Raw genomic sequence first — 264,398 nt, 5'->3', positions numbered from 1 at the left:
CAATACGTAAATATTTTACGTTTTAGTACTGTAAATACGTCAGTATTATACGTTTCTGCGCATATAAAACGTAATTATATATACGTATGATAGAACGACACTTTACGTACACATACATACGTATTCTCATGAGATCACGTTGGTGAACACAGATCTGAATGTTCGCTGTGATCACGCATGTTGTGTTGACGCGAGAGCAAACATAGTTACGCGAATGTGTGTAGTAGATTAATAAAGTGGTAAATTGTGAGGATTTGTTTGCGCAAACAAAGCACTCGTGTCACTTTAAAAAAATTGAGATTAAATCAATGAAGTCACATAGATTACTTTAATGATTTCTTTCCTACCTTTCTGGAGCTCGAAAATGGTAGTTGCGTAACCTGTCAATGGAAAGAGCGAAAACTCTCAAAATTTCCTCAAAAAGATCTTCATTTGTGTTTTGAAGATGAAAGAAAGTCTTACAGGTTTAAAACGGCATGAGGGTGAGTAATTAATGACAGAATTTTCATTTTTAGGTGAACTATCCCTTTAAGAATACCAACTACAGTGGTTGCATCTGAAATGATACATTTCATTTTAAATAAGTACCGTACTTAATCTGTGAGTGCTAAAAACTATGTGAATGTGTTTAGAATGTAATTATATGATACAACATTCGCCATGTTGTCATTATCATGTGACCTATCAGTTGTATCACTTCACCGTCATACACAAATCCTCATGGGAGAGTGAAGTGACCTCCGTATGCAAACTTCAGAATCTCGCTGGAAGAAGCAGGTCATCCCTTTGTAAAAAATAAAAACAGAAAATGTTCTAGTAATTTTCTGCCAGGTTATTATTCAGTAAATGTATGAAAATTTTCATTAACCCTTAAAAGAACAAAATGCAACGCGTTTGTCAATTTACAGGTAAATCACCTTAGTTTCTTTATATTTATAAAGTAAATTGTGCCCTATTTTTATGTACTTTTTTACAGTGCACTGTGAAATACTTTTGTCACGTACTGTTTTTCCGCTCACTAGTTCTGAAGTTTTCGATTAAGAACACAGACAGTATTTTTTTTCTGCTATTTCTAATCAGGCACTGAACAGAATACCCATGAAAATCGTCAGCCAGTGGAACTGATTTGGGGTTAATTATAAAGGAAAGTTGATGGAGCCTGATCTCATGAAAGGGCCCTTGGTTAGGATTAGGGGTGCTGAGTTCATGCGTACACACCATAAAGTGTGTATCATGCACCCCAAAAATATTTTGGGTGTATAAATGGCACGAGAAACACAATTTGTGGTATAGATACACACTTTCATGAGGAGATCGTGTTGCGTAGGACACGCTGTGTTATTATTATTTATTTTTTTGTCTGACACTATTTAGATTGCACCATGAAGAACGCATTCGGATACACGATTCATCATGTGACCTTCTATATACCCACAAGTATGGTTGTTATCGTACATTTTAAAGTCCAAAGCAGATTGTAGAAGTGGTTTTAAATGTAAGGTCGAGTGCGCTAAGACTCTTTTCTAACATTCTCTTTCTCATCTCGTCTTTTATAACCCTCTCCAAAAACAACCCTCGAACCCCTCTGTTGTTGAAAGATTGGGTCATCCGCCAGACCAGCATGAAGTCTCACGGATGGTGAAAACTTAAGGGACATCAAAGGAAGAGAGGCTATTAAAGAGGGCCAAACACAGCAGCTGTTAGACTGTCTCAATGTCTCCTCTGTAGTTACGTTACCAACGTCTCTTTAAAACGAGTCATTCACTCGGTGGCCATCTTAGAAACGCAAGTGCAGCTCCTATCTCTTTGAATGGGGAAACATAACATAAAATTCTAAAAATGTTCGCCAAGCTTACGATTAAATTTCATATTTGAAATCACCAATGAAATCTGACAACAACGGTCTCATAATTGTTTTCCCCGAAACGCTCGATGGCTGGATCAAGCTAATGCGCAGTGCAAGCGCGCGTCTGACTGTTTCTATGGGAACCAGCAGCTGCAGTGACGTGATGACTTTACCAATCAGCGATTGGCTCTTATTTCGAAGGCGGGACTTATTCCGCCTAATTGAGCATTGCGCATTTCCTCATTCAAAACCATACGAGTGGATCTAGAGCCTAGTTTTTGACGTTACATAAACCAAATATTGGATTCGATCTTTATAGTGTTTTTCTATATAGCTGACACTGAATAGATCACATATTAAACACAGACCGTTAGACAATTTCACATAACAAAATGTGCATTAGACTGTTTTGTTCCACCAAGTAAATGTAGGCTACATGAGACCCAGGTCCAGAAAACTTACTGAAAAGGAAGTTCAAACAGAAAATGTTTCCCCCATCATTGACTCGCTACAGGAAGTATTGTCTCGCTTCATCATGATTGCATTTCAATACATCATGTCATTGACTTCAAGTTAGGTCATGACATGTTCGAATAAATTCAAATGTGGATCCTGATTTGACTAACGACTAAAATATCAATCTGGTTTCTCACACAAAGCCATGGCTTCAGAAGACTTTGAATGTGGGACTTTTATGCTGCTTTTTGCTTGGAAACTAGTCAAACATGTTTGGAACAACATGAATAAATGATGACAGACATTTCATTTTTGGATGAACTATTATTCATTTAAGAGTCCCATCAAAACCTCAACCTCTACTGGTTTCATGTTAATTGAAAAACAAAAGGAATGTCAGTCTGTTTTCTTAGCTGGGTTTTGAGTCAGTCTGTCCTGTTTTAGATATATATGGGTAAATAGGGCTGTTGGCATGTACATCATACAAAAATAAGGCCCAGTGTATGTGTTATGTCTGTAAACTTTATCTCAAGACATAATGTCCTTTTCCGTTTTTCTGTGAATATTTTTCTTACAGTGCCCTGTTTTTTTAAATCTACTTCTTTAATCATCAAATCCATTTGATTAGACAATCATTTTAATGAAAAACTAAATTAAACCACATAATCAAGAAATTTAAAACCCAAAGCAATAATGTGGAAACATACAGTTCCCTTTCGAAAGGAAACTCGCACTGCGTATTGGGGAACGCCCTCCACGTGAACCAGTGTCTGAAAAGCTATCAATCAGCAATCGAATTTGACTGGTGACGTCACTACTAGTGCGACCCAGAAGTTTAAAAGTTGTGCCTGGAGAACATTGTCTTCAGGGACTGTTTTGTCTGATTTGCAATCACCTGAAACAGGTAAGAACAATAATGGCAAGTGACAAGCGTTTCAAGAAATGTGTGGATCCATGTCTCAAGGTTCTGACACCAGATGACACACACGACTCGTTGTTTGGGCGAAGAGCACGCACTATCAGCTCTTAAAAGATCTGATTGTGCAGAATGTGAGTGTTTTCCTCTTAGAAAACTCTGCTCTCGCCTGGCCCTATTCTTAAGGGAAGAGGGACATGCATCTGGGCCCAGTGGTTCGGGTCCGGCTCGAGCGGAGACTTCTCTCTCACGCCGTCAGAAGCTCGCGAAGCTGAGCTCTTACATCCCCTGATCCGCTGGCACCTAGCCCGAGAGAGCAGGAGAGGGCTGATGAGGGTGAAGAAGAGGTACAACACTAACCCTCACAGCCTGCCTGCCCCGCATATGGTGAGCTGTTGGGGGTTATGGAGCGAGGCTTCAGCGGCCATGGGAGTGCGTGAAGGAAGGAGCCCTCATCCGCGTCAGGCTGGATGAGTGGTTCCTTTCTGTCCATAACTCCCCAGCTCCTGTGAGCCTTCAATTCCTTCCTGATCTGCATATTGAGATCAAGAAGGCATGGGACAACCCATATTCTGCATGCATCCATCCTCAGCAGCGAGCAAACTACGCTGATGTCGAGGGGATGCGTGAACATGGGTATGTTCTACTCTCCAGGATGCCCGTTTCTAGGTTCTGGTTTCACTATTGGTTTTGACTCTGTTTGGGAAAACTGGGAATAATTATTGGGAAGACTAGGGCCACGTTTACACAAAGCCGGGTATTTAGAGAAACGGGTATTTCCCCTGCCTCCGTTTTCAATAAGTAAGGGTTAATGCCCGACGAGGTGTCCATTGTCAGGTTTTAATGGACGAAGGCGAGGCGTGAACCGGCCGACGCGCAGCGGAGGACCCGCTTATACTATGGTCACTTGCCAAATAAAACATTTTTAAAACATTAGTTTATATTTTAATTAGGCTAAATCTAGTTTTTACAAATAACAACTTGCCTGATGGTTTATTTAGCAACCGGAGATATTAAAAAATGCATTTTTTTTTCATGAAACACAAAGGTAGGCATAGTTATTTTTTTATTACACATAAAACAATTAATCTGAGCACCAGCGATTTGCGCTTATAGAGGGCAATAAATTAACTTCAGATCAAAGAGAGGGTCATTTGCCTACATGCTAGCTTTTTTATTTACAATTAATGTCAACGTTTCCATTTATAGTGCAATTTGAAAAACTCGGCCAGTCAGGAGGATCGACAAAAGCTGGGTAACGTTACTGCTGCCCATGATGCAGACAGTACGTTGCTCAAGCTTCGTCTCTCTCACGGAGAGACGGAGCCCAGTAAGCCCGCAGACTGCTCTCGCATTGATGGCCTGTCACCGAAATTATTTGACGGCTCTCCAGTCCAGCATCGGAGAGTCGACCTACAGCATACCAGTCGTCAAAGTTGCCATTTTCTCCATAAATGTTAAAAGAAATAACGAAGTCGCTCATTGTTGTATTAGGCTGTTTGTTTTGATAGAGCGTTTGACTGCCTGTTGCTATGGTTACTCACAGCTGTTGTAGGCAGCACATTTATATATAAATTTCGAATGGTAAACAGGCAGTTTCACCAGAACTACTTTACTAGGTGTCCTCTATCACTTTTTAACGGACACCCTGCAGCCAATCAGAATCGAGTATTCACCCAGACCATGGTATAATAACATTGTGCGCACACCTGCATAAATACGCCATTGAGCGTCATCATATCTATGCCAAACCTATGGGTGGCAGTGTAGGGAGAAGAATAAAACCATGCAAGCCAATCAGAATCCTCAGAATCGACAAGAGAGAACCTAAAACGCCGTTTCTCCCAGTTGACACGACACCACATAACCAACGTTTTCAGAAATCTTCTCTTTGGCCGGAGTTTTTAGAAATATTCGTTTTCTGTGATAAAAACTGGGTTTTCGTGTAAATGACAGGCCAAACCGCAGGGAAATATCTGCGTTTTCCCTTCATGTAAACAGGGCCTAGGTCAGTAGATTTGATCGGGTCAGCCTCCCTGGTGTTCTTAGCTTCTAGCTTCTTGTTCCTATTGGAATCAGAGAGATTATTCAGAGGGTTTAGTCATTTATCTGTCACCCCTATTACATTAATCAATCAGTTACATACATAATCAATTAGTGAGTGAGACAAATCCGATAAAATCTTTGTATAAGAAGAAAAAAGAAGTCGGTGGATGTGAAATCCCTGAGCAAAATCGACTTGTTTTGAGTTGGCCAGTAAGACGCCGCAAGAATAACCGGATACTAAAAGTTACTTTGGATACAAGTGTCTGCTAAATGAACAAATGTAAATGTAAAAAACAAAAAAAGTCAATGTCTGACTACAAGACCATCTACATTTTACATTTACTGTACTATTTGCATTTAGCAGACAGTTTTATCCAATCGAATTGCATTTAAAGGACACATTTTAACCAGTTCATGCATTCCCTGGCAATCAGACCTGTTTTTAGGTGCTTTAAATAATCCAGAACCCAAATCAGGGGAACTGAAGGATCTGTAAGTGACTCTGTACAGTCAAAGGAGGCTCTTGAAAAGAAGGTAGGCTGCTGAACTCAAGGATCTGTGAACACACACATCAACAGGCTCATGTTCAGATGCAGATCGGGTGTGTGTGTCTCCCATCTGTGCTCATTCCTGTGCTTCACACTGGCGGCAGACAAGGTGCAATTTGTTCCATTTGGACTATAACTGTCAGGAAGAGATATACCCCCACTTAAATAGCAGCCCATAATCTCCTCCACTCCCCGTATTATCCTAATTGAACCCATGGGCTGCCAACCCCATCAATAGCTGAGCTCATCTCCAAATTAATAAAACATAGGCCCCCGAAGTACGGCCACATTACAGCCGAATTCACATGGATACAGGGGCAGAGAATGGGCTTTCGTCAGAACAACTAAATCTGGGATTGCAGCAAAATGATTATCTTGGTTTATTATCGTCCAAAACACTGTAAAAAATAAGTTATTGTAATTTTACCGGTAAAAGAAATATGCTGTGGTGAAAAAGTATTAATTGGTTAAAAGAAAGTTATGTAATTTTACGAAAAAATTTCGAAGTGAAAAAGAACAAGTCGTATATTTTACAATAAAGTAAAGCCTAAAATATTGCTACCGCATTTTTATGGTAAAATTTCTAGCAGACGTTTTTTTTTTTACCGTAAATTTATAAAAAATTTTATATATGGTGCATGAGCAGGTTTTGTACAGATGTTTTGCTGATTCGTTATTATTTCATCCTAGAACAGTCTAGAAAGGGAAGAAATCTTTACCTACAACACATAAAAACCTACAACTGGCGTTGCACGATATATCGGCCATCATATCGGTTTCGCCCAATATATGTATAATTTGATGTTATCGTTATCGGCCCGATAAGAACATTTGGCCGATATATTAAAGCCAATAAATAATGTGTTATTTCCTTCAGCTGAGACACTTCAGATGCTCAAGTTCAACATGATGGTTTTAAATCGCTTCAAATCTAACTGGAATCACTTTGAAGGAAAATACAGTAAAGTGCAACAGTCTTTTAAATAGGAAACATAAAATTTACATAGAATTAATTATAGAGCATGGGTTTTAATGGTGAGACTTTTGTTTTTTTTAATCAGGCTCTCAAATTATTTTTAAAAAATTGGATTTAGATTTATCAGCCAATATATCGGTTATCGGCTTTCAAATATAAAGAATTATCGGTTATCGGTACCGGCCCAAATTTTCATATCGGTGCATCTCTATCGACAACACATGAAAACCCATTGGCATTGACATGTATGGTTCTTTTAACATGTCTTTTAAGACGGCTAACAATGCAGTCACGTGACACGTGTGTCATTACACTCCCCGTCTTCACTGGGAATCATAATGAAAGTGTGCCTGTAATGAAAGCAACTTTAAATGCAGGCAGTGTGAAGCCTTTATTAAATACATTCATCATGTAGCGGTTACAGTCAGTATTTTAATAAGCGAGAGACCCAAACTCATGCCGAGAGCAAAACACACACAAACACTGCAGCATCTCTGCTATTCCTCTCTGTGCTTCTTTCCTGGCAGTGAATACAAAACATTACATTCCCAGAGTCTGATCGCTCTTACCCCGCACATCTCTAACAGGTTTTGTACCCTTGATTTCTGCTGTCTAAAACAGACAATGCATGCTTGTAGAGAAACCCAAGGCAGTGGGTCCTTGAGCGCTCCTTAAACGCTCCAGCTATTCAGCTTCCACGTGAACGGCACAAAGGAAGCCAGCAGCGTTCACGATACTGTGACAGTTCATCAAGGCTAGCATTTCAAAACTGTGCTTTTAACATACAACCTTGGGGGAAATTAGGGTCCATGTTGACTGCTGCCAAATCCATTACTAGGTCAGTTTTTAAGATCAAATTCAAGTTTTTAATGTTGTTCATGTGGTGTTTTTAATTTGCTTTAAGACATGTGCAAATTCATAGGTCATAGTGGATAGTGATTATAAGTCATGTGTATATGAATGGAAAAACTGACCTTCGATTAAACATAGATACATATAAAGTACTGGTCAAAATGGCTAATGACTGGGAGTATGGATTGAACATAGGAAGATATTGTGAATGTCCTCAATTACTATGATTATTATTATTATTATTTTTCCCCCTCATCACATTTACATTTTATTGGTATTAGAGAATCTCTCTTTTTTTCAGTATGTGAAATATTTGTCCAGTGAAAATAATCTGGATTTGTGTGGTTTGTGATGGGACATTGGACCTTTTAAGGACTTGAAAGGACCAGCACAAATATTCTGCTGATAAGTTTTATTTTTTATTTAATTTTTTCACTTAATTGTACTACATAATTGTATTTGATACCCCTAGTGACCTGTTTGTTCTGTTCTTTTGAATCTGTTCTACTAAAAGCATATATAAAACAATACAAAATAAAAGTTGGGAAAAAAAACTGCAGTGAACCAAAGACAGTCTCAAAAACACCGTTTGAAATCGCTGGTGTTTCTGACGTCACAAACAACCAATCCGGGGTGCGTTTCCCGAAAGCATCGTTAGCCAACTCTGGTCGTAAGTTGGTCGCAATTTCCATTGAACTCTATTGGTAACGACGGAACTTGCGACCATAGTTGGCAAACGATGCTTTCGGGAAACGCACCCCAGATCAACGTGTGATCGTCAACCAGTGGATCTCTGAGCTGAGTGAGTGAGTGGAGGCGGGAGTCATTTGCATATTCATAGAACAGCACATACCAAATGAGGCAATGGTGTCGAGTTACATTAAAGTCCCCGTGAACCGGAAGTTGCAAATGACTTTTCTCCAGTGTTGTGACGTATTTCCGAGAGAAACGGAATACTAAATGAGGCAAAATAGTGGGCGTGGCTTTTTTTTCCAACTAGCAAAATGGGTGTTTCATTCTGAAATGGAGGATGACGCAAGTTTACACACGCTGTCAATCAATGCTCGCTCGGCGCTCGCAAACACACAGCAGCTGTCAGTTGGAGGGGTGTAGTTATAGATGTTAAGGAGACACCCAAACCGTAAAGCCTACGTCATCGGGCAAGGTCCTCCAATGCAGAGGGGAGGGGCATTTTCAAAATTTGATTAAAGATTACGAAGCCAAAATTTTTTTTTTTGGTGTGGATTGACTTGCATGTATGAATTGTTCACCACAAAACGATCAATTTAGGCAAACAAAGTAAGTATGGTCAATTTTGATTTCATGGGGACTTTAAAGAGAGTTTAATTATTTCCATTGAACTCTATTGGTAACGACGGAACTTGCGACCATAGTTGGCAAACGATGCTTTCGGGAAACGCACCCCAGATCAACGTGTGGTCGTCAACCAGTGGATCTCTGAGCTGAGTGAGTGAGTGGAGGCGGGACCCATTTGCATATTCATAGAACTGCACATACCAAATGAGGCAATGGTGTCGAGTTACATTAAAGATAGTTTAAGGCTACGTGAAAAAAAAATTTACGCACCATTTTCAAAATTTTAACATTTTCAAAAACGTTTAAATACGGAATTTTAATGATCAAAGATGAGTTTTAAGGGATAAAATGACTGGCTAAAGGGGACTTTAAAGTTGAAAACTGTCTATGTTTATAGCTAGCTATTAGAATAATTACATATCTGGTTTAATCCCACTACTGATCAAACTGAATCTTGTTATGATGGTAGTTTGAAGACAATGTAGCATTTGCGCTAATGCCCACTTTTACCCCTTTTGCAACACTCTGTGCACTTGTGTTGCGATATAGTTTTTGTTCTGTCAAATTAACGCAACGGTGCATGAAATTGAGCTTGTGTTGCTAGAAGTATCTGCGATCATGTCCCTGAGGATTAGTTTCGAGCAATAAACTGCTAGCCTCCCGTTATACGCTGGCCTGCTTTAGCAGTCTTAAAAAAAAGCCGTTCTTGAGACCAGACGAGATAGGTTCAATAAAACAGCAGACATCTGGTAGACAGTAGTCTGAGCTAATGCTGTATTTACACTTCACTTCACTGTTGTTTTTGAGTCATTTGAGTTATGTAAGAAATGGTAATAGTGTTTGTTGCGGCAATAAACGTTTGATCTTTCAGTGAAACGCTCTCGCTATCATCTGAAGCAACACATTAAACGTCTGGCCCCGAGGACACTAACTCGAGAATTTACAACCGCTGTATATTAGAGAGACACAAGACCTTATGAAGTCCTTCAAGCAGTGTTAGTTTTCGCTCTCCGTCTCGCTCGGTTAGTTTCCTCCCCTGTTGCTTCGGAGTGCAATAGCCCTCTGCCTTTATTTTCATTGGCATTTAAAGAGTGAATGTGCTTGCTTTAACGCCGGTGTTTTCAGAGCACACGCGGCGAGTGTTGACTGAGGCGATCGATGCCGACTAAGATCAGTATGAAGCTATTTCTCCCTGTAAACGCATGTCATCGAGGGGGCAGTAATTGATTGGTTTGGTTCCTTGTCTCCTTTGTGTTTTCTGTTTGTCACACACAGAATTCCTGAAACTTTCAGGCTGAGCTAGAGATGTACGATATATAAGCCACCGTATCGGTATCGGCCGATATACGTTCATTTTTAAGGTTATCGTTATCGACCCCCCAATAAAATGTGGCCGATATATTAAAGCCGATAAATAATGTATTGTTTCCTTCAGCTGAGACACTTCAGATGCTCAAGTTCAATATGATGGATTTGAATTGCTTTAAATATGATTAGAATCACTTCGAAAAAGAAAAAGTGCAAAGTAACTCATATCGGTTATATCGGCTACATAAAATTATCACGAGAACATAAAAATTGTGTGTTTGGGACATGGCTTTTAATGGTGAGACTTTTGTTTTTGTAATCAGCTTCTCAAAAAATATATAAAAATTTGGATTTAGATTTATCGGCCGATATATCGGTTATCGGCTTTCAAATATAAAGAATTATCGGTTATCGGTATCGGCCAAAATGTTCATATCTGAGCAGAGCAGTCTTGAAACACACACATACACACATTCGGGATACTATCCTAGTCTAATTGTCATGTTTTGTTTTGGTTTCATTTTCATTTTTTCAATTGCCTGAATTGGCGTCATTGTCAGTTACTATGGTTTCAAATGGCACACAAAGAAAAATACAGTTAAGTACCAAACAAGTCGGTCATATCGGCTAAATAAAATTATCATGAGTACATAATAATTGGGTGTTTGGGACATGGCTCTTAATGGTGAGACTTTTGTTTTTGTAATCAGTTTTTTCAAAAATTATATATAAATTTGAATTTAGATTTATCTGTAAATATATCGGTTATCGGCTTTCAGATTTAAAGAATTATCGGTTATCGGTATCGGCCAAAATGTTCATATCTGAGCGAGCAGTCTTGAAACACGCACACACACATTACTTACCTAGTCTAATCGTCATGTTTATTTCGGTTTCATTTTCATTGTTCCAATTGCCTGAATTTGCGTCCTTGTCAGTTACTATGGTTTCTAATTGGTGCACACCTGTTCGTTGTTTTGTTCATGATCATTCACCCTGTATAAACGCTGCGTCCATGCCGTGTGCTTTTCTATGGCAACGCTAGTAATGCCTAAATTAATATGCGGCGTCAGGTGGTACAAGTAGGAGCTCTCACCAAATTCCCATTTTACAAGATGTAATTACGAGCTCAAGAGGACGCGAGCCCTTTTTACAAGTTGAAATCTCATAATTACAGTAATTAAAACATGTAGTGAGAACACCTAAGCTCTTGGATTGTATTTGTCGTTGATAATGGTAAATGTGTGTTTTGTGTAAGTGTTCATTAAAGTATCTGTATTTCACACTTAGATGTTGTATATTTATATAGACTTAAAGTAAGTCTCAGTTAATTTATTTAGTCTTGGAAAAAATTCATGTATGTGTTCATGTTAAAGTCTCATACTTTAGATTGCAGATATTGACTGTTGAATCTCAAGTCATATCCTGATAATATTTTACCCCAATATCAAAAGAAATATTTTGTTTTTTGCATAAGAGAAAATAAAATATATTCTACACCCTCCCCATTCTCATTTCATTAAGCAAGTTCATAAATAAATAAGGAGATACAATGTGAAAAATGTATTACTGATGTAACAATGCTATATTACTAGAACTGTTAAATATCATGGGATTTTTTTTTATTCATTATTGAGAATCATAACCTAAAAAAAATATTGCACAAAAATGGACTTGATCTCTTCTGACACGACAGCAACATAGTGTCAGCCCAGATCCTTTCCTCAGGTCATTTTGACACAAAACTTTTTATTAAAAATTGGATGTTCATCAAAGGGAGTCCAAGACTCTGAGACTTTTGTTGCACTTGAACCATGAATACACACACACACACACACACACAAAAATTATGGGTTAAATACATTTTGTGATTGAGAGTCAATTTGACCCTCCCGGAAATGAATGTAATGTCATGTAATGTAAAACTTTACCCCCCAAAAAATATTTTATGATGTCTACATGTGTATCTGAATGCATCTGACTGTCTATAGGACCCAGGGGAACAGCTAGAGTTATGAAATATCATATTATATTATTATTTTTCCACAAGAGGTCAGCAAAGACGCTCAATCTAAGACATGTTGAGCTGAATTAGAAGGGTTATGCGTGAAATTGTGAGTTATTTTGAATTTAAGTTGAAAGAATGTGAGGAATGTGCTATTTATTTATTATTTATTGATCGAATCTAGCAATTTAAAGGTACACAAGATTTAAAAAAAAAATAACAAAAAATCTCCCCGAAAATGCATTAAAAACTAGAAGAAAAAAAAAATATTATCAAAATTAAATAAAATGAGCTTTCTGGACAAAAAGAAAATTAAGTATAATTTTAGGGCTTCGGGTCATTTTGACCTGCGAGGGAAAGATGTACAAGGCTAGGAGAAAAAATTGAAATGTTAAAGATTCCTTCCATTCTGTTGGGATGAGATCTCTAAAAGAGCACTGGATGATGATGTGTGTGTGTGTTTGAGTGTGTGTGTTAAAGAAAGACAGATTCAAAATGACACATCACATCCCTCACAGAACAGATGTTTGCGGATGTAAATCTGGCACAGCTGGATCTGAGAGCATCTGAGCCGTCCCAGGTGTCTGAGGTGGCAGATCTCTTCACTATCCACATCTACTGTAGATATATACTCACATGTCTGGACTGTACGCTCACAGACACAATGCCATGTTGTGTGACCTTCCCTCTTAGCCGATGACCCCATGATCTCATTCTCGGTAATTGTGGCAAAAACAGTCCCAGTTCACTTGTGTTTAAAGAATTAGAAAGTCCAGAAGTCGGACAGTCAGCGTATCATAATTGTGTTTTTTCTTAAATAAGTCCATTCAGTCCATTCAGCATGCGTTTGTTTTTCAAATAAAACCAAATAATCCACACATTAGATGAAGTCAACACATGGACAAGTATCTTTGACGAAGCCCATGTGCATTTAGTAGTTATTTACTGCAACAACAGATCATATTTTATAACAGAAATAAACCAAGAAGACCATATAAAATAACACTTTTTTAACCATAGATGAAGAAATTTGCAAAAAAAGTAGTTTGTGTAAGTCTGAGAGTTCAATAAAGCTAATGGTGGATGGCAACAAGGTCCTTCAGTGCAGCGATTAGCCATTTGATTGTCAGTCATTTATCTGTTGTGAAGTCAACTGAGCAGAATTCATTTCAATGAGTTGACCAAAGTCAAGATGCATTGAATCATACACTGTTACAAAGACCACAAACTCACATTAAAATTCAAGAGTCAAACTGCCTCACTACAATGAAACACTGATCACCATAATGACGACCAAACGTTCTCATGAAATAGTTTTCATAGACATAGAAAATATTGTGGGAAAGTTATATATTTTTCATTGGCTCAACTTATAAAAAATAGATGTGAACCATTACCCTAGTTTTTTTTTAATTGGATATTGGACAATAAAAATCCCAGATAGCAAACTAAAATTGAATCAACGTGGAAACATGACATCGAAACAACGTTGATTTTGCTCATCGAATTAACGTTGAACCAACGTCAGGCGCGTCATTTTTTCAAAACTAACGGAAAATCAACTTGAAATCAACGTTGTTTCAACATTATGAAAGCAAACCAATTTTCGATTTTCATTTAGCTTTGAAGAATGCCGCGTCTGACGTTGGTTCAACGTTAATTCGATGAGCAAAATCAACGTTGTTTCGATGTCATGAGAGACGTCGTTTCCACGTTGATTCAATGTCAGTTTGCTGTCTGGGATCTAAATGCATTACAATGCTACAATGTCATAATCATTTGTCAACAAACATGTATTCGTTACTTTAATGAGCTAATTGTTTCTGCCTTAAATTATTACATTGTTTAAATTAATAAGAAAGCTTAGACATACGTGTGGATATGAGGAACATACATAAAGGTAATGAGGAAAAGAAAACATGTCAAAACTATTCACTGCATGTCAGATATTCAATGTGATTAAAGTTCAAAAAGAAATGAAAGAAGTTCGATACAAAAATAAGGTCAAGAGATGCTATGACATTTTTACATTCATGGTATTTATGAACAGATGTGACTCTGTCCTTGTTCTGAGGTCCTTTTATTGATTTACAAATGACTCCAGCTCAGTGTGAGAAGAAAATACATTTTGTTTCCTACTCGATGCATCTGAATCCCCAGTGTGTCTTCACAGGCTCAGGTTAATCATTTCACTTGTGTTTTCTTTCCTCGTAAGAGCAGGAATCTGCTTTGACAAAGCTCAACTCTTTCCACAACTGACAGGCTATGTGTTTGCTTTTAATTGAGCCCCATTTTCATCTGCTCAAATGGAAAGCACATGGTAAAAGCCGTACACCTGTTTCTGATCAGCTACCGAGTTACTGAGCTACAACCAAACACACTCAAACGCCCAGAAGAGAGATTCCTCAATCTTTTCTGAGAAGGACCAATTGAATGCTTTTATTGCTCGTTATTTAGCCGTCCGGCACAGATTTGCTGTAGGTATCATTAACTGTTAATGTATGGGACCATGTCAATGATAGTTTATAGTTTCAACCACTAGAGGGAGATCAGCACACTGTACTGTCATTTAAAGGGTTAGTTCACCCAAAAATGAAAATTCTGTCAGTATTTACTCACCCTCATGTTGTTCCAACCCCGTAAGACCTTCGTTCATCTTCGGAACACAAATTAAGATATTTAAGATATTAAGAACACTCCTGCATACAGTCCATAGGCTTCTTGAGGGACTGGCTCTTGCTGTCCCCGAAAAGTCATTAAAGACATCGTTAAAATAGTCCAAGTGACTACAGGGGCTCAATCTTAAGTTTATCAAACGACGAGAACACTTTTGTGCGCAAAAAAACAACAAAAATAACAACTTTATTTCAACTATTCGTTTATTTCTCCCTCTGCGCGAGTCAGGTTACTAGTTTAATAGCGTAAGCTTCTGTTATTGTACGTCACACGCATCACACACATGACCAGCGTCGGCCAATAGTGAGCCTACGTGTGACGTAGCTCTACGCAATCACACTACGTTAACTGACTTACAGGCTCATGGAGAAGGAAGTGAATAGTTGAAATAAAGTCGTTATTTTTGTTGTTTTTTTGCGCACAAAAGCGTTCTCGTCGTTTGATAAACTTAAGATTGAACCACTGTAGTCACTTGGACTATTTTAACGATTTCTTTAATGACTTTTCGAGGACAGCAAGAGCCAGTACCTCAAGAAGCCTATGGACTGTATGCAGGAGCGATCTTATCTTAAATATCTTAATTTGTGTTCGGAAGATGAACGAAGGTCTTACGGGGTTGGAACAACATGAGGGTGAGTAAATACTGACAGAATTTTCATTTTTGGGTGAACTAACCCTTTAAGGCTATGTTCACACGGAAACGATTCTGAAGAGAAAACGCAAAAGTGGCGTTGCGTCATCTTTTTTTAAGACGAGCGTTTTGTGTGGGAAAGCCGCGTGCAAATGGAGACGCAAAAGTGTGTGAAATTCAATGTAGTATGCACTTCAGGCGGCTAGGAGTGCATACTACAACAACACCAAGTCCACGCGCCTGCGTACAACCTTCACCGTCAAGCAGACTTTTGCGTTTTTACCGTTTACACGGGAACGCGGCGGTGGAGCGTTTTTAAGATTTCCACTCTGGAGGGTGGTTTCACTTTTTTGCGTTTTTAAGCCTCAAAAACGGCATCGCCGTGTAAACGAAAGGCACATCCGATTTTCCGAGTTTTACCGTTTTCAAATCCATTCAGCCGATTTTCTGATATTTAGAAGAATATCAGTTACCAGACAGTTTCTGGTCTCATTGACTTCTAAGTCAATGAGACCAGAAACTGTCTGGTTACTGATATTCTTCTAAATATCTAAATATCGGCTGAATACTTTAGAAAACGGTAAAACTCAACTTGTTAACTCTGGGGGAGTGGTAAAATGAGCCTATTTCCAAAAAAAAAAACATTTCCTTTAAAGGGATACTCCAATTTTTTTGGAAATACGCTCATTTTACAACTCCCCCAGAGTTAAAAATTTGGGTTTTACCTTTTTTGAATCCATTCAGCCGATCTCCGGTTCTGGCGGCACCACTTTTAGCATAGCTTAGCATACACCACTGAAGTGCACAAGACCATTAGCATTTCTCCCAAAAAAATTACCAAAGTGTTTCGATATTTTTCCTATTTAAAACTTGTCTCTTCTATAGTTACATTGTGCACTAAGACAGGCGGAAAATGTAAAGTTGTGATTTTCCAGACTGATATGACTAGGAACTATACTCTCATTCCTGCGTAATAATCAGGAAACTTCACTGTCGTACCATGAGTGCAGCAGGCGTAATGTCATGACGCAGCGCCTTAAAATAGTGACCGGGACTAAGTTTGTGTAGTCATCACGCCTGCTGCACTCATGGTACGACAGTGAAGTTTCTTGATTATTACGCAGGAATGAGATCTTGGGTCTTAGAGACACCCCTCCATGACACCCTAAAGGACCTACTTGAGAGGTAAGACTTGAACCATTAGAGTGCAGTCCCCAAGATGCTCTGTTTGACAGGTGGATCTGGTGGTTAACTGTGTCATCAGCAGACAGATCCAGCAGGATGAAGATGGAGGATGTGGAAGCTGCTCTTGTCAGTCTCAGAGCTTCAATAACCAAGAGTAGATCAGTGGCCCTTTTGAAACCAATTAAAATAGAAGCCTATGAAGGAGAGAGACAGCTCTTAGATTTCATCAAAAATATCTTAATTTGTGTCTCGAAGATGAACGAAAGTCTTACGGGGTTGGAACAACATGAGGGAGAGTAATTACTGACAGAATCTTCATTTTTGGGTGAACTAACCCCTTTATATGCTGTAGGAAAGGTACAGAGTGAAGAGAGGTGTTGATGATGTGAGTAAGTGCGGGTACAACTGAAGAAGAATGGCTTGAAGACGAGTGGGGATAGGATCAAGCAGACAGGTGATGGGAAATGATTAGTTTGGAGACTCCATATTTAACTCTTAAAAGGATAGATCACCCAAAAATGCCTAATTCTGCCATGTACTCAACACACGAAAAAAGATTTTGACCTTGCAGTGGTCACCAAAACTTGCTTGGTCATCAACATTTTGGCTGAGGAAACAAATGCATTTATGTTGGATCAACACTAAGGTAAGTACATGAAGGCAAAATTTCCATTTTTGGATGAACAATCCCTTTATTCTTGTATCCAACTTTGTCCTACGCCAAATAACACTTTGCATTAAAGGAGTAGTTCACTTTAAAAAAAAAAAACTTGAGCTGATAATTTACTCACCCCCATGTCATCCAAGATGTCCATGTCTTTCTTTCTTCAGTCGAAAAGAAATTAAGGTTTTTGATGAAAACATTCCAGGATTTTCTCCATATAATGGACTTCAATGGGAACCAAACGGTTCAAGGTCCAAATGAGAGTTTCAGTGCAGCTTCAAAGGGCTTTAAACGACACCAGACGATGAATAAGGGTCTTATCAAGGACCCTTCGAGTCATGACTCGAAAAAAGATTTGTTCATTTTGATAAATGAGTTCGAACAGGAAAGTCACGAACGCGCATCACAGTACAGCGCAAGGCGAGCATTTGAGCTTATAAAACTTAAACTTTTGTATTTATTTATTAAATGAGTGATCGTTTCGCTTGATAAAACCCTTATTCATCGTCTGGAATCGTTTAAAGCCCTTTGAACAGTTTGCACTGAAACTGTCTTTTGGACCTTGAACCATTTGGACCCCATTGAACTCCATTATATGGAGAAAAATCCTGGAATGTTTTCATCAAAAACATTAATTTCTTTCGAACTGAAGAAATAAAGACATGGACACCTTGGAAGACATGGGGGTGAGTAAATTATCAGCAAAAGTTTTTTTTTTTTTTTAAAGTGAACACCTTTAATAATGGTAATAACTTCTGTTGTACTGAAAACAATCAGCGAAAAAGGATCTTAAAAAAAAACTGAGTACAATGAGATGATTTTATTCTAGGCTACTCACCCTTCAACCATCAAACATTAAGAAGAAATTGAAAAGTGTAAAAGCATTAACAAATTGCTACAATACACCATGAAATGCTTAATTATTTCCACAACAATGTTACGGACGTGCTAAATATTATTCTAGTGGTTTGTTGCCATTGTGTTCAACAACTGAAACATTTGAGTGACAATATTTTATTTTAAAGTGATCTCCATAATTTTTGGAAACATGCACTGTTAAACACAACTATAAAACAATTAAAGAGACCTAAACAATTGAGAGACAATTAAAGCATCCATCCATGTTAAAAACAAACATGCAAAGAGGCGTGAGGATTTGGGGAGAAAAACAAGAGATTTTCAGCGAATCATTCATGTCATATATCGTAATTAAATTGGCAAAGCACACACCACAAATGTACAGCTTTTTTTTATTATGGTAGGTACAGCATAATATATGGGAAAAATGTTATTCTTGTGATACCACGTCACATAAAAACACCAATTCTTCTGAAGCCTGCAACATGATGGACATTTTACATCCCATTCAGTCAAACTGACAGATACGGATTATTTGTAGCGCAATCTTATGATTTTAAATGGTTTGTTTTTTTGAAGCGCCTCCCATAATCTAAAAGGCAGGCTTAGGAAAAAGGTGTAACTAGATTTGCAGTTCCTGATAGAAAAACCAGTGCATAAAATTACAATAAAAAGGTAAGTTTAGGTACTAGGTTAAAAATACAAATAAATATACCTATTCTTTTCACCTTTTCTTTGAATGATTTATAATTAAAAAGTGTGTGGAAAGGACAGCGTTGCACAAGCTTTTCTTCACGGCTCGGTTGAATCTGAGAAGGTGTGTGGGGTCACAGCTGTGGCCGGATCCAGATGTTCAACTAATTGCATCCCATATATCTTGATGAAGGTGTAAGAAAAAAAATCTAGTGAAGCATGAATCAACTTCCACGTGCGTCGCATATCACGTTCACAAATTCAGATTGAAGCAATAGTTCATCTATCTATAAATATCACATATTCACCCTCACGAGCAGCATTGAATTAGATAACTTGATCTGCTCTTTTCCATTCATTCACTGTAAAAATAATAATAAAAAAAACTCATCAATAAGTTAAGACAACATGTGTTTTTAAATAATTTTAAAACCTCATCAAAATTTCAATACATTTTTTGAAGTCATTTTAATGTAATTTAAGTTAAAATAAACATTCAAGTTGATTCTATACTTAAAAACTTATTAAGGCAGCAACATTTTTATTATTAATTTTTTTTTTTTGGTGATTTGTTTTACTGTCACGCTTCAAAAAAGACAAAACAACATAATCGAGCAGTCCATATGACTTCACAGTTTTTGTTAGTAATATGATAAAGTAAATTATGAAGTTAGGGCGAGTAAACGACTTGTTATATTTCTGTTAGGCCTAGTATTCCGACACTTCGACCTGATCATGTTTTGCTGAAGTGTGTTTTCTTTAATTGCTAATGCTCTTTTCACACACAGACTGAACAACATTAAGCATTGCTTGGTAATCGGTTGATCTAAACTGGTATTATCTAATTGTGTAGCTAAATTTAACAGATGACAGATATTCAACATAATTCATCTGTGAGAGTCTAACAGAAGGACAAAACCAGTCAAATACCCACTGATAACTCTGAGTTCTGCTCAACCATTTTCTAAACGATAGCGAATAAACTGTGAGAAATATGTCGAGTATCATCATCATAACCTTCAGTGCACTGATGACTCTTTTCTTCTTCTTCTCCGTCCACATCTGGTTTGACCATCCGAACGCACCTCATCAATCCTTCGTGTCATCATTAACACAGTCTCTCTCAGTGCCAAAGTAAACTGTGACACTCAGACGTGAAAATGATGAATGTATTTTTCCGGATAGGAAACGTCTCCCTGCTTACTCTCATTTCTCATTCAGCTTCCCACGTCACGCATCTATAGACCCCGTATACAGCCGTCATTTCACTGTACCCCCGATACACTCCGGCTGCGAGGAACACACTTCTAGCCAAAATAACCTTGAATTTGGTTACGCGTCGTTTTTACCAAAATAACTTGCGAGACGTATGATATTCCCCCATGTAAGCGATTACAAGGTGTCGGGTTTTTTATTTCTTTGACATGTTATGTAATTGAAGTCTATTGTTGGGCGATGGTTTAGACGTCTTTTCAATTTTCACTGACATCCCAAATTTGGCCTTGATTTCGTCAGGGCTGTGTTTGGACGGCCATTAGACGTCTTTTAAACGCAAATTGCTAAGATTGCGTACAACAAGATCACATCAAGACACCGCAGGAATACCCCAGTTTAGCTCCTCTTGTTGGTGTGGCCTCAATCTCAGGCATTCCTCTGCAGGGTGGACCTCATGTTGGGCAACACAAATAATACTGAGAAAACTCCCCAAACCGGCCATCCTCTCATTTCCTTCGGTCTATATTTAAATTGCACATTGATTTGGCCGTAATGGTCAGCTAGATTCCTCATCCACATCTGTAGAGATGACACTGTCAAATACTCCTATGAAAGTCTGTTCACTCGGCGGCCATTTGCAATGACTGCCTCAGGCAAGTGTTATTTATTGAAGTAAAAAATGATGTACATACACAGTAGTCAACATTTGAAGTGGATCGAAACCTTAAATCAAAGTTATAGATGAATTTTGAACAATACCCAGTCTTGTCTGATACAACTTTGATTACCTTTTTTGATCCTCTTCAAATGTTGACTACTTTAGTATGAATGTAATCCGGATGTACTACATTTATCATTATCATGTGACCAACCAGAATCTCACCGGAAGTAGGTCATTTTTCCGAACTATTTGGACACACTACTCTGTTCGCATACATATAGTTGGGAAGTATTAGAATCCTGACACAGCAACAGTCACCGGTTTCTATGGGAACCGAAGCTTCTAAAGGCGGCTGCAGTGCAATGACTTTACCAGTCGTGATTCCCAGTTAACAATTTTTGGTTCCCAGAACGTTCCCAGAACGTTACTTTCAGGTTCCCAGAACGTTCTCAGAACGTTCCCAGAACAAACATTTCTAACGTTCCCTATTGGTTACCTAGGAAAGTTTTCTTTACGTTAATAGAACGTTCCCTTTAGGTTAGGGGAACGTTCCGAGAACTTTTCCGGAACGTTCCCAGAACGTTCCCGGAACGTTCCCAGAACGTTCCCGGAATGTTCCCTAAAGGTTCCGGGAACGTTCCCTAAAGGTTCCCGGAACGTTCCCTAAAGGTTCCCGGAACGTTCTCCTAACCTAACCTCTACATCCTGATATGCCTGTACACAAATAAGTCTACAAAAAATGTCTTGTTGTTTATTTTTTCCAAAACATAAGAATCGTATGCATATAATATTAATACAATAAATTTAATGTATGTACAAAAGTTTAATGCTACGAAAAGCCATGCACATATATTTTAAACAACATATTTGTAAACAACATATATATTTTAAACAACATATTTTACAAAATTTTACAAAATTGCATTGTTTGAAACCATGAAGATAAGCATGAAAAAGATTCTAAAACTAAAGAGATTAGTCTGTAATAATTTAATAAATGTAAATAGGATATATATATCATGAGAAACTATTGACATTGTTTATTCTTCACATTGACCTGAATAGTAATATTATTTAAAAAATTAAAACAATTAAAACAATGGATTATGAGTATAAAACCATTACAATAAATTGAAAAAAATGTATATACATATAAAAGCCATGAACATATATTTTTATAAACAACATGTATTACAAAATTAAATTAAAAAATAATGAAAAAAATAATGAACATGAAAACATAAAAAATTCTAAGATTTTAGGAGATTATAATAACAAGTTTATAAATGTAAATAAATGTGAATATCTCTATTGAATATGACTATTAATGAGAAACTATATACACATTTTAGTTTAGCACACATATAATGAAATGTAAAAAAAAAAAGATCTTCTCTTCACCATCATCTGAAAAGCAAAAACAAAGAAACAAAATGTACACGAGTCAGATATAAATTATATAAACGTGTAATACGCTATATTTCGTCAATTGCAGTTTTGTGCCTTGTGGGCTGGTATAAGCACTTAATAAAATTAATTAAGTCAGGTAGTACTGATACTTACAAAGTTAAAATTTTAGTTGTACAAATATAGACCTAAATTAAATGTCACAAAGAGAGAGTAAAAAGCCTGTAATTGGCAATGGTGGTTTCGCCAACAACCAACTCTTTAACTTTATCTCATCACTAGATGACGTTGTATTGACTTAGGCCGACTATTGATCATCTCAAAACAATTTTTTTGACAATCATTAACTTACCATTTTAAGTGCCTGTGTGGGGCAAATTTTAAAACCATTGAAATAAGGTCTTCCACGTCAGTTGCCTTTAACGTCTTGAACATCTTTTGCGTTGCTCCTAGAATATACAAATTGATTATGCAAAAAAAAAAAAATAATAAATTGTTAGATTTGAGGTATGGAATTATTTTAAATACCGTATTTTGTGACCAGAACTATACGTATTTTTTCCAAAGTGCAAAATACAAAACTGCTGCTTTTACCAACTCTACATTGATTGATAACCATTTGGGGGAAAAAAAAAACAACTTGCCTATAATTAAATCACAGATGGTCAAGTCTTTAAAGGCTAGTTTGCCTTTTTTTCCCTTCAAACTGAAGACACTCAATACTTCGTTTGATGCAACCTTGCGTAACATTTTGCGCACGGCTGCCCCTGGGTTTGTTCCTCCCAGGGATCGGAGGTAGTTAATCTGTTAAAAACAATCACAAAGAGTCGTAATTAAACACTGTTATTTAGAATAATGCCATTTTGTTAGAATTGTAATGTTGAGGCCAATGTCGATGTATTAACCCCGAGGTCGGCTCACGAGCCGCCGCGTTTTGCTATTTTTTTTTCTTCACAGCTGCAACATAGACTTAAAATAGCTACTCCGTCATTAATGGTCATATAAATAAAATCAATACAGTATTATAAACTATACAGTGTCTTCCTTTTTTGTGTACACTCTTATTAACATCAACCTTGTGTTTTTGTAAAATAAATCAAATAAACAGAGTGCGCTTTCAGAAAAATGAACTCAGTAGCCTTAATACTTGTCACAAAGACACGAACGATTTCTCTTTATGAAGCTGAAATTCTCTTCTTTTAAATGAAATAATTTATATAAAAAAAGCAATTGGTGTGGGCGGTCGTGCGCGTTGGATCCGCAAGACCCCATTGCGCCTGGCGGGTGCTGTGCACGGCACTTTTTGTAACTTTGCGCGCGGCGCCGCATCCGAAGCTGGACGACTACGAGCCGAATCTGGACGAACTGGTACGATCTGTACCAGCATGTTTATGATCCTTCTATACACAGAGACATTTGCATTGATGGGCGACCATAACATCTCATTTTGTAAACAGGAACACATTTGCATTAAGCACCTAGATTGCACTTGTCTAAAGTAATTGGTTACATCTACAAAATAAGCCTACAATAGCAGAATTAAGCTCTGCTGGTAAAATTAAGGTTTAAACACTCTCCAATAAGGCTTCAGTTGTTTAACTAGTTTACATGCAGTGAAAGTAGGCTACAATAAACCTACTGCGTTTACTCTTTTATGAATTAGCAATTAATAAACTACTAATAAACGGCAAACTACTTCTTCACTGCTGATTCCTGTTGATTTAGAGGAGAATTACTCCGAGTTCGCCCCCTGTCGTTTCACAGAATAGCACAACGGCGAGCGCGTCACAAGTGCCTCGTCCGTTTGGAGAGGTAAGCGCGCAGGCGCGTGCAGCGGAGACTCGCGCTCTTGAGGACGCGTCGAGTATAAACAAGGCTTGTGCCCACTGAGAGCGCGCGCTATTCAAACGCTAATGTTGAGGCAAGCCATATAATGCCCACATCAGCTGGGCTGAGTTTATTACAAATCTTCCCTCGTCCTAACCTTTCGTCTTGCAGCGCAGCCAGTGAGGAATACTTCCTGGAACTACCTCAAGTTACCTGTTTCATTTCGAGGAGCACACTGATTCAGCTGATGTAGTAAGTCATTTATTCTTACAGTAAGTGCTTTGTTCTAATAGCATTATTGAATAGTGACTGTAAACTGCATAACGCGCAGTTTTCAAATGAGAGACACAAACCATCATATGAATAGACATTCATAAGAACCAGTTGAACACTGATGTGCTCAATGTAAAACACTATGGTCAATGGAAAACACTTCTTATACATTCATCATAATGACTTAGGCCTTGTTGTTCAGTATTGCTTTACCACAGACATTATACATAAGTGTGTTGTAAAATATTTGAGAATACTGTGTGTATACCCAGAACACACAAATACACGGTAACAAATATATTTTAAAGTATTTTCCCACAAAAACAATGGGAGATAGATCGCAGATTTCAAACACCCCAACCAAAACAAAGTTGCACATACAGTAGTCTACATACAAAACAACAGAAAAAAATGTTTATGCTGTTACAGTAAAATATATATATATATATATATATATATATATATATATATATATATATATATATATATATATATCTACGCTGCATCATCTCTTCGGTTTTGGTATTTTATGCTAAAGCTCTGATTGCTAATTGTGTGACGGGTGTTTGCCCGTGTGACGAGTCAGTGTGAATATTTGAATGGCAGTGTTTCTCATGAAAACAAGAGATTTTCTGCATGAAAATTGTGCCAAATGCAGAGAATTTGAGTGTAGTGTTTTGAAAAAAGTGTTTTTTAGAACTGCAATTTGAGTGTAAAGCAGGAATTGTGCTTGTAGTTCAGCAGAATTGGTTCAGGGGGTTGGTGAATGAGTTACATGTTGTGGTCATTGTGTCTCAAGTACCAGAATTTGTGTGTAAACAATCGAGAAAAACTGCAAATATGTGGGGTGTGTGGCGTGCGTACATGTGGGGTGTGTGATGTTGGGTGTGCGTGTGTGTAGGGTGCCTGCCTGGGGTGTGTGGTGTTGGGTATGAGTGTGGTGTGTATTACCAGCTTGGTCCTTTTTTCTTTGGTGCCCAGTTCTGTGGAAAGACTTTGTAGTTCTTCTACAGTCTGGCATGGTCCATTTTCCAGGACATCCTCCCCTTCCTCAGTCACTGTCACAGACACAGCAGCCAGCAAACTTCTTTGCATGGCCAGGATGTCTTGCTGGTTCTCTGTAATCTCTTGCAGTTTTTGCAAGACTTTTGTGCGGTAGTCTGTGAAGCAATATTGCAGATCGGTCCTTGAAAATACAGTATTGTTTTAGTGTGAAGATGAAAACATGACTCACTCTTTGTTGCTGCTTCAGAAGAACACTGGGGCTCTTCTAAGAGAAGCTGTGAGGCAGCTGTGGGATGACATCAAAATATACTTTTCAAAGTTTAATAATAAATTACTCTAAATAGAATGGTTAATATGATAACATTTATACCTTGAAGTGTTTGTGACGTGCTTGATTCTCCAAACTCTGGCAGTGATGTTTTTGCTGCAAAAAACAAAATCCAAATAGACTTAACATTCCTAGTAGAGTTGCAGGTAGAATTAAACAGAAAAAGAAACAGAGAGACAACCTCAAATTTCAAATTTCTCTGTTGCCTGTGAGAGGGCAAAGATATTTATATATATTTTTTTTCAAATGTCTTTATACTTAAAAATACATTTTTATATTTTACGAACCCTTGTCAAGAGGATGAATATTGGAGAATGGCTTATCTGTAAATACAATTAAAATGGATTGGACATTCCATTTGTTGATTTAATCATTTGTTAATCGTGTTGCATGTCAACAACTTACATTTGGGTGGAAGTGGTTTTGATAGATTATCCTTAGGGAAAACTCTGACATCATCTAAAATAGAAATATGCTTTAAAATTAAAAACAGAGTTTACAAATAGAATAGAAATTGATCAATAAAAACAAATATGACACATTGTTCACTCATTTCACTCACTTAAATTGTCCGCTCTGTGTGAACAGTTTCAGTTTTGTAACCAAACAATTCACAGTTAAAGGTTTTATTTAAGGTTATTTTCATTGTGGTGCCCTTAAACGGTGGTGCCCTTAAATTTAAATGTTGTTTGTTTGTTTGTTTTTTCAGCAAAAAATACAAAAAATATTATTTAATGTGTTTTGAATACTTACCATCTGAGGAGGAATCTGTTTCAGGCAGAAATCTCTGTGGTTTTTTGTGTGCCCTCTTTTTGTTTGTTGTGGAGCTGTCCTCCGTTTCAATGTTTGAGGTCTCTACTACACGCCGGCATTTCTGGACACCTTTGGTGTATGAGTCTGGAAATTATGTTGTTGTTGTAAGTGTTGTTTTGTTTGTTGCAACTTTCTTCTTATTTGGATAATGTTTTAACAACTCTCACTTAAATACTGTAGATTAATTTATATAATGTAAAAATTACTATATTACCTGTTCTTAGCCAAATTTTTTTTACCAAACACTTGCTCCACTTTGCTTTGTCTGGCATTGCGCAATTTTTTACAAGCTGCCTTGCATTTCCATAAGTCCAATAACAGAACGTTCCCTGGGGAAAAAAATAGCGGACTTTAGCGGACTTTACAGTTTTACTAAAACACATTTCTAAAAACCATCAAAATTTTATAATAACAGATTTTCAAATGAACTTGAACTTGTTTAATGTTTTATAATGTTTTACAGAAAGACTGACTTATTTGACTAATTGGTTTAGGCTGTTAAGAAATTAATTCAGATAATGGGGAATAGTTTTTTATTAATTCTGAAAAACTGTTATAATGTAATGTAAACGAATGTGAAAATGTATTGAAAACAAAAACAGACCTCTTTGGTCACCTCCAACCATGATGTTGGGACTACTTCGACTGCACTGTCCTCTGTGAATTCCACCACTGAATATTTTTTTGTTTCCATCTGTTGAAAAAAATAATGATAATCAAAAACTTAATCAAAAGTTAATTAAAAAAAACTATTATTGTGTATAACCGATGTTAATGACCTTTATTGTTAATCCTCTGTGCTTTCTCAGAATTTCCTTAAATGGGAATTGTTTAACAGGATATCTCAATGTTAATGCAAACGTGAGTGTGTGTGTGCCTTTGTCAATCTCTCCATAGGATTATCTAGTGTGCAAAGAAAGCTCTTATGGATGTCCTCCTCAGGTTTGGCTATCCCATTTAATGTGTTAATATCCTCTGCCAGTTCCATGATGGGATGATGCTCGGGTGACCATATAGGCGGATAAGAATCCCAGCCCTTCCTTGTATGCACAGGGTGAAACAGGGGTGTGTCCTATAGCGCCAGTGCTCTCCAACATTTTCCTACTTTGTGTCACCAAGCTTCTCCACAACGAAATTGAAAACAGCAGCAATGCCTTGAGGAAGCGTAAGATCAGACCCAAGGATCTGGAGAATGTTGGTGATGACCACTATACCCCCAGCATCTAATATAGAGCTTGTGGGTCCAGGATAGGACTGGACATCAACGATCTCATCAATAAAGGCTCTGACATCGCCATTGGAGAGAGAGAGAGAGAGAGAGAGAGAGAGAGAGAGAGAGAGAGAGAGAGAGAGAGAGAGAGAGAGAGAGAGAGAGAGAGAGAGAGAGAGAGAGAGAGAGAGAGAGAGAGAGATAGTCCAGTCATTTTAAGCCAAAATGGGGGTCAACCTTGAACAAATTGCAACAGAAGCAAATTCAACTGCGCTTTTGTATGCTCAGTATGTCCTGAGTAAGAAAAAAAAGCCCAGAAGAATCCCATTAGGGGAAAGTTTAAAAAAATAAAAAATAAATATCACATTCATTCGCTTATTCATTCTTTTTCTCACGTGAAAAGGGTACAAATTTTAACCATTAGATATCATCATGAAAATCACTGAGTTGAATACTTACATCAAGATAAACAAACAATGAATTACAATTTTTTTGCAATTGTTTGTTAACATGGACAAATGGTGCATAATCTAATTACATATTTGCTAATTTGCATAAGTACCCATAATTAACAGATCTAAACATTGGGTATAGCAGGTGAAAATGACTTGTAGAATTTTGTTGACATATAACAGTAAACTATTTAATATTAAGGTCTGAATGGAACCCATTTAGGCTACCCATGAACATTAACACAGGAATAAGTACTTTAGAAACCAGCCTTTATTAATAATTATGGCAGAGATGGGGTTTGGGGCTGGGTCAGTGGGACTGTTTCTGGGGGAAGAGTCTGAGGGAAGAACAGGAGACATGGGTAAGGAGAATGCAGAAGACAAAAGGTAGATGAAATAAAAAGTGTCTGGATCAAAAAAATCAAATTACGTACACAATGCACTCAATGCCCAAACCCCATCTCTGCCATAATAATTAATAAAGGCTGGTTTCTAAAGTACTTCTTCCTACATTAATGTTCATGGGTAGCCTGGGCTCCATTCAGACCTTAACATCGAGTCTTTTACTGTTATATGTCAACAAGATTCAAAAAAACATTTTCATCTGCTATACCCAATGTTTAGATCTGTTTGGGTAATTATGCAAATTAGCACATCTGTAATTAGATTATGCACAATTTGTCCATGTTAACAAACAATTGCAAAAAACTTGTAATACATTCTTTTGTTGGTCTTGATGTAAGTAATCAACTCAGTGATTTTCATGATGATATCTAAAGGTTAAATTTTTTACCCTATTCACGTGAGAAAAAGAATAAATATGTGAATGAATGGGATAAATTTGGGTCTTTTTCGAAACTTTCCCCTAATGGGATTCTTCGGGGCTTTTTTTTCTTTACTCAGGACATATTAAGGATACAAAATCAGTTGAGTTTGCTTCTGTTGCAATTTGTAATTTGGACAGAGAGAGAGAAAGAGAGAGAGAGAGAGAGAGAGAGATGGCAGCCGCGAGAGCTGAGACTGTGTTCACTGTGAGGTGAAGACAGAAGAACACTTCCTCATTCACTGTGATCATTATCACAGCATTAGATCAGACTATTTCTCTAGATTCCAACAACTAGATCCAAATTTTATGGCATTGCCAAATTCAGAAAAATTAATTCATATTTTGGGAGAAAACTCCAGCTCAATCACAACAGCAGCAGACTATGTAACAGCCTGCCACAAACTACGAGAGTCAGCCAGTGGACAAAACTAAAGTCAGAATGTTGGTCCAAAACTGTGTTTTTTTTGTTTGTTTGTTTTCTGATATATACATGCATTTCATGCATTTGTTTACTGATTCATTTACTGATTATTTGTTCATTGCGTATGTAATGGCCAATGCTTTGGCAATACTGTATAAGTCATGCCAATAAAGCTCATTTGAATTTGGATTTGAGAGAGAGAGAGAGAGAGAGAGAGAGAGAGAGAGAGAGAGAGAGAGAGAGAGAGAGAGAGAGAGAGAGAGATTTCCCATGGCATTGTCAGTGTTCATGCAGGATTGCTAAGAAAATCATCTCTTGTCCTCTTTCTACCATTATGGCATTTCTTGTCAGTTGCCATTCTGGTATGAGCTTCATAACTGAATGTCTTGATTGTGCTTTGAAACATCCAAGTATTCTTGAGTCACATGGATCTCTGAAAAGTGGTTCAGTTTTTTCAAAAACTTTGCACAACAGCATCTGGGAACCATCTACTTCTCTCTCTTCGATTGCCTCGCAACAGTGTCCTTCAGCAAGAATGAATGCATTGTTGGGTCTATTGATTTTGGACTTGGAGGTCGCCATAGATAGTGGGGAATTTGGTCTTTCCACAAGCCGTTTGACCACTTGAACAAGCGGCCGCCTTCCTGACCTTACGAGTCGTTTCAGCTTCCCAAGATAGTTCTCGAATGGGAATGCACTGCAAGCATCCAGACTGCCAAAAGCCAGTGCCTGTTCTGGTAGATGTACCATTGAATGTACATTGTACACCATGAAGTGATCTCCATACAGTTCTTTTGTTTTTCCAACAAAGAATGTCATTAGCTCTTTACTGTAGCTGTTGTGGTCCACTGTCAGAGTAGGGCAAAGGAGAAGACTCAAGGCAACACTGAATGCCATGAAATGGTCATACAACTGGTCAGCCAGAATCCCCTTCAGCACGATCTTGCCAGTATATACAGCAAACTGCCGCAGTTCAGTTGCCTTCCATCTGTCAATATCTACTAGATTCCTTGGTTTTCGGGCAAAACAGCTTGGAATGGCCTTCCTGAGTGACAGCAACCGTTGGCTCACCTCATTTATTTGCCCAGCAGACATTCTAACCTTTCTGTCTCCTCTAATCCACACTGTGATGAGTTTTTTCATTACACCCAGGCAGGCTTGGTGCATGTAGTCAATCGGAAACTGCTCTACCATGTCCAATGGGAGGCTCAAAAACGGAGACATTGGAATGTCCTCATTCTCCTGACGTCTTGTCATTTCACCACGGTATGTGTCATTGGTGCGTAGAGTGAGGTTGTCCACCTCTGGGTAAGTCACTCGTCCAGAAACCCATGTGCCCTTCTGTGTGCACTTGTCACAACCATAATACCCGGAATACTGTTTGATCTGTTTTATCATGGCTCTAGCGGGTGCGTCACACACAACACATCTGATTTTTATTTGTTTTCCATCCAAACCATTGTCGAGGATTTCCTGAATGTCCTTTATTGCTTCCTCAGCAAAATCCAGATTTGATGGTTTGGTGGGACCGAGTGTCAGTGTTACAGGAAAGACACTGATGGGTGGGAGGTGAATGGCACAGAGGATGGGCCAAAGATTTGTCCTGCTGCTTTTAAAAATGGGCAGGCCATCTATATTAAATGATAGCTCCAATGTGCTAACTCCTTCCATTATCTCCCTTGGATAGCGCTGCAGCTGCTCATGAAGGCTCTCTCTTAAATTAAAGTGGACGCACTCCATTCCAGACTTTACCACTGATTTAACGATTCTTGGAGTTTTCAGCAATGTCCTTGCTGTTGATGGTAGGTCTGAGTGTCCATTTTGTTTAAGTCCTTTAAGGAGATCATCAATGGCATTATGTTTGATTAAGTGTTTTGTTGCCCATTTTTGTAGGAATGTTGTGAGTGAAGTTGAGGCCATTTCGTTTTCACTCTCAGTTTCTGAAATGCACTTTTCCTCACTGAGACCTTCGTCCTCCACATGGTCCGGTCCCGAACTGCAGCTCTGCCCACTGACACTAATTTCTACGCTTTCAATAACACTTGAGATATCTTCATTGATGTAATTGATGTGTTGAGGTGTTATTGGTTGAGGTGTTATTGGTTGAGGTGTTATTGGATCATCTGATGATTCTGATGATTCCTCTCCAATAAACCTTTCATCCAATGATCTACGTGCATATTTCCACTGCCTTGTGTAGCGTTGCCTCTTTGATTTCGAATCCATTCTAAATTCAAAATAATGAACTTGATGAAAATGTGGTAATGACACATCATGGAATATTTCACTACACCTAGGCCTACACTACATGGCCAAAAGTATGGGGACATAAATTGGCACAGTGAATCGCTCAGAAGTTCTTATTGAGAGTTTTAGATGTTCATTTTAGGTTGAAAATGTTTCATTTGTTTGTTTGCTTTAGTGGGGCTCTCGACACACGACTTTTCTCATATTGTTTTTCCTTTAGCATTGCAGGTTTTAGATATTTATTCAATTTTAGAAAACGATATAGAAGCATCAGTCTGGCTAACACATATTTTTCCATAATCTGTTTTCTCTTTCTTTTCCATAATCAGCCTTTTTGTGTCACATATCCATTAATTTATATCTAGGCCATATATGAACATTTTTGTCATTATATTGTATTACATGTACATGCAACTTGGGTAAATGTGTAAGTTTTATGCCTATTTTTCCCATCATCATGGACACAACAATGATTTCCCTCATGTTTATATATTTTTTTCTTATAATAATGTATCATTTGCAAAAAGTAAAATGCATCTGTGTAGATGAGAGAATCATCTACTGTTGTATTCTCTTATTTACTGCGTGAGTAAAACACACACTCACTCGTTGTGTCTTCTTCGAAACCTATAGACTTTATTCAACAACCCGACAACGCCCATGGTACTCATAGCCTGAACCTTGTAACACATTGTAATGTTGCACTAATAGATTATCCTACATCTACAGTGTGTTACGTCGTTTATATGTACATTATAAGGTGGCTCGACACAAGTGAAATATCAGTATCTCCATTGAACCCACGGCTTTATTGTTTCCCCCCCTACAACAACCACCTACACAAGGTTCCTACCTCAGTAGTTAACCTGATACTACATCCCCCTTTCTAAGCAAATGATAAACTTAGTGCAGATGGAAACATTAATAACATTAAGAGCAATTTCTAAACTTTCACAGAAGGCTCTTCTGATTACTTATACTGAAAATATACCCCATGTCATAACTAAAATGACGATCAAGATCAGTAACAACCGTAACACATATTTTATGCTTTTTTTTATCCATAAATTTGGCTGTAAAGTACTATGAACATGTACTTCTGTAACCTCTTTGTCAACAACATAAATTGGCAACAATCAACTACTCCCTGCCCTCCCCCACTTCTCGGGTGCCATTCCTAAGAACGAACAAAGTCTTTCAAGTAAGATGGAGGATTCCTTATTCGGGCTGGGAAACGTCTTTCACATGCAGGAGACTGCTGACTGGCTACACACTGTGCTCCAGGTTTGACAGGAGTGTGTGTGTGTCAGGAACTTTAATATCAGGTGCTGGTTCAATTAGGTTAGCAGGTTCTCCAGGAGCTACAGGGGTTGGTGAAAGATGGTATCTGTTCCTTCTCAGAGTGCCCCCAGGTGTCTCAATGATGTATGACCTCGGCGTGCCAGCAGTAGACACCACCGTGCCTCTTTCCACTGTGTCCTTGACCCACACATGGTCACCAGGTTGAAGGTATGGCATGTTGCGTGCTCTGTGCCTTTGGTCATAATTCTGTCGCAGTTTTTGTCTGTACGTTTGCTCTGTCCTTTTCAGGCTATCAATGTCTACGCACCCTGGGTTGAGCTTGGATGGAATGACAGGAACTGGCGTTCTTATTTTCCTCCCCATCAGAAGTTCAGTGGGACTGTATCCATTCGCCAGGGGAGCAGCTCGATAAGCCATCAGGGCAAGATAGGGGTCGCTGGATTTCTTGAGAAGACTTTTGATTGTCCTCACAGCACGCTCCGCCTCCCCGTTGCTCTGTGGGAAATGGGGACTGGATGTCACATGATTAAACCCCCAATCCTGTGCAAACTGCCTGAAAATCTCAGATGCAAACTGTGGGCCATTATCTGAGCGGACCTCTTCAGGTATACCATGAAGAGCAAAAATAGACTTGACATGATCAATCACAGCTCCAGATGTTGTAGATGTCAGTTTGGCCACTTCAAAATATCTGGAGAAATAGTCCACGATGACCAGGTATTGTTTGCTGTCTATCTGGAATAAATCCGCTCCTACAGTGGACCATGGTCTTGGCGGAAACTCAGTAGACATCATCTTTTCTTTGAAATTGACTCTTTCTCGGCTACACACATCACATTTCTCTATCATGTTTGTCAGCTCTCTGCTGAGCCCCGGCCACCACACTGAATACTTAGCTCGCTCTCTACATTTCGTTATTCCCAGGTGGCCCTCGTGCTGCTTTGACAGAATGTCTGCCCTGAGTGATGCTGGGATGACTATCCTGCTGCCATACAACAGAAGACCATCTTGGATTGTGAGCTCACCTGAAAATTGCAGATATGGCTGAAACACTCTGTTAATTGAAAATTTATCTGGCCATCCTTCGACACAGAATTTCTTCAAGTGCTTGAGTGTGGGGTCGTCGTCTTGGTGTCTCTGAATTTCTCTTAACCTCTTTTCTGTAGCTGGGAGATTCGCTACAACAGAGTCAACATAGAGGTTAATTTCCTCCTCTTGCAATCCTTCTGCTGTGTGACTGATGGGAGCTTGGGACAGCACATCAGCAGTTGCGATGTCTTTTCCAGCCACATGTGATATGGTGTAGGAAAAACGCATTAGTCGCATGCACAGACGCTGTATGCGTGGAGGAAGTTCATCTAAACTATTTGAGCCTAGTAGAGGAACCAGGGGCTTGTGGTCCGTCTCAATATGAAAACTCTTTCCAATAAGGAACTCCGCAAACCTCTCACAGGCCCATGTTGATGCTAGCGCCTCTTTCTCGATCTGGGCGTAACGTTGCTCTGTGCTGCTGAGGGCCCTCGAAGCATACGCCACAGGTTTCCACTCTGTGTCTGTGTGCCGCTGGAGAAGAACGGCACCCATCCCAAATGAGGAAGAGTCAGCAGAGACAAGCGTTTCAGCATTCGGGTCATACAATGCAAGCCCTGGGGGTGTCGTCAGTTCTTTCTTGATCTCATCAAAAGCCTGTTGCTGCTGCGGCCCCCAGGCCCACATACTGGACTTTTTCAGCAGGTCTCTTAGTGGTCGTGTTCTCTCAGCCAAGTGAGGCAGGAACTTCCCCAGGTGGTTTGTCATTCCCAGGAAGCGTCTAACCTCACTGACGTTACTGGGTGCTGGCATAGCTTTTACAGCACTCACTTTATCAGGGTCAGCACTGACACCTGATGCCTCGATGACCTGCCCCAGGAATTTGATCCGGCTCTTAGAAAACTCACACTTGTCGTTGAGCGTCACTCCCGCCTCCTGCAGTCGTGATAGTACTCTCCACAATCTCTCATCATGCTCCGTCTGTGTGGCTCCCCAAATGAGCACGTCATCCATCTGACACAGAACACCCACTAGGCCCTCCAAGATGCGTGACATGCGCTTTTGGAAATGTTCTGGTGCTGACGAGATCCCAAAGCACAGGCGATTGTAACAATACCGCCCAAACGGAGTTATGAAAGTGGTTAACAGAGTTGACTCCTTGGAGAGTGGAATCTGCCAAAAGCCTGCGTTGGCGTCTAGCTTTGAAAACACTTTGGCCCCAGCGAGCTGTCCTAAAGTGTGTTCAACTGAGGGGAGTGGGTGCTTCTCTCTCATAACTGATTTGTTCAGCTGTGTGAGATCGGTGCATATTCTCACCTTGCCTGTGCGTTTCGGCACCACCACCATAGGTGCACACCATTCAGTGGGCCCCTCCACCTTTGAGATAACACCCTGCTGCTCCATACGGTCCAGCTCCTCTCCGACCTTTGGCAGGAGTGGGAGGGAGATGCGCCTAGGAGTTGAGAGGGAGAAAGGCTGAGCGCCTGGTTTCAGTACTATGTTGTACTCGCCCTCCATTTTACCAAGTCCACAGAAAAGCTTCGGGAACTCCCTATTTACTGTCTCTTTGGAGTCAAGGCTAACGTTATTTATTCTTGCGACCAACTGCAGTGCCACTGCGACAAGCCCGCCTAGCAGTGGTGTACACAGCCCCTCCACGACGTAAATTTCCTCTTTAGTACTTTTACTGTTTTTTCTGAGAGTGGCGGTGAACTTGCCCTTCACATCCAGACGAGTCCCTCCTGGCCCCAGCAGAACCCTCGTTGACTTCTCCAGCTTGCTGAACTGGCCCTGGTTATACAGCGTTTCAGATATAGCGGTGACGTCCGCGCCAGTGTCGATTTTAAAGCGTGCATTGAGATTCTCGACCTGTATGTCTGTCATCCATGGGCTGTCATTTGCATCTGCTGACAGTGACCCCAGAAATGCAACTTCCTCACCAGTGTCCTCAGTCACTGTAGCTACATGCATTTCACACATTCTTTTGGTTTTGCACACTCTGGCATAATGTCCCTTTTTTCTGCAGTTATTGCAAATTACCTCTTTAGCTGGACATTGCTGTTGGCTATGCCATCTTGAATCACCGCATCTGCTGCATTGTGCTTGTCTTTCCTTCTGTTTTCTCTCTGTTTGTTTGTATTGTGGCTTGGGTTGTTTTGGTATGCTTTGTTTTGCGCGTGCACGCTGTCGAGCTGAGCGTTAGATACCTCCGTTTTGAAGTTCATTTTTAGCATTTCTTGTTGTTTCTTCACTTGCTCGCTTTGTCTAGCTCTGTTAATTGCTTTCTCTAAAGTCAGTTCGGGGTCAAGTTGAAGCTGTTCTGACAAGCGTTTATCTCTCAGACCCACAACAAGTCTATCTCTCACCATTTCGTCATGCAGAGCCCCGTATCCGCAGTGCTCTGCTAGACAGTGCAGCGCTGTGTGAAAGCTGTCTGCCGACTCGCCCATTTCTTGCTGCCTCTGGTTAAACTTTGCCCTCTCAAAGATCACATTTCTGCGAGTTACGAAATGAGCATCCAGCTTTCTCTTAACTGTCTCGTACTCACTCGCTTCCTCTGGGCTGAGGTGCAGGGAAACCAGTATATCCTCCGCCTCCTCCCCCATTGTGTAAATCAGTGCATTCACTTGATTTTCGTCCGCTTGTGTCTCCAATCCAGACGCGATGCGGAATCTGTCGAAGCGTTTAATCCATTTAGTCCAGTCTTCGGCTTTAAATGTGAATTTCTCTGGTGGAGAGACTTGAAACTGATTCATTTTGCCGTCCGTGAGCTCGCTAGCATTAGCGTTAGCCCCCAAAACTTCCGGTAATCGGCAGAGAGAAAACAAATAAACAACTAGCCTGTCCCTGTGTTATCTCTTACTTGTTCGACGTCCGTTAATATTACGCTTTTACTTCTGACACCATGTTACGTCGTTTATATGTACATTATAAGGAGGCTCGACACAAGTGAAATATCAGTATCTCCATTGAACCCACGGCTTTATTGTTCCCCCCCTACAACAACCACCTACACAAGGTTCCTACCCCAGTAGTTAACCTGATAGTACACAGTGTATGCGCGTTGTTCACTCTCTGGATGTTATTGGTATTATGGCCAAGCAGGCGCGCTTAAAATAACATCTGAATGTACGCGCAACACACCACTGACTTTAGACCAGGTTTTTTCTGGTAATTGGCGCAATTGTTTTCTGGAACTGCAAAATTGCACTAGGGATTGTTTGCGCCGACACACGCCTCCTTTTTGCGCCAACCCGCCCAGGGAGCGCAAGTTCATTTCCTAGTTTACCGACGTGTGTCTGTGGAGGAAAAAAACCCGCTTTGCGCGCATGCAAAATAGGAGTGATAAATGCGTCAGTGTATAAAGTCATTTGCGCCGGGTGCAAGATAGAGCCCATTGTGTTCAAGGCTCAAGGCTCTGCCGCGAGCCGCTACGAAACTAAAAATAGATCGCTTTGTCATAACTAAAAAAAAATTATTTTACTTTCATAACCGTTTATCATAATTTGGTAACACTTTACAATTAGATAAAGTTAGACAAACTTTAAGTTCTCTTGAAAAAGCCTTACTAGAAAGTTTGCAGTGCTAGAATTTGAAGTTTTCATTTGGAAAGTTTTAGTTAAGTAAGGCTTTGTTTAGGCAAGTAAGAAAATGTAATTTTGCCAAAAGAAGAACTTTTATTTTTAGTAAATGTTATTTTTAAATCTGCTTCAGTGTGACATTTAACCATATTATCATGCACTGATAATTCGAATAATTGTAAATGCGATGATCAGATATCTAAATCAGAGAATATCATGTGTTTGAGCAGTTGGATTATAGTTGGATTATTTATTTTTAACAGTGGATTTTGGGGGACTCAAAGTGCACCAGATTAATGAATTTATCTTTAAAATGACCCCCTGACCCTAGAGGTACCGATATCCACCTACTGTGGGAAAGTAGACTATGATGGTCTACAAAAAATACACATTTTATTATCTTATTACAATACATGATCAGGATTTTACCATGCACCTCCGCCTCATTTTAAGCCAGGAAAAAACCTGCATGTGCATGTAGCACTTACCTTTCGCTAAACTGTGGAGACCAGAGCAACTGAGCACACAGTGCTTGCTGAAGCCTGGGCACTGATGGATCCAGAGGCTGGGGAGAAAGGGTAGGGGAAAGCAGAGAATGATTAGTATTCTTACTCAACTGTTAGGAAACCTTCTGTTAGCGTAGACAATATCAACATCAACATAGATTATGTCTGTGAACGTAGCATGGCCAGATAGGTAATCCATAATAAAAAACACATGAACATACTAAAAAGTCTTAGATGACTTCATAAATAATAAAAATAATGAACAAACCTTGAAGTGAAGCTAAAGAATATTTCTTACCTTCAAATAAAATAACTTTGAGGAGGAGGCAGTTGAGAACGATGCAAAATCTAATAAATTAAAAAAAGATCATCATCAGATTCAGTTGGTTTAGGTTGGTTCTATATCTCACGACCAATTTGTACGAATTCGTGATTAAAAAGTGGCTAATTTGCACTAATTCGTACGACCACTCGTGCGAATTCATCCGATTTGTCTAAACCCACGTGATGGTTAGGTTTAGGGGCGGGGTAGGTAAAATACATGACCAGGATTTTACCATGCACCTCTGCCTCATTTTAAAATGAAAAAAAAAAAAAAAAAAAAAAAAAAAAATATATATATATATATATATATATATATATATATAAAATCTATCAGTCCCCAGCCCAACATCCGACTTAAAACCTTTATACTATAAGGTATGTGACAGGCATTCAAAACATACTTACAAAAGCCAAAAGTCGCTCTCTGCTAGGGCTCTTAAAAGAGCCTTTGGGGTGTAGTATAGCTGCTGTTGACACATAAGGAAAAGGGAGAGAAAGTAGAAACATGTCTGGATATGAGTGCGATGTATACGAATTAAAATTGATTAAATTTCGGAAATGATTTTTGACTAATCAAGATGACTGCTATAGATTTATCACTTACAAAAATCAGATTATCTTATTAAAATACATGACCAGGATTTTACCATGCACCTCTGCCTCATTTTAAAATGGAAAAAAAAAAAAAAAAATATATATATATATATATATATATATATATATAAAATCTATCAGTCCCCAGCCCAACATCCGACTTCAAACCTTTATACTATAAGGTATGTGAGAGGCATTCAAAACATACTTACAAAAGCCAAAAGTCGCTCTCTGCTAGGGCTCTTAAAAGAGCCTTTGGGGTGTAGTATAGCTGCTGTTGACACATAAGGAAAAGGGAGAGAAAGTAGAAACATGTCTGGATATGAGTGCGATGTATACGAATTAAAATTGATTAAATTTCAGAAATGATTTTTGACTAATCAAGATGACTGCTATAGATTTATCACTTACAAAAATCAGATTATCTTATTAAAATACATGACCAGGATTTTACCATGCACCTCTGCCTCGTTTTAAAATGGAAAAAAAAAAAAAATATATATATATATATATATATATATATATATATATATAAAAATCTATCAGTCCCCAGCCCAACATCCGACTTAAAACCTTTATACTATAAGGTATGTGAGAGGCATTCAAAACTTACTTACAAAAGCCAAAAGTCGCTCTCTGCTAGGGCTCTTAAAAGAGCCTTTGGGGTGTAGTATAGCTGCTGTTGACACATAAGGAAAAGGGAGAGAAAGTAGAAACATGTCTGGATATGAGTGCGATGTATACGAATTAAAATTGATTAAATTTCAGAAATGATTTTTGACTAATCAAGATGACTGCTATAGATTTATCACTTACAAAAATCAGATTATCTTATTAAAATACATGACCAGGATTTTACCATGCACCTCTGCCTCGTTTTAAAATGGAAAAAAAAAAAAAAATATATATATATATATATATATATATATATATATATATATATATATATATATATAATCTATCAGTCCCCAGCCCAACATCCGACTTAAAACCTTTATACTATAAGGTATGTGACAGGCATTCAAAACATACTTACAAAAGCCAAAAGTCGCTCTCTGCTAGGGCTCTTAAAAGAGCCTTTGGGGTGTAGTATAGCTGCTGTTGACACATAAGGAAAAGGTAGAGAAAGTAGAAACATGAGTCTGAATATGAGTGCAATGTATACGAATTAAAATTGATTAAATTGAAATGATTTTTGACTAATCATGACTGCTAGATTTATCACTTACAAAAATCAGATGGCAATTGATGCTGAAAAAGATAGAAGAGAATAATTATTTTCATGGTATAAATTCCAAAAGTTAATAAAGTATCTTTATTTATTGATAAATTAATTCATCTGATGCGACTTTACAACCCACAAAGAACCATATTAAGTCAGTAAAATAGCCTACATTTTCATAGCCTACATTGAAAAATATACTACTACTGATTTGTATTATTATAAATGAAACGATATTAATATTATTACATATTTAAATAAACTTAGTAATATTAATAAAATGACTGATAGATGGCCGATTTCATAATCTGATCTCATCTTTACAAGACGCGTCTCTCTCTCTCTCTCTCTCTCTCCCTCTCCCTCTCCCTCTCCCTCCCTATGGTGCGCGCCAGCGATCACGCGCTCCCAGCCAAGCCTGTGACGGTCTTTCCATAAAAAGTAACTAAGCCTATTATAACAAACAATTATATAATTATTTATTTAAAGTAACGATATAACACCAGAGACATGAATGAAATAAACGTTAACATCACATGACTGATGAAAAAAGTTTATTTCAATCTGAGCGGATTTCCCAAATGACGTCACACAGACGTAACGACATTTAACGGTATTTATTTGTGGTGACTAAGTCATTGAGGGAAAAAAACCCGGAAAACCATTGTTTATGTGAAAATTAGTCGTACATTTCCGCAAAAGGTACGGTTAATCAGTATTATGACAATGTAAAATATTCATATCTGCAATAAGTGAAGGTGACAGTTATTTATCTGGCTATACATTATAACGTTACCCTATAGGCCCGCCCACCAATAATATGCTACAACTATATTTTATTTACTTTCTTTAAAGTTTTAACTGTAATTTACCTTTGTAGGGGGCTCGTATGTTTGTAAAAGTAATAAGGTTAAATCGGTTAAGTAAAAAGTAGCTACTTTACCTCAGAAAAGTTGGTAGTATGGGATGTCCACTCACAGGGAAAAATCGGGTTCTGCGTGCGATGGTCACATACCCTTGCTTATATATGCCCGCTGGAGGTGACGTGGCACGCGAAGAATGTACATTTTGACAGAATATATTATATATATATTTTTATATATATATATAACTAAGTAAATATATATATATAAAATAAAATAAAAGATATTAACTTTAGAATATAAAAATAATATTGGCTTGATTTATTTACGTAATTGGTTAAGTTGCAGGCAGTACCGGGTACCTAGAGGGGATGGAAAAATAAATACACATAATACACATAATTTAATATTCAACAACCCATAGGTGGCGATAAGCGAGTCGCCAAAAGCCAAATGCTGAAGAGAAGAATTGCACGGAAGCACGCGACCTGCGCGTTGCAGCATGTTCTTGATGTGCAATGTTTTAAAGGTAAGTATATGAAATAATATGCGGAAATGGTTTTATCATAATATGATAATGTGCTACAAGCATGTAAAAAACGTAAGGAAGGTGCATCCATATGTAATTAGGTGCGAATGAAAACTGTTTTCCTTAAAATAAATAAATAAACCAAGAGTTCTGCAAGTGTTTTTTTATGTGCAGTATTTGCAGGTATACATTGACAATATGAATACATACAATTTTCTACAGGTTTTAGAATGAACCAAAACACAGCTATGCAGGGACATCCAGCATATGTGTGATTTTGTTAGTTGTTTTTTTTAAATAAATGTTTCCAGTACATCTAATTGCCTAATATTGACTTGACTTTGAGCGAGTGAAAAACATACATGAAAAAACCCATGACATTATGTTAAAGGCTAAATATTTAATCAAACATTTTGTGGAGTTACAATATGTTTTGTACTATTTTCATTTGAGATGAAGCCAAATACAAGGGGTAAAAATAACTTTAAGGGGGTAAATGGCAAGGGCACCTCTGTACTCACCTACTGATTAATTTTAAGAATGAATTGTTACGTTTTAGTTAATGGCCTGAAAAATACATATCATATGCTAATTTGAGTTTTTTTTTTTATTACACCCAGCAGGCTTGGTGCATGTAGTCAATCGGAAACTGCTCGATCTTGTCCAATGTCAATCAAGAAGGGATTGGGATGTCCTCATTCTCCTGATAATGGGTAAGTCAGTAGCCCCAAAACCCATGTGCCCTTCTGTGTGCATTTGTATTGATGTATCAATACTTAAAGGTGCAGTGTGGGATTTTTTAGTGACATCTAGGGGCTGTTTACACCTGGCCACTTCATGCGTTTTCTCAGATCGGATAGCTATCTGATTTATCAAAACGATTCCATTTACACCTGGTCACATAAATGTGTTTTTGCAAAACGGATATAAGTCCGATCTTCAATTCCCGTGCTACATGCGGATTTAAAGAAGTGCACGTCACCGAAAGCAACAGATATGAGCTGCATTTTATTGATCATCGGCTAATTTCAAAATCAGCAAAGACGGTGATAAGAGAGAGCGGCAACCTGGTAAGATCATTTAGTTTCTTTACTTTTAATGACGATGGTAGTGTTAATCGTCTGCGACTTACTTTCACTTTGATTTGCGATAGATTGCGGCGCACTGGCTTAATAGGCGTTCAGCTGCTCATCTGAGGTGATGCGTGTCGCAGTAGCGTCGTCATATCTGACTAAAATAGCATGACATATAGCCTGTAACACGCTCTCACGCGTTTATTTTTTAGCATTTTTGGGAGTAGTAACATTTACATATGTGGTTTCAACAACCAGATGCATTTACACAGTTTGGTCTGAAATGTGGCCCAGACTACCTTCTGATGTGGTTTGAGTGATCGGAGTTTCGGAGGGCATTTACACCTGGTCTTTTCGAGATCGGATACAGAAAACGTATGAAGTGATTTCAGAGCATCCGTTAACTGAATTAATTGAGAATCTCACCTGAAAATCCAATAACATCAGCAATTGTCATTCAAGCAGCTGATTTCTGTATTATGCATTATGCATTCATCAGATATTTAATCCCTCTCTATTTATTTGTATTGTAAGAAAAAGAGCTTCCCGGACACTACAAAATAATTCATTTCGTGTTACATAGAAGAAAAGTAGATCAAATGGGTTTAGAATTACACAAGAAAACCTTATGAAAAAAACCCAACAACAACAACAAAAACTGATTTAGTTATTATTTCGTGCTGTTTAAAACCAGTTTCAAGAACCAGATGCATTTACACTTGTCCAGTTTCGTCTGGAATGCGACCCAGACCACCTCCTGAAGTGGTTTAAGCGATCGGATTCAAATCCGTCTCGAATGCGTTTCGGGGGGCTTTTACACCTGGTCTTTTCACGATCGGATAGCTATCCGATCACAGAAAACACATGAAGTGGCCAGGTGTAAACGGCCCCCTAGTGGTTCGGTTGCGAGTTTGCACCAGGTTTGCACTAAGGGCTCAGCCCACTGCTCACCCCTCCCTTTCGAAGAAACTACGGCTGCTAAAACGGGACAAACATCTCGTCGGCTGAGACAGCAGAGAATAGCCAGAGTAAGACAAGAGTGTGTAACATTGTCACTGTTTCTGTACCACAGTCCATTATAAACCACATCATGGAGACAGTTTACAAAGCCATAGTCAGGTGAGGATCAAGGGTTTTAATATATAATTTAATATAATAATAGTAATCGGCTGACTGTCTCACAAATATAACCAGCAGCACATTTATCCCCACATAGCAAACCCATAATACAGTGAGGGAGAAGGACCACATGAAACTATGCAGCTATATATTTTTTCTAACAGGGTAGTAAAAGTTTAACTGGCTAATATGAGCTGTTACTGTTTTACACATTGCACCTTTAAAAGTTTAAACCATGATCAGCAATGCAGAGATTGGCTGGCATCAAGACAGCTACATAACAACATAATAATTAAAAAAAGGAAATGGCAAAGTAGGCAAAATTATATAAAATGTCTAATAGCTAAATTATATGTATAAGTGACTGTTACACGATTCCTAATTATTTAAAATTTTCACAAATTTGTGTAATTGAACAGGCATTACAATATTATTTTCAGTGGCAAGAGTATAGTCTACTCTAATCAATTAGCAATTCTCATTTCTTAAGGACCAGGAACAAATTTATTACAGTATTTAAGTAAGGCTCCAATAAAATTAGGATAATTATTCCCTCACGAATAAATCTCTCAATGATTAAGATCGGCTGTATTATTATGGACTAGTGCATTTATATTTTCAATTATTAATTTCCCTGGTTCTGTATGTTAAGATATAGACGAATCCGGCGAAACTACCAGAGCGGGCGCCATTACTGAGCTGTTGCTGGGTAGCTTTGCGCCATTGCATCCTATTGTTTTAGTTGCTACTTGCGTCCACTGGAATAAACAGCCCGCGATTTACGACTATCACTAACGTTACAACGTTATCCCTTGTATAATGTCGAGTGGGTAAACAGTTTCCGTTATAAATTGCTTCAATGGTGGCAGTAAAATTTCAATTTTGAAGAGAAAACACTGTGAATACCCCGGGTCGACTGCCCCTGTCTGGTGCCGTACGGTTTACACAGATTTCCTGGGCGAGTACAAGACGCGGACATTCGCGTATAATAACAATTATTTAATGACATAAGTAAAAAAAATATAATAAATATGTGATATAGTGAGCAGCAAAATCTCCTCTCTTGCTATTTTTTCTATTCAATTAACATGCTATGGACATTAAATGGCTTTCCTGAGCTAAATGTAACGTTATGTGACATAATTGTTCTCCCGCTGTTATATTGACTTCTTTCCATGGTTTAAAAACACTAATTGGTCGATATTATGTATACTTTCTAGTAGGGCTGGGCGATATATCGAATGATATTGAATGCGCATCTAATCAGTAAAGCCGGTTCCTTGATTAGTAGAAAATCACCTTCACCTGCTTTCAGATGGAGCGGCATTCACTACAAAGAGCCGTAGATCACTGACAAGCTGAGCCATATCGCGTTAATATCGAGGACATATCGATATCGATATTTAATGCGATATGGCTCAGCTGGTCAGTGAACTACGGCTCTTCGTCACGACAAAATCTCCCGTGTTAAATTAAATCCCCAGTTGCACCTGGAGTGTATATGAGTCTGCACTCAAGAGTGTTAAAGTTAATGAGATAATTAAGTGATTAAATGAGTGATGATTGAGCATTATTGAAAACACCTAAAGCAGAATCACAAGGAAAAAAAATCTAAAATTTTAAGCCACCGTTATGGAGATGAGTGTTTGCTTTAGTTGGGCTCTTGACCCTTATATTATACATCTTATATTTTAATTTGATGTTGCATCTGAGTTATGTCTGTCAGATGAACAAAGATAAACAATTATAAAATGTAGTGATGGGAAGTCCGGTTCTTTTCCGCGAACCGGTTCTTTCGGACAGTTCGTTTTAATGAACCGGTTCAAAAAACCGGTTCACCAGTTCTTTTACGTCATCACGTAATGACGTCAATTCTATCATCCTGGCGGATAAAACTACTTCAAATTACAGGCATTTTTAATCATAACTTCAGTTAAATAATAGTACACATCGTCATAATCATCTTGGATAAGTTTCTTACATTTACATTTTGAAAACGAACCTGCTGCAGCCTAGGCGATGTGCTAACGCGGATGTTTTACATGTTTTAAATATATAAAATGCATAAATGGTCTTCATCATTTTATTTGTTATTAAATAAACTTACATTTCGCCGATTCGCCCTCTCATTTAAGTCCTGGGTTCACCCGTACTACTGCGTGCTCGTATATCAGCACAGGATCAGCCGAAAGAAAGTTCTGTTCAGAGACGGCGCTATCACGCATGCGCAGTATCTCCAGCTCATCGGTTCTCCGTATCGAACGTGTCCGAAAGAAACAGTTCTCGGTTCTGCACTAGTGATTCAAGAACTGCAACAACCAGTTCTCGACTCGAGAACCATAGCATATAGGCCTGTGTGCTGAGCTGAAACCTGAATATACAGTCAAAACTAAAAAATCGATGCATGTCTGTCTCCAATAGCCTTCTGTAGCCTATATACATATCATGTTTATAATGTGTTAACATAACGAATTAAACATGTTTAATTCGTTATGTTAACACATTATAAACATTTTCTAAGCAGTGCACCATTAAAACCTTGGCAAGAGTTTACATCAAAGATTTTGTTACTAAATTAAATGAGCTGTTCCTGAAAATATTATATTAGTATAATAATAAATGTTTAGTTTGACAGTTTTAGAATCCAATCATTGTTTACAATCGTTAAAATAATACAGTGATAATACAGTAATTATGTTATAAACATGTTTCCAAAATGTTTTATTTTGTTACACTTACTGATGTTCAACTAAAGACATGGAAACGTACATTTCGTCCCTCAGAAAAAAATGCACGCATGCTCAGCTCATCAACTCATTAGTTCTCAGTATGTCGAACGTGTCTGAAAGAAACAGTTCTCGGTTCTGTACTAGTGATCCGAGAACCGCTGTACCTGTACGTTCGGTAGTACACGCATGCGCAGTATCAGCTGCTCGTGCTCATCACTTCTCTCAGCACCAACATGTCTCCGTTCAGTGAACTTTGAGTTACTGGAATAAAATATACTTCTGGATATTGGTTTATTTCGATTCGGAGGGACTGTCAGGCATGTCTGAAAGTGAGTAACTTTAGTAACTTGTGGTTTAGCGCTGACGCAAGACGCGAACTGTTTCGGACGATTCAGTCCGATTTAGTGTACTGGTTCGACCGGTTCACTAAAAAGAACCGGTTCAAAAGAACGATTCGTTCACGAACCGGCCATCACTAATGATGTTGGTTATAATGACTTTCATCATTTAAAACTTATGTCTGTGATTTATTCTGTTGGTTAATGTATAACTGAGATTCTGCATAAACATCCAGAACATTAAATATAATATAATGGATTTCTCAAATTGTTTTAAACAAAAAAAAAATCTTTCTTTAAGGCACACACAGACCTCAAGATTCAGTCAATGCTTCTCAACAACGGTGACGAGTAGAATATTCAAGTAGGAAAAGTTAATTACATCGACAATTCAGATCATAATTTATTCAAACCGCAATGCATGATGGGAGACATTAATGAGTTGTGATTGGTGGCAAAATGTCACCACGGTTGAGATAGACAGGCTGATTATTGATCTCTGTGTTTCTGAATAAAGATGCCAGTGATTTGATCAGATTGAATATTTTAGGTTATAAGTAAAATACAGATATGCAGCAGAACCACAAAACTGTAGCTAACAAGTTAACCGAATCAACTGAATAAGTTTCATTTTTCAGATCATTGCATGATATGTCAAAACATAACCAACACTATCAGTTCACAGTTGCCTGTGTTTATTTGACTGTTATAAATCAATATCAACAGGCAAACAAAATTTAAAGTGAAAGTATAAGTGTCAAGAGTCCAACTAAAGCAAACACTGATCTCCATAACGGTGGCTTACAATTTGTGATTTTGTCCTTGTGATTCTGCTTGTGATCATCAGGTGTCTTCAATAATGCTCAATCATCACTAAATTAATCACTTAATTATCTCATTAACTTTAACACTCATATCGTCCATCTGAAAGCAGGTGAAGGTGATTTACTGCTAATCAAGGAACCGGCTTTACTGATTAGATGCGCATAACAATATCGTGCGATATATCGCCCAGCCCTACTTTCTAGCATAACGTTACCTTACCCTTGCCCGTTGCAATGTGAAAATGAGATAAATAATGGACACAAATGAAAAACATGAATTTGTTTATTTGATTTCATTTATTTATTTATTGTTGCCAAATGGACAGATCTTTTTATAGTTTCCTCGTTAGCAAACGTTAGCCTAGCTAGCTTGCCAAGCTATTTTCATAAATAATCTGTAAGATCGTTTGTACCTTCACCTGTGACTGGAGGCCAAGGTCTAACATCATCAACCAACAAGTCTGCCTGTCTGTAGCTGTCATCGAGGGTGCGTTCGCGTTATCACCGAGGTTTGTTTACATACCGGTGCACATGTCTATGCCGGTGTAACAGCTCAGTAATGGCGTCGCCACAAGATGGCAGCCTACACAGAACGCTCGTCGGATTCGTCTATAAGTATGTCTCGATGTTAAGAAAGTAACTGAATCTTCATTCTAATCTTGTTTGCTCCTGAGCAAGTTTGAGTTTGCTGACTGTGAAGAATATAACGATCCTGGATCATCTCAAAGCATCAACAGTAAAATACTGTTAACTAATCCTAATGTAATCCATTTATAAAGAACAGGTCTCTGTTATTTTGCTTGTAGATGATGTGGATGATGATTATTATTATAACCATTATGAATTTTACTGTTCTATCATTGTTTTACAGGTGTTCATCTGTTTAAAGATTTTCTCATTTGGAAGGACCAAGTATAAGCATTACATGAAAGGCACAGATGGCTGAAAGCTGGTTTCCTCTATCTGCATTCAGTAGTGGCGTAGTTGAATGGGGCATATACATACTCAGTCCAAAACACACACACACACACACACACACACACAAGTGTGTGTACAACAGATAAACAGGATATCTGACAAGGAAGAGCAGAAAGGGTTTTACTTAACACTTTCTTTACCAGAGGCAGATGAAATACAACACAAGTACCAGAGTTTAGTTAAACATTTACTTTTCTGAGTGTCCATGGAAAAGTGCAAAACCAAACTAACTGTCTACTAGTTAATCCTGTTTGACTATGTAGGTCTACGTAGGATGCAAGCGAAGAACCAGCTAGCCCACAGACGCGAGTTAATCTATCAACGTATGTGAGCCTTTATGGTAGAAGCATTTGGTTTTGATGTGCAAATGGTTGAGAAGTAAGTAGTATGATAGAAAGACAAAAATTTCCAAATGCAAAGATAAAGAAAACACGTAAAAGTCTTTAGGACATTGATGGTTGTTTAGGACATTGCGGCTCTTTTTGCATTGTCCCTCTGGAGGTGTTCAACTATAAGATCGTCCATAAAAATATCAACTTCCCTTACTATTTTAATAAAACATGTAATTTCATGGTGTAAATGCTAGATCCCGTCTATACCATTTCGATAAAGTTATGTTTTTTTTTTTTAAAAATTCAAGACAACTTTTCGGTCAAAAGTGATCGAAGACCACTTATTTATTTATTTTTTATGTTATTTATTTTTTTTTTTTACTGCTATACAAGTTTACAAGTGTGATGTCCTGCTTTTGAGAAACCTGGAATTGTGAAGTCAAATATAGGGTGAATACTGGCAAAGTGGGACAGTTAAGCTTCTTAATTTGTAAATTATTCCATTACAAAAAAATCAACATTGAGCTCATCATAAGCAAGTATGTGATAAAAAATTAAAAAAAAAAAAAGATTTTGTGGCTATGACATCACTTCCGGGGGAGTGGTGTGCCACATTTAACAACCTCACAGTGAACCGTGATGGTAAAGTAAAATGAAATCGCATTCTGAGGTGAATAATATTAAGATTATAAAAATTAAAACACTCATGCATCACTTGTAATTGTTATATATTGTATGATGTAATAGTAAAACATAAAAATAAAAAATGTAAAAATCACACTGAGTTGTATTGGTCACGTGGTATACATTGGCTGCCAGTGTATAAAGAGCAAACTAGCACAGGTTAGTTCTTTTCCCCTGTCAGGTTTGATACATGTAGTCCATTGGACATTGCTTTGCAAGCCTCAATGGTGCAAAGTGAGGTTATCCACCAAAGGGTCGCTCCAACACCCATGTCCTTCTGTTTGCATTTATCACAACAATATAGCTACTTGCTTACCACAGGCAAAAACCCTTAGGAGCTAAACCATTTTCACATCCATCCATTCCAACCTAGATGTATTTTTTTAAATATTTTTAATCCAGTCTCTACTTTTGCAAGTGTTCATCTATTCCTCAGTTTCTCATTTTGCTGATTTGGGAGGAGGCTGTATTACATGAAGGACACAGATGGGTGACTGGTGAATGATGCACAATAATGTTTACCCTGTATTCAGTTGGGTTGGTGTCCCCTGAGGAACAACAGAGTCATTTTCTTGTTTTGTTTTATTGTTCCTGTTCATTTGTTCTTTGTTTTAATAAAACTGTTTAACTCTGTAGTGAAATTGTGTTTTGTTTAGTCTTGCCAAATAGATTTCTGCCCATCAATGTATGTAATTGTAAACCATAATGAAAGATCTTTCAAAATAAACCATGAAAATATTTAATATTTATAATTTCTATATTATAATGTACGATATAAGTACAATAAACCTAATTTAAGTCATCAGTTGAGTAGTAAATTACTTAAACACCTGAAACCAGGAAAATGGTAAGGAAACCCTATAAATATTAAATATGAACCTGTTAAGGGAAAGTGATATTAAAAAAATAACCTACAGAGAGCGGTTATTAAATAAACCTAAAAATAACCTGCAGGGAACGTTCTGGGAAGGTTCTCTTTAGGTTACAAAATTAAACCTAAAAATAACCTGCAGGAAACGTTCCCAGAACGTTCTCTTTAGGTTACAAAATTAAACCTAAAAATAACCTACAGGGAACGTTCCCGGAACGTTCTCTTTAGGTTGTAAAATTAAACCTAAAAATAACCTGTAGGGAACGTTCCCGGAACGTTCTCTTTAGGTTATAAAAATTAAACCTAAAAATAACCTGCAGGGAACGTTCTGGGAAGGTTCTCTTTAGGTTACAAAATTAAACCTAAAAATAACCTGCAGGGAACGTTCCCGGAACGTTCTCTTTAGGTTATAAAAATTAAACCTAAAAATAACCTGCAGGGAACGTTCTGGGAAGGTTCTCTTTAGGTTACAAAATTAAACCTAAAAATAACCTGCAGGGAACGTTCCCGGAACGTTCTCTTTAGGTTATTAAAAAAAAAACCTACAGAGAACGTTCTTAGAACGTTCTTATTTGGTTCCCAAAAAAATAACCAAATGGGAACCATATGGGAACGTTAGGGGAACGTTCTGTGTTTACTGGGTTGGCAGGACTTATTCCGGCATCTTGCCGACAGCTGCCGTTGATGAGTGACAGGGACATTTATACGGGACTTTTTTAGGTTAAATGACCGTTCGCAAAGCCCCGCCCCCTTTAGCTACCGTTGCTATGTCCGACAAGCCACGCCCCACCATGTTCTCACGCAGTGAAAAACACATCGCGGAGCAGAGAGGACACTGACAACACGCTGACAGACAGGGCTTTTGATATGAAACAAAAAGTTAAAAGTTAATTTAAAGTGAATTAAACCGTTTAAACAAAACAGGATTCACAACCTGTCTAAGTATGCTCACTTTCCATTTCTGTCCATTTCTGTATTAATGAGGAGTATAAACCATAATAGAAAATTAGTAAGATATATGTCAACTCTTGAACTGGCTTAAAGGTTGTTGTTGTTTTTTTTTTGTTTGTTTTTTTTTTTTTCGTTTGTATCAGATATTTGTGTAAGCTGAAACCCAATACTTAAGTTTAAAAGTATAATACGGCAATTTCTTTCCAAAAAAATCCTGTCGTCAGCTTTACAGTCTAGGGTCGTTGCCAGCGCGCAATGAATTCTAGGATAGGCAATGCTGTGAAGGATCCATCTGTTGTCTCCTTCATTTCATGGGAAACGAAAGATGCTTTTTGGAGGAGTCCTCAAACTGGGACAGCCGTCGTAGCGGTGGCACAATCGTTCCTCGATGGATGCAGCAATATTAATCAGTAATATTAATATGAGCGTCTTTGTATGTATATAAAGTCTTTGGGATGAAAGCAGAGGTATTGAGTTTTAAAGGCTCACCCCAAAAAAGTAAAATTCTGTTATTTACTCACCCTCATGTTGGTCCAAACCCATAGTTTTTGGTTAAAATGTCGAATAAAAATGAAAGATTAAATGAAATTAAAAGTCAAGTAAAAAAATACGAAAATTTAATCAAAACCTGAGAAATGTCTGTCTCTCCATCGAAAGTCCAGGTAACCAAAACTTTGACAAAAAAAAGTAGTGAAGGTGTCATAAAATGAATTCATATGAATCAAGAGGTTTAGTTTAAATCTTGTGAAGAGAAACGATCGCTTTATATGATGACCAGATATAAATCTGTTTTATCTCGGCTGTTATTTGAATTATTATGCTATTAGACAAATTACAGTAAATCTCTTTTTTATACTGAAAAATCACTGTATTATTTATTTTTCTTAAACATATGATGTATATAAAATTACACAAATAATAAACGTAATTGACAAATTCACCACCAGATGGAGCAACTCATTGCTCACAATAGAAAATCATAAAAAAAGTGCCCACATGACTGGCAGCAACAACTGCAAAACACATTCATTTAAAGTGAAATTTACTCATTTTTAAAAAAGCACAAAAACTTAAAAAAGACAAATTTAGAAAAATTTAATTTTCTATTATTTTACAGGTATTTCCTGAATTATTACAATCGAACACCTTCACTGCAGAAAACATAAACACTTCACTTATTTCAATCGAGTTTGACTATAGTTTTTGACACTCTTTCACCTCTCATTCCCGTTATTGTGACAACTCAATAGTTCTTCCCGTCTTCATATATTCTTATATTTCATCATGAGGCCATACAGTTGCTTGTTTTTCTCAGGAGAAGTTATTATTGTTTATTATTATCAAGTTATTACTAAGCCACCATTAACACATTTTTGTGATTCTGGATTGTAAATTCTCAGATTGATCTTTTTTTTTTTATTCACCTTTAAAGAACAATTCGTTTTATATTCGTGTCAACTGTCACTGGAATATTAGATATTGAGTTATGAATATTTGTAGGTGTGGATATGTAAATATGTACACGAAGGGATGTATATATACTCGTAATAATATATATATATATATATATATATATATATATATATATATATATATTGAGTTTTAGATATTTTATACTGTTCTGTTCTTATGTATTTTGTTGTTGTTTTATTTAGACTGTGTGTGGACAACACCTTCATTGGCACACACTTGGAGGAAGGTCATTCATTATTTTAATTAAGGTCATTATTTGCTATATTGCTGTAACCTTACCATTGAACACCATTACTACAATATTTCTATTGTCAATGAAGGCTGTGTGTCCTGCAACACAAGCCTAAATCAGAAGCTGGACTATTTTTGGAAATAACATTAGTGCAATCATCAATCAGCCAAAAAAACAAAACAAAAAAACAGAACTATTAGAAATATTAGGCACATAGAAATATTACTTTTTTATTATTATTAAATAAAATATAAAAGTAACTATATTATACTAGGTCTGTGAGTTTTTTCCAGACATCTGCGGGCGAAACAAATCTATAATCTACAATGTATTCAGAACCATTTTTATCTGGTAAAAAACAAAGAAAACAATTTTTTCAATGAATTTAAATTAGGGTGGCAGCAATCACTAAAACACACACTCACCGGATACTTGTTTTGAATCTGCAAATTTGCATGAATTGTAAACAGATTTTGCAGGCTACATTTGAGAGTGTAGGGTGAACATGTTTCCTCATTGCCTTCTCTTGCTTGACTGCATTTGCGACATTTAAAACAACGATCTGGCATTTCATACACAGCTACGGGAGAAAACTCATTAGTGGAAATGCTGCAGTGTTTTAAACACACCTGAGCTGTTTATCACTACTGGTCAATGTAGTTACGCCAGTGACGCTGCTTCTTTTCTTTTGTTATCTATTGCGGTGACATTCTAGACTTCAGGGTCAATTTCTACTGATATCACAAACAACACACGATTGCAAACGTGCTGTATGAGTAAATGTGGAATTGTTAATGATTTAAGAAATTGACAAAGGACTGTAACATCACCAGCAAGAGCAGAACCATTAAAACAAACGAAAAATTAATTTTAAAGTGAACTATCCCTTTAACTCGCTAGACTGTGTCATTTTGAGTTGAATTTTGAATTATTTCAGATGTCACAAAATGGCAAGTTACCAAACCTAACAACAAAAGCAATGATAAAACCAGTGAAAAATCAACCTTATTAATGATTCATGCCCCAGTGCATGATGGGAACACCAGTATCAGAAAAGTTGAATAGGTATTTTAAATTTTATATTGTTGATATTTAAGCTTGAATTGAGTAATTAAAAAGAATATATTCTTGCCTGGACTAACTTTTTCATGTAGAAATCAAATTACATTGTTTTTTTCTGTAGCATTTACTTCACCACAGATGTATTTATTTTATTAAAGACTCTTATTGTTCTCCTTTCGCCATGAGCTTTTTCTACAACAACCATTCCTGACAATCCGACTGCAATGACCCTCTTTCCCTGTTTTTTTATTTTTTTTTAATTTAGAAATAATACATTATTCTGGAAGGGAAAGTATTAATTTCACCAACAAAAAGCAAGCACAATTCAAAAAGATTTCAGGCTTAAGATGGAAATGTAGACTAGCACAAGCACAACAGACTCAAACGGAGGCGTAAATGAATATGTGTCACAGCTCACTAGCCAAAGCTTTCCCAGCGGAGCACTTCGGGCCTTCCTCGGGCCGTCAGAAAGGCACAGAGCAACCTCAGAATCACACATGTGGCTTTCTTACCATTTGTCTCTTTTGCTCAGATTTAGTCAGTGGTGATTTAGAGGGAAACGGGCATGCTGTGATGTTTTAAGAGCGATGATTGTGCGGTTAGAGCACATACATCTTAGATTAGAAAGTTACTAAAGCTCAGACTCGTCAAATGGAGTCTTGTTTTTGGCCAGTATTTAAAAATGTATTTATGATTTGTGTTTCTTTGGCAATTAAAAATCATTCTTCACTTTGAATGATATTTTTGTACTTTTATTTTATACAGTAGTGGCCAAAAGTGATGTCCAACCTATAGGAAAAATGTCCCTTTATTTAAATATTATAAAAAAAAAACGTATTAAAGATTTTGTAGTTAACTTGCACTTGGAGTCAATTGTTTTCTTTGTGATACATTTCTAAAGCATGTTTTAATCAAATAAAAATAAATTAAAAAATGAAATAAACTGAAAAAGTCAAGGGCCCAACTAAAATAAACACTGATCATCATAATGGTGACCATCATAAACGAAAACTGTCTATTTGTGCATTATTAGCAAGGTCTGTGGAGACTGTCATGATGACTGAAGGCTGATGACCAGATATAAAAATTTCAATGAGGTTTATTAAATACAAAGGGCAATAATAACTATGGATGCTTGTTTCCGCCACAAAATTAAAATTAAAATAGGTAATTGCGACTTTTCATCTCACAATTCTGAGTTTTTCTCAGAATTTCAAGTTCACATCTCACAATTCTGACTTTATAACACGCAATTTTGTGTTATAAAGTCAGAATTGCATTATATAAAGTTGCATTTTGTGTCATGAAGTCAGAATTGCATTATATAAAGTTGCAATTTTGTGTTATAAAGTCAGAATTGCATGATATAAAGTCACAATTGTGTTATAAAGTCACACTGTAAAAATTATTTTTAAGATTTGTTATCACGACATATTTTCTTTTGTCAAATCAACTTTATAGTAATTTATTTAGTTGAGATAACTTATTATTTTGAGTTTCTGATGGTTAAATTAATCTCCTTCATTGTATTAACTCACTTTTTCCAGTTCAATCAACTTAAAATTGTAAGGCAACCAGGTTACTTACTTTTTTAAGTTAAACCAACAATATTTTTTTTACAGTGTAGTAATCACAACATTTTTTCTTTTGTCAAACCAACTTAAATAATTTATTTAGTTCAGATAACATATAATTTTGAGTTTCTGATGGTTAAATTAATCTACTTCATTGTATTAACTCACTTTTTCCAGTTCAATCAACTTAAAATTTGAAGGCAACCAGGTTACTTACTTTTTTTAAGTTAAACCATCAATATTTTTTACAGTGTAGTAATCACAACATTTTTTCTTTTGTCAAACCAACTTAAATAATTTATTTAGTTCAGATAACATATTATTTTGAGTTTCTGATGGTTAAATTAATCTCCTTCATTGTATTAACTCACTTTTTCCAGTTCAATCAACTTAAAATTTGAAGGCAACCAGGTTACTTACTTTTTTTAAGTTAAACCATCAATATTTTTTTACAGTGCCAGAATTGCATTATGTAAAGTTGCAATTGTGTGTTATAAAATCAGAATTGTAAGATATAAACTCGCAACTGTGAGAAAAAAAAGAAAGACTATAACACGCAATTCTGACTTTATATCTTTATTCTTTATATCTGACTTTATAACTTTATGTCTCAGAATTGCAAGATATAAAGTCAGAATTGCGTGTTATAAAGTCTTTTTAAATACTTTGTAAATAACATGTAAATAAGATGTAAATCACAATTGTGAAATAAAAAGTCGCAATTATCTTTTAAAAAGTTTTATTCTTTGGTGGAAACAAACTTAACAGCGTACTACGCGAGACACAGACACAAACAACAACCATCAATGACCTAAGGAGACAGGAACTTAAGTACAGACTCAGACCAGATAATTAATCAAACACAGCTGATAACAAGGAACTAATAATGACTATAACCATTGTGACTATAGAGTAATTAAAGAGTGGCGGGGAATTCAAACGAAGGAACACATGTGACTTACAAAAACAAACTAAAAGTCCGTGAAACCAACTGAGCACAAGTGTGACAGAGACATGGTGTGTGCATCCCAAATGTTATACATCACATCACACACATTTGAGCATCTGTACATGACTGAACAAATTTGTAGGTCCCCAAAGCTCACATCCACTAAAGGCTTGGAGACTACCAATAAAACAATAGAAGATGAAGATGGAAACAACGAAAATAAGGTTGTACAACTCCTCTTCAGGCCAGGTCCAGTATCACAGCGCAGTCTAAGGCCTTGTTTACTCTGCACGTCTTGTCGCCTATATCCGATTTTTTTGACCGTCGTCCGTTTACTTGTTCTTTCAATTGCTGTGACCCATATGTGATTCATGTGTTCACACTTGCCCTCACGCGAAATATGCTTGATGCTAGCTGTGCGATATATGCAAAGTTCGCCAAATATCTGCGTGATTTTGAGGTGGAGGAGGACGTAAATGGCCACCATTGCAGAGCCTGTGCATGTGCTTCAGTTACTGTGAGAGATCTCAGGACTGGCGGGAGTATATAGAGTGGCGAAGTTATGATGTCACTTTGTAGGACAACGCGGAAGCTAGCGCCGCATGGGTTCAATCGATCGAAAAGCTATGCATTTTCCCCATAGACTTTTGGAAAATCGCAAAAAATAAGATCTGTGTTTAACAAAGAGTTGTGACCCTTACACGTTTTGTTTATCAAGATAATCTTTACAAGTTAATCCAAAATTTATATAAAGTTTTTTTAAAAACACAAGCAGGTTATAACTGTGTGTTTTATGTCATAGATCAAAACGTGAAAATATTTAGAGGCTCTGTTCACCACAGACCTTATTTCTGGCGATTTAGCAAAAACCCATTCAAAAATCCCATAGACGTAAAGCGAGGGAACCGTAATGCTAAAATGCTAACACACTTCCGCATTTTGGCCTAAAGAGTGACGTCGTAACTTCAGCACTCTATAGTCACGAGGAGCAATGGCTCTGAAATTTTAGTATGAGCAAGCCAACCTTTGATATGTTGTGCCAACGTTTTTCCACACCCCCGTCTCCTACGACGACACAACGTTTCGTCCCTTAGCAGAGGCTCGTTGGAGTTGCTCTCGTCAATAAACTGCGGAGACATAGCCTAATGCCTCAGGAAACCCGATCGGCCTGTTTACATTGGCACATGTCTGATTTATAACTGATTTATTTCCACATATGAACAAGGCCTGAAACTGATATTGAAATTTCCAAATAAATGCGTTTTTTCATGTTTACACGGTCAGATAACACATCTAGGGTGCGTTTCCCGTACAACGACGTAGTTCACTGTTTCACTACCGTAGTACGATGCATCGTTGGAAAAATCAACTAGCTAGTCACGACTGTTTCCTGAAACCCACTGTCGCAAAGTATCGTTCAACCACGTTGGTTTCGCACTTTAAATGAAACTGTTTGAGATCCAATTAACGCTAGATTTGTTTTATATAAATTACAGACATGTCATCTGAGGACTATTTCTAATTGTTCTCAGTTGTTTTTGCTTTATTACCAGACTCAATATTTGGCTCGTTCTTACATAGTAGAGCACGTTCACACATGCGCACTCTTCAAAACACGTTACTTCAAATCTTTGAAAAACGAAAATACGTAAATTACATTTGTATGTATTCTAAATGAAAGACACTGGTTGTACTAAATGTCAGCTTGCGTTTTTTGCTCAAGATAAGGATTTATTACCTCCAAATGTGATGCAATATAGAAACGATGCCTCTAACCACAGGTCGAGAGCTGTCGTTCAAACCACATGACTTTGCGATGCTGTTTGCGAATGTCCGTTGGAACGATGGTTTCGGGAAACACCGACTCGTTGAACTATGCAGATAACGACGGAACTTGCGACCATAGTTGGCTAACGATACTTTCTGGAAACGCACCCCTGATCTGTGTCACAAATGAGCAAACCATCATAATTGGGTCACATGTAAACGCGTGTTGAAGCGTTTCAGCCAAGTTTTTAAGTCTGCATGCTATGTTTTGGGCCTTATTTCTTATTTAATTAGTGGAAAGCTTATATGGTGGCTCCTTAAAGTAGGTGCAATCAGCATTAGCATTTTTTTTTTTTGCATACGGTCCTACTTTTTGTTGCTGACAGAAAGGACTGCCACTCCCTAAATACATTATACAAGGAAATACATGTCTGTCTGTCTGTTTGGTTCCCCAAACCTGTATTAGAGACCCTCCAGCACTGGACATTTTGCACACCTCCAATATTGGACACACCCGATACAACCCAGGAGTGTCCAAACCTGCTCCCCGGGGCCACTTTCCAGTGGAGTAGCTCCTAATAGGCGTTTCTAGCGTCGTTGAATAGCTTTGACAGGTGTTTAATTAAAAGGGCTGGAGATAAACACTGCTGCAAGTGGCTCCACAAGAGCAGGATTGGACCCCCATGGTCTGGGATGACTCCGGTGTGTTAGATGAGAGGAGATGGTCCTCAATGACTGGGTTTGGGAACCGCTGGTCTACATTAATCTGGATACATTTGCGTTTCAAAGCGTTCTCCGTCCACATTAGCATTTTCAAGTGTAAATTCAAGACGTTATAAAGTTATCATGTAAATCTTCTGGCATGTGTTATCATAAAATGGACGTTCTTCCTAAATGTTATTGTTTATTTCAAACTCTTACGGGTTTCTATCCCACTGAAGTTTTTTAATACTCTCAATAGCTTGATTAGAAATTGCATTTGGAATAATAACATTTTGAGGGTTAAACTTAAGACATTAAGGCGTTATTCATTCCTCTGACTTGTATCAAACCCATTTATTAGACACACTTGTAAATGGTTTGAGATGAAGAAAAAATGCTCCACTTCATTGCAAAGTTCATTTGCACTTTCGGGTGAACCGTCTCTTTTAAGTTTACAGATGCTTAATTGGTGTTAAAAAGTGTGCAAATTTCTCATCACTTTATAAAAGTTGCATTTCTTCTTTGTTCTTCGCTTATCCACATGTTTGGACATCATTTCTTTGGGCAATACTTTTTAAATCTACTCTATTTTATTCATTGGTCTTTAACCCTGTCTGAGAGTTGTTTTCTGCATTCTTATTTTCTAGTTTGTTTTAAATGTTTATTTTTGTATTTATAATCTGTCCGAAATGTCCAGCATGTTGGTCAGCTTGGTTGTTTTAAATGTGCTTAATTACAAGTGAAGTTGGATTGAATTGGGTGAAGTAAGTTCATCCTTTGTGGGTTAGTCTAAATCAATAGTTCTTCATTTGTTTACACTTGTTTTAGGGATAATTTATTAGGATGTTCGGGCCTAACAGGAATTAAACATTGGTCCAATACTGTATGTTGTATTGAAATGTTGGATATGTATTAAACAGTAAAATGCGTTTGCTTTTTATTGTTGTACCATTTCAGATAGGATGTGTCATGATTGCGTTTCATTAAATTCTCATAAAGATATGGAAGGGTTTTATCCAAATGGCAACACTTGAAATGTATTTTTTGCTAAATAAAATTTACATCTTGACTTAATTCATTCACACCAGTGGGGGAAACACGTCACGATTAACTAGAGACGCTCACACGGCAGGGAAGGGGTTAACGGAGACCGCTGACGTCAGGAGGGGGAGGGGCACATTTAAAGTTACAGAGTGAATATTAGCACCATCCATCCAGGATTTATTAATAAATATTCAAGCTCTCAGATGATCAGCGCTAGTAAATCTGATGTCACATATGATCACATGATCACTCACTACTGTTTATGAATGCAAGCAGATATTCCCAGATATTGGTCTGTCCGTGTCTGGCTTCTTATTGACAGGTTATCCTAATATTGAGAATCAATGAGGACAATAAAAAAATAATCAAATTAAGTATTTATTGCAGATACATGCACATACTACACATTTTTCACATATGTGCGATATCACAATAACGAATAAGACATTTTGTGTTTCATCAACCATATTTTCTATGAATCGCAGATAAATGCACTTTTAAATCAGAAACCAATGGACACTTGATTCCTTGCTAAATTCAGACCAAAAAATGTGTGTAGAAAAATTCTCCTTTGGATGTAAAGATTGCATTAAAGTGGCATTATCGGCATATTCAGTTTTTTTCCTTCCATTGGTTTAGTTGAAGCATCCATATTTGAACACACCGGCCTGGATGGGACACACACACACACACACACACACACACACACACACACACACACACACATTGGTCTGAATGCTGATTAATTCTGTAAAGGGATATTCAGTCAAACCAAAGCTTATTCAGACATTTATATCATTTTTGATATTTTTTTTACTAGTGTGTGCAGGAAACTAGTCCATGTATGTAAGTAAGGAGAGCAAAATAAAATAACATATTATATGTGACATATTATACCCAATAACTCTTCATAAAGTGAATACAGACTACCAGTAACATTTATACAAATTTGGGAGCAATAATTATTCCTCCACTTTGAGCTGATCATGTTTTGCTTAAGTGTGTTTTTCTTTAATTGCTAATGCTCTTTTTACACACAGACTGAACAACATTAAGCATTGCTTGGTAATCAGTTGATCTAAACTGGTATAATCTAATTGTGTAGTTAAATTTAACGCCTGCGAGAGTCAAACAGAAGGACGGACAAAACCAGTGAAATATTTTTCACTAAAAAACAGTCATTTATTACCATTTTCTAAACTATAGTGAATAAACTGTGATAATGTGACAAATGTTGAAGATGTCTGAATACAACATTTAATTGCAAAATACTTCATAGTTTGACTGCATTATCAGCGACAATTCATTACAATTAATCACAAACAAAAATCTGAATAGTAAAGCAAGCAGTTGAAGCAGACGAAGCAAATACAGACAAAACAGGCTATTATGTATTATTATTTAATCCAATGCCTTTAATGACTTGCATAGTATGACATGTACTGATAATAACAATGTCAAGATTTAATTTGTAACGTGATAATATTAATATGAATATGATAATATGATATTTTGTACATGTTGTTTTACAAAACATAATCATGAATGTCCAGTTTGACCATTTTGTTTCTGCTGGGAAAAGTTGTTCTTGCTTTCCTTGATGAATCCTGTCAATCACAGACCCATTGAGAACAATCCCCTTAATTCTGTCTATAAGGAAATTTCTGTATAAACATACATTTATACAAATATGTGGCACGTGGTCACAACGATAAGGAGAGATACGACAGATATGACTCGACAACGATTTGAGAGAAAATTTATGAAATACAATTTCCTGAAAACATATACAATTGCATGTAACTGGAAATCATAACCATAACAAAACCAAAATAAAAAGACTAAATTAGAAGTGTGAATGGCACATTTATTTATACAGTATATTTAAACAATTATATATTTTTACGTCGTAATATCTGAATTTTTCTTTAATTCTATTTTTCGTAATTTGTCTATCGCACATAGAAAATATCCGCTCAATTAGATAAAATAAATTCGAGTAAAAAAAAAAAAAGTCTTCATTTCCCGGATTGTCCTCATGTCTTACCGACGGTGTTTAGAAGTCCGCCTTGCGACTGTCTTAGCCGTTTAAAATCTGAAGGTATCCCACACAACGTCTTTTAATCCTTCAAAACAACGAACACTTACATTTATTACTCTAGTACTTTCGTGTTCTCCAAATGTGCAGAAGAATCAGATCCAGAGGGTCCGCCTTTAGGAGCGCCTTGAAACGGTCCCTTCTTATCTGTTTTCATCGTCTAACCCCGGGACGCCTTGAAACCGCAGATCCAGTTATTTCTTTTTTTCAGATAACCCAATGCGGACGGGCCAGCAGCCAATCAGAGTCTTGTTTACACTCCGTGAGTGACAATACGCTGGCAACGGGCCAACCAATCAAATCCTCCTCTAAATAGAGCCTTTTTTGAAAGCATGTTCAATAAACCTAGGGCAATTAGCGTTATATAACCTCCTGAAAACTATATTCAGTGCAGTCACAGTAATTCATAGACTGTTATGCTTCTACTAAAGACAACCCTATAATAGTGTTTGTTTTAATTAATCATTTTGATTGATGACGTTTAAAGAAATAATAATACATTGGATACATTTTAATCGACGTTGTGGCAGTAAGGATTGCTCCAGGTTGTTTGCACAGCAATGTTGAGGCGTTTAGCCCTTATAACCAGTCTTTAGTGTTTTATTTTGCTTGAATTTGCCGCTCGCCTCACTGCGCTCTCTCACCATATCGAATTCCTATTGGTTGCTGGTTTGGACCAATCAGAACGCGCAGTGTCCCCGGGCGAGCGACGCCAGCTCATTATTATGCGCCAATCTGACCAATGGGCGCGTGTGTTTACTCTCCCGGAGTGGAGATTCTCGATCGGCACCGGACAGGAGAAAGAATCGGTGTTTGGAGACTCGATTCGCGACTTCAGCTGCTTCAACCGTATGAGGGGAACTATGGACAAAACCACTTGAAATATGCTTTCTAAAATTAAGGGACATCATTGACCTGCATATATATTTTTTTTCTTTAATTCTAATTAAATGTATTTATTGTTATGCGAGGATATAACATACCAGTAAGTAATACATTTATTTTAATGTCATTGTGTCGCCTTACGAAGAATAAAATGTAAATGACTTAAAAAATAAAGAAATAAAATAATCGTCACTAGCGGAACTGCACAATTATTGTGCAACATAAAAAAGGGAAATGGAAAAATATTAAATTACTTAATAATAAATCTTTGCATTCAATCACAGTGCTTTATACGCAACATTTACACATTCTAATTTAGACATTTGCTTAATAAGTAATTTTGCGATTTAAAAAAAAAATTTAAAACACATAAGGCCGCAATACTTAATTGATATTTTAATGAATTCTGTAACCACGTACAAATCAATAGCCTAACGTTACTCAAAACAGTTGTATTGATATAGCACTTTTTGCGCTTTAATATTTCTAAAATCTACAAATGTAGCTATAATTTAGAAGGTTATTGTTAAATTAGAAATAATTTCTCTAAATAACATCGCAGTCCGAATTGAAACATGACAAAGAATAATAGCCTAATACAAATGAAAGCATCGTTTAGATTTCCAGGATTTGTTTATTATTAGACTCAGATCGGTGTATTACTTCGCTGCTCAGTGCTTAATTATAATGAAGAAAATGTTGATTTATGAGGAATATTCCAGTGTGAGATCGAGCGGCTCGCGTGACCGCCGGTACCCGAGCAGCGCGTGCTTCTCCCGGCCGAATAACATGACCGAAACAGACATTAAAATAACAGCAGTCTTCCCCGTGTGAGCCTCTGACTTCGACGAACACAAGACAACGCAGTTGATTTATGGTTTTTGGTCAGTTTGACTTATAAAGACAGATTTTTACGCATTTTACTTCGTGCATTGTCATGCACGAGACACAAACAACTGCTGTATTTGCGTCGCGTTTATGCAAATATTTAACAACATATCACGTTGCAGCTGTCGATACAAAGCTTTTAAGTCTTAAATAGCATGTAAATGCTGAGATTAAAACAAAGGTTGAATGTTGTGTGCTCGAAATGGACGGCTGGTGGTCAGTAATGGCTGATGGAGAGAGAGAGAGTCAGTCAGTCATTCAGTCACAGGGAGACAAAAGCTGAACAAGCTCGGTGTGTGTGTGTGTGCATGGCCTGACACAACGCGAAACACTGCATTTATTTCAATCGTGCATTTTCTGAAAAAGCTGCAGTCTGCATATATAAATTAAAGAAACCATTTCAATGATTCATTTATCGTGTGACATTCTGTATTCGTGTTATTGTACCAGAGACAGAAGCAGCACAAAAGAGGCTCGAGTAATCAAACGCGTTTAAAACATGAATATTTGTACAATATCGACTGCTTCTGATAGATTTAATTGCTCAAAATAAGAGCTCAAACAGAGAAGAAATTGCAGTTGTTTACATAGCCTAAATGCACACTCACACACACACTTGTGTGTTTTTTCCCAGTGTATTCTGATTAAAAACCAAAGGGAACGCAAACAAAATTGAATTTATACATTTTATGAATTGTTGCTTTTTGTATTGATTGTAATCATCATGCATGGTCCAACTACTATTTTATCCTAATATAATTGATATGCTATAAAATAGCACAATTGATTTTTTTAAATGATTAATTAATTAATTAAACGCATGTATTCAAATCTATTGTATTTTTTAATTTGCACACACATATCATATAAAACACTATATAATTTTCTAAAGATTTCATTCATGTGTAAATGATCTTCTGACCACAACAAAAGCAACAACAGACTCGAGAGACATTCAAATGCTGGAAACAATATTGTGCGTCCGTTTGCCATATGTGTGTTTAATGCTTATAAAACATGCATACGCAATTTAAAATATGTTGTTTTCTGTGTTTTTGGACAAGGCGTGTGTATTTATCACGCATCGGTCTCTCTCTATTAGGCCTATTCAATCACTGCCATCTCTGGCCTTTCTACATCCATTCATTCAATGGATGGACGTGCGTTCAAAAACCAACGCAGTTCTTTTTAAGCGAATGTAAATCAAAATTAGCTCTCGATTTATATCGCAGTGTTCTTTAATATGTCGAATACTAATAGCATGAAGTAAAATCATCAGCTTTAGTGCCAGTGTGCCATACCGAGATTATAACAACGTCTCCTTTCTTTCTTTCTTTGTAGAAAAGATGATTGAGGACTTCAACCTGAGCAGGAGAGGCGAGCTTTCCGCGATCTCAAACCCACACGGATTACACTACACAGGTTTCATCTGATTTCCCCCTCGGGATTTGGATTATATCTTCAGTTTTGTTAGTAATGGAGGGTCGTGATTTCTCTGCTCCGGCGCACCTCCTCTCGGAGCGGGCCACGCTCGTCCACCGTGCCGCCTCACGCGTCTCCTCCTCCGGCCACGGGGCTGTGCAACACCCGCCGCATTTCCCACCCGGGAAATATTACCCTTCACACTTACCCATGGCGGCGCATTCAGGTGTGTTTGTGTTTTAATCTCATTCTAGTATTCAGTTGTTGTGTGTTTATCTAATTCTAGTGGCGTTTGAATGGAAAAAGCGACGATTTTGAAACGCGCGACGAGAATATGTTTGTTTATAATATATCAGGCCTCTGTTTGATTGATTATGTCTAGTAGTCTTTCTAATCGCTATGAAAAACGTCTATTATAGCATAAGACTTTAATCCAGATTTCAAAAATCCACACATTAAACAACGAATTATTGATAACATATTTATTGTCATTTTTGGCTCTCTTCAGATGGTACAAATATCCAATGTACACCATTTGAAATCGATTGTTTAGATTTATATGGTCACTTCTAGTCTTTTTTTCGGTTGTTATGATCATTTCCTTGCTTGGAGTTCATACATAAGACTAAAAATCATTGTGTTCGTGAATAACACACACCCATTGTGTACAACATTTTGACAGGCGACGTTATGAGGATATATCAGCTAATATTATCTGTAAGGTATTGTAAAATACATTTAATTTATATAAATTGTGCTTCAAATTAAGGTTTAAGAACAGAATGAACATTGTATCTTTTAATAAAAAAAAGAAATTTAAATCTAAACTGTTTGGCATTTGTAGTGCATTATTTGTGAGTAGCCTACTAAGGAGGGTCTTATTGTTTAATCTTAATAGCCTAGTTAAGATTTTTTTTTAATTTTTTTTTACAGGAAACAGTTTTGCAATGTTACTGTATGAAGGAGAAAAAGGGTTGATGCAGTCAGATACATTTCTCTTAATAATTTGCACCATTTTTGAACAAACATCCACTTTCTCTAAAATATGCATTCTTGCCCAATTGATCAATAACGTGTAAGTGATTCACCAACCGTAAAAATTGTACATTTTAATCAATTAACTGAAGAATGTGATTGTTTTGCATGGCTGCAGGCCTTGACGTTCTCAAGCACATGAATCCATTTACTGTCTTAATTGCGTTTAGATTATTTTGGGAACAAACAGATTTACTAAACGCATGAAATGATTATGAATTGTGGCCCAATTTAGACTGCTAGAAAATGTTTGTACATATCCTGGTCCTTTTTTAAATCAAATGTGTGCGAAGTATCTTCGATAACAAGGCATTGTTCCAGCCGTTTCCATACTCTCTGATATTTGCGGTTGTAGATGAGTCCATTTGGCCTTGGGGAATGAGTATTTAGGCTAATGTTAGCTAAAGGGTGCAGGTGTGCTGTTAACCGGATATGACAGTGCCTTTTGGTCGTACACCCCCAGCTTGCCGTGCCCTTAGCTGTCATCACTGTTCAATGATTGAGACAGGTGAGGGATTGTACCGAGATATAAAACTCATAGAGCTCAGGGTTTTATAGCTTTGTCTGGAATATCACCGTCTCCTGCTTGATTCATGCGGTGACGTTATTGACACGCCAACGCTGCGACTGCACCTTTATTTCAGACCAGGTTGATGGTCAGCAATCGTTTTTACACTGGTGTTTGTATCCAGCATGAAATGTGTCACAGGATTTTTTTTTTTTAACAATGCATATGAGACATTGGACCGGGCGATATTTGATTGGGATGCACAGATATCAAAAATTTGGCCGATACCGATAACCGATAATTCTTTATATTTGAAAGCCGATAACCGATATATTTACAGATAAATCTATCCAATTTTTTATATAATTTTTGAGAGCCTGATTATAACCAAAAGTCTCACCATTAAAATCCAAAACCCAAACACACAATTAAAATAATGTTCTCATTATAATTTTATGTAGCCGATATCACTTTACTGTAACTTTTCCTTTTTTGAAGAGATATCAATCATATTTCAAGCAATTCAAACCCAACATGTTGAACAGTGCGCATCTGAAGTGTCTCAACTGAAGGAAATGACACATTATTTATCGGCTTTAATACATCGGACACATTTTCTTACCGGGCCGATAATGATAACATTAAAAATGAACATATCGGCTAATACCGATACGGTGGCCGATATATATCGTGCATCCCTAATATTTGATATTTTAAAATGATTTGTTGATGAAAAACTGGACATTCTGGATTGTTAATGGATAATGCAATATTTTTCGTTTTTATATTATGGTGAAATTTGGCAAATAAACAGATGCAATAATAGCGCCACAGTGTATCAACCTACAACTGGCATACTATAGTCAGTGCTGCCTACATATAGTTATGTATGCATCTTCTATAAATTATAGGCTAACTAAATATTATAAATGGCTAAATAATAATAAAAAAACACACACTTAAATTCCATATTAGTTCACCAATAATGCATATGTAACTTAGCAAATACCACAATTTATTTAATCAAGGCTAAGCTAATTTTTGCAGATGACCGATATATTGTCCGATAACTCTAAATACAAATTTTTACAGAATTTTTGAGAGCCTGATTATAACCAAAAGTCTCACCATTAAAATCCAAAACCCAAACACACAATTAAAATAATGTTCTCATTATAATTTTATGTAGCCGAAATGCCAGACTGTTGCCCTTTACTGTAACTTTTTTCCTTTTTTGAAAAGATATCAATCATATTTTAAAATCCATCATGTTGAACAGTGCGCATCTGAAGTGTCTCAGCTGAAGGGAATAACACACTACTTATCGGTTTTAATGTATCAGACACATTTTCTTATCGGGCCGATAACGATAACATTAAAAATGAACATATCGGCGGATACCGATACGGTGGCCGATATATATCGTGCATCCCTAATATTTGAAAAATTTTAAATTTGAAAAAAATAAAATCACACACTTAAATCCCATATTAGTTCACCACTAATGCACTTGTAACTTAACAAACACCACAATTTATTTTATCAAAGCTAAGCTAATTTTTGCCGATAACCGATATATCGGCCGATACATCTAAATCCAAATTTTTACATATTTTTTTAGAGCCTGATTACAAAAACAAAAGTCTCACCATTAAAAGCCATGTACCAAACACACAATCATAATAATCTTCTCATTATAATTTTATGTAGCCGATATGCTTTTTCGAAAGTGATTCCAATCACATTTCAAGTGATTCAAAACTATCATGGTGAACAGTGTCTCAAGTGTCTAGGAAATAACACATTATTTGTCAGCTTTAATATACCGGACAAATCTTCTTATTTGGACGTCAACAAAATAAAAATATGATATAATATAAATATAATGTATAACAACATGTATCGTCCGATACTGAATCGGATACGGTGGCCGATATATCGGATATCACTAATATTTGATATTTTGAAATGATCAGTGGATTGAAAACTGTGCTCATTTACACAAGTGGTCATCCTGGCTTGTTAATGGATAATGCACTTTAAATTTTTCATATTACAGTGAATTTGGCAAACAAACAGATGCATTAATAGCGCTTCAACCTACAACTGGCGTACTATAGTCGGTGCGCACATGTGATACTTGAAAAAATTTCATTTATTTCAGTAACTCAACTTATTAAACTAATATATTATCTAGACTCATTACATGCAAAGTGACCTTTATTTGTTATAATGTTGATGATTATGCCTTGCAGCTTATGAAATCCTTTTCACAATATTGTAATTTTGAATTTGGGGTGTTCAAAAGCTGTAAGCCATAATCATCAAAATTATTACAAATAAAGGCTTGAAATATCTCACTTTGCATGAAATGAGTGTAATATATTAGTTTAAGTTAAATTTTTGACACAGTATTCAAATTTTCCTGTATGTCTGCATCTTCCAGAAATTATAATGCAATAATAAATACGTCTAGCCCTCCACTAATGGACAACTTAACAGATACCACAGTTTATTTAATCAAGGCTTAGCTGAGAAAAGCACCAACCGAGCTGGATGGTCACCAAAGCCGCTTCTCTCTGGTGAAGCGAACGGACCGGTCAATGGCGTCCCGAGGCGTGAAGGGGTGTCGTTGGATGCGCTCGCTCCCTCACGGCCTCGCATGAATACTTTACAAAGAGCATGAATATTTTAGGGAACTGATGTACGAATGCGGTCGGGATCCTGGCTCGCTGAAAGGGCTTGTGTGGTGTCTTTCAGAGGCTTTATTATTCAGCTGCTGTTGGGAAACGCTGATGTTCCTCAAAGACTGAATGTGGTCACGTTTCTGAGAAAGCTCTCGATTTCACTTCTCCTCGCTCGATTATTTTCGGTCGTTCCTTTTGGTTTGTTTGCTTGTTCTTGGACTGAAGTTGCACTTTTGCATTCATCTCATTGTAGCGTCTTACAGGTTACAGGACAATACAACAAATCAAGCTCAGTTTAAAGTAAACTTTCAAAAGCGCTGCATTGACCAAACACCAATGCAAATGTTGCTCATTAGCATTGGTACAACAAGACCAAGCCAACTAAGGTCGTTATCAGCTTGATCAATGTTTAAAACGGGTATTTACATTTTTTATTTCAGGATTCTTTGATGAACAGAAAGTTCAAAAGAACAGAATTTATCTGAAATAGAAGCTTTGTTTGTCGCATTAAACACTAACGTTCAAGAGTTTGGGCTCAGAACTAGTTTTTATTTTATTTTTTGGGGGAAGAAATGAAAGAAATCAATACTTTTATTCATGAAGGATGAATGAATTGATCAAAAGTTACAGTAAAGAGATTTATAATGTTACGAGAGATTATATTTCAAATAAATACTAATTGTATTCATCAAAGAATCCTGGAAAAAACTGTTTTCAACATTGATAACAATAATACATGTTTTTTTGAGCATCAAATCATCATATTAGAGTGATTTCTGAAGGATCATGTGGCATTGAAGACTGGAGTAATGATGAGGAAAATACAACTTTGATCACAGGAATAAATTACATTTTAACATATATTAAAATAGAAAACAGTTATTTTAAATTGTAATAATATTTCACAAAATTACAGTTTTTACTGTATTTTTAATGAAATAAATGAAGCCTTGGTGAGCAGAAGAGACTTCTTTTAAAAGCATTTAATCCGATCCAAATCCTCTGACTGGTAGCGCAGTTCGATCATAGTTCCAGTGAACAGCATCGCAGAGTTGCGTGATTGTAACGACATCTATAGACCTGTGGTTAGAAGTAAAGTTTCTTGTTTGCATGACATGTGGACTTCATGGGCCTCATTTATGAAGCAAATGTACAACAGAAAATGCAAAAAACGTGCCATTTATCAATATGGATCTGACTGGTGGTGACAATCAAATCTCAGGCGGCCTGATCTCCGCTTGTGTACGTTAGTTTTTGAGTTAGTGTGACTGTGAACTTGTGTGTGTTGTTGCATGGTAAATCTTACAGCATTTTGATCATTTAGGCTAGATTATTTTCCTGACTGACAACCAAAGCTCATTAGTCGACCATTAACCGTTAAGATTAGAATAGATGGGTGTCTGTGACCAATTAAAAATACCACAAAGGTTTAGCTTTACATGCGGAAATAGCAGCATAAACAAGAGAACAATTCACAATTTCAACAAACAACGGTCTTTGACTGTAGAGACAACATGGTCAGGTGGTGTAACCTTTTTTTGTCAATTGATGTAACCAGTATTTTTATTAAAAGTATAATTATATAGGAAAATTAATGTAGAGTAAAATGGAGAGGCAATGCGTGAGTCGGCAGCTCTTCAAGGGTGTCTTGCGTCCCTTCAGAGTTCCTACTGGCGGTGTGAATACAACAGGAAAACTTTCCCATGGGGAGCCACTGGTTCTCGGGGAACCCCCCTGGTGGCTGTTCCTGGAAGTCTCCTGAACGAAAGCCCCTGATCACTGCGGTTCCGAAAAGTTTTAGATGGTGGTTAGATTCAATTCTTTGTCTTTGAGCTTCAATTGGATGCAAATAACAGATGTTCTAAATACATTCTGAATAAAAATATAATTCATTCATACACTTTTATAAAAGATTAAAGCAGTACCATGTGTGCATATTGTTATTGAGGCTTGATGTTGCTCAAGACATTTGGTCTCCATTTCCTCCAAACCTTTGGTTTTCCAGTTCTTCTCATCACATCTTCTCTGGGGGGTTGTGTTGGGTTGGGTTGAGCTGGGTTGTGTTGTGCGAGTTGAGTTGTGTTGGGTTGTGTTGTGCAAGTTGAGTTGTGTTGGGTTGTGTTGTGTAAGTTGAGTTGAGTTGAGCTGGGTTGTGTTGTGTTGTGTTGTGTGAGTTGAGTTGTGTCAGTTGGGTTGTGTTGTGTGAGTTGAGTTGGGTTGAGCTGGGTTGTGTTGTGCGAGTTGTGTTGTGTTGGGTTGTGTTGTGTAAGTTGAGTTGAGCTGGGTTGTGTTGTGTTGTGCGAGTTGAGTTGTGTTGTGCAATTTGGGTTAGTTTGAGTTGGGTTGGTTTGTGTGAGTTGGGTTGTGTTGTGCGAGTTGTGTTGTGTGAGTTGAGTTGGGTTGGGTTGTGTTGAGTTGAGCTGGGTTGAGTTGTGTTGTGTGAGTTGAGTTGGGTTGGGTTGTGTTGTGTTGTGTGAGTTAAGCTGGGTTGAGTTGTGTTGTGTTGGGTTGAGCTGGATTGTGTTGTGCGAGTTGAGTTGTGTTGTATGAGATGTGTTGTGTTGTGTGGGTTGAGTTGAGTTGGGTTGTGTTGTTTTGAGCTGGGTTGTGTTTTGTGGGTTCAGTTGGGTTGGGTTGAGTTTGGTTGAGCCTGTGTTGTGTGAGTTGTGTTGTGTTGTGTTGTGTGAGTTGGGTTGTGTTGTGTTGTGTGAGTTGAGTTGTGTGAGTTGTGTTCAGTTGTTGAGTTGGGTCGAGTTGGGTCGAGTTGTGTTCAGTTGTTGAGTTGGGTTGTGTTGTGTTGTGTGAGTTGAGTTGGGTTGGGTTGTGTTGTGTGAGTTAAGCTGGGTTGAGTTGTGTTGTGTTGGGTTGAGCTGGATTGTGTTGTGCGAGTTGAGTTGTGTTGTATGAGATGTGTTGTGTTGTGTGGGTTGAGTTGAGTTGGGTTGTGTTGTTTTGAGCTGGGTTGTGTTTTGTGGGTTCAGTTGGGTTGGGTTGAGTTTGGTTGAGCCTGTGTTGTGTGAGTTGTGTTGTGTTGTGTTGTGTGAGTTGGGTTGTGTTGTGTTGTGTGAGTTGGGTTGTGTTGTGTTGTGTGAGTTGTGTTCAGTTGTTGAGTTGGGTCGAGTTGGGTCGAGTTGTGTTCAGTTTTTGAGTTGGGTTGTGTTGTGTTGTGTGAGTTGAGTTGTGTGAGTTGTGTTCAGTTGTTGAGTTGGGTCGAGTTGGGTCGAGTTGTGTTCAGTTGTTGAGTTGGGTTGTGTTGTGTTGTGTGAGTTGTGTTCAGTTGTTGAGTTGGGTTGAGTCGGGTCGAGTTGTGTTCACTTGTTGAGTTGTGTTAAGTTGGCTTCCTTCCTGCAACCCCTGACACACTCACAGACCAGCACCATTGTTTCTGATCACAGCTTTGTGTGTGTTTTACAGCATGTTGCTCAAAGATAAAAACACACCCTCCCTCCCTCCCTCAATCCCTCTTTTATTGTCTTGAGGGGCAGAACGTCTCTGTCTGTCCCCTAATTCTTATATCCGTCCTGGATATCCCAGCAACCCGGCTCTGTTTACAGGTTAACCCGGCTGACGTCTCTCACTCTTGTGTTTTACCTTCCAGAGGGGAATAAATAACTCTACGGGGAGGTTGTATTAAAGAGCTCTTCGTGTGTGTGTGTGTGTGTGTGTGAAGTCTGTGAACGTCTCGGAAGAGGGGGAATGGGGACGGAAAGGCACAGGTGTTTAGTGCTGTTGGGAATGTGTGTCTGGTGTTTATGGCAGACGTGATGAAGGGGGTTCGTTGGCTGATATGTGGTTTGGCTAGTCGTTAAGTCTCTCTCACTTCCAAACAATCTGAGATTTTTAGGGCCCACGTCAAGGGCCTCACTGTTATCGTTAGAAACTGTCTCTGTTCTTATCCGGCATTTTTACGTAATGCTCTCAATGATTCACGCACGTTAATCAGGATAGGTGTGTTCGGCTCGAAGCTGCGCCGCACGAGAGCGATTCGAGAACGCACTGATCTGAATGCTCTTGAATCACTCTTGCGTTACTTTGATGTTATACACCAATCTTCGAGTCGAACACACCTAATGTCTTCGTGTTAATCTTTCATCAAAATACACAGTAACTGCCACTTCTCTAATTTAACCCCCACTCCAACCATCTGGCAAAACCTGTAATGACCCAATCAATTCTTGTTGTTTAACAGCTTAGGATTGCAAGAGGGCTTTAATTGTTTTGTTGTGTGTGTGTGTGGCTGCGTGTGTGTGTGTGTGTTGTTGAGGACTCGATTAGAGAACGATGAAGATCCTCACGACTAACTCTTCCGTAGAAAACCACACCAGAGTGTTAATAATAACACTGGAGTTTGGATCGTTATTTGAGTTTTTCCCAGCTGATGAACAATAAAGAAATTGCGCTAAACGTGTGCGATATTTTCTAAATGTCGTTAAAAAATGATTGCGAAATGACGGTGTTTCCACTAACCGATGTTATGCGACGACTAGCGTGATTTTTTTTTTTTTTTTTGCGCGATAATCATTCCATCATCGATCATGGTGACGGATGCTGGTATGTTTACGTACGTTTCTCCATCATTTCTGCTTCAAGATCTCGAAGATCTAGAATGTTATTCGAATTCCATTCCTTTTTTTATGTAATATTTGAATATTTGAATATTAAATGCTAAAATTTATCCTATCATTAATATTTACGACATTACACATGCTTATGGATCGCCAGTGCCACTATAGCAAGTGGTTGTTGTTACAGGTTCGGTCCACTAGAGGGACATCTAATACACTGAATATGGTTGAAGCACTTCCGATGGTTTTCGGCTGATATGTCCGCGAAAACACCACCAAAAATTCTGAAATATCGTTGAAATATTTGCGTTTTTCGCTGCTTACGCCGTTAAACATTTAGGCTACCATTTTTGACGGTTGTTATGATGATACACCGTGGATAACGTGCACACTTGTGTTACGATTAAAAAACTTTATTGTTCATTAGACGAAACAAAGGGATTTAATTTTCACATGCATCTAAGCCAAGGCGGCGAAAAGGCAAGGTTGCATATAAATGAAAATTTAAAAATTATAAAAGCAATATTTGAACAGTAACTTCCGCATTCGAATAGTATTGATTTTTTAAATGTTCGAATTATATTTGAATTTCGGAATTCGTTCCAACAGGCCTAAACCACATCATGCGAGAGCGTGTAAACGTTTTTGAGAGATATGGGAGTTTTGTTTCCAATTCGCAACGTGAAGGGTTATGGAAACGCAGCTATTAAAAATCCTGCATGTTTTTAAGAGCTCGAGCAAAAAAAGGAAAGCGACAGACGACAGAAATGCGGCACACGCTTATAATAAACGTGCATTGGTGTGGAGTGGACACATATAGTTATCATTATATTATCATCCCTGCTGTGACTCACTCTGCCACCACCTCACCTTCACTCTTTTACCACAAACTGGTCCAAGATCAGTGTTTATGTCGATATGTATAATATACTACCCTATCTCACGACCAATTCGTACGAATTCGTACGAGTGATTCAAAAGTGGCTAATTCGTACTAATTCATACGACCTCACTCGTACAAATTTGTACGATTTGTCTAAACCCACGTGACGGTTATGTTTAGGGGCGGGGTCAGGGGTAGGTCATTCGTACGAATTCATACGAATTGGCTAATTCGTAAAATATGTACGATTTAGCTAAATCGTACGAGTGAGGTCGTACAAATTGTTACGAATTAGCCACCTCGTAAAATTCGTACGAATTCCCGTGAGATCGGGTTGTAATATAGCGTAATATTACGTCAAGACCAACCATGGATAAAGGAAGTTAACAAACCTTTATGTGCTGAATTCAGAAATTATTCACAAATTGTATATATATAGGTGTGTGTGTGTGTTTTGTGCATCATTTGTGTGCTTAATTAGACCCGATTAGCAGCTATTTGCTTTCCTAGTGTAGATTTAGTTGTAGGGGTTTCTGATTGGCCTGTGTGTGGTTTATGAGGGCACACATGTATATAATGACATGGGTATTACAACATAAACATGGTTTACACTTGAGTAAGGTTAGGGGAAGGGTTAGTGTAAGGGGAGAGAGAACACACACTATAAAAAACCATGGAGAATCCCCAGAAAGATAGTGAACCAGACCTGTGTGTGTGTGTGTGTGGCTTCCCCTCACACTGCAGGTCAGCCGGGCACAGCAACCTTACACAAAGAAGACAAGCTGGGCGGGCAATCCTTCCCGTATCACATAACCCGTATCGCATTCTCAAACCCGCCGTGTGTTTTACACTTCACACTTCCCTTAAACTACTGTAGCTTTCCAAGAATAAACCATTAAACAGAAGAGATGTTTCTCTCTCTCTCTCTTCCCCCCTCAGGCCAACCGTGTGTGTGTGTGTGTGTGCGTGACAGCTGTTAGACATTAATAACGGCTCAAGCAGAAAATCCAGATTACTTGTTTTTAATTTCAATTTTGTTATTGTAATCTTTCAGAGAGAAGAGCAGAGGAAGCTGTGTTGTGTTTGGATGGAAGAGGATTGTGTGTGTGTGTGTGCCTCATGATGAACCAGTTACACTTTAGTCCCGTTAGTTGATGCATTAACTAACAATAAGCAAGAGGTTTGTTACAGTGTTGTTTATTAATTAATCTTTGTTAATGTTAGTTAATAGAAATAAAAGGTCATTGTTCATGTCCATTAAATAATGCTAACGGATACAACTTTTGATTTTATTAATGTAAAAGTAAATGTTAGTATTTACTAAATACCTGTGTTGTTAAGTTCATGTTAACAAATGGAACCTTATTGTAGAGCGTTGCCATTATATTATTTTAAGAAATTGTTTTATTTTTTTACTGTTCATTGACAAAGTGGTTGGCGAATTTTGTAACTTACACAAAGAAAAAATAACGCTTTTGATAATTGGTCAAATAATGGTTTATCCGAAAGAAAAAAAAATAAAAATAAAGAATATCGGCCTGATATCTGGTGTGTCTTTAATAAAATCATAAATGTTTTAATAAACTCATGAGTAGGGTTGGGTATCGTTTGAATTTGAACGATTCTGATTCCGATTCCTTGTTTCGATTCCGGTTCCTAACGATTCTCGATTCCGATTCTTTTAAGAGGCAGGGTCAAAAAAGTCTAGCTAACCTTGCTAACCAACGGCCTTTCTGAAGGAAATACTCCTTCTGTAAAAATACTCCTTTTGTCACAAATTTTGCATTTTGCCGAGATTTCGTTATTTTTAGAAAAGTGAAACAACACTTTGGATCGCCGACGTAAGGTACTCATGTTCGACTCGCGCGGTTATGCCAACACTTCCGGTAGACGCTTCTTCGTTGGTGTTGTTCAGCGGTTTCTTCTTCCGCTCGGCGGACTGTGAATATCGAAACTAGGAATCGAAATTTTCACTTTTGAACGATTCCGGGAAAAACGAAAAGCTAGTCCCGGTTCCAATCGATACTCGATTCTCGATACCCAACCCTACTTATGAGTCACACAAAAACGTATTTTTGACGCAAGCCTCAGTTTGTAAAAGCAAACAAAAAATGTCTTGACAGGTGTACACAACACAACACATATTGTCCCACTGTATTTTGTGTTTTTATCTGTAATGTATGTGTAATTAACGCAAACGCATACATCTATATAAATTGAGAGACACTGCACTATTGTTTTGTGTGACTTTGTGTTAGTGTCCACAATCCATCATAATCCTTCATTAAAATCACATGACTTTTCTCTGGACATTACTAATGGCACATGCGTGTGAACAAATACAATCAACACTTGACATCTTTAACATCCAATCAAATCTCAGTGGCCAAAACCCCTGTCATACATCATGACCCATTAAATATTATATTTCTCTTGGAAATATTGCACATTTTGGAAGCAAATTCATTCAGTAAATGTATTGCTGAAAATGTTGTCTTATATTACGATAGCCTTGGTTTCACAAACACGATTTATTAAGTGACCTTAGTTCAATTAGGACATTTAAGTAGCTTTTTATAAACTTGCCACATATATATATATATATATATATATATATATATGAAGAGTTCAGATGCAAAAGCCTCTAAATGCCATTTGAAATTTTCTTCTTTAATGATGATTTTTATCAAACTTGTATATTTAAGTTCAGTAATTTTACTTAAATGGCAATGATAATTACCTATTAATTGTTGTTTAAGTGAAATTACTGAACTTAAATATACAAGTTTGATAAAAATCATCATTAAAGAAGAAAATTTCAATTGGCATTTAGAGGCTTTTGCATCTGAACTCTTCATATATATATATATATATATATGTATATATATATGTATATATATATGTATATATATATGTATATATATATATATATATATATATATACACACACACACAAAACTGGGGGTTAATACTTCATAACACTTCATATGTTATATTAATTATATGGCTATTCAGAAGCTAGTCGTATTGCTTTATGTCGAGGCTCTGTGTGTCTCTCGCTGTCAGTTCACACACACACACACACACACACATGACTGAGAGTTTGTCACTTGTTGGATGCGTGTCATCAGATTGACAGACTTCACTGAGTTGTGTCATTAAATATTCATGCCAAATCTTCTGTAGGATGTGTCGAATCTTTTGTGCAAAAACAAAGATGAGCATCAGAAACTCCAGTTTAATCAGTCTGGAGGGAGTCTGAAACACACACACACACACACACACACTTGTTGCACTCGCAGTGATTCTATAGAGCGCCGTGTTGCATTATAGTATATTAGATTACTGTGTTTTTCTGATTCTGGCTCAAACTGTTGTAAAACAAGGATATTGAACTTCAGATCAGTACTGGTGCTGTAAAAGTGCTTTAATTCTCACTTTGAATTTAAATTGCTTGAAGATTTTACAAATAAATTTGAATAGGTGTAGTGGCTATCTTAATTGTTCGTAATTATAAACTTCAACTAAACTTATCATAACCACATTGTATGAACGACATAAGACCGTTTTTCATGTTGAGTTGGCTCGGAGAGAACCAACGACGGTAAAACAACCGCGTTGCTCCGCCGTCCACACTCGTTTAATATTTTCCTTCCTTACACCTTCAAAATAAGAGTTCCAATATAGAAGTTGTACCAATATACCAAAATAAACACGAGAATGAAAGAGTAACAAATGTTATAACATAAGCAAACTTGCTACTAATAAATGGCGCTTACAATAGGGATGCACGAAATATCGGTTTCAGCCGATATGTGTTTATTTAATGTTATCGTTATCGGCCCGATAAAACAATGTGTTATTTCCTTCAGCTGAGACACTTCAGATGCACACTGTTCAACATAATGGATTTAAATTACTTGAAATATGATTGAAATCACTTCAAAAAACAAAAAAATACAGTAAAGTGCAACAGTCCGTCATATCGGCTACATGAAATTAAAATGAGAACATTATTATAATTGTCTGTGTTATAATGGTGAGACATTTGTTCCTATAATCAGGCTCTCAAAAATCATATAAAAATGTGTATTTAGATTAATCGGCCGATATATCGGTTATCGGTTTTCAAATATTCCTATTGAATCATCGTATCGGCCGAAATGTTCGTATCGGCATCCCTAGTTATGAAGAAATTACGAAACATTGAATTAAACTTACAATTTATAAAGTAAAAAGACTTAAATTGAACTTTCCAGAGAACTTGGATTTATTTGCAACTTAAAAAAAAACATTTCATGCATTTCTTGTATTTTTTTCTGATTCTGAACATTTTTTTCTGTGTATATAATGATTAAATGACCAGAATGTTCTGTGCATTTACTGTGCATTTTATTAAATGTTGTAGGCCATCTCTACCCATCCATACATGCAGAGAAATGTAAATCTCTCATCTTTCTAGTATACCACAGAAACCGCAATGGTGATATGCTGAGGTTTTGTCCTCGATTACCCCAGTGCTCACTTTGACCACTAGAGTACACTGCCTCCTCTCTCCCTCCCCCTCTCTCTCTCTCTCTGATCAGTCTTCAGAAAGTTGATTTCTGTGGTATGTATCCAGATATATCCTCATTCACATGTTTGTAGTCACTTGCACTGGAAAAAAACAACAAAAAAGTTAAAAAAACGAAGTAAATTTCACATATGGAATTAGGGAAACTCTACTTAACTAAGTTAAGTGAACGTAACAAAGAAAAAAAAAGTAATTTTGACTTGTCTTGTAAAAGTTTGAGTAATATCTATTTAGTTGAAGTTTCCTTTGCAATACGTTTCACTTAATCTATATAACACTGGATTAAACCATACTTTCAAAGTATATGCTTTACTTACAAACAAAGTAATTAACACAATAGATATTTGTGTGAGACACCATATCTGTATTTCATAAATCACACCTCATGTGAACGCAGAGACCTCAATACTTGGTAGACGATACACAATGAGGGAAACATTTGATGGATAGTTTTTGATTGAATGCGTCATTTTGATTAGAAAATGAACTCTAAATGTCACAAAATGGCAAGTTTACTAATCCGAACAACAAAAGCGATGATAAACGGTGTTGGAAAACCGTGAGAAATCAACCTTATTAATTATTCAAGGCCCAGTGCATGATGGGAACACCATTATCATAGTCATTTTACTTACTTTTATGTTTATATTTACTCTGTAATTCCTACACGCTTGAATTGAGTACTAATATAGAAATTTTAATTTCTTTCCATTTTTTTTTTCAATTCTTGCCTGAAGTAACTCTTTCATGTAAAAATGGCATTGTTTTTTTCTTTCAGATTTACTTCACAGAATCATTTTATCAGTGCAGTTTTACATATTTCTATTCTAAAAACCTTCGTTCAGAACTAATTACTGGTGCAAAGTTGAGCATCTCTAGTGCTTACTCTCACTCACTCACTGATACTCGCTCACTCAGTCTCTCTCTCTCTCTCTCACTCACTCACTCACTCACTCATTCACTCTCTCACTCACTCAACGATGAAAAGAGGTTTAAAGTCAATAATTTGATCCCTTAAACTCAACTTTGATCAACAAAATTACATATTTACACAAAATTCTTTGTTTTAAAATAGCTGGAATGTAACTCAACACCCTCGGCACTCTCACTCTGTCACTCTCGGGGCTCATTTGCATATTCATAGAATCGCGCATACTAAATAAGGCAAGGGTGTCGAGTTACATTCAAGATATTTTAAAGCAAAGAATTTTGTGTGTATGTAATTTTGGTGATCAAAGATGAGTTTTAATAGATACACAATTATTGACTTTAAACCTAAAAAAAAATGTAACTCTAGGAAGGTTTCTGCAGGAAGTTTTAACCGGTTTGGTGTGAGCCTCTCTAGGATCTGTGAAAAGCACATCGCCGGTAGTGGAGAGGTTAGAGCGAGGGATTATAACTGTATAACATCTATCTAATATTAAAGAGACAGCTGTGGTCCAGGAGTTAATCCCGAGCTACGGGCCGCGGGAGTGATGATGATTCCCCTCGGGACGCTGGATTTATGGGTGTGTGTGTGTATGGTGTCGGGCCTGGCCTGTCTGGACTGATCACCCCCGCCCACCCCCCAGACTCACTGTGGCAGGTGTTTTCATTAAACGTCTGCGGGTCCAGGCTCAGAGCCAGGTGTCAACACCACTTCCCTCGCCGTTCATATTACTCTCTTTATTGCTCAGACTGTTTTACACATATTACAATACTGCCAAAACATCAAGGCAGATTTATTAAGAATAATAATGGTAGAAAAGAAAATAATAACAATATACAATAATTTCATAATATGAAAGTAATTAGGCTATCACACAATATAAAATAAAATACAGATAAACAAGTGGAAAAATATACTAATAAAATGTGAAATTTGTGAAAATGTCATGTTTGTGTGGGTCATGAAAGCATCAGTTATCTCGACATTCAGCAATATAGCTGACTTTAAAGAAGAAAAGTAAATGTTTTAGAGGCCGACCGATAAAGGATTTTGAAGGCCGATACCGATACAAATATTTTTGGGTTTTAAAATCCGATATTCCGATATATCGGCCGATATTTAAAAAAAAAAAATTCAGAAACGCGCAACAAAAAAGTAACAGATTTCCCTAACATTAGTTATTTATGAATAATATTATATATTAAAATAATATGATAATGCATTTTAAAAAGAAATTTGTTTCTTTTATTGTCGCAACAGAACAGACTGATGATAGTGGAATTAGCTAGCTTTATGGTTAGCTAGTCTATGATGAGCCATAATTTAGCAATGGATTACGTCATACTTTAAATTGGTAAACATACATTTTCAATATAACAGGCCGAGGAGAGATGATACGTCTCATTGCTGTAACTTTCACGCGCTATTAAAGAAATACTTCAGTCACATTGTCAAAAGTTAAAAGGACAGTCAGTCAACTACACCGTAACAACGTAATGTAATTACTAGCTAATTCCGCTTCACTCTCGGCTTATTTAACAGCAGCAAAACTGGACGTGATAGTCACAAATTTATTCATGCTTATTTGAGTTAAGAGAACTGATGGGGATGTTCTTTTAATTGTTATTCAAGCAACCAACTCAACGAGTGTTGTCAATAGGGACGGTGTAGAGTGCCCTCTGGTGGACAAACTATGCAACTCCAACACTCATGACATGGTTCAAGCGTGTTTCGTCCGTTTTTATTTTATTTTTGAAATATTCATTTATCTGCCATTATAACTGCCGATACCGATAGTTTGGAAAATGCCTAATATCGGCCGATAATATCGGCCTGCCGATATATCGGTCTGGCTCTAAAATGTTTACTGAAAACCAAAGCCGTACCCTTGAACATTGGCTGGTAATGGGCCTTTTTATTGAATGTAGGAAGAATTGTCATGTATTAATCGGTAAAACGTTGAAACTATATACTATAAATAAATATCACCTTCCCTGCATTCCTTTGTCGTCTTATGAAAGCCTGTAGACTTGATGTTTATGTGAAGGACTTTATTTTTAAAAGGATGTGATGTTCCCGCTCGCTCTCGACACAGGGAACGAGTGCTTACAATGTTCAGGTACAAAACAGTATTTTGTACTGTAATGCCAATATGTCATGCAAATAAAAGGGATTCATTCGAACTATAGTGTCATATAGTCTCAGACTGTGTACTTTTAATCATTTCAAAGCTGTAATTTTTGTTGTGAGCAGCACATATTTACATATTCATCTAAGCGTCGCTCTCAGCGTGGATGGCGTTAACAATTTATCGCTGCAAAGATACTTTTTTGTCTATGGTGATTAGAGCCAGACCGATATATCGGCAGGCCGATATTATCGGCCGATATTAGGCATTTTCCAAATTATCGGTATCGGCAGTTTTAATGGCCGATAAATGAATATTTTGTATCATATTTTGATAATGAATATTTTAACAAAATTTGTGACTATCATGTCCAGTTTTGCTGCTGTTAAATAAGCGGAGAATGAAGCGGAATTAGCATTATGTTGTTACAGTGTAGTCCTTTTAACTTTTGACAATGTGACTGAAGTATTTCTTTAATAGCGCGTGACAGTTATAGCAATGAGATGCATCATCTCTCCTTGGTCTGTTATATTGAAAATGTATGTTTTACAAGTTGTTGAGCGTTTCTGAGATAATAATTAGGAAAAAATATCGGCCGATATATCGGATTTTAAAACCAATAAATATTTGTATCGGTATCGGACTTCAAAATCCTTTATCGGTCGGGCTCTAATGGTGATTATGACACTAGACACTGTATTTCTGACACGCATATAAAAATATGTTTCTGAAAATAAAATGTATTGTTTTTTATGGTAGGTCAAGGCAAGAACAAGCACAGACTCAGTCTCTCTCTCTCTCTTTCTCTCTCTCTCTGGATTAATTGGTGCTGACGTAGTGATAAGGGTGTGTTTCTGAGCGAGGTGTGAACTAAGTGTAGTAATGATGCGTCTGTTGTGTAGTTCTGGGGGGTGTATCTTGAGTCGGGGGTGGGGGGGGGGGGGGTGTAGGATAGCATGTGATTAATAGCTGGGAATGCTTTGAAGTGACACCCAAGCACAGCGGCACACTGGGTAATGGCGCTAGTGCTACGTTTCGTTTCTTAGTCTTTATTAGCCTGTGTTTCCCTCTTCCCTCCACAGGCGTCAGCTTTGTACAGTAATAATGGCACTTTTATTCTTTCGTCTTTTCACACTTTGCTGCCATTTTCTCTTGTCATGCTCAGTAAAGCGGCCGATTGTCTCCATTTTCTGGCTCCCAGATCGAGGGATGATGTGAAAAGAGGAAAATGGGTGTCAGGCAAACTGCTAACTCTAGTAATGTGTGGAATAGCATTCAACACACTAGTATTGTTTTTGTGACAACATACTATAGTACAGGGGAAACTCGAAACTCATGTATTTCAGTAATTCAACTTGACTGATATATTTAGTATAACTATATACATGCGCATTATTATGCTTTTCAGAGGGCTGACATTTCTGTACTTAAAATCCTTCTTTTATTGATTTCATGTAATATTCTAATTTTCTGATATTTTGAATTTGTGGTTTTCATAAGCTGTAAGACATCATCAAAATTATAACTTTTGCATGATATTCTAATTTTTCAAATTTATATATATATATTAGGGATGCACCGATATGAACATTCTGGCCGATACCGATAACCGATAATTCTGTATATTTGAAAGCCGATAACCGATATATTGGCCGATAAATCTAAATCCAATTTTTATATAATTTTTGAAAGCCTGATTGTAAAAACAAGTCTAACAATTAAAATTAGATGGCATTTAATAAGTTTTGTTATCGGGCCGATAACGATAACATCAAATGAGCAAATATCGCCCGATACCGATATGGTGGCCGATATATCGTGCACTCCTAATATATATACTACAATACACTGAATACCCATTTCTTCTTATTTTCTAACTTGTGAAAAAAAGAATATAAGTAATATATTCCTAAATACCGTTCTTATGAAGTAGTTAATCTTTTGTATTACTGTTGTTCTTAAGACATCTTATAAGAAGCAATTCAATCCTTCAAAATAATGTTCTTGAAATCACTGTAAATAACCTCTAAATCCCAAAAGGAAATTAATTGTTTCAAATTTAATTGTTTTAATTAAGCATTGCAACTAATAATAGGTATGTTTGGGGGTTTTCTTCAAAACCCTTTTTTTATCCACTAATTTGAAATTTTAGTGTCTCAAAACTTTCCCCTAATAATAATAATAATAATAATAATAATAAAAAACACCATGATAAATTGTAGTGTTATTTTAGTGTTAACTCATTTTGTTATCAAATTGAACCCTGCTACCAAAGTTATTGTTAAAAATATGTATTCTTCTTTCATTTATTTACATCCATGTAATAATAATTCATTAAGAACAGAAAAAATAAGATGTTCTTAAGAATATTTTTTCTTCTCTTTTTTTCATAAGATTTTTTAATTTTTGCAGACACCACTTAACTACTTTTTTTAAACATTTATCATTACTGTAAATACGAATAAGTGAGCGAAACTAAAGAAAATATCAGGTATCAGGGTATCAGGTACATAAAAATTTGAAGTTAATATTCAAAGTTTAAGAAAGCAGAACTGGAAGATTTCTATTTTGTACATTTTTTAATTGCTCTTAACTTGAAATAGTTGAGTAAACTAATTCATAAATTTAACTTAAAATGATCATGTAATCGCAACTTAAATATTTTAGTAGTGAAAACTTGGCTAGCTTCAACTAGCTAATTCAGTGAATGCTACCTTGCTAAATGGTAACGCAATGCTTTGATAGCATTAGCATAGAAATTGTTAAATGAGTACAACAATCTAAAATATTTAACATTTATCTGTTCACATAATCCACTCGTCACCGTGATGGACACTCCTGAAAAACCCAACATAACAGACACTCTTCTAAATTAGCATAGCAAAGCATTAAATATCCAACTTAAAATTAATCTTGCACAAAAAACATTCTGTAAAACTTAATTTGAATGCTTACTCTCCCTTTCGAGTGTTATGGCAAAGCATGCTGGGAAAAAACAGAAATCCCAGCCCAGTTTCACAAAATTTTACTTGGTCAAAATGAAAAGAAACAAGTTCATAAAACTCAACAATGAAACAACTCAACAACTTAAAATGTGTCAGTTTTGTGAACTCAAAAGAAAAAAGAAAGTTCGAAACACTCATACAAGTTGATTTGATTAAACTAATTTGAGTTCACCCTACTCAAACCAGTCCAGTTTTTCGAGCATTGGGGTTACACGGGGTTAACTGTTACACTTATTTTTCTTAAACGGTAGTCGGTATGGTTTCGGCTGTGCAGTATTCGGTAGTCAGTTAGCTAGTATGCCTCTCCAATCATAGCCTGGGTTTGAGAGGGACAGGCACTTCTGTGAATGTCTGCGTGTGTGTGTGTTGCTTGGCTGTGAGTTGCGAGTTATGTATGAGTCTCAGGACAGTGAGATGGTGATAATTGCAGAGAGGTCAGGCTATGATTACAGGCTGTGTCTCTCTGTTTCTCTGGCGGCGAGTCAGAAGCTGCTCAAGTGGCCTTTGCTGTGTAAAGATGGGCGTGTGTGTGTGTGTGCGTGTGTATTTGCGTGTGTCTGCAGGGCTTTGTTCCTTTTACAGGCTGTTTCATCTCCACACTTTTCAGCTTGTTGTTCCGCTCAGTCTTGTGTAGCCAGACCTTTGACTGAATGTATAGAGGTCTGGTCCACATTGCAGCTTATTTTGGCCAAGAAACGCCCACTTAGACAGAACGATCCAACCCCCTGAGAAAAGACAATAAATAATGCGTTCAAGTATGAAAACTTGTTTTCTCCAAAGAATTAAAAATAAAAAAGGTTATTGCGACTTTATATCACGTAATTCTGAGATTAAAAAGTCGCAATTACCTTTTTTTATTTTTAATTGCGATTTATAAAGACAAAATTGTGAGATACTAACTTACAATTGCTTGTAACAAAGTCAGAATTGCGTGATATAAACTCACAATTGCGTGTTAAGTCAGAATTGCGTGATATAAACTCGCAATTGCGTGTTAAGTCAGAATTGCGTGATATAAACTCGCAAAATGCTTGTTAAGTCAGAATTGCGTGATATAAACTCGCAATTGCGTGTTAAGTCAGAATTGCATGATATAAACTCACATATGCGTGTTAAGTCAGAATTGCGTGATATAAACTCACAATTGCGTGTTAAGTCAGAATTGCATGATATAAACTTGCAATTGCGTGTTAAGTCAGAATTGCGTGATATAAACTCACATATGCGTGTTAAGTCAGAATTGCGTGATATAAACTCGCAATTGCGTGTTAAGTCAGAATTGCGTGATATAAACTCGCAATTGCGTGTTAAGTCAGAATTGCGAGATATAAACTCGCAATTGCGTGTTAAGTCAGAATTGCGTGATATAAACTCGCAATTGCGTGTTAAGTCAGAATTGCGAGATATAAACTCGCAATTGCGTGTTAAGTCAGAATTGCGTGATATAAACTTGCAATTGCGTGTTAAGTCAGAATTGTGTGATATAAACTCGCAATTGCGTGTTAAGTCAGAATTGCGAGATATAAACTCGCAATTGCGTGTTAAGTCAGAATTGTGTGATATAAACTTGCAATTGCATGTTAAGTCAGAATTGTGTGATATAAACTTGCAATTGCGTGTTAAGTCAGAATTGTGTGATATAAACTTGCAATTGCGTGTTAAGTCAGAATTGTGTGATATAAACTCGCAATTGCGTGTTAAGTCAGAATTGCGTGATATAAACTCGCAATTGCGTGTTAAGTCAGAATTGCGTGATATAAACTCGCAAAATGCTTGTTGAGTCAGAATTGTGTGATATAAACTTGCAATTGCGTGTTAAGTCAGAATTGTGTGATATAAACTCGCAATTGCGTGTTAAGTCAGAATTGCGAGATATAAACTCGCAATTGCGTGTTAAGTCAGAATTGTGTGATATAAACTCGCAATTGCGTGTTAAGTCAGAATTGCGAGATATAAACTCGCAATTGCGTGTTAAGTCAGAATTGCGAGATATAAACTCGCAATTGCGTGTTAAGTCAGAATTGCGAGATATAAACTCGCAATTGCGTGTTAAGTCAGAATTGCGTGATATAAACTTGCAATTGCGTGTTAAGTCAGAATTGTGTGATATAAACTCGCAATTGCGTGTTAAGTCAGAATTGCGTGATATAAACTCGCAAAATGCTTGTTGAGTCAGAATTGTGTGATATAAACTTGCAATTGCGTGTTAAGTCAGAATTGTGTGATATAAACTCGCAATTGCGTGTTAAGTCAGAATTGCGAGATATAAACTCGCAATTGCGTGTTAAGTCAGAATTGTGTGATATAAACTCGCAATTGCGTGTTAAGTCAGAATTGCGAGATATAAACTCGCAATTGCGTGTTAAGTCAGAATTGCGAGATATAAACTCGCAATTGCGTGTTAAGTCACAATTGCGTGATATAAACTCGCAATTGCGTGTTAAGTCAGAATTGTGAGAAACTAACTTACAATTGCTTGTTATAAAGTAAGAATTGCATGATATAAACTCGCAATTGTGTGTTAACATGTCAGAATTGCGTGATATAAACTCACAAATGCGTTATAAAGTCAGAATTGCATGATATAAACTCATCTCGCAATTCTGACTTTATTACACATAATTATGAGTTTATATCACGCAATTCTAACTCATAAATGATGTTTCTTTTGCTCAAATAGCAATACAAAAGCGTATTTTACAGCAGTGCCATTTGCGCAGTCATAACGCAATAATTTTACCAATCAGCGATTGGCTCTTTTCCTTAATAAGGCGGGACTTACTCCACGCGTTAAATAGAAGTGGACCATATTTCTATATAGTCTTTGAATTTTTTCATGAAATGCGTGACTCGCTAGACCTTTAGGCTACTTCTCGTAATCACTACTGTTATTATTAGTATTGTGCACGTTATTTTTTGACAGACAGTTGTCGTGATATTCAAATAATGTGGATTTGCAAATGGATTGTTAAGGAAATAATTATTTATGTCTTAGCCGGCAAGTATTCAGTGAAGTGAGTTATGATTTCAGTTCTAATATTCCAACCGGCAACCGACTTTTGAAATCAAGTTATTTTTTTTTTTATTTTTTTTTTTATATATTTTTTTTTTTGGAAAATGTTTTTTTTTATGGTCGCAACCCACGGAAATTGTTTGTGTTTGGAAGAGATTTGGAAATCTGGAAATATGAGGGTGCAAAAAAATCTAAACATTGAGAAAATCTTCTTTAAAGTTGTCCATGTTCGTGATTATACTGCATACACTCACAAAAATACATGTCTTATATATTTTTGGTAGGGCATTTACAAAATATCTTCATGAAACATGATCTTTACTTAAATCCTAATGATTTTTGGCAGAAAAGAAAAATCCCACAAATCCCACAAAAAAAGTTGCCACAAATACACCCGTGCGACTCGTGACTGGTTTTGTGGTCCAGGGTCACATATGGACTGGAAACAAGACAAAAATACTGAGTAAGAAAAGCATTTTTTGCAGTGGGCCTGTTTATCAGTCGAGAGTCGACTCGAGACAACGCGGATGTAAATCAAGCAGCATTAACACGCCTCTCAGAATGAAACGCTTCACCCTGTGAAACTTTATGATGTTCCATCAAATTTAGTGATCAGTAGTTACAGTGTCCTAGTCTTCGTTTATAGGAAAGCTGTAACTTTAATGTGAATTAGTACCTAAGCAGTAAAGTGTGGTATAGCTACCGGGAAGCTACTTTACAGAGGTTACAGGATCCTGAGTCATTCCTTAAAATCGTTTACATGCACTTTAACACTTAGTTGGACTAAAATAAAATGTGTCTTTGGAAATGTAAACACATGAGCGTGACTGAAGTAGTACCAGTCATATTTTTGGGAAACCGCACTTACAGACCAACCTTGATAAAGTTATTTTAGATCAACTTCAGCCGGACTACAACTGGCCTGAGCGCATATTTAGTTACATATGATATTATGTATACCCGATACCCGTCAGAATGAAGCTCAAAAACAAATTATAACTTTCAAATAATGATGGAACCCCATGATGTTCATAACCTTACCCTAACAAATTGTTCCTTTTTAATTTATATACTTGGTAACAAAAAATATAGATCAGATTTGGTATAACATGGCTCTGTGGAATACTTGATTCTGATTGGTCAATAGCGCCATCCAGCGATATGTTATTCCTCAGTAAAAACCTCTGAAAACAGGGGTTCCTCAGGCAGGTCACTGAGGTCATATTATACGCTTGCAAGGAACGTTTTTTTCTTCGTGGAAGCTTTGCATTTGGTGAGCTAATCAAATATTAAAACTCAGTCGAATCAATATTTTGCATGTAGTTATTTAATTATGCCATCCAGTATTGTGGACTCGCTCTCTTTTGTTTAATACGAACTCAGCGGCGGCCATTTTGTGACTGTTGTTTTGTACACTGTTGGATTATATGATAACACACAGGTACGATTTTTCACCGGTTAAATCTTAAATCAATATCTCTTGTCCCCATAACTATTTATGTGGTGAAACCTGTGTGATTATAAGTGGTGTGACTGTATAAACGTCCGTCTAGTTTGAACTTGCCGCACTGTAACTGCTCTCTCTGTGGAAGCTTTGCGTTCAAAGACCTAATAAAATATTTCAATTATGTCTAACTATTTACTTATGTGGCAAGTAGTGTGTAATAAGCGGGATGATGTACATCCAGCCGGATGTTACCTCAGAATAAACTCCTTCAGGGAAGGATGAAGACCTGATCCTGACGGGGGTTATTCTGAGATGACAACTGGCCGGGTGGACATTATCCCTTAACTTCAAAGTTGCTCTCTACAGCTGCCATCTTTAATGAAAATTTTTTTCCTAGTTTGTCACAAGGCATTCTGGGTAGGGTTGGGTATCGAGAATCGAGTATCGATTGGAACCGAGACTAACTTTTCGTTTTTCCCGGAATCGTTCAAAAGTTAAAATTTCGATTCCTAGTTTCGATATTCACAGTCCGCCGAACGGAAGAAGAAACTGCTGAACAACACCAACGAAGAAGCGTCTACCGGAAGTGTTGGCATAACCACGCGAGTCGAACATGAGTACCTTGCGTCGGCGGTCCAAAGTGTGGCTTCGCTTTTCTAAAAATAACGAAATCTCTGCAAAATGCAAAATTTGTGACAAAAGGAGTATTTTTACAGAAGGAGTATTTCCTTCAGAAAGGCCGTTGGTTAGCAAGGTTAGCTAAACTTTTTTGACCCTGCCTCTTAGAAGAATCGGAATCGAGAATCGTTAGGAACCGGAATCGAAACAAGGAATCGGAATCAGAATCGTTCAAATTCAAACGATAACCAACCCTAATTCTGGGATTGCCTTGGTTTAGTTGCCTTATAATTTGTCTGAAACAAATGTACACTCTGCGGGAAGTGAGCCGTTGTGTCGTAGAGCAGGACTCAATGTGCGACAATAAACACCTGGTTCAGAGTTCACGGTCCGGCTTTATGGCAACGTGGTGTGATTATTGTTGAAACAAATTCCACTGCCTTTGGTCAAGTGGTGATACATAAAGAAAAATTGTTTGAAGAAAAATGACACATTTTCCTTTAGAGCAGGGCAGTTCAGTATGTTTCAGCAAAGCAATCCTGGCGCGACTCCTAACATCTACCAGCACTAAAGTATTTTATATTTATCAAAATATAGGCACAAGTCAACAATGACTAATAATTGAATGAATTTATATGTAATTCTTGGTTTGAATTAAGCCCCGTTTCCCCCGCTCCCAGGGGTGTCTGTTTTTAACAGGTTAATATATCAGTCATTAAGGTAATAAACAGTAAACCCGTGTTTACTTTATTTTGCGAATTTCGCTCCATCTCGAGCACAGTTGTGAAAGTGGACTCGAGCATGGAAGGACCAAAGCTATCTTATGAGTCACAACCAATTCGTACGAGTGAATAAAATGTGGCTGATTCGTACAAATTTGTACCGTACGATTTGTCTAGTGACTGTTGGGTTTAGGGGCGGGGTCAGGGGTTGCTCATTTGTAAGAATTTATACGAATTGGGCAACTCGTAAAATGTGTACGATTTAGCAAAAATCGTACAAATTAGTACGAGTGACGTCGTATGAATTTGTATGAATTAGCCACCTCGTAAAATTCGTACGAATTGCCGTGAGATTGAGTTGGAAGGACGAGTTTGACACACATGCACAACACTGGCTTTTCCATACATAAGAGGGCAGCCCTGAGTCGTGGCATTTACAGGAGATTCGCTCGGAAGCGTAGAAGAAGAGCAGTAGCGGATTCGCCATCGCAAAGTTTAGAAAAATTGCCAAAACAGTTTGTTTACTGTTCTCGAAAAACAGCGTGTTGTTTTGTATCACACTTTTCTTTGAGTGTGCATCACAACTATGTATTGCCAGCTAGTGGACAGTTCTGTCTTAACGTTCATCTTGCGTATGCTCATTCGTGCATAAATTGTCACACGGAAAGTCACAGAAATGCAGATGGTGGAAGAATACTTTGGGCTTAAAGGGTTAGTTCACCCAAAAATGAAAATGCTGTCAGTATTTACTCACCCTCATGTTGTTCCAACCCCGTAAGACCTTCGCAACACAAATTAAGATATTTAAGATATTAAGAACACTCCTGTATACTAGTCCATAGGCTTCTTGAGGGAATGACTTGCTGTCCTCGAAGTCATTAAAGACATCGTTAAAATAGTCCAAGTGACTACAGGGGCTCAATATTAAGTTTATCAAACGACGAGAACACTTTTGTGCGCAAAAAAACAACAAAAATAACGACTTTATTTTAGCTATTCGTTTATTTCTCCCTCTGCGCGAGTCATGTTACTAGTTTAATAGCGTAAGCTTCTGTTATTGTACGTCACACGTCGGCCAATAGTGAGCCTACGTGTGACGTAGCTTTACCCAATCACACTACGTTAACTGACTACAGGCCCATAGAGAAGGAAGTGAATGGTTGAAATAAAGTCGTTATTTTTGTTTGTTTTTGCACACAAAAAGTATTCTCGTCGTTTGATAAAGTTAAAATTGTAGTCACTATTTTGTAGACTATTTTAACGATGTCTTGATGTCTAATGACTTTTCGATGCCAGCAAGAGCCAGTACCTCAAGAAGCCTATGGACTGTATGCAGGAGCGATCTTAATATCTTAAATATCTTAATTTGTGTTCCGAAGATGAACGAAGGTCTTACGGGGTTGGAACAACATGAGGGTGAGTAAATACTGACAGAATTTTCATTTTTGGGTGAACTAACCCTTTAAATGCTCATTATTGCTTGCGTTTTGCAACACACTGTCGTTTTAGCTGTTCACTTACACTACAACAGTGTTTTGGGCGCCTGAAAACACAAACTTTTTGAAAACGATACCGTTATGGCCTTTGTGTGTAAACTACGAAAACGTGAATTTGTGAAAACTAACACGTGTATTATTATTGGCGCGTAGTGTTTCTTTCCAAAGTGACAGCACCAACTACTGGCCTGGCATGATTAGTACAGCTTTGTAGTCGGTTTAACAATCCGTGAACATTGCCGTCTGTCCAAGAAAACGCAAAGGAAAAACTTGACAATTTTTAGCTCAACATTCTTGTCCAACCATAGCCTAAACTGCTAACAGCCCTTTATCTCGTGTCAATATGTCTGGAATGTGTGTGCTAAGGCTAGGCCATGGCGCTCCGACAGGTTTACTGCCTTTGAGTAAATGTGAGTGTTTCAGGAGGTTGGTTGACAGTCACATTGACGAGTGTTTGGAAAGCAAGCGCTTACAAGTTTGTGTATATATATATATATATGAAGAGCTCTTTTCCAAAAAGCGATAAACGCCATTTAAAAAAAAAATGAGTTTGTCGTGTCATTCTGCCTTGGACAGAACCCTTTCACTGCTCCATCAACGTTTCATGCCAAATCGCTATATTTCCTTGTTTAAAATGTACTGCAAGATACAGTTTCTTTCCAAGCCGCGATAAGCGCCAGCCCCGGTTTATTATGTTCATTTATTCCTCAAAATGAGTCCTAGTTTTCTAGTTGACTAGTAGTAGATCATTTAAGCCATTTGTATTTTCAGTAATCACATATATTGATTTAATTAAATGGGAGAGAAACCATATGAGCGTTTTTAATTGCCTATTCCGCATTTCAACGTATGCATAAAAGAACCGGCAAAAAGTAATGATTATGCATGAAACATTTGAATTGTTTATTAATAAACTAGTGTTTTCTGTCAGTGTCAGCAACAAAGATAAAGTTGATGATGCTTACTCGCCATCTTCGCAGTGAACGCGCATAGAGAAACGCATACTTCGAATTAGCCTACATACGCAGAGAGTTGCCAATTTATTTTAGTTTTTAATTGTTTTGTTTAAAAGTAGATATTTAAAGCTTTCTGTAGCTTAGTTCTCAGGCCTGTGTGAGGCAAGCATCGCGGTGTTTCGGTTCATATTATGAGACGCGCTCCGGTTCACCTGCGCGCCTCTGTGTCCTGATTATATTGTCTGATATTTACTTCTAATGTATTAATCCAGTCAATTTGTCGATGAAACATTTATTAAAATGAAGATACAATTTATATGAAACGAAATTTACAAGCTTTCTACAAAACAAAACTTAATAAGTGGTCAAAATCATGTCTGACGCACTCCAAATATTTTCCGATATTGGGCAGCTTTTGAATTTTGATCCTATCTTACTCATCTCATGCGGTTCCCTTTTCATAGCCTACTCAACATAGATGAAATAATAAAAATAAGTAATGTAATATTATTAAAAACAAATGTGAAACGTATATTTTATGTTTATTTTTTTTATTTTATTTTTTTTTACTTATATTTAAGCGTCATGCTGCTCCGCTTTGCTCACATGTTATGTAGCCTGTGTGTGTGTGCATGTGCTGGAGGGGTGCCCATCCCTTTTTTGAATATAGTTATCATATATTGATCATTTTTAATAATTCGTTTTTTTTTTCATGCATATGTTGAAATTGGTACTATTTGTTTGAGGTTTGACTCTTTACTAAAAATGATACAAAAAATGGATGGATTTATAGCGTTTTGGAAAAAAATAAAATTAACTTTTAAATTATCATTAACAATATTGTTGTTTGATTTAACAATTATTGTTCAAAATGTTCAGACTGAACCAATAAAACATTTAAACAGGATAATTTGAATATTCACAAAATGTGTGGGTCTAGGTAAAAAATGTAGTTTTCCTGAAAACTATTGAAATGGATTTATAGCGTTTTGGAAAAGAGCTCTTCATATATATACATACATATACACACACACATAGATTGGTTTATCTCATCTCAGGCCATTTTTGTCAGTGAGACGCCGCTGAACAGATGGCCGTTCCTCCTAATGAACACTCGAATGAAGTCCTTCAGCTCTTTATCATCAGTTTAGCACATGGACGCGGTTAGTTTTGCTTCTATTCGGCCTTTTAGTTGAAACGTGGACTATTAAAGTAATGAACCGTATTCAATTTAATTAAAAATCTGACTTAAGATGTATTGGATGCTTAGCTATACTGTTGAAGATGCATTACATAAAGTTCTTTTTGCTGGAATAATAACCATGAGTTAATGACCATTTTGGATAATTCAGTGAATTAAATGGTTTACATTAAAGGCGCTTTTTTAAATAAGGAACTTGATGGATGCTAATCAAATGCTAAGATAAAAATGATTGATTAATCTAGCATTGATGCAAAAACATTCAGTTCATGTAACACAAAATTATAAAACATTAGGGTAACAAAGCAGTCGTAAAAAACAAAACAAACACATTTAAAAGTGGAATACAGTATTATAAAACTATACTTTGAAAAAGAAAGGTTGCAAAAAAAGGGGATTTTGCCATACAATAACCATTTTGGGTTCTCCAGATATTGAATTGAACACTTAAGTCACATTTTTTCCCTTAGGCCGTGTGTCCACCAAAGTGTTTTTCCACGCGCCTGGCGTATGTTTTCAATTGTTTTCAATGGGAGCGCCACGTTTTTTAAACGCCGTGAGCGTACCGAGGCGCAGAGCGTTCTTTTTCACGCTGAAGCGCCCAGCGTTTTTACTGGTCGCTGGGAGTTGAAAAATGTTCAACTTTGGATAAAACGCAGCGCTCATCACTATCACATTTTACCCAGCCGTCCAATCACAATGGAGGAGGGGCGGGACCAAACCACACCAACCAACTGTCACAACATTCAAACTGCTGCATATATTCCGTATCATAGCAACGAAAACATCTCAACAGAAAAACCGCTCTCAAGCACCCAAAGCACGGCGTCTTCAGCAGAGCGTCTAGCGTTTTCAGCTGGATAAAAACGCTTTGGTGGACACACGGCCTTAATGCAAATAACGTTATAATAAAATACACTCTAAATAAAAACGTGTCCAAATGAAGAGCCAGAGAAGAACCATTTTAGCTTCCCCAAAGAACATGGACAGGTTTCATGAATGTTACATAATCTTCACGGAAGCATCAATGCCAGTGTTTGCGAGTGTGTAGTAGAATACACGCAGTAAAGCAACCAATGCTTAAAAATGGATGTACAAGATCAACAAATGTAATATTTTCAGTTGTAAGCATAAGCAACACTAGCTAAAACTCGCACACAGGCTCGGGCCTTATTGGTGAAATATATTTGGATATAATAAACGGTATTGCAAAACCGACCAGTTTACTCATTCGTACCATTGATTGCACGATATATGTTGTGTGTATGCGTCACCTCCACAACTAGTTCCTGTTTGAGCTTGACGCTAACAATGGCGATTTCATGGGCTTGACTGCCTGGGATGAACGTGTGTATCTTGAATACACTGGAAGGGGCTTTTGATAAGAATATCTGCCAAAGTGAATGCATGCAAATGTACAGTAGGTGCACATGTTTGCAATATGTGACATCTGTGTCTCTCACCTGAACATGTAACGATTGTTTTTCATGTGACTCCGTGTGTGTGTGTGTGTGTCGTGTGTGTGTTTGAAGACGTGCCTCTCTGAAACACTGCCATAACTGTGAGTGATTTTATGAGTGTGCCAGAACACCTCGCCAACTCACGGTTTCCCAGCGGGACCGGCGGCCGTTCCAGCACGCTCCATCTGGGGAGAGTGTGTGTGTGTGTGTTTTTTTCTATCCCGGTGGGGACTTAAACCTGAATGCACACAGACTCATGGGGAATTTGGAGACAAGCTTATACATTATACAAAATGTGTTTCTTTTGTGTGAAAGTTTTGTGTGATGGGTAGGTTTAGGGTTAGTGTGTGTGTGATTGGTTGGTTTAGGGTTCGAGTTGTGTTGGGTTGGTTTAGGGGTAGGGTTAGTGTGTGTGTGGGTGATGGTTTGGTTTAGGGTTAGTGTGTTTATATGATGGATTGGGTTAGGGTTAGTTTTAGGGGCTGGGTTAGTGTGTGTGTGTGTGTGTTTGTGCTGGGTTGGTTTAGGGGTCGGGTCATGGGTTTGTTTTGGGGTCAGGTTAGTTTTAGGGGTAGGGTTAGTGTGTCTATGTGAGATGGGTTAGTTTTAGAGGGACAGAATATAGAGATTTTACAGTATAAAAAAAAAATTATATATAGAGAGAGTCTCCACAAAGAAAGAGAACCAGAGTTTGTGTGTGTGTGTGTTCAATCACCATTTGGTGACAGACAAGAAAACCTAAAAATTCAAGAGTGAATTAGGTTTTATCAAATTCATCGTTTGAGAAAAATCTTTATAGTGTTGTGAACATTGAATGCAATGCAACAAAGTCCAATTCACAAATGAATAACTCGTTCTTTCCGTCGACTCTTCACTTTGAATCAGTGTGACGACTGACTCACTCACTGAATCAGTGTAACGACTGACTCACTCACTCAACCACGACGTTGAAGTGAGCCACGATGTGTCCCAAGTTTAAAAACCGACATGTTGTTGAAATGACTGAGTAAGGATATACATTCATAACAGACCTTTGTTGTTACTAGTGGATAACATATTAGATAAATACAATATTAAGTATGAAAACTTTATTCAGTTCAGGATGTTATTCAGCTTATTTTGGCCCAATGTTATGGTTAAATTGACTGTAAGGAAGAACTTTGTTTGTAAGTTGGGTGACGCAAAAAAGTATTCATTTAGAACTAAAAACAGGGCTGTCAGTCAAGTTATTTACATACTATGCCAATTAATCATAATTCACAATTACTTACCAATATTGCATGAAATTAAAGATTATTTTAAAGTATTAATGGTGGCAATCGAAGAGACAAAATGTGGCTTTATAAGTAAATCTATTCTTTGTTATAATTGATGATTGGTCTATCTTTTATATAAATCCACAGCTGTCCGTGTAGCCTAATTTGAACTGACATTTTCTTGTTTTTAAAGTGGTATTATGTCCCCTTTTTTGTGTAAAATAAGTATCGGATGTACCCAGAGTGTGTGTGTGAAGTTTTAGCTCAAACTATCCGTCAGATCATGTTTAAATTGCCACTTTTTGCGGGTGAGCAAAAATGTGCCGTTGTGTGCGTGTCCCTTTAAATGCAAATGAGCTTTAAGTAGAGGGCGGAGCTTCAATAGCGCATACATACAATTGGCAATGCATCATAGTTGGGGGGCGTGGGCGGCGTGGGGGAAAGCACTGCGACCAACGTATGCATTTGAATGACAAAAATGTCATATTGCGAGTCATTTACGCCTGCCGTGCCGACCGACAATGGTACATTGCAAAAGGAACTGTAATAGGTTATGATTGCCCTTATTTAATTAAAAACTGGGTCAATGACCTAACCAAATGGCCGGAGGTGTCGTTTCCAGACTTTTTTTATCTAGTTAAATCTCCAGGTAAGACCGGTTACATTAGCCTATAACTCTATCAACTTGCGAGTTTCTGTAAGTCGATAAAACCTAGTAATTTACCAATTGTACGTATGCTTTACTCCAAACTATTAATGCTTTTGTAAAATGGTGATCATTAGTAGTAGCTACGAAGTTGCCGAGGGATTTTGCTGACAGTTATACGAATTCTCACAGACAGCAGTCTGATAACCTTCAGCTGATAACGCTAATGTGAATGAGACATATCCCTTATGAAAAACAACTATAGGAATCTTGTAGTATTTTAGGACAAAATATTATAGTAACGTTTAGAGCCAGACCGATAAAGGATTTTGAAGGCCGATACGATACAAATATTTTGGGTTTTAAAATCCGATATTCCGATATATCGGCCGATATTTTATTTATTTATTTATTTATTCATTTTAAACTGGACATGATAGTCACAAATTTTGTCATGCTTATTTGAGTTAAGAGAACTGATGGGGATGTTCTTTTAATTGTTATTCAAGCAATGTATCGTGACCAACTCAACGTGTGTTCCCAACAGGAACGGTGTAGAGTGCCCTCTGGTGGACAAACTATACAACTCCAACACTCATGACAATGGTTCAAGCGCGTTTCGTCCATTTTTATTTTATTTTTGAAATATTCATTTATCGGCCATTATAACTGCTGATACCGATAGTTTGGAAAATGCCTAATATGCCGATATTAGGCATTTTCCAAACTATCGACCCGCAAATATCGGTCTGCCGATATATCGGTCTAAATTGACCCGCAAATATCGGTCTGCCGATATATCGGTCTAAATTGACCCGCAAATATCGGTCTGCCGATATATCGTCTGGTTCTAGTAACGTTAATCCTATAGGAATACTATAGTATTTTGGGACATAGCCTAGAAGTATAAAGGAGAATATAATACACAGAAGTATTATACACTACTATAGAATACGTATAGCCATAGGATTACTATAGTTCTTTTTCGTAATGGATGTAACGTCAGACAAATCTGGCCCACTGCCTAATACGAGTTTAACACCCACTACTATATCACACTGGGACACTGTAATCTAATAAGTTATGATTAAAGGACAACTCCGGCGCAAAATGAACCTTTGGTCTAATTACACATTGCTACCTAGTCAACCGTTATCTGAGATTTGTTTTCATGATTGCCGAATGTAAATAGTTTTATCTCTAAAAACAGTTTAGCCTATAGTGCTAGTATAACGCTAGTATATAGGGCATAGAGTAATGACAAATAAAAATCGCTTGTTATTACCACTAACAAGGCTCAAAATAGCCCCACAGTAACACGACAGCATAATAAGGGTCCCTACATTCAAACCGAAGCATTGAGAACTTTGTCAGTGTCCAAACAGTTTAATAAGAAGATATTTTATACACACAGTCAACTTTGCGAATACAGGAAGAAGCCATCTTTGAAAAATAGTCTCTACCAGTCGATCTACGAACGCCGATCCAAGTGCGCTGAACTGTGCAGAATATCATATGGTCCGTTGTTTCCAGAAGAAACACAAACACAAACCGTTTACTTCCCTTCAATATGTACACGTAGCGCTCACCTTATCACCTTATTCACATCTCACCAGCGCACTTGGATCGGCGTTCGTAGATCGACTGGTCTAAACTATTTTTCCAAGATGGCTTCTTCCTGTATTCGCGAAGTTGACTGTGTTTATAAAATATCTTCTTATTAAACTGTATGGACACTGACAAAGTTCTCAATGCTTCGGTTTGAATGTAGGGACCCTTGTTATGCTGTCGTGTTAGTGTGGGGCTATTTTGAGCCTTTTTAGTGGTTATAACAAGCGATTTTTATTTGTCATTACTCTATGCCCTATATACTAGCATTATACTAGCGTTATAGGCTAAACTGTTTTTAGAGATAAAACTATTTACATTCGGCAATCATGAAAACAAATCTCAGATAACGGTTGACTAGGTAGCAATGTGTAATTAGACCAAAGGTTCATTTTGCGCCGGAGTTGTCCTTTAATTTTGCCATTTTGTCCTCCTATCCGGTTCTGTATGTTTATTAGAAAGGATGTAGAACTTCAATTGATAATTTGTTAGTTTATTGGCAGTACAGAAAACGACACCGCAACTCTTCGGCAGGATTTTTGCATGTATTTCAATGAGCGCCAAGGCAATGTTTTCCCCCACGGGCTAAATTCACATCATGTGACGGGGCGTTCCCGGGGGCGTTCCCAGACCAACCGACTGTATCTACACCGCAATCGCATTCAAGTGTGCGACTTCAGAGGGTGTTAATGTGCAATTTTAACTATGAAAATTGTATACAATAATGTTGTTAGCATCCGAGGGCAGCATCAGTCAAAACAGGCGATGGTAGCATTAGCAACATTAGCCGTACAGAGTGCCAGCAAGCCCTTTCAGAAAGGCAATTTTCGAAGGATTCACAACTCATGTGTTGTGAATCCTTTTCATGTGATGCTTTGCCTGGATCTGAAGCGTTGTTATTGAGGTTTTGCTAAGTTACATGTTTTAAGGCACATGCTAAGTTAAAAAAGTTCAAAACTAACTTTAGCTGGGCTATAACTTTATTCTAGAGCTGCTGTAAAGCCTAAATCTCTGCTACTGTAATCTCCTATTATCACTGTAAAGCTGCTTTGAAACAGTCTATATTGTTAAAAGCGCTGTATAAATGCACTTATCTCTTATGCTTCATTTTAGTAGCCAGTGGCCAGTCGTATTTTTAGTCTGGCTGACACATTTGATGTCTTTCTCTTTTTTTGGGCTCATAGTGCAGCGCTGTTATTATCATTCACAGTATCGTGACGATTTTACGAGAGCAGCTTCATGAGGGCTTTATGAAAGCCTGTGCATGTGTGTATGGGGCTTTGCTCTCTCATCTGTAAATGATTCACACCAGCTTTGTGAAGATGCTGTGTCTCAAAATAACTTGATTTTGGTCTGTGATGCCAAATCTACCGACTGCTTTTGCTGAAATCTTCTGTCACACAAAAAAGGCTAGGCTAAATCACGCAGGGAAAGCGTGTACACCCGCACTAGTCTAATCTACAAGACTACAGGGTGTGTGTGAGGGATATCTGATCATGTCAGATCGTTAAAACAACAAATACGATACATATCGCACACCGCTAGTCATCACCCAGACTCAGGACTATCATACATACCAATAGCGCCGTTAAAGTATCGTCCGGAGTGATTTAGAAGTGTTTTGAGTTCTCTTGCCACATTTGCTGTTTGTTTTTTTACGTCAGGACATCTTCGATGACTAGATCTGCTGCGTAGCCTTATATTACCCTGCACACTCGTACTGCCTCTCCACAGACACTTTTGACTTGTCATGAAAGGCTGCTGAAACACGTTGTTCTGCTTTGCTGCGTGAGAAAGCTCGTAGAAAGAAATGCTACACCCCCCTCATCCTGCTCTCCATCTGATGCTCCCAGGATCCACACCAGCACTCTTGCTTTCCTCCCATCCCCTCTGTCAACACTCAACCAGGCCAGCTGACATGTTTAAGGGGAATAAGACCTGGTGTAGAAGAGGTTCAGCTAATAGATCACCTTCAAAGCTCTGCATTTACTGTAATGTCTGTGGGGAGAAACTGAGTGTAATTTTGGATAAATGCTGCCATGTTTTGAGAGGTCGTCGGGTGGATGGATGGATGGGTGGGTGGATGGGCGGGTGAATGGATGAATGGATGGATGGGGGGATAGATAGATGGATGGATGGATGGATAGGTGGGTGGGTGGATGAATGGATGGATAAATAATCTTCACATTATATACATTAGATATTGTGGTAAATGGTAAAATAGTGATAGATGGATGGATGGCTGGGTGGGTGGGTGGATGAATGGATGGATGGATGGATAGATAATCTTTACATTATATACATTAGATATTGTGGTAAATGGTAAAATCATAATAGATAGATAGATAGATACTGTAGATAGATAGATAGATGGATGGATGGATGGATGGATGGATGGATGGATGGATGGATGGATGGATGGATGGATGGATGGATGGATGGATGGATGAATGGATGGATAGATAATCTTCACATTATATACATTAGATATTGTGGTAAATGGTAAAATCATGATAGATGGATGGATGGATGGATGGATGGATGGATGGATGGATGGATGGTTGGATGAATGGATGGATGGATGGGTAGATTGGTGGATAGATGGATGGTTGGATGGATGGATAAGTGGGTGGATGAATGGATGGATAGATAATCTTCACATTTATATACATTATATATTGTGGTAAATGGTAAAATCATGATAGATAGATAGATGGATGGATGGATGGATGGATGGATGGATGGATAGGTGGGTGGGTGGGTGGATAAATGGATGGATAGATAGATAGATAGATAATCTTCACATCATTAGATATTGTGGTAAATGGTAAAATCATGATAGATGGATGAATGGATGGATGGATGGATGGATGGATAGATGGATGGTTGGATGGATGGATAAGTGGGTGGATGAATGGATGGATAGATAATCTTCACATTTACATTATATATTGTGGTAAATGGTAAAATCATGATAGATAGATAGATAGATGGATGGATGGATGGATAGGTGGGTGGGTGGGTGGATGAATGGATGGATAGATAGATAGATAATCTTCACATCATTAGATATTGTGGTAAATGGTAAAATCATGATAGATAGATAATAGATAGATGGTGATTGGATGAACTGATTTGCTGAAATGATTCTGACTTGAGTCAACATACTTAACTGGGTTATAAAGCGACCCAACACAATGTGACGAGCTGAATCATGCCAACGTAGCAATGGGCTTTATGCACAGCTGCACTACTTTCTGAAATTCAGGTGTGTCTGATTATTGTTACCGTGACTACTGAGGTCAAGCACACCTGAATTAATCAATGTGTCAATAATGGTAGACAGGAAACAAGGAGCTGGCTGAAATTCAGGAAGTAGTGCAGCTGTGCATAAAGCCAATTGTTGAACGGGCCAGATCTGGACTACAGACATGAGCCATAAATGGCCCGAATCTCAGCAAATAATAACCCATAACCAGCCCTGCACTGGTCTAGACAACACTTGCTATGTGGGACGGGTCGCTGGGACAAAGTTTGTCTGAGTTGTTTTTCAAATGTTGATGCTTTGATTGCAGTGGAAACCTCCATCCTTAAAGGTTTAGTTCACCCAAATATGTCCATTACCAGAAGCCAGTGAATATAGTTTATAAAGATATTAATATTACAAAAATGCCTCGCTTCGCTTGAGCCGTGTGGATTACTTTTTTTTTTTTTTTTTTTTGATGAATGGATGCACTTTATGGGGCTTCAAAATCTAGGGTACCATTCACTTCCATTGGATATTGATATATATATATATATATATATATATATATATATATATATATATATATATATATATATATATATATATATATATATATATATATGAAGAGTTCAGATGCAAAAGCCTCTAAGTGCCATTTGAAATTTTCTTCTAGAATGATCATTTTTATCAAGCTTGTATATTTAAGTTCAGTAATTTTACTTAAATGGCAATGATAATTACCTATTAATTGTTATTTAAGTGAAATTACTGAACTTAAATATACAAGTTTGATAAAAATCATCGTTAAAGAAGAAAATTTCAAATGGCATTTAGAGGCTTTTGCATCTGAACTCTTCATATATTTAATATAATTCTGATTGTGTTTGAATAATAGAAGGTAGTAGTATATTATACATCTAAATCATGGGTTGATTTTCTTTTTTGGGTGAACTATCTCTTTAAGCCCAGAGTCCAGATGTACAGCATCTGTGTTTGGATTTCTCACTGCCTCAAGGGTCATCGACTAGAAATCTGTTCATTCTCAAAAAGAAACGTTATACTAACAATTACTGAAAAGATCACACAAGACACACAGTGTGAGTCCATGCTAGAAATGTGTCAAACTGTTGACTCAAAGAGGTACTCCAGGCAAAATCGAGGAACGAACTAATGTGACGTCAGTTCGAAACAGGCTGAACGCCTTCGAACTACCATTGGTATGTGGCGATCACATAATGGGTGGGTGTGTCTCTGAGGCTCCGCCTTTTTCACGGAGAAATCGTCTTCAATTAATTTCTTCTGTTTAGTCTGTTGAGGTTATGCGTATGCTAGTTAATAACATGAACACACTGGTGGAGAGTCACTTTATAGTTAGTCTCAGCCTCAGACGTCACGCCCACGGAACGTTGGCTAAACGTCTGATGCATATGGTACACTTAACTGGAAACACTTCAGGAATGTCGAAGTCGTCATCTGATTGGTTGAATTTTATCGGATTTCCGGGGGGCGTCAGTGTCGCGTTTATTTTCGGTCCGCCGGGAAACAAGCGCAGATGTGTGATTGCGGAAGAAAAACTGTTGTGTTTATATGAGTGGCCTATGTGAGTGACAATGAGCATTTCTCAAGATCAGCTAAACGTAGTTGTATGTCCCCTACAATCTATTATGGAAGATCAAGTGAAGTACTTAATTGCGAAGGATATCAGCTGCGTTTGTGGACAAACATGAAACAGACGCTGACATCGCAGCTGGCCGATTCAGTATTCATATATAGGTCGCGCACACTGGATTATAAGGCACATAAGATACTGCAGAGTCAAACGTTTGACTGGGTTTGCGTTATGCATCCACTAGATGTGCTAAAGGCTAGCAAAGGGAATGTAGCGAGTGCGCGGCGCCGGAGGTGAGGCGTTTATTTAGTAGGCGTGAGCGCACTGGGGCGGGGACGTAACTTACATTCGTGTGACAAAGCGGACATAAGATGGACATGAGCGAGTTCGTGGGTGAATTTAATAACACGGAGCGTTGTTAGCGCCTCCGGTGACTGCTGACTGACTTGTTGCACACCGGTCTGTTGTTGTGGGGACATTTCCACGCCCCGAAACATGACGCTGAACGAAACGAACTGTAATTGGTTGTTTGACATGTCGGTCTAACGCCCTTATGGGCGGGCCTTGACCAAAGAAAGCTGCTATGAATTCCAGACCTTCAGCCGTCAGTCTGAAGGTCTGGCTACGCGAGACTACTTTATAGTAGAAAGTGAAGTTGTACTTTTGATGAAATGCGACACTGACACTGTCATGTTTAATACGGTAAACTGATTGATTTTAAGCAATCTATTGTAAAAAGTGCTATATAAATAAACATGACGTGACTTTAATAGAGTACTGAATTGCAGAGCTTCCCATGATCGGATGCCTTTCTTATGCTTCCGGAACGCTTGTTGTTTCCTCATTTTTATTGTTTAGCGTCAGATGTTCGCTAGCAGTAAATCGCTATTCACGTTTTTCGACCTTCATCTTACCTCTAAGCGAAGAATGAAAAAGATCTTTGCCGTGAGTATATCAGGGCCTTAAGTAGTACTATGTGATTTATATCATGTCTAATTCAATTCAATTTGAAACCCAGTAATCGAAAACAAGCTAATTATTCAGTTCTAAGTTTTATCCAACCCAAGGCAAGCCACAACATTTCTACCAGGTTATTTGGCCCTTTTAATGTACACAAGCTCAACCGAAAGCACTTTTACAAGCAGCATTGCTTTATGTTACTCTACAACTTCTCAGTCGTGACCTTCGAGCTCTTGTAAAGATTGCAGGAAAAACTCCTAATGTTGCTCATCCCCCATTGAAGGCCCGGCTAGGGAAGATGTTAAACAGACTTTGACGTGGCCCGTGGATGAACAGCATCTGTCCATAGGCAGCGTAACTCAAGTTCAGAGTCAGTTGTGGGAGCTGGTCGAACTTTACTTGATCCCAAGACAATGGGTAGGGGAGAAAAGATAGAGGCGGTGTTTGTTCATGAAGAAATTCAACCTAGCATCCTACCAACAAAGTTTTAATATTCGTGTTTTGTGCTTAGCCTAGAAAGCATCAGTAACTTTCCTTTCCTTGCTTGCTCTTTACAAAATAAAACGAGTCCATGTTGAGAGTGTGAACTAAACCGGGACATAAAGGTTAGCCAGAGGTAATATACAAGCCTTAGTAGCTTAGTTTAAGGAGCAAAACAGCCTGTGTAATTTAGGCTTATGGATTTGGCAGAGGTTTTACGCAAAGCGAGAAATAATCGATTCACCCAACTATCGCAAATTATGATTTTAAAATCGATTTTTTTTTTTAAATTCCAGAATCTATATTAATAGAGATTAAATTGCTTTGTTTTTGTCCTTGCTTATAGACGAGGTTGACGGAAGTTAGCCACTTTCATTCCAACAGAGGATGAAATGTGTCGTTATCTGAGTGTCGTAACATCCCAAGTGGACGCGTGGAAGAGACGTGAGACTGAACGCAATGAAAGCCATCACTAACTTTTCCCGATGGTCTACTGTAGCAAAATCAAATCGCAATATTTGTAGAATCGCAATTGACCCTTCGCTAAGCCACGCCCGAAAACCGCCACTGGCCAATCATGTCTTAGCAACCGTAACTATGCGCGGGAGGTCTGGCGAGCTTTCGAACGAGGGAACATGCTGAAGCATTGTGCGTATGGATTGTGCAAATCTGATACCGGTATACTAAAAGTTTGGACGGGGGAGAGGAATTGTTTTCCTTCCAGAAAATCTACAAGCCAATGGGAGAAATGATTGGCGTGATCTAGCGTCTATGTGCGAGACCCATTCACAACTACTGGTAAATGTCGACATGCTTAACAAAAACACCTATTGCTTGGAAATATTGACGGTTCTTTGGTCATAATGATATAACGTAAAATAAGACGATTAAAGAGACAAGACAAAGGCTCACTGACATACTTTAAAATATATTTCAGCATTTTGTTAATCGACGTTAACGTTACCCCTTACTAACTAAGTAGCCTAACTTAACCCAATCCGATCGCGGCTCTCCCGGTATTAGTCTTATTCCACAAGATTTATTGATAAGCTGTTTGATTTATAATTATAAAGATTATTTTCACATACCCTGCTGTGTATGAACATAGCTGTTCCTCAATTTGTGTTTCCCATTGAACGGTCAGCGTATGAGGCGCTGCTGCTTGCGCTGGGACTATAACTTAGGCTTTAACTTCAATTTTCAAGAAATTATTCTCTAATCGGTTGCATATAATGTCGTGAATATATCCCTCGAATGCATACTGTAGTCCCTTGGGCTTGCTTTCTCAGATATTTCACTTGTTCGCCGAAAATTTCTAATTATCTCATTGAAATGTCTGACACCGGGTGCATCCACACTATAATAGATGGGCCAGCCGCGAAAGCTTGACAAGCGTAGCAACAGTAACTAGGGAGGGCTGGGCTTAGCGAAGGGTCAATTCTTAAAAAATCGCAATACATGTCGTATCGTTAATAATTTTCGTTAATAATTTCCGTTATCGTGAGATAGTATCGAATCGATAGATGGGTGTATCGTTCCAGCCCGACTAGACACATTAGCATGCCTTCCCTGGGAATCAAACCAATGATCCTGTTGTTGCTCAAACCATACTCTACTGTTCGAGCAGCGAGAGAGAGTGGACATTGATCATGAAAACCCAGTTATGGTTGTGTCTGTCGCAACAAGCCAAAAGCTCAAGGTTTGCCTGGTTTGCAATGTCCTGCTTCGTAACCAAAGCCCTTTTAGGCAAGTCCTGCCACTCGGCCGCCATCTTGGCAACGCCTCCGGGCAGCTATTTCGGACTAACAAGACTAGGCTCCTATCTAAATGAATGGACAGAGACCGCACTTTCACTGTTCACCGGGACATAAAAAACTGCTTGTATAGAAACATTAGTAAAATATGATAAAAATCACTGAAAAAGCGAATGCCGGAACTTCCGGGAGACTTGTCTGATATTTACACAACTAACACGTATCAAATCTGCCGCCTTTTCAAACAGTAATGTATTTTCCGCTGTCGCAAACCTCAACTTTGCGCATGCGTTGGTGGAACCAGACGATAGGCTTAAATGTTTCCCGGCTTGACTGTTAAAAGCAGACGATTGGCTTTCCAGTGGGAGGGGCGGGGCATGTGCATACAACCGCCATCTTTGGTGTTACGGGTTTTCCCTATATAGTTGTATTGAGAATTGAGGAACTGGCATAAATAGTCTCTGTCCGTACTGTCGATCCCGTATTCAGCCAAAAAGCCATTTCCTAATTGACAGACATTCGGAAAGTCATGCATTCTCATGAAATAACGTCCTATTTCGTTATATTGACACAAAGATGGAAGCATGCAGGTTACACACTTTATTTGGGCCATGCACCAGTTTGAGCAACAGCCTTTGAGATGAATGGGAATATCTCTCCAGGTATTACAGACCTTGCAGGGAACCTTGACGAACGTATTATAAGTGAGGTGTAGGAGGACAAACTAAAGCAGGACGTTACAGTTCTTCGTCGTACTGGGACTCTGATTTATGTGGATACAACAACAACGAGCCTCACTCAAACTGATGAACGAGCCAGACCGGGGCCAAAGACAACGAGCGAGGCATTTGTGAAGGAAGAGGACTGTAAAAGATAAAGGGTTGATGTGGAAGAGGAGGAGAAGGGAGGTGAGAGGGGAGGACAGGAATGGGAGACGCAGAGAAAGAGACAAAGGATTGAAACTGAGCAATGGAGTTGTGGAGGAAAAAGACACATGGACGAAGTTGGAAAAGGAAACATAAAGACATTGAAGAGTAAATCAGCCTTGAAGATTGAAGTGGTGTGGAGTGGATGTATGCAGCGCCGCTTCATGTATCATACATTATCCATACAGCTGCCTCTCTACATTTAATAAACACTGGTTAGTCTTGTGAAAGCGGTCGAGAACATGTCTCAATCACGTTGCCCAAAAATCAAAGGGAAAAGGAAAAAAAGAGACTTTTCTTTGCGTATGCTATATTTTTTGCACTGGCAAACTACAATTTTTATCCGTATTTTTGTATTGTTGTAAGACTTTAAGGGGTGTCTTGAATAGGGTTGGGTATCATTTGAATTTGAACGATTCTGATTCCGATTCCTTGTTTCGATTCCAGTTCCTAACGATTCTCGATTCCGATTCTTTTAAGAGGCAGGGTCAAAAAAGTTTAGCTAACCTTGCTAACCAACGGCCTTTCTGAAGGAAATTGCATTTTGCCGAGATTTCGTTATTTTTAGAAAAGTGAAGCCACACTTTGGATCGCCGACGTAAGGTACTCATGTTCGACTCGTGGGGTTATGCCCTTCTCCGGTAGACGCTTCTTCGTTGGTGTTGTTCAGCGGTTTCTTCTTCCGCTCGGCGGACTGTGTATATCGAAACTAGGAATCGAATTTTTAACTTTTGAACGATTCCGGGAAAAACGAAAAGTTAGTCTCGGTTCCAATCGATACTCGATTCTCGATACCCAACTCTAGTCTTGAATCACATTGACACTTTTGGATGTATCTCAGTGCGATTTTGGACCAATGAGATTTCGTTCTGGTACTTATTGAGGCTAACTACAAACCTTTAACCTGGACGTTTAAGATTTGATGGATGGGATATAGTGGTAAGGAGGACACAATGTTTGACTCATTTTGTCAAGAAAATGTGCTTAATTGACTTGGAAATCTCATGGCCCAGACACGATTTGTGAGATTCACTCACTCAGTTACATACGCACGGCAGCTTAAACTGTCTGGTTACCTGTTTTCTTGCGCTTATTGGCTGCGAAGCTGAAAAAGACCACCCAGTTTTCGACTGCAGGGGGACCTTTGATGTGGCGAGGGCAAATGTGTGGGCCATGGGTTTGAAGCCCTCTGAAAACACACTTGCACACTTTAACAGCCTCCAGAGTGGCGTCAATGTATGTAGTCAAAGTCTTGAGTTACACACACAAATCTACTACTCTGCACTTTTCTCACACACATTTGGATTATGTGGTTAATTTATTGGAAGAGAAATAAGTGTAAAATTTGGACATTACACTTCTACTGTCTATTTTTCCAATTAAAGGAGAGGCAGCTGAAAGTAGACGGTGTATAAAAAGGTATTAGCGTCTGTCGTGTGGTTGATGTCCAGTCTTGCTATAATCATGTTTCACTTGGTCTCCTCAAAGTTTCATTGGGGTTTCTGCTTGGTTTAGTAGGGCTGCACGATATTGAAGAAAAATATGTGATGTGCGATAATTCATTAAATAATGTCATATGGGATACGATAATAAAGTGTGTAAAATGTACTTTAAAATATATTTAAAATTATATAACCTACATACGGGTTTCACAAAAAATGTTTTTCAAAAAAACATCTCGATAACTTCTGCAAGTGAACAGCAGAATGAATTAAATACACTGATTCTTATTAAAGCTTCAATAATTATTAAGCCAAGAGCAGTGAGTGATTTTCTCTTCGTGTTTTGCTCATGACCCCAGTTATTCCAAGCCATATTGCGATATATACATTTGTGAGATTTCGTCAATTTCAATATATTGTGCCCTAGTTGAGAGGTCCATCCATCACGGTTTTCCATGTTTGTAGAGTTAGTTTGAGTTTAGAGTTAGTTTTCCGTGTTCATTAGTTTACGATCTATCTAACAGTCCTGTATAATACGTTACTAGATAGAACTGTTATACAAATGAAGTAGACGGTGTATGTACGTATTAACGCATGCCATGTGGTTGATGTCCAGAATCATGTTTGGCTTGGTCTCCTCAAAGTTGCGTTGGATTTTATCCTCAGCGTAAAGGTTAAGAGGTCCATCTATCACTTTTTTACATGTTTGTAGAGTTCATTTCTGGATTAAATATAGCCTAGGCTATAACCTTTGTGTTTACAAAGCGTTTTTAAAAATGGCGGGTGCTGGTGTTTTGCGTGCGTTCGACCAATTGACCCTTCGCAGGGAGCTTGATTGACAGGCGATCTGACCAATCATCATCCACCGAATCCGCCATTTTTGTCCGACAAAGCAGTCAGAAGAGTTAGTAGATTAACGCTGGAGGATTTAAACTTGGAAAAACTCGGTGTACTGACGTCTTTCCGCGGTTAAAACACACTCCTTCTGATGTTCATTCACGTTTATTTGATGCTATAAATAAACTATAGAGATGATCGGGTCAAGAGCAGCTTTAACTGAGGCAGCGATCTGTCAGACACATTAAAGAGTCACAAAACGTTTTTTTTATTGTTTAAATTTAGTTAAAAAATGGACGAATTTGAAAGTTGATTTTTAGTTTCATATCAAAAGTAAGCTGTTTTGTCAGTGTGTTGTCAGTGTCCTCTGCTCCGTGATGTGTTTTTCGCTGCGTGATAACATGGTGTGTGTGAGAGCGGTTTCGCTTGTCAGACATAGCAACACTAGCTAAAGGGGGCGGGGCTTTGCGAACGGTCAATTAGCGTACACTAATGGCACTGATAGATCTTACAGTGCTGTTTTAGGCCCTGTTTACACGAAGACGTTCGCGGTTGAAAACGTAAAAGTATTTAATCGGATGTGCCTTTCGTTTACACAGCGACGGCGTTTTTGGGGCTTAAAAAACGCAAAAAAGTGAAACCACCCTCCAGAGCGAAAATCTTAAAAACGTTCCACCGTCGCGTTCCCGTGTAAAGGGTAAAAACTCAAAAGTCTGCTAGACAGTGAAGGTTGCACGCAGGCACGCAGACTTGATGTTGTTGTGTGGAAGTGCTTCACATCGCCACCTAGCCGCCTGGAGTGAATACTGCATCGAATTTCCACACACTTTTGCGTCACCATATATACCACCCATAACGCTCACTTAATAAAAAGTGATAACCCAACGCAACTATTGCGTTTTCTCTTCAGATCGTTTCCATGTAAACATAGCCTTAGATTGACTCTAAACTAGGAGCTAATTTAGTTCTAGTAATTGGGTTATTAGAACTAAAATCGTTCCTAGTTCCCACGGTGCGAACACGAACATACTTCCACCATTAGTTATAGGAACTATATAAAGGTTCCTCCGGTGCGAAAGCCCCTAGTATTTCCGAGGGGCTTCCACACAGTTTCTGTATCTCTACTCCAGAGACTCTCTAAACATGACATTAATCAGAAACCAAATGGATTGAGCAACAGCGACCCGAAACAAACCAGATCCGTTAAAAATTCCCCGTGCTTTTTCCAAACTAGTCATGTGAAATCCTGTCTGGGTGGAATAAGTGGCTGGATACATGGGAGCTCTCTCAGTATTGAACACGATGACTCAGGCCCGGCTCAGTCCAAACAGATGGCAGCTCTTAACAATGGATCAGAGAGACTCAGATCTCTGTGTTCCTGGAGCCCCGACTGAGATGAACCCACACCACCTACACTCACCAGATCCAGATTATAGTCAAGCCTGTGAGAAACGGGAGTTTACACTCTTCAGGAGGGCTTTCAACAAAGGATTGGCCATTACCATTACTTTTACCCAAGTATAACCACCAAAACCTTGCTTTGGGATAGTTGTCACCTTGTTTTTAAGGACTCCAAGAAGACTTTGCCAACTGTGATTTAGTTATATTAAAGCTGGGGTATTCAGTCTCATTTAATATTCATCAATATTAACAAAAATGAACCATCACTGAAATTACTTAAGCTGGACTGTGACGCTATTTTCTTCTAGACTAACTTTGTAGCTGCTTTAAAACGTTGCTTTGTAGTGTAAAGAGCGCTGTATAAATAAGGGACTTGACTGGACTAACATCGTATGTAGACTTGATATTAACATCTGTTTCAAGCAATCCAATCACTTAAAACAGCCAAGGCTGTCTACTTACCTGCACTGTAAAAAATTTGGAGTAGGATTTACTTGAAAAAACCTTGCTAAACGATCTCACTCAGAAAATGCTAGTAAATTTACAAAGATTTGCCAAGTAAAAACCTAAACATATTCATCAGTAGCTTTAATTAGAAATTTTTAAGTTAAATTTACTTGGAATGTGGAATTAAGTAAACTTTACAAAAAATAAGTAATTTTAACTCGGCTTGTAAAAGGTTGATTAAAACCGATTTCCTTTGCCTTTGTATTACACTTCACTAAAACAATCATCTTGAATTTTATTAGTCATTTATAGTATGTTCTTTACTTAGATCATCTAAGTAATTTATATATACATCATGTCAGACTTTAAGCATTATGTGAATGCAAACACCTCAATACTTGGTAGACAATACACAATGGTGGTAACATTTGATGGATCGTTTTTGTGTTTGAATGTGTCGTTTTAAGCAAAAAATTTACTCGAAATGTCACAAAAGGGCAATTTACTAATACTGAAAACAAAAATCAATGATAAAACAGTGTAAATACAGCTGGAAACCAGTGAAAAATGAACCTCATTAATTATTCAAGGTCCAGTGCATGATGGGAACCCCAGTATCAGAAAAGTTGAGTAAATTTTACTTAATTTTATTGAGTTGATATTACACTTTAATTTATACTCGCTTGAAATAAGTACTGATATGGAATTTACTTAATTTTTTTTAAATTCTTGCCTGAACTAACTTTTTCAAGTAAATTACATTGGGTTTTTTCACTAGTATTTACTTAACCAAAAAATGATTTTTTACAGTGTGTCAATCCACTGCGCCTTAACAAATGCTTTAAACTTTCCCCGTTATGTGCTGCTCGAACTATCCAACACTTCAACTTCTGATGTTTGCCAACATGCAATGCAACACAGATCATGTGAAGAATGTCTAAAGTTAATACAGCTGCTCGACTAAAGCAAGCAATGGCTCAGGCGTGAAAAGCAACATTTTGTATAGTCCTATTTTACATGTCTTTTGTTTTATCAAGAAAATTAACAAAATCACATTGAAATCCAATCAGAAGTTATCACACTAATTGGCATGGCGGAAACAGCAATCTCGGTTGACCACTTGTTAATGTTAATAACTGGACCATAGAGACGATATAAAGATGTGTATTTGCTGTAAACTTCCCCTACTCTGATCAAGATGAACTGAAATTGGGATAATGCAGCAAAACCACGTTTGCCGTTGTTCAAAACAAAGAAATAAATTAAGAGCAGTATTTGTTTTTTCTCCTATTATAATGTTGTTTTTAGTAATGTTGGCAACAGAAGGTCTATCATACAATGCAAGACCAAATACACAGATTTAAGATTTTGAGACATGCCAGATATTCAATTGTGTCTATAATGTAGAAGGACTGTTTTGTATCGGTTTTGAATGCATACCTGTACGTTTAACATATTTAAAGCACATCAGTGTGTGATATGTTGCCAGATCTGGGTCCAATAGTGAGGAAGAGTGTGTCTCATTAGTCAAAGGGCCTGAAATAGGCTTTATGGGTCTGAGTGTCTCTGGAGTTATTCTCCATATCAGCACGGTTGCACCGGCCCTGCGGGGGAAGAAGCCGGATCCTCTCTCTGTTGAGCCAATGGGAAGCATCATGGGAAAGCAGTGCAGATTGGATTGTAGGGAGATGGGCTGACGCAGCTGTGGGCGGCTCTTTATGTGTGTGTGTGTGTGTGTGTGTGTGAGTCTGGGAACGTGACTGTAACGCTCTGAATTTTGAAATGTTCTTGATGAATAATGTTAAGAGGTGAGAGGCATAAAGAAAAACTATTTTTATTTCTTCACATTAGAATATTTTCTGAGCAAATTTGATATGCTTTAAAATTTAAATAAGAGTGGTAAAACATTGAGTTATACACTCACTCCCAGTCAAAGGTTTGGGTCTCTTCTGCTCACCATGGCTGCATTTATTTGATTAAAATACAAAACTGTAATATTGTGAAAATATTATTACAATTTAAAACAGCTGTTTTCTATTAGAGCCCGACCGATAAAGAATTTTGAAGGCCGATACCGATACAAATGTATTTGGGTTTTAAAATCCGATATTCTGATATATCGGCCGATATTTTTTCTTTTTTTTTATTAAATATTGTTGGATTTCACACACGTGTAAAAGAAAAGCTAACTTTTCTGCACAAGATACGTTTGATACTTTTTCTCTGTCTAAATGTTCACTCCTCGCAAGTATAACTTACATTTTACAATGCAGGGACTGTAACTAGAGATATGCTAGTTATAAATACTGTAATAATTACTTTATTTAGGCAGAAAAAGTTCATTGTTGTTTCCAAGCTCATTAATGTTAACGTTAGCGGTCCTCCAACTGATGATAGTGGCATTAGCTTGCTTTGTGGTTAGCTAGTCTATGATGAGCCATAATTTAGCAATAGATGACATCATACTGCAAATTGTAAAACATACATTTTCAATATAAAAGGCCAAGGAGAGATGATGATTAAAGCGTGTTTCGTCCGTTTTTATTTTATTTTTTAAATATTCATTTATCGGCCATTTATAACTGCCGATACCGATATTATGGAAAATGCCTAATATCGGCCGGCCGATATATCGGTCTGGCTCTATTTTCTATGTGAATATAATAAAGTGTAATTTATTTCTGTGATCAGAAGTGTCACATGATCCTTATATGATGATTTGATGTTCAAGAAACATTTATGATTATTATCAATGTTTAAAATGGGTATTCACATTTTTAGTTCAGGATTCTTTGATGAATAGTAAGTTCAAAAGAAGAGCATTTATCTGAAATTTTGTCACATTAAACACTAATGCTCAAAAGTTTGGTGTCCGAAATAATTTTAATTTTATTTTTTGGGGAAAGAAATGAAAGAAATCAATACTTTTATTCATCAAGGATGAATTAAATTGATCAAAAGTTACAGTAAAGACATTTATAATGTTACAAAAGATTATATTTCAGATAAATGCTGTGCTTTATATTGCTGAATCATTTTTTTACACAACAGTTTTCAACATTGGTAATAATAATGAATGTTTTTTTATGCATCAAATGATCATATTATAGAGTGATTTCTGAAAGGATCATGTGACACTGAAGACTGAAGTAATGATGATAAAAAATATCACCGATCCAAAACTTTTGACTGTTAGTGTATGTTCATGTTCATAAGTTTTTGCTGTAATTTTATAATTTATAATTTTGATGTGAGCTTGGATTATATATGTATATATATGGTCCATCGGCTGTGCATTAAACATCAGACACTTTCTAACCGACTGGGATCTTGTTACTTCACACAGAATTTTTTACTGAGGAAGGATAGAAACATAATTTGCTGCTGGAAAGTTAAACTCTAATGGTTTTCCAAACACCATTTGAATTACATTTATTAAAATCTGGACATCCACGATGACAGGAATAACATCTCTGAAACATGTGTGTATCCAACATCCCAAAGGAAAAATAATTCCCTTCGAATATGTGTGTAGAGATAGATGGTGTAGACGGCTCCGTCGATGATAATAGGATCTTTCCAGGTTTGTGTTCCTCGCTCAGTGTAGACGGGATGGTAGGAGTGGATTTTAATAAAGTGAGAGTGGGATGAAAGAACAACATGAGGTGTTTGGAGAGAAAACAGTGTGTAGCGGGAGTCCAGTCTTCTCTGTGCCAAATGGCAGGAATCTGGCGTGAATCACGGCTCCTGTGAAGTGATGTATGTGGTTAAACTTTCGGGAGAACTGACTTGGGTTTGCTTGGCTGAAACTGTAATAACTCTGGCCAATGGCTGCTGGGTTTTAGCGTTTAAGACTGCACTCATGAGGATAGTTCATCCAAAAAATGCTGTTATCATCTATTCCTTGGAACATCAGAGGAGTTATTTACCAGAACATCCATGTTAGATTTTTCCGCAAAACAGGAAAAAGGACGGGACACAACAGGTAAAAAGTAGGCCAGACAACTAATGGCTCGTTTCCACTGAGTGGTACGGTACGGTACGGTTCGGTTCGGTACGCAATTATTTGCGTTTTTCCACTGTCAAAAGTTGTGAATGGTACCAAAAAGCCGAACCGTACCGTACCACTTTTTGGGTACCCTTTCGTTAGGGTACCTAGCACAGTGAAAGGGTACTAAAAGGTGGAGCTAGACTCACTGCAGAACGCTGATTGGTGGACAGAGTATCGTCACTCGCGCATGCTACAAGGGCATTAGAAGCATATAGCTGAAATATAATTCTACTGTTATTGTGTCACGAAATGTAGTTTTAAGAGTTTTTCAGGCGAGAAAGTAGTTTTTTTAAAAATCAAATCTGTGGTTTATTTATAGATTTTTGATAATTTGACTGAGATCCATTCCAAGCGATCACTGGACGCTCGCGCTCGTGTCCCCCGCCTGGAACAGCCTTTCCTCGGCTAGTCGTTCTGATGTTTGCCGCTGACTCGGACGTCTCTGTAGTGGTTAAACATGAGATATAGTTCGTCTTGTATAAACCTAACAGGTGATCTTTGGTCTCGTGAACCTATAATTCGTTTCCTGGCCAATAGTTTTGGCAGAAGGCTATACGTGAAGTAACTGAAGTTTCATATCTTTGAGCGCTGAATTTGTATATTTGACTGACTGAATTGTTTCTTGATATTATTTAAGCTTTACTGTATTTTGTACCTTTTACGTATACTTTAATAATGACTATTATTGATAAAATTGAAATTCAACAAAAAGAGATAGTTTTGTCATTTTTTATTTGTTTTATTACAAGATCATCAGTGATGTTGTTTATTGCAACATTTGTAATGCGATATGCAATACATTACATTAGATATTGCCTGGAATATGTTTAATATTTTTAAATTTAAACGAAAAGAGGCAGGGTTGTTTTATAATTCGTTTTTGTTATAAATATAAGGTTACATACATGCAGTGATAATCTATGCGTTGCCTGAACCACATTTATGTGCTTTAATTGTTTGTTTGATCTGACTATAGCACTTTAAAGCTAAATGTAAAAGCTTTTTATTTAAGTTTTATTTTAAACTTGAATTAAATGTATTTAAAAGCTGGCCAAAGCTTGGCACTTCGCACTTTTTAGTTGCAAAAGTTTTTATTTTTGTATGAAGACATATAAAGTAATATCAAACTTTTCTTTTAAATTATGTCTACTGCAATCAATCACATAGGAAAAAGTAAACTACATTTATGTAGACCTGCGAATCGTTTTTTGAATCGAGAATCGTTTTTGAATCGAAAATCGATTTTGAATCGAATCTCGAGACAAAAAATCGGTATCGAATCGAATCGTGACATTTTCTGAATCGTGCACCCCTATTTAGAATGTTTAAAATGTATTGAAATGAAATCGAAAAGAAGCAGAGTGGTGTTTTATAACATATTTAGTTTTATTGTTGCCTAAAATGAACATACAGAGATAACCGGAGTCGCAGAGCCAGAGCGAGCTGAGGCCGCGTTCAAGAAAGCGCTGTTCCATAAACTGAATTACTGGACTCGCGTCCTCGGGATCATTCTCCTGAGTCGGACTTTGCGTTGGCTTCTTGGAAACGCCTAATGCCAGCGCTTGTTTCTAGTGACAAACATGCCGAGAAGCAAGAACAAGATCTGCTGTCTGTCATCCATTGTTGTTTACTATGTCGCTTTCTTCGCGCGAAAATGACGTCGATCGCTTCTTTCCAGCATACCACGCCTATCAAGTAAGGGAACTGTTGGCGGTGGAAACGCAAGCCTGATCACGGTGTACCCGACCCGTACTGTACCGTACCGTACCGTACCGTACCGTACCCCTCAGTGGAAACGGGCCATTATATTATTCCAAAGCCATATTATGACAGAATATGACTAACACATCTTTCTGTCGAGTTGTGTTCGCAAGCTGTGTAAAAAATAAGAATGACAATCAAAAAACGTGGCGTGGTGGATAAGACACATGCCTTTGGTGTGAGAGACCCGGGTTCGAATCCACTGCGAGACACCAATGTGTCCCTGAGCAAGACACTTAACCCCTAGTTGCCCCAGAGGCGTGCGACCTCTGACATATATACAGGGTTCCCACGGGTCCTTGAAATCCTTGAAAGTTTGTGAATCTGCAAAAATAAAATCAAGGCCCTGAAAAGTCTTTGAAAATAGACATATGGCCTTAAAAGTACTTGAATTTATTTTGTGCAAAACATTTTCTGGAAAAAAAATCCATATTATTCCCTCCAGTCCGTTGATGTGTTATTTCGCCAACACTTCGTGGCGTATGCATAGCTTTCTTCATTTACGTTAGTTATGCACATTTACGCGTTATGTTGTGTTTCCTGTGTGAGGTACTTTGTGTTGTACGTTGCCATGACGTTGCCAACACGTGTGTCCCACATTAAGTTCTTGAATTTGAGAGTATTGGACCTGGAAAGTCCTTGAAAGGTCCTTGAATTTGAAGCTAACCAAGGTGTGGGAACCCCATATAGCAATTGTAAGTCGCTTTGGATAAAAGCGTCAGCTGTAAATGTAAAGAATGATTGTCAAAAAAGCTTCAGACTCAGTATCGTTCTTACAAATTATTCTCGGTTATGAAATTAACGTCAACTCAAACAAATCTAGCGATAAGCAGTTTTCAAGTGTGAATGTAAATACTACATGAATGAACATAATTGAATAAATGTAATGCAGTCAGGGATGCACCGATATGAACCTTTTTGCCGATACTGATAACCGATAATTCTTTATATTTGAAAGCCGATAACCGATATATCGGCCGATAAATCTAAATCCAAATTTGTATATAATTTTTGAGAGCCTGATTAGAAAAACAAAGGTCTCACCATTAAAAGCCATGTCCCAAACACACAATTATAATGTTCTCGTTATAATTTTATGTAGCCGATATGACCGACTCTTGCACTGAACCGTATTTTTCGTTTTTGAAGTGATTCTAATCATATTTCAAGCAATTCAAATCCGTCATGTTGAACAGTGCACATCTGAAGTATCTCAGCTGAAGGAAATGACACATTATTTATCAGGTTTAATATATCGGCCAAATTTTCTTATCAAGCCGATAACAATAACATTACAAATTAATGTATATCGGCCGATACCGATATGGTGACCGATATATTGTGCATCCGTAAATTCAGTAGTATTGATTTTTCTTATTGTGCAAATATTCCTAAATGTTTTGAAAAGTTATTCACATAAAATGTTGACTTCTGATCTAGCAGATTCTGGTTCAGGTCTCATTCACACTTAGTCATTTAAATCTTATGCTTTCACAAAGTTATTTTTGGATAAACTGTCCCTGTGTGTGTGTGTCTGTGAAAGAGAGAGAAAGAAATCAACCAGGATTAACTTCAACTTAATTTCCAAATTTGGAGCACCTTAGTCACCATGGTAACGAGGCGTGATTCAGCACCCTAACCCCCCCCCACACACACACACACAGCATTTCGTTTTAGATGTTCTCATCCTCTCTCCACTTTTTTCCAGCCTATTACTCACTTTCACTACTCACACAAAAACACATGTACAAAAGATTATGTTTTCCATAAAATAAAGTATATTTCACACATTCTTAAATAAATCTGAAATAAGCAACAAGTTAAATTAATTTTAAAAAACTATATTTTTTTGCATTGGCAGAGAACGAAAATATACAAATGAACTTGAAACATGTTTACTTAAAACATATAGTAGCATCAGCTCAGCCTCTTGCTATGGCTAAATGCGTCACGGATATACTACGCTTCATTTTACAAATAGTTTCAGATGAAAATGCCACTTCAGTTGTGTGGAATGATCCAAATAGACTCAACGTACACAAACGATCCCAGTCCACAAACCCCATGCTCTTGAAAGCTATAATTGTTTGAGAGATGTTAGACTTGCTGCTACGGCTCTCTCGTTATTTACCGTTCCCATAAAACGCGTCCTGTGTAGAGCTTGGAATTCAGGCAGCCATCCATAAGCCTGTTTGTCTGAGTTTCGAGCCTCTATCAGTGAGCGATCCATGTGCCTTTAGAAATGATGGATAGTTTTGAGGTTGAGGTACACCCCTAGGGTGAGGCTGACCAAACAGGTACACACATGCTCCCACTATGCCTTTATCAGACTGACAGCTGTTTCTTAATATGATTTCATTTCCGTCACACTCGGTTTATACGAGTTTAGCTGGTGGCTGTTTGGTCTCCCTCCTTCCCCTGCTTTTCAATGCCTTTACCAAGCTCAAACCATCCCTGGTTATTTAAGGCTACGCCTACATGAATCCGGATACAAACGTTTTCGTTTAAAAACACGCTCCGTCCACTAGGGGTGTAACGGTTCACACAATTCACAGTTCGGTTCGATGAGATTTCCTGCGTCTTGAAACTTTTAGTTTTATAAATGGGGCTAATCTTTGAAGGATGAACAAATAATGTTTTGGTTATCACATTAAAAATAACATTTGATATGATCTTATTTGAGCTGAGAAGTGCTGGAAAAAGATGTGTGACGTACTAATTTTACTATTCCTGGCAAAATTGCATGGTTACAGTGAGTGTTACTACAGTAAATCCATGGTGAATGTTGCTGATCTATGGACTTAAAGCCAATAACCAGTTCATTCATGGCACAATTTCTCCTGGTTTCCACGTCAGCACTATTCGATCCGTTAATAACGGAGAAATGTGAATGCTTCTCACCAGATCTCGCAGCGATGTTATTACTTCAGTGGCGATTTCAAATGCTTTCTTCGCTGGATCTCTTAGTGCTGTGTAGGGTTGGGTATCGAGAATCGAGTATCGATTGGAACCGAGACTAACTTTTCGTTTTTCCCGGAATCGTTCAAAAGTTAAAATTTCGATTCCTAGTTTCGATATTCACAGTCCGCCGAGCGGAAGAAGAAACCGCTGAACAACACCAACGAAAAAGCGTCTACCGGAAGTGTTGGCATAACCACGCGAGTCGAACATGAGTAGCTTACGTCGGCGGTCCAAAGTGTGGCTTCACTTTTCTAAAAATAACGAAATCTCGGCAAAATGCAAAATTTGACAAAAAATGACAAAAGGAGTATTTTTACAGGAGTATTTCCTTCAGAAAGGATTATTTCCTTCAGAAAGGCCGTTGGTTAGCAAGGTTAGCTAAACTTTTTTGACCCTGCCTCTTAAAAGAATCGGAATCGAGAATCGTTAGGAACTGGAATCGAAACAAGGAATCGGAATCGGAATCAGAATCTTTCAAATTCAAACGATACCCAACCCTAGTGCTGTGTAGTAACAGTGTCGCTTGATAAAGATCGACTCCAAAGTAATAAACGGTTTGTGAAGTACAAAATAATGAGTAGCGCAGTTTCGTTCCACTTTCATTACGTCTGTCATTTGATGTTGGGCAATGTTGTGGTGATCTGCTAGGAAAAATAGTCCAACGAACCGCTCGGTTTGCAATTACGTACCGAACCGAAAGCTTTGTACGAAACAGTTCAATACGAACTGTGTGGACACAGTTCCACCTACCGTCCACACTAGCGTTTTCTAGCATTTCAGTGTGGGTGAGAAACTTTTGGAAGACGCCTGAAAACGTATTCACCTTACAGCGCATGCGTAAAACCTCGGTCACCGTGATTTTGCCAAGTAAGACATGTTCCCGGATCAACATCCTTGTCTTAAAATGTAGTCCTTACCAATTCCTACCCCTAAACCTAACCCTACCCATAACTTTTCCCTAGAATTAGAGGGTAATGATAGGTGAATAACATTGATGTTTAAGTACCATAAACTTGACAAACTGTAAACTTGTCCCTCAAATCTGATTGGTTGATTGGAAAGTTGATCCAGGATCAACAAAGATGTTGATCCAGGAACATGTGGTACTTGGTGAAATCACGTTCACCGTAAAAGCTCACTGAGATGACTCAGATGAAATAAATAAATACAATTATTTTGCAATTCTTCTGGCAACAATTCCTCTCAGCGTTCACTGATGCGTCCAGCTCGCACTCACTCACCATTATGTGTTTGGTCCAAAACTCAACTGCTCTCATGTTTTGCTGCAGGACAGCAAATGTGAGTACATTTTCTGTCATCTTTGCAAGACTGGGATGTGAAGAGACATATTTTAGCAACTGTGTGAAAGTTAGTAGCACAATACCGGTATAAACGTCAATATCTATTGGTACAATATGCGTCACATGACTAAACTTATGCCTTACTAACAACTTTAATGGCGTTTTCAAATTTATCCACTTTGAAGGACATTTTCAAAAGGCTTGTTTTCATTAATAAAAACTGCGTCTCAGTGTGGACGGAAGGCCAAAACGGAGAGAAAAAGATGCCTTTCAAATGAAAACTTATTAGTGTGGACAAGGCCTAAAGCAGGGGTGTCAAACTCAGTTCCTGGAGGGCAACTGTAATGCAGATTTCAGCTCCAACCCTAATTAAACACACCTAGACCAGCTAATCGAGGTCTACGGGATTACTGGAAACTTTCAGGCAGGTGTGTTTGTCCTGAGGAGTTCAGCTCCAACCAGTTCTATGGCCCTCCAGGAGTGAGTTTGACACGTTATTTAAAGGTTACCTAAATTTAAAAAAAAAAAAAAAATTGTTTTGAAGTTGTGTTATCATTTACCTAATGTTTTATGACTTTCTTTTTTTCCAAGAAACGCAACAGGGACATTTGATAGAATGTTTACAGGGCTATTTTCCATAAAATTAGAGCAAAAACACCATCAATGATCTCAATTATTATTTATTAGAAATATTCCCCACCACTTTAACTCTTGAATCTTATTTATTATTCAGCATATTAAAACTCTGACCGTGAGAACCAGTTGTGTTGGGCATCATTGAAGTCAAATCTCCCATTACCTATCCTGATGCACCATGTTTTCTAAATGTGTATTAATATTTACCAGATACACTTGCTATTTGAAAGAGATTTCAACACGGAGACTTGTGTTGACTCACTGAGGTTTAGTTGGATTTATTCCCATCTTGTTAGCTCAATGAAAGCAAACAATTAAGGTTAAAAAGTCTCATTTGTTTTGGTTAAAGCTACGTGTCAGTTCTGTTTACATTAGACTAGAAATCTTGGACAAGAAATAATTGTAACCCTCTTTGATTTTGAGTTTTGTGGCTAACCACCAAGCCACTGTACAAACACTGGCTGCCACTGCACACACACAGACACACCACTTCCTCTGTCCTTATCGTTTTTGACACTTTTTTTAACTTTATCCTACTCTTCTCTAAGTATACACCCCTCTTGCTCTCTTTTTTTCTCCTTTGCGAACACCCACGGAGAGTTAGAAGCATGTGCAACCAATCCCCCTCTCTCTTTCCCAGTGCTTATTTCATCCTCTTCCCACACGAGTCCTGGAATCACTTCAGTTTGACTCACTCTGGTGCTGGTCAAAGTAGGACCGCTGTCTGGCCAACCCCCTCAATTTACATGCTCACCCACTCACCAAGTCTCACACACACACACTCATCCAACTTGGTCCCCGAGGGTCCCTCCACTTCCCGCTCTACACGTCCCTCCAGCACTGTGAAACAGGAGCGCCATCCCAGTTGTCTACAAACCAATAGGAATGTTTGGCTACCAATTCTTCTAATGTTTTCAAGATGGCTTTGACTCTTATAAGGAAATCCCCCCAGTTTAGTAGCCATTTGAAATTCCTGCTCCTTTTTTACAGCGAGGAGTCACGGGGCGAGAGCCAGTTCCAGTTGTGCGCCCCAGTCTGTCTGAGGCTTGGGAGTTTGAAGGAGTGATTGCCGTGTTAGCCGTCAGTACGTGAGGATTGAATAAGGTGTTGAGGCTCTTGCGAGAGTCTTTCTTGAACTCCACATCTAACATCTGTTTTCTATAAAAGATAAAGAACAGAGGACTCAAGTGACCCTTAACAGGATGTTTTTACTTGGTAAGTCAAAGTGAGACTCTTTCCTCACTGCCGACATACTTTTTTCGGATAACTGTGACTGTAGTGTGTGGTTTACATGGAAATGCAGTGGTTACTGAACCAGGGCAGTTTTTTCTTGAGGAGTCTTACTTCTCACTAGGCACTTCCATGTATTTCCGGAGGGATGGTTGAGTGACTTAAACACAATTTCCTCTCTAATTTTTGGTTATTCCATAATTTGAAGTTGTTTGGATCATTGTAGGTGACACAGTTGCTCTGTTTGATGTGAGTCCTGACTCTTTTAGACTCTACAGAGCAATAAGCAGTAATGCAAGTTTGAAAAGTGTGTGTGACAGTGATGTGGGACGATTGCATAGTTAATGTGAGCAATCCAAGCAGCGAGTCCAAACTGACGATGTCATGTCTAAGTGTTACTTACTGGGTTTAACACAGGCCTGCGATCAGTTATTGCCTTCGAAGACTTCACTCCACCAATTAAAGATAAACTGCTCGACTTTCATCAGATCAGTGTAAAACAGCAAGTTACCAACACCCCAGACCGGCTCAGCCCACAGAGCGTCTGGTTTGGATGAGGCCATGCTGTTCTCACTCATCTGTTCACTTCTTGCCATTCCCATGACAACGGCACCATTAAACGCCGACTGGGATCTGAATGAATCTTCCCGCCTCCGTTAACGGGTGGCAATGCCATGGCATCCGCTGTGGCGGCACATGAGATCCAGTGTTTACAACCGGTTGTGCCAGGACCCCGCCGACTACGACATGCCTGTGGGTGTATGTGTGGATCCCAAGGATTTATGGATGTGTGAATTAATGTGTGCCTGACCATGCTTTTTTAAAAAAAATTATATAATAGGACTAATCTCCATTGCTGTAAGGGATCGGCACAGATTAGGATGCACATGATCTGATTTTTCTTAAGCCTTCATGGAGGCACCAGACTGGCATTTACATAAGATGTAAACATTATTAGGTCAGGGAAAACAGAACATTATGAGGCTGGCTTAGCTGAGAAGAGCCCTGGTTTTCCCTTTTAATGACCTGCTAAATAAACACTCTCACGTCCTAGATCAACTCTAGCGCCCAGTTTGGTTGGTTGGCAGCCTCCGGTGGTCTCTTGTTTACACCTCTACCCATCTTCTCTGTCCTGTCTTTCATCTGCCCAATGTCTTGGTACAGCCCACGGTTGTCTAGTTGGAAACCGTGGAGGGCAGAAATAAGAGTGAGTGGCTGTCCAAAGTTTGTAATTACGATACTCCTCCTCCTAGTTCCCTAGAAGGCCACTTCCATTTCCCTCCACCTACAGCTTCCTGGGCGTTTATCTGTCATGGGATGAACTGCTTATTGGAAAGTTGTTAGTGTCTTGTGATCACAGTTTCTTGCCTCTGACATCAGAGTGGTCGTGTCTTGCTCTGTCACATGGATGGCATGTTCTCAGAGGGAGGTGTCTGGTAACATCAGACTTGCACTGTCCCATGTGTTTTGTTTGGAGCCTTGCCTGTTCAATTTAGGGTTTGGCTGTATTATTAGCTCATAAACTTAGTGTATTTGTGGGATCAAACACTCGTGAATGTTTTAGTAAGCCTGCAAATATTTGTAGTTGGCATTGGCGGTCAATACTTCCATTGTGTATTGCACATTATTTGATCACTGAATGAATGTTATATTGGAACTATTATATTGCAGAGTGATACATTTCACTATTTGCAAAAATACTGGTCCAATTTGTGGATTATTCTGATCAAAGACATGCATTTCCATCCATTCAGGGAGTTTTCCTGCCTTAATGCTACGTTCACACCGGACGCGAATAGCGCGTCAAATTCGCGTCTCGTCTAGTTTGACGCTTGACCACTTTGTATTAATTCGCGCGTCAAGAGCGAAACTGACGTGGGTAAAATAAAAAGTTTGAAGCGAAATTTACGCGCGTCAAAACCGAAACCCGTTGACGCCCATCTTTTTTTATGTTGATCGAGCATTCATCGAGAGATTCACCACTCTGTATTTACTCTCGAGAGCAGAACAGCGGCGTGGGGATCATCGTTGCTGTATTTGTGTCCACTGGACCCTTCTGAGGCGAACCGTTTGGCGAGTTTCACCATTTGCTCGCTCCACGAGCTGCGCTGGATGACGGCCGCTGTCAGCGGTACTTCTGCCTGTCACGCGCCCAGTTTGATGACATGTTGTCCCGCATCGGAGCGAGGATCACCCTCGCCTTCATCCACCTAATCTAGCTGTCATTTATTTTTGTTTTGATGACAAAAAGAGCCAGCCTTCAAAAAGTTATTAACCTGTTCTGTGATTTTTATTTTTTTTTTCTCTCTCACGTCCAGACACGAACTTATGCACATGTATGTTGGTTGTCTTTACATCATAATACTATTTCATATAATCTAGCTATGGAATGAATAACATTCAATATAAAATGAACATGTCAATGTTTTAAGTGATAAAATATTTGCTTTGTTGTGCATAATCCCACCATGCATTTAGTCATATTATAAAATAATTTATTGAAGCATCCAGACACTTCACCACGTGAGCAAGCAGCTAAGCTCCTGATTGGTAAACGTGGCGCGAATTCACGCCAAAGTTCAGATTTTTCAACTCGGGCTGCAGACGCGAATTCGCGTCAAACGTGTGAATGCACAAATGGCACTAATTAAATCATTCGCGCGTTATGCGTTTAACGCGCCGGATGCTCAATTCGCGCCATTCGAGCGAACTTGATGCGCGAATGAGGCGTATTCGCGTCTGCCGTGCTCCACGCCTCATTCGCGCCGCAGGAATTTTTTACGCGTGTAACGCGTCTTTGCATTGACTTAACATTAAAATCATTCGCGCCTGAAGCGCTATTCGCGTCCGGTGTGAACGTAGCATAAGGCCTGTTCACACCGAGACGAATTTCGCGCACGATATTCGCCTACATTTAATGCCTCGTGACTAAACAAAGGGTGCCAATTGTGAGTGTGCACACCGACATGTAAAACGCCACACATGAAAGCGTCATTTTTAGAAAAAAACGCTTCGGGTTCATTTTTTTTGTTTGTTTGACGCACCATGTCAAAAACTATCCGACCAGTGAGATTGGTGCTTTTGCTCACGTGTTTGGAGCTTCTGAAGTTACAGTAAAACACAACTTGGGGGCGCTCAAACACAAAAGGTCTTGCCGAGCACACATATGGTAAAGAAGATGTATGCCAAGTAGCGTCACCGTCTACACAGCCAGGAAGAAATTAGACGAGGAAGACGCAAGGCAAGATGAATGTAGAGCTGCTGTTCTCGTTGGTGCTAGAACATAAAGAACTATGTGACATACGCGTCAGCGACTACAAACATCTTGATAAAAGAGAACTGTTATGGAGTGGTATTGCAGAGCAATTGGCGCCATCTAATGTCAGGGAATGAATTTGCATGTTCACTCGGCTCATCTTCAGCGAAAATCGCTTGGGTGTGAACACAAAAAAACGCGTTGAAAAAGGCTGGCGGATAACACATGCTGATATTCGTCACGGTGTGTACGGGCCTTTAGGGTCGTGGGGATGCTGAAGCCTATCAGAATCAGGAAAACCCAGTATTTTGTTCTTCGTATACATGTATGCACTCAATATCGCTGCCTGTTCAATACCCACGGTCAGAGAGCGGCCTGTGTGAGCCTTTGACTAATTGAATCAGTACTCCCAGCCTTGCCAATCCTCTGTCAAACTAAAATTTACTGAGAAATGTAATTTGACACAATGACCAGTAGGACGTGTGTCTGCCATTCACACTCAAGCATGTGTCTGATACTGTGGATGAATTTATTGGAGTAAAGACCTCAGACCATCAAACTTGAAGCTCAATTAAAATCAGTCTTTTTCTATCTTTATCTGTAATGAATAATAGTCCATCAATCAGTTACAGGGGCTAATCAATTACTCATATTTGTCTAGCTTAGTACAGGCAAAATCCAGTGGTTGATATTGGCTACTTCTAGGCTAGCAGCTATTAATGAAGGGAGACAAACAGGTCCACAGTGAGAGCTCAGAAAATACTGTGGTCAACATAAAATGTTCTTGTGTAATTAGATGATGTCTAAGGCCAAGACGTTAGGATTTACAGTGTCGGAGTGAATGCTGATTTACTAAGGCTGTAAAGTGTTAGCTTGTTTGGGTCACGCTTGCGAGCACATCATCATGTTAATATTCTCACCATATCAGTGGTTGGGAATGTGTTTTTGCTCAGACAATAAAAAAGAAAGAAACATGGATAATTCTGGAGAGTGTCAAAATGATGCTGTAATCCTGAGGTCGAAATGCAGCTGCAGGATGGTGGAAAATAACAGCAGGACAGAAGAAGGTACAACAGTGGAGAAGGCTGAGGATTGAAACGGAGAGAGAAAAAGAGCAGGGTTCAGGGCAAGACTAAGGGCATGAGAGTGAATGACAAAAAAAAAGGGGAATGGAGAAAGGGGGAAGAAAATTGGGATGGGAATTCACAGGAGAGAGAAAAAGAAAGGCTGTGCATTCATCTGTGAGATGAGGTATCTGTCGAGTGATGGCTTGACGTATCCCAACTCGGACTTTGATGTCTCGGGGCTAAACTAGATTATGAATGTGTGTATGCTGGATGGGTGGTGTCCACTCTTGGTTGTGGAAAATGAATGAATCTGGTAGGCATTAACAGCTAACCTCTGAGCTAACCATATGCCTCTGGACACAGGAAAGTTAGTGTGATATTTGTTGCTTATAGTTACTCAATAACTAGTCTCAGCTTCAGACACACACACACCATTTGTGACATATTACAGACCTTTAAGAGATGCACTTTGTTGCACTCAAAGATATCTTCTTTACTTTTTAGAAAGTGCCTCAACTGATATTTATGTGCCACTAAACCGAAAGTAAAATAGTGAATAGTTGTTGGTTAATGAATATTTTGGACCGATGGCACTTTCCTGTCTAAATTGCTGGTTCTTGGCCAGAATACACACCAGCCTTTCCTTACTACACCAACGGTACATTTTGGATGTCTCATTTACCTGACACATCCGTTTCAGGTCTTGAAGTCTCTGCTGGTGAGCTCATGAGTTGAATCGAGTGCATTTGATTAGGAAGTGTTCGAAAACGTGCAGTGATGGTGTGCCTCTATGAACAGGGTTGGGACTTCATCCTGATAATCAAATTCTGAGCAAGCTTCAAAACTAACCCAAGAGTGTATGGACAATACGAGTTAATGATCTAGTTAAAGGGATAGTTCACCCAAAAATGAAAATTAGTCCATGATTTACTCACCCTCAAGTCATCATAGGTGTATATGATATTCATATTACAAACAAATACAATCAGAGGTATATAAAAAAATCATAAAAGTGCATCTATCCATATTAAAAGTGCATCCATCCATCATAAAAGTACCTCTATCCATCATAAAAGTGCATCTATCCATCATAAAAGTGCCTCTGTCCATCATAAAAGGGCCTCTATCCATCATAAAAGTACATATATCCATCATAAAAGTACATATATCCATCATAAAAGTGTATCTATCCATCCTAAAAGTACATATATCCATCATAAAAGTGCATCTATCCATCATAAAAGTGCCTCTATCCATCATTATAGTTCCTCTATCCATCATAATAGTGCCTCTATCCATCATAAAAGTGCATCCATCCATCATAAAAGTGCCTCTATCCATCATAAAAGTGCTAAGTGCCTCTATCCATCATAAAAGTGTGTCTATCCATCATTATAGTTCCTCTATCCATCATAAAAGTGCATCTATCCATCATAAAAGTGCATCCATCCATCATAAAAGTGCATCTATCCATCATAAAAGTGCATCTGTCCATCATAAAAGTGCATCTATCCATCATAAAAGTGCATCTATCCATCATAAAAGTGCATATGACATCATAAAAGTGCATCCATCCATCATAAAAGTGCATCTATCCATCATAAAAGTGCATCCATCCATCATAAAAGTGCATCCATCCATCATAAAAGTGCATCTATCCATCATAAAAGTGCATCCATCCATCATAAAAGTGCATCTGTCCATCATAAAAGTGCATCTGTCCATCATAAAAGTGCATATGACCATCATAAAAGTGCATCCATCCATCATAAAAGTGCATCTATCCATCATAAAAGTGCATCCATCCATCATAAAAGTGCATCCATCCATCATAAAAGTGCATCTATCCATCATAAAAGTGCATCTGTCCATCATAAAAGTGCATCTATCCATCATAAAAGTGCATATGACCATCATAAAAGTGCATCCATCCATCATAAAAGTGCCTCTATCCATCATAAAAGTGCATCCATCCATCATAAAAGTACATCTATCCATCATAAAAGTGCATCCATCCATCATAAAAGTGCATCTATCCATCATAAAAGTGCATCCATCCATCATAAAAGTGCATCTATCCATCATAAAAGTGCATCTGTCCATCATAAAAGTGCCTCTATCCATCATAAAAGTGCATCCATCCATCATAAAAGTGCATCTATCCATCATAAAAGTGCATCCATCCATCATAAAAGTGCATCTATCCATCATAAAAGTGCATCCATCCATCATAAAAGTGCCTCTATCCATCATAAAAGTGCATCTATCCATCATAAAAGTGCATCCATCCATCATAAAAGTGCATCCATCCATCATAAAAGTGCATCTATCCATCATAAAAGTGCATCTGTCCATCATAAAAGTGCATCTATCCATCATAAAAGTGCATATGACCATCATAAAAGTGCATCCATCCATCATAAAAGTGCCTCTATCCATCATAAAAGTGCATCCATCCATCATAAAAGTACATCTATCCATCATAAAAGTGCATCCATCCATCATAAAAGTGCATCTATCCATCATAAAAGTGCATCCATCCATCATAAAAGTGCATCTATCCATCATAAAAGTGCATCTGTCCATCATAAAAGTGCCTCTATCCATCATAAAAGTGCATCCATCCATCATAAAAGTGCATCTATCCATCATAAAAGTGCATCCATCCATCATAAAAGTGCATCTATCCATCATAAAAGTGCATCCATCCATCATAAAAGTGCCTATACACAGTCTATTTGTGCCTGAAGCACAACTTGCACAACCTGTGATGTCAGAAGTAGCGTAGTGTGTCATGGCGTAGAGTAAATCTCAGCAGTACGCCATTTATGATGGATGGATGCACTTTTAAAACAGATTTCAAAACAGAAACTGCCATTATAAAGCTTAGAAGGGCCAGGGCATTTTTTTTATATAACTCTGATTGTGTTCGTCTAAAGAAGAATGTCATATACACCTAGGATGGCTTGAGGGCGAGTAAATCATGGGATCATTTTCATTTTTGGGTGAACTATCCCTTTAAGTCAACCAGCTAAAAAAGTCTTTGAATCCAACTGCTCACCACCATGCAAAAACCCAGTCAACATACCCTAACTTAACTTCTCCACTCTTCTTCTGTCTTAAAACAGGCAGTGGACTCATGGGCAACTCCTCGGCCTCATTCATGGGGACGTTCCTGGCCAGCAGTCTCGGCTCCCCTCCCTCACACCCCCCACACCCCTCCAGACCTCCGTCTTCTCCCGCCTCTCCTTCTTATCGCGGGGGTCCTCACTCCAGCGCCTCGCAGATCTGGTTCCCCCACTCGCATGAAGGTAAGATTGCTTGTCTGTCTGTCATAGACTAGTAAGGGTGTAAAGGGTAGGAGTACATACGTTTGACTTCTTCACACTGCTTTTTGTACATGTAAATAGTTTTTTTAAGTATTGGAAAGTATGGAGTTTTATTTTGTTCATCTGTTTTTTTGTTGTTGTTGTTGTTTTTTGTTTTTTTTTACAAATTTTTAAAATGTTGAACATAAAGTTATCAATCAATCAATATGTTTAAGGGGCTGCGCGATTAATCGATTAAACGCACGCGATTTGGCAAAGGCTGGGATTTGTTTTATGAACAGTACAAGGTGCAAGTTTGGGAAAATTTCGACAAACATTATCTATCTCCGTGTAAACTTCAAAAACGTAAAATGTGAGAAATGTTGAAGGTGTCTAAATACATTTTGGTTTGACTGTGACTGCCAGGTCATGCAATCTGCACATCAATGCAATTGCAATTTGACACCCCTGTATTTCAATATAGACCCCAATGGCTCAGATCTATTGATTCTGAACTGGAATCAAAAAGAGTAGTGCGTGGTCCGATCACGTCACGCTTCATCTGAACAAGAGCCCGACCGATAAAGATTTTGAATGCCGACACCGATACAAATATTTGTTGGTTTTAAAATCCGATATTCCGATATATCGGCCGATATTTTTTATTTTATTCTTTTTATTTCAGAAACGCGCAACAAAACATTATCAGATTTCCCTAACATTACTGTAGTTATTTGGAGTTATTTATGAGTTTTAACTAAAATAATATGAACATTTTAACTTTTATTGTCACAACATAACATCAAACTGTATTAAAGTTCTGATAAATAAGATAATAATTAGTCCCTAGATAGAGTGCCGAAGTTACGACGTCACTCTGTAGGCCAAAACGCGGAAGTGAGTTAGCATTTTAGCATTACAGTTCCCTCGCTCTAAAGTCTATGGGATTTTTGAATGGGTTTTTGCTAAATCTCCTGAAATAAGGTGTGTGGTGAACAAAGCCTCTAAATATTTTCACGTTTTGATCTATGACATAAAACACACAGTTATAACCTGCTTGTGGTTTTTTAAACTTTATTGTGTCTGATTGTGTTTTTTAAAATCTTTATATAGGCTTCAAAATGTATAAATTTTGGATTAACTTGTAAAGATTATTTTGCTAGACAAAATGTGTAAGGGTCACAACCCTTTGTTAAACACACATCTTATTTTTTGCGATTTTCCAAAAGTCTATTGGGAAAATGCATATGCATAGCTTTTCGACCGAGGGAACCCATGCGCCGCTAACTTCTGAGTTGTCGTACAAAGTGACGTCATCACTTTGGCACTCTATTGCCTAATAAGTTACCTGCAACCTGGAAGTGTGGCACGTTATACACGAGTGTTGCCAACAGGGACGGTGTAGAGTGCCCTCTGGTGGACAAACTATACAACTCCAACACTCGTGACATGGTTGAAGTGTGTTTCGTCCGTTTTTATTTTATTTTTGAAATATTCATTTGTCGGCCATTATACCTGCTGATACCGATAGTTTGGAAAATGCCTAATATCGGCCGATAATATCGGTCTGCCGATATATAGGTCTGGCTCTAGTAACCTTGCTCTCACTTGAAATGTGTCCCGACATTAAGTCCTTGAATTTAACGGTGTTGGACCTGAAAAGTCCTTGAAAGGTCTTTGAATGTGAAGTTAACCAGGGTGTGGGAATCCTGAACCCAACTGTTTAACTCTGGGGGAGTTGTAAAATGAGCCTATTTCCAAAAAAAGTGGAGTATCCCTTTAAGTGCGATTTCATGTTAATCGTGTGTCAGTCGATTTATCTGTGTCTCTGGACTCTCTCATCTAAAGGAGCAGCTCTCTGTGTTCTTCTGCTCTGTGAAATGTCCCGTCCCCGTCATTTTTTTTTCCGACAGTGCAGAAAGGGGACAAAAGTTCAGCCAGAGAAGTTTGTGGTCTGTGATGTGCAGCAACAAAAATGTCTGCGCACACAAAACATTCGAGAAAGAACAAGAACGGTCAACAGCATCGTGGGTTTTCCCACCGCACCTTATACTAGCTTGGCCCGAGCTCCAGCCACACCCAGCCGAATCAAGAGCTAGCAACTCTCCAGATCCCTACAGATGACAGATTAGCACAACTCCACAGAGAGGGGGATATAGAGAGAGACTGCAAGAGGAAGAGATGCCCAGGCATGCCCAACGCCAGTCTGCACTTATTCACACAAACCCCTCCGGGCCACATCCAAATGTGCCAGTCATAAACCATTAGGAGTTCATCCGTGTGTGTTTGTGTGATCCGCTAACTCAGCCTGCACTATCCCAATGCTAGTTATCAATATACCTCAGTGTAGTCTATATACATCCCTGATCCATTTGAAGTTCACACTTTTCTGATTGAGCCTAGTATCTATCGGCATAATATCAGGTCCACTTTGAAGCGTTTCTCTGTCTGTCTGAGAACCACCGACTGTACAAAGTGGAGGCTGTCTGACTTTAGCAAAGCTCAGTTTTGTGATTTAGCGACATATTAATGATCTTGGACTGAACGATGTATTGTTTTAGCGATGTGTGCTGTCAAGTATAGGGATTGATGCGTGATCAGTGCGGTCCAGACCGCATGCGATTCCATCATAGAGTGAAAGTTTTATCATTTGCATGCGTTTTAAGTCGAGGACTCGTGGTTTTTGTGCCGAATTCAGTTCCCTTTCTCTTTTTTTTAAAGCTTAAACGGACACGTGCACGCAAAAATAAGTCAAAATGCCCGTCTCGGCGAAATCTCCACCTCGTTAACACGGTTGTTTATGTGTTTGTAAACGGATGCGTGTCATTTATATTAAGAACTGTCCATTCGTCTTAAAGTGACAGTAGCCTAAAGCTGTTTGTGATGGCAATGGTGATCAAATTACAAAAGAGAAGGAGAAAATGACTTTTGTAACTTTAACAAAGATTAATTAGGCCTATATTAGTTACATTTTATTTCGACGGTGAAGATCCAATACAATACAATAGAAGAAAGATACAATTGAAATAAGTAGTACTTTATGTTTTTCAGGTAAATCTAACAGTATTCAGGCAAATAAATTGATTAATCAAATGTCTTCACTGTCTAAATAAAATTTAACTAATATAGGCCTAATTAATCTTTGTTAAAGCTACCAAAGAGAAGGAGAAAATGACTTTTGTAGCTTTAACAAAGATTAATTAGGCATTTTATTTAGACAGTGAAGACTAGGGTTGGGTATCGTTTCAATTTGAACGATTCTGATTCCGATTCCTGGTTTCGATTCCGGTTCCTAGCGATTCTTGATTCCGATTCTTTTAAGAGGCAGGGTCAAAAAAGTTCAGCTAACCTTGCTAACCAACGGCCTTTCTGAAGGAAATACTCCTCCTGTAAAAATACTCCTTTTGTCACAAATTTTGCATTTTGCCGAGATTTCGTTACTTTTAGAAAAATGAAGCCACACTTTGGATCGCCGACGTAAGGTACTCATGTTCGACTCGCGCTATGCCAACACTTCCGGTAGACGCTTCTTCGTTGGTGTTGTTCAGCGGTTTCTTCTTCCGCTCGGCGGACTGCGAATATCGAAACTAGGAATCGAAATTTTAACTTTTGAACGATTCCGGAAAAAAACGAAAAGTTAGTCTCGGTTCCAATCGATACTCGATTCTCGATACCCAACCCTAGTGAAGACATTTGATTAATCAATTTATTTGCCTGAATACTGTTAGATTTACTTGAAAAACATAAAGTACTACTCATTTCAATTGTATCTTTCTTCTATTGTATTTATCTATGCTTATAATTAGGGGCCAAGCCCTGAAAGGGCGAAGGCCCTATTGTTTTCCTAAGGATTATTATTATTATTATTTTGCTACCTTTTTGGCACTTTTGGGGCCCTTAACATGTTCAAAAACTCTTGAAACTTTGCACATGGGTCAGAACCCGTGGCCCATCACATTTATTAGCCAGTAGACATGTGCAAAGTTTCAGAAACGGGCGTGGTGAGGGCTCAGTAGTGCCACCTTTTGACAAAAGTCAGGTTGTTAGTTTTATCTACAGTTACAAAAATTGGTATGTAAATTGTATTCTTCAAGCTGGACAACTTTCTAATTGACACTTATTAGCTCGGACCTACAGAAAGTCAGATGTTTTGGTTTGAATATGGTGAGCCTCTCTCTGAGCCTACGTCTCTGTATGGCAAGCCCTTTTAACATTTAAAAGCTACGTTTGACTATCTGGAATTAACATTGTAGATATCAACAACGTCTTTCTAACTAGTCGTAATGACATTTTGGATAGTTTGTATTATCATTTAAGATATCTGTAACGTAATTGTGACTAGTCGAAACGACAGATGGAGTATGGCAAGCCATTTTAACATTTAATCATTTTAACCTACTAGTCTCTATTTTCATGTAACCGCCTTTAGGTAACTAAAGGAACCAGGGTTGCGGTGCCACCGGCTTGGGCCCGTAATCGCTGCTCGCAGCTATATTTTGCTTATTATTTTCGATGCAGATTCACTCCCCTATAAAAAAAATGTCCTAAAATGATTAATTATTTTCAAATAGAGCTATTCAAATCATCTGGTGAAATTGGGTTTATATCGCAGAAAAACAAAACATCGCAATGTAAGTTTTTTTCCCAATATCGTGCAGCTCCAAAATGATCTCACGAACATCAAAAATCACGGCAAGAAGCCTGGTAAACTATCACTGACCAATAAAATCCTGTGCACCATGACACCATGCACATAAAAATAGGTGTCCCATCTGGGGATAGGTCTGGTAGTGGACTATCTCGCAGAAGTCGCCCATGCATTACCCAAAACCAGGATACAAAACCTGCACTTCCTGCCCGGCCATGAAGAGACGCGAACCCAGAGACGTCCATTCGTGGTCTGCTCCTGTGATCACATCAGATCATTCTATCAAAGAAGCTGGATAGTTTTAATACGAATGATGATGATGGTTACGTTACTAAGTAATAAGGCTGATTATGAGAGGGATTATGATAGCAAGCCATTATCTGCATTGCAGTTTAATTGCGCAGAACGCAGTGTGAAAATGATTGAATCCTGGCTTGCCATCAGCATCACTCAGCTCCTTCCTATTCAAGATAATTGCAAATTGTCTTTTCTCCAGTTTGCGTTAAAAAAAGCAAGTGATCAAAATGAGAAGCACAATTACCCAGCCTATCCCCTGCACCCTGTGGGACCGGGTCTCCCGTTAGCAACAGCACAAGAGTGTCTACAAGAGCACTTCCACACGGCCTGAAATACCTTGTGCTTTGTGTGAACTGCTCATATGACATCATTCATTTCTGAATATATTGTATATATATATATACATATATATATATATTAGTGCTATCAAACGATTAAAATATTTAATCGCGATTAATTGCATTACAGTCGTAGTTAACTCGCGATCAATCACACATTTTTATCTATTCTAAATGTCACTTGATTATTTTTTCTCATTTTAATGCTCTTATCAACATGGAAATTTGCATTCAAAATCTTTTTGGCATCCATTTCGGCTTCTCGCACTCGTCATCCACTCAAAACGTAACGTTAACCTAATATTTGGCCGGCTCGCAAGCCCAAACAAATGTGTGCGGCCTGTTGTTGTTTCCGGTCTAGCTAGATCCGCTTGCACTTTGGTCAACGAAGCAACAAAACGTCCTCGCGAGGCGCAAGCCATTGAAATGAATGCGTTTCATACATAGTACAGTGTCATGTCCTGTTGCAAAAGCATATAAAAAAATACAAAGTTTGTTTGGCCGAAAAGACTGATAATCGTGCGATTAAAAAAAATTGACGCCGTTAAAATGGGTTTGCTCTAATGCTAATAATAAAGCGTTTAACTGACAGCCCTAATATATTATTTATATATATATATATATATATATATATATATATATATATATATATATATATATATATATATATATATATATATATATATATAAAGTCAAATCTGATTCATTGTGACAACTGATATTATAATTTATGGAAAAATAGCTATTTTATTTCTGTTTTATGGTTTCCACCACATAACTTACCTGTATTTTATATGCACGTCTCTGGGATTATCCTAAAATATTTTCTAAATCAGTATTTGTTTTTTTCTTTGTATAGTATATCAAAACATACTTAAAACAAGAGTAATTTAATTGACAAGCTAATTTTGTATGATTTGTTTTCAGGATATATCTTGAATTAAGGATTTTTTTTTAACCCACAGGCAAATAGGGATAAGTATACAAAAAATGTAAATGTGATCAAGCTTAGAACTATGGGGGGGAAAAAAAGCTAATTTAGATCAAGTCTTTAATAAGTTGTACTAATCTCTTGATTACTGTAATGCTCAAGGACACATCATTTTAAAACAAGAGAACGTCAACCTTTAGTTCAAATACCACAAGAGCAAATCACTATACTGTTTGGCCGTGTGTCCACCAAAGCGTTTTAGCCAGCTGAAAACGCCAGACGCTCTGCTGAAAACGCCTAGCTGTGGCCACTTGAGAGCGTTTTGGCAGCGCAGCGTTTTTTCCGTTGAGATTCGTTGCTATGATACAGAATATCTGCAGCACAGTTTACTCGTAACTGATTTCGCAGATAATTTGTTTCATACTAAAAATTTATTTTTCATCCAATTTGTTCGGTTAGCTCAGTTGGTTGATGCCGTTGTACAGAAAGAATGTTGTGACAGTTGGTCAGTGTGGTTTAGCCCCGCCCCTCCTCCACTGTGATTGGATGGCTGGGTAAAAAGTGACAGTGATGAGCACTGGATTTTATCGAATGTGTAAAAAACGTGAAAAAAACGCTCAGCGCCTTGTTACGCTCATGGCGTTTAAAAAACTTGGCGCTCCCGTTGAAAACAATTGAAAAAACATACGCGCGTGGAAAAACGCTTTGGTGGACACACGGCCTAATTGCTTGTTTTACATAAAAGTTTAGTACATTTAACCCTTGTGCTGCATTAGATTTTTAACACCGTTGAGTGCATTAAGGACCAAAAATGGCCACATATTAAACATTGCCTAAAATATTATATATTATTATTATTTTCCACTTTTACCAAGTTAAATCTTTTAACCAGCATCAGTCCTCATCATAACTACCAAAAATGTATTCAATTTCAGGATTTTAACCCTTTAATTACCAGTTTTGTTGGCGAAACCATCGATTTGTATAAGAGGAAAAAACACAAAAATTCAATTATTTTCAATAAACTAAATGCAAAGAGAAAACTTTAGATTTGGATTATCACAGTCCCACTTTGCAAAAAATCCCACTTAGCGCGTTAGAGACCAAAAATGGCCACCTATTAAACATTGCCTATTGCCTAAAATAAGGTGCATTTCCACCCATAGGGAATAAATATGTAGTGACGTCATCTGGTGGAATACACTATATAATGCAAATATAATGCTTTTGCTTCAAAATGAAAGGATGTTTGTGCAAAAATCATGTTTCATGTATTACTGACAGCCTCAGATTTAAACAACGTTTTAATGGGTTTCAATGGGCCATTTTTGGTCTTTATGGTGCTGAGTGTTACTATTGGATCTACACAGTGTGTGTTATACATATTTTGCAAAATGGGATCACATTTTTTACATGTATCCAAAAAGTCACAATTTTGCCAAATTTCATACCATTTGCATTAAAACAGCCAAAATGGTCAAAGAAATTAAACTGCAAAAGACCAAAAATGTCCCTAATGCAGCATAAGGGTTAAAAAAAGAGTAAAAAGTTTAGTAAATTTAGTAGTAAACATTGGATTAGCTTGTTATTAGCTCAGTACGAACAGAAAAAAATATAGATCTACTTTGTGTATGACATAAAAATTCAATAACAGCATAACAATACGTAGCAAAATATAAAATTTGATGGCATAAATGAAATTAAGGAGTAAAAAGTAGTTTATTCCTTAGAAAAAAACATGATTTTTCAAATTACTCGATTAGGAATTCCACAAAATTATATTTAAGTACTGAGAAAAATATCCTGAAGTGCACCTCTCTAATACAAGCACATCCTTACTGTCTAAAACACTAACTTTGCTTTTGGACTTCGAAGTCGACTGCAACTATATTAATCTCTTTATGCATGACCACATAATGCCATAACTGTACTTATTAATTCAACAGCATATACATTCGGATAACTCCAGCTCATGAACATTTCTATTGTTGGAAGGGGGAACTGAAATACAGAAACATAGGGGAAGCCTAACCGGCCCATTGCCAGCTGGTCTGTGTCCAAATGACAGCTTTAACTGTGCCAAACAGAGGCTGCCATCCTCTGCTGTCCTGCTTTCTCTTTCCTATACTACACCGTTTCTGTTCTCTTGAGACTCTGCTGGTTCTTGTGCCAGAGCCGGTGCTTGGGTGGGGAATCTGCAAACATCTCCCAAATATTTCTCTAACAGCTTTTTTCTCTTTTTTTCTACTGGCTCAAGAGCCAAATAGTGACATAACAATCTCATCTTTGTTGGAGAGTCTTTCAAATTGGGATATTTTAACATCATCTGATGCAATGGTCAGACTTAAAATGTATAACAATTAAGGGGTGTAACAATATATGTCATGTCACAATATATCGCAATAGAAACATATGCATTCTGGATAGTTCACCCAAAAAATTAATAAATCAGAGTTTTGGTGTCTTAAACTACTATATTTAATGTTGAATATAATGTATAATAATGCAATGTAACACCATTTTGTTAACCTTTTATCATATGTCTTGGACTATCGCAATAATATTGTATCATGAATTCAGTATTGTGATATGTATCGAGTCGTGACACGAGGGGATCGTTACGCCCCTAATAACAATCAATTCTCTTAATAATTCTGGATAAAGAAAACAATTCTCCACCATTCATCATTCGACATGAGTTGTATTGCCACATTAGCGAACGTTTAGCACGTGTATAGCTATGTTGATTTATAAAATGATGGTTGCTGATGTTGTCTAATGTTGGATGAAGCAATTTCCATCGGGGAACCCCATGTTCAGGCACCCTGTCTCTTTATAGCCCTCATGCTTCACTTGTTTCATCTCTCTCAGTCCAATCATGTCTTTCCTCTGTCTGTTGAAGACCGTCTCCTCCCCCTCCTCCATTGTTGTCAGGCTCCATCACTTCCTTTCAATTAGCAGCCCTGACAAATACATTCACCTCCTCCCATCCTCCTGCCTTCCTCTTCCCCCTCTGCCATTTCTGTACTTCTCTGTCACTTCTTCTCAATTTGCAATCTCGACAGGCAGCTTTATCTGCCCCTCTCCGTCTCTCCTTAAACAATTTACCCTGGGCTATTTACAGATGCATACGCTTGTATGCGCTGTCATGTGCAGACGCCGGGAGAACGATCGGCTGTCCGTGCGAACAAGTAGATTGAGAGATAGGATTAACAGGAATGTGCGAATTGTGTACCATTAGCATTTGCTGAAGTTCCAGCTCTCTTCAAAGAGCCAGCTTTATTTGCCTGGGAATTAGCTCATATGATGGTGATCTTTTAACCGGTTTAAGAGAGGACTCATGAATTGGTATTGGCCATAGCCCACAGGTTGTTAAGCTACAATTTGAATTGTAACTTGACGAAATTCAGCACAACGCTCAAGAAAATTCGGTCAATCGTGTTGTTCCCAACCTTTAAGCCTTTTTTTAATCTTCGAAACGCATATGAAGATATTTGTAATTAAATTTGAAAGATTTCCTTCCCTCCAATGACAAACTACCACTTCGTCGCTTCAAAAAGTTCAAAAAGGGATCGTAAAACTAATCCATATGAATTGAGCGGTTTAGTCCATGTTTTCTGAAAAGACACGATGACTTTATGTGATGAACAGATTGAATTTAGGCTTTTATCAAAGGAACCAATGTTGTTTGACCAATGCAGGTTTGAGCTTCAGCGAGAACCAATGAGGTTCATTCTCGTGTTACGCAGCACATTTGAACTTCGATGAGAACCAATGAGGTTCATTCTCGTGTTACGCAGCACGTTTGAGCTTCCACAAGAACCAATGAGGTTCATTCTCGTATTACGCAGCACGTTTGAGCTTCCACAAGAACCAATGAGGTTCATTCTCTTGTTACGCAGTACGTTTGAGCTTCGATGAGAACCAAGGAGGTTCATTCTTGTGTTACGAAGCACGTTTGAGCTTCGATGAGAACCAATTAGGTTCATTCTCGTGTTACGAAGAACGTTTGAGCTTCGATGAGAACCAATGAGGTTCATTCTCGTGTTACGAAGCACATTTGAGCTTCGATGAGAACCAATGCGGTTCATTCTCGTGTTACGAAGCACGTTTGAGCTTCGATGAGAACCAATGAGGTTCATTCTCGTGTTACGAAGCACGTTTGAGCTTCGATGAGAACCAATAAGGTTCATTCTCGTGCTACGCAGCACGTTTGAGCTTCGACGAGAACCAATGAGGTTCATTCTCGTGTTACGAAGCACGTTTGAGCTTCGATGAGAACCAATGAGGTTCATTCTCGTGTTACGCAGCACATTTGAGCTTTAGTAAAAACCAATGAGGTTCATTCTCGTGTTACGTAGCACGTTTGAGCTTCGATGAGAACCAATGAGGTTCAATCTCGTGTTACGAAGCACGTTTGAGCTTCGACGAGAACCAATGAGGTTCATTCTCGTGTTACGAAGCACGTTTGAGCTTCGATGAGAACCAATGAGGTTCATTCTCGTGTTACGAAGCACGTTTGAGCTTCGACGAGAACCAATGAGGTTCATTCTCGAGATACGCATCACATTTGAGCTTTAGTAAAAATCAATGAGGTTCATTCTCGTGTTACGAAGCACGTTTGAGCTTCGATGAGAACCAGTGAGGTTCATTCTCGTGCTACGCAGCACGTTTGAGCTTCGACGAGAACCAATGAACCAATGTTTTCGTGCATCAAACAAGTATGGTTGAGCTTCTGTTTGTGTTCGCTGACGTTTATATTTAAATAAAAACCTAAATTCAATCTTATAACTACCTCCTCAGATTCCATTTTTAATTTTACATCTTTGATTCAAGTCAACAGCCTTAAGCTATCACCATTTGGTCACAATTGGATCTGTGAGCAAGGCATTTAATCTCAGGTTGCTGCAAGAGGACTGAACCTGTCAGAAATTCAAGGCAGCGTTCTATGGCAAAACCAATTATATGGTTTTTCAAATGTATTATGGTCCTGATAAGTTCTTTGTTCTCTTTTTTTCCGCTGATTTGGAGGAAAGTGTCAGGTTTTGCCGGTGAACATCCTACAGTGAGTGGCAGTTGCATCTCGCTCAGATAATAACAGTTCTCCATGTGCTGAGTGAGCTGGTGTCAATCACTTCAGACAGCTGCCGTTTCTGTGAGTGCAATAGTGTTAGCAGCATTAATGTCAGCACTAAGCAGTAAAACCTTCCTCGTCTAGCCCGCTGGCACAGCACCTTCCCTTGTCTTGCCCAGATTAACGGCTGAATGTGCAGTGCAATGCCCAGCGGTGCCGCTCACGTGCCCTGAGAGGCAACCAGCCACTATCGGGCCCGGCCAGACGTCACTGTGAAACGGGATTACGCTGCCAAGTGTCGCACATAGAAACACAAAGAAAACACAGAAACAGCTGAAGACTGATTTGCATAACGCAAGCTTGTATCACACTTTTGCATAACCCACAGAAGAAATGTATTGTTTAAAGGGGGCCTTATTTTTTCCATTCTCAAATGAATTGGCATAAATGAGTGTGTTTATTAATGCTGACGGGCAGTGAGAATAAAAACGAGCTTGCAATTATCACCTTCCTCTGTGCGTCTAAAGAAAAACAAGCCTCCGTATGATTGGAAGGGTTTTTATATTCTTTAGTCTAAATTGTATAATAGGGATAGTTTTTTAAATTCCGTTATCGCTTACTCATAGCGTTCCAAACCCGCAAGATAGAGCTGCACGATTAATCATTAGAAGATCACAATCTCAATTCAAACACCCACGCGATCTTGTTCCTAAAAGACACTGATTCGCCTATATCCATCAGACCTTTGACAGCATTGGCATTTTAAACTGTAATTTCAACCACACAGTATCATTTCTGTTACAATAATTGAAATTATCACAGAAGTACTGGAATAAAAGTTTATAGGTCAGATGTAAACACAAATGGAAAAAAAAAGGTTGCAGCAGGTTAACTGATTAACTGTTTTTGGTGGATCAGATAGTATTTTCTGATTCTCAGTAACGTACTCATAAATATTTTAGATTTAGTTTAAAAGTCATAATAAATCAGAAGACTGTTATTGTCTCAAAGTCACAAGGCTACCATTTATCATATATTTAAAGGTTACAGGATTGTCTTCTTGTCTCTACTAAGCTTCAAATGCTTATGCTTAAAAGGTATTTGGTTTTCCTGTAAATTCTGTCCTCATGGCTTTGTTATGCTAGTGGCAGATTTGAGAGTTGAGACAGCTGAAGTAAAGTTGATCTTTGGCCTCTTTCTTAAATCTCCACATGTTCCGCTGTGAGGACTCTTTGCTTATTGTTTTACTGTGTTATCTCTTAACTCGGCACTGGGAACTTGGTGAGATTTGCACAGTGTGAACCATATGTCCAGGAGACAAAATTCATCCATTACTTCACTTCCCTAGACAGAACTCGTCATGTTGTTTGCATTGGAAACCCAAATAGGAATGGCAAATATGACATCCAAAGCCTGTGGTTATTGGTGGATATGGAACACCAGCTGCATTGGAAGAGGGGGATTAGATCTGGACCAAAATGCTTACGGCCAAAAAGAAATGTGGCTCAGTGGTGATTGCCTTGTTATCAGAGATTTCCTTCCCTTATTGCCCTCTCTCTCCTTGGCACTCTTCACTCTCTTACTTTCACTTCTTCTACTTGCTATGTATACAATTCTCTCAGCCTTTATTTCTCTCATTTTATCACTGGACCTTTCCACTGATGTTCACACCCACTATTTTTCTATCCCTACAGCAGTCCCAGGATATCCTCGCTTCTCAGGGAGTCTAGCCCACACCTTTCTTCCCATAAGCCATTTGGATCACCATGCCAACAGCGGGGTCCTCTATGGACAGCACCGTTTTTATGATACACAAAAAGGTGGGCATTTCTTTTTGACAATTTCATAAAACCTTTCTACTTCTACCTTTCTATCCTACCTTTCTGCAACTCAAATTTGTTTAGTCTTCAAATATGATAATTCCAACCTAATTCCATAAATTAACCCTAAAGGAAAGCTTAAGAGGACTAATTTAAATGATTAACAGCCATATCCAATCTGTTTCACAGAGAACTTCTATTTACGAAGCCTCCCGTCCCAGCCCCCACTCATATCAGCCAATCACAACATCCAGCCAATGTCAAGGGCAGGATCAGGACAACCCCAGGGCTCCTGCAGCAGGGACAGGGATGCAGGGAGTGGGGTGATCCTACACAAGGGCCTTAAAGAGCCTAGCTTAGACAGAGGTGTGGTTTCAGCTGCAAAGGATAAAGACAGGTCTAGTAGTAAACATGATTCTAAAGACCGCCATCACCACCAACTACCCCATCATCACTCCCATCAACCCCAGCTCCACCCACAACATCCAGTCACTATGGAAGAGATGAATGCCAGGGGACACAAAGCCACTCTACCTATGGAATACAAGGAGCATCCACAAAGCATGGGAAAGCCTCTTAGTGCCTGTCTACTCAATGGAAAGATGCAAAATGGGGACCATGGGACTGGGGCAAAGGGCTCCATGACTTCTTGCATTGGGGATGGGGTGGGTAGAGGTAATGTAGGGTCCAATAATGTCCAAAACAGACATTTGGGTGGTGGCACTAACGGGCGCTGTGGTAAAGAGGCAATAAGTGGGGAGATGCGGATCAGCGAACAGACTCCCACGGACTGTCTTGAGCGAGGTCAAACACTGCACCATTCTTTGTCCTACTCGGTGCCTCCTCCGCTACCCATGGGTTCAGCTGCTGGAGGGGGACATCCCGGTGGTTTCCATTGTCTACAGCTCCATCCTGGCCATCCCCATCATGCACACCACAACCGCCACTCACACCATCACCCTGACTTTTTCTGTCCTCCACCGCCAGCCCCCATAGGAAATACTTCCTTACATGATAAAGGGATCAATAGTGGTGGTTGCAGAGATCCCAAAGTGACTGGAGCCACGTTTGTACCATCTGTTAGCCACCTCGGGGAGAAAAACGGAGGCCCCTTTCAGATGGGCGGCTCCGAGTGCCAGGGGGTTGGCGGCGGAGGGAACGGTGTCAAGGACAAGGCAATGGAAAAGGCTGGCAATGGGGGGCATCATGGTAACTGGCCGAGGAAACAACAGCAACAACCTCCAACCCAGCAACAGCATTCTTACAGAAAAGCTGAAAAAGCCCCTGACTGGATGCATAACCACAATCACCACCATCATCTACAGCAGCAGCAACAGCAACAACAACAACAACAACAACAACAACAACAACAGCAGAAGAGCCATTCCCAGCAACACCAGACTGTGCGCTCCCGCAGTGCTGACTGCATCAACAGTATGGAAACGGACATCTACAGATCGGCACTGACTCAAGAGACAAAGGCTGTCCATCCTTTACCCAATCTATCCAACACCAGTTCCCAGCCCTACAGGGATTGCTCACACTCGGGGCCCCCAAACATTCCCTCACCTCTTGCTGGGAAGAACATGGCCCAGCACATGGGTGGTGGAGGAGGACATGGAAGCTGCTCCATGCATCGAGATGGACAGAAAGTTGCCCGCATTCGTCACCAACAGCACAGTAGGGCTGGTCCGGATACCCCTGGCGCAGACATGGCCCAGGCTAATGGAAACCAGGAGATGAAGCAGAAAATGGAAATGCCTTACGGCTACAACAACAGTGCACACCATCACCCACATCAGCAGCCATCAGTGCTGCATTGGGACATGCAACCTCATCATATCCACTCTGAAGAGAACCAACACAAAGCGTACATGGAGCCCAACAGTGGAGCTACCAACAACAGACCGCCTACACAACAGCAGCACCAGACGGCAGGAATGGGCCCCCCTCCTCCTCCGCCGGTTCATCCAGCTCCTCCTCAAAACCAGCAGGAGGTCGCAAGCTCACAGGGAGAGACTAGTGCTATGAAGAACCTTCTGAAGTACAGCAACCAGCAGCCTCTCCTACTGTCCCAGAAGAGCCCGTTTGGAGGGCTCGGGAGCCTCAAAACTGGGCCAAATGGCACCAGTTGCTCTCTTCAAGGAGGCAAGCAGACCTTACCCTCGAGGAAAGCCCAAAGCCATGAAAACGAGCGAGCTGATTGCGGAGGACGTGGGCGAGAGATAGGAGAAGCCCCACATGTTGAGGCCGAGGTGCGACAGCCTCCGGTTGGGATTGCAGTTGCTGTTGCAAGACAGAGAGACCCCCCATGCCAAGCATCGGGCACCCATCCCAGCGCTCGACAGGGGCGGGTCCACTCCAACATGAAAGGTAAGCTTGACCTTTCTTCATCTGTCAGGGTCTTCCTAAACAAACAACAGGCAGGGAAACAGAGCAGTTTGTTTATTCATGATCTCTGGAAGACTTCACTGATTAAAAATAAATAGCAGAACTCGCCAAGACCCAAAGTGGAAACAGCTTTTCCCTCTCTTACTCCTGAAAGAGAGAGAGCACACATGGCACCATAGAGAACGGCTGCTCGACAGCTGTTTGCATGCAAGAGAGCCAATGACAGTGATATTTGCAGATGAGAGAAAATCACTGGCTACGTTTACATGCAACCAAATTATCTGTTAGTAATCAGATTGACGGCTCTATCGGACTGAAACGCCTTCATGTGAACACCTTTTTCAGTCCGATTAAAACAAAAGTTGGTCAGTTGGTCACAACAAACGTAGCCATTGATGTCAATGTATTAACCATTTTGTAGGCACTCCACGCTCCATGTATCCTTCAGATTCACCAGGAGAGGAGGAGAGGAAAAGGACAAGTGTAGAGCACATGGGCCACCGCTGCCTAGAGAGAGAACGAGACGTGTTTATCAGGTGAATGATCCCCCCCAAACACACTTCTTTTTTCACTTGTCACATTTGCTCAACCCCTGACCTTTTACCTGTCTCCAATCTGGCTTTGCAGGGATAACAAGGAAAGAGTGGAATTTGCACACATCCATCCCTCTAACAGTTGCCATGGGGACCTCACTTCTCATATCATGGTGCCAGGTGGCACTTCAATGCAGTCAAGCCAGTTAGGAGACCCGGCTGCGCACACACACTCTGCTCACCACCACTGGATGCCACGCACAGGCAGTCCCTCCCTCTGGATGACCGGTCACTCCTATGGTCAGTAATGTTGAGAACACAATGAAGTGGGAAAAATACATTTTAATCGTCTTTTTCACTTAATTTGCTTTATCTGGTGCTCTAAATCTAGTCAAGGCAAGTTACGTTCATTGCGCTTCTTACAATACAGAGTTCAAAGAAGCTTCACAGTGATAACAGGAAAGTAATACAACAAAGTTTGTTTCTAGAAGAAAATAGCTTCTCTTATGGTCAGTAATGTTGAGAATTGCATGAGACCGTTGAACTTTTCCCCATATTTTGCTCTGTTAATTTCTGCTTTACTGACATATTTGACATACTTTTATGTTTAAAAAAAAATCAACTTTAGCCCTATTCGGACTGTAATTGTTTTTCATGGGGTCGTAAGGTATTTTCAAACTTTACAGGGTTAGTCAGGGATTTTATGGCAGTTTGAATCCAGATTGCCAGTGTTTTTCTCCCTCCACCTGCATAAAAATCCCTGGCCGAATTTTTTAAATTTTTGCTGATAATTTACTCACCCCAATTTTATCCGAGATGTCCATGTCATTCTTTCTTGAGTCGAAAAGAAATTAGGGTTTTTGATGAAAACATTCCAGGATTTTTTTCTCCATATAATGGACTTCACTGGTAACAAAACAGTTCAAGGTCCAAAAAACTGTAAACTGTTCAAAGGGCTTTAAACGATTCCAGACGATGAATAAGGGTCTTATCAAGCAAAACGATCGCTTATTTAATAAATAAATAACAAAGTTTAAGTTTTATAAGCTCAAATGGTCGCCTTGCTCTCTATCAAAATGAGCAAATCTTTTTTCGAGTCATTTAGTTCATTCATCGAACAAAACGAACAAATTGACTCGAACAGGCGAGTCAGACCAAGGCGAGCATTTGAGCTTATAAAACTTTTTCGACTGAAGAAAGAATGACATGGACATCTTGGATGACATGGGGGTGAGTAAATGATCAGCAAAAGTTTTTTTTTTTTTTTTTAAATTTAAAAATTCAAACTAAGCAGCTTTATTTTTACCTCGTGTAAATAGGAGGCTGCATTAACTTGTTTCTGCTAATTTCCATATTTTTTAAAATGACATCCTTTTGAGATAAAATGCAAGATTTCAAATATAGTGTAGACTCGCATCTAGCTTCCTATTTTTAAAAATGAGATTTAAATAATGAAATAAGAAATAGAACATTATTTTCCTATTATTAAATTAAATACAAAATTTATGAATATTATTCCATATGACCTTGTATTTACAACAAACAATCATGCGACTGACCACATGACCAACATGGCTGTTGTTGTATCCTAAAAGTTGTGTTGTGTTTGTGTAGGTATTGGCCACACAGCTCTCCATCAGAATCTCCCCCCTGGGTTTTCGGCGGCCATGCCTGCCCCACTTCAGCCGGTCCTGCCCCTGCCCCAGGACCCCTCCGCCCAACTGGTGGTGCTGCCCAGTGAGCCTGCCACACACCCAGCCTCACATCTCGGTATGTACCACCATGTTTTCTACCTCACTGCAAAAAAATGCTTTTCTTACTTAGTATTTTTGTCTTGTGTCCAGTCCTTGGTTTCTGGGGATATATATAAAAAATTAAGTGAGTTTTTAGTGATTTGTCAATAGGGTAAAAGTAATAATCTTATTTCTGTATGAATAAAGATTATTTTTCTCACCCCATTGGCAGATCATTTTGCTCTTTTTAAACAAAAACGTGCTTAATTTGGATTAATTCCCCCGGAAAACAAGATATACAATCTTATATCATTTTTCTCATCTAGTAAATACTTGATTTATGAGTTTTTTAATATTTGGACTGGAAACAAGACAAAAAAAGGCAGTGTATTCTCCTTCCCTTCCATATGCTCAATTTATTTGACCTGCTGTGAATGACCCATTTGTCAGATTTAGCATTCATTCTTTTTGTGAGGCTCTCATGGGGTCAGGTTGCCGAGTCTGAAAACGTATGCTCTATAACAGTGTTTCCACTCAGGTTTCAAGGTTATATGTCCATTTCAAGTGTTTACTTATACCTACTAGTGTATACTACACGACTCAAGCTTATCATTGACGCTCTTGTAGTGTGTACACATCTAAAACGTGCTTTTTTTTTAGCTTTTAGTATCAATATGTTAGCCTTAAGGTTATGAAAAAAAAAAAATCACATTTTTACTCCGTTAAGTTGGTTAAGAATGATATGGCTTGAATTTATTCAATTCTACTATTGAATCCAGCGTATCATCAGCGCTCGGATTCACTTCCATGGTGCCGTCAAGTACGACTGCAGTCTGTGAGGAAACGAAACGCTATTGGCTGTTTGAAAAAGGGAGAGGAGCCATTCAATATGTCCCGCCTCAGTTTCCTGTTTCAGTGGAAATAATGTCAACGCATCAAACAAAGTTGACTAGTTGGAGCAACATTTTGGAGAATTCTGTTTCTTTAAACATCTTAGTGTATTTGGGAATCAAAAAAGTCTTGTAAACTAAACAATACGGATGTGGTTTTTTACAGAATAGTAAGACCTGAGATTACTGTTACCTGGGAGATTAAAATATCCATATCTTTTTAAATAGCTGCTATGAATAACGACCTATGAGATTGCTAAGAAGAGCGAAAGCATGCAAGTGATGCACTGAGTCGCACAAACAGTTTCCGGTCGACCACCTGCTCCACTCCCACATGGTCCGGGTCAGGATGCTCTCACCATCCCCCTCAGAGCTATTGCCATATGTGCTCAAAACAAGCTGAAGTAACATTAGTCCACACAGGCCTCTGCTCCACGACCAGGCTGTGGAATCGAATTATTTTAATGTCTGAGGGTACGTTTACACGACAACGATGTTCTTAAAACGGAGAAGTGTTTCCTTTAAGTTTTCCTTGTACAGACGACACCATTGTCAAAACGATCCCCATTCACATGGATCCACGAAAACGGCTAAGAACACTGTATTCTGCTGCTAGGCCAGTAGATGGCGATGTAACACTATAGACTGAATACGTAATACACATGTGAGATATCCAGAGATTCACTTTTTTGCCGTTTACATGGAGATCGTTTTCAAAAACAGACACTTCGAAACATTTTTAAAAAGTTTTCGTTTTCAGGCATTCTTTTCGCCGTTTTCATGTAAACGAACGACCAAAACGCATACATTTGTCGTGTAAACAGACCCAGAAGTCACACTTTCCTTCTGTTCTCCACAGAAATATCAGCTCAAAGGGGAAGTGCATCCACAAAAGCCTTCCCCCGGGAAACATTAGTTAAGCTGGGTTAATGTCCCGGAGCAAAGGTCCGAGACGTGTCAAAGCACGGACAGGGGTGGGTGAGAGTGGGGTCAAGCTGAACATGCACATTAATGAAACTATGAGAAATGGGAAAAGTAGAAAAACATATTTGACTTCCGGAGACTGAAGATGTGTCATTGTGTATGTGCACGGATGGCTTTCTTTTTTTTTTTGTTCCTGCCAGGGGAATGGCAGGAGTTTATCCATGACATGGGAACTAAGAAGTCGCCTAGACTACATGTTAGAGTATTGGCCCACTGTGGTTTTCAGGGAAGGGAATTTTTCAAGGGAAAGGGAGTGAATATAGTTTGTCAAATGATTGTGTAATATTTATTCTAATGGGAACCACTTCCATTATGTTGACTTTAATTTTAACCAAATTTTTATTGGTGTAAGCATATATCATGCTGTGCTCCACAAGGCTGCACATTTGGGTTGGAGACATCTAGTGTGAGAAAAATTGAGGGAGGAATGCAGTTAAGTGTGAGAAAACGAAAGTGGTGAACAGGGAGCAAGACTCCAAGAAGAGCGTGGGATTGCTGGTTGACGGGTCTCTCTTGAACTCAGAGTTACTTTTATTTATTTATTTATTTATTGGACTGACAATGATTTTTTGAAATATAAATGAAGCGATAATTCACCCAATAAATGAATTTACTCATCCTAATGTTTGTTCCAAACCTGTATGAATTTCTGATTTCTGTCTTTTGTGGAACATAAGATATTTTGAAAAAAAAAAAATTGTCCATACAATTTTTCAGTCAGGAATTTTTCAGGAAGTCAATGGTAACCAAAATGGCGGGTTGGTTGAATGGCTGGTTTGCTGGTTAATTAATTGGTTGGTTGAATGGCTGGTTGGCTGGTTAATTAATTGGTTGGTTGATTGGATGGGTGACTGGTTAATTGGTTGGTTGATTGTATGGCTGGTTGGATGGTTAATTGGTTGGTTGGTTGATTGGTTGGATGGCTGGTTGGCTGGTTAATTGGTTGGTTGATTGGCTGGTTAATTGGTAGGTTAACTGGTTGCTTGGCTGGCTGGTTGGTTGGTTGCTTAGTTGATTGGGTGGCTGGTTAATTAATTGGTTGGTTGGATGGATGGCTGGTTGGCTGATTAATTGTTTGATTGTATGGCTGGTTGCCTGGTTAATTGGTTGGTTGGTTGGTTTATTGTATGGCTGGTTGGCTGGTTAATTGGTTGGTTCATTGATTGTATGGCTGGTTGGTTGGTTGGCTGGTTAATTTGTTGGTTGGTTAATTGGTTTGTTGGCTGGTTAATTGGTTGGTTGGTTGATTGGATGGCTGGTTGGTTGGCTGGTTAATTGGTTGGTTGGTTGGTTGGCTGGCTGGCTGGTTAATTGGTTGGTTGGTTGATTGGATGGCTGGTTAATTGGTTGGTTGGTTGGCTGGTTAATTGGTTGGTTGATTGGATGGCTGGTTGGTTGGTTAATTGGCTGGTAGGCTAGTAAATTGGTCTGTTGGTTGGTTGGCTGGCTGGTTGGTTGGATGGATGGTTGGCTGGTTAATTGGTTGGTTGGTTGATTGGATGGCTGGTTGGCTGGTTAATCGGATGATCTCTAATTGAGACCCATTAACATTATTAACATAATCTCTAACACTTGCTTACACATAAGACTAAAGGTCCTTGGACACTGAGACCGTTATTCTTTTCCGAAATTTTCGCACGTTACAAAATAAATACGATCTCACGTTATGTTAATCATATTATACACACTGCCTCCAAAACTTTCGTCAGTCATAAAAAACTTCGGATCGGGTTTGATTTTCTGCGTTTTTCACATCCTTAGCAAGCATTTTGAGAGATATTTTGACAATTCAGAGCCACCGAATGATGAATATGAAAATACACAAACGAAAATTTCAGACTCTGTGTGCAAGGACCTTAACACTTGTGTTTCTCTGATTAGATGGGATGGAGCAGTCATTTGTATGAAGATATCGAAGGATGTTATATCTTTATTAAACAGATGGTTCTTTCCAAACCACATAACCTTTTTTTGTGCATTAAAATCTTCTTGAATACAATTAAAACTACTATCCTGTACCCATTTAAAAACTGAGACCCATTTATTAACATTCTGGGGGCACATTACAGAAAGATCTTAACTTTAATAATCCTATCTTATCTGTTTGGAAACCATGGCAGTTTCAGTGAGGACCTATTTAGGCTAAAAGCTATTACAAAATTAAATTTCTTAAGTGCAAAATCTTATCTTAACTTCGGATAGGAAAAGGGTATTACAGAAGCATCCTAACTCTACAAAAAAATCCTAAAAACGGTCTTAACTTTAGGACAACCCCAATGGTGTCCAACCCAGGTATTTAAAAGCCAACTAAAAAAAAACATGATAATAGCACTGCCTGAGACTAGCGTCACATTTATTTAATGATACAAGATGAAGAACAGCGATGTTTGATGGGGCAAGCAAAGCACCACTTACTTTGTTTCTTCATTTTAATCTCTTGAGTTTTTTCCATTTTACTTCACAGCAGCTGTTTGCGTGTTGTTGGTTGCTTGGTAACAGACCTGAGAGTTGATAACCGATCACGATGGAGGGGTTTAAGATTTCCTAACTACAGATAAAATTAGATCTTATAAGATAGGATAAGAATCCTAAATCAACTTGTGAACTAATAAATCAACTAATGAAGAACTTCAGATAAAAGGTTTCTGCAATACTCCCCCTGATCTCTAACATGACCTTCCACATGATAAGACTTACACTTGTGTTTCTCTGCTTAGATGTGATGGAGCAGTCTGGCCTGTGGCCCCCAGTCTACAGGGCCCGAGGGGCCCATTCCCACATGCAGCATCCCGCCGTGTATCCTCGCTCGCAGTTTCTACGCCAACAGGAGCTTTACGCTCTCCAGCAACACCAGCAGCTTCAGCATCAGCAACACCCGAGCCATCACACGCCACCACCTCAATCACACAGAGCTGCAAACACCACAGAGCTACAGCACAGAGCCAGAGTCGACCACAGCCAGGTACACACCCACACACACACAACCCCTCGTAGAGCTAGGGTTGGGTATCGTTTGAATTTGAACTATTCCAATTTCAATTCTGCCTATCAATTCCTAATTTAAATTCCAAGAAGGTTAAAAAAAACTGGATGTAGTTCACATTTAGTCTTATTGCAAAACATTTAATTAGAGAGCCAACAGCCAGGTACACACAACCTGTCATATAGCTAAAATCATTTTGAATTTTAAAGGTGCATTGTGTAATATTTAGGAGGATCTGTTGACAGAAATACAATATCATATTCATAACTATGTTTTCAGTGGTGTATAACAACCTTACGTAATGAACCGTTATGTTTTTATTTTTAATTATGAGCTAAACACCGCGGGTCTCCTTACATTGAAATAGTCATTTTGCTCCGCCATGTTTCAACAGGAGCCCTAAACGGATACTTAGGTTAATAATTAAGTTAACCTAATTTCTTAATTTACCTTTGCTTAACTGGCTATGCTCTGCAACATCACTTCCTGTCACCCTCCGTAACTTCTGTTTCGTGCAATTCACAACCTCACCACTAGATGGCCCTGAACATTACACGCTGCACCTTTAATGATTCCAATTTCAATTCTGTTATCGATTCCTAATAATTTTGATTCCAATAAGGTTAAAAACAAACCTTAGATATCATTCACATTTAGTCTTATTGCAAAACTTTTTATTGCAGCTGAATATCATGAACAAAAACCAACAGGCTGAAGAACACTTATGTAAGGAACGTGTGCCTGTGGTTTAAGAATACCATAGAAAAACGACTAGCCTAACTAATACAGTATACATGTCAATCATTATTAAAGACAAGTAAACACTCAGTAATTAAAAAAAGAATGAAAAAATAGCAATAGCCACAAATTGAACAAAGATACGATTGAAATAAACAGTTTTAAGATTTCCAGGTATTCAGGCACAGAAACGGTAATCAAATGTAAAATAACACTGCACTTTATAAATAAAATTCACATCACAACTATATAAGTTATTTGTTGTTGTTTGATTAGTGTTATTATAGACGGCTGCTGCTGTCACTTTAAAAGTTGCCCAATATACTTCTAGAGTCGCCTTGTTTAAAGTCATATCGAAATGCTCACAAAGGAATCGATAAGAGGAATCGAAATTAAACATTTTATAACAAGTATCCGATACCTAGGGTTGGGTATTCAAGAATCGAGTATCGATTGGAATCGGGACTAACTTTTCGTTTTTCGCGGAATCGTTCAAAAGTTAAAATTTAGATTCCCAGTTTCGATATTCAAAACTAGGAGCGGAAGAAGAAACCGCTGAACAACACCAACGAAGAAGCGTCTACCGGAAGTGTTGGCATAACCGCGCGAGTCGAACATGAGTAGCTTACGCCGGCAGTCCAAAGTGTGGCTTCACTTTTCTAAAAATAACGAAATCTCGGCAAAATGCAAAATTTGTGACAAAAGGAGTATTTGTGACAGAAGGAGTATTTCCTTCAGAAAGGATTATTTCCTTCAGAAAGACCGTTGGTTAACAAGGTTAGCTAAACTTTTTTGACCCTGCCTCTTAAAAGAATCGGAATCGAGAATCGTTAGGAACCGGAATCGAAACAAGGAATCGGAATCAGAATCGTTCAAATTCAAACGATACCCAACCCTACCGATACCTGACCTCAAGTTTTCGATTCCCAAATAGCCGTTTTATATCAGACTGTACAAAATGCAGTGGTCTAGAAACAGCTGGGCTTTCAAATGAGCTAATGTTTGACACCTGATACTGAGAGAGGATGTGCTCTTTTCCGTCAAACTACACAGTTGTTTTTGTGTGCAGGGGAGTAAACAACATTTGGAGCCAATAAATCATGAGTTGTGTTCCCACAACTGCTCCCTAGGATCCATACTTCCTCCAAGAACCATTTTAAACTAAATGCAGTCTGCCATGAACTGTGGCGTGATCGGACCAAGCACTACTCTTTTTGATTGCAGGTCAAAATCAATAGATCTGAGCCATTAGGGTCTAGATTGAAACCTGATTCAGCAATACAGGGGTGTCCAATTGCAATTACATTGATGTGTAGCTTGCGTGACCTGGCAGTCTTGAGAATACATGTCAGTTTCCTTTAATTAACCAAATTGTCCAGATCTCATTACGAGGCTTGAATTCTCTTTCCTTTCCGACTTTCCGTCATTCTTTTTCTTCTGGGAACAAACTTTGTTGCATTTATTTTCATTTTATCTCTGTATTATAAAAAGCGCTATATAAATAAATGTGACTTGACTTCTTTAATGCGTAGGTGCAAAAGAAACCAGAAGAGCAGAGCATGGATCTAGAAGACATCCTATCAGATCCAAGGACTCCCAAACCTGCTAAATGCTATTCCTACGGCCCGTCCAACCGGGCTTCCTCTCCTCCCAGGGGGTCCACTGCACACCTGTCCCCCTGCTGCCGGTCCCCTTGTATGCGACCTCACCCTAAAAGCACCCCCTCTACTCCCTGTCCCGCCCCGAGTCCGGTCGCTGTGACGCCGCGCTCCCCGGCCATCAGCCCTTCCCCATCACAGCTGCCCAAAGCTGTGGAGTCCCAGGAGAAGAGGGCGGAAGGCCAGCCGCCTCAGAACTATCCTCAGTCCATGGAGCCTGGTGAGCAGTAATATAAGACTCTCATACAATGCTTTTACTTGTGTGTAAGAGATAATGAACATCCATCTCAGAATAACCCCCGACAGGGTGATCAGGATCAGGTCTTCATCCGCCCCTGAAGGGGTTTATCCTGAGGTAACAATCGGCTGGATGGACATCATCCCGCTTGTTAAACGCTACTTGCCACATCAGTAAATAAGTCGACACCAAATATTGTGCAGTTCAAACTAGACGGACATTTAAGAGATCCAGTATACACCACTTATTACATGGTATTTCGCCACATAAATAGTTGGATAAGAGAAATTGATTTCAGATTTAAACTGTTTTAAAATCGTACCAGTGTGTTATCCTATAATCCAACAGTGTCGTAAAATGGCCGCCACTGCGTTTGTGTGAAATGAGAGAGCGAGTACATGAGACTGGATGGCATAATTAAAGGATTAGTTCACTTTTGAAAAAACTTTTGCTGATAATTTACTCACCCCCATGTCATCCAAGATGTCCATGTCTTTCTTTCCTCAGTCGAAAAGAAATTTAGGTTTTTGATGAAAACATTCCAGGATTTTTCTCCATATAATGGACTTCAATGGGAACCGGATGGTTCAAGTATCAAAAGACGGTTAATAGTTGTTTCAGATGCAGCTTCAAATGTCTTTAAACGACACCAGACGATGAATAAGAGTCTTATCATGCGAAACGATCGGTTATTTCAAAACTTATTCCAAAAATGTAACTTTTCTAAGGACAAATGCTAGCCTTGCTATATTCTCCGAGGCGCGTTTGTAACGTCACGGGCGACGTAGCCGAAAGTACAGAATCAAAATCGTCCGACATCGTTGTTTTACCTTTTAATTCCTTTTTTTGTAAACGGTGTTTGAGTTAGTTTTCACGTTCAACCTATGCGTTCAACTTGTAAACACTGACTCTGTACTTTCGGCTACGTCGCCCGTGACCTTTTGAACGTAATTACGTAATACGTGACGTTGCAAACGCGCCTCACAGAATAGAGCAAGGCTAGCATTTGTCCTTATAAAAGTTACATTTTTGGAATAAGTTTTGAAATAACCGATCGTTTCGCATGATAAGACCCTTATTCATCGTCTGGTGTCGTTTAAAGACATTTGAAGCTGCATCTGAAACAGTTATTAACCGTCTTTTGATACTTGAACCATCCGGTTCCCATTGAAGTCTATTATATGGAGAAAAATCCTGGAATGTTTTCATCAAAAACCTTAATTTCTTTTCGACTGAGGAAAGAAAGACATGGACATCTTGGATGACATGGGGGTGAGTAAATTATCAGCAAAAGTTTTTTCAAAAGTGAACTAATCCTTTAAATAACTTAAACACATAATACTGATTTTTAATATTTCATTAGCTCACAAAAAGCAAAACTTTCACGAAGAATAACCATTCCTAGCAGGCGTATAGTGCTGCTGACCCGGATGATGAATAACATATCGCTTTATGGCTCTATTCACCAATCAGAATCAAGTATTGCTCAGAGCCGTGTGTTAATTAATTGAAACAGTCTTGTGTCTTCTGTCGCTGTTTTGAAGCTAAAGCCCTGTTTACACCTGGTGTTAAGATGCGTTTTGGTCGATCGGATCACAAGTGGACGAGGGAAACATTCCCGTTCACTCCTGGTGTTTAATCCGTCTCTTTTGTCCACTTTCAAACACTTCTGTCCTGATTTCTTCGAGTTGAGGGTCTGTGATGGGTAAATGTGTGGGGTTTTTTCATCTTTGGACACAATAAGCTTGTCCGATTGCTTGTCCAGAGATGACAGAGAAACACACGGAGAGCATCAGCTTTAGCTTCTGCTCTGACAGACTCGAGACCAGCCGAACGCTGGGAGTGTTTGTTAGAAATCAGGAATGGTGAGAGAACATTGTGTTTGGTATGTTTTCATCTTCAAAACAAACTTGTGTCTTCATCTGTCAAAGTTTAACCCCGTCTGTCTAGAGCTCTTCTCATGATGCTCACGCAGTACGTCAGTAGACGATCTTTTGAACACATTCAATCACAAGTGTTTACACTACGAAAGCAATCCAGTTGAATCCAGTCTGGAAGTGGTTGAAAGTGGACAAGCTCAAGTTTACACCTGTGTTTAGCGTCGTCCACTTGTGACCCGATTGACCAAAACGCATCTCAATACCAGCTGTAAACGGCCTAATTTTAAGCTTTGTGTAACAAAAAAATAATAGTGTAATAGGACTTTTTTCCATATTCATCATTCAGTGGCTCTGAATTGTCAAAACGTCTCTCAAAACACTTGCTACAGATGCGAAAAACGCAGATAATTGAACCCGATCCAATTTTTTTATGACGGTCGGAAGTTTCAGAAGCGATTGAGGTCGTATTTATTTTTTAACGTGCGAAAATTTCGCACTCGGTGTGCAAGGACCTTAACTCACTAAAAAGAGAGCTCTTCTCATGATGTTCACGCATGACGTCAGTAGACAGAGAGTAGACCATCTTTTGAACACATTCGATCACATTCGTTTACACTACGAAAGCAATCCAGTCAAATGTGTTTTCAACTCCCTCTGGAAGTGGTTGAAAGTGGACAAGCTCAAAATGCTTCAGACCTCAGTTTACACCTGTATTTAGCGTCGTCCTGCTTCAATTCACCATGCCTCAAAAACACACAAGCCACATGTTGGTTGTTATTCATGCTGAACCCCTCATGCAGAAACAATCAAGGCTTTTTTTAGACTCTGTGGCTCTGTGTGGGCGGCTATATAGGCAAGAGCACAATTGACTAAAGCTGCTGATAAATGCAGAAAATGTCCGCCAGCTCAGCTCCCCAGCGCCATCACATCAGTATAGATGGAGAAACACCTCGTCCAGACTCACCCCATCCCCCAGTCTACACCTTCTTGATCATCATTAACACCTCTCTAAGTGTCGCAGCATGCCAAGGATATGGCAGTGTCAGAGCGAGAGCCCTGCTTTACCTCAGAATTACCCCTTTAGCAGCTGCACTTCTTAACAAAGAGCTAAGATCAAGGCAGAGTGGCACTGTCATGTAGAGTACAATGCGTTTTTGTTCAGACCTCTGGCGCAAAGCTTGTTAAACAAACGTGTCATCCTTATAAGGTTGTCAAAAGTGTAAAACAACAATTGAGTTCAGCCCTTGGACGTTTGTCGCGCTTGAACCACGAATACACAACAAAACATTTTTAATGGACTCGAGGAGTTTTGTGGTTGAAATGTAAAAAAGTAACACATCCTTCGTTCGTGGGTCAATTTGACCCCCTAAGTAATGAATGGGATCCGAGAAATGCTTCAGGACACATAAAAAAACCTAAAAATGCTCAAAATTCAAACTAAAAATGCTAAAATTTTAAAGAAACTGACTTTAGGACCCAGGGGAACAGCTCATTTGCTCCATATAGAGTTATAAGCCCATCTAGAGTCATGAAATATCTTATATTAAATTTTTTCCGGCAAAGACTCCCAATGTAAGATATTTTGAGCTGAATTAAAGGTTTTATGCATGAAATGTTCAATTATTTTGAATTTAAGTTGTGAAGAATGTGCTTAAATTACTATTTATTTATTATTTATTGATCAAAACTAGTAATTTAAAAAAACGCTTTCTGGACAAAAAAAAGGGTATAGTTTCAGGGCTTCGGGTCATTTTGACCCGCGAGAGAAAGATGTGTTATACCTGGTTCAGATTACTCGATTTTTTTTTTGTCTGTTGCGATAGTCACTGCGTCAAACTACGCGATTTTGACTCCTAAAATCTTGTTGTGTCGTGGACAAGACATATGTCAGACTACACGTTGCTTCCTTACCAGTCATCGCATGCCGTCTTTAATGGCGCGCGAAATGTCATCGAGAAGGCGAAACTAGTAGCGAGTGACTTCCGGAAACGAACGTAAACAAACAATGGATGAAGCGGTGAGTATTGTATTGGCTGTCCTGTGTTCAGAAAAAAAGTAAAAAAAGAAAGAAAACCCGACAATGGACTCGTTCTTGGATTGCTGGTTGTCAATCCTCCAAAGAGAACTTGAGGTAAATTATTTCTTTTCTTATATGTTTTTACTTTTAGATTTAACGTTAGCACCATCGTCTCTCTTTTACGTTTCACCATTTTTGAAAGTTGTGTACGGAAAAGCTACAAAGACGTAGGTTGGACGTAGGTTGTCGCCCACTATGACACACAATACGAGATGATGCGATCGAATCTTGCGTCCCGACGCCCGTTGTCGTTTACGAATCCCCACGACACCCTACGTCAAACGGATCGTGCCAAATTCGGGCTAAAATTGTGTAATCTGAACCAGGCATTACAAAATGCGAAGGAAGGATGAAGATTAAACAGGTTGTCAAAAGTGTAAAACAAGTTTTTATGGTGATATTTTTTAAAGGCTTTGTTCTTGACGCATCTGAGCTTCATTTATGTTCCCTGTCACAGATTTGCCACCTGGATATACCTATCCAGAAATCACCATGGGATACAGGAACGGCCCCAGCGCTCAAGATGTACAGCTCACAGAGCCCGCGGATCTCGAGGACGTTCAGACTAGACCCGTTGAACACACTCCTCCAGCTCTTTCCAGCTTGGGAGAGGGCTTAGACTGCCATGCAATGGTGAGGCCTCTCCAAGAGCCAACGATGCAAGTCGACGCCACACGCCCGGCCGAAGACCAGCCCGAGGGTGTGTTTGAGCAAGGGGACGATGTGGAGACGAGATGCTGTGAACCCGTACAGGCTAGTCAGGAAAAGGAGTGCGTCGAGATCATTTGCACACCTGTTGAAGCTTCAGACTGTGAAGTAGGACCTACCCTGTTATCTGAGGAGGAAATCCGTCAAGAAGAGCCAACTGTTACCTTTGAGGAAGGAGTGGGTGAAGATATTCTTCAATCTTCCAGTCTAGAGACACTTAAGGAACAGGAACCATTACCACAACAACCGTGTGTCTCTGATTGTTCACCAAACGCCATCGCCCAAGCAGAGGTTCCAGTGGTTGATGAGGAAAATCACAAGGAAATCTGTGCGACCGTTGAGTCTCCAACTTGCTCCCAGAGTCCCACGTCGAGTTACTGGAGTCTGGAGCTCCTGATTGCGGCCGCTTTCTGTGGAGACTGTCCTCCTCCCTCTCCTCCCGTCTCCTACCAATCCCCGGGATCCTGCGTCCCGCTGAACTCCTCCTGTCACGGCATGGAGCTGCTCAGTGAGCTGGCGGATCTCGAACTGCAACGCTATCGCCAGAGCTGCAGTAAAACTCCAGGTATGTTTGCTGTGTGAGAACCCGTTTAGAAATGACCAGTCTAACCAAAGCTTATTCAGACCTTTAACATGTCTCACATTATCACAGTTTATTCGCTAAATGGTAATAAAACGTGACTCGGAGTTATCAGATCAGTGGATATTTGACTGGTTTTGTCCGTCCTTCTGTTAGACTCTCACAGATGAATTATGTTGAATATCTGTCAGCTGTTAAATCTAACTACACAATTAGATAATACCAGTTTAGATCAACCGATTACCAAGCAATGCTTAATGTTGTTCAGTCTGTGTGGAAAAAGAGCATTAGCAATTAGAGAAAAAACACACTTTAGCAAAACATGGTCAAGTCAAAGAGTCGGAATAATTATTGCTAGCAAATTTGTATAAATGTTATTAGTAGTCACTGTATGAAGAGTTTCTTGGTATAATATGTCACAGTTTACTTTATTTTGCTCTCCTCACTTACATACATGAACTATAGTGTCCTGCAAAAAAATATGGACAAATAATATCCTTTTCTCTACCAAAAGGAGAAGATCAGTGGATTTTCGACCTGCAGAGTCTGGCCACGCTGGCAGCCGCTCGTGCTCTTGAGTTGGGCTCTCAGGACGGTGGCGCCACAGATGTGGAGATGCAGTTTCCGGCTAGAAGATCTCTCAACTTGCGCAGAAAATGCAGCTGGACACCTCGCCATGAGCCGGTAACACACCCTTGTTTTGTTCTCTCACATCTGTAATGTGTGTTGTTATTATTATGTTACATATGCTTAGTTATTTGTATACTGTATCTTACAATTATGTTTTCTGCTTCCTACTTTACTTGTGTCCTCTCTCTTTAGTTCTTTTTGTGTCACAATGACTGTAACAAAGCAAAAATTCAGAAAGGTTTTAACTAGTGATGCACCGATATGAACATTTTGGGCTATACCGATAATTCTTTACATTTGAAAGCCGATAACCGATAATTCTATATATTTGAAAGCCGATAACCGATAATTCTTTATATTTGAAAGCCGATAACCGATAATTCTATATATTTGAAAGCCGATAACCGATAATTCTATATATTTGAAAGCCGATAACCGATAAGTCTTTATATTTGAAAGCCGATAACTGATAATTCTGTATATTTCAAAGCCTATAACCGATAATTCTATAAATTTGAAAGCCGATAACCGATAATTCTTTATATTTGAAAGCCGATATCCGATAAGTCTTTATATTTGAAAGCCGATAACCGATAATTCTATATTTTTGAAAGACGATGACTGATAATTCTGTATATTTCAAAGCCTATAACCGATAATTCTATAAATTTGAAAGCCGATAACCGATAATTCTTAATATTTGAAAGCCGATATCCGATAAGTCTTTATATTTGAAAGCAGATAACCGATAATTCTATATAATTCAAAGCCGATAACCGATAATTTTATATATTTCAAAGCGGATAACCGATAATTCTTTATATTTCATAGCCGATAACCGATATATTGGCCGATACGTCTAAATCCAATTTTGTATATATTTTTTTGAGAGCCTGATTACAAAAACAAAAGTCTCACCATTAACTGCCATGTCACAATTATTATGTTCTCATCATAATTTTATGTAGGCGATATGACCGACTGTTGCACTTTACTGCATTTTCCTTTTTTAAAGTGATTCCAATCATATTCCAAGCATTTCAAAACCGTCATGTTGAACAGTGCGCATCTGAAGTGTCTCAGCTGAAGGAAATAACACTTTATTTATCTGCTTTAATATATCGGCCAAATTTCCTTATGAGGCTGATAACATTAAAAAGAAACGTATATCACCAATACCGATATGGTGACCGATATATCGAGCATCTCTAGTTTTAAAGCAAAAATCTGTCCAGTCATCTGAGGTTGGAGCCGCTAACCAGCGACTAAGGGAAGGGTGTGCTTGTGTTCCCTGTAGGTGTGTCCAGTGAAGGGTGTGGACAGTATGGATGGGCAGGAGTTGGAGATGCGTGTGAGGCTGGCAGAGCTGCAACAGCGCTACAAAGAGAAGCAGAAAGAGCTGGCCAAACTCCAGAGAAAGCATGACCACCAGTAAGCCTGACATTACCAAACACTCAAAATATGAACTTGCTTAAAGGTGATCTGTGTCACTTTTCAATGATATCATACATTTTTGTCGGTAACACTCTACAATAAGGTTCATTAGTTGATGTACTAACATGAACTAACAACGAGGAATGCATTTGTTACAGTATTTAATCATTTTTGTTAGTTCACTGTGCATTAACTAATATTAATAAATACATTTGATTTTAATAATGTATTGGTAAATGTTGAAATTAATATTAACTAAGATTAATAAATGCTGTAGAAGTATTGCTCATTCTTAGTTCATGTTAACTAATGAACCTTATTGTAAAGTGTTACCAAATTGTCGTATCGCAGTTTACATGCAAACACTCGTAGGTTTCAATCGCGATGCCGATATTTTCCTCTCTCGATTAATTATTTGTAACATGTATCATCGCGATATATGCCGGCTTTTTCTTTATATTTTTTTATTTGACATTTGCGCGATCTTGCATTGTGGTTGCCAGATGTAAAGAGCTTAAATCCCCAAATTGAGCTTTCCAATCAAACCTTCAGCGATTTTATTTGGAAAAAATCTAAACATGGATTGTTTTTGAATTATGTTTGCAGAATAGTAATTTGGAAATAATGAGGAGTTTACCACTTTTCCTGATGCGAATCAGTTGAAAACGACAGTCAGTTTTCAGTGCGTATCAACATGTAGGCCGTCGTTCTTTGCAGAGCGATCTCATTTGAAATCGAATTGTGTCGCTTAGAAGATCTAATGTGAAGACGCATCTCAAAGCGCTTATCAAAACCATGCATTTTGTGTTGACTTTCCATCTGATGAAGTTAGCACAGTTGGTTAAATGAACCGTTTGGGGGAAGTGTAGCTTGGGAAAAGCGCGCTAAATGGTCGTTATGCCTATTACATTAGCACTTTTTTTAATAATTATGCAATAATTTATATAAAAGGCTAACTGTTTAATGTCTGATTAATTAACACAATTATAATTTTGAGCAAACTTCTGGTTGCCTTATGCTACGTTCACACCGGACGCGAATCGCGCGTCAAATTCGCGCCTGACGCGTCTAGTTTGACGCTTGACCACTTTGTGTTATTTCGCGTGTCAAGAGCGAAACTGGCGCGCGTAAAAACAAAAGTTTGAAGTGAAATTTACGCGTGTGACGCGCGTCAGAATCGAAATCCGTTGGCGGCCATTGTTTTTATGTCGACCGAGCATTCATCAAGAGAGTTACAGCTCTGTATTTACTCTGGAGAGCAGAACAGCGGCGTGGGGATCATCGTCGCCGTATATTTGTGTCCACCGGACCCTTCGGAGGCGAACCGTTTGGCGAGTTTCACCATTTGCTCGCTCCAGGAGCTGCGCTGGATGACGGCCGCTGTCAGCGGTACTTCCGCCTGTCACGCGCCCAGTTTGATGACATGTTGTCCCGCATCGGAGCGAGGATCACCCTCGCCCTCATCCATCGAATCTAGTTGTCATTTATTTTTGTTTTGATGATAAATAGAGCCAGCTTCCAAAAGTTATTAACCTGTCCTGTGATTATTTTTCTCTCTCTCACGTCCAGACACGAACTTATGCACATGTATGTTGATTGTCTTTACAACATAATACTATTTTATATAATCTAGCTATGGAATGAATAACATTCAATACAAAATGAACATGTCTCGTATATAGAAATAATGTTTTAAGAGATAAAACATTAGCTTTGTTGTGCATAATCCCACTATTCATATTAACAAAATAATTTATTGAAGCATCCAGACACTTCACCACGTGAGCAAGCAGCTAAGCTCCTGATTGGTTAACGCGGCGCAAATTCACGCCAAAGTTCAGATTTTTCAACTCGGGCGGCAGACGTGAATTCGCGTCAAACGCGTGAATGCACAAATGGCACATTCGCGCGCAACGCGCTTAACGCGCCAGACGCTCAATTCGCGCCATTCGCGCGAACGAATGAGGCGTATTCGCGTCTTCCGTGCCGCGCTCCACGGCTCATTCGCGCCGCAGGAATTTTTCACGCGCGTAAAGCATCTTTGCATTGACTTAACATTGAATTAATTCGCGCCTGACGCCCTATTCGCGTCCGGTGTGAACGTATCATTAGTAATAGTTATGAAACTCATGCTGAAAATATTCTAAGGGTCATTATTTGCACAATAACATTTTGACTCCAGTGGCAAAAGTTGAGTAAAAATTCAGCGTGTTTTCCTCCAGGAAAGAGGAGACTCCTCGCAGCCCAGCACGTCGCGGCCCTGGTCGACCACGCAAACGTAAATCGGTCCCTGGTCTTGGCTCCGGGACCCTCAACGAACCTCAGAAACGAGTGAAGTAAGTCACTGCTTTTCTTCTGTCCTCTGAGCATGCCTCTCACACACAGCAGATAAACCCCACCGCATCAACACGACCCAGCAGCCCACGGCTCACAACATACACAGGAACTCATCCGACCTCAGTCCATTAAAATATAAAATATAAACTAGCAGATAATGTTTTAAAAATGTTTTATTTGGCAAGTGACCATGGTATAAGCGGGTTAGTGCCCTTCGAGGTGTCCATTGTCAGGTTTTAATGGACGACGGCGAGGCTGCGCGTCGGCCGGTTCGCGCCTCGTCGTCATCCATTAAAACCTGACAATGGACACCTCGTCGGGCATTAACCCTTACTTAATTCATCTTTGTTAAGAAACTTCATTGCTGAACTGGCTATTCTCTGCTGTCTCAGACGACGACATCACTTCCTGTCACCGACGTAACTTCTATTTCGTGTAATTTACAACCTCACCACTAGATGGCCCTAAACATTACACACTGCACCTTTAAATCTCTGTGCATACACTGTGTGTGTGAATAAACTTATTGTGTGTGCCGATTGCGATGTCAATGGTGGACTGTCGGGGGCGTGTGGATGTATTGAGAGCACTGTGTGTGTGTGTGTGTGTGTGAATTCTCCCCTAATCTACTTCTCTGCCAGGAATGTGACAGATCCCTGTCGTTTAGCTCTGGGGTCAGCGCAGGCCGGTTCACCATGACACGCACACTCGCACTGCAATTAATTCATGTGTCTGGGTGTGCTAATTTGTGTTTATGAATATAAGCTTGCAGCTGCTTCCTGTCTTAGGCATTTTTCAATTTAATGTGTTATTACATATGGAAATGCTATTAATGAACACATAATATACGTGTGTTATTTTATGGAGCTTTTTTTACTACTATAGTAATTAACTTATTGAACATGTAATAAGCAACATTCCCCAAAGATGTACCATGAATTACCTGATCTAAAAATCTGATCTTAAATCTGTAAAACAATTGGATAACACTTTGTTACATGTAGTTTCTATAGTGATAACTATTAATTACAAGCAACTAACCATAAACCAAACCCTAACCCTAAATTTTAAGGTGTCATTGTTACAGTGTAATTATATATTTAAGTACTGAGTAGTATTAAGCAACTACATAGTTATTATGGTTTGGTTGCATGTAATTATGCATAATTTACTGTTATTATAATGGTAAGTACATGTGTACAATGACACTGTAAAAAAGTTGTTGTTACTATAATAACCCTTGCAAAACATACTGTAATTTAATACATCGTGCTTCTAACTGATAACCATATTTAGTAGAGCTGTCAAATGATTAATCACTGTTAATCACATCCAAAATAAAAGTTTGTGTTTACATAATATGTGTGGGTGCACTGTGTATAATTATTTTGTGTGTATATATATATATATATATATATATATATATATATATGAAGAGTTCAGATGCAAAAGCCTCTAAATGCCATTTGAAATTTTCTTCTACAATAATAATTTTTATCAAGCTTGTATATTTAAGTTCAGTAATTTCACTTAAATGGCAATTAATAGGTAATCTTCATTGCCATTTAAGTGAAATTACTGAACTTAAATATACAAGCTTGATAAAAATTAACATTCTTGAAGAAAATTTCAAATGGCATTTAGAGGCTTTTGCATCTGAACTCTTCTTAAATATATTAATAAACACACATGCATGTATATTTAAGAAAATCAAATTTTAAATAATAATATTTATATATAAATTATATATAAATCTATATGTTGAATATACATGAAAATATTTCTTAAATATATACAAGCATGTGTGTGTATTTATATATATAAAATAATTATACACAGTGCACCCACACATATTATGTAAACGCAAACTTTTATTTTGGATGCGATTAATCGCGATTAATCGTTTGACAGCCCTAATATTCAGTCAGAACTGTGTTTGATTATTGAGTTGAGAAACTCATTTAATACCAAACTTTATCAATTATACTTTAATCTGATTCAAAACCGATGTATCCAGTGTCACGGTTTTAGCTTAGCATGCTGCTAACGCCTACTCCCATAGATATATACACTAGATGTCGCCTTGGCTATGACAGTTCATCAGAACGAATGCGTCAATAGAGCCGCCATCTTGGAACAGGGGAGCTCCTCCACTTTAATGCATCAGCGTCAACGTAGACAAAGGTCTAACGGAAATAAAATCCCCATAAATCATCATGAATGCGATTTTCTCGTTTTTGTTTTGATTCGTTCCAACGGTCAGACATGTATTTATCATTGATTCCAGAAAAATTAAAAAAATAAAAAATTAAAACATTCTTCCTAGTTCGGATTTCATTCGTGTGAACATCATACACAGCACAAAAGTCCGCCACCATCAATTAATTCGAAGTAAAGGCATTACCTAGCTACTTCCTATGACAAGACCCCTGTTCCAAGATGGCGGCGGTTTTGACGCGTGCTTAGAACCCCAAGGTGACGTCTAGTGTATATGTCTATGGCCGACTCATGAGTTGTTTCCAGTGCTAAGCTTTCCAAAGCAGTCACTCGTGAGCTTCTGCCTATGTATATTTTGGTATCAGAAGTGTGGCGTGTGTATTGATGTGGTCAGGATGAGTGATCGCAGTGTGTTCCTCGATGCCTGCGGAGGATCTGTCAGTGTTTAGAGGTTTGAAGAGGGTTATTGACACTCCCACACCCCCTAAAACCTCGTTCTCGTTGTGTTCTCTGTCATGTCACGTCGTGTCTGTTTCCGCCCGCCCGCCTCTGCCCTCGTGCCAACCAGCCGCTTCGATGCGAGTCCACATGACTGTGACACCCAGGGCACTGTGTGTGTGTGTGTGTGTGTGTGTGTGTTTGTGTCTAACAGGCTGGCAGTCAGATCTTCATTGTGTTAAACATCACACTAGATTTTCTGCTTTTGATCTTATGCACCATGAAATGTTATTGAATATTATTTATTAATTCCGTTGGCCGAGATGGCTGGTTGATATGCTTGTCGGTAGAATTTTATGGGCATTTTAGGATATCGCTTAAAAAAAAACTAGGATAGAAAAGCCAAGATGAGCATGAATCCTAAAAATGCAAACATATCCAATTGAGTCTGATAATGTTTTTGCTGTTGAGCTTGAGGCTGTGCTGTATACTTGCTCTTTGTCAGAAATCACTTTTAATATAAACTAGTTTATGCACAGTGATTAGGGTTGGGTATCGTTTAAAGTTTAACGATTCCCATTTCAATTCTGCTTATCGATTCCTAACTTCGATTCCAATAAGGTTAATATCATAATAATATTAAAGGGACACTATACAGTTTTTTTTAACTGAACAGCTTCGGAACAGTTATTGCAATGTAGTGTTGTCAAAAAACTCGGTACTTCGGTACCAAGTCGGTACTAAAAAAAAAAAATTTTTACGGTACCAGCTTTTCTAGGTACCGAATACCAGGTTCGTCCAGTTCTAGACGCGCTGTCTGAAAGGTGCACAGTTGCGTCCTCTTCATAACGCTGATATGTCTCTCTCTCTCTGAATCCACTTGTTGAAACGAAAGGAGGAAAGAGCCACATATGGAAATATTTTGGATTAGGCTAATGTCACGTTGCCATAAGAGGCCGATTTCATGCAAATTCGCAATTTCAAATATAGGCGCGAGGCAAGCGCGCTCATAATAAAAACTCGTTGCATAGCAACGACAGACGGCGCGTGAGAGCAAGCGCTTTGGAAAGAATAAGCACGCGCAAAAATATAATAAAAAACACGCGCGATATGTGAACGGCCTCTAAAGTGCTTCCGGGGTAGTTTTACGAATACATGAGCACAGTAGTATCCACCCGACACCAAAGTGGTATTAGTATCGACGCATCCCTATTTATGTCATTTAATGTCAGTGCCAGTTCTAGGCGTATTCTTGCCTTTACACTCAGCAGGTTTAAAAAGCCTTTTAAAAATTAAATATGAATGCAGTTTTAGATTAAATAAAAGTACAGTCAAATCAAATAAAACATGTTTTATCTCCTGTATAGTTTGGTAACGCTACAATAAGATACCATTCATCAACATTACTTAGTTCACATCAACACATTGAGTGAACAATATATTTTTACAACATTAATTAATGTTTGTAAATGTTATTTAATACAAACACTTGATTGTTCATGTTTGTTCACTTCATTCATTGTGCATTAAATAAATGTTAACGGATTAAAACTTTACAAACAACTTTAAAAATGTGTTAGTGTATACTATTGTTTATTTTAGGTCATTTTATCTTATCTTTTTCTAAAGTGTTTATAATACAAATGTACAGTTCCCATACTTGTAACCGTGATAAACACTTAAATATATGTAAATTTAAACTAAGCTTTGGTACCGAAATTGGTACCGAGAACCGTGAATTTTTACTGGTATTGGTACCGAATACTGAAATTTTGGTACCGTGACAACACTATTGCAATGGTTATATGATGTTTTTCGGGTTGAATGGTGGCCGTCTCGCTTCAATCCGTTGTGGAGAGACTCTCTATATTTGTTACGGTGAAATCACAAAACCTAATGCACAAAAAAACGTGTCCCTGCTTGATATACAACCACTAATAAACAATCGGTTTTGATGAGGAAAATAACCTATACTTAGTGCGGATTAGAATCCAGAACCTCTGGCACACTTGGCAAAAGTTCTGCCACTGGACCATTAAATTGTATTTAAAGGGTTAGTTCACCCAAAAATGAAAATTATGTCAGTATTTACTCACCCTCATGTTGTTCCAACCCCGTAAGACCTTCGTTCATCTTCCGAACACAAATTAAGATATTTAAGATATTAAGAACACTCCTGCATACTAGTCCATAGGCTTCTTAACGGAATGACTCTTGCTGGCATCGAAAAGTCATTAAAGACATCGTTAAAATAGTCCAAGTGACTACAGGGGCTCAATCTTAAGTTTATCAAACGACGAGAACACTTTTGTGCGCAAAAATAACGACAAAAATAACGACTTTATTTCAACTATTCGTTTGTTTCTCCCTCTGCCTCGAGTCAGGTTACTAGTTTAATAGCGTAAGCTTCTGTTATTGTACGTCACACGCATCACACACATGACCAGCGTCGGCCAATAGTGAGCCTACGTGTGACGTAGCTTTACGCAATCACACTACGTTAACTGACTACAGGCCCATGGAGAAGGAAGTGAATAGTTGAAATAAAGTCGTTATTTTTGTTTGTTTTTGCGCACAAAAAGTGTTCTCGTCGTTTGATAAAGTTAAAATTGAGCCACTGTAGTCACTTGGACTATTTTAACGATGTCTTTGATGACTTTTAGATGCCAGCAAGAGTCATTCCCTCAAAAAGCCTATGGACTGTATGCAGGAGCGATCTTAATATCTTAAATATCTTAATTTGTGTTCGGAAGATGAACGAAGGTCTTACGGGGTTGGAACAACATGAGGGTGAGTAAATACTGACAGAATTTTCATTTTTGGGTGAACTAACCCTTTAATCACGTGAAAATTATCACCACTAACAACATATTCTATCTTGATAAACAAATCGTGTAAGGGTCACAACTCTTTGTTAAACACAGATCTTATTTTTGCGATTTTCCAAAAGTCTATGGGGAAAATGCATAGCTTTTCGAGCGAGGGAACCCATGCGCCGCTAAATTCCGAGTTGTCGTACAAAGTGACGTCATAACTTCGGCACTCTATTGTATACTATGTAACACGTCATGTCACACTCTACGTGAGTGGTATTTACAACAGTAACATTAAATACAAGTACTCTACAGCCACTCTAGGGGTCGCTGTTTGACAACCTGAATTCCTGCATAGTGTACCTTTAACATAAAAATCAATATTGAACAAAAATCAACTGGGTTATGCAAGGAATGTTTGCCTGTGGTTTAAAATACCATAGAAAACAACTAGCTAACTAATGTAAATTTCAAGCATTATTAAAGATATGTAAACACTCAGTAATTAAAGAAAAAAATAGTTAAATGAATCAAAATAACATTTTCTGTAAGCGCTTTGAATGAAGCGTCTCGTGGTCTAAAGTTCACAAAGAAATCGATTTTCTTTTTTTAATTCATAAGTTGAATTCGCAACTTTGAATGGAAATGGTGCTTTATTCGCAAATGCTTTATGTGATATTCCAATTTTGCACATAAGTTCAACTTGGATGTTGTGGAGGATTTCAGTTTGTTATGTTAGGATTGGAGATTGAGAACCAGTTCTTTTCACTTTTACAACACAGACTCGTTGAAAAAACTGTGCATCTACCTACGTTTTTGCAAAAGTCTGAAACCTATACGTACAATTCACTGCAGATATACTGCAACACATACTTTCTTGAATGAAATGTTTGTAAACCTTCAAAGATATGCACATATATTCTGCTAATGCTACGTTCACACCGGAAGTGAATAGCACGTCAAATTCTAGTCTACCGCGATGTAAATTGATATTCGCGCATCAAGAGCGAAACTGACGCGGGTAAAATAAAAAATTTTAAGCGAAATTTACGTGCGTCTCTTGATGACCTGTTGTCCCGCATCGGAGCGAGGACCACCCTCGCCCTCATCCACCTAATCTAGCTGTCATTTATTTTTGTTTTGAAATAGAGCCAGCTTCCAAAAGTTATTAACCTGTCCTGTGATTATTTTCTCTCTCACGTCCAGACACGAACTTATGCACATGTATGTTGATTGTCTTTACATCAAAATACTATTTCATATAATCTAGATATGGAATGAATAACATTCAATACAAAATGAACATGTCTCGTATATAGAAATAATGTTTTAAGTGATAAAATATTTGCTTTGTTGTGCAGTAGAACCACACCAGGCATTTAGTCATATTACAAAATAATTTATTGAAGCATCCAGACACTTCACCGCGTGAGCAAGCAGCTAGGCTCCTGATTGGTTAACGCGGCGCGAATTCACGCCAAAGTTCAGATTTTTCAACTCGGGCGGCAGACGCGAATTCGCTTCAAAACGCGTGAATGCACAAATGGCACTAACTAAATCATTTGCGCGTAACACGCTTAACGCGCCAGGCGCTCAGTTCGCGCCATTCGCGCGAACTTGACGCGCCAATGAGGCGTATTCGCGTCTTCCGCGCCGCGCTCCACGCCTCATTCGCGCCGCAGGAATTTTTTACGCGCGTAACACGTCTTTGCATTGACTTAACATTGAAATCATTCGCGCCTGACACCCTATTCGCATCCGGTGTGAACGTAGCATAAGAATGTCATCCAGACAAAGTGCCACCATGCCACCAAGTCATGTCTTTCTGTTTTATAGATTTAAAAACGACGCTAAAGGGCCGTTCACAGAACGATAACTGTAACGATAACTATATTTGCGTCCGCACCAGCGAAGATATAACGGTCTATTAATACTTCTCTCCGTTTATTCAGGGGGAATGAACGATTGTCTTCCATGTCCATTTTCATGAAAAGGGGCTTGACTTGTCAAACACTGGTGGATTTTTCTGGACCTCGATGATTAACTACATGGTCGTCTGCCATTTTAAATGAAATTCTGATTGGCTGTCAGTGTTTTATCGTTCGACAGCTGGAAAATATAATCGTTCTGAAAGTGATCCCAACGATATTGTTTCTCTGTATCATTATCGTTACAGCTGTGGTGTGAACTCTGCTTTTCTTTAACATTGAGAACGATTTTTAGAGCCGTATCGTCATATTTAGCGTCCTTGCCGTAAATGGGCCTTAAATCTCCATTTTGCCTTCGTTGTACACAAACCTCTGTTGGGAATCGCTGGTTAAGTGGAATCAGATTCAGAGCCTGAATCCTTAAAATCCTTTTAATCCTCATCATAGCTAATTGTGCCGGTGTGGTTTGTCGTATGACGGTGTATGTTGTCACTCTAGGTATTACAGTGCGACACTATTAGCAGGCGTTCAGTGTTTACTCCGGTGAAGGTGACGCCATGCTAAGACATTGTCACTTGCTGCTTTTCATTTAGCCTCTTGTGATTGAGGGCAGTGGGTCAGTATAACTGTAGCTCACAACCTGTGTGTGTGTCTGACACTGTCTGTGCCTCAAATCCCTTGTGTGTGTGTATGTGTTTGAGAGAGCTCTGTTTAATTAGCCGCCTTGAGCGCGCACCAAGGGGAGGGTCCGTGTCACGTCGTGTTTGTCAGTTTCGTTGCGCGGTGCGGTCTACCTCACGGGGAAACAACACACACTCCATTGCTGCCTCTGTCCCCTTGCCTGTCAATCATCACTAACCAACATATACACACTCTATTCCTGTGTGCACATATACACACTAGTATATTAGCGTCAATAGACACTGATGCATTCCCAGCACAACACGCAGCTGATCTGAAAGAAGAATCGCAAGAGCTCTCTTTAATTTCCCTAGACACCAATGAGTTTAAATGAAGATCAAATGGAGACATTGACTTTTCCTGGGAAAAAGACCCCGGTGATTAGGGGTTCAAGCACGAAGTGCTGAAACCCTATTGTTATTTCTTTTGAGTTTGCGAAGATGATGTCCCAAAGTCAGTTCAGATTTGTCAAGTTCAGCATTGGATATCTCAACATGAATGTAATCATTTCTCATCAGATTCTGTACAGCAATGACTCTCACTCTAAAGGTCCGATGGGCATTAAATAATCCGTTGCGGGAAAAAAATCGTAAAACAATACAAAATGGAGTCTTCAAGACGATGATTTTATCGCCCTCTCTCTTCTTAAAAGGAGAAAATAAGTCCATCCAATCCTGAGATTGCGTAGAGAGGAAGGAGAGTTCGCTGCGGGATTCAATTTTAGTTCTGGATTTTGGTGTTCGCTTGTACGGTGGCTCCGAATTGTCAAAACACCTCTCAAAATGCTTGCTACGGATACGAAAAAGGCAGAAAATCAACCCGATGCAATTTTATTTAGAGAGGTTTTGTTTCATTTGCATGTAGTCCCTTTAAATGCAAATGAGCTGCTGCTCCCGGCACAGGGGGCGGAGCTTCAACAGCTCGTGTCCTGAAAGTTTCGTAGACGGTGCGTAAACGTGATTGAGGTTGTGTTTATTTTTTAACAAGCGGCCCTTTACACCATGTCCTAGTATGTTGATGATGAAATTACGGCGTTTGTTTGGACTCGCAAGATTTTACATGTTCACACCGAGGACAGTAACAATAATGACAACTCATTTTTGGTAAAAATTAGAAAAAAAGTACCAAACCACAACTATGGCGATAACGAGGAATGATATTCCTGGAATCGCTTCAAGAACGATTTTCTACAGCCAATCTGAATCCACTCGACTTAAAAGAGCTTAAGCTTTTAAGATGACCGACTACTAATAATAGAGTGCCGAAATTACGACGTCACTCTGTAGGCCAAAACGCGGAATTGAGTTAGCATTTAGCACTCCCGGTTCCCTCGCTCTAAAGCCTATGGAATTTTTGAATGGGTTTTTGCTAAATCGCCTGATGGTGTGGTGAACAAAGCCTCTAAATATTTCCACGTTTTGATCTATGACATATAATATAGGCTTCAAAATGTATACATTTTGGATTAACTTGTAAAGATTATCTTGATAGACAAAACATGTAAGGGTCACAACTCTTTGTTGAACACACATTTTTTTTGCAATTTTCCAAAAGTCTATGGGGAAAATTAATAGCTTTTCGACCAAGGGAACCCATGTGACTACAAAGTGAGGTCATCACTTCGGCACTCTATAGCGGTCTTATAATAAACAGAACATTTCCATCAGTTGGTATATGTGCCAATGTAGTTATCTTTATCGTTGGTGTGAGGCAGAGTTGATACTTCAATGAAACACAACTGAGATCTCCTGAGCTTTTAAAACAGCAACCTCAGAGCAAACCAGCTTTCCCCCCTGGGACTACATAAGCAGAAGCACATTACAGCAAACAAAATCTCAATTAGGTTTCCTCAAAGACAGCCTCTCCAGAGATGTCTGACGGCGATTAGACGGCCCGTGTGAGTGACGGCACACTAGCGCTCAGCTCTTTTGCTGGAGGATGGAAGGGGGTGTTTTGTCCTGTGTGCCGTCGGCCTTGCGTTCGGTCTGTCGGGCAGGTTTCCAGGGAAATTCAAGGGCATTCACTCCAAGCCTGCGTTCAGAGCCTTGCTGATATGGAAACATGACTGCAAGGGCTCTGATATTCACCAAGAACAATAGCGTCAAACATGCAGTGCCCTCATGTCTTTTCAAAGCAACCGGCCCCTTTTTGTAGCAGGAATCTCCCCTGATAACTCACACTGGGCCTTTTTTATGTCCGTGAACAGTGGCGGGACGGGTGTCTGATCACAGTTCCTCAAGCGTAGGGTGTGGAGAACATACGTTTTTCTTCTTTACTGTTTCAATACTCATCTGAGGAAGAGCAGGTTTGTTCTGATCTCCTCTTGTTTACTCATAAATACCGACACTGCCTGAGCTAATGGGGTGTTTCAGTCATAAATTACTCTTAGTGTTTTAGGTGAACAAATCGCTTGTATTTTTTTTTTTAAGTCTCCTGTGAAGCACCTGACTGATTATTGCACACGCACACAGCAATATAATGTGCTTTCTGAGGGAGAGTTTAATTGGTTGGACCTGCTGAGCAAATAGACCCATCACTGAATGTTTTAAAGATGTCCTATAATGCCCTTTTCACAAGATGAAAATAAGTCTCTGATGTCCCCAGAGTGTGTGTGAAGTTTTACCTCAAAATACCCCACAGATATTTTTGCATAGCATGTTAATATTGTTGCTTTTTGAGTGTGAGCAAAAACACACCGTTTTAGTGTGTGTCCCTTTAAATGCAGATTAGTTGGCGCAGGGGCGGAGCTTCGAGAGCTTGTGTCCTGAAAATATCAAAACTTTTAGCCTTCTGTGTTCAAACCGAAGTCAGACAAAGATGGAGAGACTCATGTTGAAGTGACAACATTTCTGAATGGTTAGTTGATGCATTTATGTAGCTTATGTGTAGTTGTCTTATCATCGATTAGCATATTCTGTCATGATAATCTATAAGTCGCATTCCTGGGGGTGGTGTTTATGTAAATGTTAGGGTTAATGATGTCACTGACCCGGGAGGAATATGGTGTGGTTCCTACCATCCGTTTGTTGTAGTCCTTAAAAAGAGATTTCTGTAAAAGAAAATATCTCCGTTTGCTTTGAACTTTGAGCATTGTAACTTTGCAGATGTTGTTAATATTCAAACAGCAACATTACACACTAATGCTACGTTCACACCGGACGTGAATAACGTGTCAGGCGCGAATGATTTCAATGTTAAGTCAATGCAAAGACGCGTTACGCGCGTAAAAAATTCCTGCGGCGCGAATGAGGAGTAAGCGCGTAACACGCGAATGATTTAGTTAGTGCCATTTGTGCATTCACGCGTTTGACGCGGATTCGCGTCTGCCGCCCGAGTTGAAAAATCTGAACTTTGGCATCAAATTCGCGCCGCGTTAACCAATCAGGAGCTTAGCTGCTTGCTCACGTGGTGAAGGGTCTGGATGCTTCAATAAATTATTTTGTAATATGACTAAATGCATGGTGTGGTTCTAATGCACAACAAAGCAAATATTTTATCACTTAAAACATTATTTCTATATACAAGACATGTTCATTTTGTATTGAATGTTATTCATTCCATATCTAGATTATATGAAATAGTATTATGATGTAAAGACAACCAACATACATGTGCATAAGTTCGTGTCTGGACGTGAGAGAGAAAATAATCACAGGACAGGTTAATAACTTTTGGAGGCTGGCTCTATTTATCATATTTGACAGATTAGGTGGATGAGGGCGAGGGTGATCCTCGCTCCGATGCGGGACAACAGGTCATCAAACTGGCCGCGGGACAGGCGGAAGTACCGCTGACAGCGGCCGTCATCCAGCGCAGCTCCTGGAGCGAGCAAATGGTGTAACTCGTCAAATAGTTCGCCTCCGAAGGGTCCGGTGGACACAAATCTGGTGACGATGATCCCTACGCCGCTGTTCTGCTCTCCAGAGCAAATACAGAGCGGTGACTCTCTCCATGAATGCTCGGTCGACATAAAAAAAATGGCCGCCAACGGATTTAGATTCTGACACATAAATTTCACTTCAAACTTTTGTTTTTAACACGCGTTAGTTTCACTCTTGACGCGCGAATTAACACAAAGTGGTCAAACGTCAAACTAGGCACGGTAGACGCGAATTTGACGCGCTATTCGCGTCCGATGTGAACGTAGCATAACTAAAGTTAGAAAAGTCAAATCATAATCCACCAGCCCTTTAAATCTGAATGACGGAGCAGCGCTGAACGAATTGGGACGTTTTTGTGGCCGAGATGAATTATTAAGTCCGGCTACATTCAGACTGTGAGTCCAAATCCATTTTTTGTTCATTTTCGACGTGAAAGGGGATTTTTACAAATCTGTTTCAAGCTACAATCACATTTCTGTAAACCCGTTTCAGTCGGCCCGCTCTGATCGGATTTCGCGTGGTTTATGTGACTTACTTGCGCCTTGTGAAATGTAAACGTCGTTATAGGAAAGTTGCTGCCGGAACTTTGTTGAAACGAAGCTGTGTTGTTTCAAAGCGCCGAACGAACAGAAAAGATCAGATTTCTGATCGGACACACAAACCATTGGATCTGGACTGACAGTGTGAACGTAGCCTCATTTTAACACTGAAGAATTGTCCTAATTTGTGTATGCTATTGTTAAAATTCAAACTCGAAAGCTTCAAAATAAAATAAACAAAAGGTTTTGTTGTCATTAGTGCAGAAATTAGACTTGATTTTGTCACAAAACACTTATACTGAGTGAATGATTCAATGACTCAAAAAGACGCAGCGGTAATGACGTAACGGATATGCATAAATGGATTGCGGGAAGAATGAAAATATCCAGCACTGTCTTTAACAGCCTCGTCTGTTGTTTGATTGACAGGTTGGTGGGGGCGGGGCTAAGTCCACTAGCAGAGGAGCATCGGGGAGCTGGAGAGTCTCAGAAGAAGAAGAAAAAACTGTCCAATCGAGGGTTTAGCCGGCTCAGCTCTTCACAGGTCAGTGTCTTAATCCTTTCTTCTCTTGCTCCCATATTTGAAATTAACATTCGCCAAAATGCGGGTAAAAATCAACTGTGCTGGCCAATTCGGCGTGTTACTTATTATGTTTACTTACTTTGCTGGGGAAGTTTGTGTAAGCCAAATCTGCCAGATTTCGCGCAAATACTCGTGAGTCATCATGATATATTAAACCGTGTAGAATCTGCTCATATCTGGCTTACTTGAACACACACGTCACTACGCATCAAATAACGCCGCGCTTGTTCATTTGCATTGAAGCAATAGCAGAGATTTAAAAGCATTTGGTGAACAGGAAAGACTTAATTTTCCAACATCCTACATTTTCATGATGTTCTTTGTACTGTATTGATCTTTCCACTTAAAATAAATTTTTGGGTGAAAAGGATGAAAGAGGAAGAGATTGATGACAGAATTTAGTTTGAATAAGAAATTTAGTAGCCAAATTGGCGGGTGAGTGAAACCCTGATGTGAACAGTGTGATTTGTAGGGATCAGAAAGTAGCCCAGAACAAGTCTTGATGTTGGCCTCATAATGTCTACCCCTCTTAGATGAAGTCACAGTGTTATAGGAAGAATGATCAACAGATAACTCACCTCAAGCAGAAGGCGTCGGGTGGACGACACACACCTGGAGCTGCTTCCAGGGACCCCGAGTTTTCCTTGTCCTCTAAGAGCCTGTACTCGGGCCACAGCAACTCTAAGAGGGATTCCTCACAGCTCAGCGGAGCCAACGAGTCCGAGAGCCTGAGTGATACAGGTAAAACACATCTTCAGTGGTGGCCCTGGGTCATATGGCTTCAACAGACAAAACTAAGATTATGTAACAATGAAGAACTAAATTGTACAATAAAATTGTATTGTAAACATTTTTTTTAGTCATTTAGAATTTACAGCGTTTTTTAGCAATGCAAATATGAAAAATTTGGCCGATACCGATAAAACCGATAATTCATTATATTTGAAAGCCGATAACCGATATATTTACAGATAAATCTAAATCCAAATTTTTATATAGTTTTTGAGAGCCTGATTACAAAAACAAAAGTCTCACCATTAAAATCCATGTCCCAAACACACAATTATAATGTTCTATAGTTAATTCTATGTTAATTTTTTGTAACCGATAGTTGCACTTTACTGTATTTTCCTTTTTCGAAGAGATTTCAATCATATTTCAAGCAATTCAAAACCATCATGTTGAACAGTGTGCATCTGAAGGAAATAATACACTATTTATTGGCTTTAATATATCGGTCAAATTTTCTTATCGGGCCGATAACGATGAAAATAAACATATATCGGCCGATACCGATATGGTGACCCCTATCTTGCATCCCTACTTGTAATCGTCTGATAAATGCAACATCACACCACAGGATACCAACAGTGATGAAGTCTATCTGTCGGTTACTTGAGTAGTCAGAATAACCAAAATACACACTCTGAGTATTGAAACTTTATGCCTAAATTATGGACTTTTGCGATCAATGACATGTTTTGTTTTCAGATATAGTATAAAGTTGTGTATTCATGGAAGTGATTGTGTCTTGCGCTCTCTCCCAGCCACGAGTGGGGACAGCGGGACACAGGAGTGCTGGAAGAGGCACGAGCCAGTGACGGTGAAAAGGGAAAGGAAGAAAAGTCCCGGATCAGCAGCTTGTTTGCCAGGGTCCATGATCCCGCAGGCCAGGGGCCCCGGAGTGGACGAGGACGGAGAGACGTCTCCTCTGGAGAGCGAGTCCTCTGAGCAAGGTAAGAGTCTCGTCTCGGAAAAGTAAGAAAAGCTTCGGGCCTGTTTACACCTGGCGTTAAGATGCGTTTTGGCGGACACATTCCCGTTCACACCTGTTTTTTTTTTTTGTCCACTTTCAAACACTTCTGTCCTGATTTCTTCGAGGGGAGGGTCTATGACGGGTAAATGTGTGGGTTTCTTCAGATCTTTGATCTAATGGACGATTGTACGATTGCTTGTCCAAATGTGTGCAGACTTTGTGTTGAGAATATGTCAGTAAACGTTTTAAATATCAATAACTTCACTGGATATGAAGTTGTTCGCATGATGTGTAGTTTACTTGCTACTTAAGCGCCTCAGAAACCCTGACAGCAACACCATAACTCCTTATTCCAAATGGTGTACAAATGTTTGCACGGGAAGATTTCCCAATCAGATCAAGATGTAGTTGTACTGCAACCATTTCTTTATAGTAAATCCAATATATTATATTTGGATATTTCATAATTATTAAAGTCAGATGTGAACAGCCACACTGAAATGCCTTTTTCACGAAACAGAGGAAGATGAAGAGGAAGGCAGTTACGCCAGCGAGGAGGGCCGCGAGATCAAGGTCTCGGCGCTGAGGGATCTCTCGGTCACCGGCCCGTCCCCTTTCTCTGTGGTCAAACTGGAGGCCAATCAGAAGGCGAAGATTAAGCGGGAACGACAAGAACTTTATGGTAAAGGCCATCGAAAAGCCCAGCGATAGACACACCTCAGCTGTGCTTCTGCTTTCACTTTATTTTGATGGTCCCTTTAACACATCATATACCTATAGTGTACCAGGACTATAAGTAACATTCAATCTACTACTACTACTAACTCTCATTAAAGAGTTTTTTTTAACTCTCTATTAGTAGAGTATTAGTAGAGTATTATTATTCGAAGAGTATTAGTAGAGAAGAGTATTAGTAGAATATTAGAAGAGTACTAGTAGTGTATTAGTAGAGTATTAGGAGAGTATTGGGAGAGTATTGGGAGAGTATTAGTATTGGAAGAGTATTGGTAGAGTATTAGTAGAGTATTAGACAAGTATTAGTATTGGTAGAGTATTAGTAGAGTTTTAGCATTGGTAGAGTATTATAAGAGTATTATAAGAGTATTAGTATTGGTAGAGTATTGGAAGAGTATTAGTATTGGTAGAGTATTGGTAGAGTATTAGAGTTTTAGTATTGGTAGAGTATTAGTAGAGTATTAGTATTGGTAGAGTATTAGTAGAGTATTAGTATTGGTAGAGTATTAGTAGAATTTTAGTTTTGGTAGGGTATTAGAAGAGTATTAGTATTGGAAGAGTATTAGAGTTTTAGTATTGGTAGAGTATTAGAAGAGTATTAGTATTGGTAGAGTATTGGCAGAATATTAGAGTTTTAGTATTGGTAGAGTATTATAAGAGTATTAGTATTGGTAGAGTATTAGTAGAGTTTTAGCATTGGTAGAGTTTTATAAGAGTATTATAAGAGTATTAGTATTGGTAGAGTATTGGTAGAGTATTAGAGTTTTAGTATTGGTAGAGTATTAGTAGAGTATTAGTATTGGTAGAGTATTAGTTGAGTATTAGTATTGGTAGAGTATTAGTAGAATTTTAGTATTGGTAGGGTATTAGAAGAGTATTAGTATTGGAAGAGTATTAGAGTTTTAGTATTGGTAGAGTATTAGAAGAGTATTATAAGAGTATTAGTATTGGTAGAGTATTGGTAGAGTATTAGTAGATTATTATTATTCGTATAGTATTAGTAGAGTTTTAGTATTGGTAGAGTATTAGTAGAGTATTAGTATTGGTAGAGTATTAGTAGAGTTAAGTATTGGTAGAGTATTAGAAGAGTATTAGTATTGGTAGAGTATTGGAAGAGTATTAGAAGAGTATTAGTATTGGTAGAGTATTATAAGAGTATTAGTAGAGTATTAGTATTGGTAGAGTATTAGTAGAGTATTAGTATTGGTAGAGTATTAGTAGAGTTTTAGTATTGGTAGAGTATTAGTAGAGTTTTAGTATTGGTAGAGTATTTTTTAGAGTTTTAGTATTGGTAGAGTATTGGTAGAGTATTAGTATTGGTAGAGTATTAGTAGAGTTTTAGTATTGGTAGAGTATTAGTAGAGTTTTAGTTTTGGTAGAGTATTAGAAGAGTATTAATATTGGTAGAGTATTAGTAGAGTATTAATATTGGTAGAGTATTGGAAGAGTATTAGTCTTGGTAGAGTATTAGTAGAGTTTTAGTATTGGTAGAGTATTAGTAGAGTATTAGTATTGGTAGAGTATTAGTAGAGTTTTAGTATTGGTAGAGTATTAGTAGAGTATTAGTATTGGTAGAGTATTAGTAGAGTTAAGTATTGGTAGAGTATTAGAAGAGTATTAGTATTGGTAGAGTATTGGAAGAGTATTAGAAGAGTATTAGTATTGGTAGAGTATTATAAGAGTATTAGTAGAGTATTAGTATTGGTAGCGTATTAGTAGAGTATTAGTATTGGTAGAGTATTAGTAGAGTTTTAGTATTGGTAGATTATTAGTAGAGTTTTAGTATTGGTAGAGTATTTTTAGAGTTTTAGTATTGGTAGAGTATTGGTAGAGTATTAGTATTGGTAGAGTATTAGTAGAGTTTTAGTATTGGTGGAGTATTAGAAGAGTATTAATATTGGTAGAGTATTAGTAGAGTATTAGTCTTGGTAGAGTATTAGTAGAGTTTTAGTATTGGTAGAGTATTAGAAGTGTATTAGTATTGGTAGAGTATTAGTAGAGTTTTAGTATTGGTAGAGTATTAGAAGTGTATTAGTATTGGTAGAGTATTAGTAAAGTATTAGTCTTGGCAGAGTCTTGGTAGAGTATTTGTAGAGTATTAGAATTGGAAGAGTATTAGTATTAGAGTATTGGAAGAGTATTAGTAGAGTGGTATGGTTAGGGTTAGAATAAGTTAACACATGTAGTTGCAAAGTTACTTATAGTCAGTAGTATGTATTTTGGTGTAGCTTAACAATAAAGAGTTAGCAGATATTAAGCAGTGAGTATACTAATACTCTAATGAGAGTTAGTTGACATGTAGTTGCAAAGTTAAGGTGCGTTTCCACCAAAATAACAATTTGAACAATTTGTCACAGGAACTTTTTTTTCCACCAGACCTGGCAAATTAGTCCGGTGACGCAGGACTGCTGCGACTGAATTTAACAAATCCTGAACCTCGTCATCGGCCGTTTTTAAACTCCATTGATGATTCGAATAGCAACTGTTACTGCACGCACCGCGACAGATTTTATAAAAATGGTGGTTGAAATAAAATGCTTTGTGGAGTCAACCAATCAAAATGCGGCATGAGCTCGACCAATCAGCATGTTCAGCGTCCAAGTCCCGCCGCTGAAAGTTCCTGAACTGAAAAGTACCACCTAATAATAGTTACCCAGAACTTCATTAAGACCCTAAACACACCAAGTACCGGCCGAAACCCCCTAGCTCCTGCGGTGGTAACGTGACTTTTTTATTCGTTAATTCTAACTCTTTGTATTTGGTGAAACCCGTTCAGGATCTCAGTTTCGTGGCGTAACAGAAGGGGACGTGAAGGTGAAGCGACGGGCCCCCTGTAGACCCGTGCCCGTCCCCAAGCCTCTCGGGGTCAGGAGGAGGCCAGGCCGGCCCAGACTGCAGGACAAGCACTGGCCGGGTCACTACAGGAAGACCGGCAGCCTCCTCTCGTTCCCCAGCAGCAGCAGCGAGAGGCTGAAGAGAGCCACGAGGAAGAGCTCCATGCTCAGAGCCACGGTGAGCGGTGATCTTCAGCTCGTTTAAACAAACCTGCTAATTAGGGGTATCACAATATATTGCCATACAAAATGCAACAATATGTATGGTGGATAGTGAGAATATGTAGTGCTGATCGTTCACCCGAAATAAAAATTACTTAAGTTTTGTGAACCAGTGAAAGTGTTAAGATAAGACCTATGGATCTTAATTTATAGGAGACAACTTGTTTAGTTTGTTTACTTTATTCTGTAATGATTTAAAAACATTAACACTTTATTTTACAGTGTCTTTGTTGCATGTTACATTTAGTAACTAGTAATAACTATACATTATGCAATTACATACAACTAAGCCTAAACCAAAAGTAAAATTACTCGGTACACTGTAACACGAGTCGGACACCTTAAAATAAAGCGTTACACTTTATTTTAAGGTGTCATTGTTACAGTGTAATTATATATTTAGGTACTGAGTAATATTAGTCAACTACATGTACTTACTATGTAATTGTTGAATACAATTGGACTCTGCAAGTAATCTTTGATGTTTTGGTTCTGGCAGAGGAGAAGTTACGTGTCGGCCGAGGCCCAGTCTGCAGACAGCGACGATAACAGCGGCACTCGCAGAACCAGGCTTCGAGAGGTAAACATGCAGACGTTCACATTTAACACTTGTCTTCTCTTGCTGAGTAAGAAGTAACTCGTGTAAAGGTGATGTTCACACGCTCTGACACGCGAGAACAGTTTTAGCTGACCATGAGTTTTCTGTGTGTGTGTGTTGCAGTCGAAGGGTCGAGCGGTCAGCCGTCTGATGGAGAGTTTCGCGGCGGACGAGGGCTTCCACCTGGGGGAGGACAGCAGCTTCTCGGAGGAGGATGAGGAGGGAAACGACTCGTCAAATGGCAGATTTGCTCCAGGTGTGAACATGTTTTACAAAACTTACATTAAAGGTGTTTAGGGGCTTCATGTTAAGTTTGGAACATACTTTGGTTAAAATTCATCAAATGTTGTGGCTTGATTGTTGAGAGTGTTTGTGTTTTGGAGTGAATGCATTTTTTTCATTGTTTGGTGGTTGTCCACACTGCAAAGACACATTTATATTAGTGCTGTCAAACGATTCAAATATTTAATCGCATTAATGTCATAGTTAACTTGTGATTAATCGCAATAATGTCGTAGTTAACTCGCAATTAATCGCATTAATGTCATAGTTAACTCACTATTAATCGCATTAGTGTCGTGGTTAACTCGTGATTAATCGCATTAATGTCATAGTTAACTCACGATTAATTGCATTAGTGTCGTAGTTAACTCGCAATTAATCGCATTATGTCGTAGTTAACTCACTATTAATCGCAATAGTGTCGTAGTTAACTCGCGATTAATCGCATTAATGTCATAGTTAACTCACGATTAATTGCATTAGTGTCGTAGTTAACTCGCAATTAATCGCATTAATGTCGTAGTTAACTCACTATTAATCTCATTAGTGTCGTGGTTAACTCGTGATTAATCGCTTTAATGTCATAGTTAACTCACGTTTAATTGCATTAGTGTCGTAGTTAACTCGCAATTAATCGCATTAATGTCGTAGTTAACTCACTATTAATCGCATTAGTGTCGTGGTTAACTCGCGATTAATCGCATTAATGTCATAGTTAACTCACGATTAATTGCATTAATGTCGTAGTTAACTCACTATTAATCGCATTAGTGTCGTAGTTAACTCGCGATTAATCGCATTAATGTTGTAGTTAACTCGCAATTAATCGCATTAATGTAGTAGTTAACTCACTATTAATCGCATTAGTGTCGTGGTTAACTCGTGATTAATCGCATTTATGTCATAGTTAACTCACGATTAATTGCATTAGTGTCGTAGTTAACTCGCGATTAATCGCATTAGTGTCGTAGTTAACCCGTGATTAATCGCATCAATGTCGTAGTTAACTCACGATTAATCGCATTAGTGTCGTAGTTAACGCGCGATTAATCACATTAATGTTGTGGTAAACTCGCGATTAATTGCATTAGTGTCGTAGTTAACTCGCGATTAATTGCATTAATTTCGTAGTTAACTCACGATTAATCACATTAATGTCATAGTTAACTCGCGGTTAATCACATTAAAGTCGTAGTTAACTCACGTTTAATTGCATTAGTGTCGTAGTTAACTCGCAATTAATCGCATTAATGTCGTAGTTAACTCACGATTAATCGCATTAGTGTCATAGTTGACTCGCGATTAATCGCATTAGTGTCGTTGTTAACTCACGCGTAATCGCATTAGTGTCGTAGTTAACTCACGATTAATCACATTAATTTCGTAGTCAACCCGTGATTAAATCGCATTTGTGTCGTAGTTAACTCGCGATTAATCGCATTAATGTCGTAGTAAACTCGCGATTAATTGCATTAGTGTCGTAGTTAACTCGCGATTAATCACATTAATGTCGTAGTTAACTCACGATTAATCGCATTTGTGTCGTAGTTAGCTCGCGATTAATCGCATTAATGTCATAGTAAACTCGCGATTAATTGCATTAGTGTCGTAGTTAACTCGCGATTAATCACATTAATGTCGTAGTTAACTCACGATTAATCGCATTAGTGTTGTAGTTAACTCGTGATTAATCGCATTAATGTTGTATTTAACTCACGATTAATCGCATTAGTGTCGTAGTTAACTCGTGATTAATCGCATTAATGTTGTATTTAACTCACGATTAATCGCATTAGTGTCGTAGTTAACTCGTGTTTAATCGCACATTTTTTTTATCTTTTCTAAATATCTATTGATTTCTTTTTCTCACATTATTTTTTTCTCAGTTTATTGCTTTTAGCAGCATGGAAAAGTGGATCGGCTTGCTTTGTGCAAATGTTTTTATTGAAAACAACGTTGGCATATACTGTGTTCAAATTCACACTAACATTCTTACTTGGAGCAAATAATGTCTCACACAATGTAACACTGTCCATCAATAAAAGGGTGAAAGAAATACTGATGAGGTCCTGATATTGACGAGGGGGTGGAGAATTCGCATCATCTGTGTGTTTGTGTATGTGTGTGCGCTTGGCAATCAAGTGGTATTTCAGACTGGACGTGCTGCGATGATGATAGCTCAGTTCACAATGACAAAACACACAGATCACTACCATTTGGCAACTTTTTAGTAAACTAAACTTTCCATTCAGAATCTTATTGGCATCCATTTCAGCGTCTCGCGCTCGTTATCCACTCAAAACATAAAATTAATCAACTATTTGGCCGGCTCGCAAGCCCAAACGAATTTGTGCGGCGTGCCTGTTGTTTTGTTTCTGGTCTAGCCAGATCCGCTTGCGCTTTGGTTGACGAAGCAACAAAACGTCCTCACGCGGCACAAGCCATTGAAATTAACGGGTTTCAGAGCGCAGCGCCGTTCTGTTGCAAAAGCATGTGAAGAAAACTACAAAGTTTGCTAGCACAAAAAGACAGTTAATCACGTGAATAAAAAAACTGACGCCGTTAAAATGAGTTTGCGTTAACACCGTTAATAACGCGTTTAACTGACAGCCCTAATTTATATACAAACACCAAATAAAAAATGGCAGATTTGCTCCGGGTGTGAACAACTGTTTAACAAAACTTACATTAGGAAATGGATAGTTAAAGTATTAGTTGAATTACTAGAGGATTAGTAATGTCCTGGTAATTTACTCTCCACCACCTTATAAAAAATGAATTTCTTCATCCGAACAGAAATTACAGTTTTTTGAGGAAAATATTCCAGGATTTTCTCCATATCGTGACTTCAATGGGTTCCAACGGGTCGAAGGTCCAAATGTGAGATTCAGTGCAGCTTCAAAGTCTCGACACGATCCAGCCGAGGAATAAGAGTCCTATCTAGACAAACCATCCGCCATTTTAGAACTAAAATAAACATTTATATAATTTTTAACCACAAATGCTCGTCTTGCACTAGCTGTGATGCGCTACACATTACAGAATCACATTCAAAGGTCAAGCGGGACGAAGGCGGAAAAAACGACCGAGTGTTTACAAAGAGTCAAGCGCCATTTATAAATAAATAAACAAATAACTGTTTGGACCTTCGACCCATTGAACCCCATTGCAGTCACTATGTGGAGAAACATCCTGGAATGTTTCCTTCAAAAAATTTCTTTTCAAATGAAGAAAGAAAGACAAGAACATGGATGACGGAGAGTAAATTCTAAGGAAATTTAAATTCTGAAGTGAATTAATCCTAAAACTAAGACTAGTCTTATAGACCAACAGGAGACAGGTGGTGTTTGCCATGACAGGAAGTCCTCGTCTGTTCTGTGAAACTGTGTTTTGAATTGATGCTTTTCATCTTTCAGCTCCTCCGAACTGTGTCCTGACCAAAGAGCTTCTGACCGTCGGACTCAAGGTTCTGATCAGCAAAGAAGACGAGCTTCTGTACGCCGCCCGTGTGCAGCCTCTGGATTCGCCCGATGTGTACGTGTAGAGCCTCACAAACACCCTTACGCCATATTTACTGTTTCATACTTAGATTTTGGAAGGAAATGTGTGGAATTCGGCGCAATTGTTCTTCATTAAAAACAAGTTCATCAAAAAGGCGGATCAGGACAAAGCAGAGGGGTCTTGAATGATCCTATATGAATTTATTTTGCATTAATGACTACAGCTACTTATCAAATAAATAAATGGACTTATTTTAACGCGTGTAACAGTGTATTGGATCCGTGCATTAGCTCTTAAAGTGACATCAGCCTAATAAACCGGCTTCAGTCTGTCATAAATCATAATCAAATAACAAATGACAATCACTCACTGATCTTGACTGAATAACTTAAGTTGCTTTAATAAGGATTAATCTATATTTTATGTGTTCAGTAAGACTATTTTACATTTGATTATTACATTTTTTGTGTAGGCTATTACATATCTGAATACCACTGTGAGAACATCTTCCTGAAATTATTATTTAATTTGTATTTTCATTTTTATCCTTTCTGTTTATAATCAGTTTCTTCATCCTTATTGTAGTTATTTTTGGCTGAAGTATCGATAATTGTGAAAATGTACGGATATCAATAAGACTTTGATCGTATCGCCCACCAATAATTGTTAAATAATCATGATATAGACGAGTGATTTATGATTTTTGCCATAATTGAGTAGCCATACATCAAAAAATATACCACTATTAAAGGGATATTCCACTCCAAAATGAACATTCGCTCATAATTTGCCCCCATATGCCCCACGTTTTTTAGGAAATGATGCCGTCTCTGAGTCCATGTTATGCAAGTTTAAGAGTCGTAAAGTTGACGTTTCAAAAACTAGTCCAGTTGGGGAATTGATGTCTTCTTAAATGAGAAAAATACTAATATTTGATCATTTTTAACCCATGAACCATCACTTCCAGCCTGCTGTCATGCATGGCTTCATGAGGGCAGCGTTAGACGTGACGTTAAGAGCGTTGGAATTGGCGCAAAAAGTAATGTCGAAACACAGAGGACCGTCACATCTTGTACATTTCACAACGTCAAGCGAGAACTCACGAACCTGCGTTTGACGGTTAGCCAGAAGCGATATATTCATATTGTTCTCGCTAGGGCTGGGTATTAAATATCGATTTCTCGATATTAATCGATTCTCATTTTTACGGACCGATATCAATTCTTAAATCTCAAGAATCGATTAGTCATCCTGTTTCAATTGAATGAATGGATCATTGTATCACGGCTGCGCGCATCCAAAAAAAATTGCAATAATCTTTGTCCTTTGAAACTATTGATATGAAACAAAGTCTCAATTTTCAAATTACGTCCATTTTCTTTAGAAATTCAAAACCATAAATAGTGTTTTGTCGCTGTGGCGTGAGATCACTCTGGAGAAGCAGCAGCGCTGATCTCTCTTCCGGGTTAATAATACCAGTCACAGCGCCAAATAAACATGAAAGTGTGTTAAAGATAGAGTACAACTTATCGAAATCCGGATCATGTGACATTGATTCGCTCAATCAGTGTTTCAACCGTGGAAAGACGTCAGTTAAACAGCTTGTAATCAATGTCATGTATCGTCATATTTACCTCAGAAAACCCACATAAACTCGTTAGTCTGCTAGAAAAAAATAACTCCAGAGAGGAGCATTTTGCTGAATATATACACCATATTACATATGCATTATAATCTTAATGTTTTTCAATATTTAATGCATATTTGAATAAATCTGGCAAGTTTTTATGACAGCCACCATTTAAATGTTTATATTTCATATAATCTTCTTATTATAAAAATAAATAAAAGTGTAATTTAAGTGTTTGTATAGCTACAAAACAGTTCATTATTACCTTCATATTAGGCTAATGAAGCCTATAGACTCCCATAGTTTACAGCATTAGTTAAGAGATTTGATTCCCTTGAGAAAAATGGCCATTTATTGTAACTGATATCCAAAATAATCGATATTGAATCGAATCGTAATCGAAATCGAATCGAATTGCAAGCTTGTGAATCGAAATCGAATCGAATTGTGAAATTTGTCTCAATACCCAGCCCTAGTTCTTACACACACCTATTCTTTCACTCCAGAAGACATTGATTCATCAATCGGGCTCGTATGGATTACTGTTGTGTTCACTTTGTGTGGTTTCCGAAGCATCAACTTGTGAGAATCCTGTCGTCTTGCATTATATGGAATCACAGATATAGATTACTTTTCTAATAAATCTCTGTTTGTGTTCAACTGATGAAAGTCATATACATTTGGGATAGATTTTTGGGTGAAGATTCCCTTTAACAATTAAGGCACTTGACAAATGTGCCTATCCATCTCTAGGAAATGTTTCACATCAGTATTACGTTGGATTATCAAAATTAAGTTATTTGGAACCAATTCAGGGGCACAAAAAGACTTAATCAGGACATCAAGTGTTCAACTCTGTGTATGAAGTTGAGGGATAATGTACTTCTGGCCGGTTGTTATCTCAGAATAACCCCCGACAGGGTGATCAGGTCTTCATCCGCCCCTGAAGGGGTTTATTCTGAGGTAACAAGCTGCCGGATGTACATCATCCGCTTAATAAACGCTACTTGCCACATCAGTAAATAATTCGACACCAAATATTGATATGAGCATCTAATAATCCAACAGTGTACAAAAGAGTAGTCACAAAACGTTACTTCGATAGGATTATGCTCACTACCACAGTTAAATAAGCACTAGTTTCCCACAAGTCAACATCACTTCCCTTAATCCCCGAGTTCAGCAGCAGAAGTGTTGCTGTAGAGAATCAGTCTCAGCCAATGAAAGTGAGCTCTCCGTAGGAGTTCGACACGGACGGCCAAGCATTACACACAGCATTGAAAATAACTCTCTCTCTCTCTTCTCTCCAGCTACAGTATTGTTATCGACAGGGAGCGAGGAAACCGACCCAGAATCTACTCCCTGGAGCAGCTCTTGCAGGAAGCCGTGAGTTTCCCACTTACAGCAAACAAACCTGCCTACGCTTTGAGCTTTGGCCTCTCAGGACACACACACACACACCACATCCTCCAAAATCCCCTCTTCCATTAAAGAGCAACACAGAACAATCTCCTCTTTCCTGAGATCCCTATACACAACACAATTTCCTGAAACACCTTGTTTCCAGCACACCTTCTGCTTCAGTTTGCCTCACACCAATCAGGCTCTGCACAGACATGACAGCATGGACAACACACTTTACAGGACGCTTTGGTCACCTATTACGTTTTTCTTTTTCTTAATAAAAAAGATTTTTTGAGGATGTATGGATTATTTGATTTTTATATGCGATGAAATGAATCGAACATGAAAAGTACACTGTAAAAAAATATTGATGGTTTAACTTAAAAAAGTAAGTAACCTGGTTGCCTTAAAATTTTAAGTTGATTGAACTGGAAAAAGTGAGTTAATACAATGAAGGAGATTAATTTAACCATCAGAAACTCAAAATTATATGTTATCTGAACTAAATAAATTATTTAAGTTGATCTGACAAAAGAAAAAAATGTGTGATTACTACACTGTAAAAATATTGTTGGTTTAACTTAAAAAAGTAAGTTACCTGGTTGCCTTAAAATTTTAAGTTGATTGAACTAGAAAAAGTGAGTTAATACAATGAAATAGATTAATGTAACCATCAGAAACTCAAAATAATAAGTTATCTCAACTAAATAAATTATTATAAAGTTGATTTGACAAAAGAAAATATGTTGTGATAACAAATCTTGAAAATATTTTTTACAGTGCAGCTAGGTTTAAATACTTAAAATGATGCCCCATATAATGTTCAACTGATTATAAATTAATTGCAAGAAAACAGTCTACATAAACTGTCTCATCATTCACTCTAGCTGATTATTTATTGTAAATATATTAAAAAAATTAATTGTTCGTGCTAACTTCATTTTAAGTTTAGTCAACTTGAAATGTGAAGTTATATTAAGTGACAATTTTATGAAAGCTTGTTTCCGCCACAGAATAAAACATTTTAAAAGATAATTGTGACTTTATTTCTCAGACTTAAAGATATAAACTTAAAATTGCATGTTATAAAGTCAGAATTGTGAGATTTAAACGTATAATTCTGACTTACATCACAAAATTGTGAATTAAATCACAGAATTACGAGATAAAAAGTTGCAAGCTTCCATACAACTGGGATATATGAGTTGACTAAACCTAAAATTATAACAGTTTAAGTTGAAAGTTGAGGCCTTGCGTCAAAAGTGGCCGCGACTTCCGGTTTGAAGTAAACAAAGCGCGACTTGACATGCTTGACACTCGTTCATTCAACAGTTGACAGTCATTCAAGTTATAGCGATCCAAACTAGCTAACGATTTGGGAACACAACCTCAACCAAATTCAAAAGGGTGAAATAACTGTACCTTTACCCTCCGCAACTTTGGTTGGGAGTATTATAATAACATTATTAATAATCAATACTCATCAAGGCATGGTGACAGACAGTTGTGTGAGCTGACAAACAATTAAAATAAAAAATACACACTTAGTCATTGTGCTTTGGAGTAGGCTTGCCGCGATAGACGGTGTTGACGGTGTTACCGGTTTTAAGCCCCATCACCGGTGACATCACTTTCCCACCGTGACACCGCGATGTCTTGACTTTTTTTTTTTAAAGTATTCGTTTTTGCTAAAATATTTATTTGAATTAATTAAAAATAATAATTTTCAATTATTTAGTTCTGAAGAGAGCATTATAATTAAAAATGAACTGCGCAACGCGTGCCGTCACGTCACAGATCAGCAAGCATCAGGATTCCATTTAGCACGTGTGGAGACGAGAACGAGTCAAATTACAGAAAAGCAAGATAATGGTGGAAGATTTGGTGTCAAAACGCAATGCAAAATCGCCTGTTTGGCAATATTTTGGCCAATATATATTAATGTTAATAAATGCCAATTTATAGTGTTTTACTTTTTTTTAGAGTGCTGTCATTTATGTAGGCTAAGGTCCTTTTTAAAGTTTTTATTTTATATTCGTCTCTTTTTATTTGGTTTTATCTTATTTAAACTTTGTTTAATTTATTTAGGCCTATTTTGTTTTCTTATTCGTTAATAAACGTTTTATTTTTTTTGGGCCCACAGTTTGCCGATTTTCACTTTTTTCAGCCTATGCATGGGGTTATTTTTATTCGTTCATTATGCTAATAAAAGTTCTGTCTATATTTTATTCGTTTATTATTCTAATAAAAGTGCTGTCTAAATAAAAGTTTATTGTCAGCGAGTTTTTTTTTTTTTTTTTTTTTTTTTTTTTTTTTGTCCATTCCAGCAATTGACGCTGAATTGCAATTGACGCTTATTTCGAAAGTGAAAGTATGTCATTTATGTAGGCTAAGGTCCGTTTTGAAGTTTTTATTTTATATTCGTCTCTTTTTAATTGGTTTTATCTCATTTAAACTTTGTGTAATTTATTTAGGCCTATTTTATTTTCTTATTCGTTAATAAACGTTTTATGGTTCTTATTTGTTTGGGCCCACATTTTGCCGATTTTCACTTTTTTCAGCCTATGCATGGGGTTATTTTTATTCGTTCGTTATGCTAATAAAAGTCTATAAATAAAAGTTTTATTATCAGCGAGTTGTTTTTTTGTCCATTCAAGCAATTGACGCTTATTTCGAAAGTGAAAGTATAACGCGCACGCATTTAAAAGCTATTTAACCCCCCCGCCCTGCCCTCCACGGTGACACCGGGATTACCGGTGTTGTCACACGTCGATTAACCGGTGGGAAATTTTCCTCACCGCGGCAACCCTACTTTGGAGTTTATTCAAAATTATAAATGAATGTGCTGCTTGAATACATTAACTGGCACATTTGGTATTCTGTCAACAGGCTTTGATCCTGAGTTTAGGTGTAACATCAGTAGCGAACAGCCAATCACATGCTGAGAGAGTTTATAGAATATTAAGAATTTAAACAAATGTACACAGGAAGATTCGTCGTCTTTTGGGAGGTGATGGAAACTACAGTCGTTGGCAGGATCACTCTGATTTCGTTTTCGGCTTATGTTCAAAACAATCACGTTTAAGCCACTGAATTAGTTTAGTCCAGCTATACATACAACCGCGAACAGCACATGTTGCCCCTGAGCTCCGTAACGACATCTCTCATAAAGATTTGCGTCTTTAAACAGTAAAATAATTCTCCGGAAAACAGCTAGCCTCTTCGCTAACTAACACACAAAATACCATTGGAATGCTACTCCCGCCGCGTCACCGAAAGTTTCACCCACTTTATTTTTTACAGGAGCGCCCCTCGAAAACTTGTGGATAGTTTTCCATTATTATCATTACATATTATTTTCATGTGTATTTTTAGACAATCACACAAATACAATTTAGTAACAGGGCTGCAACTATTGCAAACCTCATATAACATTAACATGAAATACATTTGAGAGGGTGAGATCAATGTTTAGATATGTCTAAAGAGGGTCTCCTTTTACTGACCACTTGTTCTTTCAGCCTGTTAATGGAAAGTACATCCTGTTACAACTGGGTGAGGAGCATCTGTCACTATTCAGCAGCCAAAAACAGTCCCATCCACCACCTCCACACACACACATCTTTATTCAGCGAGCACTGGGCCTTTCCAGCACCTTCATACAGTATCTTTTTATCACAACATATGAAATCCGACAGAAAGCCTCGATAAAATGCCCCTCACCAGCCGCCAGTAGAAGTGGCTGCACCCTCAGTGCACTTCAGATGCCAATATGTTATAATTGTTGGTGAATATGCACATACAGAAAACTGCAGAAGTCTTCAGCATTTTACGCTGTGAGCATTGCATTTTAGCACTTTAGGGGCCTGATTTACTAAACAGGGCAAATTAGCGTGAGAACGCAATTTTAAAAAGCAGTAGCGACGTGCTTTTTCGGGCGATAAATTATGGCATAAACACCAGTAGATTGACGAGTGCAAACCATAGTAAATCTTGCGTGATTCATTTAAATACTCTCCCGCCATACATTTTGTGCCTGAAAGGGAAACTCCTACAAATGCATATGCAAAAATAACTGTGTTCACGCCTTTTCAGTGCGAAAATAAAAGTAAATCCTTACAGAATTTTTTTTTTTTTTTTTTTTTTTTTTTACCCCAAAAGAGGTTTTCTGCTAACACAAGTTGTTAGTAAATCTGGCACTAAAAGTTAAGTCCCTCAAAAAATGAAAATTCAGTCATATCTTAGGAAGGAAACCTGCTTGATAACAGTCATAGCCTATTTTATGGATGAGTGTTAAATGGGTTCTGTCCCCTTCAGCTTTGCTCCATCTAGATGTTTCTGAAGGCATTGGTGTTCTCCCTCAATGTTAGTTTCACAGGTTATAACAACATTGTGTCTAATCTGAGCCAATGGAGTGTAATTATATAGTGTAAACCGCAGTGCATTCTTGGCGTCGGTTCAGCTTAGCTTGTAACCTCTTTCCTTCTGGCTCGTGTGTTTGTGTTGGTAGAGATCAGTGGTTTTGACTCGCTTGTTTTCCACATTTCTAATCTAATCTTGCACAAGGATCAGTGGCACTGACACAAAACATTGATTTAGTACACGTCTTCATTTACTAGATAGACTAGGGGTTGACCCGGAGTTTTTGTTTAAATATGCAATGATAAAATGGATAGTCCTGAAACCTGATTAGTCAATACAGTTAAAATGCACAATATAGTATTGGCACTTATTGAATTTATGCTCAACATCCTTTAGCAATCATGCATGATATATATATATATATATACTGTATGATGCAATAAATGGTTCGTAAAAGGTGCTGAATTTGACTTTTAAATTTAAGTCCTGGAAAACCCTTGAAAACAGCTATATTTATGAAGAGGTACTTGAAAAATGATTTACTTATTTAAATACAATATGAAATTAAATTAAGTAAAATAAAAATAAAAATATATATAAATATATATATATTAGAGCCAGACCGATATATCGGTAGGCCGATATTATCGGCCGATATTAGGCATTTTCCAAACTATCGGTATCGGCAGTTATAATGGCCGATAAATGAATATTTAAAAAATAAAATAAAAACAGACGAAACACGCTTGAACCATGTCATGAGTGTTGGAGTTGTATAGTTTGTCCACCAGAGGGCACTCTACACCGTTCCTGTTGGCAAGCTAAACACTCATAGCTAACCATAAAGCTAATGCCAATATCATCAGTCTGTTCTGTTGAGACAATAAAAGAAACACGTTTCTTTTTAAAATGCATTATCATATTACATATTATTTTAGTTAAAACTCATAAATAACTCCAAATAACTAATGTTAGGGAAATCTGTTAATGTTTTGTTGCGCGTTTCTGAAATAAAAAAAACAAATAAAAAAATATCGGCCGATATATCGGAATATCGGATTTTAAAACCAAAAATATTTGTATCGGTATCGGCTTCAAAATCCTTTATCGGTCGGGCTCTAATATATATATCTTTTCACGCAAAGTTAACACATGGCTAGACCATTTCTGGATATGAAGTAATGACAACGAACAATAATAGCCATAATAAACTGTATTTAATATAGATTAATTATAAGTAATATAAGAAGATGCATTTTGGATGCCTTATATCTGTAATATGAGTAAAATAAATCCTTAAAAATAAAGATATTGTTTTATAAGTGCGATTGTAGTTCGTGAAAACCAAAAAAAGTAGTGCTTTAAAGGTCCCTAATAGGCCTGGAATTTCATTTAACAGAGTCTGCATGAACCCTGAAGAAAGTTTATTCGATAATTTGACAAATAACCAAAAAAAAAAGGCAAAATTTTTATATTTACACAAAAATCACTAGATTTTTTAAACTGAAAATGTTTAATTAATCAGCCATTTTACTCTACATTGATCTCCTCATCAGTAGTGTGCTGTATCAACACATTTCCTATTGTTACGGCTTCCTTCTAAATTGTTAAAGGGTTAGTTCACCCAAAAATGAAAATTAAGTCATTAATTACTCACCCCCATGCTGTACCAACCCCGTAAGACCTTCGTTCGTCTTCGGAACACAAATGAAGATATTTTTGATTAAATTTGAGAGCTGTATAACTACCACATTGGCTCCTAAGGGACTGCCTCTTGACGGCCCAGAAAGTCAATGAAGAAAATGTTTAAATATCCCAAGTGACTACCGTGGCTCAACTATATGTTTATCAAGCGACGCGAATACTTTTTGTGCGAAAAAACAAACAAAAATAACGAGTTTATTCGACTATTTCTTTTCTTCCTTGTAGGCCAGAACGAGAGTTCCTTAGATTTCCACGACGCATGCGCGAGAATTGCGATCTGCTTACGCCAGCTTACACTACTTCAGATCGCAATTCTCGCGCATGCGTCGTGGAAATCTATAAGGAAGTCTCGTTCTGGCCTAAAAGGAAGAAAATAAATAGTCGAATAAACTCGTTATTTTTGTTTGTTTTTTCGCACAAGGCAGTCCCTTAGGAGCCTATGTGGTAGTTATACAGCTCTCAAATTTAATCAAAAATATCTTCATTTGTGTTCCGAAGACGAACGAAGGTCTTACGGGGTTGGTACAGCATGGGGGTGAGTAATTAATGACTTAATTTTCATTTTTGGGTGAACTAACCCTTTAATATTTCTATTTTCTACTCTACACACACACACACACACACACACACTTGTGTCATCCAGCTGTTTGATTGTGTAAACGGTCTACAGCAGCTGTCTCTAATTACACTGAGCTTCCACTTTCCAGAGCGCTCCAATCCTCCATGTACCTTTGACACCAATCTCACACACATCCCATCAGTCAGAGAGAGCCTGTTACCATAGCAACAGTAAATTAAAGAAACCTGAAAGGGGGTTTGAGCTGAATGGAGGGATCTGGGCTCTGCAAACCTGCAATCACAGTCGCACCATTCACACACTCCTCATTATTACTCAGCAAGTTTAGTGTTTACCGCACCTCCGCTTCCGTGGCTTTCAGCCCCAACACGCTGGCTTGAGATAAGTGCTGCTTTCATAAGGGCTTCACTGATTGACTTCTGTGTGTGTTTGTCATCTTGGGAGTCCAGAACACTTTTATTGGCATTGCCTGACAGAAGTTTGTTCCTGTGTGTGTTAGGTACTGGACGTACGCCCTGACACCGAGACTGTGCTGACAGAAGGGACTAGAGTGTGTGCTTACTGGAGTGAGCGCTCGCGATGTCTTTACCCGGGATATGTGCGAAGGGGTGAGACAACAGATACTATTCTTCCCTGTCCTTATAATCATGTCAAATTGATATATGTGTGACCCTGGACCACAAGTCGCAGTAAATATCATGTTCCATTAAGATATTTTGGAAAGTTCCTACTGTAAATATATCCAAAAAAAATAAAAAATCGTGAGTGGATGCAGCAATATCGCGAAAAATGTACAACTTTAAAGGAGTAGTTCACTTTTAAAAAAACGTTTGCTGATAATTTACTCACCCCCATGTCATCCAAGATGTCTTTCATGTCGTCCATGTCTTTCTTTCTTCAGTCGAAAATAAATTAAGGTTTTTGATGAAAACATACCAGGATTTTCTCCATATAATGGACTTCAATGGGAACCAAACGGTTCAAGGTCCAAAATACACTTTCAGTGCAAACTACAAACTGTTCAAACGGCTTTAAACGATTCCAGGCGATGAATAAGGGTCTTATCAAGCGAAACATAATCATAATTAATTATTCAGCTTTCATGTGATATATAAATCTCAATTTTAAAAAAAATGACCCATGTGATTGAAAAATTGACTTTGTGGTCCAGGGTCACATATTATTTTGTTTCCTGATAACACGCACCCATTCAAACAAAGGTTAAAGAACTACTATAAAGCGATTCAACTTTACATTAACTGGTTCTGCTGGTCCTCTAGGTGGCGATGAAGGTAAACCCGGTGGGGTTATGGTGGAGTTTGATGATGGAGACAGAGGATGGATCTCTCTCTCTAATATTCGCTTTCTTCCTCCTGGATATCAAATCCAAAGTAAGTCCCACTAATTTGCTCTGTTTTATAAACCTCTGTCTACACGGGCAACATCCTGCAGAAAAGACTAACTTTACCATATTATGTTGTTTTGGGTGAAAAACTTCATCAGCTCCATCAAAGAGACCATGCTTTCCTTTGTAAATACGCTTTCCGGCCCCCCAAAAAGTCTTAAGAGTCTATGTTTGGGTCATTATTGCTGTGATTTATAATGTTTCTAGCATGTTATATGTTTGGCAACAGTTCTTTTAACCCCAATTGATGGAGTGTGTAGATTTTCATTTCTTAAACAACCATGTATGAAGAACATCATGATCATATCCCAGGATGACGATGTCATTATTCATCAGGCTCAGATTGAGGAAGAATGGTTGGAAGAATCATTTTCACAAATCAATTGGCACATTTGAGTCCATCAAATGTTATTTCCATCAAAAGGTGCATACATTCTTTGGTCAATATCTTCCAATGACAATGCAAGAGTCCAGCACTCTGTAAAGTCTCCTCCAGCAAATCCCAAAGACTTTCAATGAATTTAATGTCTGGACTTCATGTGTGAAAACGATTCTTCATGCTCCTCACAACCATTCTGTCACCAGTTAAACAGCACCAAACCACAAACGTTGAACAAGTAATTGATTAAAAACAATTTAGTCAGCGACCTTGTTAATGGCCAGTCACAAAAATAACACTTCTCATATAAATTGCACAAGAGTTTCGACAAAAACAGTCATTAATAAATACATGTTGCCTTAGGTTTGGGCCAAAACATGGTGTCTTAGAAGCTGCCTACTTTCACCTGTGGTCCCTTAAAATGCTGTCTAAAACAGAGCTTTTATTGTTGAAATCAGATATATTTAACATAGCATTGTAACAAGCTTCAAAAATAAAATAAAAATGACACCTCCTTTGCTCTTTCAGGCACTGGGTCGAGTCCTGCGCTTGTCCCTGAGGGACGGCTTGACAAAAATATCTCCATGGCAAGAACAGACAGATTCAAAGCTCAGGATAAGCCAGTCAGAAGACCAGGTATGACTCTCAGCCAATTCTCTCTTCAATAAACCAACAGAGAACATATTTCACTATCACTTTGCCTCAAAACCCAGTGTCTGCCTATCTATGGACAGCTTTCCAAATGTGCCAATAATGCCCTTAGAAGGCCAGTTCACACCAAGGACGATACTGATAACGATAAAGATATAGTTCTAAAAATCGCACACCACAACTATAATGATAAAACAAATAAAACAGGAAAACGATAAAACACTGACAGCCAATCAGAGTACACTCGAATTTAAAGGGTTTGCGCATTTAAAATGGCAGACGACATTGCGGAGAAGTTGATCGCCAAAAATCCACCACTGTTTTGACAAGTCATCAGAATGGAAAAAAATGGATATATAATCGGTTGTACCCTTGGAATAAATGGTGAGAAGTATTAACGATGAGGTCATTATGCAGGCTAGCTTTGTTTTTAATCCAATATTGACTTCGTCAGCTAAATTCATTGTTAGTGAATCTAGCTAGTCTAGTGTAATCGATCTAATTTGTTTAGATGAACTCGAAACGTAACTTGCTGAGGACATCTGCTGGTAAAACACGTGTAAATGCAAAAAAACTGATATTGATTCGTTCGAAAGAATGAATAAACTGGCTTCAAAAGACGACAACTCTCTAATCAGAGTTATGCCTGGTTCAGATTACACGATTTTAGCCCGATTTTGGCACGATTGGGGATTCGTAAACGACAATGGGCGTCGGGACACAAGATTCGATCGCATCATCTCGTATAGTGTGTCATAGTGGGCGACAACCTACGTCGCGTCTGCGATGCTTCACAACATCACGACAAAAAGACTAGCATGTTTAATATGTTTTAATGGTCGTCCATGACGGTTCCGTCACATGTATCAGGTTGACCAATAGGAGCACAAGCTTTTCCGTACACAACTTTCAAAAAAGACAAAACGAAAGAGAGACGATGGTGCTAACGTTAAAACTAAAAGTAAAAATATATTTTAAAAAAACGATATTTTACCTCAAGTTCTCTTTGGAGGATTGACAGCCCACACTGTCCTCTTCGAGCAGGGTTCTCAAGTCTCACGCAATGGGCGTGAGACACACGCATTTCAACCAGTTCACACCGTGTATTTCTCACGCTGAAAAGGCAATGCCGAGCAATCCAGGAAGTCACTCGCTACGAGTTTCGCCTTCTCGATGACATCACGTGCGCCATTAAAGACGGCATGCGATGACTGGTCAGGAAGTAACGTGTAGTTTGACATGCATCTTGTCCAAGATTTTAGGAGCCAAAATCACGTAATCTGACACAGTGACTATCGTAACACACAAAAAAAATCGTGTAATCTGAACCAGGCATTATGGATACTCCTGTCTTTTAAGGATACTGTGTACCCAAAAGTGCCTGTTTTTCTTTTGATGTTTGTGTGTAACGTAAAGCAGCAACAGGTCATCCATTTTTAATACTTTGAAATTGCGTTAATAAAAAGACCGTTATCGTTTGTTGGTGTTGACGCAAATATAGTTATCGTCATTGTTCTTGGTGTGAACAGGACCTCAAGACTCTGTGTATGTTGATCAACATAGGGTGTACTGTAACCATTTATTTCTTTACAGGGAGGCCTAAAGGTTCAGGGCTAAAGAAGTCTTTCTCGGACAGTGTAACCAAGAGCTCAACATCTGCTATTTCATGGCCATCAATGGCTGCACCCAGAAAGAGAATGCCTGTTAACATTTTTCAGCTCAACGGCTCTTCTTCGAAGAAGGCCTTGAAAGGCAGGGTGATGGAAACGTCCTCCCGACCTTCGTTATCCATGATGACCCCGGCCAAAGGCCTCTTTAGCAGTAGCTCTTTCGAGGTAGACTCCTTCAGCAGCATAGCTAACGGTCATTCATCCTTTGGTAGTCAGATATCCGGGATTTCACTAGAGGGCAGGAACACCTCTTATGGTCAAAAGAAGAGGACTGAGGAGCCTGCTCCACCTCGGGGCAAGAAAGCAGAGTTTCTAGTCAAATTGGACCATGAGGGAGTAACATCTCCAAAGACCAAGAACGGTAAGGCTCTCCTGTTGTTGGGAGCCTCAGGATTTGGCTCCAATGGGGTAGGTGGTCTTCCCAGGGCAGAGGCGTATTCACACCCAGTTCTGCTGGTCAAAGACAATAGGAAAGGTGACGGCTCACGAGCCGAGCTCCTGTTGAAAGGGACATCAGTCCAGAGGAAGCCCTCGTCATCAATACCCATTGAGTATGGAGACTTGAACATTGGCTGCCACAGAGACTGCCAAAGCTCCTACTCGGACATGGATGAGGAAGAAGAAGATGTGAAGACGAGTGCAGGACTTGCTTCTGCCTCTGGTGGTTTGAGAACAGCTGGCCAATTTCTCTCACGCATCTCCGTGTCCTCGTCTTCCTCAGGATCCTCCAGCTCCTCCAGCTCAGGCTCTCTTTCGAGCTCCAGTCTGTGCTCTTCTGAAAACGACTCTTCTTACAGCTCGGAGGATGAGGAAAGCTCAACGTTGCTCCTCCAGAGTTGCCTGACCCCCCATCACTCATTGCTCCAGACCCCTGAACCCCCCGTGGGACCCGTACGACACTCCTTTGTGGCCAAAGCTGTGGCCGTGTCCACTGCCAAAGAAGGGCATAGCAACCACAGTGCTAGCTGCAAGCCACCGAAGAGGAAAGACTGTCCCAGTTCACACTCGAAAACCTCCAAAGATCTGGTTAAGAGGCAACGGCTTCTAGCAGAGCAGATCAAGCCCAGAGTGTCACCAATCCTGCCACCCAGACAGCTGTGGAGGTGGTCAGGAAACCCCACACAAGTGAGTCCTTGTTGAAATGATACTAGCTTCTATCCCTGCTTTAACCTATTCCAGGTTAATGTACATAGGCAACTACATTTGCAGATTCATATCCTAAAGCAGGGTTCCCCAAACTCGGTCCTGAAGGGCCACTGTCCTGCAGAGTTTAGCCCCAACCCTGATCAAAAACACCTACCTGTGAGTTTCTAGTGGTCCTGAAGACCTTGATTAGCTTGCTCAGGTGTGTTTGATCAGGGTTGGGGCTAAACTCTGCTGGGACAGTGGCCCTCCAGGAACGAGTTTGGAGAACCCTGTCCTAAAGCATGTGTCAAACTCCGGTCCTGGAGGGCCACTGTCCCTGCGGAGTTTAGCCCCAACCCTGATCAAACACACCTACATGTGAGTTTCTAGTGATCCTGAAGACCTTGATTAGCTTTCTCGGGTGTGTTTGATCAGGGTTGGGGCTAAACTCTGCTGGGACAGTGGTCCTCCAGGAACGAGTTTGGAGAACCCTGTCCTAAAGCATGTGTCAAACTCCGGTCCTGGAGTGCCGCTGTCCTGCAGAGTTTGGCTCCAACCTCGATTAGCTGGTTCAGGTGTGTTTAATTAGGGTTGGATGGGCTTTCAAAACATTGCTCTAAGTAATTCTGTCATGTCAATTTCTGGCTCAAACATTGTCCAAATATCGAGGATTGTGGTTTGGTACTTACCATTATGGTTACCGATGCCAATATGGTGCATCCCTGGGCTCAACCAATAGTGTAAGTTTCTAGCCAGTGACTATATTTAATAAGCTGTTTAGTGAGTGGTTAGCAAGTGCCGATGGGTCTGGTTGGAAACAGTCCATCTCATTCCTGTAAACTTCACCCTCATCCTTCCCTCGGGTCATTTTGACCTGAAAATAATTTTGTAAAAATGATTTTTTAATGTCTACATATGTATCCGAATGCATACTGAAGAAAAAAAAAACGACTTTAGGGCACAAAGGGCCAGCTCATTTGCTTCATATAGAGCTATAAGCCCATCTAGAAAACCGAGACAACTTCCGGCAAATTTAGATTTGCTCTGAAAGTTGGTCTGGCAAAGAGCTCATTCAAGCCCATTTCCAATCCATCGAAATCGAGGCACCAATCAGAAACGTTGGGACGGGCTTTACACGATGACGACACGATTGAAGCATATTTTGTAGATGGATGCCGCCGTCGAACATCACTCGTTCGAATCAGCTTATCACGTCTGTTTTAAGCGACTTGAACGTTTCCTTTTTGTTAAAAACCGAGCAAAGAAAACACTCCGAAATGTTTCTCCGCCACTCCGCATACGTCACCTCCTACATCGCTCTGATTGGTTTTAGGTCTATCCGCGATGTCCGTTGGTGACGCCCCTCTGGAAATGATTTGTCTATGACGCTTGGTGGTCTGGTTTTAAACAGGCTACCATCTAGTGGCTAGAGTCATGAAATATCATCTTATATATATTTTTTTTCCACAAGAGGTCAGCAAAGACAGTAATGTATGTAAGATATTTTGAGCTGAATTAAATTATGCATGAAATTGTGAGTTATTTTGGATTTAAGTTGAAGGAATGTGAGGATACTATTTATTTATTGATCAAATCTAGTGTTTTAAAGGGGAAACAATATATAAATAATTGTGCTTTACAAACATATGCAAAACTCTGAAGCTCTCTTTATTACATTAGCGGCGCGGACGCAAGGGAAAGGCGCGGAAGCTTTTCTACAAGGCCATAGTGCGAGGCAAGGACGTGGTTCGGGTCGGAGACTGTGCTGTGTTTCTTTCCACCGGCCAGCCTCATCTGCCGTTGATCGGCTGCATCGAGAGTTTCTGGGAGTCGTGGCAGAACAGCATGGTCGTGAAGGTCAAGTGGTTCTATCACCCTGAAGAGACCAAGCTAGACAAGAGACATCGTGATGGCAAAGTAAGTATCCGATATCTGGAAGCCTGTCAGTTATGATGGACTTATGCTATTAATATTTGAACTAAGTTTTGACAGTGAGTACTGAAACATTGGTATTTAGGGCTGCCCCCGACTGAAGATTTTTCTAGTCGATTAGTAGTCGGTCACTTAAGCCATTAGTCGACTAATCGTGCGTTTATATTAATTCCTAAACCACAATGAGCCTTTAATATATATAGGCGTAATATATAGCCTATTCCACGCTCAATCGCACACATAAAGCTTGCACAAATCACCTGCAAAAGTAATGTTTAGGAATGTGTTTGAAGAAATAGTAAGGAGACATTTATATTCATTAATAAACTAGTGTTTTCTGAGCCAGTGTCGGCTGCAAAGATGAAGCTGACGATGATAGGGGACGTGCCTTTATAGAAAAATGCACCTTTCACACGGATTACATTTTATTTGAATCGCTTAATTTCATTTCAAGCTTTCTATAAAGATATTTGTAATGATTGTGAGGAAAGTATATACGCTGTGTTTCGGTTCATTTTTGCGACGCACTCCAGTTCACAGAGACCGAGACGGCAGAAATCACATCCTGTTTGTTTTTTGTTGTTATTGTGAGTCAGTTTCAAATGATGTATTACTCTTATCTAATAACTAAAAATGACGAAAAAAAATGCAAGTGATCAAGCCGGTCCCTTTAATGTCATTCAGTAAGCGCGCTAACCCTTTAGCTTCCTCACTCCGCGAAAACACCTGGAGATGTGCCGAATAATAGCGCACATTTATCTAAGGTAACATTCGAGCGCACGGCCTAGTAAAGTTGCTACTACTAGCGTGTTTCAAATGATAAGCCATATTTTAGGTCGATGAAGGACCTGATCTGTCCCTCATCTGTCCCAACAAACGAATACAATTTTGATCGACTAACGTTTAATCGACTATTGAGGGCAGCCTTATTATACTAATCCCTGAGCAATACCTACCCAGACAGCAAACTGACATTGAATCAACGTGGAAACGACGTCTCTCATGACATCGAAACAACGTTGATTTTGCTCATCGAATTAAAGTTGAACCAACGTCAGACGCGGCATTCTTCAAAGCTAAATGAAAATCGAAAATTGGTTTGCTGTCATAATGTTGAAACAACGTTGATTTCAAGTTGATTTTCCGTTAGTTTTGAAAGAATGACGCGTCTGACGTTGGTTCAACGTTAATTCGATGAGCAAAACAATGTCAGATCAACGTTGTTTCGATGTCATGTTTCCACGTTGATTCAATGTCAGTTTGCTCTCAGGTATTGAGAGTTATCGTTAGGGTTGGGTATCGTTTGAATTTGAACGATTCTGATTCCGATTCCGATTCCTTGTTTCGATTCCGGTTCCTAACGATTCTCGATTCCGATTCTTTTAAGAGGCAGGGTCAAAAAAGTTTAGCTAACCTTGCTAACCAACAAACTTTCTGAAGGAAATAATCCTTCTGTAAAAATACTCCTTTTGTCACAAATTTTGCATTTTGCCGAGATTTTGTTATTTTTAGAAAAGCGAAGCCACACTTTGGATCGCCGACGTAAGGTACTCATGTTCGACTCGCGTGGTTATGCCAACACTTCCGGTAGACGCTTCTTCGTTGGTGTTGTTCAGCAGTTTCTTCTTCCGCTCGGCGGACTGTGAATATCGAAACTAGGAATCGGAATTTTAACTTTTGAACGATTCCGGGAAAAACGAAAAGTTAGTCTCGGTTCCAATCGATACTCGATTCTCGATACCCAACCCTAGTTATCGTAGAAGGAAATTATGAATTTTTCCTTCTCCCTAGCATGCCTTGTACCAGTCCTGCCATGAGGATGAGAACGACGTCCAGACAATCTCTCATAAGTGCCAGGTGGTCACACGCGAGGAGTACGAGCGATTGACCCGCAACAGGAGGCCCGATGGGAGCTTTCACGACCTGTACTACCTGGCCGGCACCTACGACCCCACCAGTGGACAACTGCTCACTGCAAACGGCATGTCCCTACTCTGTTAGCACTGGACTTCGGGATACTACTGAGTTTCCTTGGGCCAAAGTCAGAGATGCATTGGAAATAAGAAGCTGGCCTGCACTGGACGCTCTGACAGAGGACCTGGAGGTATACCCATAAACTTTGGGAAGATATCGAGTTGATGGTCCTAATTCTCTTCGGGGAGGTCATCTAATGGATCTGATTTTAAATGAACCGTTCGTTTATCTGATCTTAGATCACCAAAGCAAAACTCTTGGTTTGGAGAACATGGCGGATGACTATGAAGCCTTGAGTTGTAGGCCGTGGCGTTGTGTTGGGCACGTCACTTTCATGATTCCAGGGATATTTAAGTATATATAAGTATAAATATATGAATTTCATTTATGTATATATATATATTTAGGGACTTATCTCCTATCAAGCCATACACTTCAGTACCTCTTAACATGTCTTTTTATTCAGGTGTATATTGAACAGGACAGGTTGCTTGTGTTTTTGTGCGTGTGTGTGTTTTTGTTGTTGTCTATATGTAAATATTCAAAGCTATTTTATATAAGTGTAATGTACAGAGGCTTATCTTGCCAGGTTTCGATTGATTTATTTTTGTATAAGTGGACGATATAGTCGTTGTGAGAGGGTGAACTGATGTTGTATGCATTGCACTGCACACGGCCTGCTGATACAGTGAGAGAGGAACCGTCCCGGCCCCGTCTCCTCTTTCAGAGAGAGAGAGAGGCGTCACATGATGGGACGCCATCCTTTTATCGGCTGCACTTTGGGCATTTGTTCCTCTAATGTCTTACTCCGATTTGTTGTTGCTTATGTTTGCCGACTCAACACTTTAATGCGAAAACAAAGGGAAACAAAGTATTGACACTTTAAAATTAATAATTTGATAGGAGTGATTGAATTTAATCTGTTTTCGAGTCTACAAATAAGGAAAGGAAAAAGGGTGAATCTCATAAAGAAACTTCCAGGCCACAATTCACTTCAAAATCACTTTGCGTAATGAACACTGATTTTAGGACCATTTAAATCTGATTCATAGTGACATTCAGCTCTTATTGCTGTAATGTGGGAAAATTGTTATTCCCATAACCATAATACTTTAATATAAATCATGAGGTCTGCCTGGACACCACGATTTGTTTGCTCTTTAATCGAATTTGTGAGATTCACCTAAAACACTGGCGTATTTAACACCAGAAGAACCTGAATAACTATTCCGACATGTGTTATTACTGTATCCGATGCATTTCTTTAGTTTTCAAATGCATCCTGCACTGTATTTACATATTTCTTTGCTCATTTTTTTGTTTTATTTTAATTTAGTGCCCATCAAGCGGGGTATTTCTGCTAGTCCTAGTGGTGAAATCCACCTGATTCTTTACCCTAATATCCCAGGGTCAGGGCACTAAAAGCAAGGGATTGTCGGAGCTCAGACTTTGTTGTCCAGTCAGTCTCATTCTTCACTGTGAGGGACAATCGCATTCATGCATGAAGGAGCATCCACTGTTTAGAAAGGCTCACACAATCACAGCGTTCTTGTTTTGTGCCAAATATGGTCATTTCTGATTATGCAATCTTCACTGTATTGTTCAAGTATTATGTATGTACGTTTTTATCATTAGTGTTTATTTATTGGCAGTGTTACTGTTTCATTACAAAACCAATGGATGATGATGATGATGATGAAAATGTCTTATATGCTGGGATCTATATGACCCAGAAGTGTGGCACTAAATGTGTTACAGTCAGTCCTTCACCTCTTGCCACCCCATTAACAACTGCCCCGGCCCTGCAGGGGAAGTGACGCCGCTCACTGACCCCTCGCTTCCTGACCGTTTACCCCATCCGTTTAGATTTACAAAACGAACCAGCAGAAAGTCCTCACGGTCACGTTTGGCCTTGTCGTTTGTTTATTGCAGAGAGCCTTGAAGGAAAGCATGTGGCTATGTTCAGAATAGCTCTTACTGTAGAAGTGTGTGTACTGATCACAGAATGCATATTTTCACTAGGGATGCACCAATATGACATTTCGGCTGATACCGATAACGATAATTAGTTAACCGATATATCGGCCGATAATCTAAATCTAAATTTGTATATAAATTTTGAGAGCCTGATTACAAAAACAAAAATCTCACCATCAAAAGCCACGTCCCAAACACACAATTATAACGTCCTTATTTAAATTTGATGTAGCTTTAACGACAGACAAGTGCTGGACATATTGTACTAAACCGTATTTTCATTTTTGAAGTGATTTCAATCATATTTCAAGCAATCTGACAAGAGTCTCAGCTGAAATAAATAATCCATTATTTGTCCACTTTAATATATTGGCCAAATTTTCTTATCAGGCCAATAACGTAAAATTACCATATATCGTCCGATACCGATGACCTACAGTAGTACATTTGCCAAAATGTGCAGTAGACAACACATGTATCCCACAATGCAAAGCGCTTAACTTTTATTTCCAGTCATGTCTGAACCAGAGGAACGAATGTGATCAGAAAACCAAATGTAATTTGGATTTTTATTGTCAAGATGATAAATTGCTGCATTAAAGGCAGGGTAGGCGACTTGTGACTTGTTACAGCATAGACTGTAAAAAAAAAAAAGTACCCCGGGTGCGTTCTATTATAGCCAACGAACCGACTCGGACTTCGGATTTGACGTCACGTCCACACTTCAAGCGTTCTATTATGTTTTGCTTGTCCGAGTCGGAGAAAGCTGTTGTAATGGTAGCACTGGCCGAGTACCAGGCACTTACATTAAAATAAAAATATTATGACTACACCTTATCAAAACGCAGCCATTTGGACTTGAAAATGTTCACTTTATTTAAAGTTTTTCGTGTTAATTTTCTGTTAGCAACGCTAGCAACGTTAGTAATTGCACTCACAACAACCGATTCCCATACCTACAGGGGACGCAGTAATACGAGTGATTATAATCGTCATTTAAAATACCAAAGCGGTTTCAAAAACAATGAAAACAATTCATTCTTACGAGTCACAGGGCGCAGCCATCTTGAATTCCGAAACTGAATTCTTGCTCGGTGTCCGACGTCCGAGAGGAGAAATCCAAGGAAAGTTGCTAGGCAACGTCTGTCGTCCGATTCGGATCTCCGAGACGGATGAATAATAGAACGCACCATCAGTGTCTGTAACGTCGCCCGTATGTTTCTGAAAGGCATTTTTTTGCCCAAAGTGGGCGGAGCTGACCGTCGCCATCTTGGATAACCGAAAATGTGCATCGAGGCGGATTAGCTTAGGAGATGTGACATTAACAGACTGCTGACAAACGGATAGCAGTGACACCTGTCATTCAAGTGGCCACGCCCTTAATGCACAACTTTAAGGCATAATATTATTTAAACGTATTAGTTATAAAAAAAATTCACCCTCCTCACAGTCGTCATGAAGGGCAAAATAAGATATACAAACCAAAACCACTTTTTGCACCAGACTGTATTGTGTTTTTCTGCTGTAAAGTTGGGCATTTTAACATTGGGGGTCTATGGGATTGACTCTCTTTTGCCGCCTGTCTCTAGTGGCCTGTCAATGAAGTGCAGCTGAAATCACTTCCGTGTTAGACCGGACGCCGGAAAGTTGCCGCTTGGTTGAAAGTCTCTTCACATCCTGAAAGCAATCATTAAATGAAGTGGCCAAAATGTATTTCGCCAAGGCGTAGGACCATAAAGTGTTCGTCCAATCATTGCACTCGTTCCGAATGCAATCATAGGATGTCCTTCCTGCCTGTTAACATATGTATTTCCATACCTCCGCGCAGAAATCCCACATCATCAGTGCGTTTAATCCCATGCAGAGTTGTAGACAGACGTCAGTCACTGAGAGACACAAACGAAACAGCATCCGCCTTTTACAGTTCCTCCTGAACCCTAACCACGAGTTTATGCGGCGTTCACGCCATAACTACCGTAATTTAGCAGAGATTTGGAAACCTGTGATGTTAAACTTTTGTGGACTCTCAGAAGGGAGGGTGGGATCTCATGCTTTCAAAGCTAACTTGCTAATGCTAGCCGCTCCAAAATTTGCCTACTCTACTTTTAAACAAGCTCTTGCTATTTTCACAGGTAGTAAACAGTGTACACTTCACTGTATTTAGTAAGAGCTATCCATTCTGAGCATAGCCTGTGCTTGACTCGTTCCCTATTAATAGTTCGACATTAAATATGGCTGATATGTATTAGGATCTGACTATTTAAAAAACTGTTGTAATCAGAGCAAGGTTGATATACAATTGTGTGTGTGCGCAAGTGTGTGTGCCTTTTTGTACTCTGCCTTTATGTTTGACTGTTTTGACACGAGAGGGCACTGGATAGAGTTGTGAATGTACTTCGCATAACCTGAGGACCTGTTTGTAAGTCGCACAGCTCGAGTCGCTACATACAGATTCAGAGTTGCTGTTGGACACAATCTCCTCTTAAATCGGGGAAAAACTTCATTCGTGAAGGTCAAAGGTCAACAAGGATATTCAGGTCCGCACGTCTGATATGTTACAAGAGCGGGTCACTTGTTCATGGCAAAGGTGCAATACTACTTCGGCGAAATATTTGAACGGCGCTCAGCATTTCTAAGCTTTTTTTTGCAAAGGCTGATGGGTAACAGAAAGTGATGAGGAGGACGCGGGAACGTCTGTCCTAATGAAGCAGCTTTCTTTAAATGCCGAAAGGCATGTACTTAATATTCCGCTCGTCCAAGAATCTCTGATACGCGAGACGTTCTAACTTTGTTAAATGAAAATGATGTATATCTTTATATCTGTTTATTTTGTTTCATTGTTTGTTTTGTTTTTTTCTTTGCTTTGAAATGTTGTAAAGATTGTACATGTGTAAAGTAAGGTTTGATTTTGGGGTAAACATTTTACAAAAAAAATACTTTATGAGTATCAACTGTAAACGTGGTTTAGTATTACAATTTTTTATAGAGGGCTTATGAATAAATATCACATTTAAAAAAATATCTTTGGACTTTCATTTAGTTTTACTTTTCTTGTTTAAAAAAAATTGGTGAGCAATAACTTTAGGCAATGGTGAAGTAATCTCAACAATGGTGACATGCTTCATGGTGCAATGCATACTGGGTGCATCATACGAAACTTATCCATGGCTCCTAGAATGCATTGCAGCATGAATCATGTCACCATTGTTGAGATTCATATACTGATTCTTGATGTCCGTGTGTGAGTAAAAATTACAGTACAAATTGCGTAAATGGTGTTTTAAAAATCGTGATCCGGCTCAAAAAGGTCTCGCTCTCTGTGTGACCCTGCTGCTGCTCCAGGTGTGTGTGTGTGTGTGGAGCGGCTCAATGAGGTGCTATAAGAAAAGAACAGGACCAGCTTCACTTATACACTAACTCAGCTTTAATGAGGGTTTATGAACTCGTGTGCTGGAGGACTTAAGCATGTTACTATTACAGTGTGTGTGTGTGTGTGTGTGTGTGTGTCAGGACCCTGATCCAGTTAGTCGAATCTGCTGTTGATTGCTCTAGTCTTGCTTTGTAACACAGATCTGGTGTAAGCAAAAAAAAAATAAATTTATAGTTTGAGCAGAAACGTGCCCCGTCCCGCCCGCTCGTGCTGAGGTGGATTGGAGACGGTGTGTGTGTGTGTGTCATGTTTATGCCTCCTGTATTTGCACAGTACTCTGCCAGTGTTTACTCAGGCCTGCAGGACTGTAAACAGCTCTGACACACACTCTCCCCTATAGCTCCTCTTCTCAGGTGTGTTTAACTGCTATGATTCATATTCAAACTTGTATATATATCACTCTTCATCTGTTCTGGCATGCTATTAGCAGCATATTAGCACAATGTATGCAGTTTTCATACTTTTTCTGTTTGTGTGAGTAGCCTATTTTGCTCATTGTGTGGTTTGAGTCAGCAGTAGAGTAACCCGAGAGAGGGTCAGAAGGCCTCTGAGACGGAGCACCAGACATTAATCTGACATCCTCCTAAACACACTGTGTCCGTGTGCGTCGTCACTGGAAGCCAGCGAGTGTGTTCACGCCGCAAGAGTTGAGGTTTTGTGGTGACAACAAGAGAGATGGTGCTGTCAGCAATGCAGTAAAAAATAAACCCAGTTTAACTTCATGCAGACGAACGGCCGATGGAGCTCATGTGATCCGGCTCCTGTTATAACAGACACTCGTCAGTGTGATTTTAGCTTAATTTTAGAAAAATCATGTTTATTTGCCAAATCCCTGTGAACAACTACCCATAATGATGAAGACCGGTCTACCAATCAGAGCATTGCTTACACCTACATGTCAACTCTTGGAATAGTTTTAACATGTTATTGAATATGGCAATGGATATATTTGGTCTTGGCGGACTAGATCCGTTAAGCTGCTACTGCTAATAGATGCAATATAATGTGATCAAGCAAGGTACACTAACCCAAATAAGCTGGCAAAACTTTTTTTGAGGCAATATTTTTTTACATAAAGGTTTTAAAGTTAAGATATTCAAAGTTTCAGTAAGAAAAGAAATGACAGATTTTTATTTTGTACTCTTGCATTATAATTGCTCATAATTTGAAATATTTGAATGAGCGAATTAATGCATTAACCTTAAACTTATGTAATCTCAATTTAAATATTTTTAGAAGTGGAAACTTTGAAAGCTTTAACTAGCCAATTCAATAAATGCAAACTTGGTAAATTGATAACAAAACTCTTTGATAGTATTAGCATAGCATAGCAATTGCTTAATGAGTTCAACATTTTAAAACATTTAATGTTTATATATTCTCAAACCAATCTCATGCTCCACTCGTCACCATGATGGAAACCCTGAAGAAAAAAACATTACAGAAACTCATCTAAACTAGCATAACAAAACTGAATATCCCACTTAACATTAATCTTGCATGAAAAACATTGCGTGACACTTAATTGTAACATTTACTCTCCCTTTCGAGTGTCAAAGCATTCTGGGAAACAGAAATCCCAGCCCAGTGTCAATTAAATTTGAGTTTGTCTAAATTAAAAGAAACAAGTTCATGAAACTCAAAACAATGAAACAATTCAGGTTTTGTGAACTCAAATGAAAAATCTACAAACTCATAAGTTAATTTGATTGCACTAACTTGTTTAATTTAAGCCCCCGTCCACACTACTGCGTTTTTCGTTTAAAAACGGAGAATTAAAACAAATACGATCTCCGTCCACACCAGCGTTTTATCTGCGCATTAGAAATGATCTCCGTCCACATTAAAACGACTGAAAACGCGGATCACGTGACCATTCACCAACACTGGGCACGCACGCCGGTGTAAACAGTGGTTGGCGAATCAGGGAAGGATACGTCATGACTGATAACACCCAATCATAGAGCCGAGCGTCAGCGATTCTGAACTCCTCCATTTTGTCTCGTCCACACTAAAACGCCCTCCGGAGATTCAAAACGCAAAACGGAGCTGCAGCGTTTCTAAACTTCTCCGTTTTAGGTCTTCGTTTTTCCCATTTTAGTCTGGACAGGAGGTGCAAACGTAGCAAAAGGTCTCCGTTTTTAAACAAAAACGCAGTAGTGTGGACGGGGCCTAAGTTCACCGCACTCAAACTTAATTTGAGTTAATTAATTTGAGCATTAGGGTTTTACGTACGTAAATCCCGTAGCAGATCTATGCAGGCGGAGCTGGGGAGGTGGAGGGGTTCAGGGGAACTGTAGTAGCCTGACTGTTTAAATGTTGAGCAAGCGATCTCATTGGCTGCAGGATCAGCAGGGGCCAATCAGCTTGTGCCATGCAGTGATGATGTCACTGCTCGCAGAGTCCATGTTAAGGACAGATTAGCCAGCGCCCTCTAGAGGTTCATAACTGAACTCTCTCTCCAATAACCAATATATACTTGGTTATAATTAGTGCTGTCATTTAAACGCGCTATTAACAGCGTTAACGCAAACCCATTTTAACTGCGTCAATTTTTTTATTGCGAGATTAACGTTCTTTTTGGCCTAGCAAACATTGTAGTTTTTAACAACTAGTAATGTTAGAAAAACTACAACACCACTAGGCTGAGTCCTAGTTTACCTTCCATATGCACTTTGTAATTTTGATTTGCTCCAAGTGTGAATGTTCGTGTAAAATTGAACACAGTATATGTCAATTTTGTTTTCAATATAAAGACATTTGCACAAAGCTAGACAATCCACTTGTCCATGTTGGTAAGAGCATTAAACTGAGAAAAAATAATGTGAGAAAAAGAAATCAAGGGACTTTTAGAATAGTTAAAAATGTGTGATTAATCGCGAGTTAACTATGACATTAATGCGATTCATCGCGATTAGATATTTTAATCGTTTGACAGCACTAGTTATAATGCTAAAAGAAAATTCTGAAATTAATGGAAAATTACTTCTACAACCAAGCCAGCTTAAAAGTCTTCAGAACTAAAAAAAAAAATAATAACAACAAAAAAAGTCATGTTTTGGTGAACTACACCCACATTTAATGTGATATATCTGCATGGTACGTGTAGTCTAAAAAAAGCCCAGCATTGTTTGATCATTTAACACATTCCCTCTTATTAGTGGTGACTGATGATGTCACGGTCGTCATGGTAACAGCAGCTAAATGTCGCCACACAAGGGCCTTTCAACGTGCACACAGAGGCCTAATCACATCTGAGGAGTTCTGGAATCCATCCAAGCTATTATTCCCTCCATCCCTATGAATTCCATATCTGCGGGATCAGTGCGAGCGATTGTGCCACGCAGCTCAGATACACCCACCACATCTGCTCAACGAGAGCACTCAGATCTGCTCAATAGCTCATTGTGAGATGCTTCGCCAACCCGTCTGCTTGTTCCTCCTCCCCACAGTCCCGAGATCTCTCTCTCCTGGGGTTTCATGTTGGTTTTTGTAGTCCTGTTCTCCCTCTTGCCTGTATTGGTTCTCTCCAGAGAGCCTAGGTCAGAAATGGCACTGAAAGTGGCACAAATGACCAAGACATATAAACATTTTTTTATAAAACATTGGAAAGAAAATTCCTCAGAATTCCTCATAGTCCTATCCATCGGATACAGCACTACAGCGATAGAGACCCGAGCGGTCACAAGGAGGATCAAACCAGGCATCCGGTTAAAGGGCGTTACAAAGGAAGTTTAATACTTTAAAGGCGAGGAAGTGCAAAAGGTCCATTCAACAGTGAATAAGAGCAAAAATGAAACCAAAGGTTACAAAAACAGCCTAAAAACGAGCACCAGCGATCTGTTGGCAAATGAAGCGTCCCACTTGTCCCGCCTTTAGGTCATTGGAGCATACCATTTCTGTAAAAACTTGTGTCTCTATCTACTTACTCAAAACACGTATGGAAATGGAGGCGCCCTTATATGGGCAGTAGTGGAGTCTGGTTGTGCCCTAGTGGAAGCGTCCGGTACTGCGCACACACAATATCTCACTGAAAGATCATTTTTTGAGATATCAACCTACAATTTGAAACACAACTTGTTCAGATTTTTGGCTTTGATTTTTTATTTTATTTTTTATTTTTATTTTTTTTGCAGTTTTAGAGTCGCCCAGGTTTTGAAAATATATATTTTATTAAAAATATGAATATTTTTTTTTAAATTGTACATTTTCATAAACTCAAACTTGCCAACCCAATCTCACGACCAAGTCGTACGAATTCGACGAATGATTAAAAAGTGGCTAATTCGTAACAATTCATACGACCTCACTCGTACGAATTAATACGATTTTGCTAAATCGTACATATTTTACGAATTGGCCAATTCGTATGAATTCGTACGAATTACCAACCCCTTACCCCGCCCCTAAACCTAACCATCACGTGGGTTTAGACAAATCGTACGTATTAGTACGAGTGAGGTCCTACGGATTAGCCACTTTTTAATCATGCGTCGAATTCGTACGAATTGGTCGTGAGATAGTGTTGAACTTGCATGACTCTTTTTTTGTTTCTCTTTCTTAATTTTTTTCACTTCTTTCAAATCTGCCAAAATGTCTTCTTTAAAACAAGACCAATCTTACGTCTTTATTCCAAAGAATTCTTGAATTACAACCATTTAAATTCGAAATGTGCATTTTCATGTATATTTAAAAATGTATGGGACACTTAAACCTCTTCAATCACATGATTCACATCCATCCTCAGGGTTCCCACACCTCGGTTAACTTCAAATTCAAGGACTTTCCAGGTCCAATACCGTTAAATCCAAGCATGTGTGCGATGTTATTATGGGACACATTTCAAATGAGAGCAAGGTTACATCGTGTAACCTTATATTTGTTACAGGTTTGTGAACGTCATGGCAACGTACAACACAAACTCGCGCGGGAAACATTTAATGTAGCGTGTAAATGCCCATAACTAATGTAAATCAACACACCATTGCTGTAAAAACTTGTGTCTCTATATATTTCAGATACTGTAGTCAAAACAAAGAGTTTAAAAACAGTCAATAAATACAACATAGAGGCAAAGAGGAAAACAAATTGTCATTTGCACAACTGATATTTTCCTAAATTGGTTAAAATGAGCATTTGCCCACCACTTAGAAACTAAAATAAAACACAAATGGACAATTATAACTGTTGTGAATCCTGTCTTGTGTGGACTTCCTGTTCTTTGTAGTTTTTCTTGTTTATTAGTCTTCCCATGTGTTTCTGATTAGCCACGCCCCTTGTTTCTTGTTTGCCTTTGTATTTAAGCCTTGTGTCTAGTTCAGTCTTCTTGATGTTGTAACGTTGGTTGTTCTGTTCCCGTTTCCGAGTCTTGTTTCTGACCCTATGTCTGATTTTGAGACGTTTTAGTTTAAATTAAAGTGTGCTGCACGTGGATCCTGCTTGCTCCAATGATTCAACCACAGCTTTACACATAACATGCATGATAAAAAGAACAATAAGGACACACTTTTGAGGGATGGAGAAGCAACGCTGACTTTCCATCACGAGTACTGACTTTGGCCTGCACCTTTATGAGTAAAAGTAAAAGGGCCTAAAACCGAGCCCTGAGGAACACCGGCGAGTACAGAGCTAATGTAAGACCTGTTACTATAGAAATGCACTGGGAATGGTCGGTAAAACAGGATTTAACCAGTTTAAAACTGTTCCTGACACACCGAAAACTCTTTTAAGGTGGGAAAGTATAAAACTATGATCAAGAAGGATGAGAATGAAAGTTGCTCCAGAATCAAAATATACGTATAGCATTCTGTGATTCAATTACAAAAGCCACTAAGAACAACCTCTTACTCGTGGAGATGCCTGTAGTTGAAGAAACTTCGTTTTTGATGATAAAAGAAAAACGAAAAAACTCCAGGCTGCAAATATTGGCTCTTAATGAAAAAATTTTTGGACACATATCGCTCTCCTCTGGCCTGCACCTTTATGGGTTTATTTAGTATACGCTAGCTGTCAAATAACGGGAAACACTCCCAACAAGTCCAAAACTCGAAACAACAATTATGTCAAGAGTTTCTGTGGTAGTACAGCTCTATACAAACAAAAGGGACTGTAATTATTTTAATTCTAACATGTATTATGTATCAACACCTGCATTTGACAAAGTGTTTGGCATAAACGAACTGTGCCAAATGCAGACAATTTGAGATAAAGCCCATCCTGTTGCATTGATAAATCAGTCTTTCTACTCAAGAGACTACAAAATGAACTGTATTTTGCTGAAGGTTTCTCGCTTTCAGTTTCGGTGGACAATGCAACAAATAATCTGTAAATATAGTAATAATGAACATTATTTTATAAAGCACCTCTAAAAGCAGCTTCTCAAAGCGCTGTACACACAAAAAAGTACAAAAGTACACCAAAACAGACAGAGTCAGTGAACCAGCTTTGAGGATTTGCATAACTTCGGTTTTACCTCTATTCAGGCAGGGGAAGTGATTATTCATCCATGAAAGAAAACTAACATCAAGATTTGCAGCAGATTTTAAGAGTAAATATATTTGGATATCGTTAGCATAAACGTGATACCGGAGGATACCCAAATGGTGATAAATATTGAAAAGTAAAAGGGCCTAAAACCGAGCCCTGAGGAACACCAGTGAGTACAGAGCCAATGTCAGACCTGTTACTATAGAAATACACTGGGAATGGTCAGTAAAACAGGATTTAACGAGTTTACAACTGTTCCTGACACACCAAAAACTCTTTTAAGGTGGGAAAGTATAAAACTATGATCAAGAAGGATGAGAATGAAAGTTGCTCCAGAATCAAAATATACGTATAGCATTCTGTGATTCAATTACAAAAGCCACTAAGAACAACCTCTTACTCGTGGAAATGCGAAACGACCAAACGACCAACGAAAAAACTCCAGGTTGCAAATATTGGCTCTTAATGAAAAAGTTTCTGGACACATATCGCTTTCCTTTGTCTGTGATGAATGATCTGTCACTATCGTATTATCTCTCTTATTCGTCGTAGATTAGTGAGGTGGCCTACCCTGTCTCACGACCAATTCGTACGAGTGATTAAAAGGTAGCTAATTCCTACGACCTCATTCGTACGATTTGTCTAAACCCACGTGATGGGTAGGTTTAGGGGCGGGGTCAGGGGTAGGTCATTCGTAGGAATTCATACGAATTGGCCAATTCGTAAAATATGTACGATTTAGCAAAATCGTACTAATTTGTATGAGTGAGGTCGTATGAATTGTTACGAATTAGCCACCTCGTAAAATTCGTACGAATTCCCGTGAGATCGGGTTGGGTGGCAGATGGGGCTATTGCCCAACACACACACACACACACACACACACACACAGATGGCTCATTCTGGGCTCTAATGAGTGAGAGAGCTGGTGAAGACACACACACACACACACACACACCGTGCAGCAGCAGCAGCTTCACCCTCACACACGCTGCTCAGAACTCAAAACTGCTGCTCAGTGTGAAGTGCAGTAACACAGGGTCTCGAGTAAAAAAACCTCCAGCGCCGCCTGCCAAAATCACCAAACGCGTCCAAACCGTTTGTCTTCTGCAGGTCCAGAGGAACACACTCGACCTGTTGATGATGCATCCATATTGCAGACTAGCTTTGACCAATTAAGATTCAAAGATTTTGTTTGTTTTAATTATTTTTTAGTAATAAAATGTAGAGGAGGGGCTACAACCCAGACTGCAACACAGTTTCGGCCCAGATCCGGACCGTGTGAAATCCACGTGTACCAGATATGTGCTGACACTATGTTGCTGTGTGGGAAATTAAAATGATTTGGAGAACAACCTTGTAGTTTTGATACAAACTTGTTACATCTGAGTATATAGTCAGAAAAACCCACTTGTTTTAAATGGCAGTGTTGTAGTCGAGACCACCTCACTCGAGTCCGAGTCGAGACCGAGACCAGAGAGAGTCGAGTCCGAGTCAAGACCGAGTCCATAGAGAGTCGAGTCCAAGTCGAGTCCGAGACCAGAGACGGTCGAGTTCGAGTCGAGACCGAGACCAGAGAGAGTCGAGTCCGAGTCAAGACCGAGTCCATAGAGAGTTGAGTCCAAGTCGAGTCCGAGACCAGAGACGGTCGAGTTCGAGTCGAGACCGAGACCAGAGAGAGTCGAGTCCGAGTCAAGACCGAGTCCATAGAGAGTCGAGTCCGAGACCAGAGACGGTCGAGTCCGAGTCGAGACCGAGACCAGAGAGAGTCGAGTCCGAGTCAAGACCGAGTCCATAGAGAGTCGAGTCCAAGTCGAGTCCGAGACCAGAGACGGTCGAGTCAGAGTTGAGACCGAGACCAGAGAGAGTCGAGTCCGAGTCAAGACCGAGTCCATAGAGAGTTGAGTCCGAGTCGAGTCCGAGACCAGAGAGAGTCGAGTCCGAGTCAAGACCGAGTCCATAGAGAGTCGAGTCCAAGTCGAGTCCGAGACCAGAGACGGTCGAGTCCGAGTCGAGACCGAGACCAGAGAGAGTCGAGTCCGAGTCAAGACCGAGTCCATAGAGAGTCGAGTCCGAGTCGAGTCCGAGACCAGAGACGTTCGAGTCCGAGTCGAGACCGAGACCAGAGAGAGTCGAGTCCAAGTCGAGTCCGAGACCAGAGACGGTCGAGTCCGAGTCGAGACCGAGACCAGAGAGAGTCGAGTCCGAGTCAAGACCGAGTCCATAGAGAGTCGAGTCCAAGTCGAGTCCGAGACCAGAGACGGTCGAGTCCGAGTTGAGACCGAGACCAGAGAGAGTCGAGTCCGAGTCAAGACCGAGTCCATAGAGAGTTGAGTCCGAGTCGAGTCCGAGACCAGAGAGAGTCGAGTCCGAGTCAAGACCGAGTCCATAGAGAGTTGAGTCCGAGTCGAGTCCGAGACCAGAGAGAGTCGAGTCCGAGTCAAGACCGAGTCCATAGAGAGTCGAGTCCGAGTCAAGACCGAGTCCATAGAGAGTCGAGTCCAAGTCGAGTCCGAGACCAGAGACGGTCGAGTCCGAGTCGAGGCCGAGACCAGAGAGAGTCGAGTCCGAGTCAAGACCGAGTCCATAGAGAGTCGAGTCCAAGTCGAGTCCGAGACCAGAGACGGTCGAGTCCGAGTCAAGACCGAGTCTATAGAGAGTCGAGTCCGAGTCGAGTCCGAGACCAGAGAGAGTCGAGTCCGAGTCAAGACCGAGTCCATAGAGAGTCGAGTCCAAGTCGAGTCCGAGACCAGAGACGGTCGAGTCCGAGTCAAGACCGAGTCCATAGAGAGTCGAGTCCAAGTCGAGTCCGAGACCAGAGACGGTCGAGTCCGAGTCGAGACCGAGACCAGAGAGAGTCGAGTCCGAGTCAAGACCGAGTCCATAGAGAGTCGAGTCCAAGTCGAGTCCGAGACCAGAGACGGTCGAGTCCGAGTCAAGACCGAGTCCATAGAGAGTCGAGTCCAAGTCGAGTCCGAGACCAGAGACGGTCGAGTCCGAGTCGAGACCGAGACCAGAGAGAGTCGAGTCCGAGTCAAGTCCGAGTCAAGACCGAGTCCATAGAGAGTCGAGTCCGAGTCGAGTCCGAGACCAGAGACGGTCGAGTCCGAGTCAAGACCGAGTCCATAGAGAGTCGAGTCCAAGTCGAGTCCGAGACCAGAGACGGTCGAGTCCGAGTCGAGACCGAGACCAGAGAGAGTCGAGTCCGAGTCAAGACCGAGTCCATAGAGAGTCGAGTCCAAGTCGAGTCCGAGACCAGAGACGGTCGAGTCCGAGTCAAGACCAAGACCAGAGAGAGTCGAGTCCAAGTCGAGTCCGAGACCAGAGACGGTCGAGTCCGAGTCAAGACCGAGTCCATAGAGAGTCGAGTCCAAGTCGAGTCCGAGACCAGAGACGGTCGAGTCCGAGTCGAGACCGAGACCAGAGAGAGTCGAGTCCGAGTCAAGACCGAGTCCATAGAGAGTCGAGTCCGAGTCGAGTCCGAGACCAGAGACGGTCGAGTTCGAGTCGAGACCGAGACATGTGAGGGTTGATTACCTAATTTAATTTTATTTACTTAGAGAAATCCTTTTTTTATTTTACTGAATTTACTTAGAGTTTAAAAAATATGATCAGTTTAGGGTAAAAAGGCCACATAGTAGGTGGTGTTAAAAGTAATTTTATTACAATTTGTTGCGCACTAGAAAATCCCCAATCACTGGGTGTGTCAATCAATTTAAAGAAATATTTTATTAACATACATTAATAATCAGGAAAAATATTTTGAATTGAACTCGAGTGGACTCGGGAATAAGTCCGAGTCCTAAAAAAAAAATGTTCGAGTATGAGTCAATTCCGAGTCCAAATGCACACAAGTCCATGACAAGACCAAGACCATTAAAATATGGTTCCGAGACGAGTCCGAGTCTCGAGTACTACAACTCTGTTAAATGGATCAGTTTATTGAACCTTTAGACAAAGAAGTTTGCATATGTGTTTTATTGTCGAGTATCATATTTGATTCACCAGGCTTTAATGGCTCATTTAGTATGATAAATGAGAATAAAGAGGAAAGAAACGTCAATTTTTTTTATTCAGAGGCACGAACTGAGCAAAATATTGTGTTTTCATGTTTTATCAGGACTTTCAATAGACATTTTAGACAGATTTTTTTTTTAAAATCTTTCATTACACTAACCCAACACCTAAACCCACCCACCACACACACACACACACACACACGTTTGAGTGGGTGATTAGAGCAGCTGAGGTCTCCTCTCTGATTTACTGTGTTCTTCTGAAGGACTTAATGACTACAGTGGCTGACAGCTCTTAACCCTTTGAGACTCTGAGGATAATGTAATGTGATACACCCTCCCCAGCTCTCACACACACACACACACGTTAAACTGAGGCCTGACTCGCACCACCTGTACACTGTCGGGCCGTTGAAGGTCCTCTCACATCTCTCGTCCGCACACTGCCCCCCTCTGACTGCACACCACGCCATTAAAGGAACAACTCAGCAACAATGGACATCTGTAATGCACACACACACACAGTAATGTTTACACATCCTCATGTCGTTCCAATCCTGTATGAATTTCTTTCTTCTGCACATTGTAAAAAATATTGATGGTTTAACTTAAAAAAGTAAGTAACCTGGTTGCCTTAAAATTTTAAGTTCATTGAACTGGAAAAAGTGAGTTAATACAATGAAGGAGATTAATTTAACCATCAGAAACTCAAATGTATATGTTATCTGAACTAAATAAATTATTTAAGTTGATTTGACAAAAGAAAAAATGTTGTGATTACTACACTGTAAAAAAATATTGTTGGTTTAACTTAAAAAAGTAAGTAACCTGGGGCTCGTTCTTCGTACCTTGCTTAAAACATCCGAGATCAAATGAGACATCCAAGATAATATCATCGTGCTAATCATGATCCGGCTAATTGGGTTCTTCGAACACACCTGTTGTTTATGATTAGTATCGCTGGATTGAGTTATCTGAGATAACTGCGCGTTCTCGCGTTGGTTTAAAAGGGGACATGTATCGATAGCAGAACCAGTGATCAGCAACGCTGCTATTGGCTGTTCAGCATGGCCCAAGAACACGCCCAGTTTTTCTCCCAAGCAGAGCAAACGCTTTTAATGCAAGGTTATGCCGAATTTCAGTCTTTAATTAAAACGCCAGGAACACTTCAAAGTGTGCAAAAGGCAGTAGAGAGTGCTGGAAAAAGTAGAAGACAAATGAAATGCGTTTGTGGTGGCCATGTTAGATGTTTTAATAACTTATTATTATTATTTTTATTTTCATAATTTCATCATTACTTTGTTCATTGTAATGTCGAGTCACCACACTATAATAATGGACATGGTGAAAGTGAAGTACAAAAATATTCTACTTAGGCCTAATGGTAAATTTATAGGCCTTATAGGCCTACTAGTCTCTTTTAAAAAGGCACTGTTAAATAAATGATTGTCTGTTTATAAAAGCAAACAGGAAAAATACTGAGAAAAAAATAATAATGATGCTCCTGACCCTGGCAGAAGAGCTGACCCTTGGGTTGAATGTGAATTGCCCTGTGTGAAGGGCATCCCTGGGTTCAGCTCTTCCAGACCCACATCAGGGACCAGTAGCAGCAACACCTACATCACTGGGAAATGAGATTTAAATTATCTTTGTACACTGTGAAATAATTTGTTGCTGCATTAAATTAAGTATACCTATAATCCAAATTGGCTGGTTTAGTCATTTCAACTGTTAAATCTTGAGTAATGATAAATTGCTTTGTCTTGTGAAAGTAAAAACTGATAAACTTATGTTAATGTAAAAAATATTTTGCCATGAGTTATCAATCACATTGCACTGGAGAGTGAAGAAAACTTCTCAGATGACTGTCCTTTGGAGGAAGTACTTTAATTTAATTGATGGCTTTAATTGATTTCTACTTGTGCCTATGCCTATTATTTCTGACAGGAGTCCACATGTACAGAAGAGTCTGCACTCAGCAGTGATACAGGGGTGGGCAGTGTAGACAACTTTTGCTTGTTATTTGTTGCATTTGTTCCCTATATGAGTCTTCAACAGAAAATAGAGTATTTTGAAAAAACAAAAATCAGGGGGAGAAACAGAACTTGACTAAGAAAAAAATGCACTAGAAATAGAGTTGCTTCAAAATAAACTCCAGAGTAAAATCACACAGAGTACTATTGCTGACCTTGCATAATATCTTTTAAAAAGATGACTGAATAACTGGCTTTTCTTTACAAAGAACTATTGAAATAAAACTCTAAGCAAATAGAGTTTTGCAAATTTGTCTTGTCTTTTATTTTAGGCTTAATTAAACATTTTTTTTTCTGATGTTGGCAGTGTTGTGTAATATGGCACATGCAATGTCACAGGCCCTGTCAGGTGCAACCCTCAGGGTTTTTAGACCCTGAAATCTTCCCTTTAGTTGGCCAAAGCTCATGTCATTGTGTGCCCTTGTCCTAGAGCTGCATTGTAACTGGTCTGGGGTTTGGGTCAGGGAATGGGGTCATAAAACACCTGTCTCCATGCAGGATCCTGTTGTAATCACCTGTTTAATGGAAAAATGCAGTTCTCAGCATAAGTGTATGTAATACCGTGAGTTTGATATTTATAATTTTCCTTACCATGTTCAAATAATGTTCATAAATGTGAATCTCTTAAAATTCTTGAGTCATGCACAGATCCTGGCCATTTTGCTTTCACACTGATTTGTGATATAGAACATGGTCACACACCATCTAAAAGATTTTACTCAGTCAAATGCCTTTTAAAAAAAGTGATATAATATTCCAAATCTGGAATATTAAAAATTGTAATAGTAATTTGGCTGCACTGTATAAGCCCCCTTTCTGCTCACAAAATCCCTTCATTGAGGCCTTGATGGGAACATGTGTGTAGTCTACAGTGTATGGCACCAATCACGTAAGTTAAGCCTGAGGGACTGTAAGTCATAATCGGCATGGTCATCATGATTACATTATCTTCATTAAAAATTATAATATAGCCTACCCTAAGTTGGCAAAAAAAAAAACAAAAAAAAAACTAAGCACTACTTTGTGAATGGCACGACAGAAAGCTTATCAAGTTCTCCGCATCTCCAATAGTGTAAAGGAAGCCACTCGCAAATAATTTTAGGGCAATGCAAACATTTTGTGCTGTTGTTGAAGCCCGATATCGAATCGAACATTAATGTGCATTTCCAACAAAAATAATAATGTATTTAAACGACACCCTCACGACGATCGTTTCACGAGAAAACAAAAATAAATCTCAGAAATTAAGCTACACTATCGCGCTGCGCTGAAGGACTTCCGTATCAGCCGCGATCTAATCCTGTTTACATGAAATAAGCCTGCTCGCGAGCAGGTTCAAGCTGACGGACCTGTTGCTATGACAGCAAGTCCAGGATGAGCGTCGAAGAACCAAACGATCCAAGATCATGGCAAATCGCCAACAATCAAATCCAGCTAACTGAGTTAGCGACGTACGAAGAACGAGCCCCTGGTTGCCTTAAAATTTTAAGTTGATTGAACTGGAAAAAGTGAGTTAATACAATGAAGTAGATTAATTTAACCATCAGAAACTCAAATTTATAAGTTATCTCAACTAAATAAATTATTATAAAGTTGATTTGACAAAAGAAAATATGTTGTGATAACAAATCTTGAAAATATTTTTTACAGTGCTGAACTAAAAAAAGTATATTATGGTTCAAACCATTTTTAATTCATTTCAAAATAAAACAGTAATATTGTGACACATTAAAAATAACAGTTTTCTATATGAATGTTAAAATGTAATTTATTCCTGTGATCAGGAATTGTCCTCATCATTACTCCAGTCTTCAGTGTCACATGATCCTTCAGAAATCACTCTAATATGATGATTTGATGCTGATGTCCCTTATGATAAATTTAAGGCATTGTTGAATAATCGTACAGAAAACACCAATATATATATTAGTACTGGGCAATGATTAATCACAATTAATGGAATCCAAAATAAAGTTTGTGTTTACATATTATATGGACCACAAAACCAGAAATTTTGCATCTGAAAGCTGAATAAATGCTTTCCATTGATGTATGGTTTGTTATGATAGGAAATTATTTCAAATGTTTATTTTATTAATCTTTTAGCTGTCACTTTTGAGAATGGGGGTTAAAATGCACTATTCACACTTAAATGGTTGTAATTTAAGAATGCTTTGGAATATATACCCAAGTTTGGTCTTGTTTTAAGGAAAACACTCAGCAGAATATTGCTGAAGTGAAAACACTTCAAAAAATGAAAGTATGAAAAAGTTAGGAAAGTTTAAATTTACAGTAAATCAAATATACTGTACTATATATTTTTTATTTTATACAAAATATGTATTTTATAAAATATTTTTAACTCTAAAATTTCTATAAAATCAAAGCCATAAATCTTATCAAGTTATGTTCCAAATTTGAAGTTGATATCACAAAAATTGAAGTTCCCATGAGATTTTGTTTAGGCGTGGGCTTAGTACCAAAAATAGCCACCGGGTGCCATTGAATTCTGTTGAATTTCAACTATTTGAAAATCTGGGATTTGAATCATTGAGGTCATTCACTCACAAAAACAAATGTTTTATATATTCACGGTAGAAAACACACTGTACACGAAGCTCTTTTATCGCAATGACGATTGCTATGAAATTTCAAAGATAAGAAAATGATTTCAAATGTTTATTTTATTAAAATCCATTGCAAATGCACACAGCTGAATGGGAAGCTCTTGTCGCCGCTCCAGAAGCTCAATGTAAAGCAAATGTGATGTCTTGCTGAGCAGAGCATGTTACTCTTTCTCAGGGGTCAGAGGTCACTCTTTCTGTTGGCACCTTCACGACGCTCATATCCTCTCGCTGTCTCTGTCCTTCATTCTCTCAAACTCTCGCCCTCCACACTGCACAGCTGCACAAACACTCAGCTCAGGGATTAAGTGTGCCCTTGTTAACCTTTGACCTTTCTTTGGTCATTTCTAATCTCAGCTCACAGATGCCCAGCTACACAATGTTGGTGTGAAATGGAAAACTGCAACCATTAGCCGAATGAATCTTTAACACACTGGTTCTCAACTGGTTTTCTGGATGTACGTTGGACTCGACACACACGGTTTATCATTTAAAAGTAAAAGTCCTTAACGTTGAACGTTGATTTTCGATGGCAACTGGTGGCAGCCGTCACAGTCAGATTTTGACTTGAACTGAACCAAAACCAACTTGAATGCAATCAGAGACCGCTGGAATCATCTGTTAAATGGCTGTTATTGGAAAGATGATGGATCCCTGGAGCTCATGAATTAGAATTACACTGGCTGTGGGAGAATGAAGCATATTCTGGTTGAGACACACGCCAAACCATTGTGCCCAGCTGCCAGAAGGAAAGCCTGCCAAACACGTTTGTAAACTCCAAGAGACAGACAGCCCTAAAGAGAGACATGAGAGCCGAATCATGGCCACAATTGTGCAACGCAATTGACAAAACGCTTTGCTAACGTTTCTGTCCATCTCTAAATTAACGGAGCCATAAATTATCATGGGTGTAAATTTGATACATGAATTAAAAAGTAATCAGTATTTAAAGGAATCACTCAAGTATAAAAAAAAATCTGTCATTATGTATTCTTACCCTTACGGAATGAAAAGATATTGGTAACACTTTAGAATACGGTTCCTTCGTTAATGAATAACTACACAAGAACTAATGAGTAACACAACATTAACAATCTAGTAACTATTATTAACTAACAAGAAACTCTGATTAACGAACTAGTAAGTAATAGCGCACAGACGAAAGTGGTAGTTCACTATTAAGTAATCAATAACTACTATTTTTTTAATACTTCCCAGAGAACTACTGAAAAAGTTTATTAACAATAGTAACTACTATTAACTAAAATAAACTCTTATTAACGAATTAGTAAGTAATAGCTCACAGATGAAAGTGTTACTAGATACTTCTTTGGGAATTACTAATTATTTGGATTCGTATTATAAAGTGAAGATCATTGGAACTAACTAGTAATTACTCAAGTGTTACTAAAGACATTTTCTAAAAGTTACTAAAGTTCACCAAAAAATCTCAAACATTTGCACAAATCATGACTAGATCATGTAGTAACACTTGAGTAATTACTAGAACTACCACTTTCGTCTGTGCGCTATTACTTACTAGTTCGTTAATCGGAGTTTCTTGTTAGTTAATGATAGTTACTAGATTGTTAATATTGTGTTACTCATTAGTTCTTGTGTAGTTATTCATTAACGAAGGAACCGTATTTTAAAGTGTTACCAAGATATTTCCATATATTTACGATCAATATATTAAATAGCTTAAATATATTGTAAAAAAAAATGTAAGGATAATAATAACAGGTGGTTGAATTATTAGAAAAATAATGCACACAAACCTCGGGTACACACAAAATAACAATTCGTGCCTCAGTCGTGCGAATTAGTACGATTTTGCTAAATCGTACATATTTTACGAATTGGCCAATTCGTATGAATTCATACGAATGACCTACCCCTTACCCCGCCCCTAAACCTACCCATCACGTGGGTTTAGACAAATCGTACAAATTCGTACGAGTGAGGTCGAACGAATTAGACACTTTTTAATCATTCGTCGAATCCGTACGAATTGGTCGTGAGATAGCGTAGGATTTTTCCCATCCTCACTGACCTTGTCTTAAAACTGATCTTATGATGCAACGCCTCCTCGATTGGCTTGATGACGGTGCGACACTGGTGGCTGGTGTTGCCAGATTGGGTGTTTTTTCGCTACATATTAATGCCTGCTTGTGTGTGTTTTAGCCGGATTTTCGTCCAGCAGGGAAAGTAAATTTAACGTACTTTACCGAGAAATCTGGCACCCGATTGAACGAAGTTAAACTGAGAGAGCGTGCGTTCACAGACACCAGAATGAACGCGTTCACAGTAACGTTCATCAGGCAGTAATACAGTACGTTTAGTTCACGTTCGCCCAAAATAAAATGAACTATCGTTTAATGAACGAGTTCAGGCTCAACGTTGGTGATGCTGTGGCAGGAGAGCCAGCAATTTTCTGGCAATAATTTTTATGTGCAACATTAAGAATCAGCATATACATCTCAACAATGGTCACATGCTTCTGCAATGCATTCTGGGAGCCAATATGATGCATAGCAGCATGAAGCATGTCACCAAAGTAACTAATGAGAGAATTTTAATTTTTGGGTGAACAAACCTTTTAAATAGATTAGGCTATTTGTTTAAAAGGGTCATATATATGCTATTTTAAAAAGGTCATTATTTTGTATATTGGGTGTAATAGAGTACGTTTAATAATAAACACATTATTGTACATTACTGCAGCGCCTCTTTTCCCAGTCTGTCTGTAACGTGCTGATTTCTACGAAGCCCTAAAAGTGCTCTGATTGGCCAGCTGACCCAGTTTGTTGTGATTGGCCCAACACTTCAAGCGTGTGTTGGAAATACAACACCCCTTACTTAAACAGTCAACAAATAATTAAACAAGCTAGGGCTGCCCATTAATAGTTGACTAAACAATAGTGAACATAAAGAGGCTTAGTCGGATCATTAACGGCTGGAGCGTTGGTTGGCATTATGTTAATATGTCACATTGTGATGTGGACCTTTGAGGAAATGATATCTCGTCTTGGATCGAGGTGATTTAGGTAGGCCTAAGTCTGAGACAGTGTTCTCTGTTAGATAGAATAAATCTATGAGCTTTGTAACTTTTGCAGATCTTATTTATGCACAAACAGATACATTACACATTAAAGGGAATGGAAAATGTAGAAAATCATCATGTGACCACTTTAACACCTTACAGTGCACCAGTTATATACTTTATGGTGCTTTTGTGGTGTATTTTTTGGTCTCATCACAATATAGAAAAGTGTATTGTAAACATTCAACACATCTCAATCTGTGTTTACTGGACACAATGAGTACAATTCGGTATATCAAAGGGTAAATGATGGCAGAATATTATTTTTTGGGTGAAATATCCCTTTAAGACACGTCTATGCAACAGTATCAAACACAACACAAATAACCAGGATGTTTACTGGTGTGTAACACATTTTTAACATTTATCCTTCCCTATTCACCCCACTTTACTCGCGCACATTAATTTGACTTCATTGCACTTGTTCAGGAACACCGGCCATGCGTCTGTCGGCAATTTCCTTCGGGATGCCCGTCAGAGATGTGATCCCGGTCTGGCCATGGTGGATAAAACTGCCCACAGTGTGACTTGCCTGCCATATTTATCATCAAGTGTGTAAATCAATCGCTTTTTTACCACCTCAGTGTGTGGGAACGCAGTAAAAGTCATCACAGATCCGGTGCGGTCGACTGGAATTTATAGTGCCCCGTTGGATTGTGGGAAGGATCTTGGACACCCGACTCCAGCGGAGACCTTGAGAAGGGTGACGGGAAGAAAGTATCTTTTCACTCTTCCAGTGCCTCCCCTTCTCTTTCCTCCTTTTCTCCATCATGCAACTCACTCAACTTTGACATTTATTTGTCTCAAGTGTTGTTTTTTAGTGAAACTCTTTGTTACGTTTGTCATATTGTAAACTGCTTTGGAAGCATTGAACAATTTCGCCAGTCAACATGGACGAAAGCGCCGATAGCTGGCAAACCCCAAACAGTTTGTTTTATAGAAACAGGAAAAGGGAAACTGTAGGCGGCATTATTATATAGCTTTGAACAGGTGACATTTACACTGGCTTGTTCCAATGACTGCCAGGACTTTGTTTGCCAGAAGCGCCTATTAGAACAATTGAAGCGTGACACAGAACAGCCAGAGGTTAGCAGTGTGTGTGTGTGTGGATGCACAGCACACTCATACTGTACATGGATGTCAGCAGCTTTATGATGGTGGTGGCACACTAACACTATGCATCCTGAGTTACATTAGGGGTTCAGTCCAGTCTGAATGAAACACAGCGATCCACCTCAGTCCATACACACTGTGTCTCTCTGCGCTATAGATGTGTGTGTTAGTCTCTAGTGCATCTGTGAGCCAACACGTTCTCACCCCAAGGCGTCACCTTTTGACCATGCTTCAATATTTGACGCTTTAGGCGCCCTTTAGCGTCAGTTACATGACGCGATCCTACGGCGTCATCTAACTAACACAGTGTCCTAACTACACGCGACGCGATAAAATTCCAGCGACAGCAAGTGTGTCTGTCCACACTAGATGCGACGCGACTGTGAGATGCCACACATTCAGAACAGTCTCTCTGTGAAAGCGCACTGTTGGCCCGCACTTGCATTGGAAATGGGTAAGGACATAATCAAATCAAAAAATAACATTATTAAAAATCAAAACATTAACAAAATATACTCATTGACTAATTTTGTTATGAAGTGCAGTTGTATGTTTGCATAGAATTCATTTTGAACGCTATGTTACATGCTTTTAAAATCTGAGGTAAATTATTTGTTATCGCTTGTGGCACAGTGGCCTATTTTTAACTAAAAATAAATAATGTGTACTCATAACCAGTGTAATTTCTTCATTCTGTCAGCTGCGACGTTGCAGAAATAGGAACCGTTTCTAAATTAGAAACTTCGCGTGTCGCCGTCGCGTCTGGTTTGGACAAAAACTCTGATTAACATGGAAAAGATACCTTTTATCGCGTGTCGCGGCGTCGCGTGTAGTTAGGACACGGTGTGACACTAAAGGAAAGCGTCAGTTAGATGACGCGGGTAGGTTTAGATCTGGGGTAGGGGCTGCCCAGATAGCAAACTGACATTGAATCAACGTGGAAATATGACATCGAAACAACGTTGATCTGACATTGTTTTGCTCATCGAATTAACGTTGAACCAACGTCAGACGCGTCATTCTTTCAAAACTAACGGAAAATCAACTTGAAATCAACGCGTTGTTTCAACGTTATGAAAGCAAACCAATTTTCGATTTTCATTTAGCTTTGAAGAATGCCGCGTCTGACGTTGGTTCAACGTTAATTCGATGAGCAAAATCAACGTTGTTTCAATGTCATGAGAGACGTCGTTTCCACGTTGATTCAATGTCAGTTTGCTGTCTGGGTGGGTTATGCTACGTTCACACCGGACGCGAATCGCCCGTCAAATTCGTGCCTGACGCGTCTAGTTTGACGCTTGACCACTTTGTGTTAATTTGCGTGTCAAGAGTGAAACTGACGCAAGTTCACTTTGTACATGAACTAGTTCAAAGTTCAGTTCACAAATTTTAAAATGAACTAGTTCAGTTCATATTTCCTACTTCACAATTTTGAACTAAGTTCACGGTTCCAAAAAATGAACTAGTTCATAGTTTTTGTTGTTGTTTTTTTCCATATGTTGCTGCTAGCTATTTTATGTATTTATAATTTTTTTAATAATTGCCACAACCCATATACAATACAACCACTGACAGCAATTATTTTATCTGCGGGCAAAGTTTGCACAGAAATGTACGATTTTTCCCATCCTTACCGACCTTGTCTTAAAACTGATAATACGATGCAACGCCTCCTCGATGCGTTGTCGACTGCATGCTGCTTCATGTCTTGATGACACATGCGGCGCCCCCACTGGTGTTGCGACACTGGTATTGCCAGATTGGGTGTTTATTTGATACATATTAAGGCCTGCTTGCGTGTGTTGTAGACGGGTTTTCGTCCAGCAGGGAAAGTAAATTTAACTTACTTTCCATAGAAATCTGGCACCCGATTGAATGAAGTTCACAGACACCAGAATGAACATGTTCATGGTAACGTTCATCTGGCAGTAATACAGTACGTTTACTTCACGTTCGCCCAAAATATAAACGAGTTGAAGGGTAACTAAACCCCTGGTCAGAGCCTGACTCCACCCACTGGCAATATTTGAAAATGCTGAAAAAGTGGGCTGACCCCAGCGGAGATAGAGGGGACCAAAAAGATGCTAAAACACTCTATCCTGATCATTTTCAATACTCACAATTCCAACTCCTGACTTCTTACAGTGGTTTTGACGACACAAGATGGTTTTTATACTGCCAAGGGCGTAGCTCGCGTGGTGAGCTGAAACCTGCGTACGTCACGAAGTGCGGAACATCAAATAGGAAAATTCAACTGCAGTAGCCATCGTTCAACCTGAAGAGGGCAGCACTAAGACGTTTTTACACTATATATTGTAGAAATAGACCACTTTAAAGTCAGAATCGTGTCAAAATCGAAATCCGTTGGCAGCCATTGTTCATTCATCAAGAGAGTTACCGCTCTGTATTTACTCTGGAGAGCAGAACAGCGGTGTGGGGATCATCGTCGCCGTATATATTTGTGTCCACCGGACCCTTCAGAGCCGAACCGTTTGGCGAGTTTCACCATTTGCTCGCTCCAGGAGCTGCGCTGGACGACGGCCGCTTACTTCCGCCTGTCCCGTGGCCAGTTTGATGACCTGTTGTCCCACATCGCAGCGAGGATCACCCTCGCCCTCATCCACCTAATCTAGCTGTCATTTATTTTTGTTTTGATGATAAATAGAGCCAGCCTCCAAAAGTTATTAACCTGTCCTGTGATTTTTTTCCCTCTCTCACGTCCAGACACGAACTTATGCACATGTATGTTGGTTGTCTTTACATCATAATACTATTTCATATAATCTAGATATGGAATGAATAACTTTCAATAAAAAATGAACATGTCTCGTATATAGAAATAATGTTTTAAGTGATAAAACATTTGCTTTGCTGTGCATAATCCCACCATGCATTTAGTCATATTACAAAATAATTTATTGAAGCATCCAGATCCTTCACCATGTGAGCAAGCAGCTAGACTCCTGATTGGTTAACGCAGTGCGAATTCACGCCAAAGTTCAGATTTTTCAACTCGGGTGGCAGAGGCGAATTCGCGTCAAACGCGTGAATGCACAAATTGCAGTAACTAAATCATTCACGTGTAACGCGCCAGACGCTCAATTCGCGCCATTCGCGCGAACGAGGTGTATTCGCGTCTTCCGCGCCGCGCTCCACGCCTCATTCGCGCCGCAGGAATTTTTTACGTGCGTAATGCGTCTTTGCATTGACTTAACATTGAAATCATTCGCGCCTGATGCGCTATTCGCGTCCGGTGTGAACGTACCATTACACTCGATCCTAGGGCGTCATCTAACTGATGCTAAAGGGCACCTAAAGCGTCAGATATAGTCAAATGCTTCCCAAGGCGTCAGTTAGGTGACGCCTTCACACATGTGACTCAACAGTGCAGTCTCATCCCAAGACGTCATATAACTGACATTTTGGGACGTCTTTTGACCATACGTCAATATTCGCCTTTTTAGGGCCCCCTTAAACGTCGGTAGATGAGGTTGTGGGATCCTAAAGGGGGTCGCACACCGGGCGCGCAGCAATTCACAGGTATCACACACCGGACGCGCACATTCTATTCGCACGAGCTCAGTTTTGAATCAACTCCTGGTAGAAGTCAACAGCTGCAAGATGGGTGAGTTTAAACTGGATGTATTATATATATTTTTTATGTTAAGTGAATAAAATAGCTGATGTTTGAACGTTATTAACCAAGTAAAGTGTCTATCACCTTAAGTCTGTTATTTTGTTGTAACGTTATCCGTTGTCCAGGCAACTACTTCATTGATTACTCCCTACTCCTTCATACTACTCCCTACTTCATTGATGAGTTTTTCTTCGTCCATTTCGCTCCGCTGCTATGCTACAGAAATTACCTGAAGTGTGTTGTGACCTGGTAAATCCAATAGGTGGCTCTACACGACCGTGAATGTAACCACGTGAGGCAAACGTTACATCGCCTATGCATTAATATTTCGCACTGATGGGTTTAGACTGGTACTTAATAATAATAATAACCCAGTTAGTGCATGGTTAATATGATAGAGTAGCCTATTGAAAAATGGATTTAAAAAGGCTATGTTTGTTTTACATTTTTTTCTCAATATGACTATTCAAGCTGTTAGGAATTAGGAAAATTAGGAATGTTAAATAGGCTTAAATGTATATTGCAGCACAGGGTGAAGTCAGTATGTACATTAACGACGATTTGAGACAAATAAATGCAATTTTAATATAAAACTATGCAAATGGCACTCTGTGGCGCGGCAGGGTTTTGAACACGGTCCTGAGCCGTAGCTGGGCGGCGCGGACAGACGCCGAATGGCGCCGCTGGTGTGTGTACACACATAGAGAATAATGTGTTCGAATTTTGAAGACATGGCGCTGCGCGACCGGTGTGCGATCCCCTTAACTCTAGCCCAGACCTAAACCTAACCCTAAACCTAACTGACGTTAAAGGTAAAGCGTCAGTTGTATGACGGCCCGGGATCGCCATCTACCGACGTTTAAGGGGGCCCTAAAAAGGCGGATATTGACGTATGGTCAAAAGACGTCCCAAGACGTCAGTTATATGACTTTTTGGGCTTTTTAAGTTATACATTATTCAACCTATTATTTTAAAGGCCTTAAAGAAGTTCACTTTTTAAAAAAACTTTTGCTGATAATTTACTCACCCCCATGTCATCCAAGATGTCCATGTCTTTCTTTCTTCAGTTAAAAAAAAAATTAAGGTTTTTGATGAAAACGTTCCAGAATTTTCTCCATTTAATGAACTTCAATGGGAACCAAACGGTTCAATGTCCAAATGAGAGTTTCAGTGCAAACTGTTCAAATGGCTTTAAACGATTCCAGACGATGAATAAGGGTCTTATCAAGCGAAACGATAGCTCATTTAATAAATAAATAACAAAGTTTAAGTTTTATAAGCTCAAATGCTTGCTCAAATGAGGATATAATCAGAAACCAAAATGAAAACTAAACAGAGCAGGGATGTCAAAATAAAAGACAATATATCAGAACATAACAGTTCTGACTATTACATGTTTTGTTGGAAATGATAATCTTCCATAAACAATCAACCCTGACAATCTCTTTCCCATTTAAATAAAAATTCCCCAAAAAATACTGATTTCAGGAAGATGGAATCATAAGTGTCGGAAATCATTTCCAGGTTTTGGACTAAAAAGTACGTCATCCCTGCAGCACTTTATTGTGTATAATAAAACTGTGGTAAAACATATGTATTATCTATAAAAAAAAATAAAAAAAAACTTAAAGTGAAAACTTATATATTATAATATAATACTCCTATATATTATTTATTTATTAAGTACACATCTGCTTTATTTTTACCCCATTTGCCCATAATAACCCCAAAATAAATTTAGGTCAATATTTATAAATCCTGAAGTCATTCTAAATGCAAAAGGATAATTTAAAGAATGTTCCACACGGCATTCATTGTGAACATGTCTATCAAAAAACGCACCTTAAATATTATAATAGTAACATGACTCATTCTAAACAGTTGTTCAATGCAAATCTTCCCCTTCTCACGTGTAATAAGTATATTGTTATGAATAAAATAACACTTAATAACATACAATAAACATAAATGTAACAGTGTGTCTAAGTTTGATGTCTAGCAGAGGTAAGGTGTACACTGGCCCTTTAAATGAGGCTTGCTGTGAGTTTGGCAGCCTGATGGATGCAAGTGTGTGGTGCTAATGGACGGGAGCCTGAAAAATGGCCTTATCTGAAAGGTCCAGGACAGATCTAGATGAAGTGGCTGCGTTATACACATTTATCTGTGTCCTGGTCAGAGGGAGAACCTTAGAGAACCCACTTGATCAAATCTCTCCAGTCTCTCTCACACACTCAGTGTCTGTCTCTGTTTATAGAAATGTGTGTGAGCATGTCTATGGCTTCTAATAGGGTGTCTACACTCACCTAAAGGATTATTATGAACACTTCAATTTCTCATTAATGCAATTATCTAATCAACCAATCACATGGCAGTTACTTCAATGCATTTAGGGGTGTGGTCCTGGTCAAGACAATCTCCTGAACTCCAAACTGAATGTCAAAATGGGAAAGAAAGGTGATTTAAGCAATTTTGAGCGTGTCATGGTTGTATTTCACAATCTGCTCAGTTACTGGGATTTTCACGCACAACCATTTCTAGGGTTTACAAAGAATGGTGTGAAAAGGGAAAAACATCCAGTATGCGGCAGTCCTGTGGGCGAAAATGCCTTGTTGATGCGAGAGGTCAGAGGAGAATGGGCCGACTGATTCAAGCTGATAGAAGAGCAACTTTGACTGAAATAACCACTCGTTACAACCGAGGTATGCAGCAAAGCATTTGTGAAGCCACAACACACACAACCTTGAGGTGGATGGACTACAACAGCAGAAGACCCCACCGGGTACCACTCATCTCCACTACAAATAGGAAAAAGAGGCTACAATTTGCAAGATCTCACCAGAATTGGACAGTTAAAGACTGTAAAAATGTTGCCTGGTCTGATGAGTCTCGATTTCTGTTGAGACATTCAGATGGTAGAGTCAGAATTTGGCGTAAACAGAATGAGAACATGGATCCATCATGCCTTGTTCCCACTGTGCAGGCTGGTGGTGGTGGTGTAATGGTGTGGGGGATGTTTTCTTGGCACGTTTCTTGAACATGACAATGAGTTGACTGTACTAAAATGGCCGCCACAGTCACCAGATCTCAACCCAATAGAGCATCTTTGGGATGTGCTGGAACGGGAGCTTCGTGCCCTGGATCTACATCCCACAAATCTCCATCAACTGCAAGAGCATATCCAATCAATATGGGCCAACATTTCTAAAGAATGCTTTCAGCACCTTGTTGAATCAATGCCACGTAGAATTAAGGCAGTTCTGAAGGTAAAAGGGGGTCAAAAACAGTATTAGTGTGGTGTTCCTAATAATCCTTTAGGCGAGTGTTTAAGGAAACACCAGAATTAGACCAAACTGCACATTCTGTTGAGATTCTGATATATCATCAATTATTAATTTGCATAATAATGCCATTCAGAATTCCTATATCTGAACTGTATATTAATGCTCACAGTCTAAACATCAGTCAGACGTCTAATGAGAAAGTATGTCTGCTAAAGTGTGTTGCAAATGATAAAACACTATTAACTGTTATAAATAAACTAAATTATTGATGGCTTCTAAAGATCAATCATACCTTTAAGAAAGAGCAGATTTTAAGGAAAAGCGTGAACATATGTTGGCCTATATCAATCATACTGTATAAAATGTATTCCTCACATGTTTGTTGTGACTTTTAGCAGCCGAGTAAACAAATAAAAGTGTCATTTGATGTAATTTAATCTTCCAGAGACATTTACTAGCATTGCTACAGAAAGGGCCTGTAACACCGCAGTAACTCAAAGCAAGTGTCCCGTCACAGGAGGCTGTTTGTGTGACTGTTGATTAAGAGTCGTTCATAAAGAGGTCATAAATGAATAAGAGAGGACGACGTCCTGTTTCCTTGATGTAATCAAAAACCGAACAGAAGAATCATTGTTTTGGGTGGACGGTTTCATTTTGCACTGAACCATGTGATCCTTCTCAAATGCTTTAAAAAATTAGTTATAAGACTTCTTGTTCTAAATCTCCCATCATCAATATTAAATCAGGCTGGAAGGTTATTTTTATTTTTATTTTTTAAAATTACAATTTTAGTGTATTTGTATTGCGTATTTCTTCTCAATTATCAAGTGCATTGCTGAATGAGAGGAAATGATGACAGAAGGATCCTGATGTTGAAGGTTGTCCAGGCTGCACTGCCCCCTATCTGATCATAAAAAATACCAAAATACTCAAAAATACCACAACACTGCCATCTACTGGGTATTCATAGTTAAGTCACTACCCGGTGATGTGGGTTAGGGTTAAGTTATAGTATCTATAGCAGAATGCACATAAAAGCAATATAAATCTATGCAATATCCCAATGTAGATAGTAAACTTGTGTGTGTAGCCTATATGTCATACAGTTTAATTTTCTTTCATGTTATTTTTCACACACAAAAAAAAAAAATCTAAAAAGTAAACACTAAAAAAACGAAACAAAAAAACGCCCTGCATTGTTGAAATAGTGCAGCCTAGAGAAAAACAAAAAAAGTGCCATTATAACCATAACATTTGACTTTACGAGAATTCAAACTTAATTTGCTGTGTCGGAGGACAGACACATTTAAGCCCAATCCACACCCAGAGCAATAACTATAAAGATAACTATATTAGCGTCAACACCAGCAGACGATAATGTTGCTTATTATAAACTGCCAGTTTGTCGTCTGCCACTTTAAATGCTTGAGCTCTTTAAAGCAGGATTGATGATTGTGATTCCAGCGATATCGTTCCTCTCTGTCATTATCATTGTGTAGACTGTGCTATTCGATTCTAAGTGCATTCCACTGATCGTTTTTAAATCGGGAGAACAAACCACGAATGCGCCGTATAGGCTTGTTAGGAAAAAGGTGGATAGAGGGTACATTTCAGACATGTCACTCTCTACTACCACTTTATTTATAATAGCCACTTTAATAATAATCAAGGTCGTAATCAAATTAATAATACCACTTTATTATATAAAAACAGGGTTCTCAAGTTTGAGCAAAAGCTTGGAGTGAGATCACATGCGGTTAGGGGAGGAGCCATAATGAAGCCCCGCCCCACCCATCCCCGCCCCAAATTTTACCCATTGTTCATAATTAACCGGAACAAATTAAAATTATAACAATTAGTAAATCTGATAAATGACAGAGCAATTCATCACATCAAATATACTCTTTAATGCAGTATTACAAATATAGCTAACCAAAAATATAACAAATTGCTCCAAACAGTTTCAAACAAATCTTTGAAAATTGCATTTTGATTTTTGAATGCGTCTTCTATCTAGACGAATGATTTATTGTGTGGTGGGACATTGAGAAGAAATGGACATATTAGAGTGCACCACCTCTTCCACTGTCTCCTCCTCTAATCTGGCAACCTTTTTAGGGGGCTTACCCTTTGGTGCCCAAAATGACAAAATATCTTTCTGCTTTTTTCCTGACATCTTTGAAAAATACAAATGCAACATTATGACAATGATTAAATATTACCCAGAGCAATCTGCTGTAATACATCCTTAATGTAACTAGAAAGACTATTAATATTACAGTATAATATAATTTAAAATAAAATCAGTAAATCTTCATTCCTTTCCATACCCACTAACATTTCTCTTAGTTTCAGATAACGTAAGATAGCCAAACTGAGCCTGGTTGCAAAGTAGTTGTAGAGTTTTTGACTGCATCAATAATAATGTACGATGGGCTACATATTAAATGTTCTAGCCCAAAAATGTTAGACGAGCTTCTTCCAACTTACCTTCTTCTCCATCACGACACATGTGTTCGCGCGATGTTGTTGGTTACCTAGTAACGAACGTACGGTGGCCGAGGATGTTCCGTCCATTTCCGTGTGTTCGCGCTACTGAATGACATGTCATGTATAGATCAGTGGTGCACGCAGCGCGCATATATGTTGCCTAGTAACGAACGCAATCTGGCGGAGATACGCGCTGGCGGCAGGAAACTTCACTTTGTTTGCCTGCGCCTCGTATACAACGTTAGAAAGCTTTCAGCCAGGACAACTTGGTTGGCATTGCCTTTTCAGCGTGAGAAATACACAGTGTGGCGTGTGCGCGTGTGAACCGGTCGAAATGCGTGTGTCTCACGGCCAATGCGTGAGACTTGAGAACCCTGTATAAAAACCAAGGGGGCAATCCATCGACCAGAAGTTGAAGCCGGCCGGGTGCCGCCATCTTGTAGCAGAACCTCACTTGAGTTAGCATTCCCATTGACTCCCATTCATTTTGGCGTCACTCTGACAGCGAATAACTTTACATCTGAGGCATTTGAAGACCCCATTTGTCCTTTATTTATTTCTAAAGAAACACGACAATGTATAAAATCCTCCATTACCTTGTAGCTTATGTTATGGCCCCGTAGAAGCAGTTTTAGTGAAAGTAGGCTAACGATTGCGTCATACCCACGCGACTCTCTGTCGCACAGTAGAGAGATTACCGTATGGACAGGAGGAGAAGCTTGCGCACAATCGGGGAAACGTGGAGGCAAAATGACAAAATAATTAATCCGAATACCTAGCAAAAGTTTCTCCTGCTCCTCGCTCATGGACAGCTCCTATTCACACTCTCCGCCTCTGCGAGTTTCGGATGGGAATGATTCAGATTTCTCATGCCACAGTACTAGAAGACAGACGGGTTGCTCTCGTCACAACCATAGATATGTATATAAAGGCTAGATGTGTTACGGCAGAGTTTCCATCGTCATCACCGGCGGCCATCTTGTCACAGATAAGCTGATGTAAGATGACCCGCACGAACACAAATACTCTTATCTCGTTGAAATCTTGACGGATTTACAAACGGTTTGGTTTCTTACAAACGTTATTAACGTGGCTATAATTATCTGGATGATTATTTATTCATACACTTTTTATTCATAAGTATGCAGTGTCATAACTTCATCTCTGCCGTTTATAACAAAACAAACCGTTTGAAAATTGGTAGAAAATTGAGCAAGTTATTTTCATTTAAATAGTACATGTACCATTAACACAATGTTACGAGTGAGCGAGCTGCCTGTGACAAGATGGCCGACAGGTGCAGACGTCGACCTCCATTGGCCAGCAGTGTGGACGACATATCTAGCCTTTATATAAATATCTATGGTCACAACTATGTCGTCAAGCTCTGTTTGAGTCAGTTTGAGTCTACGCGTCAGGAACGGAAGTCCTAAAAAATCGCTAAAAATGGGCTTCACTTGTCTCAATTGAGTTTCAATGAGATGGCTCTGTCCACTTCTTATACTGTCTATGATTTTGATACTCCCCAAGAAACATTTGTCTGACTGTATAACTTTTCAACTATAACATAGGCTACATAACCTATTCTACTAACATGGACCCTAACACCTAACCTAAAGTCTACTAATAAAAGATAATGGGTTAATTGATGTGTAGTTGCAAAGTTACTTATAGTTAGTAGTATGTCTAAAGTGCACAATTGAACAAAAAAAAGTATAACCTGGACTTGTAACATTGCCTATATATGAGGTCACAGTGCTGAATCTCAGCCATGAATGGTTTGATGTTTAATCCTTAAGACTCGGTTTTACAGAAACGTGTCAACCACTTCCACCTATACAGGAGCTTAAGAAATCAGCTGATTGGCTTATTGTACATAGTGTAAACACAGGATTTGACTTGGCCTGCTGGTACAGAGGGAAATGTAAGACTCAAAATATCCTTAAAGGGCCAGTACTCACCAAATGAAAACTCACCCTAATGTTGTATGCTGTTTATTATTATTAACTTTGTTGTAAATTTTCATTGTTTGAGGAGCCAGATGTGGTCTGTGATGCCAATGATGGTAATTAAAGCGTTACGCTGTCACTGTCTCAGTAGTGAAGTACCTTTGTGCACAAACGCTGCTTGCACAGTCTTTGCGTGATAAGAGTGCTGCCTAATCTTTCAAATGCAGACTAGCTCAGAGCCTAATGACACACACCTGAACCAACTAATCAAGGTTGTTAGGATTACTAGAACCCCCCCCCCCCCCCGGACAGTTTAGAGCCAAATAGGGAAAGAGGGGAAGTCTCTCGAATGATTTACCATCATTGACTACGTTTACATGCAGCCAATAACCCGTTCAAAACCGGGATATTAGCAATAACCCGGTCGCGAACGGCCATGTAAACACCGGCAAAACCCCGAATATGCTCATATCCCAGATTTTAAAAACCGGGATATTATACCTGGGGTACCCCTTTTCTAACCCGAATTTTTGGTCGTGTAAACGCGTATCGGTGATTTGTGTTCTGCGCATGTTCTATTCGCAAGGAATCTTGGTCTTTTGAGTAGAGAAACTTCTCAGCGCATACAAAAATCCTCGTGCAGTATACCGGAATTAAACAGGGCGAGACACAGCACAGCGGAGCGAGGTCAGTAACGTTACCAGCAAAGCGCAAACAAAGGCGATCACTTTCTGCCCCGAACTATTCACTATCCGCGGGCTGCTGTTATTGTCTTTGGATACAGGAAGAAGAATAGAAGAATCGGAAATGACGCATATTGCATCTTGAAGTTGTCCGTACGTCTAGACGCTAACCGCACGTCGCCGTTTACATCAGGATACTGCAATTCCATGTATACAGGAGAAACTCTCTCTGCTCACGCATGTAAACGGCTTATTCCTAATGTTTCAGAAACCCGAATAGTGACCTTAACCCGACCATAACCCGAAAATTGGCTGCATGTAAACGTAGTGATTCCTTGTTGTTTATATTGCTAAATATAACTTACTCAACAACATATATTAGATGTTGTCTAATATTGCCTATCATGGTAATCTGACATTGCTAGCTTTATCTAAATTGTTATCGCTAGCACAACATGCAAGTATTTCGCTAGCCTGTTAACCTGCCATCCGTGCTTGTCATCTTTTTTTCCTCTCTCGCACACTCGCGCTTTACATGTGATAAATGCAGCGAGATAGTCAGGCTGACAGAGAAGTTTTCAGAACTGGAGAGACGCAACCAAACTTTAATCGAGGATAATTCATTTGGTCCAATGTCGAATAAAAGTGAGCCGTACCTAGCCAATCTAGCAACTCGTCAATTCGAGGCATTGGATATGTGTCGAATTTAGGCACAGCATTCACCTTGCGGTAGTCGACACAGAAACGCACTGAGCCGTCCGTTTTTGGCACTGTGACTCTTCTATTACTCTCAGGTCCAGCATTGCTTCCCATTCCATTTGAACAACCTTTTTTTTGTGTTCAGGCAACCGGTATGGCCGGGTGCTCGCTGTCACGCCCGGCTCCATCTCAGTATGGTGGTGAATCAAATTGGTTCAGCCAGATAGGGGCGAAAATACGTCAGCAAACTTTGTTTGTAATTTTACTAGATCAGCGAGCTGCGAAGGCGCTAGGTGATCTCCTTCCAGGGCCAGAGCAAGTACTTTGTGGCTCGCCTCTGGTCCAAGATCTTCCTTTCCACTCACTTCCGTTGTTAGCATTACTGATTCCCCTTCACTCCATTTTTTTTGAAGAGGTTGAGGTAGTTTATCTGGCATGCCCCACCCGTCTGTTCGAACCACTTCATAATTGAGATCTCCTATTCGCTGTGTATCCTCAAATAACACAGTCTCATCCCAAGACGTCATATAACTTATGTCTTGGGATGTCTTTTGACCATGCGTCAACATCCGCCTTTTTAGGGTACCCTTAAACGTCGGCTACATGACGATCCCGGGCCGTCATACAACTGACGCTTTACCTTTAACGTCGGTTAGGTGACGGGGTAGGTTTAGGTCTGGGGTAGGGTTAGGATCCGATAACGTCATCTAACCGACGTTTAAGGGTACCCTAAAAAGGCAGATGTTGACGTATGGTCAAAAGACGTGACTGCGCTGCCTCAAAAGGTCCTTGCCACTTCTCTAATAATTTTGAACTGGATGTTGGGAGCAATACAAGCAGTTTCTTTCCCGGTGTAAATTCTCGTTGCTTGGTTCCCCTGTTGTACAGCTGGCTTTGTCTGTTCTGAGCCTGTAGCAAATTCTCCATAGAGTGTATGGAGTCCCAGTGTATGGAGTAGGGCTGGGTATTGAGATAAATTTCACAATTCGATTCGATTTCGATTCACAAGCTTGCAATTCGATTCGATTTCGATTACGATTCGATTTCGATTATTTTGGATATCAGTTACAATAAATGGCAATTTTTCTCAAGGGAATCAAATCTCTTAAATGCTGTAAACTATGCTCTATATATATAGTCTAGTTGTAGCCTACTAGGCTTCATTTGAAGGTAATAATTAACTGTTTTGTAGCTATACAAACACTTAAATTACACTTTTATTTATTTTTATAATAAGAAGATTATATGAAATATAAACATTTAAATGGTGGCTGTCATAAAAACTTGCCAGATTTATTCAAATATGCATTAAATATTGAAGAACACTAACGAGTGTGGACTAACGAGTTTATGTACGTTTTCTGAGGTAAATATGACGATACATGACATTGATTACAAGCTGTTTAACTGATGTCTTTCCACGGTTGAAACGCAGATTGAGCGAATCAATGTGACATGATCCGGATTTCGATAAGTTGTACTCGATCTTTTAACACACTTTCAGATGCTCATTCTTGTTTATTTCGAGCTGTAACTGGTATTATTAACCCGGAAGAGAGATCAGCGCTGCTGCTTCTCCAGAGCGATCTCACGCCACAGCGCCAAAACGGCAAAACTCTATTTATGTTTTTGAATTTCTAAAGAAAATGGACGTAATTTGAAAATTGAGACTTTGTTTCATATCAATAGTAACAAAGGACAAAGATTATTGCGATTTGTTGGATGCGCGCAGCCGCGATACAATGTCTCATTCATTCAAATGAAACAACAGGATGACTAATCGATTCTTGAGATTTAAGAATCGATATCGGTTTGTAAAAATGAGAATCGATTAATATCGAGAAATCGATATTTATTACCCAGCCCTAGTATGGAGTGTATGGAGCCCCAGTGTATGGAGTTTTGCTCGCAGGTCTAGAACATACTGAAGTTAGTTAACATGTAGTTGCAAAGTTACTTATAGTTATTACAATGTCTAAAGTAGACCATCGAAACATAGTGAAACCCAAATTTGTGATAATATAGTAATCACATATAACCCAATATTTTAGGGGTTAATATTAAATGATTAGCATTATGGATTTAGATTTTAATTACTGTTTTATTTTAGCTCAAGGATGGGTTACTGACCATCAGGTTCCTCTAGTTGAGAGGTCAAACACCTGCAATTTGCCACAATGTAAAATACAGTAAATGCAGAAATGAATGATTTCATCTTCCTGGCTCCTCCTCAGAACAAACAAAGCCATTAAACTCTCACAGTGCTTTGCTGTATGAGTGCTGGGATGAGCGGATGTTCATTCACTGAGGAAAATGAGTGACGGTCATGCGGGATGCTGAGTAAGCTGTTAGAGCTCCGAAAAGTTGGGGATTGTTTTTGGTTTATGCAAATGAAAAGTGCCAAACAATGGGGAGCCATGGTGAGAGACTTAAAAAACATACAATAGTCATTTGCAGTCATTTGTTTTCCATAATATAATCCTTGGAATTAGAAAGGAGTTGTTTAAATGTCCAACTGAAGACTTTAGGCACAATGCCTCTTGTGGTTTTCTATCTTTGATTTGCCTTTCCCACATGAATCCAGATGATGAATTCAGGACACAGGCTGCCGTTTACTCTCTGTTCATGAATGGTGGTTAGCGTCTTTGTTTCTTGTGTGTGTCATAAGCTACCTGCGAACATGATCAAATGTGGATATTGAAATTACAACATGGCTTCTATTAACTGTTAGCTTGTATACAATAAAAAAGGGTGTATATTTTATGTAATATACACATTTTTGGGTGACCTAATCTTTTCAGTTTCAGTCTGAAGGGGAAATCCAAAAAGAGCACAGAAAAACTTGATTTACAACCCACTTCGGGATTTCCATATTTTGACCAGAAAAGCTACGTCATGGTAGAGCTGTGAGCCATGCAAATATAGCATTAGTACAACCATAACAACTTGATTGTTGGGAATATGTATGAAAATAGACTTTTGACAATTTGTGCATGTGCACATTTGGAAGTTGCACATCGTATCAATAGCAGAAAAGTAATTTTATACAAAGCATTTACATTTTTTATTTACACACAACATGTTTGCAGTTGTTTTATTAGGGGTCCAGCAAACATTCAAAAAATTACAAAACCATATAAGTTGGGGGAAAAAAAACTCTAAATCCCTCAGAGCCTTTGAATAACATGAAATACAATGCAAAAAATGTCCATATTTGCATTTTTTTTTTTTGCAAAGTTTCTGGGTGCCTTAAAGTGACTATACACCTTTATCTTCTAAATGCAAAGTTCCACCTTAACAAAACTTGCAGTCTTGACAAGGATTTCAGTAATAATAAAAACCATAAACTCCCAAATTGTTTGATTTTGACAACTGTTTGACCCTTGGACAAAATAACAAAAATGTCACCAATCGTCAATCAAATTTAGCAGGCAATAATGTAAAAAGTGAGACATCATGATGTGACCTACAAGCAGGGTGTCAACAATCAGCCGTAAGGAGGAGCTACAATAAGCAAATTTAAAATAAGATATCAAAAGCTAAATTCCTCTCTTATTTCTATCATTAAGAGTGCCAATCTAGTCTTATCATAGGATTTCATATTTCTCGAAAAAAAAACTGAAGGTTTTGTATGAATTTTGGAGTGCAACATCTTAGAGACTAAAATAAATACAACACAATAATACATTAATGATCATACATTTGTCAGATATTGATCAAGGTTACTAATTGGTCAGAATTGTGGGAAAGACTGTATATAGAGTGTGGTAAAGAGTGTGGTTATATGCAAATATATATTTAAGCAATACCACATAAAGAGGATATCTCCTGAATAATAATAATAATAATAAAACATATTTACATTTTCACTTAATGCCTATAAAATCTCTTTTTAATATTGATAGGCCATTACCACTCCTACGCATAAACCTCTTCTGACAAAAAAAAAAACTGTCATTCAAAGTATAAACTAATGTTGTGTTTTATGTTAAGGATTAGGCAGAATAATTTTCACGTCATTTCAACTTGTGTCTTGCGGACACATATTTAGTATGTGTTTTGTGGTCTTATTTCAGCAACTTTCATTTTAAATTTTTTTAATAACCACGCATAAACATTATTCTCTTAAAAATACAAACATGTACTTACATGTTGTTCACATATTATGGTAGCCCAGTTTGTGCTATATAGAGTGAAATTACACCTTTGCCATTAAAATGTTTATAAATAACTGAAAAAAGCACGGCTGTCAGTGCATTTCAGAACATCCCAAGGACCCCAAATACATCTTGGTCCCCAGGGGGTTAATAGAAATGGTCCTCACCCATTTATTGTGTATGTGTGGTTTTGCAGCACTGCATAACCTGTGGATTAGTCAGGATTTGGTCTCTTAATGATGACACATATATTTACATATTCCTTGTTTTCTCTTTCTCCAAGTTTCAGTAAAATCAGGAGCTTAACCTTCAAGATATTGTTTGTTCTCCTCTAAATATTAATTAATTATTACTACGCTGGGATAGGCTCCAGCATGGTTTCGATCTACATACGAGTCACAATTTTTGCAAGCCTGTTTAAAACCCTGGTTTGTGTGATTTTTTTATTGTTTTAGAAATAAACATTAATTACAAATTAAAAGTAGTATGAAATCTGGAACACTTGATTCTGATTGGTAAACCACAGCATTAAATAACTAAACTTTGACGTTTGCCCCTGCCCGTTTCCAACAGTATACAGTGCTAGATTTATGTCTATAGGTTTACTTCATGATCTCTTTCTTCTTACATAATCAAATAATTGAAACACAAATTAATGCATACTGCATGTTGATTTATTTTTATAAGATGATGTACAGGCATATTGTAATGGGTTCATGATCAAATTGGTTAGGTTTATTTGGCGATAATGATCAGTTTACTGTACATTATACATCGCAGTTTAATGAAATGTGAAAGTTTTTGGTGGTTAAATAAAAAAATGGAGCCGAATGGGTAGGGGGGAAATTACATACAGTACAATGTTATTATTTTTTGTATTTTTAACCATGATTTTTTTACATTTCTCTAAAACAAGTCTGTGTAATTTTGCTCTTCAGGTATAAATCTTGTTTTAATGATGTGTGGATAAGCATGTTGCGATTTATTAAACTGGATGTTTTTGCGGCGAGAGGAGCAGAGCTGGTGTTTTCAGGTCCTTCTCTAAGATAGGAGAAAGTGGTGAGTGTCAAATTGTTTAGAAGCTTTATGCAAATGAAATGCAAACATGCTGGACGGCAGACAGTCGTTTTGAGGTCGAGGTAGTGTGTGTGGTCCGTCAGGAGAATGTCAAAAAAAATTGTGGATTTATATCATATAATTACATATTACTTTGTATTATATTCAAATTAGATTTCAAATTTGTACACTTTCATTGCACCTTAATTGGATTAAATCGACACTATCTACTTTGGTCATTTATAAATAAAACCACATTGCTGCACATTTTTTAGCAGTCCATTTATCAGTTGTGTTTCCAAGGTACCAGTCTGACAGTCCACCAGTTTGATATAACAAGGACTTGTGAAGATGCAATAATCACAGGATTTGACAAATGTTGCCAGGTGTCTGGATTATGTTCAGTTGTTGTCTGGTGTTGTGTATTGCGCACACTGTTACATTTGTTTTGCCTTCTTTGGATTATTTGCTCATTGTGCTTTTGTATAAGTTGTATATTAAGATTGAAGTACTGCATATTAGATCAATTTGCGTCTCGACATTCACATTTTCGATTTGTTTTTCCTTTTTCCCTTGTATTTTCTGTACATTTTCTGTATTTTCATTCAACAGATCACCCATACCATACATTTATATACACTCACCTAAAGGATTATTAGGAACACCTGTTCAATTTCTCATTAATGCAATTATCTAATCAACCAATCACATGGCAGTTGCTTCAATGTATTTAGGGATGTGGTCCTGGTCAAGACAATCTCTCTCACCAAAATTGGACAGTTGAAGAAAAATGTTGCCTGGTCTGATGAGTCTCGATTTCTGTTGACACATTCAGATGGTAGAGTCAGAATTTGGCGTGAACAGAATGAGAACATGGATCCATCATGCCTTGTTACCACTGTGCAGGCTGGTGGTGGTGGTGTAATGGTGTGGGGGATGTTTTCTTGGCACACTTTAGGCTCCTCTTAGTGCCAATTGGGCATTGTTTAAATGCCACGGCCTACCTGAGTATTGTTTCTGACTATGTCCATCCCTTTATGGCCACCATGTTCCCATCCTCTGATGGCTACTTCCAGCAGGATAATGTACCAAGTCACAAAGCTTGAATCATTTCAAATTGGTTTCTTGAACATGACGATGAGTTGACTGTACTAAAATGGCCCCACAGTCACCAGATCTCAACCCAATAGAGCATCTTTGGGATGTGGTGGAACAGGAGCTTCGTGCCCTGGATGTGCATCCCACAAATCTCCATCAACTGCAAGATGCTATCATATCAATATGGGCCAACATTTCTAAAGAATGCTTTCAGCACCTTGTTGAATCAATGCCACCTAGAATTAAGGCAGTTCTGAAGGTGAAAGGGGGTCAAACACAGTATTAGTGTGGTGTTCCTAATAATCCTTAAGGTGAATATATATATATATATATATATATATATATATATATATATTTGGTCACACTTTAGATTAGTCCAATCCTCACTATTAGCTACGACTTTTGCCTCAATAAACTCCTGATTACTGCTTATTGATAGTTAGTAAGGTAGTTGTTAAATTTAGGTATTGGAATAAGGGATGTACAATATGGTCATGCAGAATAAGGCATTAATATTTGCTTTATACGTACGAATAAACAGCCAATATCCTAGTAATATGCATATAAGCAACTAGTTAAATTTCCTCAAATCATGTGATCACTTTTCTTTTTAAGTTACATCCTGTGTGTCCCAATTTTGTGGAATGTTACATTTTTTATATATCCGATATTGCTCGCCTAAAAAAAAGTAATAGTACACCCATTTCTACTGTATGGCTATAAAAGCTTATAGTACAGTCACTAATACCCTTATAAGGACAAAGATCAGTGGGTGCGAGAGGTCATTCGTCATGATAATCTGTACCTGAGCTGCAGGCTAAAGAATACATATTTGACTAGAAAATAAGGAAGGTAAAATAAGCAGAGTTTGAAAAACTACCATATAAAGGCACGGATAAAAGAACCAACTTGCACAACATATCAAGAATCAAAGAAACAACATATCAAAACATGTAGTGTATTATCTGTCACCATAAAAGAAAATATTCAAGAAGGGATTCAACAAGAGAAGTTAGACTGGGGATCAAAAAGGAAAGAGAGTGAGAGAGAGCGAGAGAGAGAGAGAGAGAGGGGGGAGGAGTCAGAGACTTGCTGTGTGTGATGTCAGCAGCTTGTTGGATTGAGGTGCTGCGCCCTGCTGAGTTTAATCCAGGCTGATTAGGAAGAAGCAAGCAGTCACCTGTGTGAATGCAGAGAAGTAGCTAAAGATAACCTAGTGTAGCCCGGCACTGCTGCTCTAACGATAAAACAACACAAGGAAACTCACAAGGACAACAGCATTGATCTGTAGTTGAGTCACAGTTGATAAAAAAGAAGAAGAAACGGGTAAGAAACTCCAGGTTCAGAGCAGCAAAGAAGCTTTAAATTACCTTTAAATAGCATCCAAGGAGAGGTTCTTGTTTGTCAAGGGCATATTGTTCTCTTTTCAGCATTTTTAAACTAATCTAATACAATCCTTTGGGAATCGCTCTTGATCAGAATGTCCACGAACGGAATAAGCATGGCTCTAAAGCTCACGTTTGGACTCATTAATTACGAAAATCGTTACCTCACAGCAGAGGCATTTGGTTTCAAGGTAAACGCGTCTGGGACAAGCATGAAGAAGAAGCAGATCTGGACCCTGGAGCAAGACCAGGACAGCCAGGTGGTTTTCTTGCGAAGTCACCTCGGACGTTATCTGTCCTCAGATAAAGATGGCAAGGTGAGCTGTGAGGAGGAAGTGCCAAATACAGACTGTCGTTTCTTGATTTTGATGCAGTCAGATGGACGCTGGGCCTTGCAGTCTGAGCCATACTTGCGTTATTTTGGAGGCTCTGCAGAATATCTGTCCTGTTTTGGCCAGACCATTGGCGACTCTGAGCTGTGGGCCATGCATCTCGCCCTTCACCCACAGGCCAACCTGCTAAGTGTTGGCCGCAAGCGGTACGCTCACCTGTCCATCGCAGACAACGAGATCTCCATGGACAGCAACATCCCCTGGGGTGTGGACTCCCTGATCACCTTGGTCTACCAGGATGGGAAGTACAGTCTGAAGACCTGTGACAGCCGCTTTCTCAGCAACGATGGCAAGCTGGTAATGGAGAACGGGCCAAACAGCAGTTTCACCCTGGAGCTCAAGTCTGGCAAGTTGGCGTTTAAGGACTGTGGGGGCAAGTACCTCTCCCCGACGGGCCCCACCGGCTCCCTGAAGTCTGGCCGCTGTACAAGGCCAGGGAAAGATGAGCTGTTTGATCTGGAAGAGAGCCACCCACAAGTTGTTTTCCAGGCAGCCAACAAGAGATTTGTGTCTATTCGTCAAGGTAACCAATGTTTTTACATTTGTGTTGATATATCATGGTCATTATTATTGGTTTAAAACAACACTCTAAACAAAAATGGTGCTAAATAGCACTAAAAGTGGTTCTTTGGCTTGTATTCCTAGAGGAACCACTTTAGCACTTATCTTTGTCAAATGGTGCTATGTAGAACCATACGAGGTGCCAAACTGGGCTTAACGGGTTCTTTAAATGGTAGTGGTGCTATATAGCACCATGACCACCGCAAATAACCCATGAAGAACCTTTTTTTTTAGAGTGAAGGGTATCTACCTACTTGCAGACTTCAGTTCCAACCATAAAAAACATAGTTATTCTTAGGTGCTCATGAAGATCTTATTTATCTAGTTCAGGTGAGTTTGATTGGGGAAGGTGCAGGGACTTGGGATACGTTCACTTCACACTGTTGGTCCATATCGGATTATTTGTGTATTCGATCTAAAATGAATCACTGTCCACATTGTGAATCACAACTGTTTAGATCCGATTCATGTGTCTCATGCCGCTATTTCGTTTTCTGGAATTTATTTTTTTTCAAAACATCTCTCTGTTAGATTTTAATCTTCTACTAGTTTTGCACTTTGCAGCAACACAACCTCGATTCTGCTGTTTCCTATAACAACGTTTGACGAGTTTACAGAATTACACATTTGAATGTAACCCAAATCGAATTTTTAAAGGTCGCTTTTCGTCTTATTCTTTTTGCCGTTCACACCTGCCATTCAATCTGATATGCATGGGATTTAGACTGACAGTATAAATGAGGCTATAGATATCAAGGCATTGGATTGAGCACCCCTGCTCTAAAACAATCTGTAGGTATTATAGGAACTATAAAAAGTGGGTTCTTGAACCAGTTTATCTATATTTCTAATATATGTTGCTCCTCATAAAACTGGTAATAGGCTGATGTAGCTCTAGGTCTATGACAAGTCGTTGTTCGATTTTATTTTTTATTTTTGTGTGTGTGCCATGCCAACTCAATTGTCTTTTTTAAAACTCGTATTATGAGTAGTATAAATCATAGAAATTTGCACAAAATGACATTACATTTCATAAACCTACATAATGCACAGACTTTTAGACATATACATAGACTACTATGTTGTCGTTTCATGGATGATGCATGTATGTGCATTAGACTACCCAGCTAACAAAAATATGTTCAAAGAAAATATTTCTAATGTTCCTGTTAAATTATTATAAAATTATTTCGAAACTTTTTTTTTCTGAATCCTATTTCTTAACGTAAAGCGAATCCAGCTTTTCAGGTTTGCTTGGAAATCACAGGCAGGTGTTCTGAAGCAGGTTGGACTTTTTTTTGGAGGACAATGGGTCTCCAGGAGCAGGGTTGATGACTTCTGGCTTTGTGGGGAGAAGAGGATGGTGACATTTGATACAGAGGGGCAAAGGGCAAGCTTTTAACACAACTGCTCTTTTAGCTATGAGCCATTATGTTTAATGCTGTTCATTGTCATAGTCAAATATTTGCAAACTCTTACCTCTATTATCATAGAGTAGAATACATGCATTAAATAGCTAACAAAGTACATCAATAAATAGATACATGTCAGCCTATGTTTTTTTTTCCACTGCTGGGTTACAGAATCAAGAAGATGTCCATGCAATTGGTCCATTACCTACTGTGTGTACGGTAAACAACATAATATGATGTACTGTTCAAGGCTAGATTGACAATTTCTTAGTCACCCAAAGGAATTTTTTATGAATATTACAATGTTTACTATAAATGATTTATCCATGCATACATTTGTTTTTTAATTCATGTGCCCCCCGCAATGACATCTCTTCTCTGATGACGTGTGCAGGCTATAGTCCCTTCCCTCCAGGTCTCAAACCCTGCTCCTTCTCACTTATTTACGCATCCCCATTTCCTTTCCTTGCGTCACAGCTACTTCTCCCCCTAGGAAAGAAAATGAGGACGAAGGGAAGCTTATTTGCATATTGGAATATTCTTGATCATTTGAGTGTCACTTCACAGTGTCATCGGCTGTGCTCAAAGGTTCTGCCCTTATGTTGTTGAAGTTTGGCCATTTAAGAAATTCTAGCACACTAGCTCACCTGGAGCAGAGTTTGAGACCCCTCCTTTAACGTCATTCCTATAATGCCTTATCGAAAGAGAAAGAAATGTAGGGCATGACTTCATTTTTTTCCACCATAAATTGATTGAGTAGTTGAACATTGCAAAATTGTTATTAAAAATTCCTTTGGGTGACTAAGAAACGAGTCAATCTTGCCTTGAACAGTTCCGGCTACATCCCATTATGTTGTTTACTGTACAAAGGTAGTGGACCAATAGCATGGACATCTCCTTGTCTATAACCAAGCAGTGGGAAAAGCATACACTGACATTTATCTATTTAATTATGTATTTTGTTAGCCATTTAATTCATGTATTCTACTATTTGATAATAGAGGTAAGAGTTTGCAAATATTTGACTATGACAATGAACAGCATTAAACATAATGGCTCATGGCTAAAAGTGCAGTTGTGCTCAAAGCTTGCCCTTTTCCCCTCTGTATCAAATGTCATCATCCTCTTCTCCTCACAAAGCCAGATGTCATCAACCCTGCTCCTGGAGACCCATTGTCCTGCAAAGTTTATTTCCAACCTGCTTCAGAACACCTGCCTGCATTTTCAAGCAAACTTTAAGAGCTTGTTGTGCTGGTTCAGGTGTGACTGCTTAGGGTTTGAGCTAAACTGGAGCAGAACATTGGTTCCCCAGGAGGAGGGTTGAAGAATTCTTTCAGAGAGAGACATATATATGACTTGAGTGCTATATTCCAAGTGCAGGGATAACTTCCCTTGCTTTAATTGGCATGTTCATGAGAAACTTGTCAGCTGGATGTTAATTTGAGTTAGACGTCGGTTTATAAAACATTCAAAAGTAGCATTCCTATAATGTTTGCAAAATTATGAAATGGAATGTTCCCATAATTTTTTAACTGATGTCAATAAAATAACACTCAGAAAAAAACTTTATAATAACTTGATAGGAACATTAGACAAATTTTCTTAGAACATATTTTTGTTCGGTGGGTAGTCTAAAATATTTCTTTAGTTTGACATCATTACAGATGGATTTCTTTGATCGGTTTCCGATCAACGAACACGCTGCAAAGCATGATTTTCTGCATATTAAACTGAAATAGGATGGATCAAGGCACCAGCTGCTTATTAGGCACTGCTAGGGTGAGTGTTAGGGATTACTCCAGTAAAAGGCTTATGGACAGTCAAGGGATATTTCTGAAGCATCTAATTTGAATCTCAACCTACACAATCTGGTCGTTTTGACTATTTGGAATAGACATTTGCTGGTAATGTTATTTAAACCACAGGTTCAGAGAGAGTCAAAGAGATAAACAGCATGATTACTGGTTTAGTGGGACTCAGGCAGGAGCACAAAGTACTGAGGTGTTACCAGTGGATTAGCAAAAACCCTTTGAGTCACAGGTGCTAGTGAAGGCAGCCTAGCAAATCATAATCAAGGACTGAAACCATTCATTTTATAATTTAATTTAGAATGGCGTTTGAAATACAATTCCTGAATTTAGGTAGTAAAATATGATGAGTCAGAATTGAAATTTAATGAAGAATTCCAGATCTCCTCAAGCAGGGGAATTGCTCCCTCAAGGATCACATGAGGGATTTCTTAGATCTCACTTACTATTCTGAAAGCTTTCTATGCCTCAATGAGCAGTCGAAACCCCAAATCGACTTCCTCAACACAGGTTCAGTCCAATCCCAAGTCGTCTTCCTCACCACTGGTTTAGTCCAATCCCATGTCATCTTCCTCACCACTGATTCAGTCCAATCCCAAGTCATCTTCCTCACAACTGGTTCAGTCCAATCCCAAATCGACTTCCTCAACACTGGTTCAGTCCAATCCCATGTCATCTTCCTCACCACTGATTCAGTCCAATCCCAAATCGACTTCCTCAACACTGGTTCAGTCCAATCCCAAGTCATCTTCCTCGCCACTGGTTCAGTCCAATCCCAAGTCGTCTTTCTCATCACTGGTTCAGTCCAATCCCAAGTCATCTTCCTCACCACTGGTTCAGTCCAATCCCAAGTCATCTTCCTCACAACTGATTCAGTCCAATCCCAAATTGTCTTCCTCAACACTGGTTCAGTCCAATCACAAGTCCTCTTCCTCACCACTGGTTCAGTCCAATCACAAGTCCTCTTCCTCACCACTGGTTCAGTCCAATCACAAGTCCTCTTCCTCACCATTGGTTCAGTCCAATCCCAAATCGACTTCCTCAACACTGGTTCAGTCCAATCCCAATTCGCCTTCCTCACCACTGGTTCAGTCCAATCCCAAGTCGTCTTCCTCACCACTGGTTCAGTCCAATCCCCAAGTCGTTTTTCTCACCACTGGTTCAGTCCAATCCCAAGTCGACTTCCTCAACACTGGTTCAGTTCAATCCCAAATTGTCTTCCTCAACACTGGTTCAGTCCAATCCCAAGTCGTCTTCCTCACCACTGGTTCAGTCCAATCCCAAATGTGTTTTCCTCACCACTGCTTCAGTCCAATCGCAAGTCATCTTCCTCACCACTGGTTCAGACCAATCCCAAGTCGTCTTCCTCACCACTGGTTCAGTCCAATCCCTAGTCATCTTCATCACCACTGGTTCAATCCCAAGTCATCTTCCTCACCACTGGTTCAGTCCAATCCCAAGTCATCTTCCTCACCACTGGTTCTGTTCAATCCCAAATCGTCTTTGCCACCTCTGGATGAGCCCAGTCCACAATCCTCTCCGTCACCACTGGTTCAGTTTAGCGTCAAGTCTTCTTCATCGTCGTATGGCACAGCACCAAGTCTCCTTCATCGTCAAGCATTGAATCGCCTTCATTATATTGGCTCTGCCAAGTCATGCATTCCTCTCCCTCATCCTCTGCCAAGAAAAAGTTCCTTGTCGTCGCGTCTACTGTCTCCCTTCAGTCTCTCGGCTCCTCCTTCAGTGGTTCTACCCAGCAGCTTGGATCCAATCTACGGATCAGCTCCATCCTACATGAGCTCCTCCTTGGTCTAAGGATCTTTCAGCCTCACCTCAAGCCACAGAGCCCCCCGACCCATCGGCTCAATCTTGGGTCACTGCTACCTTGGCTCTCCACTACGGTCTGTTATCCCTTAGGCTCCACCGACTTCATTGTCACTCTGGCTCCACCTTGGTCAATCATCTCTCAGGATTTGCTTTGGAGTTCTGGATCTCCACCTCTTTGGCTCTGGGCTCCTCCTTCCCTCTGGTTCCACCATCATCCTCAGTTACCAAGTTTGTTCAGGTCTCCCAAACCCATATCTCCACCTTGGTCACAAATCCCTGCTGCTCCACTTTGGCCCTACAGACCCTCAGCTACTCCCTGGGTATTTGTCTCCTCTGATCCCCCTGGGTCTCCAATTTTCACAACTTAATTTCTGTCATTCAGACTCCTGGCTCCTTCTTTCATCATCTCCACCTTGGTGTTTCCCTTTGCCAGTCATCGTCCTCTTCCGAAACCTCATCTTCCCTGCCTCTGTTGGACACTGGTTCCCTGTTTTGTTAATGATCATTCCCAGTGTATTTAAGCCCACTTTCACCTCACATCATGATTCTGTGTTGTTAATGGTTTTCTAGCTATTGATGTTCATTAAAGTCTCTATTCATAATTCACTCTGGATCTCTGTTTTGGATTAAAGAATGCAGCCACCGTGACTACTATAGAAATGTAATGCTGTGTAAAATATAAATGTTGTTGAATGCAAGAGCCTTTGACATTTTTGTATTTATTAATTTCAGTTTAAAATGTTAAGTTAGAAGTAGATTCTCAGAAAGTGCATGAAATTAGCTCTAAATAGAATAATCCAGAAACAGTTGGAGTTTACCAGTCAACAACCTGATGATTTGCAGAACTATACATCTACTGCACTATTTGTTTGCTTTGCAGTTTTGTAAAGGAACCAAGTCTCAGTCATTGAGAAAGCTTGCCATGATAAATGTCTTTGTTTCCAGGCGTTAGCATCTCAGCTAATCAGGATGATGAGACAGACATGGAGACATTTCAGATGGAGATTGACAAAGAGACTAAGAAGTGCATGTTCAGAACCAGCGGTGGAAATTACTGGACACTCGTTACTCACGGAGGGATTCTGTCTTCAGCCACAGAAGTGTAAGGAGTGGTTTTATACATGTATCCCTTTAAACAAAACATGTATGGTAAAACTTGAGAAACGTGACTATTTAAACTTAAAAAGTTTTAGAATATAGAAAATAAATTATATAAAATAAGTTGTGATATAAAATGAAGAATAGATATTTAAGATTCTATATTTATTTAAATAATCAAATAAAAATTGTTGTGACAATTTTAATACTTTCACTGAAGCACAGTTGGGCAAAAAGGATTTGAGTGCATTTTTTTTTATCAAATGATCATTAATTTTAAACTACATATGGCTGCTTTCTGTAAAAATGAATGTGTTGCAATAACTGTTAAATCAGATAATTTACCCAAAATTTTAAATTCTGTTATCATTACTCATCCTCATTGTAATGACTTTCTTCCTTCTGTGGATCATGAAAATATTAAATAAAAAACATTTTGAAGAATGTTGGTAGCCAAACCATTTTCGTGACCATTTACTCGGATGAACTATCATTTTAACGTGTAAATATAACATAATATATCATATGCATACCAATGATTTTGAATATGTGTGTAACTGACAGAGAAGAAAACACCATGTTCGACATTGAGTGGTTGGGCCGACGAGTCGCTTTGAAGGCAAACAATGGAAAATATGTCTGCACAAAGAAAAATGGACAGCTTGCAGCTGTGAGTGATTCTTTGGGTGAGTTCACACCGATTCTTCTCTGGCCTTTTACTAAACTGCCCCTACTGGACACAACACGAGTCAGATTAATCCTCTCATGTGTTCGGCAGGGGAGGACGAGCAGTTTGTGCTAAAGCTGATTAATCGTCCTATCCTGGTCTTGCGTGGGGAGAACGGCTTTGTGTGTCACCACAAAAACTCCAATACACTGGACGCCAGTCGCTCTGTTTATGACATCTTCTCATTGCTTTTCAGCGATGGCGCATACCATATAAAAAGTGAGTCATATTGTGTGAGCTGAGAGTTTCACAGAGCAACACTGACTCTGTTGGGCATAAATTCCTGATGCTTGCTTTTTCCCTTCTCTACCATAGGTGGGAATGAAAAGTTTTGGTATGTGTCCGGCAGTGGTCTGGTGTGCACAGATGGGGACAAACCTGAGGATTTCTTCTTTGAGTTTGTGGAGTATGGACGGGTTGGCATCAAGGGTCAGAATGGCAAGTATCTGCGTGGAGACCAGGGAGGCACGCTGATGGGCGATGGGTTAAGCGTGGACGCCTCTTCCCTGTGGGAGCACTGAGTGCTGTACAGAACCAGAGACACAAATACTGACTCACTCAGAAACAATCAGTTCTGGAACTGACACCTGTTAAACTAATGACTTTTCAGGAGTACATTGTTCATTCTTGTTCTTTCTTTTTGTGAATAAGTGAAATATGTGTGGTTTTATCTGTTTCTTATCCTGTAAATGTTAATGTCACCCTTTGATTCATCAGAAAAATAGAAAACTACACTCCTTGCAGTGGCGGATCTAGAATTTTTACCACAATCGGGCCAATCTTTACAGAGAGGGGCCAAGTTTAACACAAATCATGCACAATTCTTTAATCAATGAGGTTTGCATACATTTCCCTGATTTTCTTTGCTACTGGTGTTAACTGTTCTATACAGCCCTAAATTCAAGCAGTTTTTGGATTAAGAAACTACTACAATAACAGCCTAAAGGAGTAGTTCACTTTTAAAAAAAACTTTTGCTGATAATTTGCTCACACCCATCATTCAAGATGTCCATGTCTTTCTTTCTTCAGTCGAAAAATTAAGGTTTTTGATGAAAACATTCCAGGATTTTCTCCATATAATGGACTTCAATGGGAACCAAACGGATCAAGGTCCAAATGAAAGTTTCAGTGCAGCTTCAAAGGGCTTTAAACGACACCAGATGATGAATAAGGGTCTTATCTAGCGAAACGATCGCTCATTTAAAAAAATAAATACAAAAGTTTAAGTTTTATAAGCACAAATCACCTTGCTCTGTTCTGTGATGCGTGTTCGTGACTCTCCTGTTCGAACTCGTTTAATAAAATGAACAAATCTTTTTTTTTGAGTAATTTCGTTCGTTGAATGAATGAAATGACTTGAAAAAAGATTTGTTCATTTTGATAGAGAGAAATCCTGGAATGTTTTCATCAAAAGCCTTAATTTATTTTCGACTGAAGAAAGAAAGAAATGGACATCTTGGATGACATGGGGATGAATAAATTATCAGCAAAAGTTTTAGGAATAACATTCATTAGGAATAACACACATAATGAAATATAAAACAAAAAGCTTTAGATCAAATTTGTAGTTCTGTTTTCACACTTTGCTGTGTTTTGGGTTCCAACAAGAATATTTAC

At 38.7% G+C, this 264,398-nt stretch overlaps 3 protein-coding genes and 2 long non-coding RNA genes across 7 annotated transcripts; 2 read left to right on the top strand and 3 right to left on the bottom strand.

Annotated features, from left to right (window-relative positions):
- Positions 1-25,980: 25,980 nt before the first annotated feature.
- On the bottom strand, positions 25,981-26,829 carry LOC120478187 (uncharacterized). Its single transcript, XR_016155231.1, has 4 exons — positions 26,721-26,829; positions 26,447-26,590; positions 26,099-26,152; positions 25,981-26,016 (listed from the first exon to the last, which is right to left on the bottom strand). It is a non-coding gene; the product is annotated as an uncharacterized LOC120478187 (long non-coding RNA).
- Positions 26,830-29,694: 2,865 nt separating this feature from the next.
- LOC148982102 (uncharacterized) lies at positions 29,695-31,641 on the bottom strand. The gene has a single exon (XM_089128054.1). It carries the CDS (start codon positions 31,639-31,641, stop codon positions 29,695-29,697), a length of 1,947 nt encoding a protein of 648 aa, XP_088984180.1.
- A 30,191-nt stretch (positions 31,642-61,832) lies between these two features.
- Positions 61,833-62,661, bottom strand: LOC148982101 (uncharacterized). The gene is made up of 2 exons (XR_016155230.1): positions 62,362-62,661; positions 61,833-61,964 (listed from the first exon to the last, which is right to left on the bottom strand). It is a non-coding gene; the product is annotated as an uncharacterized LOC148982101 (long non-coding RNA).
- A 538-nt stretch (positions 62,662-63,199) lies between these two features.
- Positions 63,200-212,725, top strand: bahcc1a (BAH domain and coiled-coil containing 1a). Of its 3 annotated transcripts, none has more exons than XM_089128912.1 (29): positions 63,200-63,397; positions 65,527-65,833; positions 132,837-133,019; positions 145,999-146,124; positions 146,314-148,497; positions 148,937-149,051; positions 149,143-149,348; positions 150,663-150,818; positions 155,373-155,617; positions 157,909-158,254; positions 162,687-163,502; positions 164,032-164,201; positions 165,445-165,578; positions 167,804-167,917; positions 180,845-180,959; positions 181,532-181,739; positions 182,546-182,734; positions 183,275-183,436; positions 186,266-186,501; positions 187,045-187,125; positions 187,267-187,399; positions 190,842-190,959; positions 193,867-193,942; positions 201,103-201,211; positions 201,884-201,994; positions 202,916-203,023; positions 204,632-205,833; positions 207,514-207,750; positions 209,557-212,725. In XM_089128912.1, the coding sequence occupies exons 2-29, from the start codon at positions 65,662-65,664 to the stop codon at positions 209,764-209,766; spliced, it is 8,262 nt and encodes a 2,753-aa protein (XP_088985038.1). In that variant the 5' UTR covers positions 63,200-63,397; positions 65,527-65,661; the 3' UTR covers positions 209,767-212,725. The 3 variants fall into 3 exon arrangements, with proteins under 3 accessions (XP_088985038.1, XP_088985040.1, XP_088985039.1); XM_089128914.1 differs by lacking the exons at positions 63,200-63,397; positions 65,527-65,833 and adding exons at positions 124,961-125,239; positions 125,323-125,370; XM_089128913.1 differs by lacking the exons at positions 63,200-63,397; positions 65,527-65,833 and adding an exon at positions 124,961-125,370.
- Positions 212,726-254,729: 42,004 nt separating this feature from the next.
- Positions 254,730-263,786, top strand: fscn2a (fascin actin-bundling protein 2, retinal a). The gene is made up of 6 exons (XM_039681333.2): positions 254,730-254,897; positions 255,002-255,871; positions 261,902-262,058; positions 262,619-262,740; positions 262,833-263,000; positions 263,097-263,786. Exons 2-6 carry the CDS (start codon positions 255,052-255,054, stop codon positions 263,300-263,302), a joined length of 1,473 nt encoding a protein of 490 aa, XP_039537267.2. The 5' UTR covers positions 254,730-254,897; positions 255,002-255,051; the 3' UTR covers positions 263,303-263,786.
- The last annotated feature ends 612 nt before the right edge of the window (positions 263,787-264,398 follow it).

Source organism: Pimephales promelas, chromosome 3, assembly GCF_988280905.1.
Source record: "Pimephales promelas chromosome 3, fPimPro1.hap1.1, whole genome shotgun sequence".
Taxonomy (NCBI): domain Eukaryota; kingdom Metazoa; phylum Chordata; class Actinopteri; order Cypriniformes; family Leuciscidae; genus Pimephales; species Pimephales promelas.
The sequence above is the reverse complement of the archived record's forward strand: the minus strand, read 5'-3'. Positions and strand labels throughout refer to the sequence as shown.

Bases quoted from the DNA above. Each gene is read 5' to 3' on its own strand.
- LOC148982102 (XM_089128054.1), bottom strand. From the start codon at position 31,641: ATGGATTCGAAATCAAAGAGGCAACGCTACACAAGGCAGTGGAAATAT.
- bahcc1a (XM_089128912.1), top strand. From the start codon at position 65,662: ATGGAGGGTCGTGATTTCTCTGCTCCGGCGCACCTCCTCTCGGAGCGG. The intron at 65,834-132,836 runs GTGTGTTTGTGT...GTCTTAAAACAG, and splicing joins ACCCATGGCGGCGCATTCAG to GCAGTGGACTCATGGGCAAC. The intron at 150,819-155,372 runs GTATGTACCACC...TTCTCTGCTTAG, and splicing joins ACACCCAGCCTCACATCTCG to ATGTGATGGAGCAGTCTGGC.
- fscn2a (XM_039681333.2), top strand. From the start codon at position 255,052: ATGTCCACGAACGGAATAAGCATGGCTCTAAAGCTCACGTTTGGACTC. The intron at 255,872-261,901 runs GTAACCAATGTT...CTTTGTTTCCAG, and splicing joins ATTTGTGTCTATTCGTCAAG to GCGTTAGCATCTCAGCTAAT. The intron at 262,059-262,618 runs GTAAGGAGTGGT...TGTAACTGACAG, and splicing joins CTGTCTTCAGCCACAGAAGT to AGAAGAAAACACCATGTTCG.